Raw genomic sequence first — 282,375 nt, forward strand, 5'->3', positions numbered from 1 at the left:
TGCTGTTATAATGAGAAATAAACTCTTCAATTATTTTTATAAAATAATCTATTTTGTCAAGGAAACTGTTTTAAGAACAGATGAAAGAAAAACCAGAAATGACGTGGCAGCCATTAAATTTTAAATTATTTGCATATTTTATAGACACTCAGTAAATCTCCTTAAACTCCAGTCTAGAGTTTGAAACACTCTAGATTCCACAGCTCTAAAAACCTTAAGGAGGAAGTCTTTTTCTCACAGCAAAAGAGAAGAAATAGATGAAGAATCAGAAAGCAGAAATTGTGCTGTCTGAAGGCAATCCTGTACAGCCAAATGTCTAATGAGGCATTTCTTCAATGTCTGTGACTCTCATGTACTGGTGAAACTACTACCCAGCCCTACAGTAAGGAGAAGAGCCATAAAAAATGTCAGTGGGTGACGGTGGTCAACACTAAAGTCCAGACACCTTTTAAGGAGGTGTCACAGTGTCACAGGATACTCTTAACCGTTTTTATTTTTCTCTGAACAAGGAGAGTCCTTTTCAAATTCTACTTCAGGTTCTAACCTCAACTTATAGGCTCTACAATTAGCAGAAATATGTTTTCCACTAGTTGAACATTTGATCAATTTTGACCAGCACACCAGAGGTAATTTTGTATAAATGTTAATAGACATGGTTAGTTTATTCCTGTGAATTTGTTGACTCCCAGCTACTACTTATACTTCTTATGCTGTTACAAAAAACCAATCATCTCTACTCAGATTTACAAAATAATGGATCCTTATTTTCCAAAGAGAGTTTACAAATCAGTTCAGAATTCATTGGTACTAAAAAGCCTCCTAACCCAGATATTAATGTTCTCTTCAGAAGATTTCATAGACCTTGGGATAAATTTCCTGTGGAGAAGAAGGAAGTGTTGGCTTTCTCACTGTGTTTGCTGCCCTTATTTACTGGAACACTGGAGGCTTCAGGGCTCTAATACCATTGATGTTTACTAGGTATAACCAGTTCATTCACTTGAGGATACTATTCTTCAGTACATGAATTTGTAATGGCCATTTGGACTCCCTGTAATAATTAAGCTTATTTAATAATGTGTGAAAATAAATTCAGCTTAAGGGATGAGGAGTAAGATTCCTGACTTTTCACATTGAACCAAATCACTCAGAAAGTATTCATATAGGTACCTGCCAGTGCACACATTTTATAAGCATTGGGACCAGTTGTCACCCTGTTGGTTAAACAGTGGAGTGTGATATTCACTTTGGTAATCCAACATGAATGACTGCTTTTAGGTCTCACCTTCATGACTGACTACCCATAAATACACTTTAAATCTAAGACCATCTCTTGGTCTCTTCCATTCGGGAAAAAAAAAACTACTTGTTAACAATTGGTAATTCTAATGAAATTTTCAGTTGTTTCATGTTTAAAAAATAACTCTTCAGTTGGTAGATAACTTGGGTTGATTTATAAACCAAAGCATATGACAAATGAAATAGCACAAGAAGCAGTATGTCTTGATGTCCTATTTTAATGAGAAAGTAGACATCACAGAATAAAGAATTATAAAGTATTTCTAGTCAGCCTAAGAGTGATATGTGGTGGAATTAAAAGCTTTATATATTTTTAAAAACCTATTACTAACATGTCAAAATAGATTGCATTTAAAAAATTTTACCGTATGCTTTAAACATGCTTCTATCAGGCACTTGAAATGGGGAAAGGGGCTTTGTTATATTGAAGATATAATGTTTCAACAGATATGGAGTTGGAAACAAAATGTGAGTACTTCTTAAAATAGGCAATGTAGAAAACAAATCACTTCATAATTATGTACCTTGTATGAGAAGAAAATACTATTCCCTTGTGCTACTGAATATAAACGGTTTGGATTCAGTTAAAAGGTGTGTGTAGGCTCAGTGACATTTTACAATTTTAAATGTAATAGTACTCTCTGGAAATACAATTTGAGACATTCCCTCCAGAAACCACAAGGGTATCTTGTGACAAGGATAGTATTTATAAGCAGGCAAGAAAAGTTTCCTCAAAAACAATCTTGCATAGCTAGTGGGAAGCAGCCGCATGGCACAGGGATATTGGCTCGGTGCTTTGTGACAGCCTGGAGGGGTGGGATGGGGAGGGTGGGAGGGAGGGAGACGCAACAGGGAAGACATATGGGAAGATATGTTTATGTATGACTGATTCACTTTGTTATAAAGCAGAAACTAACACACCATTGTAAAGCAATTATACCCCAATAAAGATGTTAAAAAAAAAAAAACAATCTTGCTATTTTACTTTGCAACAAATTAAAATATGTATAGAATAAACCCTATAATATAGTTATGAATTTTTACAACATACAAAAATATTTACTTTGGAAAAACTTCTCCAAATACTAAGACCTGCTGGTTTATTATTTGCATTTGAATTTATATGATGAACAGAATTCAAAAACAATTACCAACATAAATACTTTTTAATTGTAGGAATAGTTGATGGAAGTTGTGGGTTCCAGCTAGTTATTTCTTGTCAATTAATTCAGAAGTTCTAGATAATAGGGCAGGTGTTTTACTGGGACAGAATTATTTTTATTATTTCTATTCAGTTCCACCCTTTCTTTAGATTGCTTCTTTTTTTTTTTTTTTTTTTTTTTTTTTTGCGGTATGTGGGCCTCTCACTGCTGCGACCTCTCCCGCTGTGGAGCACAGGCTCCAGACGCGCAGGCTCAGCGGCCATGGCTCACGGGCCCAGCCGCTCCGCGGCATGTGGGATCTTCCCAGACCGGGGCACGAACTCATGTCCCCTGCATCGGCAGGCGGACTCTCAACCACTGCGCCACCAGGGAAGCCCTAGATTGCTTCTTTTTCCTAGTCATAATTAGCCCTTTCTTAGAAATCCATTTTTTTAAATTTACATTTTTTTAAATAATCTGCCCTAGACTTTTAGGATTTTTTTTTTTTTTTTTTTTTGGCCTTTTGGCAGTTTTTCTATTTGGCTTTTACACTTATTTGAGACCAGAGTCTCTGGGAGCTCACTTTGCCATCTCCCACAGTGCTAATCCTTAGGGAAGGCTTTCAATAAAAGAGTTCTGAGTGGACTCAGCTTTAAAACACATTACCACAGAGGCATTTTCTGAAGAAAGACTCTCATTTAACTTCTGATAAATATTGGTGTGTTTTGTAGAATTGTTTTACTCCCTCATAAATAGAGAGTTATGTAGTTCAGGTGGGAAGGGAGTAAGGCTGAAGTACCGGACTAAGAAGAGCTGAACTCCAGTGGCAGCTCAATCAGTGACTAGCCCTGTGAGCTTTTCCAAGTAAGCAGCCACTGTCATCCTGCCTTTACTTGGCCTGCCTCATAGAACTGTTGCTACAATTGCATGTGATAATGTATAAGATAGCACTTTGAGTACTCAAAAGCACCATAAAAATGGGCAGTATGATTATACTATGTCTTTGCCATGACAAGCTGAATGTTATAAAGTAATATTGTCAGTCTAAGGTCCTTGGCCATTGCATTGTTGTTGGGATGGAAAAAAATTTCTTTAGAAAAATTGAGACCCTAAAAAAAAATAAAAATTAATAAATAAATAAAAGATCCAAGTTTTACCAACGCTTATACTTTGACCTAGACCGCAACACACCCAAACTATTTTGGGGGGACTGCCTTGGAAGATTGTACTAACACCAGCTAATACATACTGAGTGTGTGCACTCTGTTAAGCCCTGGGTTGACAGCTGAAGGCACATTGTCTCATTTAATCCTCAATACTGTCCTGTAAAAGTGAACACTATTACTGAACTCAATTTGTTGGTGAGGAAATTGTGGCTTAGATAGACTAATGTGTCTAAGGCTATACAGATCAAAAGGGGCAGAGCCAGACCTGAACCCACATTTGTCTTACTCCAGAAACAATGCTCATTTGCTCTTTTCTGGCCTGGCAATTATATTAGCGAAAGCCTAATCAATTTTCTAGCAATCCAAATCCATGAGGAAGAAAATTAAATAGTAAGAATCACATTATTTAATCTCAAATTGATTTGAAGAGACCTGTGGAATCACATGGATCTTTAGAGGTAGTTAAGGAAAATTTTAGCATCTTTGCAAATAAAGCGTTTTAAAAATAATAATCAATAATGAAATCTAAATATCAAAATACACTTCTTTAATGAGTTATGCCTTAAGACATGCCTGTTGGAGATGCCTGAATTTTCCAAATATGTAATTTATGTTATAATGTCAGGATTTTGTTCTCTAATGCAACATTTGAATTATGATAACTTCCATTAAAAAATAATAATACTCCAGTTGAAAAATCATTCTGGTTTCCCAGACTCTCATTTATTGGCAATATGTATGATATTTTCTCTTGAAAAATTGCAGGGTAGTTACCATTATAGAGAAGGCAAAAATTTTAATTTACAACTAGGAAGGCTAAAAGAGAAACAGACTCTGAAAAGTGCAGTTCCAATTTGGTAGTCTTAGGTGATTTGCTAAGTAGGATGTTTATAATTACTGTAACACTTTAAAAGAAGAAAAGAAAGCTTGTATGTTTTATTTTGGTTAATGAGACTGTGAACGCATAATTGTTCAGTGTCTTGAAAACAAGCACATAAAAATGGTCTGATCCTAATTGCTCATTTTATTAGTGGACATTTTCAAGTATTGCATAAATATCTTCTCAGGGTGTTTCCTAATGAAGTCCTAGACAGTTTATAAAATAAAATAACTACTTCTAAAGTGAGTCTTAGCAATATGTCAGTGGTCAATAATCCTGTAGCTCCTGATATACAACACTATTGTTATATCCCTTCTTTGTTTTAGAACCTACTATAAAGAGACATTTAGTTTTATTTGATGCTATAGACATTATGTACATCTCCTATCAATGTGATGAGATTGTAGGTTAGTCACTAAGTGGTAAAAATGGAATCATTTTGATCCTGGTCTGAATTCTCTCTCTTGCTGACTCTTTGGATCTTGTCATAGTAAAAGGTACAGCAGTTCATAGCTTTTAAAAAGCAAATTGTCCTAATGGCATATTTGGGAGAAAAGATGTTTAAAAACTTTTCCTTTTGATCATGACATTTTAGTATAACAGTATCACTGGCTCTGTTGGTTCTAAAGGACCTTGTAGCAATTGACCCCAAGAAATATTTGTAATAGATGTATTGCAATTAATACAAAATTTCAAGTAACTCAGAAATATGCACATCTGTCATAACTGTGTCCTAAATCCAAGTGGTAAATGTGAGTTTGAAAGCAGAGGATTCTTCAAATCACTTAGACACAAGGCAAAATGAGATTTTTATGTCAGGTTCTATTTTTTACATAATGCCAGAGCATTTAAAAAAACCAGAATCAGCAATATAAAATTGTTATCATACTTAGAAACTTTATGTACGTTATGTCAGAAAATTATTTATTCCATACCTATTATTTACTTTCATAAAGGCATAAAAATGACAATCCTAGATTATAACCAAGAATTTTATACGTGAAATGTATATTTTATTATTGCTTTGGGATAGTTTCAGAATTTACTTATGAACTTCAAAATCTCTTATTCTTGCTTTACCCAGCCTAAAACCTAACTCTTCCTTCCTCAGCATAAAGCTATCAAATGAGCTGGCAGCATCCCCGAATCTAAACGCGGTTTCTAGATGTTGCCAAAGAATTATACCCAGAATCTCTAATGCTTTCACAGGATTGTAAGACTGCAGTTTCATCTTGTATATTCAAAGAAAATGGTGCTGACTGGGATACCCAAGTGGGTTATATGCCTTCATTCATCCAAGAATGAAATGGTCTATGTGTTTATGTTACTTTCACCTTGTTGGGTTTTTTCCCTTCTATCCACATATATTCATAAAACTTTCGAGAAACTTAGCTGCACCTCACCATTTCCTTCTCCAGTGGGAATTTATATGCTATTATTATGTAGGGAATGTGAAAGTTGGAAACATTTTCCCTAAATGGAATGTGGGTCTTTCTATGAGAGTGATGTAATTCTGGGAACTTTTGTTGGGCATTCTCCACATGCTGGTCTCAGTGATGGAGGAAGAAAAAATACAAGATTGGTTCTTGTCTTCAAGTATCTCACAGTGTAGTAGTCAAGATTGCTGTGCAAACAAGCTGCATCTTACAAAACAAGAAATGTAAGATAGTCACTTTAGTTTTGTTAAGCAATTTTAATGACTATGTCCCTCTGTAGAAGCAACATAAAGGATTACGTTGCTTATCCTTTCAATTTAAAGGAGTATACCTGTGCAAAGATTTGAGAGGTAAAATGTTTGATCTAAAAGATATAGAAATGGATACATAATAATTTCCCCAGACTTCCATATTCAGATAAATATTTTTCTCATTCGGAAAGTACCGAGGAAGCTATGCAATACTCCTTTGATTAGAATATTTTAAGATTTCCTCTGGTTGACTTGCCCTCAGAAGTAATTTACTATGTTGTTAAACCTGTCAGTATCAAATTTACATTTGTAGTTTTTCAGTCAAAATGTTAAACTCACGGGCTTCCCTGGTGGCGCAGTGGTTGAGAGTCCGCCTACCGATGCAGGGGACACGGGTTTGTGCCCCAGTCCGGGAAGATCCCACATGCCACGGAGCAGCTGGGCCCGTGAACCATGGCCGCTGAGCCTGCGCGTCCGGAGCCTGTGCTCCGCAACGGGAGAGGCCACAACGGTGAGAGGCCCGCGTACCGCAAAAAAAAAAAAAAAAAAAAAAGGTTAAACTCACTTCTTTAATTTCATATTATTCAAAGGTAATGCCACATTGTTTTCAAGGGGTGTCTTTGGTTCCCAATATGTGGAGTTAGTTTCTTTCTTGAGACCATTATTAGAATTCAGATTGGATCTGTTATTCCATAACCCTTATGTTTGCTGGCATTCACTAGTGATGATGGTTGAGGCTTGCACTAAGGCAGACCACTAAACCTGGCCTAGGCTGGAAGGTTGGCACAAATGAAGACTCAGAGTCCATTTAGAGTTGTTTTCACTTACGGTTACTAATGAACGAACAAACAGTACAACAAATGTGAGATCGAGATACAGGTCAGTGGACACATTTTCTGATGCCTCCCTTCCTTGGGAGGCATATTCAAAGAGGTCAGTGCAGTCCACGCACCATGAGGAATCTGCCTACACAGAGCAGCCCAGAACTGGCGACCTTGTCTCACAGCCCATTAAGCTAGGAGAAGGGTGTCCATCTGTCACAAGAGAAGGAATTTCTATTCTAAGGAATCACCATTATTTACTCTATTTTTACTGAATCATCAAATGGCTACCATCATTCTTCAGAATGATATTTAAATTTCCAAAGAGACTGCTTTGCTCTCCCATGTCTATTTTACAGAATCCCTTGGTTGATCTAATCACTACTGGGATAGTTGTTTGTATTTTAATAAATGAGCTGATTTTGTCATCCAAAGTATTTATTGGGCACCCATTTTGGGAAAAACACTATACTGATAAGTAATGCCATAATATTTAAATAATGTAGAATCTCCTTTAACAGAGATATTTTAACAGAAAAAAAAGTTTAGGGAGAAAATAGTTCCATACAAAACTATGCAAAGTATTCCTATTCTTTAATTATTTGGGGAAAATATTAGGTAAAGAAGTTTCAAAAGAATCTGAGTTTTGCCCATGCTTTTAGCTGACTGAGTGTTTCTGGCAGTTAGTTGAAATCAAACATTTGCCTGTTGTATCTTTGATATGACAGCATGCAATATAAGCTTATCAGGAATTCTCACTTTGTTGCTATTAATTTTTTTTTTTTGCGTCTTCGGTTTTTTAAAATTTATTTATTTTATTTATTTTTATTTTTGGCAGCGTTGGGTCTTCGTTGCTGCATGCGGGCTTTCTCTACTTGTGGTGAGCGGGGCCTACTCTTCGTTGTGGTGCGCAGGCTTCTCACTGTAGTGGCTTCTCCTGTTGTGGAGCATGGGCTCTAGGCGTGTGGGCTTCAGTAGTTGTGGCACACCGGCTTAGTTGCTCCGCGGCATGTGGGATCATCCTGGGCCAGGGATCGAACCCGTGTCCCCTGCATTGGCAGGAGGATTCTTAACCACTGCGCCACCAGGGAAGCCTGATATTAATTTTTATTACTTTAAATACCTTGCATCCACATGAACCTGGCACTAAGATGTATAAAGGAGTGAATACCTTAAGTTTTTTCAAATCAGAAAATCTGAATTTAGTCTCAGCTTTGAAACTCAGACAGCATAGTGTTGAGCAAGTCCCTTAGCCTTCCTAGGACTCAGTTTCTAAATCCATAAAGTGGGTATTTTTTAACCACAAACAAGATTACCGGTAATTAGATCACTCAAGAGATTCTATAGAAGATAGACATATAACAGCAAGGCAGTTGGCTGGAAAAATCAAATACCATCTGTTACTCAAAATGTTTTAAATACTCATTCATTCCTATGGAGGTGTTCTATTACCTGTTAAAACACACACACACATGCGGTGCTTGCTAATACAATTATTAAAACATTCTTTTACTCATTTATTTTCTACCTTTTGTCAAATAATGTGCTTTCCCATAATCAGGATTAAACAATGATTCCTCATATATTTCAGAATTCTTCACAACTGTATTCTCAGGAATCACTTCCTTCTTTACACTCTAAATATCAAAAGCATTTAATATAAAAATCTGTTGCTTATAGCAATATGTCCTACTAATTTATTAAAAGAATGAGTACCAAAACACATGTATTTTTTTTCAAAATAAAGGTTGTGAACCATAAGAATTAGTAAACTCTTTTTAGAAGAATAAGCACTAATTCTAAGACTAATTTTTCAAAGTACCAAACAAATAGATATTAGAAGATATCAGTTGTTATGCAGACAAAACCTTAATTATATCAAATTTATTATGGCATTTTTTACAATTTGATGATATTTTTAGAATCCAAATTCAAGACTATGGTAATGTGCAATATCATGTGCACATTCCCACACACCCCCGTTTTTTATTTTTAATAAACACATACTAGAATATTTCAGGTTGTATACATTGTAAATGAACTTTATCTTTGACATATTTAAATATATCAAAAGATTTTTTTCATCAAAGATCGGCTCTAACACGTTTTGGACACTTAAAACCAAAGTACATTAGAACCATGCCATGATGGGGAGAATATAGAACAAGGAAAATTCTTTGGTGAGCTCCAAATAATATAATTATATAATATAACAACTATAGTTATATAACAACTATTAGCATCTATAGCAACTATAGTTATATAACAACTATTAGTTATAGCAACTATAGTTATATAACAACTATTAGCATCTCTCATGAAAAACTCAGTCAATACTGCACCCAAGGTGGTATCACTCACCACAGTGGAGCAAGTGCAGACTACAGAACACATGAACTAGAGCCCCAGAATCTGCCATGGCAGAGGAGGCAGTTGAATAGTCTCAGGCATATCAAGAAAACAGGGTCACTTTAATGGATTTTAGGTTTGGCTGTACTCTTAAGATATCTTCTTGAAAGCATCTCAAGATTTACTAATATCATTTTGAGTTCTCAAAATTTTGAATTTATAGAATATCTTCTATCCTAAAGAATCTAATACAGAGGCACTTTACTAACCACATACTAGTTTGCAACAGGGTATACTGCAGTTACCATGGCAACTATATTATAAATCTTTCTTTTCACTAACTTGGAATTTTTTTTTAAGATTCTGTCTTTGGACTGACATTTTCAATGCTTGAGCTCTCGTGAAGATGATTTTTACCTCTTCACACTGTGAAAAGTTGAATTAATCTTTCCAAAGAGTTTTGTACATGTTGAATTTTTGTATCAGGATACTTCAGTTTAGAATTTGCAGTTCAAATCAAGAAAAAAAAAAAGTCTTATGAAGCAATCATGTTATGTAGTTTTTCCCCTAACTATAAGACATGAACATAACATAGACTTCATATTTTTCTCATGAAAAATTTCAATGTTCCCAAGCCACATTAAAATGCAAACTAGGGGCTTCCCTGGTGGTGCAGTGGTTGAGAGTCTGCCTGCCGATGCAGGGGACACAGGTTCGTGTCCCGGTCCGGGAAGATCCCACATGCCGCAGAGCGGCTGGGCCTGGGAGCCATGGCCGCTGAGCCTGTGTGTCCGGAGCCTGTGCTCTGCAATGGGAGAGGCCACAACAGTGAGAGGCCGCATACTGCAAAAAAAAAAAAAAAAAAAGCAAAATAAAATGGTATTAGGATTTAGTTTTTATCAATAGTACCCGTGAATTATCAGCATAAAAATATCTAGACATTAGTTGTGTGATAAGCTGAGATGGAGTGACCACGGGAAAAGTAATGGAGGAAACATGAAAGGCTAATAGAAGCTTAATTTCAAGAGTGTAGTGCTGACTTTTGCGAGGTAACTGTGAAGGATACCAATCAACTTTGCATTTTCGGTCATCAACATATTAAGCCATGTCAATATCCAACATAGGTGCTAATGTAAACATTTTATCTATAAAATACAAACATAGCAATATATACTTTATAGATATTGGCTACTACTGAACTGTGTTAGTGATGCTGCATCTTTTTTTGTGGTACGCGGGCCTCTCACTGCTGTGGCCTCTCCCGTTGCGGAGCACAGTCTCCGGACACGCAGGCTCAGCGGCCATGGCTCACGGGCCCAGCCGCTCCGCGGCATGTGGGATCTTCCCAGACCGGGGCACGAACCCGTGTCCCCTGCATTGGCAGGCGGACTCTCAACCACTGCGCCACCAGGGAAGCCCTGCATCTTTTAAGATGAGATGATGCACTAAACCCACCATAAAAATATAAATACCGCAATATAAATACTTGTATTGTATTATATATACAAGTAAATATAAATACTTGTATTGTATTATAAAAAATATAAATACAATACAAGAATAAAGAAAAAATCAAGAACAAGAACCAAGGGAAATAGTATGTTTCTGAAGAGATAGATTAGATACCTGGAAGTGGGATATTGCCATAATAAGTAATTGAAAATGTAGAAGTGGCTTTGGAATCAGGAAGTGGTTGGAGGCTGGAAGAATTTTTAGGAGCATGATAGAAAAGTCTTAGATTGCCTTGAACAGACCCTTAGTAGAAATATGGACATTAAAGATGCTGCTAATGGGGGTACAGTAAGAAGTGAGGAATATATTATTGAGAACTAGAAGAACTGAGATCTTTGTTACATAATGGTAAAGCTAAACGGAATTGTGTCCTTCAGTTATGTAAAAAACAGAACTTGTAAAAGATATGCTGGGATATCTTACTAAGGAGAATTCCAAGCAAAATGTTGAAGATGTGGCCTGTTTCTTGCTGCTTAGAGTAAAATGCAAGAAGAGAGATGTAAATTGAAAGAACTGTTAAACAAAAAGGAACCAGGGCATGATAACTTGGGAAATTCTCTGCCTATTCAGATGAGAAGAGATGCTAAAATTAAGAGATTGCCTTTGAAAGTGTGGCATATTAAAAAAAAAAAAGGCAAGGGTATGGCTGTACAAATCTTTGCCATCACTTTAAAAGACTGAAAGATCAGAGTGTTCGGTCGTAAGAGATTAAGGTTATGCCTCATAGATCTTCTCAACTAAATTAGAGGTCTTGTAGGAATCTGTGTGGCCCTCAGCCATCTCAAGAGCCAAAGGTAGAGAAGGGATTATCTCAAAAAAATTTGTGGATGTAGCTTCTTTCTAATGGGGAGCATTGCTGTGCCATCCACAAGAAACCCACAAAGTTCTAAGGACCCTAATATCAGGAGAGACACTAACAACTTGGATGGAAAGAAACAAGAGAGTACAAAATGAAAGGAGGCTATTGGACTCCAAAATTCTACTTACAGGAAGCAGGCTAATAAAACGACTCAGCTGCAGACATATGTTACTGTTCATGAAAAAGGGAGGATGACTCAGAGGGCAGAACCAATAATCCACAGGCCAGAGCTGAGAGCCTCTTGATAAGAGTCCACATCTTGATTTCGGCCTTGTCAGATCCTCAGCAGAGAATCCAGTCAAGCGCACTCAAGCTTCTTATGTATGGAACGATGAGATCACAAATGAGTGTTGTTCTAAGCGAATAAGTTTGTTGATAATTTGCTAGGTAGCAATAAAACCTAATACAGATTTTAATAACTAGATTCTCTAAAGAATTTAGTTCATGCAGTTCAAAAGAGAGAACAAAGTAGTTCCTAGAGATTTTTATATATGCTCCTAAACTGTTCGCAAAAGATTTGCTCTGAAAACATTTTTTTAAATGCTATATTATCTATATGGTTTCTATGGAAATGTAGTTTTTAAGCTTTCCAGGAAGGAATAAAGAAGGCTGATGCAGCTGTTAAACAACCCACAGTGTCCCCCATAGGGGCCTAACTATTTAAATAAAAAGGCCTAGGAAAGCCATTTTACTTTAAAAAGCCAAATTCTTTGTTACGCAAGTAGTAAGAAAAGATCAGGTACTTACAGGATGATTTTTCCTTTGAATCGTCCCAATTACAGATTTCAAAAAATTTTTAAATAATAGTTTTCACTTTTTATGATATAAGTTCTCTGTTCAGTGATTAATGTTAAATTAAATGAAGGTGAAAGTCAGGTTATTATTTTTCATTGACATTTATCTTATGCTTACATAAAATTTGTTTTATCATATTATCATAGATCCACAGCCCGCGAGTCATTTCTAACTTATAGTAAGAAGTCACCTGTATCACCTGAGACAGCGGCTTTGTATCACAGTTTGTATAAGATATTGCTGTCCTGAGATGAGAGTGCTACTTAACAAGCATTTTTTGGCATTGCATCTCCTCTTTAAATGAACTAGCTTCAAAAATACTAATGTCAAAAATAACATCAGCTTACAATGGGCTTGCAGCAATGATGGTAGTTTTAGTAACTGAATCAACCTTAGGCCGAGTGCCATTAGCTGGCTCAGGTCATATGTTAGGGTATTATTTTCTGTGACTTACACTTAGAACACTGGGGCTTAGATGTAGGCAGTCACAAAGAAGACTATGAACAATCTCTTCCCTGCTGTAACACATGCAAAAAGGTTGGTATTATAAAATGTATGTTGATGAGTTGACAATGACTAAATGAGCATAGCTGCCGTTTGAGAGCACTGGATCCTTTACATTAGCCTTGAGCATTGTTCATTAATGAAAACTGATGGAATTAACCACCTCTTATTCTAATACTTATTTAGATTTATTTGTGTTACTGCCAAATTAAGTTGAAATGAGAGCTGCTTAATAACAATAATAAATTAATCTAAACAAAATACTAACCTATACTAGTAGGCTAAGGGCTCAAAGGAAAATAAGGAGCAAGCACTCAGGCAGCAAAGTGACTTTTTTTTTTTTTGACCTTTGCTCTCTTCTAGTAAACAGTCTTATTTTCTTTGGTCTTTTTGTCCTTTTTTGCCAGCTTTTCCTTTTCAAAGTTAAAAGAAGTATGCCTGGTTGTCTTACTTCCACCCCTCCCTTTCCCATCATCACTTATGTGACCTGGAAGTGGAAATTGTAATTTGGAGAAGGTGACTACTACATGTGTGCTCTTTAACTTAATGACAGCAGAAAGATTATGAAGGAAGATGGCTATAACTAAGGTGATCATTTATCCCAGTTTGCTTGGGACAGTTCCAGTCTCTGCCTGTTAATAGCCTCTCCTTTTCAAAACTCTCCATTCTCAAAACTCTCCTGGTTTGAATGGTAAATTACGTAGTCACCCTAGTGTAACTAAGCTGGGCTAAAGAATGGTATAGAAAAATGTATGAACTTAAAAAGTGATGGTAGTTGAAATTTTGGGAGAACCAGGTTATGTTAGTGTCATATTAATAACAGCAAGGATGAATTGCCTTTCCTGACACTGGGGTCTCTGTGTACTCTACAGAACTTTATCGTTTAGAAGTGTTTTCAAATATTTAAGCAATTATTCTTGTTTATATGCAAGAAAATTGAACTACCCAGGTTCTTGTAGAATAAATGAGGGGATATTTTTCCATTCAATAATTTAAAAAATATTTCGAATAAAAATTCTTATTGAAATTATATTTTAGAAATATAAATGGAGTTTTAATAAAATGAATTCATGATGGATTTGTAAAAAAATTTTCAAGGACATTATTGTTGCTGATAATTTTAGGTAAAGAAAAAGTGTTTAAATGGAAAATATTTAAAATGCTCAGCAAACAGGATAAAATTAATAAAGTGGTGTCTTTTTCAGATAATTTAATATTCTTTTTCATATACAATTTCTGAAGGCTATTTTTTGTTATGCTTCAGTGTTTAATATAGTTTAAAGAAAATGTTTCTTGCCCCAGACCAGGTTTTCATTCCCATTGATAGCAAGTAATTCATTTTTATCATAATTTAAAGCAATATTAATATTTTGGAGAAATTTAATTGAATCCCAGACAAGTTATTTCCTTTGTCTCCCCTTCTAACAGTAACTATTTATGGTGGGTTGAATAAATAAAGCTCACTGCAAAGGCTTGGTTTTAGAATCCCCAAGTAGGTTGTAATAGACAGTACTCCCACTTGAAGATTCACAGTGTTTACTTATAATATACTTAATATAAGGTTTTAGGGAGTTTTCAGAAGGCATTAGAGCCTGCTACCAATAAAAAAGAAGACACGGAGGAGTAAAATATCTGGTGATTAGAGCTGCCAAAAAACCTTCCATAAGCAGTTTAGACAAACACCTTTCAATTAGAGCCAACATACTTTCAGATTAATATTTTGTTACCTTGTTAACATAATGCAACAACCCCATCTGGACCATGAAATGATAAGACATAATCCCAGAGTTTTATGGTATATTTTTATGTAAAAAAAATTATCCAGCAATCTTATAGGGTACTTTTGTTCAGTATTCATTTTCCCAGTTACTAAAGAGTAGCCCTTTGACAGGATGAAATTTGCTGTGGAATTCTGCTCTTGTAAGCATAACAGGGGGTTAATCACAATGTCATACTTTCATTCTCAGATTTTTAATGAGGTAGACTTACTGCCAACGTAAAGCATTCTATAAAAATGTGGAGCTCGTGTAATGGTCGTTTTGATTGAATTGTGTGTTTTAGCCATCCAGCTTACTGAGACTATTAAGTTACAGTGGCCAGTGCTATACTTATGAGTTAATAAAATGACAGTTATTTAAGGAAACAGTTCTTTTTTTTTTTCCCAAGGAGACATTATGTTTGCCTGTGTGAACAACTAGAGGAACAGGATGTAGAGATCTGCATGTTTTCCAGGAGATAATGAAAAAGGGAGGAAGAGCAGAGAAAGAGAGAGAGAGAGATCTGCCAGTCTCAGATTTGTCTCATTTTTAAGGGCATTCATAACTGTTTATTCCTCATAAATGGGATATACACAGGTTTCAGTGATTTAATTTTTGAAAAGATATTGTCCCTGCCCAATTTGTCATCTCAAAACATCGCAGTACTGCTAACACCACTACATTTTCTCATTATGGGCCATGAGACAGGCTCTGGGCCTTGTTTTCCATTGAGGATAAAGAAAATAAGCTGAGATTTAGAGTCCCTGGAGCAGAAGGGACCTTGGGGTCCAACTGACCTTATGGAATGGACCTGGAGGGAAACCTCAGGTTCAGCCTAACAGCTCTGACACTTGGTAAATCACTGAACGGCTCTGCCTGTGCCTCAATTTATCTATAGAGGACAACCCATACGTTCCATCATGTCCAATTTATGAGGACAAGAGAGAGAATCTGTGTGAACCCCAAGGGGAACATGTTCTTAGCGTTAAGTAGGCAGAGCGAGAGATAAGTCAAAGCAGAAGGAGAAGGGCCAGTTGCTTTACTCTCCACCCTAAAGCCCTAGCAGGTACTGAGATCACGGTTGTGTAGAACAGTCTTGAGGTGCTTCTAAGAAATTAGCCCTGCTTAGAAGGGATTAAGTTAAAGCTTCACTAGGGGAGCAACTTTCTAGGGATGATTAGTATACAGAGTCTTTTAGGAAGGTTTATAGGAAAAGTTTTAGCCAGGCCAATCCTCTGCATCCCACTCCGTTCTGACTGTCTCTTTGGGAGTCATATCCCCCAAAGCCCTTTAATTGCTGTCTATTTTCCCAGTCAACAAAGAATATGTTCTACTCAAAGTAAAACATCTAATAAAAATATTCACGTTTTGCCTTAATCCAAGAACCCTGGGGAAGCTGAAGAAATTTCATTTCGGAACCACACTATACAGATAATATAGAAAGGACTGAATGAGGATTTTTAATTGTGTGGAACAAATAGGAAATATACAGTAGAAAGAATAAAAAATACTAGCATAAAAAATTTCATATAAAAAAAAATTTCATATGATTACAAAAATAGTTTCTAAGAACTTGAATGTATATGATATGTGTGTGTGTATATAGGTATATACATACACATAAGTAAATATATACTTTATATTAAAAAGTATATATACTTTATATAAAATATATAAATATATACTTTATATATAATATTTTAATATAAAGTATATATTTATATTTTGTTTCTTCTGGGGAATGAGCCGCTTTGGGACTGAGATATTTTATCTTTGTTTCTTGGGTTTTTTAAATTTTATTTTGTTTATTTTTTTATACACAGGTCCTTATTAGTCATCAATTTTATACACATCAGTGTATACATGTCAACCCCAATCGCCCAATTCATCACACCACCACCAGCACCCCCCGCCGCCGCTTTACCCCCTTGGTGTCCATATATTTGTTCTCTACATCTGTGTCTCAATTTCTGCCCTGCAAACCACTTCATCTGTACCATTTTTCTAGGTTCCACATATATGCATTAATATACGATATTTGTTTTTCTCTTCCTGACTTACTTCACTTTGAATGACAGTCTCTAGATCCATCCACGTCTCAACAAATGACACAATTTCGTTCCTTTTTATGGTTGAGTAATATTCCATTGTATATATATACCACATCTTCTTTATCCATTCGTCTGTCGATGGGCATTTAGGTTGCTTCCATGACCTGGCTATTGTAAACAGTGCTGCAATGAACATTGGTGTCAATGTGTCTTTTTGAATTATGGTTTTCTCTGGGTATATGCCCAGTAGAGGGATTGCTGGATCATATGGTAATTCTATTTTTAGTTTTTTAAGAAACCTCCATACTGTTCTCCATAGTGGCTGTATCAATTTACATTCCCACCAACGCTACAAGAGGGTTCCCCTTTCTCCACACCCTCTCCAGCATTTGTTGTTTGTAGATATTCTGATGATGCCCATTCTAACTGGTGTGAGGTGATACCTCATTGTAGTTTTGATTGGCATTTCTCTAATAATTAGTGATGTTGAGCAGCTTTTCATGTGCTTCTTGGACATCTGTATGTCTTCTTTGGAAAAATGTCTATTTAGATCTTCTGTCCATTTTTGGATTGGGTTGTTTGTTTTCTAAATATTGAGCTGCATGAGCTGTTTATATATTTTGGAGATTAATCCTTTGTCCGTTGATTCATTTGCAAATATTTTCTCCCTCAATATTTCATTCTGAGGGTTGTCTTTTCGTCTTGTTCATGGTTTCCTTTGCTGTGCAAAAGCTTTCAAGTTTCATTAGGTCCCATTTGTTTAGTTTTGTTTTTATTTCCATTACTCTAGGAGGTGAATCAAAAAAGATCCTGCTGTGATTTATGTCAAAGAGTGTTCTTCCTATGTATTCCTCTAACAGTTTTATAGTGTCTGGTCTTACACTTAGGTCTCGAATCCATTTTGAGTTTATTTTTGTGTATGGTGTTAGGGAGTGTCCTAATTTCATTCTTTTACATGTAGCTGTCCAGTTTTCCCAGCACCACTTATTGAAAAGACTGTCTTTTCTCCATAGTATATCCTTGCCTCCTTTGTCATAGATTAGTTGACCATAGGTGCATGGGTTTATCTCTGGGCTTTCTATCTTGTTCCATTGATCTATGTTTCTGTTTTTGTGCCAGTACCATAGTCTCTTGATTACTGTAGCTTTGTAGTATAGTCTGAAGTCAGAGAGTCTGATTCCTCCAGCTCCGTTCTTTTCCCTCAAGACCGCTTTGGCTATTCAGGGACTTTTGTGTCTCCATACAAATTTTAAGACTTTTAGTTCTAGTTCTATAAAAAATGCCATTGGTAATTTATAGGGATTGCATTGAATCTGTAGATTGCCTTGGGTAGTACAGTCATTTTCACAATGTTGATCCTTCCAATCCAAGAACATGGTATATCTTTCCATCTGTTGATATCATCTTTAATTTCTTTCATCAGTGTCTTATAGTTTTCTGCATATAGGTCCTTTGTCTCCTTAGGTAGGTTTTTTCCTAGGTATTTTATTCTTTTTGTTGCAATGGTAAATCGGAGTGTTTCCTTAATTTCTCTTTCAGATTTTTCATCATTAGTGTATAGGACTGAAAGAGATTTCTGTGCATTAATTTCATATCCTGCAACTTTACCAAATTCATTGATTAGCTCTAGTAGTTTTCTGGTAGCATCTTTAGGATTCTCAATGTATAGTATCATGTTTTCTGCAAACAGTGACAGTTTTACTTCTTCTTTTCCAATTTGTATTCCTGTTATTTCTTTTTCTTCTCTGATTGCCGTGGCTAGGACTTCCAAAACTATGTTGAATAATAGTGGTGAGAGTGGACATCCTTGTATTGTTCCTGATCTTAGAGGAAATGGTTTCAGTGTTTCACCATTGGGAATGATGTTTGCTGTGGGTTTGTTATATATGGCCTTTATTATTTTGAGGTAGGTTCCCTCAATGCCCACTTTCTGGAGCGTTTTTATAAAAAATCAGTGTTGAATTTTGTCAAAAGTTTTTTCTGCATCTGTTGAGATTATCAGATGGTTTTTATTCTTCAGTTTGATAATATGGTTTATCACATTGATATATTTGCATATATTGAAGAATCCTTGCATCCCTGGGATAAATCCCACTTGATCATGGTGTATGATCCTTTTCATGTGTTGTCGGATTCTGTTTGCTAGTATTTTGTTGAGTATTTTTGCATCTATATTCATCAGTGATATTGGTCTGTAATTTTCTTTTCTTGTAGTATCTTTGTCTGGTTTTGGTATCAGGGTGATGGTGCCCTCATAGAATGAGTTTGGGAGTGTTCCTTCCTCTGCAATATTTTGGAAAAGTTTGAGAAGGATGGGGGTTAGCTCTTCTCTAAATGTTTGATAGAATTCACCTGTGAAGCCATCTGGTCTTAGACTTTTGTTTGTTGGAAGATTTTTCATCACAGTTTCAATTTCATTACTTGTGATTGGTCTGTTCATATTTTCTGTTTCTTCCTGGTTCAGTCTTGGAAGGTTATACCTTTCTAAGAATTTGTCCATTTCTTCCAGGTTTTCCATTTTATTGGCATAGAATTGCTAGTAGTAGTCTCAGGATGCTTTGTATTTCTGTGGTGTCTGTTGTAACTTCTCCTTTTTCATTTCTAATTTTATTGATTTGAGTCCTCTCCCTCTTCTTCTTGATGAGTCTGGCTAATGGTTTATCAATTTTGTTTATCTTCTCAAAGAACCAGCTTTTAGTTTTATTGATCTTTCCTTTTGTTTTCTTTGTTTCTATTTCATTTATTTCTGCTCTGATCTTTATGATTTCTTTCCTTCTGCTAAATTTGGGTTATGTTTGTTCTTCTTTCTCTAGTTTCTTTAGGTGTAAGGTTAGATTGTTTATTTGAGATTTTTCTTGTTTCTTGAGGTAGGCTTGTATGGCTATAAACTTCCCTCTTAGAACTGCTTTTGCTGCATCTCATAGGTTTTGGACTGTTGTGTTTTCATTGTCATTTGTCTGCAGGTATTTTCTGATTTCCTCTTTGATTTCTTCAGTGATCTGTTGGTTATTTCGTAACGTATTGTTTAGCCTCCATGTGTTTGTGTTTTTAATGTTTTTTTCCCTGTAATTCATTTCTAATCTCATAATGTTGTGGTCAGAAAAGATGCTTGATATGATTTCAATTTTCTTAAATTTACTGTGGCTTGATTTTTGACCCAAGATGTGATCTATCCTGGAGAATGTTCCGTGTGCACTTGAGAAGTGTAATCTGCTGTTTTTGGATAGAGTGTCCTATAAATATCAATTAGATCTATCTGGTCTATTGTGTCATTTAAAGCTTCTGTTTCCTTATTTATTTTCATTTTGGATGATCTGTCCATTGGTGTAAGTGAGATGTTAAAGTCCCCCACTATTATTGTGTTACTGTCGATTTCCTCTTTTCTAGCTGTTAGCAGTTGTCTTATGTATTGAGGTTCTCCTATGTTGGGTGCATCTATATTTATAATTGTTATATCTTCTTCTTTGATTGATCCCTTTATCATTATGTAGTGTCCTTCCTTTTCTCTTGTAACATTCTTTATTTTAAAGTCTATTTTATCTGATATGAGCATTGCTACTCCAGCTTTCTTTTGATTTCCATTGGCATGGAATATCTTTTTCCATCCCCTCACTTTCAGTCTGATGTTTCCCTAGGTCTGAAGTGGGTCTCTTGTAGACAGCATATAGATGGGTCTTGTTTCTGTATCCATTCAGCAAGCCTGTTTCTTTTGGTTGGAACATTTAATCCATTCACGTTTAAGGTAATTATCGATATGTATGTTCCTATTACCATTTTCTTAATTGTTTTGGGTTTGTTTTTGTAGGTCCTTTTCTTCTCTTGTGTTTCCCACTTAGAGAAGTTCCTTTAGCATTTGTTGTAGAGGTGGTTTGGTGGTGCTGAATTCTCTTAGCTTTTGCTTGTCTGTAAAACTTTTGATTTCTCCATCAAATCTGAATGAGATCTTTGCTGGGTAGAGTAATCTTGGTTGTAGGTTCTTCCCTTTCATCACTTTAAGTATATCATGCCACTGCCTTCTCACCTGTAGAGTTTCTGCTGAGAAATCAGCTGTTAAACTTATGGGAGTTCTCTTGTTTGTTATTTGTCATTTTTCCTTTGCTGCTTTCAATAATTTTTCTTTGTCTTTTAAGTTTTGCCAGTTTGATTACTATATGTCTCAGTGTGTTTCTCCTTAGTTTTATCCTGTATGAGATGCTCTACACTTCCTGGACTTGGGTGGCTATTTCCTTTCCCATGTTAGGTAAGTTTTCAACTATAATCTCTTCAAATATTTTCTTGGGTCCTTTCTCTCTTTCTTCTCCTTCTGGGATTCCTATAATGCAAATATTGTTGAGTTTAATGTTGTCCCAGAGATCTCTTAGGCTGTCTTCATCTCTTTTCATTCTTGTTTCTTTATTCTGTTCTGAAGCAATGAATTCCACCATTCTGTCTTCCAGATCACTTATCTGTTCTTTTGCGTCAGTTATTCTGCTACTGATTCCTTCCAGTGTATTTTTCCTTTCAGTTATTGTGTTGTTCATCTCTGTTCTTTAATTCTAGATCTTTGTTAAACATTTCTTTCATCTTCTCGATCTTTGCCTCCATTGTTTTTCCAAGGTCCTGGGTCATCTTCACTATCATTATTCTGAATTCTTTCTCTGGAAGTTTGCCTATCTCCACTTCATTTAGTTATTTTTCTTTGGTTTTATCTTGTTCTTTCACCTGGTACATAGCCCTCTGCCTTTTCATCTTGTCTGTCTTTCTGTGAATGTGGTTTTTGTTCCACAGGCTGCAGGATTGTCTTATCTTTGTAATAAATGACTGTATAATTAGAAACTCTCCGAAGTCTCATTAAACCTTAACTTTCTAGGATTGTGGTTACCATCAGTCATCATAAGTAAGTGTGTCAGGTAGAACATTTATCTAAACAGAAAGCTGAAATCATCAAATAATATTTATGTAGTAGTAAACGTAAAATTCTTTGAAGGAGACAGAAAGAGAATTTTAAAAAGAGAAATAAGGCTACTATTTATTGAGCACTACCACATTCTGGATGGAAAAATATTGTAATAATAATAGCAACGGCAATAACAGTCACAGGTAAAATGGGTGCAGGTAAAAGTCTCAGATGTCAGGCTTTGGGCTTGACGCCCGTGTACACATTGTCTCATATCTTACCGTGAAACAAATCCTAACATGATCCCCATCTTACAAGTGAGAGATCTGTGACACAGAGAGATTCACTCACTTGCCAAGGTCTACTGAGGCTGTGAAGCATGAGTTCAAACCCAGCTGTCTGTCCCCAGGGTCTGTTCTCTCTCTCACTCAATTCTGACAACCCTGGAAGATGGGCATCATCCACTGATGTAGATATTAGTTTCCCCAGTACAGGGGGAGTTTAGGTGACTTCTCTAGGGTTACACACAGATTCTACAGCAAGGATGTTAACCCAGCCCTTTTTAAACACATGCTTGGGGCTTCCCTGGTGGCACAGTAGTTAAGAATCCTCCTGCCAATGCAGGGGACACAGGTTCAAGCCCTGGTCCAGGAAGATCCCACATGCTGTGGAGTAACTAAGCCCGTGTGCCACAACTAATGAGCCTGCACTCTAGAGCCCGTGTTGCTCGCCTAGAGCCTGTGCTCTGCAACAAGAGAAGCCATCACAATGAGAAGCCTGCACACCACAACCAAGAACAGCCCCTGCTCACCGCACCTAGAGGAAGCCCACGCACAGCAAAGAAGACCCAATGCAGCCAAAAAACAAATAAATAAAATCTAAAAACAATTAAATAAACACATGCTTTCCACTATACTGTGCTAAATTTACCTCCTTTAGAGTTTTTTTACTTGTGATGAGAGATTAATGAATGCTGAATTGGATATCTGACTATAATTAGATGTGCCTCACAAAAGAAAAATCAGCAGATCAACACTAGGTTTCACACTAGCTATAAATATTCACATCACAGTAACATCCTTTTTTTCAAATTGACCTGTTACATAGTTTTCCATAGGAATCAGTTCCTGTCACTGAAATCAGACAGTTTCACAATTCTAAATGTGCTTGCATTCCAGTGACTAAACTGATGGTGTCTCAGTGACATTTTTCTTTTTATTCACAGATTTAGTAAGGTAAAGTGAGCCTTGGTTAATTATTTCTAAATTCTGGGACCCTATAGAAAACACTCTCAATGTATCCATTCAGTTTCAGTGGAAATACACAAATAGGAAACAGACATGTAATCTGGGCTTTGACTAGGGTGGAAGAGAACTGCTATTTCTCTCCGGCTTTCTGGTGTGCAGGAAATTGCTATGGATTAAAGAAATGCCAATACAGCTTCCCAGTTAGCCCACTTTAGAAATGTAGACATGCTCTCCCTTTCCTTAATCTTCTTTTGTTCTCTTCCTTACTCCTCTCTTTTCCCTGTGGAATGTGTGTATTTGGGCAGCTTTACTTGGTTTGGATTTGATGGGAGAATGGACCAGAAGCTGGATCTCTCAGTGCTGGGCCCTCTGCTGATACAAGCAGAAATTGAGCCAGTTAGACCAGAATTAAGCCCCCTATTCACCTCAGGTATGCCATTTAGCAGCTAGAGAGTAATGATGGTTTTTATTCCTCCTGGCATTAAGTCTGAGAGGCAAACTAATAAGTAACAAGAAAATTCAAAATTAAAGCTGACATGTCTTCCTTAATTCTCCCTAAGGTGCTTGAGTATAATTATTATTTAATGCTTCTTTGTCCCTTAAATATAGGGGGTAGCAGTCAACATATGAAATTGTTTCAGATAATAGAAATTTTCCTGAAAACTAAGACCATAATACGAAAAAGTACCAGAGTGGCTGAAAGTGTGGCGTTCTAAAAGCCTAAGGTGCAGACTAATGCAGAGGTTTCTGTGCAGTGCTGGGCAGGGTTTTTCAAGAGTTTCTGTCATTTTGTGACGTTTTCCTTCCTCGTATAGCCCTCAAGCTCAGCCCCATTGTATCATCACATTTTGCTTTTCAGATTCACCACCATCGATGGTGGGTCAGGAATATCGTCCATGTACACAAAGCACAGTGCACTATAATATTTGAAGATGGAAAAGAAAAGATTCTTCAGTCACTAGGCAAGCCGACCTCAGGGCTGTGAAGCAAATTATGCCAGCCCAGGACGTCTGCTTAGAGAATCACTGTGGTGTGGCAGGTGATGAATGAGTGGTTTTCATGGCCTCAGGCTTCCCAAGAGAGAGAGACTAAATTGGAAGATGATTTAAGCAGTCATGGTGGGTAAGTCTGACAGAACTCAAATACCACCCCTTATCTCTGCTTGCATGAGGAGTGATGACAGGACTGGGTCTTGACTTGTGGGATATTCAATATAGGGATGAGAAAAGTCATCTTCCTTATTCATTCTTCCTCTTTGAAATGAAAATCTGCTCAAGCAGAACAAGATTTCTTTATATCAGAAGTGTTGCTGATCCAGAGAAAAGGGCCTGCAAAGTGTTCACCTTTCCAGTGGCGGTTAGAAGCTGGCATTGGCAACATGGCACCCAGCTTTTGACTTCACCCGGGTATGTCAAGTCTTTTCATATTCAAGCCCCATCAACTACCGCAGAGATATGAAAGACCACTTTATCTTTTGAAAGAACCTAAACATAGGGCAAGTTTGTTTTACTCCATAGATTTTGAAATGGAATTTATTATTAGAAGAAACTAGAAGTTGAATATTCATTAGTACCCTTGATCCTCTTTTGAGCAGAAGACTTGAAAGAAGCCTGGGTTTGGAAGAATTTTTTTAATCTTCTCTTTTCCTGTGCTTTTGGGGCCAATGTTAAGTTCTGTCATCTTTAGGACATGTTCATTTTAACTGTCTTTTATTTATAAGCTTTAGCTCTTTCAGGAAATTGTTTTTTGATTATGTTACCTAAACGGCAGAAATTGGCTTCCATCTCACATCATCTCTGCATTATGAAAATGCAGCTTGTTGTGCAGAGTTTTAATGGACTCTTTAGGGCCATTACATATTAATGTTATATACTAAGAACTATTAAAGCATTCCAAATAAAATATATTAACCAGTTAAATGTTCTGTTTTATTTGTGATCATGAGTGAAAAGGACAAGCTAGTTATCTTCGTGGTCATTTAGAAAAAAATTGTTATAATCTAACACAAACTTAGTCTCCTCATATAAGGCAATGTAATCATATAATTCCAAGGAAGCCTAGAATTTATTACTCGCTCTTTTTGATACTCATCTTTAAATGGTGAAAACAAACAAAAACAATTTCAACCTACTGTTGATTATTTAAGTATGAAGTACTTATAGTAAATTCTTAATCTAAGACTTTTTTTCTTCTGTCAGCAAGAAGAATGGGTTAACACTTAACTTGTTTTCAGCTGGTATGTACTTAGGGATTCTGAACACTTGGAAAATATAATGCTAACTGGTCAACCAGGTAGAAGGGGCAGAGAGTAGGAAAGAAGGTGAGACAAAAATACATCATTTTAAAATTATTTGTCCCACTTTTGTCTCTCAACCTGAAAGGAGTACTATTTTCTCGTCAAATATTCACTCAAATATTTCATATTAAAACTTTGTTCAACCAAGTTAACAACCTATAAATTTGGGCCCTGGGTGCTTTCTTTTCAAACAGATGAGGTGGAGTCCCAGTGTAATACTGAGAGCCCTAGTTTAAAGTCTGGCAACATCTAGAATGTCTGTTCCCCGCTCAGCCAATCATTTAAGATCAGGGTAAGTCATATAACTTTTCTGGGCCTATCTCCTCATTGACAGTAATAGACCTTGGACTAGATTCATTTAACAGATATTTACTGAGCTTTGAATATGTGCCATGAATAATGCTTCACTTAAGCATTAAAAAAGTAAAAAGCAGCCTCATCTTCAAGGAACTGAGAGTTAATAGGAGAGACACCTGTAAAAACTAATGTGTGTAATAAAGTGGGGTTTTTTTAACTGAAGTATAGTTGATTTACAATGTTGTATTAGTTTCTGTTGTACAGCAAAGTGATTCAGTTATATATATATATTTTTTCATATTCTTTTCCATTATGGTTTATTATTGAATACAGTTCCCTGTGCTACACAGTAGGACCTTGTTGTTTATCTATTTTATACATAGATAAATACAGTTTTTATATAGTTTGTATATAAACATAGTTTATACATAGTTTGTGTCTGCTAATCCCAAACACCTGACTTATCCCTCCCCCACCCCCTTCCCCCTTTGGTAACCATAAGTTTTTTTTCTATGTCTATGAGTCTGTTACTGTTTTGTAAATAAGTTCATATTGTGCCATATTTTAGATTCCACATATAAGTGATATCATATGATATTTGTCTGTCTCTTAATGACTTACTTCACTTAGTATGGTAACCTCTAGGTTCATCCATGTTGCTGCAAATGTCCTTATTTCATTCTTTTTTATGACTGAGCAGTATTCCATTGTGTATATATACCACATCTTTATCCATTCATCTGCCGATGGTTATTTAGGTGGCTTCTATGTCTTGGCTCTTGTAAATAGTGTTGCTATGAACATTGGGGTGCATGTAACTTTTCAAGTTATGGTATTCTCTGAGTGGATGCCCAGGAGTGGGATTGCCAGACCCTATGGGAACTCTATTATTTTTCATTTTTTTAAGGAACCTCTATACTGTTTTCCATAGTGGGTGCAGCAATTTACATTCCCACCAACAGGGTAGGAGGGTTCCCTTTTCTCCACACCCTCTCCAGCATTTGTTATTTGTAGACTTTTAATGATGGCCATTCTGACTGGTGTGAGGTGGTACGTCATTATAGTTTTGATTTGTATTTCTCTAATAATTAATGATATTGAGCATCTTTTCATATGCCTATTGGCCATCTATATGTCTTCTTTGGAGAAATGTCTATTTAGATCATCTGCCCATCTTTTGACTGGGTTTTTTGTTGTTGTTGTTATTGAATTGTATGGGCTGTTTGTATATTTTGGAAATTAAGCCCTTGTCAGTCACATTATTTGCAAATTTTTCTCCCAGTCTGTAGATTGTCTTTTTGTTTTGTTGACGGTTTCCTTTGCTGTGCAAAAGCTTCTAAGTTTGATTAGGTCCCATTTTTAAAATTTTGCTTCTATTTCTCTTGCCTTGGGAGACTGACCTAAGAAAACGCTGGTACGATTTATGTCAGAGAATGTTTTGCCTATGTTTTCTTCTAGGAGTTTTATGGTGTCATGTCTTATATTTAAGTCTTTAAGCCATTTTGAGTTTATTTTTTTGTATGGTGTGAGGGAGTGTTCTAACTTCATGGGTTTACATGCAGCTGTCCAGCTTTCCCACCACAACTTGCTGAAGAGACTGTCTTTTCCCCATTATATATTCTTGCCTCCTTTGTCAAAGATTAATTGACCGTAGGTGGGTGGGTTTATTTCTGGGCTCTCTATTCTGTTCCATTGATCCATATGTCTGTTTTTGTGCCAATACCACACTGTTTTGATTACTGTAGCTTTGTAGTATGTCTGAAGTCTGGGAGGGTTATGCCTCCTGCTTTGTTCTTTTTCCTCAGGGTTGCTTTGGCAATTCTGGGTGTTTTATGGTTCCATATAAACATTAGGATTATTTGTTCTAGTTCTGTGAAAAATGTCAGGGCTAATTTTATAGGAAGCACATTAAATATGTAGATTGCTTTGGGTAGTACAGCCATTTTAACAATATTAATTCTTCCAATCCAAGAGCATGGGATATCTTTCCATTTCTTTGAATCATCTTAAATTTCCTTTATAAATGTTTTACAGTTCTCAGCATATAAGTATTTCACCTCCTTGGTCAGATTTATTTCTAATTGTTTTTTATGTGATTTTTAAAAGATTGTTTTTTTACTTGCCTTTTCTGATATTTCATTGTTATTGTAAAGAAATGCAACAGATTTCTGTATGTTAATCTTGTATCCCGCTAACTTGCTGAATTCATTTATCAGTTCTAGTAGTTTCTGTGTGGAGTCTTTAGGGTTTTCTATATATAGTATCATGTCATCAGTATATGATGACAATTTTACCTCTTCCCTTCCAATTTGGATACCTTTTATTTCTTTTTCTTTTCTGATTGCTGTGGCTAGGACTTCCAATACTATGTTGAATAGAAGCAGTGAGAGTGAGCATTCTTGTCTTGTCCCAGATTTTAGGGAGAAGGCTCTCAGCTTTTCATCATTGAGTAGTATTTTGGCTGTGGGTTTGTCATAAATAGCTTTTGTTATGTTGCAGTATGTTCCCTCTATACCCACTTTGGTAAGTTTTTATCATGAATGGATGTTGAATTTTATCAAATACTTATTCTGCATCTTGTAGTAAAGTGGTTTTGATACTATTACAGATATTTATATAAGGTATAAATTTTTTGTGTTGGGGCAGAGCACCAAAGAGGAGTAGTTAGTCCTATCTGGGTTTAGGTGAAGGAAGAGAGATTGACAGAGACTTTACAGAGAAGATGCTTGAACTGAATTTGAGTATTATTCTCTAGATGAACAAGGGATAGATGGTGTAAGAGCACAGGCCTGTAGGACTAAGTCAGCATAAAGCCTCAGGACCTAATAAAGGTCCTGTATGGCTGGAATATAAGTATGAAATGAAATATGCAAGTGATGGCTGGAACAGATGGAAAAGGCTTCCCATGACACACAATTCTGGATTTTTGTGAGAAGCCATGACACAGTTCCAAGTAGAGTTTGCCAATGGTTCATATATGTGTTCTAGGAAGACCACTCTGTAAAGTATGGCAAACACTTGGAGAGAGCAAAGATTAGAAGCAAGAAATCAAGTTAGGTGGTTATTACAGAGGCACAGGGGAGAGGTTAATGAAGGTGAGAGTAGTGGCTATGGAGTGGAAGGGAGATAACTGTAAGACATGAGGAAAGTGATTTGTCTAAAGTCACTGAATGGATGAGGGGTGAAGAAAGAAGAGGAAGGTCTCTATCATACCTTTCAGCTTCCGCCTCCCATGAGTCAATTATTCAAGACTCAATGGAAGATTTTCATAAACACACTTAAATAAATATATTTTTAGAGCTTGATAAAATGTCTTATTGTTTTGAAATTCTTGCTTTTAAACTATTAGAATCATTGTGTTTTGAAGGGAACTGAATAATGTTAGTGCCAAATGAGTCAGGTATAAAAACTTGATTCTTTATTCAGAAGACATACCATTGACAAGTAAATGGGTACTGTTAAGTCACCCTGAATCATGTGGCATATTGTGAGGAGCCAAAACAGTCCAGTTGTGCTTACATTCAGAAATTCTATGCAATAGCTTAATATAAATACCCAGGAGACTCAGAGAGCCAGAAGCAAGAACAGAGCCTGTAAGCGGCATCCACAGCTAACCTGAAGTCAGAACTCATGCTTAAAATTCCTGTTACCCATCCCCACCCGCCTTCAAGTTGATTTTCTTTTTTTTGACTTTGGGTGTGTTTGTCACTTACCATACCATGCAAATTTCTTGAGAGTGTTTCTCGTTGATCCCATCCCATTCACTCCATCTCCCTATAAGAACACTCCAATAACTTGGCTCTCACAAAGGCCACCATGTCTTCCCGATTGCCAACTCCAGTGGAGTGTCTCACTCCTTATCCTACTTGATCTTTATGTCATGTTTATGAAATTCTCTCATTTGCCCTATGTGACATCACGATCACCCTTGTTTTCATTCACGTCTGTCCATTTTGCCACTGTCAGGTCTGTGGGCTCCTCCTTCCTGGAACTCTGCATTCTCCCTGGGTCATTTCATCTACACATATGGCTTCTCTATATAGATAGTGTCTATTCTTTGGCCTCAGTAATGTCCTTATGTTCCAGAAACAGAAATCTAACTTTCTTTTGAACATCTTCACTTGGTTTGTTGTCCCTCGGGCAGCTCAAATTTAACTCATCCAAAACTCAACTCCTTCTTCCCCAGTTGTTTGCCTTTTCTGATTACAATCTCTCATCCTGTCATGACTAGACCCCTGCATTCTTCTGCATGCATATGTACCTTTTCATACTTTCTTCTCATGCATACCTCCCCACTCTAAGCAAGCTAAACCACTTTTATTCTCCCAGATATACTGTACTCTTTATAAACTCTGAGTCTTTGCACATGCTTAGGAGGCCTTCTTGATACACATAAAAACAGATGCACACATACAATCCTTTACTTTATCTGGCTGAATTTTAGTGAATGTTCAAGCCTCTGTGAAAAAGTTACTTCCTCCAGAAAACTTTTCTGACCCCAGGGCTCCATTGTTAAATACCCATCTCTTGTAGTTTTATGGTGGCTTATACTCTATTATAGCAGTTGTCATTTGGGATGGGAGGGAGTAAAAAGTAAGAGGGTAATTTTTGTCCCTTGGGGGCATTTGACAATGTCTAGAGATACTTGGTGGTAACAAAGTGTTGGAGTGCTACCAGCAGCCTGTGAGTAGAAGCCAGGATGCTGCTAAATATCCTGCGATGTACAGCTCCCACAGCAAAGAATCATTCAGTACAAAATGTCGTTAGTGCTGAGAAACCCTATTCTGTTGTAATTGTGTACTATTTATTTTTCTATTTCTGTCACTAAACTATAAGCTTTTGGAGAATAGAAACTGTGTCTTATTCGACATTGTATATACAGGAACTAATAGGTATATGCAGGAAGTAACAGGTTGCTTGGCATATAGTAGATGCTCAGTTAATATGAGTGCATAAGTGGGTGGACAGATTGATGGATGGTTTGAATGGGCTCCCATTCGAGCCCAGAGAGAAAACCTACATATGTGGACTGAAAAACTACATACATAATCGGTTCTGAGGTTATACTTCTACAGTGGCCTTGATGCCACTTCTACTGTTTGAAGTCTGATCATGGAGAGCAGTAGGAGGGCTCAAACTATGGATTCATGTTTCCATTTCATTGCATATTTAAAAATACATGATTTTACTTATTTAAATGTTTTCCTGTATTATGTGTTCAGTGAGATATAATAATGAATATGTACCCATTGCTATAAGCAAGACATTTTAGCATGTTGTGCTGGGAAAATAGGGTTTGGTTTAAACTCTGGCTTAGTTTCAATATTGAGCTGTGTAAACCTAAGAATTATATGAATGACACTAATCTTTAATTTTCTCACCTATAAGCATAGTGTTGTTTTGATGATTACATGGACTAAAATAAAGTACTTGTTATAGAAAATACTTCTGCCTCTTCTCTAAACTACCTGTATTAGTTAGGAATTGCACTTGACTCAGAAACAGAGTTCTGAAAATAATTGTTTATGGAGATAGTTTATTATTCTCCCACACAATAGAAGTCTGGAGGTCTGCAATCCAGGATTTGTATTATGCCCCCAGAACTTCACTGAGGAAACCAGGCTCTTCTAGCTCAACACTTTGCCAGTCCTAAATATGGCCCTGCTACTCAAAACGCCTACTGGAGCTCCAATCACCACTTCTGTTCGCCAGGCAGCAGACTGGAGGGCAGGTTGAAGAAGGTCATGCCCTCTTTCTTTCTTTTTTTTTTTAATGCGGTACGAAGGCCTCTCACTGTTGTGGCCTCTCCCGTTGCGGAGCACAGGCTCCGGATGTGCAGGCTCAACGGCCATGGCTCACGGGCCCAGCCGCTCCACGGCATGTGGGATCTTCCCGGACCGGGGCACGAACCCGTGTCCCCTGCATCAGCAGGCGGACTCTCAACCACTGCACCACCAGGGAAGCCCCATGCCCTCTTTCTTTTAAGGAGCCTTCCAAAACACATTTCTGCTACAGTGTGTTCATGTGTAAATTCCTTAAGACCTAGCATCTTAGAATTTAAAGGACAGAAATGTAACATTTAAAGAATTCATTTTATCGTTTTATACCTAACATTATTTTACCACCTCCAAATGTGTGTGTGTGTATACGTATATGTATGTATTCCCAGATAAGTTTACTATTTTTTGATGCAGACTTATGGAAATGGAGCTCATCACTTCTGACATTCAAAAATTATTTAATTTTAAAAATCACATTACTTACTAAGAAGAAGGTGGAAACAATGGCATCTCAGTAGCATTGAGCACACCCAATATCCAGATCTGGATTTCTAAATACCATTATCTAATAAACAGACCTAGGCATCCTTGGAGATCAGGGTTAACATCACCAGTAATAAGTCATCACTATCATCTATTCCTTGGTATGAAGTGATGAAAAGGGCACTTTACCTCTGTGGTATTCTTTCAAAAAACTGGTAACTTCAGTCCAACCATGAGAAAAACATTTAAATAAACCCAAATTGAGGGATATTTACAAAATACCAGCACCCCTCAAACTTTTCAAGGTCAAGATAAAAAAAGAACAACTGAGAAACTGTCAGGGACTAGAAGAGACTAAGGAAGCTTGATGAGTAAGTATAATGTGGTATTCTGGGATTGTATCCTGGACAGGGAAAGGACATTAGTACAATATGAATAAAGTCTGGACTTTTGTTAATAGAAATGTACCAATATTGATTTCTCAATTTTGACAAATGTACCATGATAATATAAGATGTTCACATTAGAGGAAACTGGGTGAGGAGTATGTGAGAACTCTCTGTATTATCTTTGTAATTTTCTGTAAAGTCAAATGTATTCCAGAACAGAAAGTTTTTTTAAAAATGAAAATTACTGACACACATTGAAAGCCTGTTACATTTACTTGTGTAGGACATTATCTACAGTATATGCATTTGAGTATATTTTCCAAGCATGCAGGGACTTTGTCTAGTTTGTTCTTTTGCTGTCTCCCCAGTATCTAAAGAACTACCTGACATAGAGTAGGCACTCAATAAATATTTGTTAAGTGTTGAATGAATGCACATATGTTGCCTTCTGAGAACAAATTTATGTGATAACCTAAGGATCGCACTATGGAAGAAAGCCCACACCAAAAATCCCTCTGATTGGGCTTCCCTGGTGGCGCAGTGGTTGAGAGTCTGCCTGCCGATGCGGGGGACACGGGTTTGTGCCCCAGTCTGGGAAGATCCCACATGCTGCGGAGAGGCTGGGCCCATGAGCCATGGCCGCTGAGCCTGCGCGTCCAGAGCCTGTGCTCCGCAACGGGAGAGGCCACAACAGTGAGAGGCCCGCGTACAGCAAAAAAAAAAAAAAAAAAAAAAATCCCTCTGATCTGTTTCTGAGTCATTGTGATTTTCCAGTGTATTATTTTGTAAATTATTAGGGCATTCTGATTAGCCATCCATTGCACAGTCCAGGAGAAAGAGCATACTTTTTCTCCATAATTTTCCTAATGGAACATTTTGTATAAAGGGGGATAGGTCCTGGAGGAGTTGGTAACTGACTGTCAGGTACTTTATTAGAAAAATATGGGTTTGTGGCACTGATTCTAATTCAAGGAAACTGAAGCAATTTTATAATCCTGTGAGATTAACAGATCAAGTATTAGAAAGTGGCACGGTAGTAATTTTCTATAAATTAGTAATTTTCTCTCTATTAGTATAAAAAAAGGTCTAATGGGAAAGGCACTTGATTAAAACCCTAGCCTCACCGCTTACTACCTATGTGATTATAAGGAAGTTTTCTAGTCTCTCTAAGCCTCAACCTCTAGTAACACTGGAATAGTGATGCCTCACAAGGTATATGTATAGTCTGTATATGTATAACAGACGCTCAAGAATAGAGTGACTCTCACAAGCTAGACAGTTGTTTCTATCTCACCTAACAACCCAGGAATAGTATAACAGCTTTTTGGAAGCTCAAGCTACTCCATCTTGTTGCTTAGCCACCTCTGGTCTGCATTTCTTTTTCTCCCCCCACATGTTCAACTCACGCTCACTTCCACATTCCAGGTCGCAGGAAAGAGAAAATCTAAAGGAAACACATCTTTCCTTCTAAGGGCATGACCCGGAAGTTATCACTTCCACTTATATCTTATTGGCCAGAACCTAGTCATGTGACCCCAGATAGCTGCAATGGAGGCTGGGCAATGTTTTCTTTAGCTGGGAAGCAATTTGGCCAAACTAATACCTCTGGTATTGTGGAGATTGGCAGGAAAACTAGCAGAGCCTGCCATAAGCACCCGGAATAGTGCCTTACACCCTGAGGCAAATGCTCCCCAAATGATATTCTCTTCAAATCATCTCAGAGAGGATTAGTGTAAAAGGAGAAGGTAGGTGACAACATTTTATCAACTATGACTTTTGCATCAGTCAGAACTTAGCATAGACCTTCCTGGGAAGCTATGTTTGCATTTGAGAACTTGCTTATCTTCTTATAAATTAAGACACAACTCCCAAGAAATAAGATTTATATTCATCCTAAGGAAAATACGCTGCAGAATTAATATTTCAAAGTGTACTTGTCTTTATATGTAATGGCTTCAGCTAGCTCTCCTTCTAGCTCAGGAAACTCCGGTAGATTAATTTAAGAACTGTACTCTGGTGGAGAAAGGAAGATACGAAGTGAATTATGTTACTTTTTTTTTTTTTCAATTTGCATGGTGCTTTCTGCTTTTTTTTTTTTGCGGTACGCGGGCCTCTCACTGTTGTGGCCTCTCCCGTTGCGGAGCACAGGCTCCGGACGCGCAGGCTCAGCGGCCATGGTTCACGGGCCCAGCTGCTCAGCGGCATGTGGGATCTTCCCGGACCGGGGCACGAACCCGTGTCCGCCTCATCGGCAGGCAGACTCTCAACCACTGCGCCACCAGGGAAGCCCTATGTTACTTATTTTTAATGTAGAAATTCTTTTGTTTGCTCAGTTGTAATTTTGTTAATAAGAATTTTTCTACTATCTATTCTTTGCATGGATTCAGTTTTAAACTTTCTGCCATAATTTATACTTACAGTTGTGGGACTGCATCTTTAGGACCTTTTTTCCTTTTTTCTATTGGTTTGATTTGATTGCTTTCCTGAGGATATTTACTTTAACCTGCTGAACTTGGACAGTTTTGTTCAGTTTTGTTTATACAGAGCCCCATTCATGCTAAGCTTGCCTAGGACATTCTTACATTCATGGACCCCAACTGTAGGTTGTCAGCACCTCATGTGATCTATCAGACCACACTGCTATCCTGCTGGTAGCTGGACAGGACTCAGCTGGCCCTGATCTTTAGGTGACGTTGGCAGTATGAAGGATGAACATGATACTGATCATAGTAGTCACCTTGGGCTGCCATAACAAAATGCCATTGACCCGGCAAGTTAAACAACAGACCTTTATCTCTCACAGTTCTGGAGACTAGGAAGTCCAAGATCAAGGTTCCCACAGATGAAGTTTCTGGTGAGAACTCTCTTCCTGGCTTGTGAGTAGTTGCCTTCTCTCTGTGTCCTTACAAAGAGATAGTGCTCTGGTGTTTACACCTTCTTATAAGGGCATCAGCCCTCCTGGATTATGGCCCCACCCTTATGACCTCATTTAACTATCACCTCCTCACAGGCCCTATCTCCAACTACAGTCACATCGGGGATTAAGGCTTAAACGTATGAATTTTGGGAGAATTCGAGTATCAGTTCATAATACTACTCTCCCTTTTATTTATCATGGCACCCACAAAGGGTGAATTTTTTTCTAATACTTTCCCTGTGCCATCCTGGGTAATCTACCTAAAATTTCCTAGAGTAGAAGAAAAGATTGTTGTAGAAGCTTCCTAAAGTCTCTCTCTCTAACGAGATATCTGGTTTAATGTTTTTTGGCCTCACAAAATGCTTTTGGAGTTATCAAACATTAAGATATTGCAATGCAATAAAATGATATTTATAAAGCACTCTACAAAGAACAGTTTTCTTGCTTACATTAGTTCTTGAATCTTCATGGTAACTCCGTGAGAATTGTTGGAATGTTTTCTTGGCTCTATTTTATATATTAGAAAATTGAAGTTTGGAGAAGTTCGGTGATTTCCCTAAGGTCTCAGAGCTAATAATTGATTGACACTGAGACTTTATTCCAGGCCTTCTCATTTCTGGTCCACAGTAGACCAAATATGAGCTTGAGTTTGTCTCTAGAGTCACTAAGGTTTGGATTCAATCCAAGTTTTGTCACTTATTAACAGTAAGTTGGCAAGTTACTTAACTCACTAAAGTTCCTCAGTCTTCTCTGTGACATGGAAATAATAGAGTCCACCTCATAGGGTTCTAATGAAAATTAAATTATATAATGCATAGAAATCACTTAGCATAGCACCTGCTGCATAGAAAATTGTTCAGAATTGTTGGTTATTATTTTTAACAACATATTAAATCCTACTGCATTGAATTTAACTCTGAAATCAAATTTATACATTTTACTAGACTTTAGGATAAAATATTATGCAAACTATGTAGGCTATTGACTGATCTCAAAACACTGTACAAGTTTATAGGTGTTTAAATTCATAGCATGGATTTTATTGAGATGTGAGCATCTTAATTGTCACCTCAACAACTGTCTGTGTATGCTTATTCTTGACTGGTCAAGCAATAGATTAAAACAGTTAACAATTAGCAGGTATTTTAAACTCTACCAGTTATACTTTAAGCTAGCCAGTGGGATATTTTTAGTTATCTCGCTTTGGTTTGAGGTCATTTAGTGCTCATTAATAAAGGAAACTGAGTTTGGAATTCTCATTTTTCATTTCACACCAGTAACAGTTAACATATGCTAATAATTGTGATCAAAGAAACATTAAAGAAGAAAAGATTTAGCTGCTTGAAATTTGCTATACAGAAAAGTCAAATTATTTGTGACTTTTCTCCATGTTATCCAGGATTTAATCTATTGAAATATATATTTTTCCTATCAGTCTGATTCTATAAGCCCAAGATTAGAGGTCATTGTCACATAGATTTAGGTCAATGACTGAAAGGTACTCTCCTAATCTGCACAGATTTTTCAAGTAATTTAATGTGTATGTCAGGGTAAATTAATAACACATACTTTAATTTGTTTTGCACATCAGTCCTGATTCTCATATGGAATAGGTAATTAGAGAATTTCATACATTTCTATATTTAATATGTGTGCATGTTTGTGGATGTACAAGTAAGGGAATGTTCTTATTCAGATAATTAGTTAAAGTTTCGTGCAGGAGGTCAAATAAGCTTTCCTCGGGTAAAAGAAACTACACCAAACCAGGAGTTAACACAGTTGGAGCAAAGTCTATTGCAATGTAAATGTCATTACCTCTGATCTGTGATCAGCTGAACAAACAGTGAAGGGCCAGTGTGACTTTCAGGCTTCAGGAACAGAATAAATGACTTTGAAATGTAAAAGAACTGCCTCCCATTAGTAGCATAGGTTAGTCAATTCTGAATCATCTTGACTGAGAATTAATGATACTGATGACTTGAGCTGATCCTAAACGGTTCTCAGTATCTGGTCAGGAACTATGAATACATGGATGAGTAAGGTGGATGATGGCATAAAATTATTTTCTTTCTATGCCTCATAGATGGTCTCAGAGTGACTGTACACACATGGTCAGACAGCCACACACTCTCTGATGGTTTTGATTTGAAAAGGCAAGATAAATAAACCTATGATATCAGTTTGTTTTTGTGTATAATTGTTTTAAGATACAGTTTAATCTGTGATATGTATTCAAAAAGGACAGTTACACATTACCTTGTATATAACACACTCATTGCCCTTGTAATATATGCTCATTGTGTTTTCCTTACTAACTTCTTGAGAGCAGAGACCATGTCTTACTCAGGATGAACACAGGGCCTGGTTCATAGTAGATGCTTAAGAAATATTTGAATGAATGTATAAATGGATTTGAGCTTGTGAATGGAAGTTTATGGTCCTTAAATGTGCAACATACATAAATAAAAACATGATATGAAGAATATATCAGTGTGTGTATGGATGTGCACACATGCACACACGTATATACCATATTCAGAGTATTGTCACTAGTTAAGTAATTAATGTCTAGGGTGTCTAGACACATAACAACATGTAATTAAATAATGAGTAATTGCCGAAGCAGCAAAAATATTTTAAACTTATTAGTTTCTTAATGTGAAAAAATGGACATATGTCAGTTTAAAAACATTATGAGAATTGAATATATCATCCCAAGAAAACTTACAGAAATTCAAGCCCACTGACATTTATTCATGGCCACCAGTTTTGGGGGACTTTTTGAACAAAGACAGACTTAGTTCAAACCACAAAGCAATTATTTTATTTATTTTTTCCCTTACTGTGGACAGAACTACTATTCATTTTAGTAATTTATGAAAAATACTGAAACCTAATTCTCCAAAATTTGTTAAAAATCAATTATAGTTGTTATATGAAGTTATACAACTTATAAGGTTTTAAGAAACCCTTAAATTAACCTGATTTCCCCCCCAAGATTAGTAATTATAAAAGAGTACAGGTCTAGTTGCCACATTTCCTACTAGAAATATACTGGCATAGCATGGACAGAGTTTCTATTTAAAGTAGATACCAGCTCTGTGTAATTCAAGAATTACAGTCATGGGTCTTACAGATGGAAAGGAGCTATAGTCACATCTACCTTTTGGCATGTTGTTAGAGAAACTGTATGTTCCACTGTGAACCTATGTATCTTATATATAATCAACTTTAGATTATCTGCTCGAATTAGAACTAGAAGCGGCTGAAAATGGAAAAAATTATTCTCATATCTCATCTGAGATAGCTTTGGCTTACTCCCCACTGATCTTGGCCTTAAAAAACAAGATCCCTTCAATCCAACTGGGCCTGGCTAGCCTGCTAATTGCCTCATGGAGTGTTCTGAAGTCCTCAAAGAAAGTCTTCGTTTTTACTCTAGTAGCCCAGTGGTATAGGCCTTTTTCTCCGTGTCATATTTGCCCATTTACAGGTAATGATTAGTTTCTACTGCCTCAATATATTTTCACATCCAGCTTTCTTTCTTATGTCCTGTGTGAAGAATGCTTGAAGTAATCTACTAAGAGATTTTCCTCAATTCCTCTTTCTCTAGCAAAAGGACCAGTCTTTATTACCACACACTTAATTATTAATACCTTGATCAGGAAGGCAAACATACTAGGGTATCAGAGATTACTGGCACTAGTCCAGTGTAGATTACTGGATCCAATCAGTTGGGTTTAATCTATATTTGTTAAAATGCCTGAGTTTTTTAAGCCCATCGTGGATATGGGATTATAGCCGGGATCCAAACATCTCCTGCCTCCTGCCCTCTCTTCCAAATTATAACTGTAATATTAACATTTCTTTGACACCAGTTTTCTCTGAAATCATTATAAAATACATAAATCATTATGTTTGAGTTTGGCAGTTGTTAAATAAACATTTGTGTAGAACTAGTTGTACCTAAAATGATTGGGGATAGAGCTATTTACAACACAATGTGGTAGGTATGGTGATGTGGAATGTAGGTGTTACAGGAACACAGTGGAAGGATACTTCATCCAGCCTTTGTTGTCCGAAGAGAGATTCCCTCTCTTAAAAAATGGGTAGAAATAGGCAAATTAAAGGGGAGGAACAGAGCAAAGGGTCAGTAGGAGAAAATCACAGAGGTGAAAAATAGTATGATGTATACAGGGGATGAGACAAGGATAGTACAAACATGAATCTCAGATGATAGACGTCTCATTGTGGGGGACCATTTAAGCCATAATAGTGTAAATCACACGATGAAGGCAAAGGTCCATGGGCATGGAGACCCTGTTGGTATTGTTCATGCCACGGTCCCAAAACTGTGCATTGATCTGACACACAGGTCCTGGCCCTCAACAAATATTTGTTAAATAGATAAATGTAAAAAGGATTTTAAGCAGAAGAGTAATGTGTTTCAATTTGCTTTCTTTTTTTTTTTTTTAATATATTGATCCTTTTTTAATTTTTTTTTTTTTTTTTTTTTTTTTTTTTTGGTACACGGGCCTCTTACTGTTGTGGCGTCTCTCGTTGCGGAGCACAGGCTCCGGACGCGCAGGCTCAGCGGCCATGGCTCACGGGCCCAGCCGCTCCGCGGCATGTGGGATAATCCCGGACTGGGGCACGAACCCGTGTTCCCTGCATCAGCAGGCGGACTGTCAACCACTGCGCCACCAGGGAAGCCCTCTCTTCCTCTTCTATACAGGTCTTTTATTATCTCAGGATATTCCTTTGGGATGAGTAACTTCATCCTCTCCCATTTCAGAGTAATATCTCTCAGCCCCAATAAGTTTGGTTCTAGAGATGGTTATGGGGCATCCAGCTGGCAATAGCCAGCAGGTATCTGGATATACAGAACTGAGACTTGGGGTGGAGGCCAGGCTCTGAGTAGCAGCTGTTGGCAGAGACAGTGTCCTGAGTGGCAGGGATGACCCAGGGAGGGGGTGTAGACGGCCACCAGCAAAAAACCAATGGTGGAGCCCAAACATCCACACCCACAGAACCAGAAGAGGAAGAGCAGGCCCCAGAGACAGAGCAACTTGATCAGAGAGGCCAGAGGAGGGCAGGAAAGACGTATCTCAGAAGGCAGGGCTGTAGAGAGGTTTAAGAAGGAAGGAAGGAGAGAGCAAGTGAAGCAAAGAGCTCCTTGGGCAAAACCCCTTTCTCTCCTATCAACCTGCTTCCTACTCAGTCCTCCATCCTTACCCAACTCTTTGGAACCCTAAGAGAAGACGATAGTTCATTGTATCTGTGCATATAAATGTTAATGATTTATGCCACGTGAAGATGTCATTTCTTCTGTGTGCAAGCATGGCTTTAGATTAGCTCCTTTTAGCATCGCTTCCATCTGGTTTGTTTATAGGTTTTGTGGCTTTTAATGGTCTTTTCCTATAAGTAGCAATAATTAATGTGACTATAATGCAAGTGTTTTGGTGGTTTGTATTTTCATGGTTACCCAGCAGATTTTACCATTGTTTGCTCGGGGATATTTTTCAGTCCACTCTGCTCCTTGTGCAGGATGAAACAGATAAATACCTTGCTCAGAGCTAAACAGAAATAGTTTAGATTCTGCTTCCATGGACTTTCTGCTTTGTTGTTTGCACTAAGAGAACTGTAACAATTTTGAGAAGGATAAACAGAAAAGTTCCTTTTATTGTACCGTGTTCTGAACAAGGACAGTGCTGTGTGTCCAGTTTGTATCAGTTTTAGTCTGTATTTTATCCACAAAAAGGTGCCGGTCTGTTTTTCCCTGAATAGATTGTGGTGTAGCTATGTTCCCCCCACTGTAAATTGAGGTTTATGTGTAGGATTCAAATCCCTTAATCTAGGCAGGAGTAGTACTGCTATTAAAGTACCCTCATTTTGTTCACTTGTATTTGCCCATTTATCCTGGGGAAAGACTTTGTTATCAATCTTTAAGATCATTACAGTAAAGAAGTGATTTAAAAAATCATTCCTTTTGGTTCATAAGGATACAGGTCTGTGTAAAAGGTAAGTAAGATGGATCTAATAATAATGCTATACTTTTTATCATATGAATGTCAAACTTCATTATAAACCTTATTTTCTGTGGCATTTTGGCGAGTTTGTTTTGATTCTATTTCTTTTATGTTCGAAGAAACTGAAACATAAAAAAATTAAAATTTTTATCCAAAGCCATATAGGCATTAGGTCTGAATAACCTTGGCATTGCTGACACAACAACTTGAGATTTTCCTCCAAGCTTGTTTAAAATATTGATGGAGCCCTTGAAAGCTTTCTCATTCGTTTTTCTTTTTTTCCTTACATAGTATTGATTTCTATTTTTTTAACTTCAAACATTCACGCAACACAATTGTTAAAAAGTTCAAAACTAACTTTCTTAAATTTGGCTTTTAACCTAAATTTTAGAATTTTAAAAAAGACCTAACTATACTGCATATGATATGGCTAATGAATAATGAAGACTAATATTCATCAATATTGAGCAAACTGATATAATTTACTTTTAGAAAGTTTGTTTTCAAGAACTGAACCCATCCTTTAGGGGCTTTTGTTTGTTTGTTTTTGTTCTTATTTTTTCCTGGTAGCCACTACCTTCACAAAGGATTGTTGGCATATCAGTTGATGTTTAGCCTTACAAAATAAAAAATAAAAATTGTATTTTTTTTTCTAAAACTTAGTGCTATTACTTAAAATTTTCCTTTTCGTATTGATAGCCCATGTAAAGATCTTCGAGATTGAGAAAAGACTATAACTTAGATATATTGATAAGGATTAATTTCTGATATAGATATGCTATAAATTGCATGTGTAAAGTCTGAGAAGGTATATTAGGGAAGTATATGAATTAGCCATTCTCTAACTTTCTTTGTCTTTGAAGGATAAACACTTACTAAGTTGACATCACTGCTTGAGAGCAAAACGTTGAAATATTGACTAAATCTAAATCGTTGCTGTAATAGTTAAGACAACCCAAATCAAATATAATTCTGGAAATTCAGACACATTGTCATTTACTGAATTGTTCTGGTAACTTTTATGATGGCCGTGTACTTTAAACAAATGATTATCTCAGATGAATTATAAATGAGAGCCTCATTCAAGAATTCCCTTCTTCATGGCTGTCGTTTGTCTACCCTTCCTCCTGGTGGTGGAGAAGAAGTGGGGCAGAGTGGGAGGCGGAGGCCACCACAGCCTAGCACTTAGACCCTGGGCACGCAGTCTCAGTGTGTGGTATTGAAAGATAAAAAACAAGAGCCCTGACTGAGGGATGCTGAGGTCAAAGCTCAGACAGCAAATTTCCCTTTGGGTTCACCCATCCCTCTGTGTTCCTTCCCTGTGATTGATCCCTCCATCTACCCATTGCTTTAATCCTTTGGGTGTCAGCCCCATATCAAATCACTTACCATGTCCTATTGATTCTGCCTCTTTCATCTGTCCTTTCTCACTACAGCCTAACCCTCAGTTCATGCCAGAATCGTCTCTCCCCTGGATTACTATAAAGCCACCTACTTGGACGTCTTAGATCCACCCACCTCTGCCCCTCCTCCCCTTCCCCAGCGGCATCTCTTGAACATACACATAATCCATTCTCCAGCCACTGATGTTCCTTACACGTGAGTCTCCTCATGCCATGCCCTTTTTAGAATCTGCTTTTGACTTTCCACCACCTTTAGGTCAGGTCTGAACGCATTAACATGATCCATGAGACCTGCATCGGTCTGGTCTCAGTTTACCTTTCCAGAAACATTTCTCATCCCAGAGACATATTTTAGTCAATACTGAAATACTTTCAGTTCAAGGTACTGTGCTTGCCCTGGCTCGAGGCCTGGTCTTATGTGCAGTTCTCTTTACTTAAAACAAATGTGGAACCAGCTCTTCCTCTTCTCCTTCCTCATTCCCTTTTGCCTAGGTAAATCTTATTCTTCAGATTGTCAGTTTAGACCTTCCTTTTTTCAGGAAGCCTTACTGGACACCTATGAAAAACTTATGTTCCCTCAGCATTCTCAGTATTACTCCCATGGTCACACTTATCACTCTGTGTTTTAAATGCCTGTGTATTCAAGTGGACCCTTCACACAGCAGTTAGCTCCCTGGGGGCAGGGACTGAGGGTTTCTTGTTTACGGTTATATCCATAGCACCTAGCACAGTGTGTGGCTTATAGTCAGCCATTATTAAATACCAGATGATGTTCAGATAGGTGGATTTCATCCCAGATCACCAGTAAAGATATATCAGGGAAAATAGGAAGGAAAGCAGGTATGGAGTCATACCAAGGGGATAGAAGGACCAGGAAAGCTGAGAGAGCAGCACCGAAGAGGAGAAAAGCAGGCAAGCTTGCCCTGTCCTACCATTTGTGAGGCCTCAGACAATAATACAAATTGAGGCCCACATATATCTAACTGTTATAAAGTTAAAAATCAAGCCACTAAACTGCTAAATGAAGTATATTTTATCCTCTTACCTTTACAAATATATATTCATGAAAGCCTGAGAAGACCAGGTATTATTTTAGAATTCCCAGACATGTCAAAGTTCTGTGCCAGAAGAAAGATGCACACAGTGGCTCTGGAGGGTTGACACCACAGTCCCCGTGGCCAGGCTCCATCTACGTGTCCTGAAAACGGCCATCCAGAGGCCTCTCCTGGGGCCCACACAGGTGTGGTCTACATCGGAAGTGGCTCCAGGGCCATTAGAGTGTGGACATATGGAATCCCAGGTGCCCAGAATGTGGCCTAGAAGGGGCAGTGGAAGAGCACAGACTCCATGTGGGCTGATCTCCTTGCCCTGCAGACTAGGGAGAAGCATGGCCAGAGAGGGTTGTGTCTGAGGCTGACATTGCAAGCAGGAGGTGACCTGGATTTATTCTAGTACACATACTACTAGTGTCTTATCTATGAGGGTGTAGCATGGGCAAGGACTGTCTAATATTGTATTTTTAAAGCCCCATTCAAATATATAAACATACCTTAAAGGTTGTAGATACAAGACCATGTGACTCTCTGTTCTGTTTATACAAGACCATGTGACTCTCTGTTCTGTTGTATTCTGGGAAGCAGTTTAGTACCTAAGAGCATAGTCTTTCAAGCTGAAACAGGGTTCTGAGTTGTGAGTTGGTTTGAATCCTGAGTTGTCCATTTACTGGCTGTGGAGCCCTGGGCAGAATGCTTCATCTGCTGAGTAGAGGTAATAAAATCTTCCCCTAGGATTGTAGTGCAAGTACATGAGGTTAAAAGTCTTTAAAGGCTTAGATCAAGTAAATGCTCAATAGATCACAGTGCTGTCATCATCATCATAATCACTGTCATTTTTACAGCTGTTATTCCTTACTGTCTGTAACTATTGAGATGACCTTGGGCAAGTCATGTAACCTCTCAGAACCTCAATTTCTTCATTCATAAAATAAGGTCTTTGGAGCAGAGGATAACTAAATTTCTGTCCAGTTAAGATCAGGGACTTTTTGGAGTTCCTTCTTTTTCAGTTTACATTAAACTGGAAGTTGACCCCCAGGCTACATTGTAAATTGTTAACAGAAGTTATCTACTATGCATATAATATCACTATATATTCTATTTCAAGCAAACCTGATATTGAAAATGTGAATCTTTTGTAAAAACTGAAAAACTCTGGATTAAATGTACAGTTTATGAAGCAAGTACTTGTGATTCATTGTAGAGTTCCTTTATTCACTGACTCTTCTAGTACATTAAAAATTAAATTTGATTTACAAAAGACATTAATTTTGCCTGCAACTTTTCAGGGACATATGCAGAGATTTTAAATCTCTTTGAATCACAGAATCCTTTGAGAATTGATTAAATCTGATTCCATTCTCCCAAAAAGGAGCATGGTTGCAAATATTTGCATATAATTTTTGGAGGGGGGGGGTTGGTCCATGGATCCTAAGTTAAGAATCCCTGGCATAAAGCCAAAACAAGAACAAAGCCAGTGAAAATGGAATATGCCAAGGACATTGGAGGCATTTTTGAAATTGGACCTCGAAACACCTGGCCCTTTCCAGGATGAGAGAAACAGAGAACTAACATTTATTGAAGGCATCCTCCATGGCAGACACTGTGCTAAGCATTTTATATGTGTTATGTTGTTCTTCCCTTTCCAAATCTAAACAAGACAGGTATTATTTCTGATGAGAAAACTGAGGTTCAGATAATAAGCAATTCTCCGAAGTCACATCGCTAAGTAAATAGCAGAAACAAAATTTGAACTGGGGTCTGACTCTAAAGCTACTACTAGGCCACTATGCCTTCCAAGCTCCCAAATCTTGTGAAAGAAAAGATCACAAAAATGCAGATTTCTCTTCCTTAGTGAACTTCTTACAAGGGAATTCCCTAAGCCAGCTTCATGTTGATAGCCAATTCTTCCCTCTCCTGTGCTCTGTGCTGGCTCATTGGAGCTGGGCTGACTTGCAGGGGTGCTGTTGAGAAGGGGTAGGGTCCACGGAGAGCTGAGGGATGCGGCATTCTCTTGGTTGGCCCTGACTCAAAAGTTCTGATCCCCTACGTGCCCCAGTAAAGGTTTCAGCTGACATCTGTGTAAAAGAGTTGTCAGCTGAGGAGCAGAGAAGCGGCCTGTCAGACTCAGAATGTCCCACTTGCCAAGTCTCACATGAGAAAAGTGAAGACAGGCCCCATTTGGAAAAGAAGAGCTGCTCTCCAAGAGATTTATTACATAAGGGTCATGTTGCAAAACATATGCTGTGCTCAGTAGACTCAACTCCTCCTTGATTCATTCACATTTCACAAGATAGCTAATTAATCTCTTTAAAACAGAGGGAATGGGTGGCAGAATAAATGAAAGGCCTTATATGAAGGACAAAACAATCTGAGTCTTATCGGAATCCTGTCTTGGTCCTGTAAGCTAATATTGAACTTTCTTCATAAACAGCCTGATCCAGTACTATGCAGAAATCACTGAGGTTTGCACACTTACAGACTTTATATATCAAGGTGAGGTCTGTATCCTCATGTTCTAACCTGTCAAAGTAGAGCATTCTTGGTAAGTTGGAAATAACACTCACAAATCCATTTTTGGTTTCAAGTCATTTTAAGATATGCTATCTTATCACCTCAGACTTCACAATGTGTCCTAGAAAATCATGCTGTTTTCGCAGTGATATTAGAGGCACAGTGAGACGTGGTATTTGATTTAGATTTTTCTTATAATTTCCCACATGATATAGAACTGCTTCATGAAATCACTTGCTGCTAAGCATTTCAGACCTTTATTTGGCAGTAATGAGAAAAAACAACTACACTTGAAAATGTTCGGGAGTGAAGCATGCATATTTACAAGTAGCTGACATCTGATATGCAGTTTTTCTTATGTGCTATGTATGGTGCAAGAGATTTTCCTCTACTGTAAAGGAGGTACCTTCTTCTTATATCAGCGAGGCAGCATAGCATAGTGGTTTAAGTGTCAACTCTAGAGCCAGACTGTGTGGCTTTGAGTCCCAGCTGTGCTACTTACCTGCTTTGTGACCTTGAGCAACACACTTAAACTTTGTACGTCTTGTTTTCTCATCTAGAAAATACAGATAATAGTAAGTTCCTCCCATACTGAGTTAATTTGAAGATCGGGTGAATTAATATATGCATAATGTGCTTAAAACAGTGTTGCATATAATGTGTTATCTGTGTTAGCCATTGTTATACAAATGTGTAAATATGACCAATAAATTGTACTTTAAGTGTTAGAGGGTTCAAAAAATAAGTTAGCTTCTCCTTAGTTTAGGATAAGGCTTTACGCCAAGTTTATTCTTATCTCTGTCTTGAGAAAGCTCTAACTAGGACGCTACCATTCTTCTCTCTTATAGCAAGTGCGCATAGCAATCAGTGGGTCCCCTGGTATCTGTGGACTGAGGATCCTTGGGTACCAATAAATGGAAACATGCACCAAATATTTGGTAGATTGAATAAATGCCATGTCTCACACATACCCAATGTATTCTTGCCAAATGCATGTCAGCCCTACTGTAGAATGAAATACAGGCAGACCTCGTTTTATTACACTTGACTTTATTGTGCTTCACAGATACTGCGTTTTTCACAAATTGAAGGTTTGTGTCGATGCCGTTTTTCCAACAGCATTTGCTTACTTCGTGTCTCTGTGTCACATTTTGGTACTTCTCACAGTATTTCAAACTTTTTCCCTATTATTATATTTGTTATGATGATCTGTGATCAGTGATCTTTGATGTTACCACTGTGACTCATTGAAAGGCCCAGGTGATGGTTAACATTGTTTTGGAATAAAGTATTTTTAACTAAGGTATATATATTTTTTTAGACATAACTCTATTGCACACTTAATAGACTACAGTATAGTATAAACATAACTTTTATATGTGTTGGGAAACCAAAAAATTCACTTATTGATATATTTGCTTTATTGTGGTAGTCTGGAACTGAACCTGCAATATCTCTGACGTATGCCTGTCCCTTTATTTTAAATGTTACTGACTTCATAATAGTATTGCATATAATACTATGCATATACATGCAAAGTAATAATATGTGAGGAGTCCTTCAAACCATTTGGTGCTTAAAAAGTGTCTTCATATTGAATACTTGAAAAGGCTGGAGAAATGTAGTCATTCATTCATTTAAGATATGTATAGAATGCCTGCCACAGGCCTGACACTGTTCTAGAAGCTGGGAATAGAGCACCTAGAATATAGTTGTTCTCATGGAGATTATATTCTAGTGAGAGACAATGAACCAGTACACAAATAAGATGAGATAATTTTAGAGACATAAGTGGCTAGAGTGAGTAAAACAGAACAATGTAATAGAAGGAAGACCTTGCTGAAGTCCTCAATGGTGTCTCTACTGCGCTGAGACACAACTGAATTGGGGGAAGAGAGTTCCACACTGAGAGAACAGCAAAGGCAAAAGCCTTGAGATAAGTATGAATTTGACATGTTTGGGAAAGGGAACAGAAGCTTAGATCTTGGGGGGGGCAGTAAGGAGAGGTGATATAAGTTGAGGTTTTGGAAGTAAGCAGGGGCTTAATTGTGTAGTAACTGTAGGCCATGGTAAGGTGTTTGATTTTATTAAGAGTGCAGCGGGAAACGACTATGTGCTAGAGTAACATGATAAGATTTGTATTTTTAAATATTTTACTTTGCTGTCATGTGGAGAACCAAGTATGGGGTGCCTAAGTTGTCTCAGAAAGATCTGTTAAGAGCCATTTGCTGTAGGCTCGATAGATATTGATGGCCTGGAGTAGAGTGGGGCAGTGACATACAGAGAAGCAGAAAGATTTGCAATGTATGCTGAAGGTAGAAACCACAGGACTTGTTAACTGGATGTAGATGGTGATTGAAAGGAGGAACCATGGAATCACATGCAGTCAGCTCTCCATATCCCCGGGTTCCCCATCTGCGGACTCAACCAACCACTGCTCAAAAATATTCTAAAAACAAAATTCCTGAAAGTTCCCAAAAGCAAAACTTCAATTTGTTGTGAGCTGCCAACTATTTACATAGAATTTACATTGTATTAGGTATTATAGGTAATCTAGAGTTGATTTGAAGTTTACGGGAGGCGGTGCCTAGGTTATATGAGAGTACTACACCATTTTATAAAGGGGATTTGAGCACCCACGGGTTTTGGTATCAACGCAGGGGTTCTGGAACCAATCTCTGACAGATGCCAAGGGACAACTGTATTTTCAGGTCTTACTAATGTCCTGTCTTCACAATGAAACTGTCTCCAGCCATTCTAGACCCCGTTTGTCTCTCCTTTTGGTACCAGTTGTTTTTTGAGCTCATAATCAGCTCCAGGTGCTTAGGACACATTAGTGAACAAAACAAAGATCCCTGCCCTTGTGGAAGTTATATTCTCTTCTGTACTATTTCTCCATCAGTGCCTGTAATTCACACTAAATTTTATGTGTCTTTGCATTAGTCTCTAATTATTTCAGATACATTATTTTTGTTCTCCAAATAGATGGTCAGCTTCTTAAGGACCAGGGACCCCAGTAATGTCTAGCTTAGTGCTGGCGGTTGCAAAAAGGAATAGTGAAAATGTGTCTTTTTCATAGACAACTTCTTGTATATAGGCTTGCCCACTTTAAATAAGTAAATTTGTAAAAATCTAAAATTGCAATTCAGATAATTGGAAAGCCAATCACTTTTCCATTAGAAAGGGATTATTTACTCACTCAAGAGTTAATTTAAAATAAAGGATTCCCCTAATGAATGTAATTAAAAGTTTGTTAACAGGTCATTATGTATTTGTCAGGGGATACAGTAAAGGAACTGAAGCTAGAGTATCAGGAGCCACAATCAATTTTAAATTATGCAAAATGAAGACAAAGAAGCTGAAATTTAGAGTTCTAAGTAAAAAAGAAAATAAGTTCTGATTTCTAAAAATTCAAACATATAGACAGCTTTCCAGAGAACTTCCATTTTCTAAATTTACAGTTCATAATTGACAATTATAAATTATTTCTTTAACCAGATCACGTTCATGCTGGCAATGAAAGGTAATCATTTGAATACACAAGAAAATTGGCTTTTGGTTATAGCTTTCTAAGTGTGTCTTAAAATATAAAGAAGAAAACAAAATTCATGGTTTTCTGTTTTGCAAGGAAGACTGAGCATCTTCATAAACATTCACAGGATATTGACTCCTTTTCAAGACTCATAATAATGTTGGCATTGAAGTGCTATTGCTAGTGTAATGTTCTGTCTAACACATCTGTGGGTTAGTTAAGCTTCTGAGGACTATCCCAGGAATCCAGTGACCATTTATAACTTTGTTTCTAGGAAAAATGCTTCTGAATTCTAGAATACTAACTTTAAACCTAAGGTTAGGAACACACCCCAATTATTAGGAATCCTCTTAAGCTTGTTTCTGTAATTCTCATAATCCATTTACTCTTTGAAGACCATCATAATTATCAATGACAAAGAAAACCTTTAATCAGGTGGTATACAGCAGCACAGTTCTTATAATGAGAATGCATTGATAGATGTTCCCTTTACCTCATTCATTCATTCAACACATTTATTGAGTGCTTCTCTGGACAAGGAACTAGGCAAACAGCAATAAATCAATTCTGGTCTCTAACCCAGAAGAGCTTACAGCTCCTTGGGGAAGAAGACACATATACAACAGAATGTCTTAAGTACCATTAGGGAGGTATAAATGAAATGTATTGCAGATTCAGAGGAGAGCAAGATGCTTTCTTCTGATGGAAGTGGGAAGACTTCCTGGAAGAGATAGCATTTAAAATGCCACTTGAAAATGGAGAGAATTTGAAAGGGGACAGTCAAAGAAGGGCATCCTGGGAAACATGACAGTGTAAACAAAGTGATAGAATTAAGAAAGTCTGTATGTACAAGAACAGGTCAGTGCTTCATGCAGTGAACATTTCTGGAGCAATTACTAGGTGTAAGGTACTGCCTAAGGAGCCAGGGACAGAGAAAAAACTAAGACTTGGTTTTTTCCCTTGAAGAATAATTCAGTTTAACATATCTTAGAAAGTGTGAGTAAGGAAATGGTTTTCAGTTAAGTTTGAGGATGGTGATGAATGCTGAACTGAGGTGTTGGAATTGTATTCCGTGAAAGGCTTTGGTGATGATAATAATAATGCTTATTATTCACTAAGTCCTTCTATGTTCTTTGCACTTTAAGAATTTACACGGATTAGTTCCTTCTGGTCTCCTCATGAGATATGAGTACTGTTTTATTCCTACTTGTCAGCTGAGAAAACTGGGGCTTAGCAAGTCAATTAATTCCTTTAATGTTGCCCAGCTGGTAAGTAGCAGAGTAGGGATTTGAACAGGTGTATTGGATTTCAGAACCCATAACTCACTGAGGGGAGCCATGGAAGACATTTAAATAGAAAAATGATTGATTTGAGCTATCCTTCTTAAGAATTCAGTTGACTATGGTGGGAATAAAATGGTTAAAGGATTATGCTAGCGAACAGCTAATGAGAACCTAAATGGAGGTAATGGGTAATGGGTATAAAAAGGGGAAGGAGGTGAGAGAGGTCATAAAGATAACTAGCTTGATTCAGGGTCAGGGAAGAGGGAAAAGTCAAATACAGCTTCAGGTTTTAGAGTCTGTGGTTCCTGGAAGACTCATGGTGCCAGGCAGTGAAATAAAGACCACCAAAGGAGGAACATCTCTTGGGGAGGTAGCAGGGGGCTGGAATGACTAGTTTAACTTTGTACAAGTTGAAGTTGAGGTGCCAGTGGGATACAGGTGTGAAGGGTCCAGCAGGTGGTTGGAAATAACAAAAGTTGAGCTTAGAAAAGAGGTGTTTCAGATATGGGATCATATTTTACCTGGTACAGGGGTCAAGGAAGACTGATAAAGGACTTCAAAGTCATACTTTTATTAGGCTGGAAAAATCAGAAGCCAAATCATAGGATTTGTGAAGTGAAGGGATAGTAAAAAAGAAAAAAAAAGTGAAAAAGGAAGTGTAGGCTGCTCTAAAAGGAACTAAAAGTTAAGGGAAAAGAGAGTAATTGGTAGACTAAGAGGCTAATAGGACTGAGGAAAGTCTTCTTTGTTTTCCTTAAGAATGGAATGACTAAAGATGGTGACTGATGGACCTTGGAATTGGTGGGGCTGCATTAACTCAAGGGCACATGTGATAGGTTAGCCGGGTGAGGAATGCCTGGTGCCTCCTTCAGATTCATCCAGACTCTTCCAGTCCTTTAGATCACCACTCAAATGCCACCCCTCTGCTAATAAGCCTTTGTCTCTCCCATAGTTTTTCCCATAGAGGCTTAAATGCTCCTTATCCCTTTCTCCTATTGCTCTTAGTACATACATACATGGACCAGTGGTTCTCAAACATCAGAGTGCTTCAGATCACCTGGAGGGCTGGTTAAAACACAGATTGCTGCTGGGCTTCCCTGGTGGCTCAGTGATTGGGGGTCCGCCTGCCGATGCAGGGGACGCAGGTTCGTGCCCTGGTCCAGGAAGATCCCATGTGCCGCAGAGCGGCTGGGCCCGTGGGCCATGGCCGCTGAGCCTGCGCGTCCGGAGCTGCAACGGGAGAGGCCACGATGAGAGGCCCATGTACCGCAAAAAAAAAAAAAAAAAAAAAAACACAGATTGCTGGGTCCCACCCCCAGAGTTTGTGATTCTGTAGGTCTGGGATGGAGTCTGGGAATTTGCTTTGCTAACAAGTTCTTGGGTGACACAGATGCTGCTGGTCTGGGGGCCACACTTTGTGTACTACTGAACTAAACTAAGGACCTATGAGAGGCACAGATCAAGGATTTGGGAGCTTTACGATGAGCTAGTGTGCCAGACCTGGATATGTTCTAGAAAAATACTCCAGGAATCAGGCATGATTTAAGTGCAAGCAGAAAAGAATGGAATATTTTGCCTAGCTCTGTGAAAGAAAAATACCTCAAAGGAAGCATCAACATAATCCCTACTGAGCAAAGAGTTTTCTTTGGAGAGGTCTATTGTAGGTATAGATTTTTAAAAATAAAATAAAAAATAAAGTGAAAACCACGGCAGTGTCTATAAGTTTATTTTAATCATGAAGAACTAAGTATTACATGAGCAAGAAGTGCACAATTATTATTTGGGGGAAAATAAGTATAGAGCTCCCATACTGTGTTCCATTTAGAGTCCTATGTTGTTATTATTCATAACAACTGAGGCCTAGAGATATGTGCCATTTCTAAGAGCTGGTTTTATAATTACCATTTTGATTGCCACATCTAATTATTCCCTTAGGTTTACCTATCCCTGATAGTTACTGCACAAATCTGACTTAAGTAGATATACCAAATCTCTGAATTTGGGTGGGTGTAATTTGTTCTGTACATCATCACTGAGGTGTTGGCCATGATTGACAAATATGCTAAAAGTTGCACAACCAAAGTGCAAAATCCTTCTCGACATTTGCAAACATCAGTCATTTTAAGTTTCATTCAGTCAAATGTCCACAAAGCTAATGCAACAGTATCAGTGACAATCAGCTTAGAAGAAGCAAAACAACCATTTGGTCATAGCCACACTGTGTAACCTGGATATATCAGAAGCCTTATTCTGATCATATGGTCAGAGGCCACTAGATGGAGAGTGAAATTAGTTAGGTATAGGAATAAGTGTATTATTTTAATTCCAAGCCTACATAACTGCTAATTTCACCATGGTAATTCTCCCATATAACTGAAATTAGATTTTTGAGTTGAAATGCATAAACATCCCTATTAATGTTATCAACATCTAATTATCTGCTTCAGTCTTTTTGAATTACATGTTGTGAATCTTTATTTAAAACCTAAAACTCCCCAGAAAAGAAATTCTCTAGGTCTAATGGTATGCAAATAAATTACTTGGGACTAGCAGAATATAAATAAAGTTCACATTTTGAGAACATATTCCTTTTTTAAATAAAAACCAATTTCAAAATAAAGATTTAGTTGCCCACCTAGAAAAGAAAAAAACAATCCCCTTAAGTCTGAGTGATACTAAAAATTCCAAACTGTTATAATAAGTACATATTCTGCGAGAATTAAATTGCTTCATTGGAAAGTAGAGGTGGGTGTCAGATTATTTGATTCTACTTTTACCGTGGCAAAGTGGTAGTTACTGAGTAGCTGGGAAATACTCAGAAAAATTACATGAAAGAAAGTAACTTGTCAGTCTTTTAGGATATATTTGGTTCAGTGTCGTCAGAAGGTAGTCTGCCCTCTCCCTGGAATCAAGTTGCAAACGCTATCCTCAGTAGTAATTAGAGCTAAGCGGCAATTACAGAACGTATGATTTGTTCAGACGCACTGCCTGTCGGCTGTTTCCTAGCACCACATTTCACAGGAGCACCAGGTTGAAATGATGGAATTATTTATCTCTCAATGTACTGCCTCGTACAGTGTTCGAATGCAGAAGTGAACCGTGGATTGTAATCTTAAAAACCAAGGTAAGCATTGCTAGCCGATCAGCTTTTACACCTCAGGGGACTCTTTCATGAAGTATATGACAAAAATGTAAAACAGTTAAAGTCAATTTTAGAAAAGGGAAAAAGTACCTGAGTTAGAGCAAATAGAATTTTGCTAATTTCGTGACTCCCCTGCCCAAGGTCATCTTGGTTTTTCTAACTTGTTTTTATTTAAGTTGTAGTACTGGGTCACTTTGCTAAGTATAATAAAGATGTGACAGACTTCCCACATTTCCTTTGTCTTTATGAACTACAGTTCCTTTTTCTTTTGATATTTGTCTCACATTTTTACTAGGTAAAAATAAGATTTAGGTTTAATCCAAGTATGTTAGAACGCTCTCTCTTTTCTATTCTCTTCAGGAAGTATATTTAAGCGGATGATTGTACATGCTCAAGAATTCACATTCAGACTGACAGAACAGTGGCTGGTAGCCTGTAATAAAATTGAGTGACATGGGTGATTTATACTCTTGTCACATGATTTTTATGATAGGCACATTTCAAGCTTTTAATGTTCCATCTAGTTCAAATCAAAACTCAATGGCTTCATGTTTATTTAGACCTTTGGGCATAGAAATCTCTCTGGAAACCAGGTAAGTTTAGCTCCTCAAGAGGGAGTATTGTCTGTCATGAGGATAGATGTATTTTGTATGTATACAATAGATATTTGTGAAATTATTTTTATTTTAATATTGTTACTTCAGTTCTCCCCACCTAAAAAAATCCTTTTTCTTTCAATTTTGCCATTTTTAAACGTGAATAAATATTACTGTTAGAAACTTAGAAACTCTTGGCAGTAGGAAGATGTTTTTATCTCATTGTCCCCAGTGAGATTTCAGGTGGTTTGGAAAATACTGAAAAAGTATCAGCTTCTTTTATTCTACCTCATTTGTGGATTAGGGGTGTAAACACTCAGGGTTCAGTAGACTCTTGCAGAAAATGAGTAAATTAAGGCCAGTGTGCATTAATTTTTCCAAGGTCCTAGAGACCCTGTATTGTGGGACCTCTTAGCAGACGCTGTTGCTCAGTATCGTTATCCTTATTAGGCTAGTACCTGATTTTGGAAGAAATTTTTTTCTAGCCCTGGGTCCATAATTGGTTTCATTTTTGTCTATATGCTTTGTCATGGAATTATTTATCCCTGAGCATCGTTTTTTCATCAGCAAAACGTGGGATGATCGTAAGCCATGTAACAGTTTTGAAGTCTACTTAATATACGTAAAATCACCCTGTGCTCCTCGATGAAAAGTTATAGAATTTGTATAACCCAGGACACTGATGATGAATTTCTGTAAAAAGATACCATTAAATTCTATGGTGGATTTAAGTTCTTAACTTGCCCCATTCTGTCATGCGGGTGGCAGGCACTATCATGTAAGCACATGTGAAACAGTGCTCAGTTGTTGCAACTGACCTGACGGCTTGAGACATAACTGGAGATACGGCCTTAATTTAATTGTTTTATCTTGTTATGGAGACAAACTCACCCTGATATTAGCAAAGTCTTGCTATTAATCTTCTGATTTATAGAATCAAATACTGAAAATGAAATTAATACAATATAGCTGCAAAAAAGGCAAATGACAAATTTTAAGAGTGCTTTCTAGTTCCCCAGCAGTATTTAGTGGTGAGAGACAGAGACGAAGAGATGAGAGAGACAGACAGGCACATACACATACAGAGACAGAGACAGAAAATGCCAGAGACATCAGAGAGCTAAGAGAGATGAGAGAGGCAGAAAAGAGAAACAGGTGGGATGCGGGAGACTAGGGACACAGAGCGGGATAAGAGAGAGAGAGAGGAAGTGGGTGTTAGAGAAAAGAGACACAAGTCAATCAGAGTTTGAAAATAGAGATTGTGCAATTTGAGAACTTTGGATTCTTTTTGCATTTTCTTTAACTGAAATTTCAACACACTTTGTCATATTAAATGTGTTGAGCACCAAGTCCACTTTTATGAATGTTTGCTTTCCATTTGTTTCCTTTAAAACAAAGGGAGCGTAAAAGGCTGTTTGAAGTTCAGAAGAGGCCAAGAGTGAAAACAAATGTTCTTCTAAAAGAAAATTTTTCCATTCCTTTGTTGCCTTAGAAAGCAAATCATTGAAAAGGAAAATGATGAGTGCTGTGATTAAATTCTCTGCTTTCCATGCGGCTCCTTATTAAAAAATCACTATGTCTTTGACTTTTGGTGTTCACAGGGGGAATGAGAAGGAGTCATTTGGGAAGCCAAAAAGAAATTCCAAAGAATAAAAACATTATAAAGGTGCAAGAATAAACATGATACACAGGGACAGGCACAATCATTTATGATGAATCACTTCCAATGCAGAAAATCCTTGGGCATTCACCAGAGGGCCTTATCTGATGCTGTTTTGCATATCACTAGTGCCCCAGAAGCTGCCTGCATGACTGAAGCAAGTAGCATCCATTTCTAGGATGTCAGGACAGTGGCAGAGTTCCAAGAAACCAGGCCAGGGATTGGCCATTCTGTTTAATACCCACTAAAGACCCTTTGTAGTGCAAGCATCCCTGGGTCACAAGACTCTCCGTGTGTCTCAGGATAAGGGTGTCTCCCAGTTGCCCAGCTCCTTTGTTTGAAGGACTTAGATGCCCTGCTTAATTAGGTTGTTCCTACTGATACAGTTTTTGCTCTGGTCTACTTCATTCCATACAGATTTCTGCCAAACAATTGAAGATGAAAAAGAAGAAAATCATTTTAGGAGTGAGATGTTAGGAAATTCCAAATAAGGCATTGGTGCCAATTCTAGTCCACTTGGCAAAATTCAGCCAAACTTACACCACTCTTCCTTTCCTCTCCAAATCCGCCTCATCCTTTTCCCCATTCTAACCCCACTGTCTCCCCATTACCCACAATTTCTGCTCACCCTATCCCTCGCATGGCCAGATTTGTCACCCCATACCAGGTTTCCACAGGGATGGAATGGTGGCTTTCATGCTGCTTGCACAGCAGCCCTGGCTGCCAGGTGGGAGCCATCTCTACTGCTCCTGGATAAAAATGGCTTCTTGGCTGATAGAGGACCAAGAGTGGTCTCGTCTATGGCAGTCACTATGTAATCATTATAATACTCCACTAGGATTTTTTCTGAATTCTCTATGGTGCACTATAATTATGGTGGTCATGAGATATGCATGCAAAAAGGGTAGAGGATTTTAACACAGTTTTTACTCTTCTCTTTATTCCCATTTTGTGTTTTCTAGGAGCCTATTGCTTTTTTTTTTTTTTAATTTTTTTTTAACATGGGCAACAGCTTTTGAATAGCTTTGAAATGTCTGGTTAATATTTAAGCTAAGGAAACCTCTTTTCTCTACCAAGGTGGGAGTAGAGAACACTGGCAGAGCAAATATTAACTTTGTTTCTTTAAATTGGGGGAGTTTCTGGGAGAAAAATATCTTTTTAAAAGGACCGTTAAGTAAACCAGTATTCTTCTTTTCTTTCCCCATCTTTGGTTCTTAAATGTAAACAGCCTAGACACTGAACGCAAAACTGAAATTCTCTGAAACTAGGGGGCAAAACATTTGGTGTCCCGGAGCTAGAATTTATAGCAGCAGCTGGGTGTGCTGACCTCCCGAGTTGTTGCATGCAGCCCCTTCCTGTGAGCTGTCCCCGTAAGGCCCTGCTTCTTTCATCTGTTCCAGTAGAAGGTCAATTGCCATTGCTTGGAAAAATGTGTCTTTTCAGATAGCATTTTTGTTACACTTCTGATAGAACTTTAGTATAAAAGCCACCAACAGAAATGTGTGTACCTCCTCCTGTGAAGCTATTTGAATTAGTTATATTGATCCAAACAGTATGGTTAAAAGCATAGTTTGAATGAATTTTGCTTCTCTCTTTTTTTCCCCATTGGGAATACTAAAATAATTATTTAAAATTAGGTGTTGTAATCAATCTGCTGCTGCTTTTTAAAAGGGAAAGAATGTTGGCTCTTGGCCACATTAGATTTTCTCTTTCATTTAATTTCTTCCAGTATTCATATTAATAAAACCATTAAAATTAAAATCTCATTTAAAAATGAGTACTTCTAAATTTCAGTCTATATACAAAAAGAAAACAGACTAAATACTAATCTACTTAAATTTTTAAAGAAGATAAAGACTTCAATATATGATTCTTGTACATCTTTGATTGTACAGACAAGTATTTGAAATAGTTGTCTCTAGGCAATGAGCTCTAAATTTGATTCCTACCATCAGTCAGGTACCATGCTAGATTAAGTTCTCCTAATCCCATTTTTCTCATATAAGATGAAGGGTGGATTCCTAAATTATGTTTACTGCTAAAATTTTATGAACTATAGTTCCTCTAGAAATATTCAGCAGTTTGAGAAACATAGTTCTCTTTCCTAGGAAAGTCTGTAGTTTTAGGAAGGTTTCTAAAATAAGTCATACTGCCATTATGTCCCTAGCATGCTGTAAAGGGAGAGCAAAGAGTTCCTCTGAAACCAAAAGAGGCGTCAGATTTCAAGAAAGCATCTTGACGCCATAGACAGAAGTCACTGGGCAAATGTAGCTCAAGACCATCTCCCTACGTCTTTTTGCCAGAAAATTCCGTCAGGCTCCTGACCTCCCAATCCAGTCTCGACCTCAGACAATTTTAGTAAAGCCCTGTCTGGAGATAATTTTGGCTTCTCTAAAGACTTAGTAATTTAGGAACTTAAGCACATGACATTCCCTTTTGATAAGTTAGGTGTATTAAAAACTATTTCAAAAAACTTGACAAAGCATTTGTCAGAACTCTATTTTCTCTTCTTTGACTTTCCTTCTTTTCACGAGCATGCTTAATAATATTGGGTTACAAGTGAAGAAAACTGTAACAGAGAGAAACTTATTTAAATTCAGCTTAAAGAAGACAGTTGGTTCTTAAGACATTTTCGTGAACCAATTATCTGCTTTACTTAAATTCTGAAATTCTCAGATTTTTCAATGCTGCTTTAAAAAAGGATTGCAGCTAAGGAAGTATGTCACATGTTTAATCAAACTGTATTTTGTACTCTATAGTAAATAAATCTTACCCATTTTTTCAAAAGTTAAATATAAGAAACAGTGCGTGGACAAAATATTCAGATATAAATATTCAGATATAAATATTCAGATATAAATGAACCACCACTGGGTTCTATGTATTCTATTGCTATACATCCAAAAAGTCATTCATTGCATCTTAGTGAAAGATTCATCAATTTGTGTAAAAGCTGGCATATTACCACGAACCCAAAGGACATTGTGGCTTAAATCATGATGTGGCTTCACTGCTGTTTTTGATGCAGCACTTCATTATTGCTTATAAACTTCAGGGTGGTACTCAGAAGAAGTTATTTTTAAAGTCAACATTCTGCCAGAATGCTGCTGCTGTTGGAGCATTTTGGAGGGAACCCTGAACTGCCCCAAGGGAGATTCAGGCACAAAGCTGCCAATTGTTAAGACTTTACAGACTCAGAGTTCTAGATATACTTTTTTCTCTTTGGCATCCCTGGATTCTCTGTCAGTCTCCTCTAGCCACTTATGAAGTGCAGCAAGGAAATATCAGCATTAAAGGGAATTTTATTTTCTCACAAATCATTTTGAGCAAAATCAAGCTGGCAGTAGAAAAGAACTTAAGAAAACATACTTATCTTAAAATTACGCAAACTTGAGAGTATTTCAAGATGTTCTTCTTGTTGAGGAATTTTGCCTCTATGTGTCAAAGTAGTTTACTAAAGTTAATAACATTGAATATATCACTTTTTAAAATTTTCTATTGAAATGTAACATACAGAAAAGTGCACATAAATGTACAGTTGAATGAATGTATACACACATACACACCTGTGAAACTAGCACTAAGATCTAATAAAAGAACATTTCCAATATCCTAGAAGTCCCTTTCATGCTCCCTTCCAGTCACTGCACCCTAACCTCATCCTACCCTTCCTACAAAAATCGCCATAATCCTAACTAACGGCATAGATTAGTTTTGCCTGATTGTGTGCTTTAAATAAATGGTATCATACAGCATGTTGATGTATGTTCCTTTATTTTAGTTATTTTTCTCGACATTACAAGGTTTATTCGTTGTTTCACGTCACCATATACCATTTTATCTTATTGCTGTATTCCATATTGTGTGAATGTCAGGTTGTGTGAAGATACCAGAATTGTTCTTTCTTTGTTGATTAGTTAATTGGCCAGTTTTCAATTTAGGGCTATTATATATAGTATTGCTATGAACTTTCTTATACAGATCATTTCTGTTAGCTATATACTTGGAAGTAGAATTGCTGAGTCATAGAGTAAGTGTATATTCAGTTTTAGTAGACATTGCTAAATCGTTTTTCAACATAGTTATAACAATTTACCTTCAGATAAGAACTCTGGTTGCTCCATATCCTTGTCAGCACTTGGTAATCTCTGTCTTTCTTCATTGTAACCATCCTTGTGGGTATGTAGCAATATCTCATAGGTTAATGCATATCCCTAATGACTAATGAAGTTAGGTGCTTTTTCATATGTTTACAGGCCATTTTAATATCTACTTTTGTGAAGTGTCCATTCAAGTCTTTTGCCCAATTTTCCTACTGCGTTGTCTTTGTCTTACTGATCTGTAGGAGTTCTTTATTCTAGATTCAAGTCCTTTGTCAAAATACATATATTGTGAATATCATCTCATACTCTCTGGATGGCCTTTTCATTCCCTTGATCATGTCTTATCCTTACATTCGTATTCTTAATAGAGTATATTTGTCATTTGTTTCATTTATGATTAGCACTTTTTGTTTCCTATTTAAGAAACCTTTGCTTACTCCAAGGTCACAAAGATGTTCTGCTTTTCTCTTTACTGTTTACCTTCTGATCCAGAAACACTAAGAACTCCTGAGTGCCTGAACAAGTTTTAAATTTTAATACATTCCATATTTCTATGCTTTTTGCTTATGCAGTTCCCTTCACCATTCTCCCATACCCACCTCTCAAAATACTAACCATTCCTCAGGCTTGTCTTAAGAGATAGTTCACCTATGGAAATATTTATGAACCCAGCTCCTAACCAGATCTAATTTCTTTCTGTCTTGAACTTCCTTAAAATTTTGTTGATAATATATGACGACTGACATATCCTGCCTTTTATAAGTATTAATGGATTTAACTATTTATGCTCTCCAGGGATATGGCATAGTGTCACAGGGGTAGGAATAGTTCATAACTACAGTAACGGAAACTTAATGAACACTTGCTAGGTGCCAGGCACAGGGCTAAGTACTTTGTATAGAAAAATCTCAGTTAGTTCTCCTACCAGTCCTATAATGCAGGTCCTCGTATTTCCCCAATTTATAGAAAAGAAAATAGAGGTATATAGAAGTAAAATCACTTGTCTAAGGTCATACAACAAGAAAGTGGTGGACCTGAAAGTCATCTGCTTTCTCCTGAATTGGTGCTTTTAATGTGTATAAGACAGCAGCCTGAAGGACATGCCATAGTATCATGGTTATCCCAGACCTCTATGAAAATAAAAAGGATTGATTCATTCTCAAATTGAGGGTAGAAATTATATCTGACTAGACATTCACAGTACCCATTACTAAATTAAAAGCTCCAAGAGGTTTTGCAGAAAAAAACCATCAAACTTCCGTGAAACCAACATTTTCTATATGTATTTGATGATAGAATCTTTTTCACGTAACAACTTTATAAATAGCTTACTTTTTGGAATGATTGCATGGGCTTTAGAGTCAAACAGGAGTTTGGACCCAGACCCTACCATATATTGTGATCTTAATCTCTCCAAGCCTTACCTTTCTCAACTGTAAAATGGGAATAATAATACAAACCTCATAGAATTGTGTTGTAATTTAATAAAATAAGGGACACACATCACTTAGCACAGTACCTGGCATAGAGTAGAATCTCACTAAATGGTAGTTTTTATTTTCTTATCTTCTCTTAGTAAGTAAAATAAATTCTGTCTGACTCAGTTTATACTCCCTGTAACTGTCAGCACTGTGCCTTGAACAGTTGGTCCCCCATAAGTGTTTACTGAATTAAATAATACTATTATTTAGGGAAGGTTATTTTTAGATAAATATATTCTTATAGAGCATTAAAAAAATCTTATACATTTTAGTTATCTCAGCATCAATACTACATTAAGCTCAAATGAAAGTTTTAACGAATTCCCAGTTGCAAAGGAGATCCAACAGTTTAAATCTCTTAGTTTGATGGTAAAATGTTTCTATCTACAGCTAGAGAATGTGTGTATGTAACTGAGGTATTTTCAGATATTCAATTTGGTTACCATGGCATAGTAGTAAAAAGAAGAATTAAGTAGTCAGGTTGCCTGGGTTTGAATCCTGACTCCTCCTCGTACAAACTGTATGAAATTGGGCTTAATCTCTTGGTGCCTCAGTTTGTCATCTATAAAATGGGGCTAGTAATAGTACCTTGTTCATTGGGTTATTATAAGTATATTTGTATATGTACTTGTACATATACTCATTCAATATACAGAAATGATTATATACTTAATATATAATATTAACATATAAATGATATATGATAAAAATGATATAAATATATAATTTTATATATATAAATGAGTATATATGGAAATGTTATATACTTATATGTGTGTATGCATATGTAATGTGCTTAGGGTAGTGCCTGGTACATGCACTATAAAAATGTTATCTCTGTTATTATGTTGTGTGGCCTTTTCAGAAGCACAACCCTTTATCAGTCACATAAACTATTCACCTTTCTCCCACACTTCGCTTCTTGTTTTTCTCACACGGCAGACGGATAAAAATGGAAATAGTGAGGGAAGGGGTGGAGGAGATGCTGGTTGGTGACTGTCTGGTAAGAGGGAAAGTTACTCCGTATAAGGCGCAACAAAGCTGGAAAAGCAATAAAAAGAGAAATCTGAATTTAGTGGAAAATCTGAAATGCCACTCATTTTAATTTCTTTAAAGAAATCTTTGGGAGTTCTATAATCGACATTGTCTCTGCCTAATAGATTTTTATAGTATGTGAAGTTTTTTATTTCAGTGCTCACTAAAGCAAACATACATAATAACGGCATTGGAAGAAACTCCTGCCGCAGGATATATTGTAGACTGTATGCACATTTGATCTCATTCTGAAAATGCTTCTCCGTGCAGATTTTCTGTGACTTTGGCATACTCTCCTTTCTAAGAATGAGATGTTTTGTTTGTTTGTGTTTTGGTACCTAAAGAAAGCCTCAAAGTTATAACCTAAGTAGACCTTCAAAGGTCTATTCCTTAGGGTCAAGACTACGGCAATCATTTCAAGTGTCACCTGGTCCTCAATGGAGGTTTTATTGTGCTGGATTATGACATAATCCACTGACATAGTAAGGCACCTATTATGTTACAGAGGCAGTTGGCTGAAATAATAGTTTTCTTTATGACCATAGTGGTGAGTTGCCCTTCACATATTGTTGGTTTCATAGCTGTAGATGAATACAACTTGGATTTTACCATCAAAATGAAATTTATGGGAGAAGGTTAATTGCATGCTTATGGGAGAATATACGGATGTGTGGAATTTCCATAATGAGAGTGGTGACTGTTAGATCTTTGGGGTATGCATGTTTGTACATGTGTGTTTAATTTTAGTACAGGCAGTTTCATAAATATATATACATTAACTGATGTAAAAAGCCTTATTTTCAAATAAGGTGGAGAACTATTATGACTCAATTTATTATGACACATACAAGAGTATATCCTATGCTTTGAAACAGAAATACATATAGGAAGTATTTTACATAATATTGCCAAATCCTTGGTACAAACGACAGAGGGTTGGCTCTTTTCCACGAGAACAGCAATGTCATGGGAACATTTTACCACCCTTTGTGTTGAAATACCTACTCATTATATTTTCAATCTTCTTTTCCTCAGTGAGTCCTTGAGTTTTAGAGAGATTAAGCATTTTCTTTCAGGGTGCAACGAATTTTGGCCCAATTTCTGCTTGTATCTCCCACTGAATTTTGGGCATCCCGAGGTGAGGAGAAATATTCCCCAGCAGCAACAGCAGCAACAAAATCTGGAAAAGGTGACAGAGGGATCAAAGCCCAAACTAACCTGTGGAAAAAGTGCAGTTTATTCCCACTCATTTTCCACTTGCAAAAACGTCCTTTGAAGCAATCAGTTTTGGTGAAGTGGTATTAAAAAGCAGGTATTAAAAGTGAAAACAGCAAGGTTGAGGTGAGGGAATTGATGAAAGCATAGTTTATATATATATATATTTTAACATCTTTACTGGAGTATAATTGCTTTACAATGGTGTGTTAGTTTCTGCTGTATAACAAAGTGAATCAGCTATATGTATACATAGATCCCCATATCTCCTCCCTCTTGCGTCTCCCTCCCACCCTCCCTATCCCACCCCTCTAGGTGGTCACAAAGCACCTAGCTGATCTCCCTGTGCTTTGCAGCTGCTTCCCACTACCTGTCTGTTTTACATTTGGTAGTATATATAAGTCCATGCCACTCTCTCACTTCATCCCAGCTTACCCTTCCCACTCCCCATGTCCTCAAGTCCATTCTCTACGTCTGTGTCTTTATTCTTGTCCTGCTCTTAGGTTCTTCATAACCTTTTTTTCCCCTTATATATGTGTTAGTGTACGGTATTTGTTTTTCTCTTTCTGACTTACTTCATCTGTATGACAGACTCTAGGTCCATCCACCTCATTACAAAAAACTCAATTTCGTTTCTTTTGATGGCTGAGTAATATTCCATTGTATAGATGTGCCACGTCTTCCTTATCCATTCATCAGTCAGTGGACACTTAGGTTGTTTCCATGTCATGGCTATTGTAAATAGAGCTGCAATGAACATTTTGGTACATGACTCTTTTTGAATTATGGTTTCCTCGGGGTATATGCCCAGTAGTGGGATTGCTGGGTCGTATGGTAGTTCTATTTTTAGTCTTTTAAGGAACCTCCATAGGTTTTGGGTCGTCGTGTTTTCATTGTCATTTGTTTCTACATATTTTTGATTTCCTCTTTGATTTCTCCAGTGATTTCTTGGTTATTAAATAGTGTATTGTTTAGCTTCCATGTGTTTGTATTTTTCACAGATTTTTTTCCTGTAATTGATATCTAGTGTCATAGCATTGTGGTCAGAAAAGGTACTTGATAAGATTTCAATTTTCTTAAATTGACCAAGGCTTGATTTGTGACCCAAGATATGATCTATCCTGCAGAATGTTCCATGAGCACTTGAGAAGAAAGTGTATTCTGTTGTTTTTGGATGGAATATCCTATAAATATCAATTAAGTCCATCTTGTTTAATGTATCATTTAAAGCTTGTGTTTCCTTATTTTCCTTTTGGATGATCTGTCCATTGGTGAAAGTGGGGTGTTAAAGTCCCCTACTATGATTGTGTTACTGTCGATTTCCCCTTTTATGGCTGTTAGCATTTGCCTTATGTTTTGAGGTGCTCCTATGTTGGGTGCATAAATATTTACAATTGTTATATCTTCTTCTTGGATTGATCCCTTGATCATTATGTAGTGTCTTTCTTTGTCTCTTCTAATAGTCTTTATTTTAAAGTCTATTTTGTCTGGTACGAGAATTGCTACTCCAGCTTTCTTTTGATTTCCATTTGCATGGAATATCTTGTTCCATCCCCTCACTTTCAGTCTGAAGTGTGTCTCTTGTAGACAACATATATATGGGTTTTGTTTTTGTATCCATTCACCCAGTCTATGTCTTTCGGTTGGAGCATTTAATCCATTTACATTTAAGGCAATTATCAATATGTATGTTTGTATGACCATTTTCTTAATTGTTTTGTGTTTGTTATTGTAGGTCTTTTCCTTCTCTTGTGTTTCCTGCCTGCTAAAGAGAAGGAAGAGAAGTTCCTTTAGCATTTGTTGTAGAGCTGGTTTGGTGGTGCTGAATTCTCTTAGCTTTTGCTTGTCTGTAAGGGTTTTAATTTCTCTGTCGAATCTGAATGAGATCCTTGCTGGGTGGAGTAATCTTGGTTGTAGGTTTTTCTCTTTCATCACTCTCAGTATGTCCTGCCACTCCCTTCTGGCTTGCAGAGTTTCTGCTGAAAGATCAGCTGTTAACCTTATGGGGATTCCCTTCTATGTTCTTTGTTGTTTTTCCCTTGCTGCTTTTAATATTTTTTCTTTGTATTTAATTTTTGATAGTTTGGTTAATATGTGTCTTGGCATGTTTCTCCTTGGATTTATCCTGTGTGGGACTCTCTGTGCTTCCTAGACTTGATTAACTATTTCCTTTCCCACATTAAGGAAGTTTTCAACTATAACTCTTCAAACATTTTCTCAGTCCTTTTCTTTTTCTTTTCTTCTTCTGGGACCCCTCATAATTTGAATGTTGGTGCGTTTAATATTGTCCCAGAGGTCTCTGAGACTGTCCCCAATTCTTTTCATTCTTTTTTCTTTATTCTGCTCTGCAGTAGTTATTTCCACTATTTTATCTTCCAGGTCACTAATCTGTCCTTCTGCCTCAGTTATTCTGCTATTGATTCCTTCTAGAGAGTTTTTAATTTCATTTATTGTGATGTTCATCATTGTTTGTTTGCTCTTCCATTCTCTAGGTCCTTGTTAAACGTTTCTTGTATTTTCTCCATTCTATTTCCAAGATTTTAGATCATCTTGACTATCATTACTCTGAATTCTTTTTCAGGTAGACTGCCTATTTCCTCTTCATTTGTTTTGTATGGTGGGTTTTTACCTTGCTCCTTCATCTACTGTGTGTTTCTGTCTTCTCATTTTGCTTAACTTACTGTGTTTGGGGGTCTCCTCTTCACAGGCTGCAGGTTCGTAGTTTCCATTGTTTTTGGTGTCTGCCCCCAGTGGGTGAGGTTGGTTCAGTGGGTTGTGTAGCCTTCCTGGTGGAGGGGACTGGTGCCTGTGTTCTGGTGGGTGAGGCTGGATCTTGTCTTTCTGGTGGGCAGGTCCACGTCTGGTGGTGTGTTTTGGGGTGTCTGTGACCTTATTATGATTTTAGGCAGCCTCTCTGCTAATGGGTGGGGTTGCGTTCCTATCTTGCTAGTTGTTTGGCATAGGATGTCCAGCACTGTGGCTTGCTGGTCGTTGAGTGGAGCTGGGTCTTAGCGTTGAGATGGAGATCTCTGGGAGACCTTTTGCTCTTTGATATTACATGGAGCTGGGAGGTCTCTGGTGAACCAATGTCCTGAACTTGGCTCTCCCACCTCAGAGGCACAGGCCTGACACCTGGCGGGAGCACCAAGACCCTGTCAGCCACACGGCTCAGAAGAAAAGGGAGAAAAAAAGCAAGTAGGCAAGAAAAACTAAATAAATAAATAAAATAAAGTTATTAAAATAAAAAATAATTATTAAAAATTAAAAAGTAATTAAAAAGATGAAAAAAGTAGAAAGAAGAGAGCAACCAAACCAAAAAACAAATCCACCAATGATAACAAGCACTAAAAACTATTTAAAAAAAAAAAAAGGACAGACAGAACCCTAGGACAAATGGTAAAAGCAAAGCTATACAGACAAAATCACACACAGAAGCATACACATACACACTGACGAAAAGAGAAAAAGGGAAAAAAGAAATATTTTGCTGCTCCCAAATTCCACCTCCTCAATTTGGGATGATTCATTGTCTGTTCAGGCATTCCACAGATGCAGGGTACATCAAGTTGATTGTGGAGATTTAATCCGCTGCTCCTGAGGCTGCTGGGAGAACTTTCCCTTTCTCTTCTTTGTTCACACAGCTCCTGGGGTTCAGCTTTGGATTTGGACCCATCTCTGCGTGTAGGTCACCTGAGGGCGTCTGTTCCTGCCCAGACAGGACTGGGTTAAAGGAGCTGCTGCTTCAGGGGCTCCGGCTCACTCAGGCCGGGGGAAGGGAGGGGTACGGATGCGGAGCGAGCCTGCGGCGGCAGAGGCCAGCATGACGTTGCACCAGCCTGAGGTGTGCCGTGCGTTCTCCCGGGGAAATTGTCCCTGAATCCCGGGACCCTGACAGTGGCAGGCTGCACAGGCTTCCAGGAGGGGAGGTGTGGAGAGTGGCCTGTGCTCACACACAGGCTTCTTGGTGGCGGCAGCAGCAGCCTTAGCGTCCCACGCCCGTCTTTGGGGTCTGCGCTGATAGCTGCAGCTCATGCCCGCCTCTGGAGCTCGTTTAGGCGGTGCTCTGAATCCCCTCTCCTCACGCACCCTGAAACAATGATCTCTTGCCTCTTCAGCAGTTCAGACTTTTCCCCAAACTCCCTCCTGGCTAGCTGTGGCGCAATAGCCCCCTTCAGGCTGTATTCACACAGCCAACGCCTGTCCTCTTCCTGGGATCTGACCTCCGAAGCCCAAGCCTCAGCTCCCAGCCCCAACCCGCCCCGGCGGGCGAGCAGACACGCTTCTCAGGCCGGTGAGTGCTGGTCGGCTCCGATCCTCTGTGCGGGAATCTCTCCGCTTTGCCCTCTGCACCCTTGTTGCTGCGCTCTCCTCCGCGGCTCCAAAGCTTCCCACCCACCCCCCATCTGCACCAGTGAAGGGGCTTCCTAGTGTGTGGAAACCTTTCCTCCTTCACGGCTCCCTCCCACTGGTGCAGGTTCCGTCCTTATTCTTTTGTCTCTGTTTTTTCTTTTTTCTTTTGCCCTGCCCAGGTAGGTTTGGAGTTTCTTGCCTTTTGGGAGGTCTGAAGTCTTCTGCCAGTGTTCAGTAGGTGTTCTGTAGGAGTTGTTCCACATGTAGATGTATTTCTGTTGTATTTGTGGGAAGGAAGGTGATCTCCAGGTCTTACTCTTCCGCCGTCTTGAAGGTCTCCCCCCATAATTTATATTTATTCAGAGGATCTACCAGTACTTTAAAACAATCTGTGTTTTACATGGCAAATTGTCTGTCATTAAAATGCTAATGAGATGGTAAACAGCTGCTAATGAAGGGTGGCAGCTAAGTAGTTTTCGAGCCCTGTCTTTATTAGCCTAGAGATTTGATTGGGTAAGGGGGATCATTGTACATTCTGACCTTTGTCGATGGAGCAATCTGTTTGACAAGCTCCATGTTGCATTCTGTTTGATTTGAGTTTGCTAGTACAAAGTGACTCTTGCAGGCTCTCCAGGGCCATGTGTTACAATGTTATCAGAGCCACCATTGTGGGCTTAGAGAAAGAATTTTGCTTCCCTTTGGGAGACCTACAATGGCAAAATAATTATATATTTGTTCATCAGAAATGTTAAAAGACAAAATTCAACTGAGTAAAATTTAAAGATCTGATCGGTTTTATTGAACGATTCATGAATCAAGCAGCATCCCCTCCAGTGAGCAGGGCTACAGAAAGGGAAGATTCTTAAAGGCAAGACAAGAAAGTCATAAACAAAAAGGATTATTTCAGGCTTAGGTAACCTATCTATGCGGGACAGAAGGAGTCTGTGTGGCAGATTACTTCCTCTTCCTTTGGGGGATGGATGACCAGTTGCCTCATTGGTGCTGACCAGAAGATTCCACATTAACTGGTTAGGATAACATTCCTGAGTAGGATTACATTCCTAGGTTCTAACTGCAATTAGGTTAGGTACTAGCACAAGTGACCCCGTTTTAGGCCTTTTGTTTCTTTTTTAACAGGCAGCTTTAAGTATACTGTATGCTTTTAGACTTTAGACTTTTGACAATTATAATAATTGTAAATAGTAAAAGGCCATTGGTCTAATATAAGAAATACCTGTTTTTCAATTTAGCTAAGCTTTTTTTTTTCTTTTTTTGGCTGCATTGGGTGTTCGTTGCTGCACAAAGACTTTCTCTAGTTGCAGTGAGTGGGGGCTACTCTCTGTTGTGGTAAGCAGGCTTCTCATTGCGGTGGCTTCTCTTGTTGCAGAGCACGGCCTCTAGGTACACGGGCTTTAGGAGCTGTGGCACGCAGGCTCAGTAGTTGTGGCTCATGGGCTCTAGAGTGCAGGCTCAGTAGTTGTGGCGCACGGGCTTAGCTGCTGCACAGCATGTGGGATCTTCCCGGACCAGGGATAAAACCCGTGTCCCCTGCAGTGGCAGGCAGGTTCTTAACCACTGCGCCACCAGGGAAGTCCCTTAGCTAAGATTTTGAAGCAAAGCTTTTAAGATAAATATTTTAGTAAATGCCTCTGTAACATTTGACATATTGATAAAATATATCATCTTGGACCTGCAAGCTCTGAAGTTAGCAATGTTAGAAGGAGAATGTGTAATTAAATGCAGGGTGGTTATGTGAATGCCAGGCTGAGATCAGAGTATTTACTTTGGCATCAGAAAAAGACACAAAAAAATTCTGTTTGACCTATACTTTTGGCTGATTCTCTTTGGCTGAGTCCTACTCTATATTCCCTAATGGACAGGCTGACCTAAAGACTTGCCATTACAGATAAATGCTTCAGATGCCCTTCTCTTTTTTCAGTTTTTAGGATCAAAGTAAATGAGGTATGACAGTCCATTAAACACTACTGCGAGTAATGTTCTGGAATGATTTGAAATATTATGCAGAGTTTATTAAGGAAATTCATTACCAAAAAATATACCATTGAAATAGAAATTTTAACTATTCTGGGACACCGTGAAAGAAGACTGGTGGAAATTTTAATAGTCAGAGCATTTTCCCATACTGTTCATTTCTCCTTGAAGCCAGCAGGGGATTTTAGGCATATAATTATTTGTGGTCCTAGGTAGGCATGTCAGAAGAAATTGGAACCTTCATACCCTGCTGGTGGTAATGTAAAATGGTTTAGCCATTTTGGAAAACAGTTTGGAAGTTCTCAAAAGGTTAAACCATATGACTACCATATGACTACCATATGACCCAACAATCCCCAATTCCACTCTTAGGTATATATGCAAGAGAACTAAAAACCTGTTGCCACACAAAAACTTAGAAACGAATGTTCATAGCAGCATTATTCATAATGGCCAAAAAGTGGAAACAACCCAAATGCCAATCAGCTGATGAATAAATAAGCCAAAAATTGTACATCTACAATGGAATATTATTCAGCTTTAAAAAGAAATGAAATTCTGATACATGCTACAACACGGAGGCGCCTTAAAAACATGCCAAGTAAAAGAAAACAGTCACAAAAAAAACTCGTATTGTATGATTTCATTTAAATGAAATGTCCAGAATAGACGTATCTGTAGAGACAGAAAGACTAGTGGTTACCAAGAGCTGGAGGTGTTGGGAAGAATTGGGGGTGTCTGCCAGTGGGTATGGAGTTTCTTTTATTGCCTGTGGTCCTGGTTGCACAACTCTGAACATGCTGAAAATCATTGAATTGTACACTTCAAGTAAGTGAATTTTATCTCAATATGCCTGTTGTATTTTGTTTAGAAAGGGCATATCAGAGCCTGTCTCCTGGAGAGCCACCTGCAGCAGCGATTACTTATCTGCAGTATGTAGAGCTTATAGGCTAGAGAAAAATGCATGTTACCCTGGAGAGGAGTGTTTTAAATCTCCTACAGACAGGTTACACCAGATATGTAAAGACAGCTAATAAATTATTAAAAGGATAGTTGCTAAAATAATACAAGGCTCATTAGAAATAAAAGTTGAAGTCAAGAATTTGGTTCCAAATCCTCCCTGTCCCCCAAAACCCTGCCTCTACCCTGATTAAAATCACCCCTTTTAGATTCTTTTACTCTCCAGTGTCCAGACTAAGGGCAACTTTCTGTTTGTTTGGGGTTTTTTGGGGGGTTTTGTTATTTTTTGGGGGGGTAGGAGTTTATTAACTTATTTATTTTTGCTGTGTCGGGTCTTCATTTCTGTGCGAGGGCTTTCTCTAGTTGTGGTAAGCGGGGGCCACTCTTCATCGCGGTGCGCAGGCCTCTCACTATCGCGGCCTCTCTTGTTGCGGAGCACAGGCTCCAGACGTGCAGGCTCAGTAGTTGTGGCTCATGGGCCTAGCTGTTCTGCGGCATGTGGGATCCTCCCAGACCAGGGCTCAAACCCGTGTCCCCTGCACTAGCTGGCAGATTCTCAACCACTGCGCCACCAGGGAAGCCCCCTGTTTGTTTTTTTAAGAGAACAAATTGTTTGAGTGATAAGTTTCCTGGGATTGGACAGTAACTATAAGAGTCCAAGGTTTACTTCCCCTGGTAAAAACCCTATAATTATCTCTGATTTGCATAAAATGCGCCGACTAGCCATTCAATAATTGTGAATAGTAAATTGCATCCGGCTTCAAGAGGCTCCTCCCCTCCTCTCTCCTACATTTTTGGTGAACAAGAGGATGATATTCTGCCTCACCTGCCAGTAGGATCTGTGTACTGTGTATCTCAGCAGAGTCTGAGCAGCCTTTGACCTTTGCCATAGGGACACATTCTGTTTCACTGTCTTAGACATTGAGCAAGAAGACCCTTTTAAGTGTATTTTCTCCTCCTGTGCCATTTGCTGACTCCCAGCATAACTCTCTCGCTTGCAGGTTGCAGCTCAGCAGTCTTGTTTTTGCACTGTAAGTTGGGGAGGGAGATGGATGTGAGCAAGAGATTGAATTAATTTTTGTTTTGTTCTTGGCAGGCAGTACATGCCACTCTACTACCCTTCCTGCTCTTGTGCGCACACCTACCCTGATGATGCAGCCTTCACTGGATATCAAACCATTTATGTCTTTTCCAGTAGACAGTAATTCTGCTGCTGTTGGGCTGTTTCCAAATTTTAACACAGTGAGTAAATGCATTTTTATTTTATTTGTCTCCTCCTCAATCTCTTTCTTTCATTACAATTGTGAATAGGCAATAGATATAGCTTGTTTCCAAAGTGTGTAGTTTTAGACCATATATTGGTTATACATTATGAAAGATAAAGCTTCACCCATGAGAGTTAGTCCAAACAATAACCAGAATATTTATTTTATAAATATTTCCACAGGCGACTTTTCACCCGTTACTTTGTGCAATTTTGATAGACTTTTCAATGGCTTGAGAACCCGTATCTTTTCTGGGATGCTGTTCACATGCTCAAGAACACAATTTAGAGGTATCAAGCCACACTGATTTTTCCCTACTAGTAGAAAGAAAAAGAAAGTGTATGTTTCATCTTCCTGGGTACATTTTTATTTGGGAGATTTTTTAGATAAAGACTCTTACACAAACAGAATTCTTATTTGGAGGCTATTATAGATTATGTGAATCCGATTCTATTAGTAAAAGGAAAAAATTCATTTTAGGTCGACATGTTACTTGTCTGCATGATACTTTGACATTCCCTTTAAACTACATGATAAATATTAGTGAATTACCTATAATTACCAGTGTTCTTCATTCAGGTCAGCTGACCTTCTTCTGTTTGAATGAAAGACAACTTTGTAGGTATGCCAAGTGGAACATGACATCTTTCAACAATAGAACTCAGCCTAAAATCAGTCCATAGCTAGATTCTAAGCTTAGAGTAAAAGAAAAGGTTAACCAGTTCAGATGATTGCATAAATTATGTCTGTTCAGTCAATAAATACAGTCAGTTGGGGTATGATGGTCTACATGAATGATACAACATTATAGAAGCTACCATAATCAAGAAAAAGAATTGCATTACCAGACAGTGAACATCTGAAGTACTGCCAAATATTTCCTTCTGCAAATGTATCTTCTGTATGAAGTGAAAACATCAAGAGGATTTTTCCTCAAGGGATGTAAATAAAATGTGCTGACATGCCTTCTGTTGTGGCTTAGGCATTGTAAGGTAATTAGAGGGTGGGGGAAGAGCCAACTTTTTAAAGAGCACTGGCCTCGACTTAGCAAGTAAACGGTTGAATATTTTCGTCCTCTTGGGCTTTTTCAGACACAAGTCACACAGGTTTTTTTTAAAAGGCCTGAAAAGATGAGCAGCATTTCTAGTGCAGTGGAGCAACTCAGTAAGATAAGTCATGCCTGTTCTGGTCACATTAATCCATCAGTAGTGACCATGCCAAAGCAACACATCGTGCCATTTTAGAGAACTTGAAATCAAGCATGCTTATCCTGTCCTCTATCTAAACATGGGTGATACATTCCAGACATAATTGAATTAAGCTATACTTCTGAAAACATTTACTAGGTCTTTGTATTTTGATTAATGTACATTTGGAAGACAGCATTTATAGCCACTGCAGAAGTCCAGTCACTGTCAGGAAGCAGTACTGATGACGTGGGTAAGCATAAATGTCTCCTACTGTGGTTCACCTCTCTGTATTTTGTTTTTAACATGAGTAATACTTATTTCAAAAATTCAAATAAAACATTAGCATTCAAAGCAAAATGTCAAAGTCACCATTCCCGGCCCCTGCAGACACACTTATCCCTTCTCTAAAGGAAAGTGCCCTCAGCAGCTGGTATGCATCCTTCCAGCCCCTTCTAGATGTATGTTATGTACATATCTAATAGGAAACCAATCACTGTTGTCTTTTTACAACTGTGATCATCTGATTAGCGCTATTCTCTAAGTCACTTTTAGAGAATTTCTAAATGTCTTATATACACTTCTTTGTTCTTAAGGGCTGTAAAACAGAAATGAAAAGAATATTTTTATAAGTTCTTTTTAAAAAGATAGTCTCATAATGGCTTTTTAATGTTGTGTAGGACTTCCAGATATATTAACTTGCTTTTTTGTTTGTTTATTCTGTATAGCAATTAACCTTATGATGTATTTGAGAAAATCCAAGGAATAATTCTAAGAGGTGTTCGTTGTTTTTTCTTCTTAGAGGCAAATAAACTTGTAATTTTCAAATGAAAAAAATTTTTTCGTGAAAGTGAAGAATATAGCAATGAACTGCATGATATAGTCATTTTATTCTCTCTATATTATATCCAAGGCATTTATTGGATACAGAGTCCTTCTGGTAATGTATTAAAAATTAAGTCATTACAAGTGGGACCCTCTATCATCTTGCAAAAAAATGAATTTATGGGATCATGGGATTACCCATGATTTTTCACTGATTTGCAGTTTCAATTACTCTAATCCTTTTCCTATGGACTTTTCCATTCCAGTGTCTAACTCACCCCACAGATTTCCTAGGGCAATTTCATAAAAGTCACTGTCTACATTTTCCTAGGAAAATAGTTTTGCATTACTACTAATTAATTACTACTAGATTATTGTATTCTGTGATGTTTTACATTCTTCAAAGGACTCAGACCTTAGAACATTTTAATCGACCATGGTTATTATTCCTGTTGTCTACATGAGGAAAAAGTGTTAGTAAAGGAAGAACTGAGTCTCGTATTAGAATCTTCTAACTTCAAAACTGATGTTCCAGCTCTTCTGTGTCCTTGGCTTTTTTGGTCCGTGTCACCTCCCACCTCATTCAGTGTGAATAAAGCTCAATCAGAAATCTTTTGTGCTCTTTTCTGGCAGCATGGTAGATAATTTTCAGCAGAATCATTAGTAGAAAGAGGAAAGGATTTTTTGAATGTAGAATGTATTTTAAAAACAGTTATAGTTTCTTGTTAGCAAATTTTAAAAGTACATTCTACTCAGTAGTCTGTGTGCTCTTTGAAAACCAACATGAATGCTACCATAATCACTTCATTTTTAATCAAGGGTAATATTAGTAAATATAAGAAATATATTTTAACTCATAACCATTATCAGAAGAATGAACACTGTACTCTTGAGACCATAGCTGAAAGCTTTGGAAGTTCCAAGTTTTGCTATTTTCTTTGGATTTAAAATATATATAGAGAGTAATGGTTTCTTCCTATTTTTATAGCAGAGTATGATAATGTTACATGAGAAACATAGCAAGAAGGAAATGGGATTCTGTCATATTCCAAAGCAAATAGGTGCCTGTTCTATACTAAATTGTATGCAGTGAAGAGAGATGCTTCACAGTGTTCTTTTAGTGGCTATCTTGCCTTTTACTCCATAAGACGAAATCTCTCTCAGTGTTTATAGGTGAGAATAAGCAAAAAATTCGAGACACTGTTCAAGCAGAGTTCTGAGGAGACACTAGGGAAAATGGGGTTTGGATCACTGATATTTTATGATGGGCTGTGTGTCCAGGATGCATGGCTGGAGAATGAGGATGTTAACCCTGCAAATTTAAAGATCTTGACCTTTATATCTAAAGTTTAATAGGCTTCTCTGCCTGGCAACTCACTGATGCTTACTTCTACACACCACTCCACCTTCATTTATTTGTCCTTCAGGGCCCAACCTAGAGATCACCTCCTTCACAGGAAACTTTCTGTGACTCTTGCAATCTGACTTAAGTGCCCATCCTCTGTATTTCCAGAGTACCTCCCGATTACATCATATTCTCCCTGATTATCCATCTGTCTTCACTGGAATGTCAGATCCTTGAGAACAAGGGCTCTATCTTGTTTATCTTTGTATGCTTGGTGTCTGGCATAGGTGCTCAATAAAACCCTTTTGAAGGAAGGAAGGGAGAAAAGAACAGAGAAAGGGCTCTAGTTCCTTGGTTTTCAATGTTCATGGTCCCCCATCCAGCAAAGGGAATTCCGGCGTTTTTTTTTTTTTTTTTTTGGTGGTACGCGGGCCTCCCACCGCTGCGGCCTCTCCCGGCGTGGAGCACAGGCTCCGGACGCGCAGGCCCAGCGACCATGGCCAACGGGCCCAGCCACTCCGCGGCATGTGGGATCTTCCCAGACCGGGGCACAAACCCACGTCCCCTGCATCGGCAGGCAGACTCCCAACCACTGCGCCACCAGGGAAGCCCGAATTCTGGCATTTCTGAGCCTTATGTGCAAGGTGAGAAGAGCAGGTGTTTACTTTTAATTTCCTGAGAATTGTCATCCTTTTTTAGTCTAAAGGCAATAATTAGTTATAAACTTTTCTCCAGCTATAGTTCTGGCTTTCTCTGTGTGGATGGTACGGACACTCTGCAAGTATCAACTGCATTCCTTATCCTAGGCCCTAATCTTAGGAGCATTTAGTTTAAAATCAAAGTTATTAATTACTGAATGTTATTGAAAACATAAATGGACTAAACAGTACTGGGTTTGGGGAAGGAGATAAACAAAATAAATAAAACAAAAATACCCCAGTGCCCAAGAAACTTGTAAGAAATAGAATAAATAGGCTAGAAAAGGCAAGATAATAAAAACCAAGAAATATAGGCAAAGTGAAAATAGTTACTGAACTTTATACTGTTCAAGAAAGGCCAGAAAGAATGAATTTTTTGTATCTCAATAGAGCTGTTTTCATTATTTTGTTATTCACGTTACTTCAGTTTGCCAACTGCTTCATGGTCATCCTTTAATTTTTGTACATGATGTTTGGTAGCTGCCAAAATGTATATAATTGTTTCTCCCTATTAGAATTAGAATCTTCCATTTCCTTTACTGTGGATTCCATTTTTATCTTCATTTTACCTGGATAATACTTGGTGTTTAATACTTGGTGTTTAATACCTGTCTAATACTTGGTTCTCCTTAATAAGAGACTTCTTCAAAATTCAAATGAATTGCATACTTAACACGATGGATTGTGTCAACTTAATATGATAAAATAGGTCCATTTAGAAGGCATACTCACACACATGGTGTTATGGACTGAATGTTCCTTCCTCCCCAAATTCATATGTTGAAGCCCTAACACGTGAGTGATAATATTTAGAAATGGGGCCTTTGAGAGGTAATTAGGGTTAGATGAGGTCTTGCAGGTGGTGCCCTTGTAATGTGATTAGTGCCCTTATAAGGAGAGACCCCAGAGAGCTTTTCCTTTATCTACCATGTGAGGACATAGTGAGAAGAAAGTCATCCGCAAGCCAGAAAGAGAGCTCTCACCATAACCTGACTATGCTGGCACCCCTGATCTTGGACTTCCAGCCTCCACAACTGTGATATATTTATTTCTGTTGTTTAAGCCACCAAGTCCCTGGTATTTTGTTATGGCAGGTCAAGCAGACTAAGACACGTATGCAACCTATATTTTGTATGTGATGATTAGAAGATCAAGTTTCTTTTTAACAGCCACATATTAGATACCTGGACAGATATATTTGTGTGACTCTCCAGAGCTGTAGCTATAATCAAGAGCCACTCAAGACCACAGTCTCCTGTCAGTTTCTCTGCTGCTTGGCAGTAGTTTCCATGCCTATTTATTTCAAATGTCTTTGTGAGTCCTGCCATGTTTTTGCAACTGCTCCAGGGAAGCACAAGCACAGTGGAGGTCTCTGACGCTTTATTGCAAGAGGCTCAGTGATCTTTTATTGTGAAAAATAATCTGATTTTTATTACCTACCTTAAAATTATTTTTTTCCTGACACATGAACAAATATGTGGAGCAGAATAAAGATTATTTCTAAAGTATAAAGTCCCAAGTTGCTATATGATTCTTTGAATCATCCATGACAAGCTGTGGAATGAGACATGTGTTTACCATTTATTTTATCATTCTAGACTCTTTGAGATTCTGGGTTATTCATAGTTTGGTGATATCAATGACTATATAAAAATTTTCTTTCTTGTAGTAGAAATAATAATATATTTATCAAGGAGGTCCAAAGTAAAGAAATAGGGCATCAAAATCACATTCACTTTGCTGTTAATTCATGCCATGTTTCTCATGAGATGTTACTATAAGGAAACTTGAAGTAAGCTAGAACATTCAATGTTTCACCTGCTTTTAATATATTTATTAATTTAATGAAGTCCTTATTTAAACATTTAAATACCTATTTTTCTTTTGTTTAAATTTTTCTTTAATTTTATTTAAATAAAATACCTTACCTCTGCTAATACAATCCGAAGTGAATTTTTGCCATTCGAGTCTTATTTTTTACTCTAGTAATGCTTTCCTGTCATAAAATGTTATATGTCCCATATTTCCTAGGACAGTAGTATGTCCAGTACGTGAAATGACACATTTGTCCCAATCGAATAAAAAAGAGAATATGGTCGACTTTTATTTTCATGATATGCTTAAAATATATCAATGGGTCATATTCTTTCATATGTTCTAAAGAAATATGCCAAGTTGAAACTTTCCACAGTTACTCAAATTTACTGAAAGAGGGGAGGATGACAGCCTATTATTGGATTTAGATAAGTCAACAGCAACACTCTCCAGATCATTAGAAAAAACAGTGGTTATAGGAACTCTTTGAAATGTGCTACAAAACTGTGGAAGACTTTTGTACAGATATTTAAGCAGAGATTACTGTCTGGAAATTTTTACGTCACTATTGAACATGGCAGAGAGAAAAAGTATGTAAACATGAACACTGGAAGGAAAACAAACTATGTAGTGATCTTCAGTATTGTCTTCCTCTACTCTTCAAACCACAAATATGTCCTTTTTAAGCTTAATTCACGTCCCCTGCCTTATTCAAAAAACCTCAAGATTTATCTACTAAAGACTGTGTTCAAATATCCCTTTACTCACTCTTGAAACCCCTTTAGAATATGTAGATATTATTGATATGGTATTTATATATACACAAGTATGCTTATATGATATGTGGTCATATGTGTTCTCTGTCCTTAATGAAATTATTTGTTCAGGTTATCTAGGAAAAGGAATGCATTCACAACCACTTACTGAAGGTCTGCATGTGCCGATCATTGTGCTAAGGAGGAGTTATAGTGAATAAAGGCAGAAGCTGCTCACTGTCTGACAGAAATTACTTCTTCCTCTTGTATAATTCACCATAAGATAACAGAGGATTCTGCTTATAATAAATAGTCAATTCAGTTGATAAAAGCTGCCAAGAAGCATCAGATTAAGACTTTGATAGACCTTTAAGGGGTAAGGGAACACAAGGTTTCAGGAGCCTGTGAAAAGAGGCACCCGTAGTCCCACCATGCTGTGTCCTCTTGGTGTCCCTTTCATCGTCCTAGTCTTAACCTCACATGGCTCTGGGACCTCACCTTCAGTGCTAGAGTTTCAAGGATTATGTGTACTTGGAGGCCACATCAGATATTCTGGCAAGGCAGGTCTTCAGTCTTCGCGCTGTCCCAGGTCAGCATTTTTTAAGAGTAGCGTCAGCTTGGAAAAAGTGTGTGTCAGCCCTCTTCTTTAAAAATGTATCTTATTCTTAACAAATCTCCAGTTAATTAAAGGAAGAAGAAACCAAAAACAACCTTGTTCTTAGCTTCTCTCAGGGACCAAGGCTCTTTATGCCTGTGGTAAAGTAGGAGAGCTTAATAAATATAAAATGGGACAAAATATTATTGTACAAAACATTCCCTCCAGCCCAGAAAAGGTATTTCTAAATTGGTTGCTCTATAAACATTAATTGATGGTAGTGTTCCCTGAGAAACCTTTACCAAAGCTTGGGAACCCATCCAATAGCACAGACCATTTTTTTTTTACTCCCTCTAGATTCTTGTATTCAGAATTAGGTCTCAAATGTCTTTTAGGGAGAGAAAAACACGTTTTGGAATATTCCAGTTCCTTTATTTTTATAATTGCCATTGAGGGTGCTAGAGATGAATTGGAGTGCTATTTAGCAATCTGTGAAGTTTCAACATCTTTGTGGAGCTCAGTAGGGTTCTTGGAAAAATACTTTTTTTCACAGATTTAGCTGTCAATTTCGGTTTTCTTACCTTCCTTTTTATGTTCTGATGCTTGAAATAATATGAAAGAACATAATTTATATGAATAATACCTTATTTTCATGGAATTCTAGTATCAGAGGGCTTTAGCATATTTTAAAGACATTCTACAATTCTTTCAACACATCCACATATGAAATAGGCTACGTGTGTCATTGTTGTACCCTTTTTGCAGATCAGAAGGTTGTAGAATGTAATCCAGTCTTCTCATCTCTTCCAATAGACAGCTCTGCCACTGAAAAGGAAAAACAAGCTACGTATCAGACAGGCAAGAGCTGGTCTCCACCCTACTGTATCCTGAATGTAAATGTGTGTATTTCTCACAGGTTATTCGTGTGGGGCATATTTTCTTAAGTACCCAATAAGAAATAAGTTGTGGCTCCTAATATCAGACTTTGCACTATATTCTATTTAGAAGATAGATTTGTCAGTCTCATACTTGTTTTCTCTTATTATGAACAGTTTCTAGAGCCAAGTGAAGATCTGAGAGGTGTAGTAAGAAATATATGTGATCCCTTTCACAGGCTTATGGTTTACAAATAATTAGAAATGCACAGAAAGTCTCCAACAATTAAAACAACAATTAGTCTGGGTCTCTGTGTAAAATGGTTCATTGTCATGATAATCAAAGCCACAAAATTTCCATTTCCCAAAATAACCTGAAGCTATTTGATGCTAAAATGATTACCGATAGCCACTATCACATGGTGATACTTAAGTTTCAACTTTTTTCAACTTTTTTTTATCATACTTAAGTTTCAACTTTTGAAGTACTTACCTTCTAAAGGGTGTGGTGGCATTCACTCATTCAGTCAGTCACTCATTCTTCGGTTATACACAACTTCCTCCCAAAAAGCCACTTGGAGCGTTCCCTCTGATCTGAGAAATAAGGCTGCTTGACTTGTTCCAAAGTAAGCCTCTAACAGTCCTATCTGGCCTGCACTCTGCTTCATGCCACCCTCAGAAGCAGGAACCTGAGTGGAAGGGAGAAGAGGGAAGAGCCATCTACTTCATTACATGGGGAAGAGCACTTGACAAGAGTCAGAAGACTACAGCTGGACTCGTTTTCTTTGGTCTTGAGAAAAATCACTTAGCTCCACTTTCCTCATTTTAAAACTAGGGTGATACCTTCCTAGTCTATATTACTACGTCATGAAAACTTGAGTTTATGATGTTTATGGAGAATTAAGGATATGACTGAATATTTAGAAAATTTCTAGAATTTATAATCTATGAAAAAAAAACAATATAACATATCACCATCCTATTTTTAATAATTTAAAATACCCATGAATTTCAAATGAGATAATGTTTATGTTATGTTATGTTTATGAAACGATTCCTAAACAGAAAAGCTCTATTCTTATAAATAATATTAATATTTTTATTAATATTTCTATCTCTTTGATCTCATCTTCCTAACCAATTACCTTAAGTACAAGTTATGTTTATCACTGGGGCTGGCGTTATGCATTAGAGCAATCCTAATCAAGGTAGATGCCAGGGTTATGGCTAAGACCTCGTTCTTGAGTTTAAGAAATTTACAGTCAGTTTAAAGAAGTCATGTCTGGTGCTGAGCAGGTGCTCAATTTGCGTTACCTTGAATGAGATAATAGTAGTGCATACCTAAAGATCAGAATCACCTGACTGCCTGAAAACAAGGCAGAGGGATAATGAATCTTGAGCAGGGTTGGGGAGAGGGTATATTGAGTGGAGGTTGGGAATAATCACAACTGGTTTGCTTGGATTCCTTTTTTCTCCGTTTACTTTCAATAATATTTAGACTTTGAAGGCTATGTATAAAGGTATTTTGAACCCGAAATCTGTGTACCAATGACACATTGTCATTGACACCTAAGACGCAAAGATGCGTTCTGCTATATTTTCAAAACACCGTTGACTTCCAAACATAGAACCTTTATTCTCATGTTGTTAATCAAACTGACATTAGTTAAAATGGCAATTTAAAAAAATATTTTAAACTCAAAGTAGTCAACATATTCATTTATCCTTCATGTACTGATAGGGAAATCTATTCTAAAAATTCTTTGGACTTTTGACAGTTACAGATCTCTCTTCACCCTACCTCCTTTTTTTCTGAACTTAAATTGCCAGTCATACAAGAAAAAAACCACTTAACCTGTGCAGTAACACCTAACTGTAAATTTGGTGTGACATCTAACTGTAGATTCAATGCTTCCTGAAAAAAGATTAGTAGTTTTATAGTCTATCCCTAAATATTATATAGACCTTAACGATATGTACATATGTATGAAAACTATTTTTTATTAGAATACAAACATCAGCCTAAGTAAAACTTTAAAAATATACAAGCCAAGATATTCATAGTTCCATAGCTATTAGGAACAGCAGAGAAATAATCAATCTTTAGACTTCTGTGGGGGGAAAAAAGGTTTAAAACAGATACATTTTAAATTAGTTCCTTCATAAAAGAACTTTCTAAGAAAGAGCCTGTGGCACATAGCTCATCAATCCTTGTGCAATCAGACCTTCCATTGTCTTCTGAGGGAGAGCTGCCACCTCACAGGCCTGGCCCCTTTAATGGGTGAGTAGCTTCTGAAGAAGCATTATGACACCCAGATGTGGAGTTCTTTGAAGCTGCACTTCTGGGGAACCATCATTTTTGTTACAGAGCAAGAGTAATATCAGAATTTCCTGGGAATCGGTCATCAAAGGAAATTATCAGCAATTCATAGACTATCCTTTTTGCATTTGCTTCAGCCTCGAGGGTAATCACAAAAGATTATAGTCTCCATTTCAGCTTTCATATCACTGAAATATTCTTCTCTGCCGAGAACACGATTGATTTCCAAAGGTCAGCTTTTAACCCCAGCTTCAGGAGGCCACTCGGACTTCAGTGGTTTGATAACTGCCAACGATTGTTATTGTCATATTGTTCTGTTGTGAGGCAGAAATTTGGTGATTTCTGACTAATTATCCTTTAAATAAAGTGACATATCAACTTCTCATGCTGTTAGATATAAGTATTTGTCCCATTTTAGTAAGTGTTAGACGTTGGGGGAGAGAGAAGGGTGAATAAAAATTTTCAAATGAGTGTTGGGAAGACTTTGAAACCAGCATCCTGAGATTGAATTTTAGAATGGAAAACAGAATAATTCAGAAATGTTTTTGAAAGTCTTCAAAGGGAGTCGGTAGATTATAAATACAAATGATTTTTGCTTCATGAGACTTCATGAACATTACTAGGGATTTTGTGTTTTGTGACAACTTGCTACGTGATTCATGTAGGTTTTTCTCCATTGTTTGATTAGGAAATATTAAGGCCATATCCATAGCCAAAATATAAGCAAACTGGGCACATTTTTAACTTGATGATTTCATTTGCTATATTCACTTTTCTCATACATATATATTGCTTTACTCAGAACATACAGGGACAGAAAGGGCTTTGTGTATATTTGAAATGAGTTTGGTAGATAAAACAGTTTTACCCAGAAGTGACTAGATTTCCTTACAAATTCAAAAGAGAGGAAAGCAGTTCAGTTTAAACTATTTTTGGTTTGAACCATAGCCTCCTTGCAATAACGTAAAAATAATTATAAATCAAATGAATAAATGTTAAATGTCAAGCTGTACCATTAACAGAGCCTTATTCAATAAAGTAGTTATCACCCCAGAGAGCAGAGGAAGGCACTTTATTAAGGCTCTTTATTTTATTTTACAAGTATGGTATATTTTGTATAATAAAAATGCAGAGTTGAACCAAAAATGTTTTTTTTTGTTGGGGGCGGTATGCGGGCCTCTCACTGTTGTGGCCTCTCCCATTGCGGAGCACAGGCTCCGGACGCACAGGCTCAGCGGCCATGGCTCACGGGCCTAGCCGCTCCGCGGCATGTGAGATCCTCCCGGACCGGGGCACGAACCTGCGCCCCCTGCATCGGCAGGTGGACTCTCAACCACTGCGCCACCAGGGAAGCCCCAAAAATGTTTTTTTGCTGAGAAGAGTTGATATGTATACACATATACATCCATACAAAAAGGCAATAGTAAGGTGAATATATAACATAAAATAGTTTTGATATCACCTGTCTGCAAAACCACTCAGGGACCACTTTCCTAATTAAAGTCCTAAAATGTTAAGTGTGACAGGTAAGCCTGCAAGAAAAAGGAGGACCAGTAGAATCAACGTTGGGAGAGCAGTGACATCCTTGAATGGGGATGGGGAAAGGGCACAGATGAAATGCAAGATGCCCAGTTAAAGTTGAATTTCAAATAAACAACAAATCAGTTTTATTACAAGAATATCCTATGTAATATTTGATACATTTATGTTGAAAAAAAAGATTTTTATTTGCCAATCTGGCAACCATAACAGGAGATCTGGGTTCTGGTCTTAGCTGAAGAGGCTCAAGCAGGTTACTAAAATTCTCCATATCTTTTCTCACTTTCACGTGAGGAAGTTGGACTAAAATCAGGCTGGTGAGACTGGGACCTGACCTACGTGCTTTAACCAGACCTGTTTTCAGCATTTTATTATATTGAATTTCCAGTTAGGATTCTGTTTGGGGGTAGAGCGGTGGGGGGAAGGTTCTAAAACTCAAAACAAATAAAAAACAGTTTGAAAATGTAGACGATCTCTGACATTGTACCGCTGTGTCATGAGAGTGTGGCATGGGAGAGCCCACAATGCTTAGTATTGGAGCATTCCAGATTTGCCGCCTTGCATTGAGCCTTTTAGTCCTCACCTGTCAGGTTTCTTCTGAGTGCAAGACTAAGGAATGTGTTGTCCTCTGGGGAAAAAACACTTCATTTCTACTTTGCTTTACAGCATGAAGAATATATCCAAACGGGTCCAGATTTCCAATTTTGCAATTCTTCCTGCCTAGTGGGGTTTTCTTTTCATCTTAAGCCTTTTTAATTTGTGTCACGGACCTGTTTTGCCTCAGCATCAGGATATATCTGATTAGTTACTGAACAGCCTTTCAAACTTAGCTTTGACAGAATGGTTTTGAAAGGATGTCAGTTAATGCATTTGGCTGTTCAGCAGGTGTATTGATTTTTAAATCAAGAAAGCTCATTACTTCTCTAGTCTCTTAGAAAGCCCTTGTGACATTTTTTTTTAGCCCATTTCCCAGAAAATAGGAAAATTTATCACTACTTAGATTTGGAGACTTAGCACTAATAATTTTTAAGAACTACATTCATAAGCATCAGCAAGTAGTCTTTGGTTATTTGTATGCCTTTTTTTCCTCCTAAAGAACAAAAAGTTCTAGTTTTATTTTATTTATTTATTTTTTTGCGGTACGCGAGCCTCTCACTGCTGTGGTCTCTCCCGTTGCGCAGCACAGGCTCCGGATGCGCAGGCTCAGCAGCCATGGCCCACGGGCCCAGCCGCTCCGCGGCATATGGGATCTTCCCGGACCAGGGCACGAACCCGCGTCCCCTGCATTGGCAGGTGGACTCTCAGCCACTGCGCCACCAGGGAAGCCCAAGTTCTAGTTTTTTAAAAAGATATTTCTCAAACTTATCTCTGGCTCTGAATTTTGTTATGGAAATTCAATCCTGGAACCAAGTTTGGGGGTTGTTTTCAAGCCACTGTTTTAAAAAGAAAAACAGGAAAGGCCAAGAAGTAGGTGACTGTGTTCTATATAAGACACTAGCCTATCCTTCCAAACCTCAGGATGTGTGTCTTCTTTCAATGTCCTGTAGAAGAATCAGTTCTCATAAGCTATCCTCAAATGAATCTCTATCTTGTTTAGTATTTTGCACATCTATTGAAAACCTATACTTCAGTCCATATTCCTGAAATGGTTTATTTCTTGTTTTATTTCACCCTGAGGAAACAAAATACTAAATAAAACATAGGTAACACCTGACTCATTTATTTTAGATTCTCTTGGTGAATCCAGTTCCTGTTCTCATCACTCTAAATAGTGTTTTTCTTTGGATGAGAGAGTTTATTGTCACCTATGTACGCCTTGGGCTCTTTGTATTTTTGAAATGTGAATATGCCTCTTTGAGAAATATAAAGTATAAATACTTTGAAGGTAGTAACTTTTCCACAGAAAAAAAAATTAATAGTATTTGTCATCATTTCATTTCTTCTTCTATGCTATTAAAATTCAGAATAGAGCTAAATTCTTCTTAATTCTCTTCCAGGTAGTTTTTCATCTTTCTTAAAAATTTTGTAACTTTTCTCATATTCTCTCAAAAGTGCATCTAATAATTTTATAGAAACTTTTTGTTACCTTGCGTTTGACAGTTGTTACTGATCTTTCAAATCTGTATGCATGCATTGGCCAAAAATTAGTTATAGGAACATCGAATAGTAAACATAAAATGAAAATCCTTTCAAGAACTTTCTTTGTGTCCTGATGGAAAAACACCTCTCTTTCCTCATGGTTCCCAGTCATATCTAAGCATTTCTTGTTCAAGAATGAAAACAAAGAAAGAAAAGGACTGGATTTCCTTAGGAGATATAGTTTAGCTCATACCTTAATGCCTTTTCCCTACATTGAAATGAGCACCTGAATTGGAATTGAGCATAGGCTGGGCTCCCTTAATACATCATATTAACCAATTAGACCTTCCAAAATACATTTTTAACCTGAATATGGTTACATATGCTACTGAATTTCAATTCTTAAGTTTACTCATCTAATGTTAAAATAGGAATATCAACACCCAAGATGTTGCTGGGTATGTGTGTGTCCGTGTAGTACGGTATGAGCAAACCTTCGATTAAGTCTCATACCCATTGCAGACGTAAGCTGAAAGTCTTATTTGTTAAACTGAACTTTTTGAAATGCTCTTTGATGTGGCTTCTTAAATTACCCAGTGGCATAACTACAGCTTTGCTACATCACTCTTGATCCCTGGCAGCATGGAAAATCACCAGGCATGTAGAGCCAGCCAGGAAAATGGAACATTTTACATTTGCACTGACCATATGATTACACACAAGGATCGACTGTCAGAGTTAGACATTCGGCTTCAGTAAGGTGTGCGGGTCTAATCTTAGGGCATCTCCCGTTAACAAAATAACTACTGTCTGAAAAAGAACTTAAAATTTATTCCTTCTACTTAGAACAATTTAAAAATTATCCATCAAAGTGTTAAGCTGGTTTTCCACTAAAGCGGGGGGGGGGGGGGGATGGTGAAACCACCCCCTACTTTCCTTTCAGCTTTTTTGCTTGTACCATTTGGTAACTCTTTAAAGTTCTAAAAGTGTTAAAAGTGAAAAACATTATTTTCATATGATATCTTCACAAAAAACTGCTAGATCTTAGCCAAAATATGTACTTATTTAAAAAACAGAGAAGTAACTCATGGGTATTTTGGTTATTCACTAAAAACTACCAGGCCAACCACACTGTACCAGAAACCCACCAGGAAGGTCTCCAGGTAAGATGCATCTAGCGCTAAGCACTCATCCTTAGAGAACTTCCAAAAACAGATCACTTTAGTTTCCCTTTCTCTTTAAGGACATGATGATAGTGGTGGCTGTGAGTGGTGTCCCAGTTGTTGTCTTGGGACGTGGTAGTTGAAGAAAATCCTCTGTGGAGATCTCATAGATGGCTTTGAAAGCCGAAGAGCATGCCCTTTACAGTTTTTACCGGTGATATGATTCCGAATGCTGTATCAACTATCTAAATCATGGGATAATGTCCTTATCTTTACATACTTAGTATGGTTTTACATGTGAAAGTATCAGAATCAAAGTTGTATCAAGACAACGAAAATGTTTTTAGGAATTGTCCATGGTAAAATTGTGTTTCTTTCCCATTCTCCTGTTTTATTTTTTTCATAGTACTTAAAACACTCTGAAAATACCTTATTTATAACTTTAGATATACAGGTTTCCCCCACTATCCCAAAATGGAGAATTCCTATGACATTTTTCCTAAGTAGAAATGTTGTGAAGTGAAGAAGCAATTAGTTTAGGATACATCTTGCTAATGGATGCACAAAATAAATCCAGATAAAGAATAGATGCTCACACACACAGTTCAAAGCTATGGCGGCTTGATCCTGAGATGCTCAGTGTAGTTTCCGGGGAAGGAGCTTGGTGGTGCCACTGTCACTGCTTGAGATGCGCACTGCCTCTATAAAGGTTTGCACAAAAGAAATGCTGAACGCTATTTTCATTTTTCAACTTTTTTCATAAAAGCAAAAATTCTCTTGGGATTTCTTTCAGTTAGTGAAAACAGGTACTGATGTAGGTCTTTCATAAAACCAAGTGGCGTAAAGCAGACTTTCAAAAAGCAGGGGATACTTATATAGGTCTCCCCAACTAGAATGTTGTATTTTTGAAGGCTTGTTCTCTACTGTATGTCCAGCTCCTAAAACAGCGCATGATAGCCATTTAATAAACTATTGTTAAATGAATCAATTTTCAATAAAATACAGTGTGCAAATTGAAGATTATATATTTATAAAAGTGTGACGTGTTGGAAAGGAGCAAAAATTCCCAAGGACAGAACTGTCTAAGTTGATATGAAATAATCTCTAAAAAGGTTGCACTTTTTATTATCAGAGTGCTCTAGAAAGAAGACATTACTTTATGGCAGAAACACACATCTCTAACATTCTGTATATGTTTCTTTTTTATTCTTCTAGAAATGAAACCAAGGTGGAATTTCTCCCAAAAAACTACTGGAAAATGCAGTTTAGTTTCCTTTCAAAATAGATCTTCAAAATAGATCCCAGGGTGTTTTTTCCTTATTCTAGTCATTCTTTTTGTCAGTGGAATATATAACGCTTATTTGATGAATCCCAGAGCTTTTCAAAGAAGGCCTGGCAATATGGAATTTGAGTGAAAGGTATCAAACTTTCTAAATTCATTTTAAATGAAAAAAAGAAAGGAAAGAAAAGAAGAAAATGAAATTCTAATCTATGCTCTACTCTGTTTGGTTGCTTCAAATCTCTGGGCAGACTGCACTTATATTTTCTACAGGGATTTTTTGTTTGTTTTGCGGTACGTGGGCCTCTCCCTGCTGTGGCCTCTCCTGTTGTGGAGCACAGGCTCCGGACGCGCAGGCTCAGCGGCCATGGCTCACGGGCCCAGCCGGACCGGGGCATGAACCCGTGTCCCCTGCATCGGCAGGTGGACTCTCAACCACTGCGCCACCAGGGAAGCCCTCTACAGGGATTTTTGACCAGTACGAGGGAGGCTCTGGAAAGGGATCCCGGGATCCCACTTAGTTTGTGCAGCAATCAGATCCTTCTAATTGTGAACCAGCCTCAAAATATGTAAAGGTCTACAACATTTTGATAAAATAGTAGTAGTAATAATATAATAATAGCTTTATTGGATCTGAGACTTAGATCAATGTGACCTATTATTTTCTTAAGTGCATGTTATTTTAGCCTTTATGCCATTTCTGGTTAACTTTCTGGTGGCGTAATGGTATCCCTGCAGTACAGGGGCACAGCTGATTTTGTTTCCAAGTCACAGCCAATGTGTGGTTTTAGCAAAGAGCTAAATATGGCACTTGATTGAATCAACAGTCTGTGGAGAACGTGGCATGTCATTTGTCTTCCTTTCAGTGACAGTTATAGCATTCTGGTGGACCCCTGTCAGGATGCTCTGGGTAGGAAAAGCAGTGGCAGGATGGCAAATCTCAACTTTTACATATTCCAGATGCAAAAAGGCAGGTCTCACAGTAGCATGCAGCTCCAGTGTAACGTTTCATGTGGTTTATTTTTATTGAGACTTCTGATTTGAAATCCAAAACAGTACAGAGTTGTGTGGTTGAACTAACATTGCCAACAATATGCAGTTGTTTGTATTTCCTGTTCTTTGAGAAAAGGAATTTGTCTTGCAACCGTTGTGTCTGCTTTGTTTCTATTTAAGTTTTCAAGGATTTGAAACAAGTAAAACAGTAATAATAAAGGTATGTGGTCAGAGCATTTAAATATAAAAGGCAAAACCTTTTTTGAAGTAACTTCAGAGAAATATTGCTCTTCAGTGACATAAGCTATCACTTTTAAAAGTGTCACTTCATGAATATTTGAAGTTCTAATGAGACCCTATTGTCTCACTCTTTTCCATAAGTCCAACAATGAAAAAGGAAGGGATGAAGAAATAGTCATTCTTTTTGTACTACTGTAATTTTACAATATTGCAGTTTAAAAAACTGATGCTTTGCCAAACTTCCAGAAAGCCCTAAGTCACAAGTATTTAGTAGCTGAGATCTGCTTTGCAGAAATCAAGGACAGGTGCAAGTGATGACCATCACCTGCTACGTGTAATCTCTAAGTATTCGGGGAACTTTCTTTTTTTTCTGTGTGATAGCCCAACAGTTACAACAGGGAAAGAGGACAGGGCAGCCCCAATTTTTATTTATGGCTTTCCTGAAGTAACCCAAGAAGAAATGGGCTTATCTTAAGAAGGGCATAAATCGGTCAGAAAGAGAAAAACTGAGACTCACTTCTCCAGGAAACTTTTACTTAAACACAAAGTAGGGGCTTCCCTGGTGGCGCAGTGGTTGAGAATCCGCCTGCCAATGCAGGGGCACGGGTTCAATCCCTGGCCCAGGAAGATCCCACATGCTGCGGAGCAACTAAGCCCGTGCACCACAACTACTGAGCCTGCGCTCTAGAGCCCGTGTGCCACAACTACTGAGCCCACGTGCCACAACTACTGAAGCCCATGTGCCTAGAGCCTGTGCTTTGCAACAAGAGAAGCCACCGCAATGAGAAGCCTGCGCACTGCAATGAAGAGTAGCCCCTGCTCGCTGCAACTAGAGAAAGCCCAGGTGCAGCAACGAAGACCCAACGCAGCCAAAAATAAATAAATTTAAAAAAAATAGAAATAGAAAAAAAATACATAAAAAAAAAAGCCACCAATAGGCCTTATGTGTAGCTTGACTAGACAGCTGCCCTCCAGGCTGCAGAAATTCTAGGAACACTCCTCCTTTCTTCCCATTTCTCACACTCTACAGCAGTGCCACACATGATACCCAGCATCCCTGCTTGGTGGTCAGTTAGCAGGGAAGAGTTGGGGGAGAGACTCTCGCCTGAGTTTGACTCCTGGCTTCAGACCTACGAACTTGAGGGTGAGAAGTTATTAAACCTCTCAAAGCCTCGGATTCCTCATTTGTAAAAGGAGGATAAAAATGGTATCTGCCTCATGTGATGGTGGAGAGTACACTAGATAATCCCTTAGTATAGTTCCTGGCACGTGGTGAGAGCTCTAAATCTAAGCTGCTCTTATTAAGATGTTTATTATTATTATTACACAGCTAGAGAAAGGAATTAAAAGGCAAATACCCCAGGAGGATAACACATTGATGTCACTGTTAAAGGGAGGATCCTGGATGCTTGAATTGTGAGAAAATCAGAAAAGGGGGGGAAAGTCTAAAGTAGGGGTGCGGCAAGAGGGGACAGACCTTTATGTGCTTTCTCGTGCCTCAGTGTTTTGCTTAATCGCCATCTGTTTTCACTTTTTAACTTTTACAATAATGTCCTTTCTTGTGTTTGACTCATCCTACCCCATCTAATCTGGGACAATGTCTGAAACATATTAGGCCTCCAGAAATGTTTGTTGCATGATTGATCTTTAACTTTTTAAAGTCAAAAACCTGGTTTCTACTTCTGTTTAGTAGAAAAGCTAGTATTGCCTACTATATTGTATAAGTGGTGACCAAATGCTTCTTAGAATGTTGGTTAAAGCAGATAGCTAAGCTTAAGATGAAATGTCCTCATCTTTAAGAATATTATGGATACCCAGCCACATATAAGAAAGACTTGTATCATTCTTGAGCATCTTTTTTGCTTTTTAATTGAGTGGTGCTTGCTTTACTCCCACACCCAGCCCCACTGGATGGGTAGTGAAGTCATTGTAAGACTCTTACAAGAATACAATTCGAACTTCATCCCCTTGAAAATTATTGTGAAAGGTTTGTAATTTTATTTTCTTTGCCTAAAATTCCATCTAGGAAAGTTATCTCAAATATAAATGTCATCTAGTACTATCATTTGATCATGTAGTCCCTACCTTAGATTCCCTGCCCGCCCATAGTCGTCATCCTGACTTTAGTGAAGTGCTGCACTGTGTTTCTTTTCCCTGTGGCTAGGTTTTATTTGCAACTGCATGTGTTTTTATATGATTGCTTACTCTGTGTGGATATAAATTACTTTTTGGAATACTCAGTGAAAGTAGATCTTTTAAAAAAAACTCACACAGATTTGTAGTTCCATAAACTTGGTGAATACATCAAGATATCTGTTCTTATTTTGATATTGAAAATATAATAGATGGTGTGATAAGGCCACCTTCATTAATTCCTTTTATAAGTACTGTAATAGAATAGTTAATTTGTCCATACGTAGCCTGCAATCATCTCCTCAATTCCTGGTAAAAGCCACAACCCCATCTTTCATTTTTATTACCTACCAGTTAATTGCACTAATAGGTTTTGTTTTTCATTTCTACATGACTTTCATTAGCAAAAGTGGAAAGTGTTAACTCTTGCTGCTTTTTAGTTAGTAAGCATTTCAGGCTTTTTAATCAGAGATGAGCAAAGAAAATGGATTTTTACAAATTTTGTGTGAATGTGCTTGCTAGCCTCAAAATTCCAGATGACTACTTCTGACTTTTACTTTTTTAGAAAAGAAGAGGCTTATTTGGGACCAATAAATTCTGCCAGGTAAGGAATATTGGTAGCTAGAGCTATGTGGTAGGGTTTTTTTTCCTTAAAGAAAAGCTTTTTTTAGCATTGTTTACCAGTGAAACAATCTTCTCAATCCACAGACAGCTTTCTTGTGCAGTGTGAACTAGTATGACCTAATCTGAGTATTCAACAAGGCAATTGCTTATTTAAAAGTGATATAAACATTTTAATAAAGATGTTTAAAAACACTTCAAATATCTTTATTAAAATCTTTAAAACTTCAAGGGTTTGTTGTATAATTGTAGTACCTCCAATAATTTTGCTGAGTACTCTACATATGAAATCATTATGGTATAGATATATAGTTTTGACTATACTAAATTGAATCACATGTATTTATCACATTTTAGGGTTTATGAGAATGTTTTTATTCATCTTGATTGTTTTATTCATCCTGAAAATTGGTGATTGAATAAAAGACTTGCCATTGATTTAGTTATACATATCTCATTATGATTAGAGAAAACTGATTTTGCATTAGTGGAGGAAAAAATTTAAGTTAATATAAATTAACATCATATTTATTATTTTTATCTAATTTTTAGAGTATTGTAGGAATGCTACAAGAAAAAAATTCAGGATTTTACTACTTTATACTTTTAAAAAAGAGAAAGATCTGAAAGCCTTTTCTATGTTATTGCTAATTATGGACTCCACTGAAATGACCCAGGTATTTGTAGTTACTGCATCAGATGGCATATACTCAAAACATCAGCTGGGCAGTGTCTGTTTCAAGATATCAGATGAATTGGCCAATGGAACGTTCTTTCTTATACCATTTAAAGTCTTCTTTCAACTAAATCATGTCCTCCCAAGTGACATTTGAATAAGAAGTATAATTATATAACTCTATGATAAACAGAGAAAGATAAACAAGATTTAGAAAAAAGTAGACCTTTTCTTGAAATACCTATAACAAAATAGAGAATCAAGTGGAAAATAGAAAAATTTGTTCCAAGTGAGAAACATGGAAGATAAAATTTTCATATGATTAGTGGTAAGTCATTCAAAGGGTGTAAAGGCAGCAGGAGTTAATGACAGGTGACAAGGAAGGGGGTAAAAGGACTGTGTTTTATGAGGACAGGTAGGATTATATGTGTAAAGTAGAGAAGTCGATTCTAGTTAAGAGTTTCTGGAAGGAGCCTCCTTAGTTTGCTTTTCATGGAGCAGATGGCTGGGAACTTGCCTGCCTTAGTATTGGGGGTGCTCAGCCACAACTCACCTTTCAGGAAGAGAATGCTCAGCCTTGGGGAACATAAACAGTACTTTCAGGCTGGTAGGGTACAAATGTGAGATTTGAGTAGACAAATTTGTATCAGGGGTTACTTGAAAAATTATGTAGGCAGCTAACAATTTCAAAAATGTAAAGAGAATGTTTATATCCAAGGGTTGTGTTGGAGCTCTCAACAGATATCTTTGTTTACTAAAAATTTGGAGCTAAATTTTTGTAGATGTATTTTTGTCTATGTTTTCATATTGCAGTATGGGAATTACTAGGATAGTGCATTTATTTTAGATGATGGAAGTTTTAATTTTTAATGGTAACTTTCAATATACTTTTGAAATGAGTAATAGGAAAGGATATACATTAAAACTATGTTTTCATGCATATTGCTGCTGTTTTTTAAAAGTCTATTTTAATCTGCTTTAAAGAAAAAATGTTAAGTGAATAATAACATATACAATAGTATATAGATACAGCAAAAATAATAAAAGTGGCATGCAGAAAATATGATTAGGAAATATTCATATACTTTTATCTTATATAGCTCACACATCACTAGATGTATTTTTTTAGAACATGAGAACAGAAAATATCTCAATAAAATGCTCTTATTTTTTTAACTTTGCATAACAGTGTAGTTTTTCCATCCTGCCAATATAGTTAGGCTATTTTATTTTTAAGCCTGTCCAAACTGATTTGCCATCTCTAGTAGATCAGAAAGTACAGGTTCACGTTTTGCAAATGGATGAGACTTTAAGTGTATGCACTTGTTAGTAAGAAAGTGAACTAAGGTTTTATTTTCTGATCTTTTGAGATTTTCTTTGCCCATAGAGGGTTTTTTTTTTAATTCTCATTTAATACAATCAATTACAACCTTGAGCAAAACAAATCCCCAGATTTTCTAGTAATAATATTTTACATTTAGTGGTTAAATTTTTAAAAAAATTTTCTTAGAGTATAGTTGCTTTACAATGTTGGGTTAGTTTCTGCTGTACAGCAAAGTGAATCAGCCATATGTATACATATATCCCCTCTTTTTTGGATTTCCTTCCTATGTAAGTCACCACAGAACACTGAATAGAGTTCCCTGTGCTATACAGTAGGTTCTCATTAGTTATGTATTTTATACATAGTAGTGTATATATGTCAATCCCAAAGTAGTTAAACATAATACTCTTAACAGTTTTTTCTTTTTCACTTCTTAAGTTATCATACATAAAATTGACTTTTTGGGAATGCGCATAGTTCTTTGAATTTCAACACATGTATAAGTTTGTGTAACCACCACTACAGTCAAGATATAAAATAGTTCTATCACTCCAGAAAACTCCCCTCTTTGACTTTTTTAAGCGTTCCAAACCACATAACTTTTCTTTATAGTGGGAATACACTGTCCTGTCATCTCACTTAAACTTGTAGCAAAAAAAAAAGGCTACTTTACTGTTCAATAATTCTGTAATCCACCCTCTTTTCTAATGTATTTAAGTTCTTCTAACTGCTGATTTTGCACTTTGTTGATTCATACGCCTCATCAGGGATAGTATTCATTTCCCCTCTCTACCAAATATCATCAACTAATCCAGTCCTAAATTCTAACCTCTGGAGATTTCCTAGACAATGGTGTCAATGGATCTGTCCTTGTTCATGTTACATCTGTTTATAAGTTATGCTTTGTTCGTCATTGTTTTTTGAACTGCCAGTTGTCTGACATTAATGCTGGAGATTATTATCTGGAGTACACAAGAGAATCACTGCTGTGTCTCTCTTTTTATAGGCTCTGCAGATAGTGTTCTTTCATTTTCCAAATACTTTCATGGCTTTGTGGCATACTTTTTGTATGGTATCACTGTATATTTCTCTGACTGTTTATGGTAAATGCAAACCAAAGAGAGAAAGTCACAGGTTGTAAGTCAAAACTTTACTTGATCAATATTTAAGCAGGGGTTGCATATTAACCAATCTGTTATAGGCATTTGAGTGACATGCATTTCCAGTAGAATGAATATCTAGAGTACATGAACAATAATAAATTATTTTAAAATAAAGGTCAACATTTTCTGTGCTGTGATAAAGCCTGTCATTTATGACTTTGCCGCAAATAAAAAACTAAGAAACTTAAATACATCTGTAACAGTCGTCATTGAAATCATTTCAGACCATCTTAAGTATTATTACCTCACATAGGGAAAACATTAACAAGTTAATTTTAACCCTGATCTTTAGATCTTAAGTTTTCTTGTTCTATGATTCTTTTAAGGTTTTTCAAGGTTTCTTATATAGATATAAGATTTCTTGAAATGTTGTGATTCTCCTGTGATTTTTTTGTGTTACGATTTCAAACCAATTTTTTTGTTTCTATTTTTAATTCCTGGAAATAAGTACATTACTATCGAATGAGAGTCTTTATTATCCTTGTTTGGGAACTAAAAGTTAAAACGTTAAGGAATAATACAGTTACTTTTACTTGCACACACTATTATCTATCCTTTGAAGTTATAAATTGACTATTTTATCATTTGCTCTTTAGATGGATCCTGTGCAAAAAGCAGTCATTAACCACACATTTGGAGTGTCCATTCCCCCAAAGAAGAAACAAGTTATTTCTTGTAATGTCTGTCAGCTTCGCTTTAACTCGGATGTGAGTATCACCTTTTCATTGCGCTCTGTAGTCTGTCAAGCTCTAAGTCTGATTGTTCTGAATATGTACATCTCTTCATATTTGCATACTCTCTAGCAGCCCCTCCAATTGATGGCCCACTTATTTCAGTGTGCTAGATTTTCAAGGGATTTGGATTCAACATTAGAAACTTGAACAACAGAGTGGCTAATGTCAAAAATCAAGGATTTCTCTATGTAATCAGTCTCACCTATACCATTTACACTTAATCCCACCAGTTATATTTACTTTTCAAAAATACTTGAATAGCAGAAAATATTTTTAAAAGTTTAAAATGCAATGAAAATATGAAAAAAATGCAATGAACGTTGAAGAAAACCATTGTTATTACTCTTGATAACAAGTGTCACGTTATATGTGTGTGTGCCAAATCATATTAAATACCTGAGAGAATAATTTATTATACAATTTATATTTTCCCAGACTATGGAAATACAGGGAAAGCTTTGTAAATTATTTTATCTGGCAAGCATAACCATCCTCTTAAGAAAAATGATAACAAGAAAAGGGTACAAATCAATATTTTACGGAAGTCGATTTTAAAATGTAGAATAAAATAACATAAAACCAAAATAAATAATATTAGAATATTTATAATACCCAATGACCAAGTAAAGCCAATGAGCAATGCAAATCTGAATCTGGCGGCTGCATATTGTATGTGATATTTCCCAAGTTACTTCACAGTAGAAATCATTTTGCCAAGAGTATATTATACGATTCATGAGTTTTGGAAATACTAAAATAATAAATATCTTTGTTTGAATATCCATTAAATGATATTTTGATAATTCTACACAGGAAGCATAATGAAAATTATAGTCATTGGAAAAGAGGAGATATGCTTTTCATGATTTATAAAAATATATTTAATGCAATTTCAACGAAAAATCCAATGACTTTTTTTGGCACCTGATAAAATCTTTCTCAAATTCCTTATTCAAGAATTAAAATGTTCCTAAATAAATTGAGAAATATGTAGTACCAATTCATTCAAAGTCTCATTATTGTTAAGATGTCATTTCTCCCCAGATTGATCTATAGACCCAGCACAACCCAGATAAAAATCCTAGAAGGCTTTTTTGTGGAAAATGCCAAGCTATTTCTTAAATATACATAGAAAAGAAAAGCCCTATAATAGCCAAAATGTTTTTTTAGGAAAGAACAAAGTTTGAGAACTTATGCTTCTTGATTTTAATACTTACTGTAAAACCTATAGTAATCAAGACTGCAATACTGGTGAAAGAACAGTAGACATATTAATCAATAGAATAGAATAGACCTGCACCTATACGGTCAGTTGATCTTCAATAAACTTGCAAAGACGGTTCAATGGAGAAAGGCTAATCTTTGCAACAAATAGTGCAATTGGATATCCACTTGTAAATTTAAAAAAAGAACCTTGACTGCTACTTCACACAAAATATAAAAATTATTTCAAATAGATCACATATATATATATATATATATATATAAAACTATAAACTTAAAACTATAAAACTTCTAGAAGAAAACATAGGAGAAAATTTATGTGACCTTGAGTTAGGCAAAGGTTTTTTAAGAAACAAAAATATGATTATAAAAATGCTTATATATTAGACTTCATCAAAAGTAAAAACTACTCTTCAAATGACACTATCATACTGTTAAGAAATTGAAAAGAAAAGCTACAGACTGGGAGAAAATATTTGTAAAACACATGCCTTGTATGCAGAATATTTAAATAACTTACAACTCAATAATAAATAATAAATGGGCAAAAGATTTGAGTAAGCACTTTACCAGAGAAGAAATATGAATGACAGATAAATATGTAAAACAATGCTCAACATCATTAGCCATTAAGGAAATGCAAACCACAATCAGACACTACTATACCTATTAAAATGATGAAAATTAAATAAATTGATATTACCAAGTGGCAAGGATGAGGAGCAACTGGAATTCTCATTCATTGTTGTTGGAAATACAAAATGGTGCAGGTCCTTTAGAAAACAGTTTGGTAGCTATTTATAAGAAATTTTATAATGTTATAGATACATTTCCCATACAACCCAGCAATCCCACTTCTAGGTATTTATCCAAGAGAAATGAAAACATATGTTTATACACATGTGTCTTTTATAGTAGCTTTATTCATAATCGCCCCAAACTGAAATTGATCCTAATGTCTATCAACTGATGAATGGATAAACAAACCGTGGTATAGCCATACAATGGAATACTACTCAGCAATAAAAGAAATGATGTACCAATACACCCCACAACATGGATGAATCTCAAAGGCAGTATGCTAAATGAAATAAGTTGGACACAAAGACTATACACTGTATGGTTACACTTATAAAACTTTTGCCAAACACAATACTGTGGGGACAGAAATCAGACCCGTAATTAGCAGAGTCTGAGGGTGGGGTTGGGTCATTGATCACCAAGGGGCATGAGGGAACTTTTTTGGGTGATGTAAATATTTGAAATCTTCATTGTTGTGGTAGTTACACAACTGTTTTTGTTTTTCAAAACCCATAGAACTCAATACCTAAAAAGGAATTTTACTGTATGTAAAGTATACCTCAGTAAACCTGACTAGAAAAAAATGCAATGTGATACGAATCGTGAAATATTTTGTAAATTGAAGACTAATTAATCATAGAGACATACCTACTAGATATATTAAACTATAATATTACTACTAGATTTACGGTATAATAATTAAAGGAATTTTTTAAGAAAAAACAGAATAATAAATACTGAAATAGATCCAAGTATATTTAAAAATTTTGCCCACTTATTATCCAAATTTATACAGTCACATAGGGAAATTAACGTCTCTGTAACTTTACAAATATAAAATGAAAATGCTCGCTGCTTAACTGGCCACTTACAAAATGAATACCCACCAGAAGACATGCTCCATAGTTGGTTCTAGCATTCCCACTGCAGCAATACCTGATGCTGAAAACATCTCATAATACAATGCAAAGAGATCGCAAAGTAAAATGGCAAAAATCTTGCAAAAGATGCAGACTTTCATGAAGTCTATGAATGTCATGTTAGAGAACAGCTTAATACAAAGCCACTGACAAATAAGGATCTGCCTGTTAGAGTTAAGAGAAAAGTAACAAGGTTTATGATAGGCTCTGCAAAGCAAAATGTTTTGACCATCAAGTGAATAATAAGGACTTTGAGGCAATTATGAATCCCTTGAATTAAAAAAACATATATTGGGGCTTCCCTGGTGGCGCAGTGGTCGAGAGTCCGCCTGCCGATGCGGGGGACACGGGTTCGTGCCCCCGTCCGGGAGGATCCCACATGCCGTGGAGCGGCTGGGCCCGTGAGCCATGGCCACTGAGCCTGCGCGTCCGGAGCCTGTGCTCCGCAACAGGAGAGGCCGCAGCAGTGAGAGGCCCGCGTACCGAAAAAAAATTAAAAAACCTATATTTACGTGGTCCAAATAGCAAATTAATTTTAAAAGGTACATTGAAAAATCTTGTTCCATCCTATTCCCCATCCTCCCACCCTCCATGCCTTTCCCTGTCTATCTTGTAACCACTTTAATATTTCTTGCCTATCTTTCCTGGGTTTGTTTATGTAGATTGAGATTGAATATGTACTCAATCTCCTCCCTTTTCTACATACAAGGTGGCATACTATTCACACTTTTTTTTTGCCCTGCACTGTTTTTACATAACAATATATCCTAGAGAATTTTCCCTATCAGAACATAGCAAGCTCCCTCACTGTTTTTTTATAGATGTGGTAGGCAAAGATGTTCACATCCTAATCTCTGGACTCTTTTACTATATTACCTTGTATGGCAAAGGGGAATTAAGGTAGTAAATGCAATTAAGGGCACTAATCAGCTGACCTTAAAATAGATTATCTGGGATTTTCCTGCAGGCCCAAAGGCCCTTAAAAATAGAAGAGGGAGGCAAAAGAGGAAGTTAGAGTGATATGATATAAGAACAACTAGACTGGTCATTGTTGGTTTGAAGGTGTAAGAAGGGGCCACATGGCAAGGAATGTGGAAAGCTTCTAGAAGTTGAAAAGTCAAGGAAATTGATTTTCCCCTAGAGCCTCCAAAATAGAATGCAGTCCTGCTGACACCTTGGTTTCAGCCCAATGAAACCCATGTTGGACTTCCGAATTCCAGAACTGTAAGATAATAAATGTGTGTTGTTTTTAAGCCACTGAGTTTATGGTAATTTGCTAGTACAGCAATAGAAAACTAATACAGTAGTCTATGTGTAGATGTCCCATAGTTTACTTAACTAGTCCCTTATTGGTGGACACTTAGGTTGTTTCTTATCTTTGGAGTTAACATAGATTCTCATAGCCAATAGATACAGATATAGGACATAAATTTGAGCCTCTTGACTCTAAATCCACAACTCTCCAATGATACTATGTTGCCTTACAACTTTACTCATTTTCTTAGCATTTATTGTGCTCCTATTCTATGCCAAGCCCTATACATACTAGACTCCAGAGTCTAGCAGCAACTTTTACTAGTAAACAGTGTGAATGAAAGCACGCAAGGATTAACCTTATTAGATCCTCTCAGAACGTATTCCAGGTCTTCTGCTCTGTATTTCATTACTCCATACATAGAAAGGCTGCACAGTGTAAAACACTGGATTAAGAGTCCTTGAATGTGATTTGAATCCTAATTTTGAACTTTGATAAACCACTTCACTACTGTGGGCCTCAGTTTCCTCTTCTGTAATGTAACCTAAAATGGACTACATGATCTTTGGGAGGACCATACCAGCTCTATGACTGAAAATCATTTCCATGGTATTTCTTTAGAAGGACAGGATATAAACACTTCCATCTTACAGGTGGAATAAGTAAGACTCAGAAAGAATGACTACGAGTTTTATTTTTTATTTTTGTCAGTCTTCTGGGGAGAGGTGTGCCAGTCTTCTTTCTACACCCCAGAATTGCTCTAGGAGCAGATTCACCTTTGAATTGAGCTTTATTCGATGTCACTAATTTTCTTTGTGTTTACTAACAGGGGCATGGACAGATGTACACACATGAGCACGTGACCACTGGCTTCCTTGTCACCACTCAAAAGCTATGTTGATAATGGAGAAAGAAATTAAATTTCTGAGTCATGCTTAGACTCTGGGCAGTAAAGCCACAAAGTCTGGATGGCAGATCCACAAGTGTGACATGTACATGTTCTCAGTGTTTAGTAATGGTGCTGTAATCTGCATAACTGAGCTCTGAAACTGAGCATTCTTTATTTGGGGGAGAGTTTATTATTTTATAATTACCCTATTTTACGTTTTAATGTAAGAATTAAGATGCTCATCCTTATTTTCTTTAATAACATTTCTAAATCAGCCTGAGACTGAATTGGCTTCACTCTTCAGTGTAGAAAATATGTTTATTGAAAAATCTGGGAGGCAGATTTGCTCAGTAAACAGACTACATTCTGACATTCTCCATTACCCATATACACTGTACCAGGGCAGACTTCATGCATTAAAATTCAATGTGACCTAGTTTAAGTGTCCAGTAGCCCCCTTTGTCCAGCTTTTATCATCTCAGTAGAACTCCACTGTGGGAAAGCAAAAGGCTACAGCTTTATTTACACGATACAGCGTTATGCAAATGAGCAAGCATTAATCACAAACATTTCCCAAGTGAATCTTTGCAAATTGACGCCATTAACTTTGCCAGGGGCCAAGCATTGCAGTCCAGGAATAATGTGTCTTTCCAACTGAGCCCCAGACATTTGCACAAATGTGTGCAGCACCCGTGTCCCTAGTTTCTTCTTGGCAACCTTTTTTTTTTCTAACATGGTTTAAGCTGAGCACTGAATGAAATTACCCTGGGCCTGAATGCTCCCTTCTTCTCCAGTGAACGAGTGCACTGCAACTCTAGTATGGCTATAAATTGTTAAGCTTAAATCCAAATCTTTCCCTTTAGCTGGGAAATAATATGTTTCTAGAGTTAAGCCTTGCCAGAGAAATAGGTCTTCTATACTGTTTCATAGTTAGTTTTAAAGAAGACTCTCAAGATTATTGGACTTCCGGTTTTCATACGAAAAGACTAGAAACTAGAACTTTTAACACAAGCTTTTAAAATATTTTTGAGGCTGATGTTTCTCTTTTTGGCTAGGTTGAAAGTTGGCAGATCCCAAATAATTTCTAATTTTTGTATTAATCTCAATTTCTTAGAGAACAGTGGCAGAAGGATAAAGGAAACTGATCCTTAAACAGATTTTTACACAAAATCAGGGCAAGTTAGTACTCTTAAATGTTTAAAAATAGAGATGATCTTCTTTTATTGTTGCTATCTCAGAACAGAGTTAATCATAAATACCTTTCACATATGACTGGATCCTTTATGCGTCATGGGCAAATCGAAATGAGAGCATAATGATCTTTCTAATGAAGTTTTATATACTCTAATTCAGGAACTGACCCTGAAATTTTGATACTCAGCATTAATAACACAATTGATTCAGCATGAGATGCAGGGTCCCTAATCGCTGACCCCTAATTTGGAGCTAACTCATTTGATTTTTTGAATTTACACTATTACTTTTTGAATAACACTATAAATCAAATCATTTATAGTTCAATTTTTTTTTAATTTTACTTTGTGGTTCCTCTAAGTTTTTAATTTTGTTATGTTGTTTTTGTGTTTCTTTTGGGTTTTGGTCATCCAATATCTCTATCTCTCATTTTAGACCACTGTTCTTTTTGCTGTGTTCTATTGCCTCATGTCTCAAGACATAAGGAGATGACCTCATGCCATTTCATTGATTTACGTAAGACTTATTAAGTACAAATGGACAGGAAATTAAGGATTTGCTTAGAAGTTAAAATGACAGGGCGACCAGTTATTTGTGTGAACATTTCTGTAGGTGACCTGACTCTCCTATTCTTTCCTGTAAATCTGAGATTTCAGAAAGTGCAGTCACGCAACAATCACCCTCAATTCCCATATGACTGCAATTAGTGTGTAATTGATACATCCACAATGCCACTTCCTTCTGCATTTGGCATCTTTGGCATCTTAGCAGTTTTCATTTGGAGAAGGTTATTTCATATGCTCTCCTGGACCTTTCTGCCCATATCTCTTTTTGTGTAGTTTTAATCTTATGCCCACTTCCTGATTTCCTTAGCAGTTTACATAATACAGTACAAATTCTCTGTCTTGCATAAACAAACTGTCTCCACCCGCCATCTGCCACTCAAGAGGCGTTAGTGTTGTTTCTGCTGGAGCCCTGGCATTCTCTGTCATCCAGCAGGGATCTCAGCAGTCATGAGGTTAGGGAGAAAGCCACAAGTTTGGGTTCCACATAAATGCCCTTTCCGTGGGCTCTGGGCTGACCCTCCGTATCCTTTGGCCCCCAGGCCTAACTGCACCTCTCCTCCAGCTGCCATGAGGCAGCAAGTCCCTACCGCAGCTGCGGTTCCTTCCCTGGAAGGTCAAAGCGGCGGGGAAGTAGGAACCCCTTAGACGCCTTCTTGGAAGATCTGTCTTGCAGCAAAAGCGGAAGAGGCACTCACCTGCAAGTTACCTGCTTGCGTTTTCTGAAGGATCAAGCTTTTTGTTTATCACCCCATCACACTCTTCTAGGGGACTCTGCATTTTGCTATTGGCTGCCTAGTGCTGGTTTTAACTCTAGAAATTCTGTTCACCAGTTATCAGTGTTTTTCTTTCCCTATCAAAACGTGTTCTCTTCTACTAAGCCATCATGTTCTTCCTTCCTGTGTTCTCTATCTTCTCTTCCCTTCTCCCTCTCCTCTAGCTCTTCTGTTTTCCCCTTCTTCCTCTTTCTCGGGCACAAAAGTACAACAAATACACTATTTTTCCTTTCTCTCATGGACATAGTGTCTTTATTAAGCTTTTTTAGGTTAATAACTGGATTCATTGCTTTGAATTCTAAGGCACTTTTCCCTTGAAAAGCCCCTAGAAGGTAATTTTTTAAAAAAAAGTATATTGAACATAGTATTTGAAACTCTAACCAACATAATGTTTACAAAAATTTATACTTTATTTCCTGAATTTTCAGACATCACCTTTGATAACTGACATGTCAAGAAAAACCTTGAACAGTCATCTTCTAATATTTGTCCCTCCTTACATCACCACTCTCAGATGTGTCCAACAAATATCTACACATGTGAGGTCTACAGATCAACTTAATTCTTCCCTCCTCTCACATATACATATACAATCACTGCCTGCTACCCATGCACACCTACTGTATTTCTCTTGAAACCCTTGAGGTAGATAGCAGCTCCTTTAGTCTATTAATTTATACTATATTTATATTTATATAGTTGTATATAAATTGTGTACACACAGTTACATATAAGTATATATGTGTAATTTGTTGGGGTTTTTTTTTTAAGAATTGATACTGATAAAATGTGAGACGCAGAGTTTTAAGAATACTGGTACCTAGCCTGCTAAGTTTCACCTATGCTAATATTGGCCTCTCATTTAGAAATGAACTAAGCCATGGAAATTGGTCCTCACTAAAAAGTGAGTTTATGATGAAGGGATTTGGAGAAAGTTATACTCAAACTAAATTCTGCAGCTGATCATTAAATAAAGAAATACCACTGCGATAATACTCTCATTGCTGGGTTGGGAAGTGAAAGCTAGCTGTAAAGTTTACATCTGCTGCTAAGCAGTACAAATTATTAGATAAATGAATAATTTTGTGAGTTTGAAAAACCAACTGATTCTGTTAAGAAAAAAGGTACTGATGATACAAAGAATCGATAGCATTAAATGGAAATCTAGAAAATGATAGTCTGCTTTTGTCAAACATTTTACATTTTTCCCATAAATAAGACTATTTCTATTGATTATTAGGTATGGAGGGTAGTGAAGCAGATAGCAGGTAATTAAAAGCATAAATCTCAGGAGCTTGGGAAGGTAATTCTCTGCTTTGCAGGCAGAGCTGACAAAATGATGAACATTTTCTGCTTCAACATGACAGAAATATAGTGTGGTTACAGGGAAAAGGAACATACCGAGCTAAAAGTTGGCTTCAATAGCTGCTGTTTAAGAAAGCTCTTTAAAAAATTTAGTCTGCGTTTTTGAAGCATATAGTAGTTCCTTATTAAATTTTTTAAAAATTGCCTTAAATTAGCACTATAACATTACCAGAATGTCACAGTCTTTCTCAGAACTACCTTATTTTAAGTGGGTATTTGATAATTTAGGACTAATTTTAAATTCATCACTGAAAGAAAGTGAAGATTAGGATAAAAGTGAAGTTTTTAAAAAGTGAGCATTATTACTTATAAAGACTCTTCAGATCCTATATTTAACTAATGGGGAAGTTATGCAACACATAATTCAATCATTCGGGGCTTTTCTTAAAACACATAGATGCCTCACATGACATATTACTTTAGCTATTTATATGTGTTTAATAATATTCAAAGTTAGGATGACCCGCCTAACGTGATGTGAAGAACAGTAAATGTGAATGCAAAACCCACCCTCCCGTATCAGAATATGTTCTCAACAGAAAACCATTAAGCATCTATTGATCAGTACTGCAAGCTTTGGTACATTTCCATTAAATATTGGTTTGCTGATCAAATATTAGTAACACCTTTTTAAAAATATTATGGGTGGTCTTTTTTTCCTGTGTAAAATTCCTGTGTTAGTAACTCTTTTAGACAAAATTAAAAGATTCCTGAAAGGATTTTCAGGTCATTTTGTTGTGATTTTTGTCATCTTCCCACTTTGGGGTTGGGGAGGACTGTTGAAGTCTTGTGTATTGTTCCTTTTTGTTTGGTATGGATTTCTCTAGTTAAGACTGGGTGTGGAATCCTTAACAATAAGATCATGTTTCACTCAATTCTTGTGGTTTGGATTCTTCAGCTAAAAATTTATGCAACATACAATTAGAAATCAGGTAAAATTTCTAGGCTGGACACCTGTAGGTTTCCTGAATGATTAGTTCCTGGTTTAAAGTTTGTATTCAGGCTTTATTTAGTACATGTTTGGTTTCCCATAACTTATCTTTTATTTTGTATGCTTGAGTGGGCAATTGGCTATAATTTCACAACTTTTACAACAAGAAAAAAAGTATTACTTATGTAAGACAAAAACAAAACAAAAAAGCGGGATGCAACAAGAAGTAATCGTGCCTACTCCATCGCTTTCAAGCAAGAGGCTGATTTAATACAGTTAGAACATCTTGCAAAAGAGATAACTTTTAACTACTTTCATCTCTCAAGCAGCTTTTTGAATAAAGTGACAGCATTTGCCCCGGAGGAAAGAGAACTTTAGATACGGTCGGTCAGCATAAAGATCAATTTTGGGGTTTTTTTGGGGGGGGCGGGAGGGCCTGACTGGCCAAAAGGCACTTTATGAGGCGTGGCTTGTCATGGGGGAGAGGACAGCATATGAAGAAGTACTGCTTTAGCCAATTTCTAAGATTTCAAGCTGGGAAACTTTATTGGAAAAATAGTGTTGCTGATCAATGTGAATTCTTCAAGGGGAGTAAAGAAGCTGTCAACTTAGCCAGGGACAGGAAAAGAGTGTCAAAATAGTTCCTGCCTAGAAAGGAAGATTCAGGAAATATAAGACAGGTTCCTTACCCTCACAGACCTGATTATCTAGCTAGGGGGAAAAAACTAATACACTTAGAAACATTGCTCAACTGTGTGATGTGAAGAACAGTATTACTGTTATTACTTATATTAAACTGCCCTGCTGTAGGGTAATATAAATTTAGGAAAGCAGACAGCACATGGGCTAGGATTATCATCAGCAGAAAGCTAGCATTTGACAGATGCCTGTTCTTCTGCCAGGCTCTATATTAGATACTCTCCACATATATTATCTCTGTATTTGTACAGAGGTTCAAGAAAGAAGTAAAACTGTGAAAGGCTTGAGAGATGGTCACCATTTGATGGCGAGAGAATTAAAGAATTATTAAGTGCTAGAGCTGAAACAAACAGAGCTTCTTGAGGATGTGGTCTATGGATAGGCTGCAGGGGGTCCATGAACTGCGTAAAATTATGCAAAATTTTGTCTGTCTGCATACCTGAAACCAGGATCACTTAGGAGGATGGTTGAGATGACTGAAACTTCCATTCCCTCAGAGTGAAATGTTCCACAGCTTCCTTTGGTAACATGTTCCAGGATTTAATCATTTTTAGTATTTCATCTTACCTAAATCTTTATTTAAAAAAAAAAAAAAGAAAGAAAAAAGAAACCTTGTTCTTTTTCCCCCCTCACTTTAATTCTGTCTTCTAGGGCACATGGAAAACAAACGTTGTATTCACTACTCAGGAAACAGATCTGGTGAACAGGAGCTCCCAAGAATTCTTCACTCTGTTTAGTTTCTGACTTTTGGGGGCTGAGAATATGATTCAACTTTTATTAATTTGTATTTCCTTCCGATAGAAGTGTATTTCAGCTCTTATCAGTGGCATACCTAACATTTCTGACACCAAGAGCAGATCATTTTTAACATCCCCTCTATAGGACAAAGTCATTTTCAGAAATAATTATGAAATTACATGAATAGTAAGAAAAGCCAAGAAAGAAATTCAGAGACTTTATTAAAGTTTTAATATATTACTATACCCCTAATATTACAGTACAAAAAAGGAAAGGATTGATCCTTTTTAATTACATTAATGTATTTGTAAATGAGAAAAAATGTAAACCTACATATTATTCTATCACAGTAATGAATAATAACATTACAGTAACAAATAAGTAAATTTTAATAAAATCAAAATTATATAAAAGATACAATTTATATACTTACTAAATTGTACCACTGATATTTTCTTCTTCACTCCTTAGTTTTAAAGCACAGAATAACGTAAAAAGAAGCATAAATTTCAATTTCAAAGCTATTAACCAAAGTCAGTAAAATCCATCATGTATAAGCTAAAATTTATATTTATCAAACAAGAATAATACACCTCACAGTTGGCACTGTCTCACTCTTAAAGTTTAAACACAAATAAAAATTCTAATCAGTCATCTAAAATGAGAGAATTGAAGTATTTCAAGTTCTGTTTTGTCTTTACAGTCGCTGTGCTATCATTCTTTATTTCAAATCAACTATTGAAATGCTAGAATATGAGGGGCACAGAGTTTGCAAACTGATTGCATCTGAAATGAACTTAAACGATTCTTAACCATTAGGAACTTACTTTCAAAATGAGTAGTTGTAGCAGAGTCATTGTGAATTGGGAGTTTGATGATATAGCAAGTTCTCTATATTAACTTCCATGTAGTCAATTAAAAGATAAGTAAAAAGATATGCTAATTTCAAGTTTACATATATATTATTAAAATTCACTGTAATCACAACAATTGTTTAAAACTTAGACCAACAAATTTTTTTTCAGGGACGAGTATTTTATTTCTAACCTTAGAATTGCCAACCTGTAATGATAATAAAAAGCAGCCCTATTTTTAGTCAGTTTTATTACCGTTTTTAAATTATCTACACATAGTGCAGCCCCTTGTTTCCTGTACTGAAGTGGACATCTCCTCCCTCCCCTTCAGTATACCACAGACGTTTGTTACTCCATTAATAGGAATTCCAGTGCTACTTTAAATACATGTTACATTTAGTATGGAGATACGTTATGCTGACTTAAACTTGTAGTCACCAAATAGTTTCCTTTTTATCTTTAATAATGCCCACTGAATGTTCTCTGAAATGTAGCTTTCATTATCTCTGACCTGTGAGCTTGAGGTGACCTAGTTTTTGCTCTGGAAAGAAATAACATTCTATATCATTTGAGAGACACCTATGGAGTCCTTTTATGTGATGATTTATTTGTTCATGTCATGAATTTTGGGCTTTTTCTTATATCATTTGAGAGGAATGGGAAAGAAAAGACTCATTAAAGGGGTACTTAGGTTATTATAGTTTTGTAATTTAAATTGTGTAAGCCAACAAAATGCCCTATATGCACTTTTAAACTAAAAATACCAACAATCTCTTTTTAAGAGTTAATTTGTACATTTACACAGATGGTTATAAAAGGGGATATTCATTAACATCTGTAAATGTTGAGGAAATGATGGATGCCTATATTTGTAAAATGCCAGAATAGAATTACTAAATGTGCAGATGTAGATTAAAAAATACAAAATTTGAATATCTGAAAGGCATTCTCTTCAGGCTAGTTTTCTAAAGATCTAGACATTGAATAATTGTCTTTTGCATAAGTTTCCATTTTTATAAATGCAGTAAATTCTTATTAATTTGGATGACATTAATTAGGGATTTGTGATAATTCAGGTATGGGCTGAATTGTACTTTTGTTTGGTCCAAATTCTTTCTTCAAAGATAATGCAAATGAGTGTTGCAAAGGAGGTTGAAGCATAGAGATTTAGAATACCAACAGAACCAATTTTTTCAAGCTTACGTAAGCACTTTAAGAGCAATGATTAAAATACAAGTGATAATATAATTTAAAATAATTCTTATATATTTTAACACATCACCCAAGAATCTCTGGTAACTAACAGCATTTCTTCAAAAATGTTCAACTTTTTCAACTTTTTTTTACCATTTCATTATGCCCTGTACCCAAATTAGTCCACATTGTTGAGGTTTTTCTGAAATTATAATCATTTAGTAATATCTAATACCATTCTCTTTTTTTAAAGCAAATGATTTTCTGTGACTTGGTTAGCATTTTCCCAGTAAATCTTTTGAGTCAAGTGTTTTAACTTACATGGTATCTAGGTTTTATATTTCAGGCCAAAGAAGCATTGTTTTGAGGGATGACTTATCCAATTTAGTTATCTGCACTGATCAAATTGACTGAATGATCCATAAATCACTGATTTTGTGTTCTGACCTGGGGCTATCTTGATAGACAGGTGAGTGACCCACTGTATATAAGAATTGTTTTTCCAACAGCTGAGCAATTGGTCTGTTAGGAATCTGCTCATTCCACAGAGATGGATCAAGCAGCCAGACCCCCCAGATCATACCAACTGGTGACCCCTGCTTTAGTCCACTGCTTCTCATCATAGGCAGAAGTCAGTCAGGAATTTGCAGGAAGTAGGAGGTACTTATTTGATTATGGTCACTCTTGATACCAAAATCTTCACTCTCTTGGTCTCTTACCATCCTCAAAATACAGGTTTCTAACCAGTATGCACATCTCTAGTCCAGTTCTTGTTACTCGCTCCATTGTTAGCTAGCCTTCAGCCACAATGGCTTTCTTTTATTTTGATAAAGCTGCCAAGCTACTTCTCCCCCCTCCCTTTTGGTCTAGTCTCTACTCCTCCTGCAGGTCTCACATTTTATGTCTCTTCCTCACAGGAGCTTGTCCAGACTCCCTAGTGTAAACTAGCCCCACTCCCAAGAATAAATTTTATAACACCCAATAATTTTCCTCCATGAAATGTATCACAGTTTGTAAAGATAACTTATTTATATAACTATTTACTATATGTTTCTAATGCACACACACGCACGCACGCACACACATGCACAATTGTTGGCTCAAGGACTGAATATGCTTTGTGCATTACTGTCCCCCCAGTGCCTAGCACACTTATTTATTGATTGAATACATGGTCCTAAAGAGGATTTTTTTTTAACTTTAATTTATGCAACCCAAGGATTGGTTGCGAATCACTGAATCCATTCTCTACAATGAAAACTATAACTTATATGACTTCACAGGTCACCTCCCCAGACCTTTTTTCACTTCCAGATCATCCTGTCTAAGGAAATGAAGACTATCTTTTACCAGAGGGGATAAGGGAGAGAGTCTATTCTGTTTTGGATCTTCCATGGTGAAGGCTGTTTGGACCCTGGGCTTGGGACTTGCTTCGATGGTGCAGTAATTAAGAGCCTAATCTTTTAATCTTGGGTTGGAATCCAGGGTCTTCCATTTCTGGCAGTGTGGTATTAGACAGTTACTTAACTTTTCAGAGTCTCTGTAGACTTGGACTAATAATAATACCTGCCTCATATGCTTTTATGAGGATTAGATGCGATACTGTCTGTAATGTACTTAGTGCAGTGCCTGGTACACAGCAAACAATAAATGGTAACTATTTGTCACCATTTTTGTTATTGAATTCAGAGTAGTTTTTGTAACCTGACGTTGTGTTTGCAGTCTTTCTGGTTGCTGTGTTCTCGCTATTTTTCTGCATTCCTCATAATTTTCCTTGGAGTAGTAGCTATACATAGGCCCCTTATTTCCACAGACATGGCTACCATTATGCTTTCTCTGCAACATTATCAAATATTCTTCCAGGACACAAAGACCTCATATTATTTTCCAGTTATTTTATGAAGTTGTTTTGATATTACAAAAAAAAGTATTTTAGCATTTAAGATGTTGTTATACTTCAGTAAGAAGTATAGTTGTGTGTATGTATTTTTAATTATTTTTCCTTTGGAGTTTTCACTTCCCTTGACCTCTGTTTTATTACTCTGTATATCCAGCTTTTCTGATGGCCTCTTTTCTGTATCCTCTGCTGATTTCTCTTCCTCATCTTACCTGTTGAATATAGCTGTTTCTCAAGATTCTTTCCTCAAAATGGGTTTTCTCCTCTCTATTCTTAATTCATCAAGAATCTCATCCATCCCCAGGCTTTCATCTATCATCTCATAATGTGGTTACAAAATAGATGTCTCCAGCCCCAGCCTCTTTTCTCAACCATCACTTGTGTTTTCAATTGTTTGTTGAACCTCTCCATTGTGTATCTCATGAGCAGCCTAAATAGATAACCAAACTGAATTCTCATTTTCCTCTGCAAAATTTCCTCACCCCACCACAACTGCGTTTTGGTTAATCATTTTACCATTTTCCCTGTTATTTGGGCCTGAAACTTCTAGAGGGAACTCCAATTATTTTTTTCTTCCTCTACCCTTATTTTAATTCTATTGTCAAGTAATAAAAAATCTTTTTCCATTCATTTATTCATCCATGTAATCAGTGTTTATCAAATGTCAAGATGTTTCAGGCAGTGTACTAAGGTACTAAGTACCTTACAGGTACAAGCCTTAACGAATATTATTGTCTAGTCGGGGGAAGACAAACATTAATCATGTTATTATAAAATTTAATAATTTTTAAATTGTGAGAAGTGCTATAAAGAAAAGAATCCAAAAAGTTAGGAGGTGGCCTAGTCTGGGGGATCATGGAAGGCTTCTTAAGGAAGTAATGTTTGAGCTGTGTTCTGAAGGATGAATAGGAGTTAACTAGGAAAAGAGAAAAGAGATAGTATTATATTTTAGGCATGTGCAAAAGGCTAGCACTGTACTTATACTCCAGCCACACTTTCTTTCAGTTCCTCCAAGAAAAAACAAAGAGCCTGCTACCAAATGAAACTAGGGATAGGTAGGGAGTAGGACATATAGGTCTTGAATATGATGATTTTAGATTTTAAACCAAGAGCAGTGAAAAGATGTCAAGGATTTTAAGCAGAGGAATGATATGTTCAGGTTTGCATTTTTTAAATATCACTTTGGCCGCCACGTGGAGAACAGATTGTAACTGAGCAGGAGGGGCCTTTGGGTGATCGCTAAAGAGCCTGTTGCAGCAGTCCAGGTGAAAGATGATGGCAGTTTGGACCAAGATGGTTGTGGTTGAGATATAAAGAATTGTCTTGATTAGAGAAATATCTAGGAGGTAAAATCTGTAGGACTTAGCGATTGAATGTGAGGGTGGAGGTAGCATGTGACAATGAGAATGGTCCCTAGATGTAGCTCTTACAATAGAGGCAGAGTGGTGCTATTAGCAGAAAGGGAATGCTAGAAGGAAGACTAGGTAATTTTGGCAGCAAGGCAGAGACAAATGATACAAGGAGTTTGGTTTTGAACTTATGTTTAAGGTTCTTTGAGATATCCAAGTGGATATTATGAGTCTGGAGCTCAGGGGAGAGATCTGGACGAGAGAGGTAGAAACCAGGAAATTATCAGTATAGAGGTGGCTGGGAAAGTTGTGTGGGTGAAACTGAACAGAGAGTAGACAGGAAAGTTTGGAGTGAGAAGACAAGAAGGCTTAAAACTGCGCCTTGGAATATGTCAACAATTCAGTGACAGGGCAGGGAAAGATGAGGCTGCACGTGGCTCGGAAATGTAGGTGGGGGAACATCAACCTTGGAAAGAGCCTCTGGAAAAGTGCCTTCCGGAAGAAGCGAGAGATCAGCAGGGTCACGTACCCCTGATTGGTCAAGCAAGATGAGAAATAAAAGATGTTCTTGGTTTTAGGACTTAAGGCATTGGTGTCTTAGTGATGTCTGTTTCAGTGGATTGAGATGGACCATATTAGAGAAGAGGAATTGGAGATGTGCATACAATTAATTGACCATATTAGTCTGTGAAAGGAAGGTGAAAGGGTGAAAAGCTAGGGTTGAATGTAGCTTGAGGGATGGTTTCTTTTGGGTTGGGGAGATCAGGGCTTGTTTAAACATCAATGATAAGGATTTGATTTGGAAAGGGGGAGTTGAGTATAAATGTTAAAAAAGAGAAAGAGTAATAGACCCTGGGAAAGGCAAAAAGGAACAGAATATCTAGAGACTTGATTAATAGGAGGAATAGCTCCTTTTCTATGAAAGCTCTGGCTTTTGGTTTATAGAGCCCCCTGAAATTTGAAATCTGTGTGTTTAAGAACCCCATTACTCTTTGACTTGCTATGGTAAGAACCTTCTAGTTACTCTACTGTCTTTTTTTTTTTTCCTTTTTGTAGGTCTTAGCTGGATCAGAGTGTGCTAGAACAAAAGCCCTCAATGGCTTCTCATTACCTACCTAATTAAGTATGGTATTGTTAACTGTCTTCCCACTATCTAGTATTTAAGGCCTAAATAATAAGACACTTGTCTTTCTAATCTTTTCTTCCATTCCTACTCCACACACACCCACATTTCACTCAAACTGGATTATTCACATTTCCCTAAACAAAAACTGGTTTTGCCAAATACTTCTTTCTTATAGTCCTCTCCTTATTGAGAGTGTATATCTCGTCTTTGAAATCCTTTCCATTATTGAAGGCCCATCTCAAGGCCCTTTCTTTTCTCAAATTTTCATACAATTTTATTAAGCCCAAGGCAGGGGTGTGTGCACATTTTGTTGCCTGATTCCCAGAAATATGTTTAGGAAAACATATAACTATAATATATCCATAATGACAAATCAGGGCATGGAAACTAATTAGGATATTTTTAAATGTCTGCTTTAATTCAATTAAAGCACTTTAAAAATCATTTTTCGTTGTAAAAAAGAAGAAAAATAATCATTTGAATCATCTAAGGTCTATTTTTGCATCAAGAGTGACAGCACAACTTTGAAAAACAACCTATATATCCATCAATAACATACGGTTGAAATAAATTACGGTTCATTCATATAATGGAATATACACACCCATTTTAAAATTAGAAAACTTTCTAATTACTCGTTTTAAAAAATCTCTAAGATCTGTTGCTGAATAGAAAAAGCAAAATACAAAAACAACATATGTGGTATGTAGGCATTTGTCTAAAAATGGAAGAAGGGGGAAATACACACATACATATATATTTGCTTGATAGGTATGTAAATCATCTCTGGCAGGATACACAAAAAGTGACGAGAACTAGTTGCGAAGTCTGAGATGTAGACTTTTCACTATGTACGCTCTTTTGTTTTATACTTTTCAACTGTGTGATTATATTACCTGGATAAAAAAATAAATATAATTTAAAAGAAACAAAAGTAATAGCTAATTGGACAGAAATGAAATTCTGTAGAAATCATTGTTGATTCAAGTTCAAAAATTGCAGATATTCCAAATATTATAACTATTGGTTATACTAGAGTAGAAAATCGCCTTTTAAAGCCTTTCTGGTCCTTCAGTGGGATTTTATTTTGAACTCTTTTCAGCTCTTGCCTGGATGACTGTAACAGCCTCCTTTCCCACTTTGCCTCATTGGCAACTGTCCCACCATACACACACAGCTTGTTCTCCACACAGTAACCAGAGCCATCATTTTATAAACAAAAGTCAAACAAGGTTACTTCTCTGTTCAGAACACTGCTGGGATTTCCCATCTTCTCAGAATAAAAGTCAAAATCCTTAGAATAGCCATTTGCAGTTCCCTGGACCTTAAAGGCTCTTCTCCCAGGTATTTACCTGGTTAACTCCCTCACTTAATTCAGGTCTCAGTGCAAATGCCTCCTCAACAGAAACTTTCCTTAATACCTAACATGACACCCACCCCATCATTGTCTATCCTCCTTACTTTTCCTTATTTTTTTATAGCACCACCTAACATATTCATAAATGTATCGCTTAACACTTAACTACCGTAAAATATATATAAATTTGTATTTTATTGTTTGTGTCCCCATACTAGAATGTATGACCTGCATCTCACAACACTTGGAATGATGCCTGGATCGTAATAGGTATTCAATAAATATTTGTTGAATGGAAGAATGAATGGACTCCCAGCATTAAATTCCTATTTTTAGAAGATTTTACTTACTCTATCCTGTATATATAATTCAAAAACTTTTTATTGAGTCTATACCGTATAATAGGTGCTTCAGAAGACTCAAAGATGAGTAAGACAGAGTTCACATTGATCTTTTCATATATGAACAACCTTTGTTGTGACTCTAATTGGTGAGTAGAACTTTTAGAACAATACTACTTGGAATCAGAAACTGAAAGGCCACTTAGCATTCACTGATAATATTGAAATATTTTGGTATTTATGGGTGAATCAAAATTATGGGCATTTTCATATTAGTTTTTCCTCCAGACCAATTTTTTATATGTGAGGAAGGTTGACCAGACTAATCTGCAATGGAAACTTCTAGTTTAATCTGGTACTTTAATGTAAAGATAGCCTTAACATGACTCAGGTTAGCTAAGTGACTACTGAAGAGGTACAGTTTTATTATTTTCTCTTACTTATGTTTGTATGTTTTGAAAGGGTATGGTATTAATCTTCACATTTACATATTTCACTTAATTTTGAATTATAAAATATCTGCTGGGTTTTAAAAAATTGGTTTAGTGCTTTAGGGTAGGAGTTTTACAAAAATCTATTTTGTAAAAGAGATTTTCAAATGAGTAATGCTAAATAAATAATATATTAAACATATATAAAACATTACTAAAGCCATTCTTCAACTCTTTCAAAGTTACTTTGCCACTCTTGTCTACAGTAAGGATATTATATATCAAATATAAGGAGACACAATGCAAATTCTAATTTTAGATTTATTTTGTATCATTTATGTAAATTTCTTTAATATGGAAATGGAAGTAAATGTAATACCTTCTAGACTGATTAAAAATTAATGTGTAGAAGCCTGGGAGCCTAATTTAAAAGACCATCAGAAGACTTGAATTAGTTAGCTGTAGAGTCACAGCGTTAATGCAGAGACTTGAATTATATTGCATTACTTATCACTGAGTAACAAAAAATCGCTCTTAGTAAGCACACTATGCCAATCCACTTCCCCACTGAAAGATAGCAGCACTCTCAAACACTTTAGGAACTTGGTATGTAACTGTGAAATCACTATAAACTCTTCTTTATATTTCAAGGTAGTGGAGAATTATTAACTAAAATGTCCCAGTTTAACTTGAAATTAATTTGAGAGAGGTGGATAATTTTGAATACTTTGGGGAAAATCATAAAATAAGTGACTTAAGAATATTAAGTAATTATTAACAAAGCCTTAATGTTTTATAATGTATTATAAAAATAAAAGATGATATCCATGTGTTTCATAAAAGTTCTTAAGATTTAGAAGTTCTAACACATTAGGTCCCATATGCATAATTCTTTGAGAAAATTAGATATTTTCATAACTTATAAATGTTCCCATTATTACATATTCAAGATTATGTTAGTGTACAGAACACTAATGTTCCCATTTGAGGGTAATAACTTAGAGAATATGGTTTATCAGTACATTCTGGGTGAAGTTCATGATTTGCTCCCCTTACAGTTTGGAAGAGAGGGCATATTTTGCCAGGGTTCATTTAATTCATCTTGCCTCAGTTAAACTCTAGTGCACCTACTAGGAGTTTGCACACACCTTATCATTAAATTGACTCAGATATTGACCCCCAGCCCAGAAGACAAAGTAAATATACCTTTCAAAAGCTGTAATGTGGGCTTTCCTGGTGGCGCAGTGGTTGAGAGTCCGCTTGCCGATGCAGCTGACACGGGTTTGTGCCCCGGTCCGGGAAAATCCCACATGCCGCGGAGCTGCTGCGCCTGTGAGCCATGGCCGCTGAGCCTGCGCATTCGGAGCCTGTGCTCCGCAATGGGAGAGGCCACAAGAGTAAGGGGCCCGTGTACCGCAAAAAAAAAAAAAAAAAAAGCCATAATGTAAATGCAATAGAGAAGTAAGCGGTCTTATTTTCTTAGGGTAAGCATCTCAAGATACTTTTTTGCTGAATTCTTAACTAAATTGTGATGATGTTAAAGAAATTATGACATTAAATAAGACTCATTTTATTATCCATTATCTACATTGAAAAAAATTCACATAAACCTACTTCCATTAGGTTGATGGGGGAAAAATCTTTTTCAAAATACAGTCTGTAATTTACAGTATTCATGAATAGAATTAAAAAATTAATTTTCTGGGATGAACTTTACCTTGACACATATATATGACACATATATATGATTATTTTAAAAGGGGATAATTTTTAATTATGGCCTAATTTGAAAAAAAAAAGGAGGTAACAGGAGGAGAGAATTCAACATATGAAAGGATTTGGGGTTCAGATGACAGTTGATATAGTCAAGCTCAAATAACTGTCTCTTTTATTTCCCATTCTACTCAGCCATAAACTGGGAATATAGGGTTTTTCCAGAGGCAGAACCTTAGATTGCTGGGAATAATCTAAAATTTAATAATCCACACTCAAATAATTGAAATATAAAACTCACTGAGAAAATGAGGCAAAATTTTATTCACTTGGAACTTTACAAGAAACAATTTTATTTAAAATATTAAAACTTTTTTTTAACATCTTTATTGGAGTATAATTGCTTTACAATGGTGTGTTAGTTTCTCCTTTATAACAAGGTGAATCAATTATGCGTATACGTATATCCCCATATCTCTTCCCTCTTGCGTCTCCCTCCCTCCCACCCTCCCTATCCCACCCCTCTAGGTGGTCACAAAGCTAAAGCATTTTTTTTTAAAGCCAACTTTTGCTCTCTTCCAGGTGACTTTTAAACTCAAACTGCCATATTTTTTTTATTCATCATGTAAATTCTGTTATAGCTGTTAGGTCCATTTATAGCTTCGCCATGTTTCAACATGTAAAGTAATTCCAATCAATCATGCACCAGAAGCATGAGCATCAAGACTCTTAGCTGACTAATAAGCTGCATTTGAAAAACTACCTTGAGGCCCATCAAAAATAGTAGCATGTTAAGAAATGACTTAATTTGCCTACATGGAAAATGTTTGATATCATGAACACATATATGTGTTAACGCTCATGTATTCACATAGGGGCATTTTAAAGCAGCAACAACCCAAGCACTCTACTTCTGTTTCATGATATTTGATAGAATCTGAATTGGGCCCAAAGAGAATCAGAGTCTAGAGTATACTTATTTTCTTCCTGGAGTCACCACTTTTCTCTTTAGTAATAGAGAAAGATTTGGAGTTGATGGGTTTTATACATACATATTCCAAAGCCAGTAAATATGAAATGCCATGGCCAGAACTGTGGCCTTGAAGGAATCCAGAAGACACCATTCACATTAGACCATATATGAGTGGTGCTCCCCACGCACACAGTTGTACAGTGTGGCAACCCTGGACAGGCCATAGCAACCTGGAGTGTTTCACTTAGCTGTAAATTATAAATTAGCAAAGACATTGTGTCTTTTTGAACTGAAAATCTCCTAACGGTTATAATTTTGTCTGGACTTTGTTTTCAACAGATCCCAGTAGATGAGGATTGAACGAAGTGATATCAAAGCCAGTAGTATGTCATTACTGATATTGCAGGCCTTAACATTGCAAATATCAGCAGAAAGACTTATCTTTGGATTAAGTAAGCCTTTCTCTTGGGTGCATCTTATGTTTATGTTGTAGCTTTGTCTCTGAGAGTGTGTGATCTTATCACTGCGACAAACATATGCAAAAAGCATTTTAAGAGTTGAATGTAGCCTTATGTTAAAGCAAAGATTCAAGTAATTATTTAGCTATTACTCAGTCATCTCTAGTTTGTTTCTAGTATGTTTGACTATGGTATTTTAAGTGCCATGCTTTTATCTCAAATGATTAAATCTTCCATATAAATAATTTAGTTGTCCTTTGACCGTAGGATTATAGTTTGGAGCAGAGGATAAAATCTGTGATGTAAAAGCAACATCTTTCTTATAACTATCTATAGAAAAGATGCCTACAAGTAGAACATTTGTAGAACACTATGATATGTTTTCTGTTTTACACGGGACAATAATGTTTGAGGTAGCATGATGCAGCAGGCTTTCCCTATTGTTCCTTTTATATGTCTGTGTTCTAGTGATACTGAAAAGCAGATGTGCCCAGGAAACACTGCATAATTCATAGGATTTCACTACCTTGGCACATGCGGGTCCCTCCACCTGAAATGCCTCCCCCTGCATACTGACCCTTCAGCACCCTGCCCCCGAAGCAGGGCTCAGCTCTGATGTTCCTTTCCCATGAAGCTTCCAGCGTACCCCTGCAATCTGCAGAAATTTACCTCTCCCCTGACTCCCATACTTCTTTGTACCAGTTTACCTTCCATTTTATAGTTTTACTCTCTGCTATGGGTTATAGTTATTTGCATGTCCGTCTTTTCTTCCAACTACCATTCTTCTGAATAGGGGTCTTTGTTTTTAATCTTTCACAATGTCTAGCACATGGCAAGTGCTAAATAATTCTTTGTGAAATAAATAATCAGGTTTCCCCCTTGTTAGTTTAGCCTGTTTTATGGTAGTTCATTTGACATCTGTTTTATTTGGCATTTTAGCATATAGAGTATATACTTTTTATCTGAAAAGTAACTGACCTCTGCTCTTTCCTATCTAACACTGCTTAACACGTTGAAATCTAACGTCTCAAAAAACCAGATGCCAATAGTTTTAATGATACACTCTCTGTAATTAAGGGAACAGTTCCAATTACTTTTTAAGATGCAAAAAGATTGGGTCCATTGGTAAATAAATACTGAGAACTTTCTCCAGTGACATTACTCTATGCCACTTGCCAGTTTGGGTTTGGACTGTTCTTTCTATACAAAGTAAACACAGTTTAACATCTGGTTTCAAGATCCTATCCACCTCTCTGAAGTCCAAAATAGAAATAAGGTAAAAAACAGAAATGGGAGCTCAGTGAATTATAGAATTGCTCATTATTGCATTTTTATTTGTAAAGCAATACACTATCTCATTATTTATCTTTTTTATTTGGACCAGTAGGGTCCTGAAAGATGTAGAGGATTTTGGAAAGTGAGGGGCTTTAGTAACAAAGATGGAGATGAATGGAAGAGAAAATTCCAAAATGTCATTTCCTGTCAAAGCTATTCCTCTATGAGTGGGTGGTCAGGTAGCTACTGGAGTGACCTCTGAAAGGAAAACTTAGATACCAGTGAATTCCCGTGTGGAAGTCAGTATGGTGGTTTGGGCAGCTCTCTAATTCTGGCAATTCTTGGCAAGGGGTTTCTTTGATCACTGCCAGTTTGGGGTGTATAGCAGCGCTTTGGGGAGGAAATCAGAAAGCAGACCATTAGTGCTAGACAAATAGGTGTCTGCTGACTAGTCACGGAGGTGTAAAATTATAAGTCTGTGTGGTTAACCAAGTCTCTCAGAAGTGATACGAGAACCATCGTCGATTGGGCTTGATCGTGTTGCCTCGTTCCCTGGTTTTCTGGCTCTTGTCCTTGTTTCTTTCATTCCTCAATTAAGGAGATTCCCAGATAAGGAAGGCAGGTTAATCATGTTACTATTTTAACAGTGTCTCTGTTTCACTTGAAGATCTGCCCAGGATTTAGAAGCTGTTGACACCTCAGATACAGTACTGAGGACAGCATAGTGCCACTACCAAGAATACCACAGGGTAACTGGAAAGATGCCAAGCGTGAATGAGTGGTGTCTGCCACTGTCTTAATTCCAGATCTTTCCCAAACAGTAGTCAGTAGAGGCTAAGAAGCCTTGTTTTGCTTTTCTCCATGCCTCAGAACTCAAAAGGAAAGTGAATCATGGCTCTGGAGAGCTCTTTCCAGCTTGGCATCCAGTGAGTGTCACTCAGCTGGCTCTTTATCCCAAGTGCTAATTGATACTGTTAACTTTCTGCAGTGATGCCAAGAAATAGTAATGAGGAAGTGACACTCTGCTCATCTTGTGCCAGGAGGTTTTATTTAGAGAACTATACGTTTATTTAGCCAAAGCGCACTAAAGTAACATCTCACTGTTTAGTATACTTGGAAAGATGAATTATTAGGTCAACTGATATCTTGTAGAAATTGTTACATACCTAAGAAGTGGGCCTTTCTTAGCTTCTCAACAGAAGGATCAAGCCTAATGTACTCTACCGGTATATTTCCTATGAATTAAGAAGGTATTCCCTACTCATATAAACTTCTGTTAAAATAGAATCCTTCACTGAGTCATGGAAAGCAGTGTGCTTTCTTTGTGTGTAATTTTTGTGTAATGGTTTACTTCTAATAAAATTATATTGTTTACTTAGGGTGAGTATGTGTATGTCTAACGTGCGGGTACATAGTTAAATAGGAGTATACACGTAAGCGTTTCAGATCCCCATAATGGCTTCTCCACCTACATGTGTGGCCTTGGATGAGCTGTTTAGCTTCTCGTGCCCAGTTTTCTATCTGTACCTGCCTCACAGGGCACTGTGAAGCTTACATGAGAGAAACATGTATTACATTTCGAGCTGTTCTTGTCAGAGGCTCAGTAATATCAGCCATTATTATTATTTCTTCATGTTATCAATTTTTAAATTTTTATTTGTATATTTTCTTAATTTATATCTACCCAACTATATTTGCTGGATTTAACCATTCTCAGAGGGTGATAAGACTCAAAATAATGTTACACTTTTCTCCTCTCTTGGGATTGGGTTTGTGTTTCAACTTGACAGAGAACAGCATGAGAAGTCCTTGAGCAAACGAACCAAGAGCCATGATAAGTCAACGGTGGTCTAAAACAATATTACGAAAAGATATTCAGGAAGTTAGGGACTGTGTACAGTCAATAAAAGTCTGTTGACCTTGGATGATTGGGGTTATGTGCTAGGAAAATCACATGTCTTTAATTTTGTCCATTGCCACTCCTACCTACCTACCTACCTACATGCACACACACTTACATACCACCTGTATTCTACTTGTTGAGGAAAATGGATGAAAATATCAGTATAATCATCTTCAAACAAATACAAGTGTATATATGGAAAACTGATGTAAGAAGAAAAGTTATTATTATTTTAGAAATCCTCTAACAGAAACTCATTTTATATGACAGGTTTATCATCCTCTTCACCTTTATAACTACGCTAATATACCATATAATATATGTTTTAGTTTGTTTATATTTTCAGGGTCTATTAAAAATGAAATTGAAGCAAGTATACTTAGATTCTTTTGTTAATATGTTCATTATACTAGTTGCCAAAAAGATAAAATCCTTATTCTTTAGGCAGAGAGGAATTTTCCAAATGTCAGCTTATTGACTAAATGTTTTCTTGTTTTGCTGTAATTTGTTTTTGTCTTTTGAAAATTTTTAATATTCACTTGCCTTGATTGCTTTTCTTTCTTTTGATCTAGTAATGAAGTCACAGTTTCACCTATGCTTTTTGTATAAGTGAATGTAATACTAACTGCTTTGACTTCAGAATCACATCAGAGATCAGAAACAAGCATTGTCCCTACCTCCTTTGTGCCTAATATCGTGTATTCTTAGAATTGGAATCATCAAAATGACACATGAAGCGTGTGTAGATGACTCCAAAATGTAGTGCCATTTCCACTCACTAGCAGGTTGCTTTGTCACATCACTTGCTCTCAGAGCAGAGCCAAGAGGAACGTAGGTGCAGGGAAGACAGATTTGTAGCTGAAGGGAAACTAAACGGAGTGGCTGTGGAAGGACACGCCCGGGTAGGACACTCAAAGCGGCTTGCTGCCAGCCAAACGTTTGACAAGTAACCCCAATGGGCAGTGGTGGGAGGGCACTAATGACAAAGTTCACCTTCGCCCCAATTTTGTCCTGACCCTGTTGTCCACTCGTATAATGTCTGGTTTTGAAAGACACAGATCCTCTATGTTGTATAGAAGGTTTCAATATGCAAAAAACTCTTAGATACCGGTCTACTATTCATTAAATGCCGAAGACATAGTTGAGTGCTGAGCTGTAAATGTCTGTGGTGCCTATGATTGAATGTATATTTTTCCTGCATGATCATCCATTGTGCTGTTTGTAAGTAGCAAAAAAATGAGCCTGATTTGTTCTCCTTTGTAGAGCCAGGCCGAGGCCCACTACAAAGGAAGTAAACATGCCAAGAAGGTCAAAGCACTAGAGGCAACGAAAAATAAACCCAAAATGGTTTCTTCCAAGGACAGCGCAAAGGCTAATCCCAGCTGCTCCATCACTCCAATCACAGGCAACAACTCTGACAAATCAGGTCAATGACACTTTTTGTTCTTTACATTCTTTGTGTTCCTCCTGGTCCTCTGGCCTCACCCTATCCTCCTCCCCTCCGCTGTTGCATGTTACTCTCCATGATTTGTTTTTATAATATTAATACGTTCCCTTCACAGGAAGGGTTATGTGTTTGCATGGAATCTAAGCATTTGATAGGTTACCATTCCATGTTGTTAAATATATACATTTAAGTGTATATGTGTGTGTGTAAATATATATATAAGTATATATGCACGAAAATAAGTGGAGGCTTCTTGGTCACATTGTGTTTAGACAAAAATCAAGAAATGGATCTAAAATACTGAGTTTATTATTCATTTTACATTTGGTTTTTGCTATGGACTTTTTCAGTGAAGGAATCCTTAAATTTGTTTATTAACAGACATTTTCATATTTTCTTACCCCAGTAACAGGGAGTAGAAGGGCAAAAAGGTAAAGTTTTCTGAGAGAGCGGCATTATTAAGTGAATCTGGAAATGTGTTCAATAGTAAGAGATTTTGATTCTTCAAGATATTCATAGAGTTCTCCTCAGAGTTACAAATGAACTCAAAGATTTTAAAGGAACTTTTCACGGTTATGAACTGACTAACAGAAGAACTTTATAAATTGGAAATGGGCTACTAGTGGAAGTGCCTCTTAAGCAGAGTATTTCATAGTTCCAGTGAATCAGCAGGTTTTCTGAGTAGGTTCAAACTGAATGATTCAGGGAGAAGAGAAAAAATTTATTTTTCCAGCAGGTATGCCATGAAATTGGGTGTTTAATAGGCTTTCACACATTCACATCCGCCCATCAGGACCCAAGATGGGTAAGTCACCTTGTTGCAGTGACTAACTGAGGAACAGTGCCTTGTAAGGGAAACTAAGAGAATAGATCCCTTTTTCTTATGTTTGATTCTCTCCTTAGGGACCTTTCTGTTGTTGGAAACACAAAGACACACACTTCTTGTCTTGTTCTCTTCTGCTTTCCAAGTCATTGTAGACTTAAGAGACTTAAGAACGCTTTCCTGTGGTTGCCCAGGGCCTTCGGAGAAGCACAAATCCATTTGTAAGAGGAAGATTCAGAAAAGCCTGGTTAGACAAAGAGAGACTATGTAAGAAGTGACCACTATTGATGAGGTCCCACAGATGCTGGTTCCCAAGGCTCTGCAGCCTAGAGTGAGTGAGCTGACCCAAATTTGGTGATAAAGGCTTTTGTTCTTTGTGCGATAGAATCACTAAATCATGTTATCTGATGAACAGATAATAAATACTGAATTATTACATTGCACTTTTCCCCTTCTAAAGAACAAAGTCTTTTTACGTATATTAGCAAATTAATCTTTAACCCAGATCTATCAGATATTAGGGTCAAATGTTATCTCCAGTTTATAAGGTAGCAAACCAAGGCGAGGTCCACATTGCAGCCGTTATTTGCTCAAGGTTACCCAGTGTTTGGAAGAACAGGAGCCATCACCTCCTGACTTCCTGCCTAGTTTCATTTTCTGCAGGATATTGTTGCCTCTATGAAATAATACTCTGTCAGGTTTTATTACCTGAATTATGCTCTTTACCGACAGAAGTACTTATAAGCAAAATGATAAAACAGTGGAGGTTAGTGTCACTCCATTCTTTCAGCTTATTTTGTGTCTCGAGCTAATAGCACAGTGGGAAGGTACTGTAAGCATTCCTGCCTTGCTATTGCTTGTGCTCAATGCTCCCATTAAGTTATATTATAATATATATGACTATTATTTGCAGATTGGGTTTGCTCTAGGCATAGTAGATGAAATTAAAATTAATGAGGGAAAAAACTGTTAAAAATGGAAATAGAAAAGGCTCAATGAGAGAAAAATCAATGAACGAACAGAAGATAATTAAAGGGAGAAGGAAAGGTGTAGAAGAAGAGGAAAGGAAGAGAAAAAAAGTCAACAATTAGCGAGTAGACCCAAGAAAAGAGCAGTATAGAGATAGAAAATCCAAATAAAGGGGCTGGATCAGAATCACAGCATACCTTAAATCTACAAGACGCCCAATGAGCATGTTAAAATAAAGTTCAATGACTCAAGACTTTTATTCTGACTCTCAAATGCTAGTGAATGCTCAAGTGAAAGAGACTTTACAAACAATTGTGTTTGGCTAGCGGGCAATAGAAACACACCAGGGTCAAGTACAGCAGTGGTATAAACAAAGAAAGAGAACTGAGATCTAGAAGAACCCCAGGAGATGAGAGTGGGGAGAGAGGAAAACAAATCTCAACCGCAGAGTCTCTTTCCCAGTAGCTATGTGATGGTCTTTAATCCAGCATCCTCTGCTTCCTCTGACACTTCCCTATCCACCCCACAAAGTACCTATGGTCTAACAGTATTGACCTCAGTCACCATGTCCCTGTCCATACTTGGACTAGAAGTAATGCAAACTACCTGTAGTGTGGTTACCTCATTTTTCCATGTTTCCTTACTCAAATCTGTATAAATTATTTGGCAATACATTGGTTAGGTCATTCAAATTACTTTTTTGTTTCTCCATATTTTAAATATTAATACTAATGAAATATTTAGTTCGTCCTATTATATCTATAAAAGCAATACCAAAGCTGTTGAAAGATGGCACTATTTAAGAACAAAGTGGGTCGTATTTGCTAAATAGATACATGTTTTTTTGTCACTTTCAACTGAACGTCAGCTTTTAAGCAAGAATTCACATGTGTTTTTTTCTTTCTTCTTTTTTTTTTCACACGTGTTTTGTAGAATTTTCAAGTTAGAAAATTAGAAGTTTTGCCCAGATGGGAAATTTGGTCTAAACAATGTAATACATAACCAGTTGTTAACCACCTATTCTAAATCCTTAAAAAGCTCCCACAGCTTTGTCAGAGTCATAAAATTTTTTGGTAACTTGTTTTGATTTCCTTTAAAACCCCATTTTAGAAGTTAGGAGACACGAAGACCAGTCCTTCATAAACAGTCTAGGTGGGATGTAGAGGGAAGCGGGAGGGAAGAGAAAGAACTGTGGTACTTAATTAACTGAAGTGTTTTATTTCAGACAACACTGCCTCTAAGGAGTCAGCCAAAAATTAGAGTAATAGTCACAGTGAAAAGTCATGGTTGATTGACAGTTCTTAAGAGACTGAAATTCCCTAGCACTGGTCTTTTTCTTCTGAATGAAGTATTCTATCAAGTGGGCTTAAGCAATATCTATGTGATTCTGAGATAGTTGAGTGAAAAGTAAATGTTAGTAACTTGATGTCTCAGCTACCAGATTTCAAAATCCAGGCATTCACAACATCCATAGGATTGACTAATTCCATTTCCATTCTCATTCTTTAGCATCAGTAACTTAGCAAGAGTATTGTTCAATGAGGGCAAATCCTGAGGAACAGGAAATAGCCAGATGTTAAGGGAGGGGGCTTCTGGGAGTGCAGCATCCTGGGATGCACTGAACATCAGTCAAGGAAGAGTGTGATTTCAGAGTGTCTGACAAGGAGCGTGCGAGCCACAGATGACCTCGCTTTGCTCCTTGAGAGCACAGATTATTTATTCTAAGAAGTGACCTAGCAATCTTCCAAGAGCTATTGATAGAAAAGCCTTTTTACCTCCTATTTTAGCAACTGGAACAACCACTTTTTTATGATGCATTTGGAGACATAATTTAGATCATGTTGTAACTGGATCTGTGCAATACAAAGAAATTTGCTGTAATGGAGCTATCAGATATAAAAAGTTAAGGGTATAATGGAAAGCTTTCCTTTTTTTTCCTCTCAAGTCAGTAAACAAAATGAGTTTAAACTACAGTAACAGGAATTTCATTTATTATAAGAAGCTCTGACCACATGATTGAAAAAAAATTAAATATGTTTTATTTCAGGCAGGATAGCTGTCCTATTCACTTTTTAGAAGTTGGAGTAGAATTAAACGTAAAATCCAAAGAAATAGCTTTCTGGTCTCCTAGGATCTATCCCAGCTTTTAATGATGCATCAGTGGGAGTTCAAAACTTGGTAGAAAGGAGGAAAAAGGTGCTTTGGGAGAAATGGGATCAAGACACAGCAAGCATTAGGCAGCTTCAGGAAGATGGCTAGAACATATTGGTCAGACACTGTACCCAAATTTCTCCCTAGAGTTCAAGTGTCATAATGCCATATGACACAACACTTCCCTGTGATAATATGCCCCATACATCAAGTTGAATGCTCTTTGTGACAGCACTTAACCACTCATAAGAAGCTCAAAACAAAACAAACAAACAAAAAAAAACAGAGCCTTTGGAAGACCTTATTTCTTGAAAATAATAAAATATTTTGATAATCAACCTAACGGTAAAAAATATTGTGATAGTCGACCTAATCATCCATATGTCTAGTCTTTAGCCCAAGGTTTTTTTTAATTAATTAGATATCAAGATGGGGAAAATACATTTGTAGCTCAAAGTATATAAAGCCATTTAGAGCTAAACAGCTTTTAATCAGTTGCTGTCTAAAAAGACGAAAGCAGATGGAATGATTCAAAATGCTATAGATATATTTATAAATGCAATTAAGAGCAAAGATGATGGAACCAGCATGTTCTGCTTAAAATATAACAATAGGAACACCTTGAATTTGTTCAGTTGATAAAATCCAGTCACATAAATGTTTTCGTATGACCCCCTCAACAACCCTGTGACTGGTAAGGCTGATATTAGTATCCCTCTTTCACATACGCACACAACAAACTCTATATCCATTTATTCATTTAACAAATATGTATTATCTATACTAAGTAGTATAGTACATCTGTAACATTTGCCATTTCAAGTGTGCAACAATGAACAGAAAGACACGTTCTTGCCTTCAAGAGGTTCCAAAAGAAAAATAATATATAATCGCCACCTTCAAGCTGCTCCCAAAAATGTGGTAACAGTGAAGAACCTGGGTCTTAGAAAGATTAAATGGCTTGTGTGAGGCTTTAAATGGCTTGCACACTCATATCCCAGTAGAGTCAGAGCAGGAACTCAGGGCTTCTTGTTCCATGAATATTCCACTGTTCCCCTTACTTCTAAGCTTCTCTGACTCAGAAGAGTAAATTCAAGTACAGTATCCCAATGGGAAAAGTCAGAAACCACTAACCCACTTTTTTAAAGAATTAATGAGTAGGACTATGTATTACTTTTAAATTGTTTTCTGACTGTTGATATTTTTCAGTAGGAGCTATAGCAGTGACAGGGTCATTGAGGCTTTGTTTTATTGACAATCCTTAGTTTCTGTGCAGTGTGTTGTCTGCATCATTTAACTGTAAGAGAACAAAGCTTTAGACAGATCGTTTCAAGGCCAAGTTTGAATGAAAACACTCATTTCAGGTAAATGACACATGTTCTTAAAGCTCCAGCTTGACAGCTGTAGACTTTATGTGACTAGAGCCAAACACACTCACTGAGCTGGAGGTCAGCAGTGAGCAAGGGCATCACCAGTATAGCAGAGCCTTGAACTGCCTCCTAAAGGGTCCAGTAGACTAGCCTGAATGCTGTCCGCATTTTCGGTAGCATTTTGAATCATCCCATCTCAAAGATTTTCACTGGGCACAGGGACATTGTTTTGTTTATCCCACACCCATGACTATACCATGGAGCCAGAGATGACAGTATCAGAAAAGACTTAAGAAGGAAGGAAAGAAGTGAGGATACCTCAAAACTCATTTTAGTTTTCAGCATAATGTGCTTTTGCATGGCGGCAGTTCCTCAGGTTGAACCCAGAGCAGTATCAACTAGTACATCAGTATGATTTGCCTGGAAAGGCTGCAGTTCAACTTTTTATGGTCATCTTGTTACGTTATGAAAGTACATTTTTCAATTTTGTCAAAGAGGCTTTCTGCCAAAGATACAAATGGAGACCCTCGCCTTGTCATGTTTATGGGTTTCCCTGTGTGTTTCACAGTTTTTATGTGTTGTTACAAATGGGGCCAAGTTTCCCAAATGACAACTTCTCATTTCCACCGACTGCTGCAGGACTCCTTTGATTAGCCAGCAAGGTCTTTGTAAATGCCTCTTTCCCCCATTTCTGTCTCTAGCAACAGGACCTTGTGCTGTTGAGTAGAAGAAAATGATAGTTTTCTGCTTTGGCAGCATCTGTCATTTATAGACCAGCGCCACCATAAATTTGGCATACATCTATCCAAATACAGGAGGCCAAGACTTCGTATCCCTCATAAAAATAATAGATTAACTATATTATGACAAACATCTTAGGTCTGAAATTCCGGGATACAATCATGTAGAACGTAAATCGAGCTCCATCTGTCTAAAGAGAACAGACCATTATACTAAGGCTCATATTTCCATGAAATATACATATATCATTAAGACTTTCAAAGTCAATTTAAAAAATGAAACTGCCTCCAGCTTTGTCCATGCACCTTGAATCTGACAGCACCATCCTGCCAGGCAAGGCTGAAGATTCTTAGGTAGTTAAGTGTTTGTCATCCTCTGGAAAGTAACTTCTGAAACTTTTGAGTATTTTATAGTGCTTTGAAGTAATACTGAGCATTCATTGTCAGGTTCTTCACTTCTGAAAGCTATTTCCTAGTGTTGCTCGAAGAAAGTGAACCATAAGTTGAGACTGATTTGTGATTGTCTCCTCAGTAAATCTATTAACTTATGATTTACAAGGGATATGTTATAAACCATTCTAAAAAGCAAAATCTTGGATATCTCCTTTAAAGGCTTATATCGCTGTTGAAAACTTTTCTCATCTTCAAACATATTTCACTGGTATTCATCTCTTTTGATTACATTTATTTACAGCCTTTCTGCATCAGATAGATATTGGAATATAAAAGGACTTCATATGTACACTGAATAATTTTATAAATGTACAACCATAACTGCCCTTGAGATTTTAACAAAGGTTATTGCTTACATTTTTATGATGTTCAACTTATTTGCTTCAGGAAGAATTCTCTTACATTGATGTAATTTTTATGAAATGAGTAGATGAAGAAATAGAACTACTCAGTAGATATTTGTAGGTTCTTTGTGCAGAGCATTGGCACTCGGCACTTTTGGGGATTCTGGGCCCAATTTTGATGATGCTTGTAGCCTAATGCCACACAAATTTAACTCTATAATATAAAGCTTAAAGTGTTTTTCATAGAAACATTTCTAAAGTATTTTCCTCTTCCCTGACGGCTTTCTCTGAGAATCAGGTTCACTGTCATGGACACCGGGCACATCATTATGCAGTAATGGTTTGGTGCTCTCATTTCTATAGACCAGCATAACCCAATAAAACATTCTGTGGTGAAGGAAATGGTCTATAATCTCGGTTGTCCAATGTGAGTGCCCTGAGCCACACGTAGCTATTCAGCACTTGAATTGTGGTTTATGCTCCTGAGGAACTGAATATTTAATTTTATTTAATTTAAGTAGCTCGCATGGCTACCATATTGGACAGCAGATCTATAGACAGTAGTACTCTTTGCTCTTTTGACTAGCTATGATTCTAGAGAAGGCATTAAATTCTCTGAGCCTATCTTTTCCTATTTGTAAAGTGGGAATGCCCTCCCTACAAAACAGCAGTGTTGCATGAATCAAATGAAATGATTGTGAAAGAGCTTTGCAAAGTGTAAAGCATAATTAAAGCAACTATTATTGATATTCTTACAGTTTGCCTGTTTGTTTTTTGTCCTCCTGTGGGGTTTTATTTCAGCCGTCCCTTCTTGCTGATTTCAGTGAGAGGTGACAACTGCCCCTTGTGGTAGTCAGCTATCATCATCTTTCATTATGCCGTACCTAATATAGTATATTCTAGAAAACCAGATCCAAGCTTATTAGACTTACATGCAAAAAATAACTTTAACAGCAGTACTACTAATAATTAACGTGTATCATTATGTGCTTGATACCACTGTGCTAAACATTTTATATAGACTATCTTATTTAATTATAACAATCCTTTGATGGATACTAGAAAGTGAGACCTAGAGAGGGGAAATAATGGCTCAGAGTCCTTCAGATGAAAAGTAGTTTCAAGTTCTCTCCCAGGCGGTCCCTCGAATTCACTACCATGATATGCTGCCTTTAGATGAAGGTTCATGGGCTTTACTGCACATGCTTTTTGAAAACTGTTTGAGATTCTTTTTCACTAGATGACACTTCCAGAAGTCTGACATCTCAGAAAGGTGTGTTATTTCTTTCCCCATCCTATTTTACAACTTTTATTTTTTTTAAAAATCAAGTTTTGAGTGGCTTTGGATAAAGATGTATTAACTAAGGTAGGAGTTTTGAGAGCACTTACCTACTTTGCATGTATAGCATAGTAGAAAGAGCATGAGCTTGATTCACTCCACCTCTCACTGACCATATAACCTTGACCAAGTAACGTTCGCTGACCTTCTATTTCCCCATCTATAAAATGGGAGAGCTGATATCTACCTCCCAGGGTTGTTGTCAGGAATGATGAACTAATAAATGTTCCTGGCTCACTGCCTATCACATAATAGACACTCAATAAGTAGTAGCCATAAAAAGCCACCATTTATTCAAAGAAATTTCCAGACTCTTTCCTTTTGAATCTACGATCATTTCATGCCATGCAACAGTTACATGCCATTTTATTTATGGCATTTTAAATGAGAACCCTTTTGGAAAACAACATCATAGAATAAATCAAGAACCATAAAAATGTTCATTCCATTAGACCAATTAATTCCTCTTCCTGTAGTTTACATCAAGGAAATAATCCTCAATACAAAGCAAGAAAAATAAAATGATATGAAAATAAAATGATATACATGAAAAATAAAATGATATACAACATTATTTGTGTTAGTGAAAACTGAAAACAAGATGATCAATACTAGGGAAATTATTTAACTAAAGTACTTATACCCAATAGAATACTGTGCAGCTTTAAAGTAAATAAAAGTAACAACATGAAAAAAGAGTGTAATACATTAAATCAAAAGGTTACAAAATATATTAAATCAAAAGTTACAAAATGGTTTGTTGGTACATGTATTTGTACATATTTATTGAGCCCTCTCTGGATAGGGGCTTGATAGCCCCCTCATGCTAGGCACTGGGTATATGATAGTGAACCAGGCAGACTTGGGCTTTGCCCTCATGAGAGCATATTGTCTGGAAGGGTAATACTGAACAAATGATGACAAGGTTGATGAAAAGAAGGGCACGCTGACCTAGTCTGGGAATGAAGGGAAGGCTTAAGCAGGGGATTTAAGCTCTCTCTACCTAGAGGGAAAGAAGATGTTAGCCAGGCAAACAAAGGCTCTGGTTTAGGGATGGAGGGGAAGAGGATTCTCATCAGAAGGACCAGTACCCCATAACTTGAGATGTGAAAGACTGCCCTGTTTAAACACCTGAACCAATGAAAGGACACTTGGGGACAAGTAAAGGAATTTAGGATGTTGGTAAGGATGTGGTTGAAATGATGGCTAGGGACAGAAATGAAGGCAGAATGAAGTGATGGGTATAAACACAGAGATTCTTAACATCTTTTCGTGCCACGTATTCCTGTGGCTGACTAGTGAAGCCTATTCTCTGAATGGTGTTTTTACATCTGTAAAATGAAATTTATAGTTTTACAAAGAATTCCAACCAGTTCTCAATCTTTGTTATGATATGGTAATATAGCAATAATGCATTTAATAAGATCTAACAGGTCTAATATCTGCCATAACTTTGAAGTGTTGACAAACATAAACAGTATTTTAACCTTTCTATAACAACTGTAATATCTGACGAAAATATCTGACTTCTGTGGGTGACAAAGTTAAATGTACTACCAAGACTGCTGTAGTTTGTTGCCTTCATTTATAATTGAAGGAATATGATGCATTTCGATAAGAAATAAATGAAAATATTTATATTTTTTATCATCCAAGTTCATGGATCCTGTGAACTCATGGACCCCTTGGAAGTCCACAGACCCCAGGTTAAAAACTCCTGTTTAGTATGAGAGGATAATGGGTTTTTTTTTTTTTCTCTGTTCTCCATAGACTATGTTACTTGCATAATAGCTTCTTCTAATGACTTGATGAGGTTTATATACCTTGGGGCACAGGACGGATGGGAAAGAAACTCGTAGCCATTTGTTTTGTATTATGGTTGGGAGGCTCACAGTCTGCAATACAATGTCATATCTCGTTCTTGTTCAGTTTTCTCATGGTCACAGTCATAAGTCCCCACGTTGCAGTATCCCTAAGGGACCTCATATGATGAGACAACCCAGGCAAACCCCTTTGGAGGCCCAGGCCTCTTGAATTAATCTCACTTTTTAAAGGAGACTTTCTGTGGTCAACAGACTTTCTCCTGCAACCTATAGGTCTCAAATATAAAGCTGGCTTTGACAACTTTGCAGTAAAGCAGCATGTTGAATTTAAGTACAAATGCTAGATTCAAAATGTAAAAGTATGATTGCCTTTTAGCAATATATTTTTAAAGGGTTAGTAGTTTTCTTACACCTGAGCAGTCCAGCGGCTGAATGTCTGCATAGTGTCATTAGGGCAGGCAGTACCCAGTTAGGTCCATAAAGAGTAAAAGCCCATCTCCCTATCTCCCTGGAAGCAGCCTGAGGCAATAAACTTGTTGGCTGACAGTAATTTTTAAATATTTTCTCCATTAGATAAAGATATATTTTTTTAGATGAGAGACTCAGTTTCCTCAATACCTCTCAGGCTGACCTTTCCATTGACAGTGTGAGCGTCACCCTGCCTGGAGCATCAAAGCTAAACCCTTAAGTCTGCATCTAGAGAGGAAGAAGGTGGGAGGAGCAGAATTCACATGTTTCCCTTGTACCTTGTGAATGTTTCCTCTGTGAAGGGCCATTAGTTTAGAAGAAAAAGAACCTGCTCCTCATTCCACCTAGAAAATTAGTTTTTAATCTTATTCCTGGCTTTTGAATCGCTACTGGACCTACTCCCTGAGGGATTTGATTTGAGTGACATGAGTTACTTACTCTATTTTCCATAATAAAGCTGCCTCAGAAATAACGGTTTCTCATCTCTTGGTGACAAATCAGAAAAGGGGCAATTTTTCAACCTGAAGAAGTTGAAATATGATTTCTCTATTGTACAAGTCAAATGGCTGGAAAACTATACAAAATAGGAGAAAGCTGTTCGTTAGATTCAAGCTCTAGCAAACAAGCCCTCTTTTGTGCTTGCTTAGAAGTGACAAGTTCACTAATGTCAGTGCCAGCTCACTGATACAGAGTGTAGGCTGCCAGTTTCCAACATGGAGATATTTGGAGATGCCACTGTTTTATCTGAGTATGAGACTGGCAGCTTCTGCTCTCCAACAAAGTGGCACAAGGGACAGTGGGGCAGTTGTCATGTGGTACTCAGACAGGGAGGGCAATGACTGTCATTTCACTGGGCTACAAAAATTACTGCAGGGTGTAGCCCAATGGCGAGAATCTGATTGACTTAGGCTTTCATATGGAAAGGGCAGGGATACCCTAGGTCAGGATTGAGACTGGCAGAAAATTATAGAACAGGACCTGTTTTGAACTTACGAAATTAGTCACCTGACTTTCATGGGTCCTAAGTTACTTAAAATAAATAAGCTTTTTTGTTTTTTTCACGTAAGGGCATACAGATTCTGATTCAGTAGAGTCACTTTCATTTAGAGATAATTTCCCCTGCTTCCAGGAGTAGTCTGAAGGCCAAGATATGAAAATTAGACATCAAAATAGTTAATTAGGAATTAGCAAGCTTCATGGTGATAAACCATGCTTGCAGAGACAGGGTTTCTGGAATCTGGCTAGAGGCATGGTAACATGGCATTGGATGGGAAGGGCCCACCAGCATCAAACTGGCCCAATGTATAATATTTTAGTGCTCTGAGAATTTCAAAAAGTAGCTTTAATTTCCATGTTGCTCCTTGACTTCTTGATGTTTCTGGGATTGTCATGCAAGTCCTTTGCTTTGTTTTCCACACCTGCAAAATGGCATAAGCCATATAGAGAATTTTTTCCATTTCCAAAGTGGTCCAGCAATTCACCCTCAAGTGGGGCATTGAGATCAAACATTTTCCAACAAGAAGTCCTGTGACTATCAAAGCAAGTGAGCTAAATAGCAGGTGTTGTGAGATAAGTCAGACAATATTATACTATGTGGGTAACTCTTGGGGACACTTGGAATTACATCAAGTCTAAATGAGGCATCTAGTTGGAGGAAGCCTAAATGGGTGACTAAAGGACTTCCAGTATACTGGGTCAGTCTCAGGCCACCTGCTAAAGGTTATGTGCCTTGGGGATTTGGGTTGGTCATGAATGGTATCATCACTAAGGTCCAAAGCCTGCATAATGACACCTTCAGTGATGGACATCTGTTATCTAAAGGGTGGGGAAAATTAAATAATACCACAAGACATAGTACTTGGAATTTCTTGAAGAACATTATTGCATAACTATATCGATTGTGTAATTGTTGATAACTCAGATGAATATAGTACATGTAATTTGTTACTGACTGCTTACAACATTGGTCAGGTGGGTTGTTGGGCTACAAACCTCTGATGAGTTTCCAAACATAAAACCCATGAGAAACATTGCCAGAGACCAGGACATCAGTTAAGTTGCAAAGAGGACTGGCTATACTTTTGTGATATTTGTGTTTTCACATATACTTTAGATTTTCTGGGAAAGGTACATGCTTAATATTTATATGTAAGTTTGTATAGGATTCTTAGTAAAGGAGATAATGAAATCCATAGATTTGTTCATTTTATCAAACCTCAAAATAGTGGACCTGGCAAAAAGGAATGTGTTTGTTGTTATGCCTCTGTCCTAGTATACTTCAAGGAGATGTCATTCTTAAGAGAATTGTTTCAACCTCAAAAGACATTAAATATTGATTGCTTGCATATATATATATATATATATATATATATATAATCTTTGGAAACAATAATACAAGTATTTTACATAATCAACAGATGAAATCTATTTATCTATCTGTTCTACCTATATTCATTTTACTAGTTATGATTCAGCTATTAACAGTGAATTTTTCTAGTATTTTTACTTGTGAGGCTAGAAAGCACGGCAATGAATTGAACATTCCTTATTTCAACAAATTTATTGCCCACCTATGGTTTTCTGTATACTGGGCCCCAAATTGAATTAAGATATTTTTCTAGGATGCAAGAATATCTCTATCCTGGTAATAAATTACCAGTATAAAATGTGTGAAAGTGTGAAAAAATTATAGTTAATGTAAGATCAAAATATAATTATATGAAAAGGATTATTGAGAACATAGAGCAGGGAAGGAGGGGGAAAGAGTTGGAGAGTAGACTAGAAGTAACAAGACCTATAAAGAAGTTTTATGATAATCCAGGGAGAATAAATGAGGGCCCGAAGTGAGGCAGTGGGCACATGGTAGATGCTGAATAAATGTCTGCTGGATGAAGATGTGAATAAGACTGGTAGAAGAGGTATTTAGAAGATAGTATCAATTTAGAAGATAGTATCAATAAACTTTGGTCATTCATTAATGACCAAAGGAGGGAAGAATAAAAGAGGGAAGAATTCAAGAGTCTTTGCTGACAATTCTAATACACAACTGTAATGTCATCAATTGATATGGGGACTGCTTGGACGGGTGCTGCTGGAGCAGCTCATCCATTCAGTATCAGGCATGTTGAGTTTGAAATACCCAGGAAATATCTAGAAACAGATGTCCCACAGACTGTTAGGGAAAAGGGGGTCTTGAGTCTGTGAGTAAGGTAGAGATTTCACCTGTCGATTTCGGAATCTATGTCAAGGTAGTAGAGGAAGTCATTGGAGTGAATTAGATCACATAATGCTCAAGAAGAGGACAAGAAGTGACCTTGAGGAATGCCAACACTTAGGGGCAGACAGAAGAATAGGAGCTGTTGAACAGATCCTGGAATGAGCTGTTCTTGAGGCTGAAGGAGAACCAGGGAAGGGCAGAGTTGTGGACATCAAGTGGGGAGAGCATTTCAGGAAGGAACTTGTGCCCAGTGCAAGAGAAGACTGAAGGGAGACCCCTGGCTTTTGCCGGAGGGTAAGGATGGACAGGAAGAGAGGAAGTGGAAAGGGCCACCTCACAGGACCACTTCAAATTCAGCGCCAATGAGAAGGCAAATGGAAAGTTCCAGGAGTGAACCAAGTTAGGGAATGACTTTGGAACATGGAAGTTTTAGCATTTTGTAAACAGAAAGGACCCTGTAGAAACAAAGTAGTTAGAGCTATAGGAAAGATAGACAAGATTTAAAAGATAGAGAGTCCAGGTGGAAGTAGATACCTTTTCCTCAGAGATGCAAACAAAATAGGTACAGAGGGAAGACACTGTAACATCAGTGGTAAACTCATCGAGCTTCCCCATTTCTCTCAGAAATAGGAGACCAGACATTTGCTCATGAGAGATTTGCAGTATTAATAGTGGACTTAAGAAAAAGGGTAAAACTTCCATGGGGAAGCTGCCTTTGTATATTTCCCTTGTACTATCACTGTTTTCCCACTTGTCTGATTTATTGACCTGTTCTCCAGGTATATAACTTTTTCACTGTATATGTTTCTAATTAAGCAAATCTAATCTGTAAGTTTACAGAATTTAAAAATAAGTGTGTGTGGTTATTGCATTACCAAAAGAGCTCTGCTTTCAAAAACATCTTTTAAATGGTGCATTCAAATTATTACTAAATTTTCCAAGATCTTTTTGCACATCACCTTCCAAGAAAACATCTAATAAATAAAGGGAGGCAAAATAATCTGAACATTATCTGCAATATAGTTCTTTTCTTCCTACTCACTTAACAGGTGCAGTCCTGTTAGACTACAAATGAATCCTCCTTTCTTTGTGCATCCACTGATATAGCGATGATGCTCTAGCGTCTGTACATCTCTAATTACATTTTGCTTTGAAAAGAACTCCAAGGTACGAAACTGGCTTATTCATCTTGCAGCTCACGTGCTGCTGCTTTATTTTCCCCCTGCAAATTCATTGCCTATCTTAGTAGAATTCTACCTTAAACGTTAAAATATCTGTCATCAGTTAGTGGTTTCTATCACTTGTACTGTGTCAAAGTGTAGATAAGGAGGAGACAAGTGAGGCAAAGGCTTAAGAAGTCTTCTGCAGCACACGAGTTGACATACACACAGGTTTGCAGTATTTCTTTGTCTGGTGCAGAGCCCCATGGGCTTTTCAGCTTCATTCCTTGCAAGACCACACTAAGAAAGTAGGTCCTCTGGGGACTTCCCTGGTGTTCCAGTGGTTAAGAATCTGCCTTCCAATGCAGGGGACGTGGGTTCGATCCCTGGTCAGGGAACTAAGATCCCACGTGCTGCTGGGCAACTAAGCCTGTGCGCTCTAGAGCCCACGTGCCACAACTACAGAGCCCACATGCCACAACTAGAGGGAAGCCCACACACCTCAACGGAAAGATCCCGGGTGCAGCAACCGAAGACTCTAAAAAAATAATAATAATGGTAGATTTTTTAAAAAAAGGTAGGTAGGTCCTCTGACTGACACCCATTAATTTCCAATTACTGAGAAAGTAGGAAGATAAAGCAGAAGAGAATGATTTCAGAATTCCATATCAAAGTAAACTAACTTGCTTTAATGAGCGTTGAGCAGTAATCTGGGCATTGCTTTGTTTTTTGAAATAATAATAAGATGCTAGATAAGGTGCTTGCAAAAAAAGGAAAGAATATGACCAGCAGTCCTTTCACAGCATGTCTCTGTTGCCTAATCCTTTTAGTACAATACTAAGTATAAAAACAAAAATTATTGTAAAAACTGACAAGCAGTATCCTTCAGTGACCTCAGAAAGCACAAAATATGATTCTCTTGAAATTGTAGCCTTGGTTTCCTGAGCACTTTTCTCATGTTTTGGAACTCCTTTGATATTCTGGAACGCTTATCTTGGAAAGACGTTGGTAGGTGTCAGTGAACAAGGCTCATAGTTTTTCGAAAACTCTCTGACAAATGGTAGATGACTACACAATAAACGGAAAACCTGCTGCATTTTCACTGAAAGCAAAATACACATATTAAAACTCTATTCAAAATTTATGTCTTTTAAAACCATAATGATAAAAATAATATACAAATGAATGAATAATATTGCTCCTAAAAAAATAAAAATTATAATCATTGCTTTAGGGCCTGGTGTGTGAGCTCAGATTGTCCAGTTGTGGTGATTTACTTGTAAAGACTGGTACACATTTTTTTTTCAGTCAAAAGACATGGATTTAGATATCCACAGCCCCTGAGTATGGAACAGAACCCATGACCTTGATCTCATTAGCATTAACTGTGAGTCACTTGAGCTTAGGCCCCCAAACTATTACCTTTCGTTGTGTCATCCACCTGAAGCCCTTGCCTCACCTTTACCATCTTCTTGGTTCTTAGAGCCCGAGGAGAAAATGGTAGTATTCTGCACATTTTCAGATGAAGGCACCAATCACTTAAGTCACTTGCTTGAGGTTTATTAGTCAGGAATGGAATTACGCATAGCCAAGTTTTCCTGGCTGAGAGACCAGGAAGTTTGGTTACCATCCTAAATACCATTATCTCTAATCTCAGTGAATGATACCACCACCATTCACCAAGTGCCCATGGCAAAACTTTGGTAGTAATCCTTGATTCCTCTCTTTCTCTGACACCCCACATCTAATCAGTCAGTAAGTCTGGTTGTTTCTACCCACAGATATATCCTGAGTGTACTGCTCAGTTTTCTACTTCCACCCTGGTCCAAGCCACCATCGGCTCCCTGTGGACAGCTACATTAGGCTCCAAACTCATCTCCATGTGCTTATTCTTGCACAAGCTCTTCTCCACATAGCAGTCAAAATGATCTTATGAAAACATGACTCAGATCACCTCTCTCTTCTGCTCAGAAATCACAGATCATATCCAAATTTCTCTCATGCTTCACCAGACCTTATGTGATCTCGGCCCTGGTCAGCACCTTCACCGCACAGCCTGCATTCACCCTCTTCCCACTCACCTTGATCTTGCTTGTTTCATTTCAAGGTTTTTGTACTTGCTATGCTTTCTTCCTGGAATGCTCTTCTTCCCAGAATTCCTGTTATTTCATTCAAGTGTCTGTCAAATATTACCTCTTCAGACAGGCTTGAACTGACTCTATTACCATGCCATGCTTTATTTTTCTTCTTAGCACACTTAATACTATGAGACTCTCTCTCTCTCTCTCTCTCTCTATATATATATATATATACACACACATATATACACACACACATATATATGTATGTATTACACACATATATCATATATATGTATATATGATATATACATATATGTATATATTATACACATATAATTTTATATGATTATATATAATATGTAAAATATAAACATGTTTTATACATGCTTATATATTTTTAACATATATTTTATAAATGTATATATAACAAAAGCATATGTGTATATGTGTAAATATACATATATACTTTTCTGCCTTTCCCACTAGATAATTAATTTCATTGAGTCAAAGATTTGCTATATATTATACACATATATTTTCACCTCTAACTTCAGAGCCTAGAATAGTGTATACCACATCACAGGTATGCAATAATTATTAAATTTGTTGCAGAGATAGATGGCTATTTCCTTATGATATATTCTTAGATGGGACTTACTTGGTGAAATGGTATGAACTTCACATATGTCTCAGAATGGTTATGCTGCTTTACACTCCCGTCAAGCAGGTGCTATATCTTATCTTCCCCTCGCTTATAATTTTTAAATCTTTGCCATTTCTCAGTGGCAGAAGATGATACCTATTAGTAGTTGTAATTTGTACAGCTTGATAAGTCAAGACATGTGTTATCAAAAGCAAAAATGCAAGGAAATTTTTACTTCACATAGAGAATCAGAGACCTTCTTTGTTGGGACATTAGCCAAGAAGTGAGAACTCAAAGAAGAAAAAACACCTAAGCCAATTTTTGCTTGAAATGCCTTCTTTAAAAGCTATTGTCTTTTGCTTTCCTAGGTTACATGCAAAGTTGCAACCTTAAAGAAACTGTATTAAAACATTTATTTGTCGGGTTCTCAGCAAGTTTTGCCTATAATGTGCTATGCTTTGTATGGCATCATTTAACAAAGATATACAAAGGTAATACCATCCACTCAGCTTTATTCCACAGTGTCAGGCCTTCAAGAAAGTATCACTGAGATTGAGCATTCTTAGTCTCTACTCCCTCAAAACAGAAGAGCAATAAGAAGCACTGGCTCAGGATTCAGAAGACTGTATTTGAATCCATGCTCTACCATTTAGTAATTCAGTGACCTGTGGGAAGTAACTTAATCTGTCCAAGCCTTGGTTGTTTTTCTTTTTGAACAATTGTAGTTACAATACATTTTGAGAGAGAAAAGCATACCACTATCTGGGAGATGATTTGTAATACATGTATCTGACAAAGGACTCTTGTTTGGACTATATAAAGAATTCCTATAAATCAATAAGAAAAAAGCTGAGAATCTGCTTTTTAAAAAATGGGCGAAAAATTTGACCAAGCGCTTCACAAAAGACGATATACAATTAACCTATAAAAATATGCAAAGGTGTTTCATATCATTAGTCATTAGGGAAATACAAAATAAAACCAAAATAAGGTACCACCACAACTCCACCAGAACTGCTAAAATCAAAAGGACTGAAAACACTGATACTACTTGTTAGAGCAAATGTGGAACAATTGGTATTCTCACACATTGCTGGTAGAAATATAAATCAGTACTACCATTTTGGAAAACTCTTCAGAATCTACTAAAGATATATATATCTATATAGACATAGATATAGATAACATAAATGAGTATCTATGTCTACCAAAAACATGTATAAGAATATTTATAGTAGCATTACTCAAAATAGCCAAAAACTGAAACCTTTCAAATGCTCATCAATAGTAAAGTAGATAAATAAATTGTGGCATAGTCATACAATGTATACTATCCAGCCATTAGGAAAAAATACAAACTTCTATGTGCAACAATATGGATGAATCTCATAGACATAATGTTGTGTGAAAGAAGCCAGGCATAAAATAATATATACTGGGTGATTCCATTTATATGAAGTTCAAAAATAGGCAAAACTGATCTAAACTGATAGCAATAAGAATGGTGGTTATCTTTGAGAAGAGGGGGAGTATCAACTGATTGGGGGTTCAATGGAGTCTACTCGGGTGGTAGAAACATTCTATATCTTTAAATCTTATATATCAGTATCTTATATCTTCTTTATATCTATGTTTACACAGATGTATACATATGTATAAATTCATTAAAATGTATGTACCTTACAGTATATAAGTTATACCTCAATAAAAAAGAAACAGGGCTTCCCTGGTGGCGCAGTGGTTGAGAGTCCGCCTGCCGATGCAGGGGACACGGGTTCGTGCCCCGATCTGGGAAGATCCCACATGCCGCGGAGCGGCTGGGCCCGTGAGCCATGGCCGCTGGGCCTGCGTGTCTGGAGCCTGTGCTCCACAACGGGCGAGGCCGCAACAGTGAGAGCCCCGCGTACCGCAAAAATAAATAAATAAATAAATAAAAAGGTACAGATAGTAAAATGTCTACCTCATTACAGTGTATGAAAAATAAGTGAGATAATGAATATAAGTTCTTACCATACTGCTTGGTCTATAGTGAGTATTCAATTAGTGTTAGCTATTAATTTGTGATTATTATTGCTGCTTTTACTATCACTCGAAGATATAACTGCCTGGAGCAGCTATTTGGCCTTTTTTTTGTTGTTCTACATAAAAGCAAACTTCTTTTTTTGCGGTTTGCGCGCCTCTCACTGTTGTGGCCTCTCCCGTTGCGGAGCACATGCTCCGGACGCGTAGGCCCAGCGGCCATGGCTCACGGGCCCAGCCGCTCCGCGGCATGTGGGATCCTCCCAGACCGGAGCACGAACCCGTGTCCCCTGTTTCGGCAGGCGGACTCTCAACCACTGCACCACCAGGGAAGCCCGAAAGCAAACTTCTTGAAATAAGGATCGAGCCCCTGAATTCAGCTTCTAAGAACCATGCTCCAACCAACTTAACAGTATTAGTTGTGTATACAGACGTAGAAAACAAACTAATGGTTCCCAAAGGGGAAAAGGGGGGATAAACTAGGAGTTTGAGATTAACATATACACACTACTATATGTAAAATAGATAACCAATGAGGACCTACTGTCCAGCACAAGGAACTATACTCAATATTTTGTAATAACCTATAAGGGAAAAGAATCTGAAAAGGAATAGATATATATGTATGTATAACTGAATCACTTTGCTGGACACCTGAAACTAACACAGCATTGTAAATCAACTATACTTGAATAGAATACACACACACACACGTATATATATTAGTTGTGTATAAAAGGAAGCTTGTTATTATGGTAAAGTTTACTTATCTAGTGTAAAAATTTTAACTTCCAAAAATGCATTTAGTTCAAGGGTTTTGTTCCCTTTTAGAATTAAGAATTTTTTAAAAAATTACTTTGAAACACAAATCATCATTAATCTTATGAAAAGGTATTCAAATCTGTTTAGTATAAAAATAAATGTAAATCAAACTGGCAGTGAGATATTGTATTACATCTGTCAGATTGGCAAAAACAATGGACGTTTAGGCTGGTAAAGGTACAGGGAAGCCAGCAATCTCTTACAAAGCTCTAAGAGTATTAACTTGTATAACCATCTGGAGGGCAATTTGGCAGTGTGCATCACAAGCTCAAAAATGTACATGCTTTCTGATCCAGCAATTTCTCCTCAAAGTTTAGGTCCTGAGGAAACTATCAGACAAGTATACAGAGATGTCTGTACACAATGTTGTTTATATAAATGGTTTATTGAATATATGTGAATTCAGCAGAGTACAAACATGATTGCCTATATACTCTGTTGAATCTTCCCTTCTCATTCCTCAAAGACACTGTCAGATATCAGAAAGTCCAGTCTTATTTGAAACTTTAGGCTCTTACCTAGTTGCATACTCCCTTCCTCCTGGCTCAGGTTGGACCACGGGAAGAGGCATAACCTGCCCTTTCTTTCTTCCCCATCATATCATTTCTGATTCTTGCCCTTTCCAATTTTTAGGGATAGGAGAAGTAATTGGGAGGGGGGAGGGCAAATGTTGTTGTACGTAAGAACAATCATTGATGGTTTCTGCATGATAGGTGTCCAGATGCTTCTCAAGGACCATGTGTAAGGTCTTCATGTGGTTCTTCCAATCCTTCCTCAGTCCCCACCACTCCTCAGGCTCTTGCTGCCAGGGTCCTGGTCATCAGCCTTCTTGTGTCTGTACCAATAACATGGTTCAAGCCTGGCCACCTTTCAAGATGTCCTGTTGACCCAAAGAAAACCCATTCGGCCATGCCAAACTGAGGTTGCAGGTTCTTTGAGTTCTAACAATTCCTAGCCCCATCTCTCTCCAACCTTCCTTTCCTCTACCTCACCTAGTATGAGGGGCAGATCACCAAGGCCTGAAGTTGTCTGACGGGGGAATGAAATGGAGGCAATAGAAGTCCCACTCAGTATCTTTTTAACATTAGTAAAAGTGCAAACCAGAAATAACCCAAACATCAAAAGATTTGTTGAATAAATTATAGTACATCCATATAAGTAAATATCATTTGGTTTTATAAATCATGATCCAATTCTATCTACATTTATTGACATGGAAAGATATTCTTGATTTATTGCTAAGCAACAAATATTAGTTACAGAATATTATGTTTCTGTCTATTCATATATACTCTTGTTTAAAAAATAGTGTGGAGTAATAGATATCAAAACATAATCATTCCAGGTCAAGGATTGGCAAACTACTACCTGCAGGCTAAATCTAGCCTGCTGCCTATTTTTTGTAAAAAGAGTTTATTGAATCACATGTGCAAGTGGCTGCTTTCCTGCTGTAATACCAAAGTTCAGTACAAAGTTGAAACAGAGACAGTATGGCATACAAAGCCCACTATATTTACCATCCGGTGCTTTGCAGAAAAAGTTTGTTGACTTTTATTTTAGATGATAGAATCATGGGTGATTTTAATTTTTTTAAATGTTTGTCTGACTTTATTTTCTATATCAAGCATAAATTTATTGTATAAAATATGTATCTGTTAGTAAACTGTTGAAACCTGATTAGAAAAGACTTCTTATATTGATAACATTAAGTGAAGAGTAAACTTCATAAGTGAAATCAAAATTTGATTATAGCTTCCAAAGTTCTACTTCAAAATAAGATCTCTGATGTGGTTAGAATATTATTTTAATTGTTTTTAAAGTTAAGACCTATCAATGGACATGACTCTTCTATTTACCAACAGGATTAGTTTCTGAAAACTGCTTTCAGACTCCTGGCATGTTCTTTTCATCTTCTGTGATAGAGTATTAGTGCTCTGAGGCTGTATTTGAGTGAAATAGAGCTAATAAGCTGGGTTTATTTGAGTAAAATTTTTGGAGTAAAAAATAAGAGTGACACATAAATATTGAAAATGGACTTCCTTCACCTGGTTTATCAACTAGATATGAAAACAGTTCCAAAAAGAGAGCTTTTCAAAATGTTTAGCGCTTTGGAAAATAAGTGAGTCAGAGTGGGACCTCCCAAGAAGGCTACTTTGAAGAACTAAATTCACTTGGATGAATAAATTATGGATATTTGTTACAAAGGGCAATTCTGATGTAGCTTAGCAAATTTTGCTTCAAAATCCTGTCGGATGAAACCTTAGAAAAGGTGTTTGAGTAATCAGGAAATAATTAAGACTCTCAGAAGACCTGCTGATTTTCATTAGGTGAGGGAATACTTGAAAATGGAATTCATATTAACCAGAAGTTCCAGGTGACATGCATCTTTATTAAAAGAAACAGAAGTAAACAGTACATTAATTAAATTTTCAAATACACACAATAAGAAGGCTTTAAAAATGCCAGTAAGGGAAGAGAAATAATATAATGGACTTTGATAAAAATATCAAACAATTAAAATGAGAAATAATAAAATTAGGCTTTGATGCTTGTAAGTTTACAGATCCAGAAAGAATGCCACAGTTTAAATAAATTATTGCATCAGAGACTTTCCTGATTTTAGGATCAGTCTTATTGACTATCTAGTATCAATCCAGTAGCAGAATTACCTGCATATGATGGAGCCATTTACACATTTCCAAAGTCAAAATGCGTTCCCAATATTCTCAAAGATTAAGACTCTGACCTATCCAGGGCATAAAAACCAAAACATAATTTATCTAAATGTTAAATCATGTAAATCTTAATCACTCCACACCTCTTAATATTTTTTAAAAGGAAACCGGCTACCCTTAGTATCTACTTTAACAGTTTTAAAATATTCTCTGCCTTCTGACTCAGTCCATCTTTATAATAGTATCTCCCATTAAACCTGTTGCCATCTTCTATCCTCACCTACCAGGTATTCACCAGCAAACCCCAAGCTTTCTAACACCTAAGCCTTTCCTCACGTGTCCACTTCTAGCTATTCACTTCCTACTCCTTTTCACCCTATTCTATACTTATCTAAATCTGATCTTCAAAACCCATCTTCATAACCTAGACAGAATGCTACGTCCTTTATGAAAAATGTCTTTCTTCCTAACCAAAAGTAATTACTTCCAATTCTATGCCCTCGTGCCTCTTGCCAGTTTCTGTAATAAATCAGAGATCTCTGAATGACTATCCATTTCCTCTGCTAAACTATTACTTTCTTAAAGTCTACACATACTTTATTTATTATCCTCTTCGGTGTCTAGCACATTGTCATCAATTAGCATATTATTAATATGCATTTGTTAATGAGTGAATGACCTCTTTTGAAAAGGAAATGTAAAAAGGAAATCTGTGTATTTTTTCTTAAAGAAATAGGGATATAGAGAAAAAGATACAACTCTGTCCATCTCAATGTAACCTGAATCAGATGATTGTTGAATAGTGTAGGTATTTTCATTTAAGGCAAATATGCTTTAAAACTAAACTATAATAGTAAAACAAAGCAACAACTTTTTCACATCTCCAGGTGACTAATGTATGCCTTTTATAATGTTAATGCCATATGAAGTCCTCTCTTTGTGCAGGGAGATTAATACATTACATGGTGAATATTTAGAGAAAATATCATGCTCACTTATGCTACTTACTAATCTGTGGGACATTATTTAATATTGATGAGCCTCAGTTTCCACATTTTTAAGGTAAGAATAATCGTTGTCAGCCTTATCTTTTTCACAAGTTTTTTGAAACTTTTTCACAAGTCATAAGTTGTAAGAGATAAAAAGATAATGTAAGTGATAGCACTTTGTAAATTATAAAATTCTATATAAGAGTATAAGAGAGAGATCAACATAAGGATATTAAAATAATGATATGAGTAAAAGACTGAGTGAGTAAATATCTAAAACATGTCAGATTCTTCAGATCGAATTTATATAAAATATGAAATGCTTGAAGCCAGGAAGGATTTTGCTATGCAATAACTTAAGATTCCATCACAAAAATCTGAGCAATTCCATAGGGGCAAATCTTAAGATTACTGAATTATTTTGCTGCTTTGTGATTTCTATAAAATTGCAGATTCAGTCTGAGGGATCCTTATAGATAAGAGAGTACCAGGCCTGAAATAATCTTCAATCTAATTTACTTACTACTACCATTTAGGAAGAATGATTTTACTTCTTTCTCTCATACTATTGAGGTCAGTTTAGTAAAAGTCTGAGATCTTTTCCATCATACTTTGTGGCATCCTGAAGTTTTAAAAAACTTGCTGAAAAGGAATATAGATTGTGAAAACCAAGGATTAAAAGGGATCTGAATATTCCTTTATTCCAAACACCACCCAGACCTGGAATTCATCTATAGTATCCCTGCTATGTTCAGTCTTGACATGGATGGATCCAGCTTGGAAAAAGGGATGGAAATCAACTGCTGATCCCTGAAATTAAGTAAAAATATGATCTCCCCTCACTTTTGATGTGTGTGAAAGCGTTGGTTTGCCCCACATAGAGAAGAGACACACAGAACCTCACTGCTGTTTCCCTCGTCATTCCTTCCCTCTTGGTCATCCAGGTCCATGGTACATGGTTCCAAATTAGCTAGGGCAATTAACAAACAAATTTTCAGTTTTAATTCCCTTTCTCTCTTTTTTTTTCTTCTTTTAATTAATTAATTTATTATTTTTGGCTGCATTGGGTCTTCATTACTGCACGTGGGCTTTCTCTAGTTGTGGTGAGCAGGGGCTACTCTTCGGTGCGGTGCGCAGGCTTCTCATTGCGGTGGCTTCTCTTGTCGCAGAGCATGGGCTCTAGGCGCGCCGGCTTCAGTAGTTGTGGCATGTGGGCTCGGTAGTTGTGGCTCATGGGCTCTAGAACTCAGGCTCAGTAGCTGTGGCACACGGGCTTAGTTGCTCTGCGGCATGTGGGATCTTCCCAGACCAGTGAGTGAACCTGTGTACCCTGCACTGGCAGGCAGATTCTTCACCACTTTGCCACCAGGGAAGTACCCCTTTCTGTCTTTTTTTTTTTTTTTTTTTTTTTTTGCGGTACGCGGGCCTCTCACTGTTGTGGCCTCTCCTGTTGCAGAGCACAGGCTCCGGACGCGCAGGCTCAGCGGCCATGGCTCACGGGCCCAGCCGCTCCGCGGCATGTGGGATCTTCCCGGACCGGGGCACGAACCCGTGTCCCCTGCATCGGCAGGCGGACTCTCAACCACTGTGCCACCAGGGAAGCTCCCCCTTTCTGTCTTAATGAGAGTTTATCAGCATACCTACAGACATTTTCTAAGAGCAAGGCTCTACTAGGATTAAACTTGTGATGGATTTTGCAGTTGCCCTAGAAGTTCCAGCTTCTTTCCCAAAGGAGCCACTGAACAGAGCCTGTCTTGAATAGCAGGTGAACTGTGAAGTGTTAGATTCTGTTAAAGTCACCGTGACCCCTCTTAGAGCCTGCACATGGGCCTCAAGGATTATAAACATTTAGTAGCTACATGATCAAAATGCCAAGATGTCTGTAAATGATTTGGCTAATCCTCATATTGTGCTTGTGGTTAATGTCATTATTTAAAACTTATGATTCAGACTGGCAGTAATTAATAAGTATAATGAATGGAATCTTTAAATCTTGTATTTTGGATAAATCGTATTGCCATTCAAAGAGCAGCAAAAACTTAACTAATCATAACCAAAATTAACCATGTTTCTTCCCTCGCCTCTGCCCTACACCTGAAGGTTAAAATTTAACCTGGTGTAAAATTGAATTTTAACTTTATGTTCATGTCATAATTAAAATATGAGTAGTCAAATGAAACCTACCATTACATGTCTTATTTCATGTTACCATCATATCATTTAATCAGATTGGAAGGTAGCTGGTTTCCCTATCTATTAAAGGCACATAATTTACAACTCAGGGATATCAGACAGAAAGTTACCTGCTGCAAGTGGGAGAACAAAGTCATTTTTCGTGAGTCATCATGATCTTGGGGTGACCTGATACAGAAACCGATGCCATGGAGTTCTTTTTCAATCAAGCTCAATGAACTAAAATCTGCGCTGGAAAAAAATGCTACACATAGAAAACAAACTCATGGTTACCAAAGGGGAAAGGGGGGTCAGGGAGAGATATATTAGGAGGTTGGGATTAACATATACACACTACTACATATAAAATAGATAACCAACAAGGACCTACTGTAGAGCACAGGGAACTCTACTCAATATTCAGTAATAACCTATATGGGAAAAGAATCTGAAAAAGAATGGATACATGTATATGTATAACTGAATCACTTTGCTATACACCTGAAACTAACACAACACTGTATTGATAAATCAACTATACTCCAATATAAAATAAAAATTAAAAAAAACACTACACCTAGAAATCAGATTTCTATTTTTAATTCCTTTACATCAATTTGTCTGTGTCTATATGGTATATGAGGCCTTAACATTCTCTCTCTGTGTCTCTCTTAGAAGATAAAGGGAAGTTGAAAGTCAGCAGTTCCAGTCAGGCATCAAGCTCTGAAGGTGGCTCATTTCTCCTCAAACCTGGTACAACACCCCTGCCACCCGGAGCAGCCACTTCTCCCTCCAAGAGCACAAATGGAGCTCCTGGTACTGTTTCTGAATCAGAAGAAGAAAAAGCCAAAAAATTACTTTATTGTTCACTATGCAAAGTGGCTGTGAACTCCCTGTCACAGCTAGAGGCACACAACACAGGTTAGCATCTATCGTTTAAATTTAAATAATGTTTATAACAAGATTCACCTTTTCTCATCAGAATACCTTATCTTTTGTTGTTCAAACATTAGGTTTCTTCAGTCTTCTCTACTTTTTTGATTCAAAGGAGTGATTTTAAGAAATGTACGATATAACAACTTTAGAAACAGCAAGGCAAAAGTAGGTTGGGGATAAAACTTGTTCTGTTCTTTATTTTCTCAAAAGCATCTAGTACTTCCCAAAACTCATTATTATGAAGTGACAGAAATGAAGACAAATATCTATGCACAATGTTCACTGCAACACACTTCTAAGAGAAAAAAATGGAAACAACCTCATATTTCCTCAGTAGGGAAATGTTGAGCAAATTATAGTCTCAATATGATAGAATATATTACTCAGCCATTAAAGTGTAATTATAAGAAAATATGTATATGATTTGATATGTGAAATTTTTGGGATATTTAATTAGCGTGATCCCAATTTTGAAAATACACTTTTCAGTATACCAAAAAAAAGAAGCTAAAAGGATAACAGTGGTTATCTCTGGGTGGTGAAAACAGAGGTAATGTTTGTTTTCTTATGCTTCTCTATATTTTCTTTATTATATACTCATGGATTCCCATTTTTTTACAGTGAAAATGTGTTAAATCTATAATCAGCATTAAAACCATCATTAAAAAAGTCTTGGGAAGTTCAGCCTGAAGATAAACTTTTCAAGAGCTTCATATAGTTCGTAAATAGCTATTTAATATGTGTTTCTTTCTGTCTTAGGATCTAAACACAAGACAATGGTTGAAGCTCGTAATGGGGCTGGTCCAATTAAGTCCTATCCTAGACCTGGATCAAGATTAAAGATGCAGAATGGCAGTAAGGGGTCAGGACTACAGAACAAGACATTTCATTGTGAAATCTGTGATGTTCATGTGAATTCAGAAATTCAGCTCAAACAGGTAATGTATCCTGAACTAGTAGTCAGTGTCGCTTGGGGTCACCCTTTGACTATGTATCTCCTAATCTATATAATGGTTCTCACTTTGCTCACAGTTAAATTTCTTAACTTTATAGGATGCCTGTGGTATACAACATACAGGTGCTATGTGGAAGAAAAAGTACCAAATATCTGTGCACCTACTATTACTATATGTCAGACTCTAGGCTTGGTGTTAGAGACCAATGAGCACAGCAGTCACCTGGAGCTTACAGTCGAGCAGGAACTTCTAAGATAGTAAATGTTCAGCCTGTCTTCCAAGGACCCAAAATCTGCTTAGGGAGACAGATTCATCAGTCACGGTGATAATACCAGGCAACGTCAGAGGAGTTCTATAGAGAAAGGAAAGGGAGAGAGGTGTTACAATAGAGTGGGAAGCAAGTCTTAACTTAGAGGGTGTGGTGCTCTTACCCACACCACCATGGAACCATGGACCTAGAACTGGGAATGGAGGAACCAACTACCTCTGTCTAGGAAATGTATTTTACATGGCATAAAACTCACATGTGGATTCAGCTAATGCATCAAACTTCTTTCAGCACATTTCTAGCAGAAGGCATAAGGATCGAGTTGCAGGGAAACCACTGAAGCCGAAGTACAGCCCTTACAATAAACTCCAGCGGAGCCCAAGCATTTTAGCAGTAAGTTCACTTCGCCTACTTGTCTATTTTGTGGGGCAGCCTTGCTGGCTGGGGCAGGCACTGTGGGTAAGGAGGGCCTAGGGTCTAACTGGTCCTGAAAGGGTTTTGAACTTAGATAGCCCTCATAGAGAGAAGCTTTAGAATAAACTTAGTCCCTGCGGGAGGACACCTTGAAGAAAGTTTCCTTAGAAAAAAAGAAACTGAACCTCTTTAAGGGCTAATACCTTACTCTTCACCAGGACCTTTTCAAGAGATTCCCTTCTTCAGCATATACAGAAAAGTAAAGGCTCAGGAACAAGGGCAATGATGCCTGAGGAATCTTGGAACATGTTAAACCTGGGGAAAGGGATTGCTTTCCAAACACAAAATCCATCTATTTAATATCCTCCTCCTTTCTGGGGTGTTCCCCGCACCTCTTTCTCTCTCTTTCTCCAATAAGTACAGTGGCTGTGTGTATTCCTCTCTCTTTCCCTGTCTAGTAGGCATGTTGATAGTCAGCCTGTCTTACCTGCTCTCAAAATGTGCTATTTTCAGTTTCTTGGTAAAAACATTAAGGGCCTCCACCAATAGATGTCATATAAATACCCAGATGGATGGATTTCCTAGTCTCCCTGGGACTCAGCCCAGCGTGGTGTTCTGCTGAGGTTGAAAGCTGGGATTGGCCAGCTGAAGGCGATACTGACATTACCTCCAGTTTTTCCAAAGCTCAGTCGATGCTGCATGCAGGCATTTTACGCATTAAGCAAATCCAGCTTGCAAAACTCCTGATTGCAAAAGAGAGGGATTAAGGATTGATTTCTTACTTCACAGGAAGATTCCACCTTGGGATTCCTTTTAAATAGAGAAAGTTTCTAGCCCATTTACAATCATTGCCAATGACAAATTTGAGTCAGCTGCAGTTTTTCAAGTAATACTTTTTAAGTGGCCAGAGAGGTGTAAACTGACTTTGTTTTCATGACTGTTCATGGGTCCCCAAGGTCCCAAACTCCAGTTACCTAACCCAATGCGGCTTTTTAAGAGGTGAAGTAAAGGGTAATGCATATTCTCCAAAAAGCCTCTTTGTGTTTTAAAACAAGTCATTAGTTTGAATTGAGCTCCATAATCTAAGCAGGAAACCTGGGTGTGTTTGTTTTTTCCTTGTGAGCAGCAGCATAGAATACTTTCAGTATCTATTCAGAGAGGCTTTCCTCTGTCCTAGTGCCCAGGGGCAAGGACCACCAGAAAAGAGTTGAAATGGAAACAAATCAAAGAAAAAGTATGCCAAGAACCTTTGAAACCAGCGTGAAAATAATCATGTCTTGACTTCTGAGAGTTAAGATTTTTACATTTTGACTTCTGAATGTCGCTCTTTTACTTATGAAAATATCTGTGTTGCTGTTATTCAAAACAATCTCCCCACCCCACTCCTGGTTTTCTCCCTCTATTAGGCAAAACTTGCATTCCAGAAGGATATGATGAAGCCTTTGGCCCCGGCCTTCCTGTCCTCGCCCCTGGCAGCGGCGGCGGCAGTGTCCTCCGCGCTGTCACTGCCACCCCGGCCGTCGGCCTCGCTCTTCCAGGCTCCAGCCATCCCTCCTGCTCTGCTGAGGCCCGGCCACGGCCCCATCCGCGCCACTCCCGCCTCCATCCTCTTCGCCCCGTACTAATGTCTGCAAGCCCCCAGACGGTTGAGGCCAGTAGGAAAGTAGAGCAGGAAAGCCAAAAGGATTCAGCAGTTTGAGCATTTGGTGTTGCAGTGACCCTCCCAACTGCAAAATGCAGGGTACCACCTGAGCCCCAACTCCAAAGAGTAAGTCGCTAGATTCGAGAGTGTTTTTTGGGGCCGCTCCTATAATTTCAGAATCTGAGCAAGCAGAAGCTTTATCTCCCTAGTCCCTCCCCCTGCCCTACCCCATACAATTTGTGTATCTGAGATATTTAGTTTCTTGCAAATGTATTGGTCAGAAATATATATATATATACATATATATATACATATATATATATACACATATATATCATTTTCTGACTATTTTTCTGTGGGTGTGATCTGGCTTAGAAACAATATGGAATATCTTCCTGACAGACTTGAAAACTAGGGTCTTCCTCACACGTCTGTAAATAATCCTGGAATCCAACTGGGCACATTCTAGTGTGGAACAAAAATAGATGAACACAAGTGCTTACTTGTGGATACCATCTTACCAACGGATCACAGCGTTTTCTTTTTGGTGTACTATTGTTGACAGGGATTGTGTACTGTTTTAGACCCAAGTACTGTTGTATCCTGTGTAGTACTAGATCTGTATCTCTTGTCTGAATTAAACATTTTTAGTTGCTGTGTAAATGTTAGGAAGCAAAGTAGCTTTGAATTTTCTCTTTAAGAGAGCAAAAGATAACGTATTTTCTTTATTTTACATTTTATTTGGTGATATTTAAACGAAATAGAAAGCCATATAACATAGCTCTAATTACTACCTGTCTGCTATTTTTGTTTAACTTATTTTGTAGCTTCCTCACCAGTTTGAGTTGCTAAGCAAATGTATAAAACAGAAAAAGAGCTTCCTAAATTGCACATTTTTGCACCTCTTGTGCGTTCAGCAAGAAGACAATGAATCCATGTATTTCTACATCATTATCTTCTTCATTTTTAACGTGTTTTCATTTGTAATGATGCTACATAATTTTGTGGCTCCCTAATGCAATAATGTACAGAAGATAAAAAAAATTTATAATTGAACAATCTGTCTTTCTGTTCACTGAATCTGTTGCAGGTCATGCTCCCATGCCCCCGTTTCTAAGCTGATATCAACAGGACTGGAATGTTTGTCATATCAGGGGCAAGAGGTATAAGACAGCAAAATAGAGTGAACTCTTTTAGAGCATCTATATCTGCAGTCTGTAAATGGTAAAATGTCTGTGTATTTTTTTAAATGTACCTTTTCAATAAAAGTACAAAAAATAAAAATCTGTTTGTATTTTCAAAGTTATTTTCTCTTGAGACACCTCCAATCTGAAATCATCTGAAGGCTTTTCAGTAGGTGCAAAGATTGCTTCTTACATATTTAGCATTTTCAGTTCTTATTTGCAGCATATTTATTTGTCATGTTTATTCATTACTGTTCACAGCATCTGCATGAAGCAAGACTTTACTGCTGTTTTCTCTGAATCTCTAAGAAGTTGAACCAAAGTTGTGAGTGTGGCCCAAAATCACAGTAGCGGTCTACCAAAAATTGTGACACAATTTTTAAACACTCTGTGGGTCTTCTAAATTCCTAACTCATCTTTTATTTGTGTCCAATGCAATAATGATCTCCTTTTAGAGGATTTGATTCCACTGCTCCTCTCTGACCTTCTCTAATCAGCCAACCCTTCTTTTCTTCCACTTCATTCTGTTTTTAAGTGTAAAGAGCAATATGTCACTGTTTTTTCTGGTTTTCTTTTTCATGGACTACTCTAATACATAGTGGCTTTAAAATAAAACCATTTTATTATGTGACAATTTCAGGGGTCAGGAATTCCAGCAAGGCTTGGCTGGGCTGTTCTGTTCCCCAAGTCCTCGTTAGGAGATCCCTGGATCATATTCATCTGGTGGGTGGGCTGGTGTGGAAGCCAAAATAGCTTTGCTCATATGTCTGCCTGGATGGAGGGGCTGGGAGGCTGGATCCTACTGGAACAGTCTATCAGAGGGCCTTTGGGTGGTCTCCCTAGCTAAGTGGTCTCAGGTAGTTACATAGAAACTCAGGGTGCCCAGCGAGAGCATTTGAAGAGGTTCTGGGTGGAAGTGAAAAGGCTTCCTATAAAACTGTCTCGAAACTCCCAGCATGTCACGTATGCTGCATTCTATTGATAAAGCAAGTCACCAAGACCAGTCCAGATTCAAACGGAAGTTGATTAATCACTTTTCAATGTGAACAAGAGCAAAGAATGTATGGCCATCTTTAATGTACTGCTCTGTTATAGAATTTTAAGGGGAGTGTTAATAGCTTTGTAGCCATTATAGATTCCCCTTCTTTTTTAGGTTAAGAAGAATTGGGGTGGGAGTAGGACCTAAATTCTCATTTCTAAAAAATTAAGGCCAGTGGATGGCTGCACAGCTGTGATACATGGGAACAGACTTCCTCTATCAAAGAGTTAATCCGACTGTTTGAAAACTGTTGACCTCAATATTCTAAGCTTATAATTAGTTTTAGAGTCTATTAAGCTTCCAGTTTGACATTCAGAATTTGAGGGGTTTTTTAAATATGACTCTTTTGAACTCTGACCACTTGTTACATTAAACCTTGGTTGGACCTTCAGACATACTCTGAAGGAACTGTGTTTTAGTTTAACTCTTTGGAGAAGCTTTTTTTTTATAGACACCATTGACAATTATATTTTATTTCTCTTGTATCATTTTATATCTCATTAAATCTTTCTACAATCCTCAAAAAATTTAAAATATCAACATATAAATAGACCTAGGAATTTACTGATTATTATAGAGTTTAAGTTTTTAAAAATCACCTCAGGGAGGAAGTACAAAAGAATAACAATTAATTAAAATGCATGCCTCCAAAAGAAGCCATCAATAGCTTCAAGCAATGATTTATAAAACACTCTCAAACAGCTATATCTTATCCACCCTGATTCTGAGGTGGCAGAGTGGGTCTGAGGTGATGTATATATATTTGAACTAATACCCCTTCCTATGCCATTTGTAGTGGGAAATGACTAACATTCTACCCCTGCCGCCCCCTGCCCCAACTTATTCAGAAAGTTAAAACATGTGCTGCTTACTCTGAAATAGTCCAGCTCTGGTCTCCGTAGAATCTGAAAACTGGTCTCACGTAGGATTGCCAGATAAAATATAAAACACCTAGTTAAATTTTGATTTCAGATAAATAATAATTTTTAGTACAATATTTTCATAATTTTTATTATGATATTGCATATAGATTAATATGTTCCATAAATAAGTATGCTATATCTAGGACATATGGATACCAAAACAATATTTGTTGTCTATCTGAAATTCAAATTTAAGTGGACAGCTTGTATTTTTCTTTGCTAAATCTGGCAACCTTGTCCCAGGAGCATTCCTGTTCTTCTCAAGTACCATAATTCTTCAGGAGAGAAGTGACCTCCTGGGTATTAAAAGCTAAATAATGAGTTTTTTAAAGGCACACGTGAAATGCACTCACAAATAGGCAGAGGAAGGAAATTTCAAAAGTAAATGTCAATGATATATTGACATTGGATAGGACCAGGACCCGGGAATATGCAGCTGCAGATGCCTCTAACTTTTACCTGTTTAACAAGATTAAAGGATTGTGAAAGCAAAAAAAACCACCAAATTTTTCATTTGTATTATGCACCAAATATATCACCCTTGATTTGTTTCTTATCTGCCCTAAGGGAATTCTTATTTTCTGGAGCAGAAATCGTTGTGGTTGTGTAGAATTTTTCTCCCAGAAAATGCTTTAAGGAAAATTACACTACAGTTAATGTAGCTAAGAAAGAGAACCAAAGGATTCTCATTGGGAAAAAAAAAAAAAAAGGAGAAAGAGCTGAAAGAATATCAGGTGAAAATCCTACTGTGCTAAGTCTCCCTTTGGAAGTCTAAAGAGATTCACTGAGGAGAATGAATTTGGGGATGTTTTGAGGAATGGGTGCGCCCACTGCCTGGGGTGTCATCGGAGAGAGGGATCATAGCAAGACGGGGGAGACGACCAGGAACTCTTTTCTTTTCTTTTTTCTTTTTGTGGTACGCGGGCCTCTCACTGCTGTGGCCTCTCCCGCCGCGGAGCACAGGCTCCAAACGCGCAGGCTCAGCGGCCATGGCTCACGGGCCCAGCCGTTCCGCGGCATGTGGGAACTTCCCGGAACCGGGGCACGAACCCGCGTCCCCTGCATTGGAAGGCGGACTCTCAACCACTGCGCCACCAGGAAAGCCCCCAGGAACTCTTTTTTTGTTTGTTTGTTTGTTTTTGCGGTACGCGGGCCTCTCACCGTTGTGTCCTCTCCCGTTGCGGAGCACAGGCTCCGGATGCGCAGGCTCAGCGGCCATGGCTCACGGGCCCAGCCGCTCCGCGGCATGTGGGATCCTCCCGGACCGGGACATGAACCCGTGTCCCCTGCATCGGCAGGCGGACTCTCAACCACTGCGCCACCAGGGAAGCCCCCGGGAAGCCCGGGAAGACCCCAGGAACTCTTCAATAGATAAAGATTAAGTCAGCATCAAGACATACACCCTCGGTAAGCACAAGCATCTACAGGTAACAGGCGGAAGGATTTCATTTCACTGCTCTAGGTCTGCTGTGTGGATTCTGGTCTCTCTTTGTAGTTTTCCTTCCATCAGGTCTTTGTTTTGTTAATATGATGGCCCTCAATTAATATCAGAGGTGGCATGGCCTCTCCGAGAAAATACCAGTTTCTGGTACCTTGGTAGGTTGAGGAGAAGCTGTGTATTGAAAGAAAAAAGTCCACAGGGGATGCTCAGCTTTCCCTCCTTCCTTCCTCCAAGTAATTAGTTCCACGGGAGAATTCAAAAGGGACATGGTGCAGGTTCTCAGCAGCAATGGAGAGTGACTGTCAGGAACTGCCCTGATTTCTTTGGCTAAAATTTCTAAAGCCAGAATGACAATAGAATGTGTCCTTCTAGTCCTCACTAAGTGCTCAAACTGTATCAAACCTCAGGTTGTCAGATCAATCCCTTCTGTGGATGCAATGAAAATAACTTTATGTCACATTATTCATTTTAAAGAAGTCACTTATCTACAGAGGCTTGGACAGGCTTGTCATTAAGCACCTGTTTTTCATTTTTTATTACAGGGGAAATGTAAAGTTAGGATAGAGGTGAATTAAAAAGAATAATACATGCTGTGCACTCAAAAGACCTGAATTGAAACCCTGGTCATTTCATACGCTCATTAGTTCTGTGATTTTATGTCAGAAAATGATGTTACGTAATTTTCCCAGCACCTCAGTATTTCACATATATAAAACAGATATAATGGTACCCAACTCACAGGGTGGTTCTGAGAAGCAAATAAAACTAAACACATAAAAATGTTTCTGTAAATTACAGTTTGCTACACAAATTTTCATAGTAAGTGGATAAGTGAAATTAATTTTTCGCATTTTAAATTTCTAAATTTTAAGTAAGATTTCTCAAATTAGCCAACTTTGAGTCTTTAGTGTTAACCTAGCCTCAGAGAAAAATACATCTGTAACGGAGAAGAAATTGCAAATTCATTCATTGTAAGCTGATGTTTCTATTCAAAAGGGTATAATGCAAATAGAAATACTACTATGATAATAGAAGTAAATGCAAAATGTTTGCATATCACAGAGTTGTTTGAATTTTATAAATCTTGTATTCCATATAACAAAAACAGAATTTCAAGTTGTATAAAATGAAAAACTTCTTTATGTTGTAAAAAAATTACTACCATTATAAAAAATAAACTTCTTTCTGATTTTAAAAAATTAAAAGATAATATAAAGAGGATTTAAACATACAAGACAAACTAAGAAAAATACTTACAATCCATGTGACATACAGTTTCATCATATCTTTATTATACAGAGAAATCATAAAATGGGGTGAAGGAACTCTTTCAGAGAAGAAAAACAATCTAATAGCAAACAGGCAAAAAGGCAATCCAGAAAAGACAAAATATACACCAGTGCTTGATAAATGTGAAAAGATGTTTGTCATCACTAAAGTAATACAAATGAAATCAACATTTTCTGATCTAGCATAAAAATTCTCTAAACTTTATATCTGTGAGAGTGGGGAAATAGACACATTCATACACTGTTGGTAGTAATAAAAATTGCTTTGACTTTTCTGGAATTATATATATCATTATATCAATTATCCATAACCTTTGGCCCAGGAATTTTACATCCAAGACTTTATCCAAAGATGTTAACCATGTAAATTTAAAAAGATTTGTTTTTTAGTGTCCACAGTATTTGTTAATTGTTTATTTATCAAGAGAAACTATTCCTTAGTCCAGATATTCATAGTTCATAGTTTCATAGTTCAGGAACACAGGTAAGTGACAAAGTTCAATGGAACTCAACCCAAAGAAATTCTTTACGTTCCAAAATCACTTTGCACTCTGAAAGATACCAGCCTTCCTCATCTCCTCAAAATATCTGCCTCAATAATTTCACTCAGATAAAAAAACAATGGGATAATGACAGTTTAAAGCTGGTTCAGTCACAATTTTACAAGCTTATTTATCAAAGGTGAAAAGAGAAGACTATTAAAAACAGCTAAAAAGAAAGCGTGTCATAGTGCTTAATGTTTCTGTAACTTTTGGTTAAGGCTTACATCTAGATCTGATGCAGAAATTTTTTTTTGACATCTTTATTGGAGTATAAATGCTTTACAATGTTGTGTTAGTTTCTGATGTATAACAAAGTGAATCAGCTATACATATATCCCCATATCCCCTCCCTCCCACCTTCCCTATCCCATCCCTCTAGATGATCGCAAAGCACAGAGCTGATCTCCCTGTGCTATGCAGCTGCTTCCCACTAGCTATCTATTTTACATTTGGTAGTGCATATATGTGAATGTTACTCTCTCACTTCGTCCCAGCTTCCCCTTCCCCCTCCCCATGTCCTCAACTCCATTCTCTACGTCTGTGTCTTTATTCCTGTCCTGGCCCTAGGTTCATCAGAACCATTTTTTTTTTTAGATTCCATATATATGTGTTAGCATATGGTATTTGTTTTTCTCTTTCTGACTTACTTCGCTCTGTATGACAGACACTAGGTCCATAAACCTCACTGCAAATAACTCAATTTTGTTTCTTTTTATGGCTGAGTAATATTCCATTGTATATATGTGCCACATCTTCTTTATCTATTCATCTGTCAGTGGACACTTAGGTTGCTTCCATGACCTGGCTATTGTAAATAGTGCTGCAATGAACATTGTGGTACATGACTCTTTTTGATTTATGGTTTTCTCAGAGAATATGCCCAGTAGTGGGATTGCTGGGTCGTATGGTAGTTCTACTTTTAGTTTTTTAAGGACCCTCCATACTGTTCTCCATAGTGGCTGTATCAATTTACATTCCCTCCAACAGTGCAAGAGGGTTCCCTTTTCTCCACACCCTCTCCAGCATTTATTGTTTGTAGACTTTTTGATGATGGTCATTCTGACCGGTGGGAGGTGATACCTCATTGTGGTTTTGATGTGATGCAGAATTCTTAATGGCACTGAAATTCTTTTCTCAGCCACATGGTATGTATACAGTGGTGCTGTGAGTCTGGAAGTATGTTTCAAAATAGTGAAAAAAATGTTCATTCATAGGGATGAGTAAATTATGGAATTTGCACAGTAGGAAACAGCAAAACCATTAAAAACTGATGATGTAATTCTGTAATTGTGTAATTATGAAAAAATGTCCATGATATGTGTCCTAGTGGGGGAAATAAAAGGTTACAGAACATACATGTTGAGTATGATCACATTTGTATTAAAGTTTAAAACTGTATCTGTATGTTTGTAAATATACATGGAGAAATGTCTGATAAAAGTGGTAATCCAGACGGATAGAAGTTACCCCAGGGTTGTACATTTTCATATGGCTTTACATTTTATTCTTAATTTTTGGTATAGTTTGAATTTCTTACAAGGAACACATGTTGCTGTTTCAGAATCATGTTAATATAATCAGTTGTCCTGTTATAACCAAAACAGATGACTTCCACCACTATATAATGACAGAGATGCAATTTTAAAAGACTCCAAGAAATTATAATTGGAAAATAAATGCATAATAAATGTCAATTAAAAGTAATTAATTATAGAAATAAAAAGCAAGGAGAGAGTTTTACTGTTACTTCAGATTTTTTTCTGCCTTGAGAAAAACTATTTTCCTGACACGTTGAGAAATTGTAATAAGATTACTTTGAAAAAGGAAACACCCAATTATTTAAAGAATGTAAATACCATCTTGAGATCTATGATTCTCCATGCCTCTCACATGGATTCTTCCCACCTATCTCCTATGTTCTGGGTTCTTCTATTGTTCAACCAATTGTGTGTCTTTTATTACTAAACACCAATTCTATGGCAATTGTATAACCAGTGCCTAGATTCATATGACTCCATTGTTTTTAGTAGAAATTTTGCCTATTTATTCTAGTAATGACATTATTATAAGATCAAAACGGGGACTTCTCTGGTGGTTCAGTGGTTAAAACTCTGTGCTCCCAATGCAGGGAGCCCCAGTTTGATCCCTGGTCAGGGAACTAGATCCCACATGCATGCCACAACTAAGGAGCCCACCTGCCGCAACTAAGACCTAGCGCAACCAAATAAATAGATAAATTTTTTTTTAAAAAAAAAAGATCAAAATGCATCTGCCTTTCACTGTTGACTGGAAGTGCATTTTTATTATAAAATACATAATTTGGTCAATAGGCCACCAACTGAAAGAAAAGACAGCCTCCTTTTTCCTTCTCTGAGATGGCGACCATCTTAGGCATATCGTCTGATGTTTCATTCCCTGCACTTTAGGCAGTGGGGAAGAATCAAATGCATAAAGAGCATAGACTATGTAAGAACTAAGAATGAAGAGCTAGTAATTTCCTTGAAGAGCAGCTGACAGCATTTAACCTACAAAGCCCAGAAGTTTCAAATGATAAAATGATAATACAAAACACAAACTCTCCTTCCCATCAAGGACTGAAATCCCATGCAGACACTTCCCCTAAGAGAATTCATTATTTGGATGCCAAAACCTTTTCACTTTCCACTACATATAAACTCATGACATGTATGGGACTAAATATTAAAATCGAAGCTTGCATGATAAATAGGAAAACCGTGAAGTGAAGAAACACTTTGCACTTTGATTTCTGGCTTTCTAAGATAAAGATCAGTAGATTCTTCCTTGTAGCTCCTGGTGATAGGAGGCTCTCTTGAGATGCATTGTCATTACAGATAACTGGTGGTCAAGTTCACACCTTCTTTAAAACAAAAGGCTGGCTTTAATTCTCACTCACAACTCACAACATGGCTGAGTGCATTTTAAATCAATATACTGAGCAGTTACGCACTGAAATTGGCTTGGAAACAGAACACCAAGCAAGAGTGGAAAAGCAGCACTGTCTCAAGCCAGAAAGCAGGGCTTTTGAAATAGGGTGGTTGCTTTGCTTTGTCTCTAGGCAAAGAACTTGAACTGACTGCTGTCTTCACTGAGGTGCAAAGTACAATCTGGATCACGGATTCTCAAAGGGTCATATGTAGAAGAATCACCTGGGAAGTTTGTTAAAATGCAGATTCCTGGGTGCCACACCCCCTCCCACTAGAGGTTATTATTCAGGAGGGTAGGAGAGGAGCCCAGAAATCCGCATCCTAACAGGTTCCCCCACCCCACTCCCACCCTGCCCTGGTGTAAAACAGAGAAGATCAACAGACCAGTTCCTAACACTGACGAAAGCATTATTGGCCTCAGGATACCTGTTAGACTCCTGGGTCTAGGCAGTGCTACATATCAAGTCCAGATTAAAGCAATAAACATTTCCAAAGATTATACTGGGTAGACTACATTTGAGATTAAGACTCCAAGGAGGTTCATCTTCAAACAATATTTCTAGGAAACAAAGATTTTAAATGCCCTAGGAAACAATTCACTTGTTTTTTTCCTTGCAAACAAAATCCTACCTGTAACCTTTACTTCAAAGCAAAACAAAACAGAAATCATTTGTAATATGGAAGAGGACCTAGTGATTCAAGACAAATAAAGGGGGTGGGATGAACTGGGAGACTGGCGTTGACATATATACACTAATATGTATATAATAGATAACTAATGAGAACCTGCTGTATAGCGCAGGGAACCCTACTTAGTGTTCTGTGGTGACTTAAATGGGAAGGAAATCCAAAAAAGAGGGGATATATGTATACATATAGCTGATTCACTTCACTGTACAGTAGAAACTAACACAACATTGTAAAACAACTATACCCTAATAAAAATTTTTTTTAAAAAAGGTAAATAGAGGAACAAAGTTACTTCTGATTTAAGAGAAATAAGAGAAAATAGGTTTTAGGTGTTTATGGAAGATTGCTCCTAGTTCTTAGGTAGCAATTCTAGAAAAGTAAGAGGATATTTGAAGGTGGCTTTCAAAGCAAGATCTCTAAAATTTATCCATTATTGCTGTGGACTAGGAAAAGCATGGCTATAAGCAAATGTAGGAGAATACTCTAGAATACATCTCAAGGAAGCTCTCTATCCCTTGATTCTAATTTCTAATAAACCTACTATATTACTAAAATTTGGCTACAATAATACTTGATTTATAAATCAGGGAATAAGTTGTCCAAATAAGTTTATTTTTCACATACACAAATCTTAGTCCCTTCAGAACCACATTTTCTTGGTTTTATTTAAACTTGTGGATGGAACCTTTTCTAAAAGTTGTTATCTATTGTCCTGCCTTCTTAAGCATTATATACTGTCTGTAATATTTTCTTGATGATTCAAGTTCATCATTAAAACCATCATTTGTGACACATGTAGATGATGTCATATAGTTATGCAAAGAAAAATGGACAAAAATCAGAATTCCCAAATTCCAATCCCCAGAGCCTACCCTTACTGACACATTATCTTAAGCAAGTTTGAGACTCAGTATCCTCATCTATAAAATGGGAATGATACTACTTGTCCTGCATATATCAAAATGTTTTGTGAAGATCCAATAAAAACAATAATAATAAATGCTCAGTAAATTTTTAGCTATCATATTATTGGCATGACAAGCACTGCACACACCTGAGAAACAGATGAGGAACTGAAGTTCCAGAGATGAAGTAACTCACATGTTTATCCCAGACAGCCTCCTGCCAGCTCCCATGTTCTCCATGACTGCTCACTAATGTCAGAGCATTAGACTCCTCATCTAAATCCTAGGAACAATTTGTAGAAACCCAGGGCTCGTGAACTACTTCCAGAAGTTCCTGCTGAGATATGACACCTGAGTAATAAAAATGGGAAAGAGCTTTCAGTTTAGTCCCCTTTAGCAGCCACTTATTGTTGATGTCAGACTCTGGAAAGACAATGATAAGAATTGTTAAGAATGGATAAGAATGGTTCCTGCCTTCACTTCAGTGTTCCTTAAAATGCTGGGAAGTAAGGGAGTAGTAGAGGGAAGAAGCAGCTGTGAAGACAACACATGTGAACACTATTCTAGTACATAATAAGAGCAAGTGGAAGACAACGAACCCAATGGGTTAGGTGGCACATGTGCAGAGTGAGTAGACGTCAAGGAAAACTTCCTGGAGGACAGGATAGCTAAAATGGCAAGAAGAGAAAGCATTCCAAAGAGAAGGAATGGCGTGAGCAAAGGCAAAGAATTATGAAATACAGTGTGAAGGGAATAGTGAGGGGGTTATGTGACCTGAAAATGAGATACAGGAGGGATAAGAGTAGGCTGGGAGATAGTCGCGGATCAGTCATGAAGAACCTCATGTAGAAGTCCAAGTGAAATCTTGTAGCTTGTGGGATCATTAGAGGATTTTAACTGGGAGTAATATCAGATTTGCATTTAGGGAGATCTTTGTGGCAGAAATATAAAGTAGGGGTTGGAGAAGTTTATGTGGACAGAGAGACAGTTATGCGGCCACAAGAATGACCTGAACTAGGGCCTCAGTAATAAAAAACTATAAAATACTCTGGACAGCAAAAAATGCTATGTGAAAACTAAGCAGCAGCTGCATGATGCTACTGTATTTAAGCAACTCAAGAGCGAAAATAATGGGGCTGGGACCAAGGTAGAGACTCACTCGTGCTCAATGAAAGTGTTCACCTTTGTAATCCCTATGCATCCAGCATGGTACCTTGCACTAGTGAATCCCGATAAATGAATGAATGATGGGCACCAAGTCAGGGATGCTCGATATGTAAAACTATTTGCCCTCATCCTAAATAGTCCCAAACTATCATATTCTCTCTGAATTCCATTGGTTACTTTTTTGATGTGTCATTTTCCTTAGTCACTCCTCTAAGTTTCCGTAAATGAAGAACCAGAGAAGCAAGACTGTTAGAACTGTGTGTAAAATAAGAAGAGAGCTCCCAGAGCAGCCTGAGGGATGGTCCCAGGAGGAAAGTGTGTTAGAATCATTTTTAGTTTTTTGACATAATTTTAGCTGCTCAATTGCAGCATTTTTTTTCCTTTTTTCCCTTTCAGGTGTTCCATAGTTTATAAGTTGAGATTGTCAAAAAATGACTTCTGGACATATATTATGAATCACTATTGCATGATAAGAATAAATAATCATCTTCATTCTACAAACCACAATGTGCCAGACACTGGTGCTGAGACTCCCACCTGGCCCTAAAGGAGCTTATTAAGACCTTCAAAGAAAGTAAAGTCTCAGGTAGTAGGTTCCTTTTCACATGTGTCTGTCTGTTTAACCTGGATTGATTTACTCTGTTTCTGGTAATACTGAGATGAGTTTATTCCAGAGGCCTTCAGTCTGGCTGAGGATCACCCGAGGAGCTTTCAAAAAAATAGCACAGCCATGGCCTCAACATCACATCAACTGAAGCAGAATCTTTGGTGGTAAGCCCTGGGCATTGTTAGGAAAACAAACAAACTCTCTAAAGTGATCTGAATGAGAAGCCAGGTTTGAGATACATTAATTATTTAGAGCTGAAAAGGGACCACACCTAGGAAGGTGAGAGGAGTTTGGTGCCCCTTGTCACTATTGAGGGCAAATATATCTCCCAAGCCTGAGGAACAACAAACAAAAAACCCCCGCTTTCTAGGTATGTGAGTGGTGGGGGAGGGAAGAATATTTGGTTAAATGATGTATTTTTCTTTCTCAATCAAATCATTGTCTAACCCACTTAGGTGTAGACCCTATATAGAGCATTTGAGCTGTCGTTTGGCACGACATTCATGGAGATCTGGGGAGAAGAATGTTATCATTTATTACTAAACTTCTGATGGAAAAGAATAAACTCTGGAAGTAAATCTCTTAAAATTACTTATCTAAATTGGAAATTCCTGAAGTGACACAGTAATCTGTTAGACCACTGATGCTAGAGCAAATAGTATTAATTTTTTAATTGCCCACGAGGTACACAAATTCCCGTATGGTTGGCTCCAAAAAATCACTGTAGGAAATTGTCATGTATTAAACTCAGGTCAGGATGGTTTTCAGATCAAATAGCTATATTTGGATGCGATAGACACATTGGCTATACCTTGATGATGATGAGGGTGGGGAAAGATGATCCCACCTACTTAATAAATAATAAGAATAAATGATAGCTAGCGACTTGAGTGCTCTAAGAAGTCATGGATGCTTCTGAACCATGGCATATGTTGAACAGTCTCAGGAAGGTGATAAATGATCTTTAACTGCTTTGAACGTGAATTTTGCTGGCCTCTGTGTGCTAATGTCATCTAATTGCCACTCTGAGATCTCATGTCATCATGATCAGAATCTATAAAGTGAGCCAGAGGGGGATCCTCACACAGAGTCAGATGCTCTTTGTCGCAGCTGGAGACAACAGCAGAACCGGAATCGTATTTCATGTGACAGACAGAAAAGAAGGGGGAGCTCCCTAATTTCTATTTCCTCCTTTTGAATTTTGCCCCATTTTGCTAGCCAAGTGCAAATGCTGTGGCAAAGGCTTTCTTATTTAGGGCTGCCACTGATGAATACTAGCTCATCCTCCAACCATGAATATCTCAGAGAAAAATAGGGTGACTCCCTTTTCTGCATCTGTTACAACACTTACTAGAGCCAAGCTGGAAAACATGCATTACAGGCAGAAAAGCAATCACGTTCACCAAGGACTCCGAGCCTTGACTCTCCCATTACGTAGCTCTTCCTATATTAGTCATTGAAGAGAGAAACCAACAGGTGATGGAAGGCCTCCTGCCCATGTTTTCACTCCCTCACACCTGGAAGCTAAGCCCTGCCATCTGTGAGTGTGGAGGATATGAGCTGGGTTTGCACAATAAAGCTGGTGGATGTGACTAGCTGGGGTGTCCCAGGGCAGGTGGAGCTGCACCTGTGGGATTGACTTCCTGAGGCCTGAAGCAATGGCCCACAGGCCTCCCCACTCAGCGTTTGATTCTCACGGCCTGCTCGCCCACTCTCAGCATCTCAGAAAGTAAGTAAAATACTGCTTGTTACAAGCAAACAGAGTAGAGCCAAGCTCTTAGGCAATGCTGGAACTAGACAGAAGGGCGAGTCAGAACCCTTGGAGGCAGGAGCAATCTGGCATTTAGGAAGACCAGAAGTCAAATTTGAGGAGCAAGCGCTGCTTCAGCTGCCAGGGCTCTGAGGCCAGGAAGCCTGCCTTGTCCACACAGCCTCCTCTTCTGGACAGTTCTCTCAAGAAAGGGAACAGTTTGGAGTGATTGCAAACGTGCTTGGCTCCATTCACAACAGCAGTGGGAAAACTTGATCCACCATGTGCCCAATGCAGTGCATTTTTAAAAAATTAATTATTATTTTTTTGTCTGTGTGGGGACTTCGCTGCTGCGCACGGGCTTTCTCTAGTTGCAGCGAGCGGGGGCTACTCTTCGTTGTGGTGCGCAGGCTTCTCACTGCGGTGGCTTCTCTTGTTGCGGAGCATGGTCTCTAGGCGGGCGGGCTTCAGTAGTTGGGGCTCACAGGCTCTGGAGCGCAGGCTCAGCAGTTGTGGCGCACGGGCTTAGTTGCTCCGCGGCATGTGGGATCTTCCCGGACCAGAGCTCGAAGCTGTGTCCCCTGCATTGGCAGACAGATTCTTAACCACTGTGCCACCAGGGAAGCCCTGCAGTGCAGTTTTTAATTTCCTTCTCTGGGGAGCAGATGGGAACCATTACAACAAAAGGATCCAAAAGAAGAAAAAAGCTCACAGGTTTGCTGCTCCTATAAGGAAAAGGGGAGCAGTTTCCTACTATCCCCAAAGACACTTAGAAGGAAATGGAATATTCTAGGAAAAGATATACAGGCTATTTGTTAATTAACTGAACCACTTTGGAGCAAAAAGAAAAAAAATACAAAAAGGATGGAATTAAGTATTAATCAACACAAATTAAAGAAGTATGAGGCTCCCTTGGAGATAAAGCCTCCTCCCAAATGTCCTGCTGGCCCCTGGCCCCCTCCCACCCCACGACCATGCTTAACCTGGGGGTACCCTCTCCCAGGTGAGGACCATTCCGTAGCTTTAAACCAGTGCCCACAATCCCACTGGAGCTCAGTTTCAGGAGGCTCATGGTAGGTGTGCCTCTGAATGCCAGGACCTCCACGTCTCACTAGTAGTCTTTGAACTGTGTCTCGCTCAGCAGCTTACTCAATTTAGTAAATTCCCCCTGACTTGATTGCAGGAATCATGAAGATGAAATGTTGCCATTTTATTTGGTTATTTTACCTGTTCCCAGGCAATGCAGATAGGCAGTAAAATTAATTAAATCAATACTCTCAGTTACCACTCCTACAATTTCCCCAGAATAAGTTGTCACTTTCTCTAAGAGGATTTTTTTCCCCAAGGCTGTTTTAAAATGGCAATACAACCTCTACTACAAATGCAGGAGGACTGGCAATAAAATGTGCAAACTTACCTTTTCTATATTTAATTAAACTCATGTACCAAGGAGGTCTTTTGGAGCCATAGTCTTCAACTGAGTTTAGGCATGTTTGGAGAGTTTTGCAGGGGGTGAGGGTGAGAAAAGTCTATTTGCAGAGCAGAGCAAACAGACTTCTCTCACTGCCGCCTGCCCCAAGTGGAGGGGCCTAAAGAGTCCCCTGGGAAAGAGGACAGAGCAATGGGGTGAGGAGTTTAACGTCATAACAAAGCTTGGAGGGGGGAGATTTTTTTTTTTTTTGCGGTACGCAGGCCTCTCACTGTTGTGGCCTCTCCTGTTGCGGAGCACAGGCTCCGGACGGGCAGGCTCAGCGGCCATGGCTCACAGGCTCAGCCGCTCCACGGTATGTGGGATCATCCCGGGCCGGGGCACGAACCCGCGTCTCCTGCATCGGCAGGCGGACTCTCAACCACTGCGCCACCAGGGAAGCCCCGGGAGATAGTTCTTAATCTTTCAGCTTGGGGACCCCTTTAAGTATCTGCTGAAAGAACATGACCCTCTCCATAGAAAAATTTACATTCTCACCTACAACACTCAATTTCTTACACAATCACAGAGGCCTTCTCAGACTCCTGGAAACCTATCTATGATTTTGTGGACTCAGGGAAGCATTTTCCTTGAAGTTCCTGATTCTTGAGAATTGACTGAGAACAGCACAGCACCCGCTACCTGATGCCCTGGATGCAGGCCTACTCCTGGGCAGAGAGGAGGCTACGGTCCTCAATGCTGTAACACGCTGTAACAGAGTGACCCTGCTTTGACATCCTGTTTCTGTATTTCATTTCAGGGGTAAAGAGTTTTTCACCCACTCCACCCCAGGCACTTGAGGGACAGCCACCAGCACTGGACTCTGTGCCCAGCAGAACACAGATGCCATGGAAGTGCCACACATGTGGAAACCCCATAAGAGAGCTCCCCAAAGTGTTATCAGGCCCCCTCAAGCCCAGCCCCAACAGGGGTCCTCCTGCCAGTGTCACTTGCGCCAATAGAACGAAGAGACCCAGTTTGGTTCAGAAGCAAAGGAAAGCTTTATTCTTTAAGCAAAGAATGGAAAGGTGTGAGCTGACAGGCTGTGGGCGGGGCTGCTTTATAGGGATCTGGGCAGCAGGCCAGGGAGGGGGCGGAATTCTCGCTGGGCGGGCGCAGCTGCGCAATTCACGGCTCCAGATCGTAGTGCGTGGTGCGTGCGTGGTGCGTGCTGCGTGCGTGCGTGCTGCGTGCGTGCGTGCTCTGTGCGTCTCTGCAAGAGGCCCGCTGCCACCATCTTGAATTGAGGTGTTTTGGGCGTCCTTTTCGCCCTGGGAACTTCTTTCTGAAGTGCAAGGGGCAAGCCCTCTGCACGCAGCACCCCGTGAGCAAGTGAAACTGGACTAAGCGCAGAGGAAGAAAAAGGTTAGACTATTTTGTTACCCAGATTCTGTATTTCCCGGGAATTGTTAATGGGCCTTGCTGGTGACACATCCCTTTTCCGTCTTGTCCTGCTCCTTATTCTTGAGAGGCACTGAGGGGCACAGGTCCGTCTTCTGTAACTACTCCCTGCTGATTTGGGGCATCATCATAACCCAGGGTAGAGGAGGAGAACGTCTCCCCAGCTGCCTTTAGATGTGTTTGTCACCAGCTCTCAGCCTTAACTGTTCGCATCCCTGAGCAACCACCATTTGGAGCTTTATAGATTCTAACCTTTTGGAGACAGTTTGGCATGCATGGCCCAAGTATTAGCAAGAGAATAATGGTCATTAAGGGGCCGAGGAAGAGTAGAAACCAAGAGACGCTAGGGAGGTCCTGCTTTGCCCCACTCCAAATTTGTTCGGCCAGATTAGGCTGCCTGGTTTCTGCTGGACAAGTTGCGGTTTTTCAGTAGTCTGTCTGCACTTCCTTCAATTAAGCCGCTTGCATTAACATAAAAATAGGACTTCGTATTGGCCAGTGTATAGGCCCCTACCTGGTCAGCTAATCTAGAGCAATTTTGTTTTCTAGGACAATCCTGACCAGTGAGTCAATAGACTTTTGTAATAGCTTGAAGTCAAGGCCCGTCCCATTGGCCACTGTCTCCACGGTGGCTGTTATCTTCTTTATGGTGACAGTGTTATATACGGTTTCCCTGGCCAAGGTCACTAGCACCCCTGTGAGTACAGTGATTCCTGAAATTAGTAGTCCTGCCGCTCTCTTGAAACATCATGGCTTCTCCTTTTTGTTCATGGTCTGATTGTAAACTTTTTTTTTTTTTTTTTTTTTGCGGTATGCCGGCCTCTCACTGCCGTGGCCTCTCCTGTTGCGGAGCACAGGCTCCGGACGCGCAGGCTCAGCGGCCATGGCTCACGGGCCCAGCCGTTCCGCGGCATGTGGGATCTTCCCGGACTGGGGCACGAACCCGTGTCCCTTGCATGGGCAGGTGGACTCTCAACCACTGCGCCACCAGGGAAGCCCCTGATTGTAAACTTTAATCAGCCTCGCATCTGGCCCTACTGTTCCAATGGTGATATAGCCTCTTACCTTGGTGTTTTCCAAGCACTGGGATGCCCAGCCTCTTGTTGAGTTTGGGCGCTTACCTAAGAACATGAACCCTTCTTATAAACACACCAGTCCTGTGCCATTACCTTGAGTTCTTTTTTAAAAATTAATTAATTAATTGTTTGTTTGTTTGTTTTTGGCTGCGTTGGGTCTTCGTTGCTGTGCACGGGCTTTCTCTAGTTGTGGCGAGCAGGGGCTACTCTTTGTTGCGTTGCGCAGGCTTCTCCATGCTGTGGCTTCTCGTTGCAGAGCACGGGCTCTAGGCATGGGGGCTTCAGTAGTAGCGCATGGGCTCTAGAGCACAGACTCAGTAGTTGTGGCTCACGGGCTTAGTTGCTCCGCGGCATGTGGGGTCTTACCAGACCAGGGCTCGGACTCGTGTCCCCCGCGTTGGCAGGCGGATTCTTATCCACTGTGCCACCAGGGAAGTCCTTACCTTGAGTTCTTGAACGGCTGGTACTGTGGTGCTCTATCCACACTGGTATATCTAAGGTCTTACTGGGGCGTCCAAGTATCCTTCTCAGCTGTGTTTTTCTCTTTCGGACTGCGTAATTTACATATTTTGGGGGCTGTTTGTATTCTCTATCATTAAGTGTCACAACTGGCACCATCAGCCTGTCTACAGTTTGGAACTCGGATATGGTTCCCATTGCAGGTTGCAAGTTGTACTGTCCAGTTTGTAAGGGTGATATTGCCCACCAGGTAGGATTGACACCAGTATATGCGAATTGTTCCTAAAAATGAAGGTGTCTAGGTCTTTTGCTTATAGGCAAAAGTGTGCCCTGATGTTGAGGCTCACTGCTGTGGTTGGGTTTATATTGGGATTGTCCACTGGGAGGAGGGTGTTATTTAGTACTTCCTTCTCAGTTTTCAGGGTTCCTCTTAAATACGTCTGATGGTCCTTTCCTCTTTCAGGTTGGGAGTGATAGATCCAACAATCAGTGAAGTTCCATACTTCCTAAATATCCCTGGTCACGCTTTTGTTGTTTTTCCACTTGGGGAATGGGTCTACCATACGTAAGTTCATACACACTTAGCTTTAACTTATCTCTTGGAGCTAACTGCATGCAGAGCAGGGCAACTGGGAGTAACTCAATCCAGTTTTCTTGAGTCTCCTAGCATAGCTTGGCTAAGGTTCATTTTAAGGTCTGATCAGATCTCTCTACTTTCCCTGATGATTGGGGTCTCCAGGCTGAGTGCGAGGTCCATTTTATGCCCAGGGCACTTGTTATCGTTTTTGTCACTTATGACACAATGCCGGGCCATTATCACTTTGTAGGGATCCTGGGAGCCCAAACCTGGATATTATCTCTTTTAAGAATGCATTAGCCACTTTGGCTGCGGTTTCAGTTCTAGTGGGGAGCACTTCTACTCACCTTGAAAACACGTTCACTAGCAACAGCTTTCTACCTGAAGCTGCCTGATGCTCTCGGCATGAGAGCTATATATCTCTCTGGTTTGAGTGGGCCTTATCTGGGGGCCTCAGGGGGCCTGGTTTTGGGGTTACTCACTGTGTAGATGGGGACTGTCTCAACTATCTGACTGATTTTTCTTTTCATGCCAGGAGTTACCATGACCTCAACTAACCAATTATACAGGGCTTCACTCCATTAGTGAATTCCTTGTTGAACTTTCCTGATGTCTTGACAAGCTGCAGTTTGGGGAAAGAAGCATGGCCCTTGTTCACTAACTAGCCACACATGGCCTCCTAGATCTCTACTGAAGCCCCACTTTGGGACTTTGTCTGATTCTTCCTTTGTGTAGATTGAGGAGTAATTGGATGGATCTGGCCTTCGAGGTATGAGGGTAGTTGACAAGTTACTGACTGGTTCTAGGGCTGCCCTTTTGGCAGCTGTATCTGCCTTGTTGTTTCCCCTTATTAACTCTGTATCCCCCTTTTGTTGATCCCTACAATTAGTCCCTGCCACCTTTTTTGGAAGCTGCGCTGCTTCTAAGAACTTAAGTATGCTCAAGCCACGTTTCACCTGTTTATTCTCACAGGTGAGAGCGTATCTCTTTCTATTCAAATAGCCCTGTATAATGTAGAATGGCATACCAGGAGTCTGTGTAAACATTTAAGATCTTCCCAGTCCCAAGCTCTAAGGCTTGGGTGAGGACCATCAGCTTGGCCTTTTGAGCAGAAGTCCCTGGCATTAGGCTTCATGCCTCTATGACCTGGATCTGGGAGGTGGCTGCGTATGCTGCCAGCCTTTCTCCCTCTCGTAAACCTGCTCCCATCTGTGAACCATTCCTCTTCAGCGTTCAGGAGAGGCTCACTTCCTGGTTGGGGCAACTGGAATAGATCATGTCTGTTGTTTCTATACAGTCATGCTCCTGGGGTCCCGTTTCTATGCGTAGCAGGGTGACAGGATTTATCGTGTGACAGGTTTCTATGGTAACCACTGGCTTGTCTAAAATCATAGCCCAAACTTGAATCGACCTTATGGGGAATAGCCATTCTGCTATATTAGAACTTACTAAAGCCTGAACCTGGTGTGAGGTCCATATAGTGACCGGCTGACCAAACATTAACTTTTCAGCCTCCTTTAGCAGGGTTGTAGTAGCTGCTACTTACCATAGGCAAGGAGGCCATCCCTTAGCAGTTTGTTTTTTTAATAAGTTTATTTATTTATTTATTTTTGGCTGTGTTGGGTCTTTGTCGCTTTGCACAGGCTTTTCTCTGGTTGCGGTGTGCGGGCTACTCATTGTGGTGGCTTCTCTTGTGTGGAGCACGGGCTCTAGGTGTGCGGGCTCAGTAGTTGTGGCTCACAGGCTCTAGAGCCCAGGCTCAGTAGTTATGGCGCATGGGCTTAGTTGCTCTGCGGCATGTGGGAGCTTCCTGGACCAGAGATCAAACCTGTGTCCCCTGCATTGGCAGGCAGGTTTTTAACCACCAGGTTTTAACTCCCTGCACCACCAGGGAAGTCCCGTGGTCCCAGTTTTTGAGCTCATATTCCAAGGGTGATTTCCCTGTCTCTCATGAATGTAAAGGTCAAAGGGTTTGGCTAAATCTTGCGGGGGGTGGGGAGGGGTGGGGTGGGGCAGTGCGCAAAACAGGGGCCTGAAGTAATTGCTTTTTTAATTCTTAAAAGGCTCTTTTGCATTCTGAATTCCATTCAAAAGGATAATCATCCTTCTAACTTTTCATATAGAGGCCTAGCTATTAGACCCTAGCCAGGGATCCAGATGTGGCAAAACCTGGCCATCACCAGGAAACCCCTAAACTGTCTTCTGGTTTTAGGAGGAGTAAGGCTGCAAATGGCTTCTTCCCTTTTCTGGGGTAGGCTTCTCTGACCTTCTATGAGAATGAAGCCTAGGTAGGTCACTCTAGCTTGTGGTATTTGAGCCTTTTCCTTCGACACCTTATATCCTTTATGGGCTAGATGGTTCAGAGGGGTTACGGTATTTTTGTCAGAGGCCTCCTCAGTAGGGCTGGCAATCAGAATGTCTTCTACATGCTAGAGGGGGGGTTCCCTCTTCTAGATGTAGATCTTTTAGGTCTTTAGCTAAATTTTCCCCAAAGGTGGTGGGGAATCTTTGAACCCTGTCCAGCAGCATTGTTTTTGTTGTGTGTTTGGGTCTTGCCACTCGAAAGCAAAGTTTCTTGCAACTCTGGGACTATTGGAATACAGAAGAAGGCATCTTTTAAATCTAATACAGAATACCAGGTCCTGGTGGATGGTAGAGTGGCCAGCAGGGTATAGGGATTAGGAACTACTAGATGTATATCTTAAGTGGCCTCACTGACTGCCCTGAGGTCCTGTACCATCCAGTATTCCCCAGGAAGGGGGTATTACAGGCTGATTGGCATGATCTAAGACGACTCTGGTCAGTTAGGCCTTGTGTAATAGGGGCAGTGCCCAACAAGGCCTCTTGGTGGAGAGGGTATTGTTTTCTGTTGGGTCATGTATGTGCAGGTTTTAGGTGGACTGTCACGGGACTGGCTCCTACAGCTTATCCCACCTGTCCCTGGGATTTACTCTGGGAAGTTCAGCTTGCTCTGTCCGGGGAGGTTTGTCCTCAGCCATTAACATTATCATTTTGTGCCCCCTGTTAGGAGAATGCCAGTCTTCAGTTTGTCTCCCATTAGGTAGCTAGTACCTCAGAATTGCCTTCTCTTCCAATGACTCAGGGTCGCTAGTAGTACAGAGTTGGAAGCATTCCGTGAGGCGCTCTAGGAATCCCAAGGGTTCTCTTTTGGCTTCTGATTGATCTTCTTTATCTTCAGGATGCACCCTAATGGGCGCTCCTTCAGTGTGGTGGATGTTTGGTTCCCCATGCTTTAGATGTTCTGTTTTGAATTTATCTCCAACTACCAAGGAGGTGGTTAGGGTGATTTTTTGGCATGCAAATGCCACAGGATTTGAGTGGGCTAAGAATGCAAGGATTCCCACAGGGTACTAACCAGCTCACTGGGGCAGTTGATGCTTTGTGCTAACAGTGGGAGGAGAGCCTCTGGGACCTTGGCCAATAAAGAATACCCAAGGTTCACCTCATAAACACAAGAGGGAAGGAGCTTGAAGGATTGCCAGAGTGGAAGAATCTGAAGAGAGATCAGAGGAAAAGTCGAGCAGTAGGGTGTTTCCTGTTCTTGCCAGTAGTCCACAGGGCTTCCCGATAGCAGGGTTTCCTGGTCTTGCAAGTGGCTCACGGGGCTTCCCAGCTCACTTCAGAGAAAATAGTGCTAACTGGAAGAGAGATCAAGCCACTGGTTGCATACCTACCTTGGGACCCTTTCCCACCAGGCATCCCCATTGTCCTTTCCTGAACTTGGATTGAGTGTCCTTGTTCCATTTTGTCAGTCGGTCCTCATTACCTGGGCCCTTTCCTGATCTCACCCATAGGCTCACGCAGCTGGCTGCTTTCCTTTTCTAAGCCAAAAATGCCTGTGGAGAATGCTACCATTGACCCGTGGAGGTTGGCAAGGAAGGCAAAATCTGCTATTGCCTTGTACGGAGGTCAAGCGTACAGCACTACTGGTGAGACAGTGGACAAGACTGCCATGGTTTCTTCCCACCCACAAGTCCACACCTCCCCAGGTCACCCACTGTGGGATGGCCAGCCAGAGGCAACGGGCTAGCACGCATGAGTCTCAGTCTCTGATCCTCAGTGATGCCACAGTATGATCCCCTCAAGGGGGCACAGTCCATATTACTCTGGAGGTTATGCTGTGTGCTCACTACACTCAGATATTGGGTTGTTGAGCAGAGTTACTGCTGTTACACACTGTCAGAGTGTACTCAAAATCAGAGGCAATCATTCCCAAGCAAACCTACCAAACCTTCTGCTGTCCTCCCATTGGAGCCATAGTGAGTCTGGAGCCTGGGGGGTGGGTGCAGGCAGAAGGGCCACGGTCAATCCCTTCATGGTTGCCAGAAATGTGTTACTGACTCTCCCGAGTCTGTCCCCAACAAGGGTCCTTCTGCCTGGTGTTACTCACATCAATAAAATGAGACTGAGTTTGGTTCACAAACAAAGGAAAGTTGTATTCTTTGATCTAAGAATGGAGAGGTGTGAACTTGTACTCTAGAGTACACGCTCTCCCTGACAGGCCATTGCCAGGCCTGCTTTATAGGGTTCTTGTCAGTGGGGAGTGGGAGAAGTTCTGGCAGATCAGGTGCAGCATTTTTGTACCCAGTATGCCACTGCCATCTTGACGTGTCATATGCAGCACTTCTGCGTACGGTCCACCAAGCTGAAGTGTCAGGCACAGCCATTCCCACTAAGAACTCTGGTCTGGCCTCTGCACATGGAACCCCGTGAGCAAGTGAAACTAGACTAAACATAAAGGAAAAAAAAAGTTAGACTTTATTTTATTACCCAGATTCTATTTTTATTCCCTGAAAATAGTTAATGGGATTTACTGGTGACAAAAGCCTTGGGAGCTGGGACTCAAGCAAACAAGGGCACTGGCACCACGCCAGTAAAAAGTGGGTATAAACACTTCAGTGGTCTCATTTGTTCCCACAGGCTGGTGAGGCCTGGGGACATTCAAGTTATACCTAATAATTACCTTTTTTAAAGTATTATTTGGGATTTGTTACTGGAAAATGTGAGCCTAAGATACAGGGGCATTTCTGGAATAAAGAAGGGAGGCTTTCAAAACCCCAGTTTATTGAACTAATTTATTTTTAGCACTTCTCTATTTAATATTGTCACAATGATTAAAATAAATACTGAAGGCAGTCTTTGAACTAGACAGCTTTGAACACAACCCTCAGGAAGGTGTGTGGTGGAGTAGATGGATGTTTCCAACTTGAGAGTTCTATGAGGGGCTGGACATGTCGGTGAGTAAGTCGGGGTGGAGGCTGGGGGGGACGCAGTGATTTAACATGCAGGTGTTCATTCAAGCCCACAGTGTCAGGAAGCCATAGGCACTTGCTGAATTTTAAGACTAAGACTAAGATTAGGCCTGCTCCCCAAAGAACCTCAGTAATTGAGAGATTATTGTATTTTGGCTACTCTTTTCATTTCTCTAACTCCCTACTCCAGTTTACCAGCATTTTTTTCTTTCAGTGCACTGAACCGTCTTACGATGGCATTGGCAAAAAAGAGAATTGCAACACAATTGTTATTAGAATCTATGCTCTCAATGTAATGGGGGGAGGGTGGTGCAGGGTGCCTAAAATAGAGCAAATTTAGATTCTGCTTGAGTTCACCTGTGAACTTGAGCATGTCAGTTAACCAGTCCTGTTTCCTTAGATGAAAGATGAGGGGTTCTAATAGATTATCTCAAGTGTACCTTCTAACCATAATCATGACTATAATACCTTGATTTTGTATGAATCTTTGATAGTCCCAAATCACTTTCTCTCATTTAATCTAGCCTACTCCTTAAGAACACAGGTTCCGGAGTCAGACTGCTTGCCTGGGTTCAACTTCTGGTTGTACCTCCTATCAACTGTGTGACCTAGGGCAAATACTAACCTCTCTGTGCCTCGGTTTCCTCATTTGTAAAATGGAAATAATAATTCCTCATATGATTGCTATGAGGATTAAATTAGTTGTCACATATAATAAGCTTAGAACCATATTTGTTTGGTATAGCATAACTGCTCAGTGAATATAAATGTTAATTGTTTATATTTATTTTTTAATTTAATCCATATCTGGGTCAGTGCCTCCTTTTAATTTTTCATTTGATTTCTTTCCTTTAATATTTTATTATCCATCTTTTGGGGGCTCTATTTTATCACTCATGGAATTATTTAATAGGGTTAATAAATTTGAGTTTGTAATGGCTAGCTTAATTGCATCCTTTAGCTGATGGCTGGGAGATAGTTTGAAGTTTGAAGTTGATACTCGTGATATCATTTGTAACTGTTCTTTTGTCCCATTTGTACCACTCAAATGCCTATAATATCTTAAGTAGTTTATTTTCCTCATAAATAGAATCCAGCGAGTAGGTCAGCCTATACATGGAACAGAGCCACTCCTGCATGGAGGTGAAATGGCTGAGCACCTATAAAGTGACATTTAAGAGGCACTAAGAGTCCTACCTGCAAATAACTCTAACCACGTATAACTTCTAACCATCTCATCCTCCTGCCAGTGTCAGTGTTTGCTTCTCCATAGTCTGAAATATCTACTGTGACTGTTTTGGTGACCAAAGTATAAGTCACTGCTTTGGAGCCATAGGGAAGAAACTGCTTCTAGAAGGTACAGATATCACACACACACTGTAAGTTTACTTTTCAAGGCATTTTAATGTGAATGTTCTCACGTGTACCTCCCAATACACTTGAAGAACCCGGTAATATTATCACGATGTTACAAATGAGGAAACAGAGAGAAAAGCTAAAAGAATTGGCCATCACTTTGCTGAGCAGCCAATAAATGCTCAGCATGGTCTCCAGAGGGGCTTAAAATAGAAAAACTAAATTTAAAAGAGTTAACAATTTAGCTTTGCTTCCTTTGCTCCGTTGGAAGTTAGGAATTGCGTTTAGAATTTCAAGATATCTTGGATTAGTCACCTTAAAAAGTGGAGAGAACCAACTATGGAGGACAGGAAACCAAAGCCAGGTGAGTTTCAGAGGGGAGGTCAAATGGAGGAGGGTATCAATACATGATTCTGATGACCAATATAGTCCACAGTGAAGGTCCTTAGTAAACCCAGAGCTATGCCAAAAGATGGGTGAGGGAAGATGGACCCTGACTGCAGGGTCAGATCCCCAACAGTGGACAGTGTGTCCTGAGACCTGTAAGGAACGGCACCAAGGAATGGAGGAGAGCTTAAACCAGCTTTATTAGGGAGCGCTCCCGGGCGAGGTTCACTGGTCCGAGAGAAACGGGCCAGAGAAGTCGCGCCCGGGCGAGGGTTTGGGCAGAATTTATAGGGGAAGAAGGAAAAGGGGTGTGGTGAATCCGGGAGGGCGCAGGTTATTCCTTATTTGGTGGTCTTTTCAGGTATCGTGGGGGACCGTTAGTCCTGCCCCTCGAAAGGCGGGAAGGCTAGGACGGGTGGAAAGTCCCCAGCTCTGTTCTTGGAACTGGGTGGTCCGGAAAGTCTCCAGGTCAGTTTCAACCTGTGAGTCTGATTGCGTTCCCCTGCCTCGGGCCAGTTGGCCTTACAAGACCTGCCCATGAGGTTATAAAGGCAAGGTTCTAGGTGCTGATTTACACAGAAACTGGAACTTCTGCCCCATTCTGACTACAGGATCAGATGACGGCTTGGCTTATTGATCATGGGAAAACTTCCCTGATATTGCCTGATTGTGCTGATTGATTTTATGTGTCAACTTGGCCGGGCCATAGTGCCCAGATATTTGGTCAAACATTCTGCATGTTTCTGTGAATGTGTTTTTTGGATGACACTAACATTTAAATCAGTGGACTTTGTTAAAGTAGATTACTCTCCATAATGTAGGTCGACCTCATCCAATCAGTCGAAGGCCTTAGTAGAACAGAGTCTGACCTCCCTCAGCAAGAAGGAATTCTGCCAAAAGATTGCCTTTAGACTAGGACTGCAACTCTCCCCTGGGTCTCCAGCCTGCCAGCCTACCTTAAGGATTTTGGACTTACCGAAGACTGAAAGCCTCCACAGTCATGTAAGCCCATTTCCTTAAAACCAATCTCTCTATATATTTTCTAAAATTTTTATTTATGTATATTTATGTTCACACACATCCTGTTGGTTCTGTTTCTCTGTAGAACACTAATACACAGCTTTATATGTTTCAGAGCAAAATGACCACTTTCTCTGGAACCACTAAGCTTTAATATGTTTAAAGACACAAGACCTTCTACTATGTTGAGAGGCAATGCCATACAATGAGTAAGCACTTGAGCTCTGACTGGTTTGAATCCTGGCTCCATCATTTCCTGTAAATTGACAGCAATAACTTAACCTCTCTGGTCCTCAGTTGTTCTATCTGATAATAATAGCTTCTATCTCATAGAGTTCTTAAGGGTGTAAATGAGCTAATATGCATAAAACATTTAATACAGAGTCGAGAACTTAATAAACTCCCAATAATGTTAGCTATTATGTTTCTTTCTCTCCATATCTGGGGAATTCATATTAAGTCAGGAATGAACAGGCCGAAGATTCAGAATCTGAAGAATTCCCTATTAAGCTGCTGTACCAACATATTGTGTGATTTCCATGAGGCCTCCATTTCTCTGCTATAAAATGAAGTAAAACAGATGGGTTGTGAGTTAATGAGTATATAAAACACTGTGAAGTCCTTACATAAAAGGTGCCCCTGAGCATTATTATCACATGGCAGGCAATTGAGTGTTGTTATAGGGCAGGTTTTATATTTTTAATACATTTTTAAATGTTTTTTTGGTCACCGTGGGGTGAGGTAAACAACGTGGTGTTAGAACAGAAACTCATAAACAGTGGTATAGTCACCTCTTGGCTTGCACTGCCTTGTTACATGCAATCAACTGCCCAAAGAGTTTGAAAGACAAAAGTCCTAATTTTTCTGGGGTTTATATTTTTTCAGAATCTGGCTCTTATAAACAAGGCCATGTCAAGTCTACTTCTGTGACTTGGATAAGCTCAAGCATTACTGAGTAAATCATAGAATATCCAGCTATTCACTTTTTAATAAGCATCAAGCCAGAATCAGCATCTTTTCTCAACTGAGCTCTTTAGAGTATTTCAAAATTCCATAATACTTCCAAGGATGCCAAATCTAGTCTGTGAATTGCAAAGATGCAGTTTCCTTTCAGTCATTAAAGGAAATATAATAAAAATAACCATAATTATGCCCAATATATAATAGACACTTCCAGAGGTATCATAGTTTAGAACTGGACCTGGATTTTATTATAGTTCTGTTTCTGGCACTTATTAGGTATGTGACCTTGGCAAATTACTAACCTGTTTTTTTTGTTTTTTAAAATAAGTAATTATACATAACTTGTAAGCTACTATGTGAAAAGAATCTAACCTAATGCCCAGCACGTATTAAATATTTCCTCTCCTCTGGTCCTGTGGTGAAAGATCCTGTAACCTTGGTGTGACCTAAGAGCCCTCAGTTTTTCAGGTCATTCTCTTGAGGGTTAAACTGAGTTCACATTATATAAGAGAATTATAATTTTGATTACTGCCCCCACGCCTTCTAGCAGAATTAACAGGAATCCCTGAAACCGTTTTTTAACTCAAATTCCCCAGCTAGGAATTTTATGCAGTTATGAGAATCAATGGGACCAAAAACAGGACTCAGATAGTCTACTATTCCTAAACCTGCTACCAAGGACTGCAGGCCAGACCTGAGCCAAGCACATTCACAGCTTCTGGCGCCCCCTGGAGGCTGCCAGCAGCATACCTCTTCATGCAAGGAACTCCAGTCTCTAAAGGGCTATAAGGGAAATTCAGAGACTCACTCTTCCATGTGTTAGAGATATATATATCTCAAGTTTTCATCATGAGACATCAACATCTAATTTGATTTTCTCATACAGAGGCATTATCTTTCTTTCTATGCTCATTAACTTTCTATGTCTTGAGATGTCTGACTCCTTTAGAAGAGTGATGATAAATATTAGAAAGAAGGTCATAAAAACCACTACCAGGGAAATGCAAATCAAAATCACAAGATACCACTTCATATTTTTTAGGATGGCTATTATAAAAAAAAACAGAGAATAACACGTGTTGGTAAGGATGTGGAGAAGTTGGAACCCTAAGGCTTTGGTAAGGATATGGAGAAATTGGAACCCTACGGAATGTAAAATGGTGCAGCCACTATGGAAAATAGTTTAGTTGTTCTTCAAAAAATTTAAAATAGCATTGTCATGTGTTTCATCAATTACACTTCTGGGTATATACCCAAAAGAACTGAAAGCAGGGACTTAAATATTTTTATACCTGTGTTTATATAGCAGCATTATTCACAATATCCAAAAGGTGGAAACAACTTAAGTGCCCATCAGTGAGTAAATGAATAAGCAAAATGTGGTATATAAATACAATGGAATATTATTCAGCCTTAAAAATAAAGGAAATTCTGACATATGCTACAACATGGATGAACCTTGAAGACATTATGCTAAGTGAAATAAACCAGTCACAAAAGGACATATACTGTATGATTCCACCCCTATAAAGTACTTAGAGTAGTAAAATTCAGAGACAGAAATTGGAATGGTGGTTGGGAGGGTCTAGGAGAGGGAAAATTGGGAATTATTGTATAAAGGGTGCAGAGTTTCAGTTCTGCAAGATGAAAAAAGTTCTGGACATGGATGGTGTTGATGTTTGCACAATATTGTGAATGTGCTTAATGCCACCAAACTGTACACTTAAAATGGTAAATTTTCTGTTATATATGTCTTTAAAAAATTAATTTGTTTAAAATAATTTCTTTAAAAATTAACCTATCAAGAAGAATTATATGTCTTTAATGAAAAAGTATACAGAGTACTTTTTAACAAAGTAGTAGACTTTAACCTCTAGGAGAAATGAATATTCTGTCCTTTGTTTGGGCGAGTGTGTGCGCATATACAGAGTATGACAATATAGATTGTCTTTCTATTTTTCTCTGTTTCATTTTTAACAAAAGGACCAGACCTGTCCTTTAGCCTAACTGTAAGTGGGCAATGGTCATCTTTAGCAGCTCCCTTCACACCCTAAAATTTTCTCTGCCTCTTTTTTTCCATTCAAACAACCTCTCTGGAAAGACATAAAACCCACTCATACTAGGGTAAAAAAACTCATCACAGCTTAAAGTAAGTGTCACTCTCCCTGGTAATGGAGGAGTAGATTTCAGCTAGCCTAAAAGCCCTTAGCTAAAGGAATAGCATACTTACATTGAAATTTGAGATTCCAGCCAGAGGATGAGAAAGAGTACTAGGGGTTTAATTTCATAAGGCACTTGACATCACACCATGTCACTATTCAGTTATGGCTGGTCAAGCTCTGAGTCATGGAAAATGTATTTTAATGTTATACCAATTGTATACCCCTAGTAATTTGAGATTAGGAACAATGTGATTTACATGATTTTCCAAATTAGACCACATTAGTTCACTCACCAATTATATGCCAACTATGTGCCCAAAACCGTACTAGGCTGTGGGCATTCAAAAATGGTGAGACATACAACTTGTCCAAAAAGAAGAGGAGAGTTAGTCAAACAGAAGATTGTGAATAACTCTATATATGAAGGACCCCTTTTTCCCCTCTGCCCGGGGTGGCTTGGGTGAGCCTCACAGCGTTTTTGTGCATGCTTTTATTATAATATTTATTGACTCATATTTAAACTTCATGTGCTCATGTCTGTCTTTTCCACTATACTGTGGATATGAAATTCATCAAAATATAATGTGTTAGATTTGCACGTTAGAATGATCCGTCATGTTTTCTGGAAAGTATCATTGTCTCATCTGTTTTTGTGGAACAAATGACCTTAAAATTTAATGGCTTAAAGCAAGAATTTGTTATTTTTCACGATCCTGTGAGTCAAGAATTTGGCATGGCTCAGCTGGTTTGTTCTGCTTCACATGATGTCAGTTTAGGGTTACTAATGTACCTGCATTTAGCTGGGAGTTGGGCTGGGGTTGGAATGTCCAAAGAGGCCCTCTCATCTGCCAGGGCTTCTCTCACTGTGGTCACTAGTCATTCATTAGTCTAGCCTAGATTTCCTTGTTACATGGTGGCTGGGCTCCAAGAAAAAAAGAAAGCAAAAGTTGCCAGAACTCTTAAGACCTTGGCTCAGAAGTACCATAATATTATTCCTACCACATCCTACTGGTAAGACTCAAGGGGAGGGAAAATAGACTCAGCTTCTTGAGGTAAGGAGCAGCATGAGCATACAAGAATGGGAGGAATTGTTGTCTGCTATATTTGGAGGTTATGTACCACAATAACATTTTTTTAAACCCTCTTAATTACCATAAACACCTAGAAATACAGAGTAAGATATAATAAACATCTGTTTAAATCAAGATCTGCGCTCTCAACAAAGCATTGAAAACCCTAGAGGCCAAAAATAACGAAGGAACTGAAAACTAGCGTTAATGATTCTGTGGCTGCCACAGGGGAAGGGGAATAATCAGTCCCAGCAACATGGAGCTTGCATCTAATGACAACATGAACATAGGAGATGATGTTTGGGTTCTGTCAAGGTAGGGAGTTGCAAGTGAGATCCCACATAAAGCTGTGATTCTTGAAGGGCTTCACCCTCAGGATAAACTGGAAAACACCAATCCAGGAAGATGACAACACAGGTTTATTGTCTCTTCCCAGGCTCTCCAAGGAATGAAATCTCTCCCAAGGGAATTTTTAACTTTAGGCCAGCCCTAATATAAGTTTGGGGTTAACTACATATTCTCTGTAATGTTCAGGTACCCAGGACAAGGAACTTAAAAAAAAAAAAGTGATCTCTACTCAATAACATCCTGGGGAATCTAGCATTAAAAATTACAAAACCTCTGTAAAAGGAAAAGCAATGAACCAAGTTACATAGAATTCCTACAGTTAAGGTTTTGTGATCAAGATCCAAATTTGTAAACAGGGGAACAACTGACTCTGAGTGAGACTCAGCAGACAAAACAAATGTAAGGATAGGTTGGGACTGAAAAATAAACACACTTTAAAATGGTAGATTTTAGAATAGAAAAAGTCAGGGGAAAAGGAGCCAAAACAAGAGAAAACTCAATGGATTAGTTAAATAACAAATTAGACACAGTTGAATAAAAAACTAGTTAACTAGAAGATAGACTTCAGGACATTTTCTGGAATGCAATATAGAAGTATAAGGAGTTGGAAAATGTGAAAGAACATTTATACTTGTGGAATAGAATGAAAAATTTCAACATACAGCAGGAGTTCCAAAGGAAAGCTATGGAGAATGGGAAAGAAGCAATATTTGAAGAGCTAAGGACAGAATTTGCAAAACTGATCAAAGGCTTGTCTTCAGATTGAAAAAGCCCAGCAAGTTCTAAATAAGATAAAATGTATATAAAACCCCAATTGAGGGCTTCCCTGGTGGCGCAGTGGTTGAGAGTCCGCCTGCCGATGCAGGGGACGCGGGTTTGTGCCCCAGTCCGGGAAGGTCCCACATACCGCGGAGCGGCTAGGCCTGTGAGCGATGGCCGCTGGGCCTGCGCGTCCGGAGCCTGTGCTCCGCAACGGGAGAGGCCACAACAGTGAGAGGCCCGCGTACCGCAAACAAAACAAAACAAAACAAAAACACAAAAAACCCAATTGATTATAATTCTCAGAATGGCTAAAATTGGAAAGTCTGACAATATCAAATATTGACAAGGATGTGGAGTAACTCAAAATCTCAAACAAAATGAAAAGACAAAGACAGAAAATATTTGCCATGCATATACCCAACAAAAGAAAATTTACAAATTTCTACAAATCAATATGTAAAAACAAACAATGCAACCAAAAAAATGGGTAAATAATATGAACTGGCAGTTCAGAGAAAATGACACTTGAGTGATCAAGAAGCATAAAAGGGACTTCCCTGGTGGCGCAGTGGTTAAGAATCCGCCTGCCAATGCAGGGGACACGGGTTCGAGCCGTGGTCCAGGAAGATCTCACATGCTGCAGAGCAACTAAGCCCGTGCGCCACTACTGAGCCTGCGCTCTAGAGCCGACGAGCCACAACTGCTGAGCCCTCGTGCCACAACTACTGAAGCCCGCGCACCTAGAGGCTGTGCTCTGCAACAAGAGAAACCACCGCAATGAGAAGCCTGCCCACCACCACGAAGAGTAACCCTGGCTCACAGCAACTGGAGAAAGCCCGCATACAGCAATGAAGACCCAACACAGCCAAAAATAAATAAATAAATAGAATTTTCAAAAAAAAAACAAAAGAAAAGATGGTATATATTTCTTAATAATCAGGGAAAATTATTAAAATGACAAAAATATAAACTTTGACAGAAAGAAATGTAAATACTGACAGTTCTGTGTATAAGCAGAGCTGTTGAACGAAGGAGTGAAAACTGCTAGAGAAAAATGTGTATCAGTGCAATCACTTTGGAGAGCAATTTGGCAACATGTAAAGTGAAACATTTAATTCCATTTTTAGGACTATACTTTAGAAAAAGTCTTAAATTTACACAAGAAAATATGGGTCATATTATATCATTAGTAATAGTGAACAATGAAAATAACCTCAATATGACCATGAAGTCTGGATAACCAAATTTTGTACATTCAAATAATGAAATACTAACTGACAAAAATTGAAATAAATTACTGAAAGGGAAGGTTTGACATGATTAAATTCCAAAAATACAATGTTCAGTGAAATATGAACGTTGCAGAATAATATGTACAGTATGATACCATTTATGTGAAATTTAAAAAAATCATAATACTATATATATGTTAAAGATAAAATCCATTTATAGTAGACATATGAAAACCAAAACAGGAAGGATAAGTACTAAATGTAGTGATCATTGGGGGGGAAAGCGAGGGGAATGGGACAGAAGAAAGTATACAAGTGATTACCACAATATTTGTAATATTTTATTTCTTTTTAAAAAATAGCGAGCAAATTTGGCAAATTAAGATTTAGCAAAGCTTGATGGATATGAGGTTTTACTATAAACTGCTTTAGAATTCTTCAGTGCTTGAAATATAGCATAAATCTTGTATTTTTCAAGATAAAAAAATTCTTCTGGCAATCTGGGGGATATTTGGGAAGCGATGGGTCTGCAGGCAGGGAGAGAGCTAAGGAAGAACTGAATTATGCTAGGGCATTGAGGATGGAGAGCACGTCCTGGATGCAAGATATGGTTAAAAGCTGGTTTCAGTATACTTAATGACCAAGTGAATGTGAGTGATGTAAAGACAGAGGGGAGACTGGGATTGTGTAGCTGTTACCAAAATGGGAATTTCTGAAGAAGGAGCAGGAGAACATTTGGGGAATAATGCAGTAAATTCAGAGTTGGATATTTTGAGCTTGAGGTTTCAATGAAGCATTCCAGCAGAGAGTCACGTACGTGGTTAGAATTATGGGTTTAAAATTCAAAGGAAAAGACCCTGGGCTTGAGATATAGAATTAGGAGTCATCATAAAAGTGATAGTTGAGGCCATGGAAGTTCCAAGTCTTTGGTGAGACTTTTATGATATTCCTGTAAAGTTCAGTGTTTTCTCATTGACAGGCAGTTCCTGATATGTGGAGGACCATTAGTTGTGCACAGGTATGTGTCAAAACATGATATTTTGGGTCATGTACAAGACCTCTTCTTTGTCTCAGACCTTTTTCTGATCTAGGAGAAGCAAGACATCCCTAAGGAAGCATCCCCCAAATTCCAGACAGAATCTGCTCTGTTGGCTCTCTACATCTGTGCTCACCCTAAGTAGACCAATGCCAAGAGACAGGTCTGAAAGCAGCTTAACTTTTAGTAGCCAATATACATAGTAACAGCCAGGCTGGAACCTGGGACAACATCAAGGCCTGGATCTGTAGCTTCCAGGGCCAAATGCATAGGCATGCAATAAGTGTAGTTACACAAAGCCCCACTCTCAGAAGTGCCCTGCACTTGGTAAAAAGATCTGCTGTTGCCACCTTGAATTCTTAATAATTTTATCTTTGAACTTTTGCTTTGCAAGTGAAGTTCAAAGAGACAGTGGAGCAGAGGAGATAAACACGAGCATGTACACAGTACCTTGCCAACCATTTCCATATAGTATTAGTAATTGTTATGCAGCTTCCACAACAGATTAAACATGTACTGGCTTTGGGTCTCACTAAACTCCCATGCATCGTGAGTCCTCAAGAATTCTGTGCTTATTTTATGCTCACACATTTAAGACTGAGTAAGTGGGGACCCTGACAGCCCCAAGAGGTCATGCTTTTCGTTTGAACCAGAACTTACATCAAAGAAAGACAGAAAATAATGGTATTCTAGGAAACACAAATATCCAAAAAACCCTATTACATTCTTTCTTATTCATGCTACTTAGCTAAAAGTTATGACATAAAAGAAAAAGGAAGGCTAAGACAACCCAGAGCCCTTTTTCCTTTTAGTTCTTCCTTACTAGTTAGTGAGCCAGATAGTGAGTGTTGGTAGAATGTGTGGGTAACAAGAAATGAATAAAAGTTTGTAATTTCAGTTGTTTGAGAAAGAATGAAATACATGTGTAAGTATGAACTGTAAAATACTGATGATTCCACATGAGTTAAATACTTATTAAAATTGGCACTGCACAATATAACAATGAATGGTAAAATTCATGCTAAAAATCAAAATTTTAAGTTTTCTTGGAATGATGATTATCCCTATTATGTCATATAAGTAATAAAATGGTTTTAAAAAGGAAAGTTTTTATGTTAGTACTTTTTTTTTTATAAATTTATTTTTATTTTTGGCTGCGTTGGGTCTTCGTTGCTGTGCGCAGGCTTCTCTCTAGTTGTGGTGAGCGGGGGCTACTCTTCGTTGCGGTGTGCAGGCTTCTCATTGCGGTGGCTTCTCTTGTTGTGGAGCACGGGCTCCAGGCGTGCGGACTTCAGTAGTTGTGGCACGTGGGCTCTAGAGTGCAGGCTCAGTAGTTGTGGTGCACGGGCTTAGTTACTCCGTGGCGTGTAGGATCTTCCTGGACCAGGGCTCGAACCCATGTCCCCTGCATTGGCAGGCGGATTCTCAACTGCTGCACCACCAGGGAAACCCATGTTAGTACTTTTTAACAGCACTTTTTTCCCCCTTTTTGAACAAGGGGCCTACATTTTCATGTTGCACTAAGCCTTTTTTCCTTGTTTATTTACCAGCCCAGAGCTTTTTATCCTTCCGCAAGCACCAAGTTTCAACTTGTTACTGAGGAACTGAAAAAGGTAGAGGAAAAAACAACCAAGAGAGATGAGTAAGCATTAGAACACAAAATTAATGTTGAAATGCTAAAGTAATTGACATGTTTTAAAGAATGAGTATGTTAAATGCCTTCAAATATACATTTTAGGATTCTAGCAAGGATATGAACAGACCCTTTGATCTCATACCCACAACACAGTTGAAAAAGAAACAAAATACTTGTGGTGCTTCTGTTTCTGTACTTTGGGGTGCTACATCCCACCCCATCTACCAGTGTGTCCTGCATCACACCTAGTATAGGGATTAACAGAGAACCAGCCTAAGATCTAGTGAGTTAAATACTCTGTGTCCCAGTTAAGTTGTGGTTCTTTTCAGAAAGGGAAGTTCAGTGTACCTGTTTGTGCTCCTCTCCTTTTTCTTTAAGTTTCTTGAATTCTTTCAGGATTCTTCTCAGGTACACCCACCCTACTCACAAACTTTGGAGGTGGGAGGAAGGGAACTTCCCAGGAAGCAGTCATGAGGCTACAATCCTGGGGCCCTACAAGCCCTGTCTAGAAAGTGATTTGGTTGTTTCCTTACAGTTGTAGGTCATGTTTCTTTTCACAACTGAGACAAACTTGGGACTGTTTCCCACCTCCAAAGTTCTGGGCAGCCTAAGAGTGATTAATGAATCTGTTCCAACCATACAAGGGTTTGAAAGATGCCTAGTAATGAGTGGTAAGGAAATTTATGATCCCACTGTGACCCATCTTGACCCACTGTCAGCCTGATGAAGGCTGAAGCTGTTTTCTGGGAGCCCCATGTCAAGCGGAGGAGAGGAAAATCAGTCTTACTTGTGCTCCAAAGTGCCACTGTTGCTTGGATCCCAACGCCACTTTTCTTTGCAGGCATTCAGAAACTTCAGGGCTCCAAGCATCACACTATTGCCCCCTGGTGGATGATATGATGTAATAGTTTCTCCTTTCTGAACACCTAGGTGGAATATTTCTCCAAGTTTGGGTACTCATTTGATATATGAATCCCAGTAAATGACCACCCTAACATATGCTCTCTCTAGAGCAGTGAAGTATTTTGCCATAGACTGGGCAGTTTAGACTCTCATTTAGCTGTATTTATCAATCATCAGCATTTTCCACCATTATATTATTTATTGATATTTCTATTACCCATAGAAAGTCCAATTCTCTAGTCCCTGGCATGCTACTTGCAAAAAATTCTGAGCAGCAATTACTCAGTAAAACAGCAGCCACTAAGCATCTAGGGGATCCAGTCCCCAGTAGTGAGGCTGGCCAGAAACTTCAAATTACAAGAGAAGTTCAGTCACTGACCTCCTTTTCCCTGATAGGAATGACTCCCATTTCTTAAGAACTAGGTGAGTGTGGTGTTTGGGTAATAAAAAATGAATGTCCAAGCATTATGACTAAAGCCCACCCCCTACCCCACTAGAATACAACCAGATACTAGAAAATTCATGTAAAAAAATTGTACTCCCTTATCTGATAAAGGTGATCTACCAAAAACTACTGCAATGTCGTTCTTAATGGAGAAATTTTAGAAATTTTCCATTGAAAAATCAGTATTGAGAAAAAGATAACTACTATAACCACTTGTATTCAACATGGTTCTTGCACATTGGGATACCCCATCCTAACCCACCTATATATTTTTTAATCCCAGTCAGCAAGTAAAGGGAAAAATGTAAATTAAAAGATAAGGACTGGAAAAGAAGAAACCAAATTCTGTTTATTCACAGATGATATTAAAATACAAAGAGTTCTTAAATTATTCAGATTAATAAGAATATAGCAAAATGACTGGATATAAAATCAATCGTATTTCTTTTTTAAAAAATAAATTTATTTATTATTTATTTTTGGCTGCGTTGGGTCTTCGTTGTGCACAGGCTTTCTCTAGTTGTGGCAAGCGGGGGCTAATCTTTGTTGCAGTGCGCGGGCTTCTCATTTCGGTGGCTTCTCTTGTTGTGGAGCACGGGCTCTAGGTGCGCGGGCTTCAGTAGTTGTGGTTCGCAGGCTCAGTAGCTGTGGTGCACGGGCTTAGTTGCTCCACGGCATGTGGGATTTTCCCAGACCAGGGCTCGAACCCGTGTCCTGTGCACTGGCAGGTGGATTCTTACTACTGTGCCACCAGGGAAGTCCAGTTGTATTTCTGTATGCCACCAAAATCCAAAATTTTAGAAAGCATGCGTTATGAGAAGAGATTAATTTTTGTAGCAATTAGTCTTTTTTTTAAAATATCTTTATTGGAGTATAATTGCTTTACAATGGTGTGTTAGTTTCTGCTTTATAACAAAGTGAATCAGCTATACATATATCCCATATCTCCTCCCTCTTGCGTCTCCCTCCCACCCTCCCTATCCCCCCTCTTTAGGTGGTCACGAAGCACCGAGCTGATCTCCCTGTGCTATGTGGCTGCTTCCCACTAGCTATCTGTTTTACATTTGGTAGTGTATATATGTCCAGGCCACTCTCTCACTTCATCCCAGCTTACCCTTCCCCCTCCCCGTGTCCTCAAGTTCATTCTCTACTTCTGCATCTTTATTCCTGTCCTGCCCCTAGGTTTTTCAGAACCTTCTTGTTTTTTTTTTTTTTGGATTCCTTATGTATGTGTTAGCATACGGTAGTTGTTTTTCTCTTTCTGACTTACTTCACTCTGTATGACAGACTTAGTCTTTTTAAACATATTAGACCTTTAAGCAATTAGTACTTAAAACATAAAGTACCTAGGAATTAATCTAATAAAATATGTTTAAAACTTTTATGGAGAAAATTATAAAACCTTATTGCAAATCATTAAAGAACATCTAAATAAATAAAGAGGATACTTTAGTGGATAGGAAAGCTCAGATCCTAAAGTCCCAACTGTATCTAATTAATGTATAGATTCCATGCATTACAATCAAATTTCCCTAAGGATTTTTCTAGAAAGTTTTCAAGTGTAAAAATTCCTATGGAAAGGCCAAAGCCAAAACTTACCCAGGTGTTCCAAGGAAGGTAGATGAGGAGAGAGGGAGCCGGTAGAAGACTTGTCTTTTCAAGATTTATTATAAAGCCAAAGAATGATTGGCAAATTGGCAATGTAACAGAGAAGAGCCCAGAAACAGACTTCTAACATATATTTGGAAATGATGTGACGAAGTTAGTATTGCAGATGACTAGGGAAAGAATTAACCATTCTATAAATGGTACCAGAATGACTGGATATGGACTTTAAAATAAAAGAAATTTTATCTCTACCTCAGAGTACACACAAAAAATCCATTAAAATAAATTAAAGACTTGAATGTGAAAGGTAATTAAAATAGACATGGTAAAATTTTATTTTTGGTTTGGGATTTGGTACTGATTTTAATCCAAAGGGAAGCCTAAGTCCAAAATCTTGGATAAGAGCTTTTAAAATGTAGTACAAATAAATCAAGGAGCCCAAGGAAAAGCAACCAAGATGCAATGTTTCCTTCAAATAAATAGTCAGGAAATAAAAAGTAATTCAACATACTAAATCTTCATTAAATCTGTGAAAATTATACCAAAGTGGACTGGCATTCCTAGATACATACAGTCTTAGGCATCTTATAACTTGAGAAAATGTTCCTTTTATCATTAAAGAGTAAACTTCTTTTGTTGATCTTAAGTATTCTCACCACACACACACACACACAAAATGGAAACTATATGAGGTGATAAATCTGTTAATTAACTTGTTTGTGGTAATCATTTCACAATGTATATGTATATTAAATCATCACGTTGTAAACCTTTATTGTACAACCAAATAGATAAAATTATTTTAAAAAAACTAATAACCCTCTTTCCCCCCCCAAATTTTTATCTTAAAGTCTGCTTAGTGTGTTAATTGATATTTATTTGATGTATCTTTTTCCATCTGCTTACTTTTAACTTCCATGTTTTATTTTGCCTTAGACATATCTCTTATAAGAGCATACACTTTAAAACTAAATAAGGAACTCTAGCTTCTTAAACATATGTTACACAGTTACTACATTAACAGATACATTTGAACTTATTTCTACTATCTTATTTTTTCTGTTAATCATGTTTTCTTTGCTGCTGCTTCTTTCTTTCAAAATCTCTGTCTTTCTTCCAAACAGTACAAGGACTTTGGAATACTGTCTCACTGACAACTGCCCCTCCATTTTGTTGTTATTTTAGTCTGAATTATTCTTTTTATTATTGATTTCCAGTTGAAGATCCTTTAGACTTACCACTGTATTTGCTAACCATTGCTTCTTTATTCCACTCCTTCTTTTGGAGTTTAATTTCTTTCTTCTTGAAATATATTTTCTATCTATGTATTTATTTCTCTTGAATGATAGTTTAGCTGAGTATAGAATTCTAGGCTGACAGAAAGTTCTCCTCAGAACTTTGAAAATATTGTTTCATCTTCTACCATCTTTGCTGATCAGAACCTGCTGTCTGTCAAATTTTCATCTCTTTATAATCTGTGTTTTCTCTCAGCTTAATTTTCTGTTTACATTCTATAGTTTTACAATGTGTTTGAGTGACTTTGTTCTGTTTAACTCACAATGTGGGTATCTTTAATCTTGAGAATTCATGTTTTTTATCACTTCAGGAAAATTTTTAATATTCAATATATGTTGTACTTTTAAAATTCTCTTCTCTATTTACCTTACTTTCCATTTAATATTTTTCTCCCTCTGTGCTGTATTTGAACAATTTCCTTGTTCTTCATCTCCAAATTGCTATTATCTCTTCACTTGTGTCTAATCTGCTATTTTATTCTGTGTTTTGAGTTTTCCATTTGTATAGCTACGCTTTTAATTTCTAGATGTCCTAATTAGTTCTTTTTAAAAATTTTGATCTCTTTTCTTTTTCATGGTATCCTTGTTCATGATAGTTCCAATTCCTTTTCTTTTAATCTCTTTACACAATTTGAATAATCCTATTTTAATTTTTTTAGATTGTTCTATTATCTGCAGTTCTCAGGATACTAGTTATCTTGTCTGTTGCATTTGTTGATGTTCACTCATTTTTTTGTGATGTGTATTTCTTATTGTGAGCTAATTTCCAGAGGAATTATTGTTATTATTATTATTTTGGAGTTTCTTTTGTCATGAAAGTGTCTTACAGAATAGTTTTGTACTTGTTCCTCCTGAAATCCAACAGGTTTCAAAGATCCTAAATATTATTTTATGGTATTTCTCAGCTTGTGAGTTCCTGAACCATGAAGTATTACAAATTTATATCCCATGTCTGGGTGTGGTGCAAGCTTAGAATTATAATTTCTCATGTATGCCTTTGCTTTTCTACTTGAGGTCCTAGAAAAATAGAAACATCTTCACTATTTCCCCTCAGTCAGTGGGCAGAGTTTGATCCCCTTTTAACAAATGGGGCAGTTCATCCAAGGTCCAAGCTTTATCCAGTAGTCTCAGTTACATTTTCTCTATGTTCTCAGGACTGAAGCCACTTCTATTCCAACAGAGTATTAGAATCCCAGCTGACAGCTCCAGTTTGACTTCAACCTTTGCTCACTGCTGCAACTTTGATTTTTTTATCTTCATGCCTGGCACTTAAAGATTTCCTTTTCTTTACTTTGAGCTTGATTATATATTCACAAAATTTTAAAAATACCTTTTATCTAACATTTTTATGAATTATGTTATGGGGACCTATGTTAATTTACTCCACAAAGCTGGTAAAAGTTTCATCAAGGAATTCTTTTTTTTTTTTTTTTTTTACATTTTAATTCTCATTCAGTCTTATAGGTGCTGCTTACCTTTAATTTTCCTTACAAAATAAGTAATGCATACATAAAGGAACAAAGACTAATACGACAAACACAACTGTACCCACTACCCATCTTAGGAAAAAAGTACTAATAGAATTGAAGCTACCTGTGTACTCATCACTGATGGAATACCCTTCCCTCCCTCCCAGAAGTAACCCCTTTCATGAATTTGGTGTTGATTGTTCCCATGAATCTCTTTGTTCTTTTACTACATACTTAAATATCCCTAATGACATGGTTGTGCATATTTTAAACTTAATATGTGTGTTTGTATGTATAATATTAAGTGGCTTTCTTTTGCTCAGTACTATGTTTTCAGATTTTGTCATGTTAATATATATAGCTCTGCTTTACTAATTTTAACTGGTGTGTAGTGTTCCGTTTTGTGACCATTTCACAACTTATTTATCCACTCTTATATTGATGGACATTTATATTTTCACTTTTTTGCTGCTATTGACAATGTTGCTCTAAACATTTCTCTGCGTATGTGTACAAGAGTTTCTGTAGGAGTAGCTATGCTAAGCTGTAGAGCATTTGCATTTTTAGCATTATTAAACATTGACAAATTTATTTGAAGTTGTTATATAAAATTTACAAATAGTGCCTTCTTTATGCACACAGTAAACAGATTCTCTCTCCCCTTTGCTTCCCTCTCAGTAGCTTCCACATGGATTACAGACTTTCACCAAATAATCTCTCCTACTCTCAAGTCCCAACCCCAAAATCTCCACACAGTCTTGTCACCATACTCCAAGTCTTCTACTCCGACAAGCTGAAAACCTCTAAGATAAGAGGGGTACTTGGTTGGTTCTACCACTTCACATTTTCCCTTGACTCAATGGACGAAAATGTCCCAACCACCTAATAAATGTAGGGTTTTTTTTTCTCCTTTTAAGCTCTTTTTATTAAAGGGAATTCTCTTGTGAATAAAATTCTTCAAATTTTTAGATAAGTGACTTCCCAAGTTAAATTGATACATTATGTGTCCTCTTTGGTCTTGTTTTACCTGTTCATTTCAGCATGTATTCTAGAGGAAATATCCATTCCTTGGTTTTGTACATGAAAAAACTTAGTCTGATCCAAAGATTCTGGGCTTCAGAGCTGACCTTCAGAAAATATATACACTATGTGTGTATGTGCATTATAGTAGGTGGAAAGTCTGTTATGTCTATCAGAGTCTCAAAGGAGTCCATGACTCTATAATAATGTATAACCAACTTTTTACTTATTGAATGAATGTCAGGTGCATATAGATTAAGTCAGCCCCAGAGGAGCCTGATGGGCAGGAGTGTTTCCTTACTACCTCTCCTTCACAGTAGACAGCCCCCTTGCACAGTCTGGGTCTATTTCTTCAAGGAAACAACTATAGAACATAAACAAAAAATTATCTTTCTAATCTATAATTTTTAAATGTAAATTATAAATCAATAACCAGTTCTGACTTTGTATTTCCTAGTTAAAGCCACAGATACATAAAATATCTAATAAATAGACTGTTCTGTATATTTCTTCTAGTCAACTGAAATGATAGTAAATGGTGAAACATTAACTCCTTTAAATGTAATATGCTAGAGATTCTTTTTAAAATAATTTAATATATATCTCTGTGGAACTTCAAGAAATTATTCAATATTAAAAAAACAGAATTTTTAAAATTTCAGCTGATTGCTGATTGAAGTATATGCCTTCTTAATTTACTATAGAGAATGCATTTATGAAGGTCCAGCTAATATATTCATGAGGCATGTAGCCACCCAAATTCATGGCTAAATCTCTCAATTGATAGAGTAAATTGCTGACACAGAAACATTGTATTGGCCAAGCACTGTGGCTTGATTAAGTTAGTTCATTTATTTTATAAATCCGTTGTAAAGCCATTAGAAGAGTTTTATTACTCAAATTATGAGGCTGAGTCAGAGCGGCCTTTTAACTCTATAAATTAATTAGAACTCTTTCCAGAGCACTGAAAATATTCACCCCTTTCTTTCAAAGAATATATTTCCCTTCTCTATTACAAATAAATTGTGATTTAGTTCACAGTTCCCCAGTTGGCCATCATTCATATGTATGCCCCTTGGATAGACCAGCAAATATAATTATAAATTTCCTTACTGTCCATTTCTGGGTAGATGACAGAAGCATTTTATAAAAGAAATTAACCTTAATCAAACCTGTCTGTATTCAAAATATGGCCTAAACACATATCCAGGAAATGATGACCTATCTTTATTCTCTACCCAAAATTCGTTTTGCTTCCTTTATAACTTCAGCATGAGAGTTGCATCAACCCAGCATTTCTGCTTTCTCCTTTTTTTTTTCCTTTGCTTTGTTCTTTCTACTACTTTATCATCACTTTCTTTTTTGTTGTTGAATTTTTATTTTATATTGGAATATAGTTGATTTACAATGTTGTATTATTTTCAAGTGTACAGCAAGGTGCTTAAGTTATACATATACATCCATCCATTCTTTTTCAGATTCTTTTCCATATAAGTTATTACAGAGTATTAAATAGAGTTCTCTGTGCTATACAGTAGGTCTTCATTGATTATCTGTTTTATATATAGTAGTGTGTCTATGTTAATCCCAAACTCCCAATTTATCCCTCTCCCCCACCTTTCCCTTTTGGTAACCATAAGTTTGTATTTGAAGTCTGTGAGTCTGTTTCTGTTTCGTAAGTAAGTACATTTGTATCATTTTTTTAGATTCCACATATAAGTGATATCATATGATATTTATCTTTCTCTGTCTGACTTCACTTAGTATGACAATCTGTAGGTCCATCCATGTTGCTGCAAACAGCATTATGTCAATTTTTCATGGCTGAGTAATATTCCATTGTATATATGTACCACATCTTCTTTATCCATTCCTCTGTCAGTGGACATTTAGGTTGCTTCAATGTCTTGGCTATTGTAAATAGTGCTGCAATGAACATTGGGGTGCATGTATCTTAAAATTATGCTTTTCTCCAGATATATTCCCAGGAGTGGGATTGCTGGGTCATATGGTAGTTCTATTTTTAGTTTTTTAAGGAACCTCCATAATGTTCTCCATCGTGGTTGTACCAATTTATTATACATTCCCACCACCAGTGTAGGAGGATTCCTTTTTCTCCACACTCTCACCAGCATTTATTGTTTGTTGACTTTTTTGTTTGTTTGTTGACTTTTTGATGATGGTCATTCTGGCCAGTGTGAGGCAATATATCACTGTAGTTTTGATTTGCATTTCTCTAATAATTAGTGATGTTGAGCATCTTTTCATGTGCTTTCTGGTCATTTGTATGTCTTCTTTGGAGAAATGTCTATGTAGATCTTCTGCCCATTTTTTGATTGGGTTGTTTGATAAAACCTGCCAGAAGATAATGCCCACATTTTTAGAATCTTTTAATCCGATTTTGTAATGCTTCACTCTTAAATAGGAATATACATTAATGGATTACCAGACAGTTAAGACATCTCTAAAGTAAAAAAAAAAAAAATTAAAATAAAACATTTTTTAAAATTGTATAAAGAAAACAGTATGCAGAAAACAAAAAGAAAAAAGAAAAGAAAAGAAAACCTGTAATTAGAATCCTCAAAAAATAAGAAAACAATGTATGCAGAAAACAAGAAAGAATCAGGGCTTCCCTGGTGGCGCAGTGGTTGAGAGTCCGCCTGCCGATGCAGGGGATGCGGGTTTGTGCCCCGGTCTGGGAGGATCCCGCGTGCCGCGGAGCGGCTGGGCCCGTGAGCCATGGCTGCTGGGCCTGTGCTTCCGGAGCCTGTGCTCCGCAACGGGAGAGGCCACAGCGGTAGGAGGCCCGTGTACTGCAAAAATAAATAAATAAATAAATAAATAAGAATAGAAGAAACAGCTAAAAAAGTCAAAAGATTGTATTTGAGTAGCAAGAAATGAATGTTGGTCAGGGTCTTATTTTTCATTTTAAGCTTAATGATACTTTTTGATATTTCAACCAACTGCATGTATTATTGATCTTTGACTTCCTAAGTAAATATATATATATATACATATATGTATATATATGTGTATATATATATATTTTTTTCCTGTGGTACGCGGGCCTCTCACTCTTGTGGCCTCTCCCGTTGCAGAGCACAGGCTCCAAATGCGCAGGCTCAGCGGCCATGGCTCACAGGCCCAGCCACCCCGCGGCATGTGGGATCTTCCCGGACCGGGGCACGAACCCGTGTCCACTGTATCGGCAGGCGGACTCTCAACCACTGTGCCACCAGGGAAGCCCTAAGTAAATATTTTTAAAGTAACAAGATTTTAAAACGAAATGATAGGAACTTCCCTGGTGGTCCAGTGGTGAAGACTCCATGCTCCCAATGCAGGGGGCCCGGGTTCCATTCCTGGTCAGGGAAATAGATCCTGCATGCTGCAACTAAGAGCCAGCATGCCGCAACCATAAGATCCCGCATGCCTCAACTAAAAGATCCCGCATGCCACAACTAAAGATCTCAAATGCTGCAACTAAGACCCGGCACAGCCCAATAAATAAATAAATATATATATTAAAAAAAAATAACGAAATGATACCCAAGTCTTTTGATACCTGTCTCACTCACCTGAGCTTCATTTGTTTACTAGAGCTCTGAAGACAAGCCACGTTGACAGACTCTTTTGGTTTATGCCTACACAGGCAAAATTCTAAACATTTAAAGACAAAATGCTTTTGTTGATTCCATCGGTGTAATCTATTTAAGTATATATAGCTGATGTCTCACTTAATTTCACCTGGTCCTTTACTGCGTTTCTATGACAGGATTGTAATGTGTTTCTATGACAGGATTTTAATGTAAGATTTGTACATCTGCTGGCTCTGTTAGCAAAGCACTTGGCACCCCACAGTTAAGAGGCCCCTGAGAATTTGTTAGCTCCTTGAAGTCTTGTGGATTTTTAGACACACAAATCCTAAGTTTAATAAATTGTCAAAGTAATCTCCTATAGACCAGGAATTTAGGTCAGAAAATACTCCAAATCCCTCAGACAGAAAAAGCTGTAAATCCTAGGTTTCTTTGGAGGGTCTGAAGAGAGGTGATGTGTTTAAATCTGAGAATTACATGGCAAAATTAGATTAGCTTGGTAAATTCCTGCCATGAGGCTACCCTCCTGGAGAGAGCAAGTCCATACATGTTACATTATATCTCTAGGAAAACACAAAATTTCTGTTTCCTTTTCCACTTCCCTGGCCCCTTTCACCACCCGATCCACAGAAGCCTCTGCAGAAATACCCAGTTGCCTTGGGTAGAATAACCAGACCAAAAAGGATTTGTCCAAAAATGTTATGAGAGCAAAACTTTTTATTATTTTACCTTCAACTCTTCGGCTCTTTCTAACTATGCCAACCCAACTGCTCTCAGGAGGGGTCCATAGTTTAGAAGTATAAACCCCTGCTTAACTAGGGTTAGGTATGGGGGTATTACTTTCCTCATTGATAAAACATTCCACCCTTCCCTGTACCCAGCCCCTCTGCCCAAGGTCAGAAACAGGGACCTTCTTACAAAAACAGAGAAGAAAAAGACACACTTTATCTAGTAAGTAGGTTACTCCCATTAAATCTTCAGCACAACCCAGTTATTAAACAGATAAGCCAGGATATTTCTAGGGAGTAATCTGGCATTACTTAGGGAGTCTGCCAGATTCTGCCTGCCTATGCCCCAGCCTAGACATTCTCAGGGCAGTAAACTGGGTAGTCATAGGCTGGACCTCCTTTGTTTTCTGTCTCAGGGATCACTGACTTTCAATGCCTGATGTTCAACATCTTGAAAACTGAAAATTGTTTTTTATATATTGTTTTTCTTTCATTTCTTCTTTTTTTTTTTTTGGTTTTTTCAAACAGGATAAATCTGGCTGGAAGCAGAATTCCTTCTTTTTGTTTAGGCTTAAGTATCTTGTAGGAAATCTCATCAAAGTGAGATTAAAGAGCATGCAAAAGTGAATCTGTAGACTGCTTTGGGTAGTATAGTCATTTTCATTTTCAAAATATTGATTCTTCCAATTCAAGAACTTGGTATATCTCTCCATCTGTTTATGTCATCTTTTATTTCTTTCATCAGTATCTTATAGCTTTCTGAGTACAGGTCTTTTGCCTCCTTAGGTAGGTTTATTCCTAGGTATTTTATTCTTTTTGATGCGTTGGTAAATGGGATTGTTTCATTGATTTCTCTTTCTGATATTTCATTGTTAGTGTAAAGGAATGCAAAAGATTTCTGTGTATTAATTTTGAAAAAAAAAGTGCATGGCACTAAGACTGGTAGAATTCTGGTGTAACCTACCTGTTCCATGTGAAAAAAAAATATGCATGCACCCTGTGTTTATTTAAAAAAAATCACACTGAGGCTATTTTATCAAGTTATATAATACATAATGTAATCTGGGTCTGCATAACAGACAAGGCCTGTGTGACTTTAAGCTAGTTACTCATTTATTCATTCAACAACCAATAATTGATTCAATAAGCATTTATTGATCACCTACTGTATGCTGGGCACTACTCAGTTCACTGGGAATAAGGCAAAAAACCAGGCAGTCAGAGTCTGTGTGTTCATGTAGTTGACATAATAATGAGGAGACACGTAGAAAATAAGCATATAGGGAAACAAATAAATAAGATCACTTCAAATAGTTTTAAGTGCAATGAAGAAAATTAAACAGCACAATGACTTAGAAAACGACTGGTTGTGGGGAAGGGAGGAAGTTCTACTTTCCCCAGCTCCTCAGGGAAGTCCTCTCTAAATAGTTGGCATTTGAGGGCTTCCCTGGTGGAGCAGTGGTTGAGAGTCCGCCTGCCGATGCAGGGGATACGGGTTCGTGCCCCGGTCCGGGAAGATCCCACATGCCGCGGAGCGGCTGGGCCCGTGAGCCATGGCCGCTGAGCCTGCGTGTCCGGAGCCTGTGCTCTGCTACGGGAGAGGCCACAACAGTGAGAGGCCCGCGTATCGCAAAAAAAAAAAAAAAAAAGAGTTGGCATTTGAGTTTAGACTTGAAAAAGCAAAGAAGAAACCATTTGACAGTGTTGAATGGGATGGAGAGTGGGGAGACATTCCAAACAAAGAGAAGAGCAAATGCAGAAACCCCAAGAAGGAATAGAGTCTTGTGCATTTATGGGGTATAGAAAAGACCATGGTGGTTGGAGACTGAGGGAAAGAGGAAGAGTGGTGTGAGATTAGGTCTAAGAGCTAGCAGGGAGGCCTTTTTGGCCATGGCTAGGCACTTGAAATTTACTGTCATTCCAGTGGGAAGCCAGTAGAGATTTGGTATAATCAGATTTATCCTTTAAAAAGTTAACTCTGGCTGCTGTGTGGGGCAGGCAGGATCCGAGTGAGATATGATAGAAGATTAGACCACAATTATTTCACTGGAATTGATGAGAAGTGATCCTGTTTGGAATGTATTTTGCAGATAGAGCTTACAATACTTGATAAAGGATAGGTTGTGAGGTGTGAAAGAAAACAATGAATCAGAGACGTTTGTGGCCTGAGATGCTGGCAGTGTGGATGTAGCATTTTCTGAGGGGAAAATCTGGTGGATGAGTGACCTTTTAGAGGTTGTCCAATGCCTGAGGGAATATGTCAGTTTAGCAGTTGGATACACAAGTTTGGAGCTGATGAGAGAGGCCCCAGTTACAGACAGAGATTTAGGATAACCAGCAAATTTTGAGATCACCTAGTGAAAAACTATAGAAAAAGAAGAGAACTGAGGACAAGGCCTAAGTCATTCAACTTTTTGAAATCAAGTGGAGAAGAAGCCAGGCCAGCAAAAGACATTCAGAAATAGCAACAATTGAGATGGAAGAAAAACTCTTAAGAACAGAGTCTTTCCAGAAAGAAGTGGTGTTCATCTGTGGTAAGAGCTGCCGAGAGGTCCAATACTATGAAATCAGAGAACCAACCATTGAACTTGGCAAGATGGAAATTGTTTGTGATCTTGATATGAGCTACTTAATGGAGTGATAAACAATCAAATCCAAGAAGATAGAATGGAATGGTAAGAAAGCAGAAACAGTAAGTGTAGGAATCCTATGCTTGCTATGGCTTCTATATCCCTATACTTGAGGATACAGACATATGTACATTTTGTGTTTTAAATAAATCGTGTCCACAAGAGAGTCAGAGTCAGCTTATGTGAACCATTCCCATGACACCTTGTACAACCTCTTTAGTATGTATTAAACTTGAAAAGGGTCTTATTTAGAATTCAGATATATAGGGTTGAGAAACTGAATGGAATCCTGTTGCTCTTCTGAATGCCCTTTATTCAAAGTGTTGGAGTGTTTTTTCCAAAGTAATTTATTTCATTATTATTTTGTGTTTTATTCAGTACTTGATACATTTAAAAGGTATGTGTAATTGTATTACTTACATAAGTTATGAAGGGTAATAAATTATGAAGGAAATAAACACTCAAGCCCTCCACCCAATTTAAGAACTATTTAATTATTAATAGTTTTGCATCTAACTGTGAGGCCCTCCCCTCTGTCATTATCCTCACTCCCCCCTCCCTAAAGATGATTACTATCACAAAGTTAATTTTCCCCTTGATTAAAAAAATAGTTTTGTATCATAATATATGTGTATATCCCTAAACAACATATTATTTAATCATTAGTCAATCTCTGTGGGATATGTGTTATAAGCCTTTTTCCTTTGTAGAAATAGAAACTTAGGTGACTGTATGATTTACCCAAGGCCAAGAAAACCAGTTGAAACCAGGCCAGATGTAGTTACTCCTTCTTGATTCAGAACATAAGTCATGTTAATACTCACAAGAGCTAATACTGGAACACAGGTTCACAGTGGAAGAGTTACTCTTTCCAGCTTAGTCCAAACACAGCCTCAGAATCCTCTTACTAACAAATACATCAAGCAGTCACTACAAATTTCTTGGAGTTTTTAAAGAAACAAACTATATTTGATCAGAAAGTTCTGTTGGTTGAATAACAAGGAATACAATTATTAAGCCCATTCCTAAGAGTAAGATTTCTATCTCATTTTAATGTTGAAAATTATTTTTAATAATCTAAACAATTTGATGTTAGTAAACTTGTATGGCAAGATACTCAGGAGTGATGTCTTTCTCTAATTTGCACATCAGTAACAACATTTCACCTATGAGAGTTTATTTGCCAGGAATGTTTTGCTAATGAAAGCACTACTTCTGTATTTTGTTGTAACAGAATTATAGACTTTCAGTATTAAAGGTACCAATGTGTTATCCCTGCTGTGATAGTATCTTCTTTTCATAGATGAGGTTACCTGACCTCAATTAGTAGACTTCACCAAACACAAGATTCTTTGACCAATCTGTTCTTAGTTCAAGGGATTTAGGCATTAATTCAGTAGCTCAGCTGACACATTCACCTTGAAATAAATCTTCTCTATTTTGTGTATTAGATACGGCATTGGGTTTCTGCATCATTCCTGAAATGAAGCTCCTGTTTTATACCCCAGCTCTAATATGTGCATCCTTATCTTGCAGAGGGACTCATCCCTTTCTTCTGATAATAGAACCCCACTTTCCTATGGATAACCCATTTCATATGGTTCAGGAGAGCACATGACTAGTCCTGGCCAATGAAAAAAACTCTTGCCCCAGGACAGAGTGATTGGATCAGAAATGACCATGTGGCCCAAACCTGGCTAATCCATCCCAACGTGAAGGCTTTTCCATAAGTGCTATCAGAAAAGACATCTTTCTTTGAGGGGTTTTAAACTCACAAAATATATGTTGTGAAGTAGTTAACAACCACAATGTAAGTCTTCTAGTGCTGACAGCAATCCTGCCTGCCTTTGAGAGTCATTTGAGAGAAAATTTCCAAGAACTAGAAATACAGAACATTCATAATATCATTGAAATGCCCTATCTTATCATGCCTAAAATTACTTCTGTTCTGTGGACTTTTCGCTAAATAAGCTAAAAGGATTTTTTTCCTTAACTAGTTTGAGTAGAATTTCTTTTACTTTCAACTGAAAAAGCCATGGCTAATACATAAATTTGTACGTGAAAATGGGATATGGCAGGCAATAGGCCTTAAATTGAGGAGTTGACTGAGTCCAGGTAGAATGATATGTGGTCATGAAACAGTTGATTAAACTTATGTGTGTTTTGTTTAGGGACACAAATCATGTGCTTACCCAGCCTGTAGCTTCTGGGAACTTTGTAAAAAAGATGCTTGGGGACTTCTGCTTCTGGCCAAGATGAAATACCATAGATTAGAATTGTCCTCTTGCCTCCAACAACTAAGAAATAGGAATAACTACAAAAAAAGAAACAATAGTTTTCATACATTGGACAGCAGGCACCACAGGACCGTGATTCCAAAAGAGAAAAAAAAAAAAAAAAAACGGAGTAAATTCTAAGATTGTTGTGGCTTACTGCCTAGAGAAGGTTTCCAGGATACAGTGTAGAGAGGAAGAAGCCAGGCAGAACCCAGCATTCTCCTGAGTTGGAAACACAAAACTGGGAGCTCACAGAGGCCAAGGAAGCTAGAGTTTTGGCAGAGCATCAGAGATAGAGAGAACTGCAGTTAAAGAGAGCTCCCCACTGACACCAAATCTTCACCTGAGTCCTGATCATTGTATATCTATGAGGAAGCTACCTAATGCCCTGGGAAGAACCACCTGAAGGGAGCAAGTAGACTCAGTCATTGGACCTTGCACCAGGCATGTTGGTATCTCCTCCAGGCAGAGGAGACAAATGGCATAATGCACGGGGCATCAGGTGAAGTACTCAGCAGGGCACTGATCCACTAGTGGGCAAAATTAGCCCTAGATGAAAGGCTAATCTGTTTCCACATAACAAAGGTTAAAAACAAGTCTCAAGATTAAACTGTTACAAAGTTTATCTATTAAAAATTGATCTATGTCCCAGAATAAAGTTCAAGAATATTTTTAAGTACATGAATATTCAGCAGCCAACAAAGTAAAATTTTCAGTGTCTGTCATACAATCAAAAATCACCTGCATTCAGAGAAGCAGAAATAGGATCCTTAATAAATAGAAAATCATTAAATCAATCACAATGGAACGAGAAATGATACAAATAATAGAATTACTAAGCATAAACATAAAAATAACTATCACAACTATATTCCATTTGTTCACTAGTGTGGAGAAAACATAAGTATGTTAAGGAAAGACACAAAAGTTATTAAAATGATCCAAATTGATCTTTTAGACATAAACAATACAGTGTCAGAGATTAAAAATACCTGAAAGAAACTGCAACCTGAAGAGAAGTGACAAATAATACCTTTGTATGGAATCAAGTTCCACCATTATCCACGTTAGCTCCATTTCCTCATAAGAGTGCCCATTAATAGTATCCACTATATTGGGTGTTTTAAGGATTAAATGAGCTAACAAGTGCAACTCAGAACAACCCTTGGGACATAAAAATAACTCATTAATATTAGCTACTAATAATAGTGTAGGGGAGCAAAATTTGCCACATTGAAATGTATCTCTCTGGCATGAGGATTAATTTAGACTGATTATTTTTAAAAAATGGAAGACGCAGGACGTTTTTCTTGTTACCTCCCCCTTAACTGACTAAAAGAATTTAGATAAAGAGCCTCTTCCAGGCATAGAGCTATCATCAGAGAGAGCTACGAAAGATACGGACTAGATGTGGTTGGGAGAAAAACTTGACAAGGCTCATTCTGTGTCCCATTGTCTCTGTATGGCATAGACAACATTTGTTTACCAAACATTTACTTTTCCATCTCCATGTGAATTACCTTCCTCACTGCTGAAGTCTCAAACCACTATCCCAACATTTTTTGTCTTTAGCTGAAGATGGTCTTTAAGGTGAGGGCTTTGGTCATGTTGGCAATTTTCTCAGTTTTCCTGGGTCTCTCCCATATATACATGTTATTAAACTTTTGTTTGTTTTTTTCCTGTTAATCTGTCTCATGTCAGTTTAATTCTTCATCCATCTGGAAGAACCTAGAAAGGTAGAGGAAAATTTCTTCCTCCCTGACAACAGTAATATATCTTATTTATATATTTCACCCAGTTGCTCTGCTGTGTTCCAACTCTTTCTTGAATTCTCAGCTACTGTCTGCCTGCTTAGACCAACCAATTACCTGTCATCATTCTCACCAACACTTCCAGTTTAACTGAACTTCCTTTTGTCATCTGCAGCTTGATATGATAACAATGCTTATCCTTCCCAAGGACCAGTCTAGTTTCTGCTTTTTTTCCTACTTGGTTTAGTCTGTCCTGCTGTTTATCACATCCGCTGTTCTCTTTCTGACAACAGGGAACCTTGAAAGTCATCCAGTCCAATCACTAAACTTCCCACTGTGATCGGTATTATGAAGAGTTTATTTTTCTACATTTAGGAGTTTATTTCAGGCAAGCTATAATATACACAAATCAGTTTTGCAAAGTTTTTTTTTACTGACATAACAAGTTTGAGCAAATCCTGAAACATAAACTGTTATATTTTAGTTTATGTTCTTTAATATTCATAATATATATCAATAATATATAAAATAATAGTGTATTATATAATAAATATTGTATGGCATAGAGTATCCAACTTCTACCTTGGATTTATAAATGCAATTTCTGCTAATGAAAAATAATGAGCTAATTACATTAATAACAGCTATAATTTTTGAGCTGAAGATTTATGTGCCAGGGAAGGTTTTTATATGCTATCTCATTTCATTTTCACCACAACTCTACAAGTTATTTACTATTAATATCCCTATTTTATAGATGAGAAAATTAAGATTGAGAAAGGTTAAGTGACATGAAAATCACATATTCAGGAAGTTGGTGATCCTGGATTCCAATCCATATCTTTCTGATGCAGAAACCTGAGTTTTTAACCACTCTGCTATATGGGACAAAAATGAGGTAAGTGCCTCAAATAGAACTAGCACTTTTTATTCCACTTGGAAAAATATGTTACTAAAGCACAAAATAGGAAGATCCGTAAGATTAAGGTTGAGAGGGCTCTGGAAATCTACAGATAGAAAGAAATCCTAGAAAGAGAGGACAACTATACTATACCTTGAATCATCTATGAAGTCAAAACAGGTATGAGAGCTAACTGTAGTTAGAAATCAATTTTCTTTCTAGTTTTTCATAGCTTCTCTTTCCCCACACTTTAAAGTGTCCTAATCTGCTTTCCTACTGTGACTTCTTTCCAGTAGTGTATGGTTGGGATAACAGCATCCTCACACCTAGTGGGCTATGTAGCTGTGCATGCTGGGAATGGTAAGGATCGTGAGGGACTGTGGAAGTAGAATACAAGCCATCGTCACTTCAAAACAAAGACATAAGCTCTGCTAATGGTGGGAACTGACCAAAGGCAATAACATCAAAACCACAGGAGCACCTTCACATGTAAAAGCAAGCTCAGTCAGTAGCAGACTGGCAGAGTACTTTGATGAGAAATAATATGTTCTGTTAAAGCAGCTTCTTCTATTAAAATGTGTGCCTTCAATCATAAAATACACATTCATTCATTTATCCTATAAACATGTACTCAGTATCTAGACAGGCACTATACTTTGTACAGGGGATGCCTAGATAGATAGATAGATAGATAGATAAAAGTCCCAGATCTCTAAGCTCTTCATAGTCTAGTAGAAAGATCAAATATGTAAACGCTTTGCTGCCCAACAGCAAAACACTACCAGGAATATACCTGCATTTAAACAAAATTGGGTGTATTATTTACTGCAGCAAGGGACACCTCAATCTCACATCATATGTAGCAAAGGGGAGCCTCAGAGGGTGTTGGGGAGACTTGTTATAGGATATTGGCCATGTTAATAATTTGGGGGAAGGTTCAAGGAAGCAGAGGTTTGCTCTGGATTAGGTGCCACCAGAAAGTGGAAGCAGTTCTATGGGTGGATATCTTAATGCTCTTTAGGAGGGAGAGAGTAATGGAATGCGGTTAAACGTATAACTGGTTAAGAAGCAGCAGCAACTCACATTAGCTGGGAAAGAGGGAGATGTGGCCATTTTTGTGGTTAGCACAGTATTGTTTTTGTCTGTGCTCAGATGTGTTTATGGAAGATTCTTGTTTTTGTTGCAACGCATTCAGTGGATTAGCCACAAAATAACCTCAAATTATTTAGGTATTCTCTGAAAAGGTTATGTTCAGCAGGAAAACACCATGGCCTAGCTGGGAGACAGGGCTGCTTTTTTCTTTCTCATTACTGAGTTACACTATGCCTTGATAAGTGCTAAATTATAAGAATATACAGATGTTGTGGTAGTTTGAGAAACTGTAGATTTCTGCTTACAAATAGATGTTCTTGAGAAAGGAGTTTCGTGTGAACAGTGTCTTGAAGGATGCACTGGAATTTACTGGGTGAAGGAGAGGTCAGAAGTCATTTCCAAGCAGAAGCAAAGTGTGCAAGGAGATGTGGGCACACACAGCATGATGGGGAGCTTTGAGTAGTACAGTATGCTAGAATGAATTCGAGAACTGAGTTGGTGAAATTGAGGCTGTAAGTTGGTAGCAGTCAAGTAATGAAGGAACTTAGATTTCATGCAGCTGGTACTACGCATCCATCAAAAATTATTTGAATCAGAGAATAACGTAATCAGAACTGAGTTTCAGAAGGGAGATTTTGGCAGCCATATGGAGGACAAACTAGTCTGAGGAGAGAAAAATGACAGAGACCAATTAGAAAATCAGTTTAGGCAAGAGATGATGAGTATGTAAACTGAATCAGTAGCAGTGGGAATACAGGACATAAAGGACACAAGAGGCATTTCCAGTATAGAATTGACCAGACTCAGACTGTATCCTCCACTAAAATATGGAAGATGCATAAGGGGAGGAATCAGGTACAATTGCCCACCACTATACCTAACAGTAGTACAAAGTCTGGCATGTGGTAGTTGCTCAATGAATGTTTGTTGAATTAATAAACAGATTGTGAGAAATGGGTTAGGGAAGAAGATTTCAATGAAGGAGAAGCAGTAGATATTTCTAGGTCATGGTACTGGGTAAATGGTGATTTAATAAACTGAGCTAAAGAAGCATATTTGTGGAGGAAGAAATTAGTTTGATTTTGGACAAACACACAAAGCAAAATAGATACTGTTGGCTTTATAAAAATTCTTCAAGGAGTAGTTTTGAAATGAAAATAACTTGAAATGTGTTGATTTACCAAATAAGAACACAGAATCTTAAAAGTATTACCTTATGTTAAAAGAGGTTAATAAGTTCCTACCATGCTGAAAACTATCTTGCAATGGATAAGAGTTCCAGACTTATTTATTATATTCGTCACTAAAGAGACAGAGCTAAAAAGTAAAGTTATGGAAAATATAATTGGCATATGAATGAAAAATTTTCTTTACTATACATTTTTTTCGCTTTATTAAGGTATAATTGACATACAATAAATTGCATGCATTTAAAACCTACAATTTAATGTGTTTTGACATATTTACACATCTCTAAAATTGTTACCATAAACAAGATGAGTATATCTATCATCTCATAAAGTTTCTTTGCACTCCTTTGAAATGCCTCCCTCCCTCCTTTCACCACTCCATCTCCCCAAACCCAGTCCCCAGGCAACCGCTGATCTACTTTCTCTATATATAGCTTAGTATGCAGTTTTTAGAATTTTATGTAAATGAAATCCTACGGTATGTCATCTTTTGTGCCTGACTTCTTTCACTTAGCATAATTATTTTGACATTCACCCATGTTGTTGCATGTATCAAAACTTCATTTATTTTTATTGCTGAGCAGTGTTTCGTTGTATGATATACATACAAGTTCTTTATGGATTCTCCTGTTGATGGACACTTAGGTTGTGTGATGATTTTAAAATACATCCACAAATTCTTTGATACTGCTCCCTTCAAGAGGTGGAGCCTAATTTCACTCTTTGCCATGTGGACTGGACTTAGTGACTCATTTCTAATGAATAGAATAAAGCAGAAGTGAAGGCCTGCAACTTTCGAAACTAGGTTATATAAGGATTTTGGACTTTCTCCTTACTCTTTCTTGGATCACCTACTCTGGGGGAAGCCAGCTGCCATGCTGTGAGGAAACTCGAGCAGCCCTATGGACCCATGTAATGAGAAACTGCAGTCTCCTGTCAACAGCAATAAGTGAGCCATGTTGGAAGCAAATCCAGTTTCAGCCCAGACTTCAGATGACTGTAACCCCTTGACAGCTTGACTGCAACCTCATGGGTGACCCAGAAACAGAACCACCCAGTTAAGCTGCTCCCAAATTCCTGATCCACAGAAACTGTGAGACAATAAATGTTTGTTGTTTGAAGTAACTAAATTTTAGGGTACTGTGTTACACAGCAATAGGAAACTAATATAGGTTATCTCAAGCTTGGGGTTATGCAAGTAAAGCTGCTATGAACATTTGTATAGAAGTACTTGTGTGTGTGTGTGTGTGTGTGTGTGTGTGTGTGTGTGTGTATGTTTTCATTTCTTTTGGTTTACTATATATTTTGGCACAGTTTTTATTTTGCCTTATATTGTTTTCCATTCAAGTGTCAAGTTGACACACCAAGGTTATAAACTCCAGGTATTTATTTAATATTCCACACATTGCTCAGCCCATGCTAATTGCCTAGTAAATGATCAATATTTTGAACTGAGATAGATTGAGAACAATAATAACTACTCAAATGACTTTCAGGAAGCACCTGAGAAGGGAAGGGAGAAGGTGATTCAGTGTTGTTGATGGACATACTGACTGACCTCCCTTATTTCCACCTTTTGAAAAATGAATTGATTTGCTTTAGATCCAGGAAAAGGATGCAGTGTGGAGTCCATAAAGAAATTTTCAGTCTCAGGTGATAAGAGTTATAGTTTGAATACTACACATAAATGGGGAGAATTAATCCAACTTCATCCTGGTGAAAATCTGAAGTGATACCTTCCTCAAAATAGAAATAAAATGTACTTTATCACATTGCTAGAAAGTGTCCTTTCTCTTTCAGCTGCTTTTCAACCAATCTAAGCTGTGCTTAAGGAAACTGACCATGCCATTGAGAATTTAGGTAAGATTTATATTCCAGCTCTCAGATATGGCTGTAGAGAGCATGTATGTAGAAATATATGCAGGAATGCCTTTATAATGCTCAATAAGTTTCTGTAAGTTCAGTTCCTTTATCTGGCATGGAAGACACTGAGGTTTTTAATAGGGTAGAAATGTGGGATTTGAAATAGCCGACTGCCAAAAAAAAAAAAAAAGTGCTGAGCAAAGGGAGTGCTACCAACCTTAACCACGATATACTGAATGATTCTGTTACTGGGAGATGGGACTCCTTCCATTGTAATTCTTGAGAGCTAGTAATAATGGGGACTTTTAAAAAATATTCATGAGATTTTCTATTATGCATTTTCTTATCCTAGTCTTGCTTCCATTCTGCCAAAAATTTGCCTAGGGGAGATTTAGAATTGATAAAATAGGAATGGAAAGAGGGAAAAATTGTGTTACTATTCAGCTGTTGACACCAAAATTCAGCAAGTTTTTTTGGAGAAAAATAGAGCAAACGGTCTCTAAACTGCTTTATCTCCTCCTTTTGTAAGGTGAGACTGGTAATCCTAGTCATGGTGTTTTGCATAAGGAAGATGCCATCAACACAAGGAGAGGAAGACTGAGAAAGAAACACCCATTCTAGGTCTGGCTGATTAGGAGGTGCTACAGACAGTAGAAGGAAGCAGAGTGAGCAGGAGAAACTTCAAGCCCGCTGCTCTCACTGCCTCTACCCAACCTCAAAGCACAGACTCCTGGGTAAGAAACAGAGGACTCTATTAATCATAGCAATAGCATTAGGCAGAGTGTCAGCGTTTGCATCAACTCCTCAAGCCTGAATGCCCACAGTGTGACAGGAAATGGCCACCTCACTCCTGCAATGCAGTTGACTGCACTTCCAAGCTTAGGAAACCTGAATCCTTTATAATGGACAGTGAGCCTGTCTGACCTTTGCCCAGGAAATAAACATTGTCTTATTATCCCAGTCAAGAAAGAAATCTGCCTTCTGTCCCAGAGGGAGCTGCTGTCCCCCAAATCTGTTCGCTATTGAAAAGATAGTCTGGAGCAAAGGCAGTAAGTGCCTCTAAGATGTACAAAAACATGGAACCCATAGAGGACTGTGAGCCAGTAATCAATACTTGATAAAAACCTTCAAGATAGGCATAGTTCACTCACTTCTCAGAGAAGGGAAATGATGAGGGTCGGAGAAGTTAAGGAACTCACCCTAGGCCTCACAGTGGTGCAGCTGGAATTTATACCTAGACCCCTCTCCTTCCATACCTTCTCTGCACCAAACCACTCTCAAAAGCCATGCCTGTTTACGGTCTATGTTTATGACAAGACAAAACTCATGACTGAATTCTTCTAGGAGGAAAATTTCTATCAGCTTACTGTGCACCTCCCTCTACCCCAGGATGACAAATGTTATTTCTGGAAAGATATCTCAGAAGAATTAGAACAAAACTGTATAAATGAATTTAGCATGCCTCCCCCAAAGTGGGATGTCTTTATAGTAGGACCCCAAATTTTAATTGTCAAAAAAAGAGGGAAAAGAAAGAGCTGTTGTCCAAAGTGAAGGAATATCTTAGGAATCTGAATGGAGCATTTGTCTTCTGTTACCCATTTCCAGAAATCGAGCTGACACAAACCTGTGAGGAGTGGAAATACCTATCCTGGAAGGATGGAAAAGAAGAGAGAGCATTTTGTCCAAACCTGGGTGGATTTGGTAGCTTGTTTCCAAGATGGCCACCATCAGTTTCTTCCCCTCCCTGTGAATATATTTCATTCTCCTCAAGAGAAGTAGTGTCTATTCCTCTCTTTCTCTACCCGCCCCCTTGAACTGGCTGGACTTAGTGAATTCTTTTATAGAAAATGCAACAAAAATGGCATTCCAGTACTTCTAAGGCTAGGTCCTAAGAAATCTTGCAGCTTCTGTCCAGGTCTCTTGAAACACCTGCTCATGGGAAATTGTAAAAAGTCTGGCTACCCTGAGACTCTCATGCTGTAAGGAAGCACAAGCTGGCCTCCTGGAGAGAGAGAGATGTCCAGCCAACCACACACTTCCAGCCATACCGGCTCATACACCAGTCATATAAGCTAAGGAGCCATTGTTTACATTGTGAGCTAATTGGAAGTTTAAAAGGGCAATTACAACTTAAAAGTGAATATTTTGCAGAGTTAATAGGATTATATTTCTAATAATATTTTAAATCTATGAAGTTGGTAAACTTAACATTCTGGGGTGGTATATCTCACCAAGAGTTATTTTGCCCTCCAGAGGACATTTGGCCACGTCTAGAGACATGTTTAGTTGTCACAACTGGGGTTAGGGGTGCTACTGGCTTCTAGTGGGTAGAGGCCAGAGATGCTACTAAACATGATGCACAGGACAGTCGCCCATAACAGAGAATTATCCAGCCCAAGTTGTCAATAGTGCCATAGTTGAGGAACTGTGTTCTACGATACCACAGGCAATTGTATTTGAATAAGTGGTTTGGCAACACATTTCTCAGGTAAATTTATGACTTCTTACATTTGAAGAGAGGTGTTTCTTGTCCAAAATAAAAGTTTAAATGTTTATGTGGATTAGAACATATGGGTTTGAGTCTAATTCATAAAGATACATTTTTTCATATATTTATTTGGCATTTTATCTGCAGTAGGCAATGCACTAGGCACTGTGGATTTCAAAGTAAGTTCCCTGCCTTCTATGAGCTACTATCTAATGTGGAGATAGGTCAACAATCACATTAACATAGGATAATTGTAGGACTAGAGATTGGAAAATAGGACACAGAACACCAAAGTTGACAAACGATTCACAGGAAAGACTTCAAGAGGAAAGAGCTCTGGGCTGAAACTGTGTGGCTAAGTAGAAATATTTCAGACTGGAGGCTGGAGAAGAACAGACTTCAGAGCCGGGACACCATGAAAAGCATACTTGGCGTACAAACCTAATTAGTTTTAGAAAATAAATTGTGATTTCCTTTAATAGTATATGGAACAATTAGGAGTTAAATCTAAAATCATTACAGACTTCTGAAATTTTGATTCGAAAATGTATGGCTGATAACATAAATCTCCAAGGAGAAAATCAAGAAAAATAAAGAAGTTCAGAATCTAACTTTCTTCACGGTCTAGAGAAATAAAAAGCACAAAGACAAGTTTGGCCATGGCTAAGAAGAGAAGATTTAAAGCAGAAAAAAGCTTTTTAAGGACCCCAAATGAGCATTATATGTAAAGGTAGAGAATAAAGGAGAATTATAACCAGCATGCAGGAAGCATTAGATGTAAAAAGCACAGGTTTAACTTTGGAAAATAAGTTTGCCTTTGTTGTTGTCTAAATTCTTTTTCAGGTTGGAACAATCATTTTAAAAATTCCATTTAAAACCCAGGAGATCTTTATGATAAACAACCCAGAGTGTCTTATGCTATCACATACCTTCAGTTTTCCCACATTTTCCCATAGAGACACGAAAAACCCCTGTGGACCTCAGAATATCTTAAGGACTTCAGTCATACAATATTATGGTATCACTAGGAAGTTTTTATGATTCAAAAATCATATGGTATGACATTTTAAAATAGCCCCAAAGACTATCATAGCATTTTTATAATCATTTGCTACAATGATGTATTCTAACACCCAAGAAAATGTACCTGATTTCAAAAGACACGTTTCCCTTGGCAAAACACCTGTTTCAAAATGGAACAAAGCTGCTTTCTTCACAGCATACTCTGAAAGCATGGCACATCACTGAAGTGAATATGTTAAAGGGTTGTGGACTAACACAAAACCAACACCAGAATCCCAGTGCACCAGCTTGACCTGGTTATACTTAACTAGATAGGATCCAGGCTCTCTCCCTAGGCACTAAGAAACCCTGTTTTTGAAAAATCAGTTGTTATATAATAATTTCAAAGTAGGTAAGTGGGACTTAAGTAAGTACAGCTAGTGCATGAGTGTCCCAAATACAAAGTACATGGTGTGATGATCTCTTTGCAGAAAGCAGAAATCAGATCATGCCCAAAGGAACTCGTTTAGATTCTTCTCGTTCATGCACGTTTCCTCGAAAATGTTTCTCAAAGTGTGGTTCTCAGACCACTTGCACCCATAAAATCTGGGTGCAAAACTTTATTAAAAGTTTTCTTGGTGCTCTCTCAGACCTTGTGGATAGGAATCTTTAAGTTGATTCTTAGGCATGCTAGAGTTTGAGACCCATATCTTCATGTCAAGAGTCTAGCAAAATTTTGCATGAGGAAGTTACTTATTTTGCATTGAATTCACTCAGTATATATAAAATAATACTGAAAATATGAACATTCACTTCTTTAACTGATGGTATTAGAACTGAGCAGAACCCTGCATGTGCCCTGCCTCTTGTTTGTAGAAAAGCCAAAGTCTTCCAGGCCTCCCTGAGTGACAAAACGAAGACTCAAGCAGTTAATAATTAGGACAATAGAGTCACAGACTCAGTGTCTGATGCACATTCCTGAGTTGTTTTACATACTATAACTGCCACCAAAGGGAAAAAGCTGCATGATGACCAGACTGCATCCATGACATAATCTCTTCCATCTTAAGCAGTACTGAATCTACGGCTAGCACAATTCCAAGAACTGGCCTTGCGAGAATGGGATTAATACTATTGCTCATAATAGTCTATCTTTGTGGACATCAAAATAATTTTAACTTGTTCTGCCCATATATGTAAATGGGCAACTAAAACTGTCAAAAAGAGATGCTACAGACCCATATCGATATATTCTGACTCTTAAGAATACGGTATCCTATGTCGGCAAGAAGAAATTACAGAAGATGGACCTTCACCCATAATCCCATAGAAATGGAATGATATTCTGACAAGTGGGTATTTGTAAGCAGCTTTTGGCAGGAAAGAGCTCTTTGTGGGAAAGAGCTCTCTGCAGGAGGCCCCTTTGTCTTGTCACTTTAGCAAATCTATATTGAAACTAACCTTAAACCAGCACCCCCATGCTCTACTCATCTCCTGCCCAAGCTCACCTTTCAAATCTTTTGATCACACAATACCTTGCCTAACCTGTTGGTTCTTTCCATAGATCAAAGAAGTAGCAGTGAAGAATAAGTAATTAACAGATGACCATATCTCTTCCCTAGCTTCCCCTTCAGCAATCTCCAAACAAACTGTGTGAACAAGATAGCAACTAAAGAAAGATCACAAAAGGTTGACAAGCCTGTATGCAGTAGGGGATGGCGACAGCTCTGACCCCTTATCTCGATGATTGAGATTACTGCCCTTTTCCCTTCAAAAACCTTCATGGCCGAGCAGAATCTCTGGAGTTAGTTTTTGGGGACACTGAGTCCACCTTCTCCCCAGATTGCTGGCTTTCTGATTAAAAGCAGTGGTTTCCATTTCTACCAACACTTGCCTCTTGGGTATTGATTTTTGAGCAGTGAGCAGCCGGACCTGAGTTCAGTAACAGTATTGAGTGTTATTAGCCTCTATCTGCATGATGGGATATCAACATTTCGTGGCGGGGGTGGGGAGAGAAGAACAACTACTGATTCATTGCTTAAGAAATAAAATATTTCATTATAACATTTGTCAAAGCCAGGGAGCCATCATAGTATGTATTCATACTATTTACTTAGTTCCCACTTTAGAAAAGTCTTGTGGGGGTGTGTTTCTCCAGATAGAGGAGTCTGATTCACAAATACGATTTCTCTGAAAAACATTTTTTTCTTTTAAATTTTAAGGTATGAATGTGACTTGGCCCAGGAAAGGATTATTGATTTAACTTGAGAGCCAAAACAATCTGGGGTAACATCCTTAAAAAGAGTAAAGTATGATGTACTGACAGGATATTTTTCAGACATGTGATGTATCATATAAAAACACCAATCTTAAAATCATGCTCCCCTCTAGGTCTTTTCGGTATGCCCATGACCAACCCCTAGCAAAATGTTGTTAATACCTTGGGTGGGAGGGTTGGGTAGTAGAAGGAATTTATATATTCCTGACTGAATAAATGAAATACATTTCTCCTCCCCTCACAGCTCATTGTTCCTGAAGTGGATTTTCAGAAGAGCTGATCCATTGGTTAGCCAAAGACCTCTGGCTTCATGGAAATATATAAGCTTGACCAGATAGATTCCTCTTACTGCCAATTTGGAGTCATGAGAAAGATGAGTGAGCAGAGGAAATGGCAATGAGAAAAAGAAACCCAAAGGAGCAGACATGAGACAGAGAAGAGACCACAAAGCCTCTGAAAGACTGAAGTTGGTTTTCCAGTTCTAGGTGACATGAGACCTAGCTGAATGCCTTTAGGTGTCCTTGTATTCCATGAGACCTCTGAATACCTAGAATAGCCCCATTCCCCATTGATGTGAGCTTTTTAGTGGGCCTCTGTTCTTGCAACCTTGAAAAGAAAAGTACGGTTGCTCACAGAATGTGATGAATAATTGTGTTACAAAGCATTTACAATGGGGATCTGCCTCCTCACCTGGTTTTATTAATAGCCTGGCCTCTCTGAAGTAGCTCCTGGGTCTTTTATCAGTATTTTGTTGCTTATCTTGTGGATAAGAATTACACAGAGAAGAAGGTATTTGGACTCATATCACACTATCTTAACTTGGGTAAACATTGTCTTTAATCAGTTGAATTCCCTTAAAGGGATGGAAACTAACATTTAAGTACATTGCATGTGCAAAGATCTCTATGTCATTAGTTCTTCAATCCTCACAGCTTTATAAGGTTCAGACTCAGGGAGGTCCATTGACTTGCTCAGTGATCAAAGTTAGAAAATGGTAATGTTTATGCACAATCCAGGCCTCTATTCAAGAGTTCAAAACTCTTTCAACTAGACCAGTGACTCACAAAATGTGGTACACTGATCAAATATGCTATCCAAGATTATTTTAAATACATTATGAAAAAACATTTTTAAAGTTTAAAATTACACATTTATTTTAGTATACATTAGAAAAATAATGAGAATCGAGTTTTATGAACATATGTATATACATGTATACAGTAAATAATAGTACAGATGGCATGTAGATATGGTAAAAATCTTAGAGATGATCAAAGTTTTAAACCCTCATCATATCAAGTTCATGTGAAATTACAAACAACATCTTGAAAATCTCTTAAAAGTGATCCAGTGGCCACGTTAAGTTCAAGATTTGGATGTAAACCAAATATTTTAAGAAAGAGTAGGTCTGTAGCAGTCTATCTACATATTATGATAGAAGACATAGAAGACGTTGCATTTTTTTCCTAGATCTCACTAGTGTCATTGCTGTTCAAGATATTAAAATATAAAAATAAGATATTTTTCTACCTCTTATACGTGTGCATTAAAATTTTTGAGTAATCATATAAGCAAACACTGTAAACTATTCTAATGTTTTAACAAATGCTATAAAGACAAGCATACACTCAACAACTTTGTACATTTTGAGAATGGTTTCCAGGTAATCAGTAAAACAAGGACAGGTTAACACAGGGTAATAATGAAGGTCAAGGGACTTCAGCCTCTGAAGAAATAATCCTTCAGTGATACACTGCCTGGGGTGTCATACCCAAATGATGAAATGGATCTGGGAAACTAATATGACCAAGAAATCAAAACGGTTAGTTACTGGACACTCTGAGCACAAACACAGGAACATTCTCAGCCAAATAGAATATCCTTCACATATTAAGTCTGAATTTCCTTCAAAGAAATGTAAATGTGCAATTAAAGGGATTTCTGACACTGAATCCTTACAGATGCATGGGGGCCAGAGTACAGTGACAATAGGACTGGATTAAGGAGTCCAGATTCTATTCTGCCAGCTCCATCCTCTGCTGAGAGACTTTGGGTAAGGCTTTCACCACCCCAAGTCTCCATTTCATCACTCAGAAGCTGTGAATAAAAATACGTACCTGCCTAGATCAAAAGATTATTGTAAAGGTACATTATACATTATAAAGTGCTATATACCTGTTAAGCAATGTTACGCTTAGAAAAAATAGTTGAAAAGTTCAAATTTTCCTCCTTATAATGAGCTTTGCTTGTCTTATTTTCTCCTATTTTGCAAAGATTGGTGTGTTTCTCTTAAGAAGCACAATTATTCTGGAACACAGAATAGCATTCACAATTTGAAGACTGGAAGCACGTTTATAATGGGAAATAGGGGAAATCCTGTATTAAAGAAAGGATTTTTTTCCCCAAGAACAATCACAGCAGATTAGGTGGTTTATTGGATGAGATGGTTCAACTTAAACAAACAAAAAACTGCTGTTCTTGGAATTCTAATGAGGAATGCGTTTATTTTTCACAACATGGGCTCCACCAGCCTGGTGAAATATTTGAAGTGAGGAATTCATGTTCCCTGCATCTGGTCATGCCAATCATCGCTAGCTGGTTTGAAAATGTTCTCCTTTCTTTTATTGCCAACGTGGATCTTGCCGAGGTTCTGAAAGTCTGTGTAATCATTTTGTTTTCTAAGTCCTCATGGAGTTTATCTTTCCAGAGTAAAATCACTCTAGAAGAAGCTTTAATCAACAGCCTTGCCGAGTGAGATGGATGCACAGTTACATGTAAGTATAAAAAGGCTTTTTTTTTTCCTGTTAAATTACTTTAGAAACAGTTCTTTATGCCTTGATAAACTGACTTTACTTTTGCCTAAGATAAACACTGCCCTTGAAAATTACTTGGTACCTTCTGCCCTTGGTTAGATGTCAAATCTGATGAACATTTCTAAATGCCCTGTCTCTTCTAGATGACCTGTGGAGGTGGCTTTAAGTACTGTGATTCTAAATTGCCTTTTATTTCTCAGTAATATTCTTCTGCTCCACTATGTGGAAGTGGAAGAAAGGTTGCTTATTGTACCCTCTAGTGGTGATTGTGACATTCTTAAAAATACTTTTATTTCATTCTTTGGCCTTTTCCTTTATATATAGTATAAATACTATATATACTTAAATACTATATATATTTACTTTAAAATATATGTATTTAATTCTTTCGATTTATACTGTAAATTGTACAGTATAAAAGAAATTTATCAACCTTTAAGGAGATACAAATAATGTAAATCATTTGCATTACACTGTCTTGGTGTTTATGAATGCATCAAAAATAGGTTCATAGGATATTGACTCATTTTCCTCACATTTCATTTACCCAAATTTTATTCCACTTTTAAAAAGTGTTCTAATTTCCTGTCTTCCATTTGGAATATTGTCAGTAGGCAGTTATTCACACCACTGGAGGAAGTTATATATATAGAATTCTACATGTCCCAAAATGTCATTATATTTTGGTTTAGAGTTCCTTTTTACTCATGCTTAGTCATGAGTACATCTCATTTTCTAAGAATTCACAACATTTGAAATAAAATAAAGAAGCCACCCATGGAACTTCTGATTCTATAGGAACTAAGAATTTGTCCACTATTCCTGCCTTTTTCACTCTGCTTTCTCTACCTCAAGAAGGACCAGGGAACATTTTTAAATTGAGGAAAAACACATTTTGAAAGAACATCTGCCAAGATCGTTGCTATGTCTCTATCTACATTCTTCTCAGGTAGAAATTTTTTTTTGTATAAATTTATTTATTTATTTTTGGCCATGCTGGGTCTTCGTTGCTGTGCACCGGCTTTCTCTAGTTGCACCGAGTGGGGACTACTCTTCGTTGCGGTGCACGATCTTCTCATTGCCATGGCTTCTCTTATTGCGGCTCGTGGGCTCTAGGCACATGGGCTTCAGTAGTTGTGGCGCACGGGCTTAGTTGCTCCATCGCATGTGGGATCTTCCGGGGCCAGGGCTTGAACCCGTGTCCCCCGCATTGGCAGGCAGATTCTCAACCACCCCGCCACCAGGGAAGTCCTCAGGTAGAAGTTTAATTAGATATTTTCTTCCAAACTTCTTGCTTCCAAATTCCTAATCGGTTACACTTTGTATATAGATGATGACAATAAAGGCAGTTAAGGGGCTTCCCTGGTGGTGCAGTGGTTGAGAGTCCGCCTGCCGGTGCAGGGGACGCGGGTTCGTGCCCCGGTCTGGGAAGATCCCACATGGCGCGGAGCGGATAGGCCCGTGAGCCATGGCCAGTAGGCCTGCGCGTCCAGAGCCTGTGCTCCGCAACGGAGAGGCCACATCAGGGAGAGGCCCGCGTACCGCAAAAAAATAAATAAATAAAGGCAGTTAAGGAAAACAAAGGAGCTAATCAAGCAGAACAGGTGATTCTCAACAAAAACTTGAAATTAAGGGTTGTCTGCAACTGAGGGTAATCAAGAGATAACCATAAATTAAAATGACTAATAAATAGATAAAAATGTCTTGTTTCTGCATAAAAAGACTCAGTATTTTGAGATGTCAGTTTCCCTAGATTAATCCATAAATTCAATGACAACCCAGCAGAATTTTTTTTTAACATTTTTATTGGAATAGAATTCCCAGTAGAATTTTAATATACTTGACCAAATGTTTCTAAAGTTTATCTGAAAGAATGTGCAAGTGAAAATAACCAAGAACAACAACAAAATTAAAATAAGGGTACTAGAGGGAAGGACTAGATTTAACATGTGTTTAAAAGTGATAGGAAGCCATAATAAAACAGTATGTTAACAGCCTAGTAAGAGAGAGGCATATCAGTGGAATAGGAAAACAAACAGTAATATGTGGTATTTTAGTAAATGCTAATATTGACATTTTGCATTAGTGAGCAAAAAGGGATTAGAACATTTTGCATTAGTGAGCAAAAAGGGACTAGCTCTCTTTAGTCACTAAGAGAAAGACAACCCAATAGAAAAATTGGCAAAGGATGTAAATAGGGAAACCACAGATGAACAAATACAAATGGGCAGAAAACAATGAAAAATCTTGTTCAATCTCATTAATAAATACAGAAACATAAATCTAAACAGGCTTAAAAATTTCATCTGATCATCTTGGCAAAGATGAAAAGAGTTGATAATGAAAAATTTGTAAAGTAGAAATTTCGGCACTGTAGGTAGGAATGTAAATTAATATAATTTTTTGGGAGGTAAATTTGGCAATACTTATTAAAATATTTCTGACTCAGTAATTTCACTTCTACACTTTTAGGACTTTATTCTACAGAAATACTTTGCATGAATATTCAGAGATATATGTATAAAGCTGGTTTTGTTTTGTTTTGTTTTTGCTGCACCGCGTGGCATGCAGGATCTTAGTTCCATGACCAGGGATTGAACCCATGCCCCCTGCAGTGGAAGCACGGATTCTTAACCACTGGACTGCCAGGGAAGTCCCCTAAAGCTGTTTTTATATTATTAAAAATGACCCAAATGCACTGTGGAAAAAAGTATGGTAGCTCCTCAAAAAAAAAAAAAAAAATTAAACATAGTAACTTAATAGAACATGGTAATTTCACATGATCCAGCAATTCTACTTCTGGGTATATACCCCAAAGATATGAAAGCAGGGACTCACACAGATATCTGTACACCTATGTTCATATCAGCATTATTCATAATAGCCTAAGGTAAAAGCAACCCAAATGTCCATCTGTGAATGGATAAACAAAATATTTTACAGTTTGACCCTTGAGCAACATAGGTTTGAACTGCCTGGGTCCATTTATACATGGATTTTTTTTCAGTACTAAATACTGTTGTACTGCATGATCCGTAGTTGGTTAAATCTGTGGATGTGAAATGGCAGATATAGAGGAACCTTGGACATGGAGTGCCAACTATAAGTTATATGCAGATTTTTGACTGCACAGAGGGTTGGTGTCCCTAACCGCTGAGTTGTTCAAGGGCCAACTGTACATACATACAATGAAATTTTATTCAGCCTTAAAAAGGAAGAAAATTTTAACACATGCTACAACATGGGTGAACCCTGAAAACATTATACTAAGAAATAAGCCAGTCACAAAAGGACAAGTATGGTATGATTCCACTTAGATTAGGTACCTGGAATAGTCAAATTCATAGAGGCAGAAAGTAGATTAGTGGTTGCCAGGATCTGGAGGGAAGAGAGAATGGAGTTACTGTTTAAAGGACATAGAGTTTCAGTTGGGGAAGATGAAAAGTTCTGAAGATGTACGGAGGTGATGGTTGTATGACACTGTGAATGTACTAAATGCCACAGAGCTATATACTTAAAAAATGGTTAAAATGGTAAATTTTATGTATGTTTAACCACAATGAAAAAGTATTGGATGGTATATGGTGGAGTACATATTAAATTTACATTATCTATTAAGGTATTTTTGAAATAAATACTTGTTGCAATATCAAAAAAATTACCAAAATGTTCATCAGAAAACTATAGTATAGGGCTTCCCTGGTGGTGCAGTGGTTGGGAGTCTGCCTGCCAAGGCAGGGGACACAGGTTCGTGCCCCGGTCCGGGAGGATCCCACATACTGCGGAGCAGCTGGGCCCGTGAGCCATGGCCGCTAAGCCTGCGTGTCTGGAGCCGGTGCTCCACATCGGGAGGGGCCGCAACAGTGAGAGGCCTGCGTACCGCAAAAAAAACAAAGCAAAACAAAAAAACTGTAGTATAACCATTTAATGGAATAGCATGCAGCTATTGAAAAGAATGATGTGAATATGTACGTATTTGGAATGATGTACAAAATACATTGTCTAATGAAATGAGGAAATGGAAGTGGAAAATTGTATTGTAGTTATTTTATATACTTCTTTTATAAAAATAATATTACATCAAGTTAGCCAAGGGTAAGTCTATCTAACGCATATGATGGAAAAAGCATCGTCTTTGTGATTGTCTTCTTGGTGATACAGAGTTAGATCTCATTCTTATATATAGGAGTTGGGTTTCCCTGCAAGCAATGGATGTTCTCCATACTAGGAAGAGATTCATCCTGAGACGGAAAATGGGGACTTAGTGAGCAAGAATTAGACTGAGATAAGGAGAAAATTTTCCTCTTTTCTGGGTTTGAAAATGGGAGATTATGAGAGGCCAGGAGCCCTGACCTGTGCCCTATCACATGGAGACAGGCTGGTAAGTCAGGAAATTGGCTCAGCCCACAGGGGACCCAGAGCAGGCTGGACACGAGCTGCAGCAGCAATTTATTTTTCATATTGGACTTCCCTTCCATTAGTCCCTGTCCTTCTGTAAGGTCAGCAGATCGAGGAGAAATTACTGGAGAGCTTATGTCCATGCTAGTCGCCAGTTGTCACTGCCAGAGGGTTCCTATGTCCTGTGAAATGAAGGTGGTGAGTTTCATCCCCGGAGCAAGGAGGGGCACTTTGACAGGAAGAGAGGACCAGAAGGGAAGAGCCCCAGGGACATGTTCCTTAGCAGATGTTAGGTACCAAAAAACTGTTAGAAATATCTGAGGGACAGTCTTTGTAGGGGATTCCATCTTAATAAAGAAGACTGGGGAGAGGCCTCACCATCATGGTTTGGATTAGAATAATTATAACCCAGATGTTATCTGGGGTCTTTCTGACCTTTAAAGATAAAGTGGTTCAACACCCATCTCCAATTTCAAGCCCTATAGATTCTAAAACTTCCCAGAATGTTCTGTGAGTTCAAGGGAATCAGGCAGCGAAGAAGGAAGGGACTTAGGTCTCATGGCCCCCTCTGGTGTGGACTCCCTCCATAGCTTCAATATGGTTTTGACACTCAGCCCCAGGACCTGTTTTCACAAGGAAAGCTCACTCATAGGAAGCATTCTGTGGCTATAACAATCTTTACTAAACTACTGGGGGCCGTGGAAGAGGTGGCACCAGCACTGCACACAAATGGCATGAAACACCCCATAAGAGACCCTGGTCTCTGTGCTTCTTGTTACCTCAGCACCATGAAATCTCTTCACTCCTCCGTACAGTCTCACAACCTCCTTTCTACCCCCCCTCATTTATTTCCCCCTGATTATTTCTTCTCAACTCTGCCCTCTACCCATTTTTAAATGAAAAAGGAAGAACTCCTCTCCTTGTCTCACAAAGAGCAATTCTGCCCTATTCTCTGAAGTTTGGGTATCAACCTACACCTTGGCCAATACGTTTAAGGGTTTACCTTTCAACTCAATCATTTATTAAGGTGTTTCTCCAGCTTTAATCTGTGACAAATTTTCAGGTCAGCAGTTAAGATAAAAATATTCCCACCTTATTGTCTAATAGATAAATAAATGATAGATGTGGATAGCGCCTCGAAAGGCTAGGAGACAATTGACTGAACTATCAACAGTAAACTATCTCTAAGGGAGTAGATCATGGATTACTTTCATTTTCTGCATCGGGTATTTTCAGTGACTTTTGAATTTCTTCTTAATTTTCATATTCGAATATAGTTGATTTACAATATTGTGTCAGATGTACAGCAGAGTGATTCAGTTACACATATACATGTATCTAATTTTTTCAGATTCTTTTCCAACATAGGTTATTACAGAGTACTGAGTAGAGTTCCCTATGTTATACAGTAGGTCCTTGTTGATTATCTGTTTTATATATAGTAGTGTGTGTATGTTAATCCCAAACTCCTAATTTATCCCTCCCCCCCGCAACCTTCCCCCTTTGGTAAACATAAGTTCGTTTTTGAAGTCTGTTAGTCTTTCTGTTTTGTAAATAAGTTCATTTGTATCATTTTTTTAAACTCACATAAAAGTGATACCATATATTTGTCTTCGTCTGACTTACTTCACTCAGTATGACAATCTCTAGGTCCATCTGTGTTGCTGCAAACGGCATTATTATTTCATTCTTTTTATTATGGCTGAGTAATGTTCCATTGTATATATGTACCACATCTTTATCCTTTCCTCTGTCAGTGGACATTTAGGTTGCTTCAGTGTCTTGGCTACTGTAAATAGTGCTGCAGTGCACATTGGGGTGCATGTTTCTTTTAGAGTTATGGTTTTCTCCAGATATATGCCCAGGAGTGGGATTGCCGGGTCATATGGTAGTTCTATTTTTAGTTTTTTAAGGAACCTCCATCATACTGTTCTTCATAGTGGCTGCACCAATTTACATTCCCACCAACAGTGTAGGAGGGTTCCCTTTTCTCCACACCCTCTCTAGCATCTATGTTTGTAGATTTTTTTTTTTTTTTTACACTGGTAGGCGGGCCTCTCACTGCTGTGGCTTCTCCCGTTGCGGAGCACAGGCTGCGGACGCGCAGACTCAGCAGCCATGGCTCACGGGCCCAGCCACTCCGCTGCATGTGAGATCTTCCCGGACCGGGGCACGAACCCACGTCCCCTGCATCAGCAGGTGGACTCTCAACCACTGTGCCACCAGGGAAGCCCTATGTTTGTAGATTTTTGATGATGGCCATTCTGACTGGTGTGAGGTGATACCTCATGGTAGTTTTGATTTGCATTTCTCTAATAATTAGCGATGTTGAGTATCTTTTCATGTTCTTTTTGGCCATCTGTATGTCTTCTTTGGAGAAATGTCTATTTAGATTTTCTGCTCATTTCTTGGGTTGGGCTTTTTTTTTTTGATATTGAGCTGCATGAGCTGTTTATATATTTTGGAGATTAATCCCTTGTCAGCTGCATCATTTGCAAATATTTTCTCCCATTCTGTGAGTTGTCTTTTTGTTTTGTTTATGGTTTCCTTTGCTGTGCAAAAGCTTGTAAGTTTCATTAGGCCCCATTTGTTTATTTTTATTTTCATTACTCTAGGAGGTGGATCCAAAAAGATATTACTGTGATTCATGTCAAAAAGTGTTCTATATTTTCCTCTAAGAGTTTATAGTATCTAGTCTTACACTTAGGTCTTTATCCATTTTGAGTTTATTTTTGTGTATGGTGTTAGGCAGTGTTCTAATTTCTTCTTTTACATGTAGCTGTCCAGTTTTCCCAGCACCACTTATTGAAGAGACTGTCTTTTCTCCATTGTATGTTCTTGCCTCCTTTGTTGTAGATTAATTGACCATAAGTGTGTGAGTTTATTTCTGGGCTTTCTGTCCTGTTCTTGAATTTTCACAATAAGCATTTATCTCTTCCCTCTGGAACTTCAAAGATGTACCCCTTGTCCTTGGGGAGCTCACAGTGCACAGAGCCCAGGTATCAAACCCAGTGTGATACAGCTGATCAGTACAGCTTGTCCCTGGCCATCCAAAGAACTAAGATGTCTAATTGTATTATCTGTACTTGTTGAATTAATTTTATACAGCTGTGAAATATTTTCTGAGTGACAATAGACCCACTTTCTGTCTCCCTAGAACTGTAAGTTGCCACAAGTTCCTAGTTTTGATGGGTCTCCCTAATGGGATCCTTCTAATAAAATTGGTATTTGATTTTCTCTGTCATTCACGCTGCAATTTATCTTTTTTTGGTTTTAATTGGAAACATCCAAATATTTCCTCTGGAACTATGATGCCCAGGAGCCAGTTATAGTGTTAGTCATACTTTCCTACTCATCCTGTTAAGAAAGCCAGGGAATTTTAATTCTACTGGGCTTTTTTTACCCAAGGTTTAGAATTTAAATTCTTTCAATATATTTATGAAATGAGACAAGCAGATAGCAAGACCAGTACTGAGTAATTGGAAAGTCAGTTACCTTTTATCTCTTGGTTAAGAAGAGGAAGTAGGTCAGTTCTTTGTTAATATTATTAGCAATAACTATTTATAGCATGATATAAATTACGAGGGGAAAGACAACCTAATTTTGATTTTCAAGCAGGAAGCAATAGCTAACTCATTCTTAAATATATTAAGAATGCAGTGGACCAATTTTTCAGCAAAGTCCTTGATACCTTACAAAAAAATAATAACAAAAACTAAACGAACTCACCAAGCTATTTTCACTACTCATATCAAGTATCTGCTAGAAGGGTTTGTTACAGATGCATATTTGAGCCATATATCACAAGTGTATGTGATGGAGAGAGAAATATAAACTTGAAAATAAAATATTTATGACATGGAATTACTCATACCCCTTTATTTACATATCCTTCTGAGTGTGTTTCTATCACAAGTGTGAAACTAAAATTCGAGTTGATCCCTCTGCATTTGAGTCTTCTGGTGAGGAGATTTAAATTGCCCATCCACTAAATTTGTTGCATTTGAAATAAATCGTGAGGTATTTATAAATATCATCATTTCAAAGGCTAGGAAGTGATGTCCATGCATTTGGCTTATTACTAAACTGAGAAGAAGTTTGTCTTAGAAACAAGAAGATTCCTCAACAGCCTCAGTGTTTGCATATATCAGAATTAATGGCAATTTGGAAGCAAAATCCAAAAGCAAACATTTCTCAGGAAGAACTATAACTTGCTCCTGTCCAATTCTGTCTAACTCTGGGTGAAACATTACCAAAAACCTACTTTTCTGTCTTGATCCTAAATGACTTAGAAGGCTGGTGACCTCATCCTTTGATGTTTAGAAAAGGAGGAAACTATATTTCAAGTAGAGAGTCTAGAAAATACTAAAACTTCTCAAACTGGAAATTTCCATAACATCTGACAACACACCAAAAGCCACTGGGACAAATGTACTCTCAAGTGCTGTCCTACTTCCAGTTTCCTGTCCTTTCTAAAGGTTCTTCATTTTTCAACTCTGCTTCTGGAGGAATGCTGGCCAGTGTTCCAGGGGAAATGCCTCCCTGAGTAATGCTGCATGCCAAACTTCTCCACAGACCAGGGAGATCCTAGACACTAGCCTGTGAACAATTGCTCCAAGGGAAGAGGAAGTCTGATCTGCTGGAGAAACATTTGGATCTGTCATGTTCCTGGACTCCATGGGATTCTTTTTGAGCCTTTAGATTGGGAATTAAATCAAGAACACTAAAGCTTGAGTCCCTGTCTAGTATCAGGTCCAAAATTTAGAACAGTCTTCAAATATGTGAGGACTCAACTCTGAGTTAAGATTTTACCAGTAGTTCTTTGTTTGCCACCTCTACATTTAACGAATGCCTCTTCAGTTTCTGCAGTTCTGTAAATCCATGGATGATTTAACTTGAATAATGATTCTATTACCTGGTAGTTAAGAAGAACGACCTCGGATGGGATAGACTCAGTAAGGTTGAGTCTCCATCTCCCCTCCCAAGGATGTTTGTTGTCAGTTATTGCTGATCCATTGGGCTTCCATTGCCCTCAACCCCAGGTCCTTTATATTCCTGAAATATTTGAGTCCTTTATGTGATCTATTTCCGGGATGCTTATTTCCTTCAACCAATTAAATTTACAGTTACATTTGTTTATTGTTTTAGTATAGTAAAGGAAATATTTTCTTCATGATTTTCTGGTTTTCTCTGATCTCTTTAAGCCATTGTTTGGTCCCATTAGGAGTTCAATTTCATTCTCTGATTTTTATCATGGCAGTGAGATCCCTTTAGACTTGAAACAGGATTGAGTTTCACCCTACAGTATTTTGCATGTCTTGTAAAATGTTCATGTAGCTAACACAAGAATATAATGAACACGTGAGGACTCATGAAAGAATTGCTTGATGAAGAGACAATTTGAATGGTAGAATTTGAGAAAGTGGCTCTGCAGCCCTCTCTATTATCTAAACTAGGTCTTTTCCTCACATCCACTCCTTCACCAGCTACTGTGGCTCTCACAGAGAGCTTACATTGTGCATATGTGCTTTTAATGCTACTGTAGGCTATTTTAAAAGTTAGAACAGATGTGGTCTTTTCTTTCTTGATGAAGGGATTTTCTTCCAAAAAGTAAAGTAAGATGAAGCTCACTTTGGAACTTCTTTTAAATAAATTTATTTATTTTATTTTTGGCTGTGTTGGGTCTTCCTTGATGCATGCAGGTTTTCTCTAGTTGCAGTAAGCGGGGGCTACTCTTCATTGTGGTTCACGGGCTTCTTGTTGTGGTGTCTTCTCTTGTTGCGGAGCACGGGCTCTAGGCGCATGGGCTTCAGTAGTTGTGACATGCGGGCTCAGTAGCTGCGGCTTGCGGGCTCTAGAGCACAGGCTCAGTAGTTGTGGCGCATGGGCTTAGTTGCTCCATGGCATGTGGGATCTTCCCACACCAGGGCTCGAACCCATGTCCTCTGTGTTGGCAGGCGGATGCTTAAACACTGAGCCACCAGGGAAGCCCTGGAACTTTTTATAAGTTTAATTGTGTCCCTTCCATAAGTCATATGAACTCAGAATGTGACCTTATTAGGAGATAGGGTCTTTTCAGAGGTAATCAAGTTAAAATGAGGTCCTTAGGGTGGGCCCTTATCAAATGTGACTGGTTTTCTTATGAAAAGGGAAATTTGGACACAACACACATAGAGGGAAGTTGATGTGAAGAGACACAGGGAAAAGATGGTCATCTGCAAGCCATGGAGAGAGACCTGCAACAGAGCCTTTCTCACAGCCTTCAGAAGGAACCCATCCTGCCAACACCTTGATTTTGGACTTTCAGCCTCTAGGACCATGAGACAGTAAAGTTCTGTTGTTTAAGCCACCCAATTTGTAGTACTTTGTTATGGCACCCCTAGCAAACTAATACAGAGTCCAAATGTATTTAATTGCTTTCCTCTTTGTCTTTCATCCAGTACCTTTATTTTATTTTATTTTATTTTATTTTATTTTATTTATTTATTTTGCGGTATGCGGGCCTCTCACTGTCGTGGCCTCTCCTGTTGCGGAGCACAGGCTCCGGACGCGCAGGCTCAGCGGCCATGGCTCATGGGCCCAGCCGCTCCGTGGCATGTGGGATCCTCCCGGACCGGGGCACAAACCCGTGTCCCCTGCATCGGCAGGCAGACTCTCAACCACTGCGCCACCAGGGAAGCCCTCATCCAGTACCTTTATTTTAAACACTGAAATGTTCATTGTGTTGGCCTCCTCCTTCTCTTCTTGAAGCTTCAGTTGTGAGATGCTAATTCTCTTGAAGCAGGCTGCAGTGCTTGGGGTCTGGCATCTACAACCTGAACTTAGATTTTTGATGTCGCAGCTCTGGATAGATTCCTCTGGAAGGTAATCATAATAATAGCTAGCACTAAATGAGCCCTTCCTATGTGGTAGCTCTTTTACAGACATCATCTGTCACAAAATTTCTAGGAGACAGGCACCAATATTAGCCTTACTATACAGATGAAGAAACAGAATCAGAGAGGTTAAGTAACTATCCCAAGGTCACACAGTGGTTGAACTGAGACTTGAACCCAATCAGTGTGACTGCAGAAACTGTATCTTTGCAGAAGTCAAGTAAGGTGTGATCCCTGACCAGAATGTCTTCCAAAAAAATTAAATGCCTCAAATAGTAGAATGACTAAATAAGTTATGATGGTTTACCCATGCAGTGAATATCAAGCAATAATAAAACATAATAATGAATTTATGAATATTTAATGGTATGGGAAAATGCTCACAATGTAATATTAAATTAAAAAGTACTGTACAGTAAAATCCCAATTTTGTACTATAAAAAAAATAGATAATAGAATGTCATTGCTGATTGTCTCTAGCAATTGGATGAAAGGTAATTTTAAGTTTTTCTTTATGCTTCTCTGTATTTTTTTTAATAAATTTATTTTATGTATTTATTTTTGGCTGTGTTGGGTCTCCGTTGCTGCACGCAGGCTTTCTCTAGTTGCGGTGAGCAGGGGCTACTCTTCGTTGCAGTGCGTGGGCTTCTCATTGAGGTGGCTTCTCGTTGCTGAGCACGGGCTCTAGGTGTGCGGGCTTCAGTAGTTGTGGCACGCGGGCTCTAGAGCGCAGGCTCAGTAGTTGTGGCGCACGGGCTTAGTTGCTCTGCGGCATGTGGGATCTTTCCAGACCAGGGCTCGAACCCATGTCCCCTGCATTGGCAGGCGGATTCTTTTTATAAATTTATTTATTTATTTTTGGCTGCGTTGGGTCCTTGTTGCTGCCTGTGAGCTTTCTCTAGTTGTGGAGAGCGGGGCCTACTCTTTGTTGTGGTGTGCAGGCTTGTCATTGCGGTGGCTTCTCTTGTTGTGGGGCACAGGCTCTAGGCGCGCGGGCTCAGTAGTTGTGGCTCGCAGGCTCTAGAGTGCAGGCTCAATAGTTGTGGCGCATGAGCTTAGTTGCTCCGCAGCATGTGGGATCTTCCCAGACCAGGGCTCGAACCCGTGACCCCTGCATTGGCAGGCGGATTCTTAACCACTGCGCCACCAGGGAAGCCCTGCTTCTCTGTATTTTCTAAATTTTTTGAAGTGGCCATATGTTAAATTCCAAAATTACTGTATAATGAAGCATAAAAATTTCTAAATTTAATTTCTCCTAATTTCTAGCATTGAAGAAAAAGGAGTCTGTTTTTGTTTTGCCTGAGACAGTGATGCTCACCTCTACACAGAGGTAGGTGGCCTCTTATCCAGCCCTTTGTCTGGGTTAGACTCCTTAGTTTTCATAAGAAAACATCAATTCTACCACCAGCTCAACTGACACTGATAGATGTGTCCTTCATCATCCTTATAGATTATCTATACTCCAGTATCTCTCCACAGAGCATAACCTTGAACTCTGCTAAAACAAAGAGCTTGACTATTTTATTATATATATTTACATATTACATTTATATGTATTACATATTATTATTCTACCTGAATATATATATATTCAGGTAAAACTACCAGATGGCCATATAGTCTGTTTCTCTGGGATGACATTTTACCACTGAATCTTACATCTGTATTCTACAGTCACATTGCTGAGCTCCTTACAAAATTACATTTACTGAGCTGAATTTAGCCATGAAACCATCAGCTTGCAATGAGGGATCTTGTAAGTAACAACCTTATGAAAACCATAATTGCATTAAATGTAGAAGTGCTGTTGAAACAGTTGTTCACCATATCTTACACTATAGAAGGGAATTTTTTCCAAGTCAAAAATCACCATGATATTTATAAGCAATGGGTTTGCTTTAATTTTATGGACACTGTAATTTGTATTATCAATTTAAAAATTACAGGCTACACACAACACACCTCTGTCTTAGCTGCCATAAAGCCCTGGGCCAAATATGTGGTGTTCCTCTAACAAAAGTCCAGATGTGTGTTTGTTGAACTGCTCTCTGATTTTCTTCTGGCACTGATTTCCTCCCTTTTTTTTTTTCCCCAATTTTTTATGCTCCTTCAAAACATATAAAAAGGGGGAGGGAAGAAATAAATAAACCATAAAAAGATAAATGGGACTTCCCTGGTGGCATAGTGGTTGAGAGTCCACCTGCTGATGCAGGGGACACGGATTCACGCCCCGGTCCTGGAAGATCCCACGTGCCGCGGAGTGGCTGGGCCCGTGAGCCATGGCCACTGAGCCTGCGCGTCCAGAGCCTGTGCTCCACAATGGAAGAGGCCACAACAGTGAGAGGCCCGCATACCGCAAAAAAAAAAAAAAAAAAAAGATAAATGAGTAAAAACAAATTTGTGATGGGAACTTATGGCTATGATTTCAAATCAGCACAATGATCAGAGTTTTATTGCTTCATCTGTTTTTCTAGAACAATCTGCAGTGATTCAAGAGTTGCTGACATGATGAAAATATGACAAATGGAAGATTTTTCCCCATTATTTGTTTTAAAGAAGAATGACAGAGTCCAAGTCCCAGGTACGTGTACAGCTCTGACAAGATCCATTGTGACAAGGGAAACAACCTAAAATGAACTGTTTTCTCAGGAAACAGGCCAGCAGCTTTGGTCTCAAGTGGACGAATCAGAAAGGCAGGGAAGAGTGACTTTTTTCTTTGTTTCTTTGCAATTTTCCAAGGTCAAATTCTCCATTGCATCCACTTGTTTCACAAACTCCTTTACAAACTTTCAGCTTCAGAAATGTGAAGACAAAGTCCAAAATTAGAACAAAGGAGTGCAAGCTCTGCCTTTCCCACAGCAGTGTTACTTGCCCAGAGCCCACCTGCTTCTGGTACCAATAAATTTACCTGTTCATACCTAAGAGAGCTTCTGCAGTTGCTTTCCCCATTATCTTGTTCTCACAGGATTTCCATCATCTGTTGTTTTTTCCATTCAATATTTAAGTACGGTGTTTCAGCTTTCCTTGGAGATAGCACTTGATCTCTCTCTTTCCTGTAAAAAGCAGTGCGGCCTGTCTTAACATTGTTTCCAGAACAATTTTTCTCTCTAAGGTGCTGAGTCACTGAAGGGAGCAAGAGACATTCTCTGGGCAGCAGTAGTGAACGGGGCAGCAGTAGCCAACTGAGAAAACAGAATCATTTCCCAGGACTTAAAAGGTCGCTTTCAAGAGTGAGCAAATTCAGAAGGATTAGGAAAGTGGGCAAGACGTTTGTGCAGGGTAAAAGGCACAAAGTCCTTTTCACACAGTTTGTGGAAGATCATATTTCATAAATGAAAAGCGTGCGAGTGGAAAATTCCCTTATTTAGCAGCAGGGAGATAGTGCATCAGCCCTGGGCTGGGACTGTAGAGAGTTTCTTGAGTTCTTATCCTTTCTTACTGGCCTCCGCCTTTCAGTTTTTCACCAGTTCAATGGGAAGATGACCTCTCCTCCTCCCATTAAGAGAAGGGTACCAACAGGATGAGTGTGTGAGAGTTCTGAGCTTTTGGACACCTGGATTTAGCTGTTGATCTTCACATATCCCATGCTTCAAAATCAGTCTAGGTACATTTGAACTTTCTATTTTATATTTCCCAGAGGCTACTGAATTAAAATAAACTTTTTAAGAAAAAGAATGAAGTAGGAAGGATATACAGGAAAAAGTTTGACGCTATAAGCTTTTAAAAATGGATATTGGTGGCAACTTCTTGTGAATCAACAACATTGCAAAATAAAAACAGTTTTAAAATGAGTATTGGTCCTACCGAAACACAGGGTGGCTTCGCATAAAGTAATGTGTCTGATACTTCAACAGCGTCCTCTACAAACCCTTCCCGTATCCAAATCATCATGCCAGCTACCATTTGAGTAGCATGGTCTCATTATAAATATATTATTATCTTACCCATCCTGGTTAGAACCATTTGAGGTAGATATAATTATCCCATATTTCCAATAAGAAAACTGAGGCTCAAAAAAGGTAAGTTAGCTAAGATTATAAGACAGTACAAAACAGATGTCTGGTGTACCAGAACTCAAAGCCACTCTGCTTCCACTGTTTGGCTGACCAGTCTGCTACACTGACCTCTATCTAACTTCCTATTCTCAGTAACTCTATGGAGAAGGTGTAAAGTTTGGAGTTGTATTCTTTAATCATTCACTGTGTAATTTTGGTCATGGTACACAGTTGTCCAGGCCTTAATTTCCTCAGCTCTAAAATTTGTATAACAATGCCTACCTACTGTATTAAAGCCATTAAATGAGATAATGTATGTAAAACATGGGGCACAATGTGGCTCATACTAGGTGTTCAAGTATCAAAACATGACCATATCATTCTTTACTTATACTGAAATACACTGATACTGAACTTTTTTATATGTGCTATAGTTCCCCCACAGAAAAATATCTATGGCTTATACACCTTTTGTATCCTCCTTGTGTGAGTTAGAATGTTATTGATTACATGTTCTGGAAACTAAATTTATATTAAACAGGAAGGAAATCAATTACCTCACACAGGATGGTTGAGGCAGGCTTGAAGGGTGGTTGATTGAACAATCGACAATGTCATAAAGAGCTAGAATCTTTTTCTCTGCTCCACCATGGACAGGATCTGCTTCACCCTAAGGCTTGTTACCCTCACTGGTGAAGAGGGCTGTGGTCGCCTACAATACCCAGCAGTAATCACACTTCATTTATATGATCTGAGAGGAGAGGAAGGCTAACTCCCTGTGGTTCAACTATGGTCAATCAGCTAATCTCTCCTTGCATCTCCTTGCATCTTGACCCATGTTGTCTTCAGCTTGCCCACCCTGAACCATTCACTGGTAAAGAGAGAGAAATTTTCAGGATTGATTTGATTAATCATCTGAAGGGAAGTAGAATTTGTCCACTACCCTCCTCAAAGCTTTATATTGTAAGGCTCAGTTACCACTTCTTAAATGGATAAATGAAAGAGCAAGCTAATCTGTGACTACAGGTGGAAATCCTAGTGATATCCAGAAAAGATATTGTGAATTGTCACAGAAATCAACTAAGTCTGTTTGACTTCAGAGCCCACAATGCCTCCATGCCATTGGCTGTGCAGAAAGGAGTGGTAAGAGTAAATTCTCTCACACATACTTTTGCCTTAGACAAATTCTGTAGTGACACCGATTCACTTAGATCTATAAATACACTTCTCAAGGACAGGTGACATGAACATGCAGAAGAAAAGCAAGACCCTAAACACATTATCTACAGCTGGTTCCCCAAGAGATGATTTAGGTGGTGCACATCCACTGCATTAAATAACTTTGAATTACTGAGGACTTAATCTTTATTCTGCTCCTTTTCAAACCTCCTGATAGTATCAGAGCAAGAGCCAGTTTAGTGCTGAGTCTTTAACACTCTCTAACATATGTAAATCTCCCTTTTTTAAAAAAATAGATCTTTATTGGAGTATAATTGCTTCACAGTACTGTGTTAGTTTCTGTTGTACACCAAAGTGAATCAGCCATATGCATACATATATCCCCACATCCCCTCCCTCTTGAGCCTCCCTCCCACCCTCCCTTTCCCACCCCTCCAGGTCATCGCAAAGCACCGAGCTGATCTCCCTGTGCTATGCTGTTGCTTCCCACTAGCTATCTATTTTACATTTGGTAGTGTATATATGTCGATGCTACTCTCACTTAGCCCCAGCTTCCCCTCCCACCCCGTGTCCTCAGGTCCATTCTCTGTGTCTACATCTTTATTCCTGCCCTGCAACTAGATTCATCAGTACCATTTTGTTTTTGTTTTAGATTCCATATATATGCGTTAGCATACGGTATTTGTTTTTGTCTTTCTGACTTACTTCACTCTGTATGACAAACTCTAGGTCCATCCTGTAAATCTCCCTTTAACAAAGACTTAGGCTTGGAGATTTGAAGGACATCTACCTTGGACTTTTAAACATTGTTTTGTTTTCCTTTCAATTAGTTTTACAGTTACCTTGTATTTGTGATAAACAATATTGGTCTTTCCATTTGAGGTAATGCTTATGAGGTAATGATATAAAATTTCTTTTGAAAATATCTATTTAAGGAAAAGAAAGTCAAGTAAAATAGTAATAAGTTTGGAGAAGGGATTATACGTAGATGTTAAAAATTATGAGGTAACATTTAATGGTATGTGAATACAGAAAAAATCTGAAACTGTTATGAAGAGTAAAGTTTGAAAAGCGTTTACCTGGAGTAACTACAGAATGATTGCAAGAATAATTTAAATTCAAGAATAAAGAAAATGCTAGCGCAAAGGGTAATTATTTCAGGTGCCACAAGAGGGCAGCGGATCAGTGACTGTGAAGCCAGTTTGGTTGGTACAGGTCTTCCTTACCCAAGCCCTTGTTCCTCAATGCGTGGTCCACAGCCCAGCAGCATTAATCTCACCTGAGAGCTTGTTAGAAAGGTAGAGTCTCTGGCCTCATCCCTAACCTTCTGAATCAGAATCTGTATTCTAACGAGATTCCCTAAATAATTCTTATGCACGTTAGCATTTGAGAAGCACTGACTTAGGCTCAGAGCTTTGGGGTCTCCTTTGGCTACTCTTCCCTCTCTGAGAACAGGGCCAACATAGTTATAGTTTTGAAGAAGTATATTTGCCATAGATTCTACTACTACTTAGTCATACTACTTAGGTTTGAATCCCAGTTCCTCCTCTAACAGTAGGACTTGGGTAAAAAACTGCATTTCCAACACTTAAAGCATTGCTTTAATAAGCAGATGCTCGACAAATGTATAATTAAATGAATAAACCATTCAGACAGAGAAATCATATTTCCTAACAGTGTTTCTGTGTTCTTGCCATCCTTTATTTTGTCAGTTTGATGGAAGATGAGGGTTTATTTGTGCCTTTTAGTACCAACTGCTTTAAATCTTTTTGTAACAAGACAGGAAATAAATGTTCCCACATGTACACATACCTGTTCAAATGTTTCTGACACATTCAGGTGAACTTTTCCAGGGCCTTCCTCCATATTCTAGTGTCTGCTTCTACTAATATAAGACTCTGGGTGTGCAAGCCATGTACAGGTTGAGACAGAGTTTGAGCAAGAAAGTGTTCACATTCTGATCATTTCATTGGTTTCAGAACATCTAGGACTTAGGGAAATCAAGGTAAAAGAATAAAACCCACTTGTGTTTCCTTGCCTAAAAATCAATAGGTTATTCCAGACAAATATTAAAAATGACTTGTATACTTCAGGAAGTAGAGCCAACACCAAAAAGAATACTCCAGTGTTTTCCCTTTTAATAGGTACAAGTGCAGGATATTGAGAAAGCAATAGAATGCTCCAAAAAGTCTAAAATATAAGGCCTCCTGCCTCTGTAGGCTTTGTGTGCTTTCCAATCATTCACCCGCTGCAAATCAATTTACAGTTGAATGGTTTCTCCATTAGTTCTGGTGCCAGAATATATTGAGAGGAAAGAAGAGTCTAATTGATGGGGTTACTCCTGGACTGAGGTGAATCTCCCAGGCTCCATCCTTGAAATCTTACAGGGTAGCTGGCCAGCAACTCAAGAAGGAGGTTTTCATAACTGCAGCTATAAAACCAGTGCATAAAACTCTCCCTGCCATTAAAGCCTAAGTAGTGGGATACCCCTTCCTCCTTTCTAAAGATGCAACCTTGTGATTTTTCTTTCATTTCATTTTTACATCCATTTATTCTTTCATTCATGCATTCAACAAATATTTTAGACTACCTTCTAAATGCTAGGGATCTAGAAGAAAAATGACAAACAAGGTCTCTGCTCTGGGGAAACTGACTTTTAGAATGTTAAAGTGGAGAGAGACAGCAGCCAAAGAAATAAAGATTACTTCTATTATAGAAGAAGGAAGAACAGGATAATGTGATTATGCATGTGGAACATGTGCACACTTAGAATGTACCATCAGGCAAAGGCTCTCTGAGAATATGACATTTGCTCCAAGACCCAAGTGGGCGTTAGCCGAGCAAGCCTTGCTGGAAGAGACTTCCAGTAGAGGACAGCTACAAAAAATCCCCAAGGCAAGAAGATCAAGTTTGGCATGTTTAAGGAACAAAAAGAATATCAGTGTGTCTGTATCAAATTGATCAAGGTTGAGAGTGGTATGTATAAAAATATACTGGCAAAAGTTCAGTGAATAGATATATTTCTGTGTGGTGGAGGGCACGGGGAAGGTGGAGAGGACATGAGAGCACAGTGTAATGAGCCCAGAAGCCCCAAGCTCTGCTGTGATTCCACTTGTTCGTACTGTCTACGGTTAATCAGTGATTGTAGGGAAAGAAAGATGCTTTGCATTATTGGGGCTGGGTTGACTTGAGTTTTGTTGATGGTCAGAAGTGGACCTATTGGAATGGTCTTCACCATGAGCAGAGATGGTATCTGATCATATCAATTTATGTTGTTAGGTTGCACACTGAGTTATTTTGGAAGCTACCCAATCAGCTTGAAGAGAAAATTACAGTGTAAAAATCCAACCCACTCATGAAAAGTTTTAGATATTAAAAATTTTAGAGCTATCAGTAACTGTTATAATTAGCTCCTGCTGAAAATCTGTATTTTTTTCAGAGCGTCATTACTCTTCATAATTATTTCTATAATTTCCCCATAGAATATGATCCATTTTATCTGAACTGCTAAAATCAAACACCACTAGCTGATCACTGTCTGTCTGTAATTTGCATTTCTCTTTATCCAAGAAAATATTAGCTCTTATTAGCCAGATAGAGATCTATTATGAATGTCAATGTAACTCAATTAAAGCATAATATTAATTATAATACTATCTTCCAGACTCAAATACTTCCGAAGTGATGTTTACTTGCCTAGAATTTCACTGATGAAATGCAAAAATAAGTCAGATAAAGGCATTTTTGGTGAGTAGAGAGATTTAACCAAAGCCTTTCTTAATGAGAAAATAATGTAATAGAAAGAGTAGAAAGAATTGTATCTGCTAAATTGTATCCAAAAGAGTATCACAATAAAATAAGTTGTTTTACTGACTTTATACCTAAACATTAAGTAATATTTATTAAACTTCTGCATTTTATTGCACTGTGTCGTAAGCGTTAGTCAACAAGACATAGCTCATATCCTCTGCTAGATTTCACATATTTTATTCATTTTTATTTAAAATGCCCACACAATTTTAGGCATTAGAGAAAGCTCAGCCATAATCACCATTTTTGCCTAATTTTAATATATGTAAGTAATAGCATAAAAAAACTGAAGTATATTCTGTATTAATGATGGTGAGTGCAACTTCTTTGAGGAAAATTGTCCTTTTCTGTGCAGAAATATTTTACTGGATCTCTGGTTAGGCAAGGTAAGGGCCAAACCTTGGTGCTGAAGTGGTGTTTTTGAGGTTGGGGGAATATTAGGGCAGTGAGATGTTATGGAGAGATAATAATTCTCTCCGTGAGTAACTGTCTTCCACAAATGTAGAGATTGTTATAATAACTAATTTGGAACTTCCTGGTTGGGGTTTTAGTTGTCCTAGAAACAGAGTTGTCATCCTGAAACTAAAGAGGGAAAGGGAGTACTTAGATTATGAGAGCGGCCCCAGCCACGAGAGAAAAGGTGACAAGACAACAGCAGGAAAAAGAATCATTTCCTGGCCATCCTCAGAGCAGTTGGAAAGCACATGGCATTTCTAGCAGTCTCCCAGGATGAGGGCCAGAATTACGGAGAAGTTTGTGTATACTCAGTTTGTACCTTAAATTAGGTCAGCTGAAATGCTTTTGGATGCAGGTAGCAAAAAACTGAACCCAAACTGAATTAAAGAGTAAATGAGAATTTGGGACTCAAAGGGCTAAATCTTTGTCGAGTGACTGTGTGTGGGTTGAAGCGAGATTCAAGGTGCAGGAACCTGTGAGAAATGGCTCTTCGAGTCTCCCTTCCCTCATCCATCAGCTTTGCCCTCAGGTTGGCTTTGCCCTCAGGTTGGCTTCGCCAGATGGCTGCCAGCCTCAGCTGCTGTTCCTCATTCACATCCGAGGTAAGAGGAGAGGCAGGCTTCCCCAACCACTTAACAAGGGAAAGTTCACGTGCTGATTGCCTAGGCCTGAGTTACCTGAACTAATAAAGGTGTCAAGGGTACAGGATTACTCCGATTAGTTTAGCTATACCAGGTCTAAACCCCGGACCTGGAAATGGCGTCATACCTACTCCGACAGGATAGCATGAGGGAGCCAGGGAGGATGTTTGGGAGATGACTTTGATATCCTTTATAAAATCTAACAAACTTTCTGAGCTTTGACATCTAGAAGAGTTTGGGGAATGAGTTTTAGATCCACTAAAATTTCAGTGAATACTCAAGAAAATTTCATTTTGATTCTCTTTCCATAGCTGGTACATAATAAAATCATCTTAAATTTAACAATTCCATTTTCTCGGAGTTAAACAATACCCATTTACGCTATAGTATTTTTTAGTGAAGCCTGCCATATTTAGAACTGAGCATTAATGAGCAATTTGAAAGCATTTAAGAACCAACCAACTCAAGAATTCTCATGAAGACAGAAGGTGGGTACTGGAAGAGCTTGATAGTCTTGAGGCAGCACAGGGGGCTGGTTTCTCATCCCCACAGACAGAAGCTAAGGCACGCTGCCCACATATAATACCAGCTGTGCAGCCTGAAAAGGGAGCCCAGCTGTGAAGCTCCGAAGGATTTTCCAGGACTCCCTTAGGGCATCCTGCGCCAGTATGTGGGGCTCTCCCAATAAATACCAAAAGTCTGAGCAGCAAGAATTCCTGCCAGCAGCGCACAGCTGGAGTGATGCTTCAAGCAGCAAGCAATATTTTCCAGATGTAGAGATTCAGTGTGCTGAGAGATTTGCATGGGGACTACAGGGTAGCTGTTGGTCGCTGCTGACTGAAGAGAGTACGTTTGTGGCTGGTGCCCTTCTAGACATGAATTAGAGAATTTAGTTTGTGCTTGCTTTAGCACAGTGAAGAAAGAACTAGAGAATAATGAAGGTGAAGGTTTTAAAACTCAGGAGACCCTGGACTCGACCACAGGCTGAAATCGAGAGTACTTTACTTTCTTCTTGAATGATCTCCTTTTGACTTACACTAAAATCTGTCTGGCAAATACTTCCCTTCTAAAGGCTTTCATGAACTACACTTGGTAGAACTTTATTTATTGTCTATTTAGCAAGGTCTTCAAGATTTAATACATGAATATTTGCATTTTAAAGAATGTTAACTCCCTTGATTATGAACTCAGCCAGGAAAACAGAACAAAGTTGGGTGGCAAATGCATTATGTATGTGAGTTTGTTTTTAATTGATTGATTTGAATAATTTTCGTCACGCTGGCTTGGATTGACAGCATATGCTGTTCTGTAGCTGCTGCTGCAGACTGTATTAGCCTTTTCTGAAGGAGGGCAGTTTTTCACCTGGCACACTGACCTTGAACAGGAGAAGAGCAGACTGTGGGCTGTAAACTCATCTCAGCTGTTGCAAAGATTCTGCCTCGCAGGTGCTACAATCCCTACCCCTATACCTCACAGCTTAGAAGAATTCATTTCAGGAGTTGCCGCCTAAAATGTAAATATTACTGGGAAAATCCTTATATTTAGCCAACTCACATCTGGTTTCTCCTTGAGTTTAATTTTTTGTCGTACATTCCAGCTGGGGTGGTACCTAAGATTTTTTCCCCTTTGTTATCTGAATTCTTTGTATTTGGGCTGTTCCTCCTGCCTATAGACGTTGCTATAAAATTGTAACACACACACACACACACACACACACACACACACACACACACACACACACACACACACACACACACACACACACACACACACACACACACACACCTGTTTATGCAACCAGTCCCCTAAAGCATGTGCCACAAATCACCATTTTATATTGATGTAATTATAAACTCACTGGTAATATTCATGCATTTTAGCCCTCCTGAGCTCAGTGTCACATCCTATTCTTGGTATTCTATTTTGCCATTTTCTAACAACAACAGCAACGAAATGTTAACCTGTTGCTAGGTAACCTGGGCAATTTTGTATGTAGCCCTCTACTTTCTTCATTCTTCTGGCCTCCTTCTTGTGGTCTAAATATTGCTTTTCTTCTGAAGACTTTTTCCCCATTCATGGCAGCCATTGTCATCGGATAACTGTCATCCTATTATTGTCGCTATTGAATTCAGTGATGAGAAGCCACCATTTGCTCATCCTTCCACAGAATAGAAAATTGACATGTTCTTACGATGCATCTGTGTGCTTTCAGTGAAAGAGTTCCTCTCTTAGAGGTCACATTATGAAAGAAGGCTTTCAACGCTTGACAACCCTCCCTCTCTAATTTGTCTCCTCTTTCTAACCCCTATCATAATCCCTTTCTTTCAAGAAGTAGGTTTGTGGCTGTAGTATTGTCATGTTTTGTGTATGATGATTAAATTCCGACAGAAAGTAACGTTACTTTGTAGATGCTTCACCGTGAATGATGCTCAGTCTGTGAACTGGTAAACATCAGCAACAATAAAAACGACAAGAATTACGACTTTAGCTACGGGCCTATTGTGTGCCAGGCACTGCTAAGTGATTTATATACATTATGTCATTAAATCTTCATAAACTCTATGGGACACTGCCACTTCCGTTTTATAGAATCATACGCTTAGTGTGTAGCCAAACCAAGGTTTCTTCATCTATGATGTCGTTAATTATAAGAAGTAACATCAATTTAACAACAGCTTAAATGTAAATGTTAATCAGAAGATGAATCTTGAATTCAGAAATATTAAACTATGGAAAAACATGCACATTAGAACCAAGAAAATACTATATATATATATATATATATATATATATATATATATATAAATGTATATAACCTACTACCATTCTCTTGCTTACAAATTGGAATTTTTTCCTTAATTATTGTTCCAAGTAAATAATGTAACAGTGTCATCTAATTTCATTGCTTCCCTCCTCCACACCCCAGCCCCCATTTCCCTACTACTGTTTGATGGGGCTCTTTTTTTAACTATTATTTAATTTGTGAAGAGGTGCCTTTGCAATTAGTAAACCTGGAGTCAAAACCTGCCTCCATCACTTGCCCGATAAATCATTTTAAGCAAGACCATTCTCTGACCTCACTTCTCTGGATATATTTTGTTTACCCTTATCAAATTTTTGATAGACAGATTTATATAACTGTGTAAGTCCCCCGTCAGCCGTGACTTCTTTAATAACAAAGTCTGTCTTTTGTTTATCCAGGTATTTCTCTATAGTACCTTGGTACCTTGCACATACTGAAGTAGGTGTTCAATAAATATTTATTTAATCACATTTATTAATACACTTTTTTTCCCCATATGGTTAGCCACAGTGTGCTGGTATTATGAGAACCAATCAAGTAATTTGGGAAGAACTTTCCATCTCTTCCCGAAGAAACATCACCTCAGAGCTGTGTTTTCACTTGTTCCTTGAGGATTTGCTTCAAGAAGCCAAGACCCTGCCCTTTCTGAAACAAAGCTCTACCCTCTCAAAAGTTGGATTTGTGCCTTCTTCCTTGAAGAAGAGAGAAGGCACAAATCAATGACGTAGGGAAAGGTTGAGCACAAAGTTAATGTTACTAGGCTTGAAGACTTTGTAATCTTTAGTAAACTGACTCTTTAAAAAGTTTCATGAAGTGAATAGAACAAATTTTCTGAGTTCTAGAGATGAATTGAAACTTTATTCATCAAACATGGCATAATAACACATGCACTTTTATAATCTCCCTGTTTTAAGAAAATAGCCAGTTTAAGTGCATAAGTTAAGCCATAAAATTGTGGTAGGGGACATCTATTTCCTAAATGATTTTACTTAGCTAACAGTGAAATAAACAGGTTAGCTTAATTGTGGCATTATTGTTTTGCAAAGTATGCTGAACTCTTCATAAATGCATAGGTGTCAATGAGCTAGAAGAAGGGAAGAGATAGGAGATAAGCCTCTAATTTAATTAGGTGATTACTCATTTAATTTCCTCTGTCTTTTCTTTGTTTTCTATTACATTTCATCTCAGAGCCGTTTTACAAAAAAAAACCAAATTAAACTGAAAGGGAAAGGTAGAGAGATATCCTGATTGACAAGCTGGGGGAAAAGCTTTACATGGAATCAGCATTAAAATAAAGACAAACTAGAAAAAGACCCTGAACATCAAATATTTGTTTAAATTTTGGGCTTACATTGGATTTCATTCAAGATTTTGAATCTTGGGTTTAGTGGAACAAATCAGTGATGTTTAGGTTGTACATTGCTGGATAATAGGAATGTGCATTTTCCCTGTTTTGATTTATAGGTTTCCCCTTACTTATTTGATAATTAACCTCTCGTATCATGCTATTTCAACCATATCAAAGTTCACAAATTCCAAACATTACTAGGATGTAGAATTTCCTCCAAGGGCTATTACTTATCTATTCCCATAGCAGACATTTTCTTTTATCTAACCAATGTTTTACATATTTTGGGGGTTGTAAAATCAGTTTTTTCCTTCCATTTTCAGGAATCATGTTTACATCGTAAACTCCAGACTCCATTTCAGCGTGCTGGTAACACCATTAGACTCAGGTTGGTAAATACATATGTGGGTGCAATCATTCCCCAACTCCACACCCAAGGCAAGCATCACTCATCGATTCTTCCTGTTTAGCCTGTATTTAAACTTGGAATTCAATGCCACATACCAGACATCCGCTACTAAAGCAATCTCAGCATAAAACCTTTTTGCCAATCTACACTAGACATTAATCTATCCCCTTCCTTTTCTTTAATTATTGTAAGTATTGTGCTCTTAACTAAATTGTTCCAGGATTCCTTCTCTACCTGATCAAATGTTCTCCTGCCTTAATATATTTTTCTCTTGAATTACAAAGTAATATTCTTTCACTAGGACAAAGAGGATTCCTTCATGGAGGAAAAAGCCCTTCCAACAGGAATTCCAATCTTGAGGTTTGCTTTGCACTTTGATAGGAATGGGCGAAATACTAATCTAGGAACTTTGTAAGTGAAAACATGGAATCAGAATTACAAGGTAAACATGCAGTCTTAGATCTTTGTATCTTTTGTGTGTACCTGCTTCATGCATTCTTAGGACATTTTAAAATCAATCGAATCATTGTCCCTCTGATGTTTTTATAATGTGCTCATTTGCTTCAAGTCACAAAGTGGAAACTTCTTCAGAGTTTGTTCAGAAACAATGCAGAGCGCATCAATTTTCACTCACAATAATTGTGGTGGGAAAAGGACAGATATTCTAGCACTTAATTAGGAGTTAATATCTCTATGTGTTCTTTTCCTCTAGATCAATTTTATCGAAGTTCTAACTAATTTTATTAGTGTAGGCAAAGTTGAGCAGATCCTGCTGGCGTTGTTAGAAGATAAAGGGCCTAGCACACCTTCACTGTAGTAGATTATTTATTTCTTTTTTTATTTTTATTAGGTACAGTTGATTTACAATATTATATAAGTTTCAGGTGTACAACATGGTGATTCACAATTTTTAAATGTTATAGTCCATTTATAGTTATTATAAAATGTTGGCTATATTCCCTGTGCTGTACAATATACCCTTGTAGCTTATTTACTTTATACATAGTAGTTTGTACCCCTTAATCCCCTACTCATCTTGCCCCTCCCCCCTTCCCTCTACCCACTGGTAACCACTAGTTTGTTCTCTGTATTAGTGAGTCTGTTTCCTTTTTGTTATATTCACTAGTTTGTTGTATTGTTTAGATTCCACATATAAGTGATATCATACAGTATTTGTCTTCCTCTGACTTACTTCACTCAACCTAATACCCACTAAGTCCATTCATGTTGCTGCAAATGTCAAAATTTCATTTTTTTTTCATGGCTAAGTCATATTCCACTATGTATACATACTACATCTTCTTGATCCATTCATCTGTTGATGGACACTTAGGTTACTTCCATGTCTTGCTATTGTAAATAATGCTGCTATGAACAGTGAGGTGCATATACCTTTTCAAATTAGTGTTTTCATTTTCTTTGGATATATACCCAGTAGTGGAATTGCTATATCATATGGTAGTTCTATTTTTAGTTTTCTGAGGAACCTTCATACTGTTTTCCATAGTGGCTGCACCAATTTACATTCCCATCAGTAGTGTACAAGGGTTCCCTTTTCTCCGCATCCTTGCCAACATTTATTATTTGTGATCTTTTTTTTTTTTTTTTTCCGGTACACGGGCCTCTCACCGCTTGGCCTCTCCCGTTGCGGAGCACAGGCTCCGGACGCGCAGGCTCAGCGGCCATGGCTCATGGGCCCAGCCGCTCCGGGGCATGTGGGATCTTCCCGGACCAGGGCACGAACCCATGTCCCCTGCTTCGTCAGGCGGACTCTTCAACCACTGCGCCACCAGGGAAGCCCCAATTTGTGGTCTTTTTGATGATAGCCATTCTGACAGGTGTGAGGTGCTATCCCAATGTGTTTTTTTTTTTAATTAATTTTACATCTTTATTGGAGTATAATTGCTTTACAATGGTGTATTAGTTTCTGCTTTATAACAAAGTGAATCAGTTATACATATACATATGTTCCCATATCTCTTCCCTCTTGCGTCCCACCCTCCCTATCCCACCCCTCTAGGTGGTCACAAAGCACCAAGCTGATCTCCCTGTGCCATGCAGCTCCCAATGTGTTTTGATTTGCATTTCTCTGATGATGAGTGATGTTGAGCCTCTTTTCATGTGCCTGTTAGTCATTTGTATGTCTTCTTTGGAAAAATGTCTATTCAGGAGAGCTTCTGGGTTGGTGAACACATGGAAATTAGTGGAGAGTGGTGACCTGGGGAGAGACCATCAAAGATCTGTGCCCTTTCCTCATGCTTTGCCCTATGCATCTCTTCCATCTGGCTGTTTCTGAGTTATCCTACCTCTTCTCTTACCTCTTTTTAACAGTTCCTCAGAGCTATCTGAGAGGCTGATTCCTGGCTATAGTCCTCAGTAAGGTTCCCTAATAAAACAGAACTCTAAAAAAAAAAAAGAAAGAAAGAACAAAAGAAAAGAAAAGAAAAGAAAAATGCCTATTCAGATCTTCTGCCCATATTTTAACTGGGTTTTTTTTTTTTTGATGTTTAATTGTATGAGCTGTTTATATATTTTGGATATTAACCCCTTGTTGGTCATATCATTTGCAAGTATTTTCTCCCATTCAGTAGGTTGTCTTTTCATTTTGTCAGTGGTTTCCTTTGCTGTGCAAAAGCTTTTAACTTGGTATCATTTGTTTACTTTTGCTTTTGTTTTCTTTGTCTTAGGAGACCAATCCAAAAAAATAATTGCTACAATTTATGTCAAAGAGTGTTCCGCCTATGTTTTCTTCTGGGAGTTTTATGGTTTCCTGTCTTATATTTAGGTCTTTAATCCAATTTGAGTTTATTTTGTATATGGTGTTAAAGAATGTTCTAATTTCATTCTTTTACACATAGCTGTCCAGTTGTCCCAGCACCATTTATTGAAGAGATTGTCTTTTCTCCATTCTGTATTTTTACCTCCTTTATTGTAGATTAATTGACCATAAGTGTGTGAGTTTATTTCTGAGCTCTCTATTCTGTGTGGTAGATTTTTAATAAGCATTTGCTGATTGGTTTTATGGTAGTGATAGAAAACTGATATCTCCAGACATACCTCAGTAATATGTGGTGCAAAAATAGTGCTTTGAGCTCCCTGTCACCACCCACATGGTAAGAAGATCTCTCCTATGACTCTGTCTGGTTAGAAATATAAATATGAAGTTCAGATAAAATATGAGAGCTGAAAATATAGCTTGATCACCTTCACATCCCTACTGGAACTATGGATCATATCTACAGGTGTTATGCAAAGATATAGAATGGATAAGATTTCCTAGAGAGAGAGAGTTAAACGTTAGAAAAAGGCAACGATGTCATCCCAGAGTGAAACACTTTTTAAGGGGTAGGTCAGCTCAGAGAAGGAGTCTGAGAAGTGGTCTGAGAGGTAGGAAGAAAAGCAGGAGGTAACAGGGGACTCAAGGGAAAACAGAGTTCCAAGAAGGAGGAAGGGTGCTTACCTTATCAAAGGATTTTTTGTATAGAAAATTTAATGTATAGTAGGTTCAAATTGAGACTACAAAGAAAGGAAGTACCAAAGAAAATAACGGGAAGCTTATAGTTAGGGTTGTGGGAAGTTGATAAATTATTTACCGTGTCACTTCCTTTTTCATGAGAAATTGAAGGTAAAATCGTTTAATAAATATACTTGGGGTAAATTTGAAAGTCTGGGACAGCTGCTGTGCAGATGGAAAAAAGAGACAAGTATGAATAAACAGAAATATTTTAGAGAGCTTTGAGAACCCAGGTGAGACTAGAAGATACAAATTGTAGTGGCACCAAATTATGTCACTGTACAAGTTCCTCTAGCAGCTCAGGGGCACCATAGCAGCAGGGAAAGATTAGAATGAACTCATCCTTACTTACAACACGATGACTTCAAAAAATGAATAGGAAACCAATAATAGCCAAAGTTGGACTTGAAATCCTGTTCAAAAATATCAAAGAAGTATGGAGTATTTTTTTTCCTTATTTTTTTGGCTGCATTGGGTCTTAGTTGCGTCACACGGGATCTTCATTGAGGCATGTGGGATCTTTCGTTACAGTGCACGGTCTCTTTGTTGCAGCACTCAGGCTTTTCTCTAGTTGTGGCATGAGGGTTTTCTCTTCTCTAGTTGTGGCACGTGAGCTTCAGGGAGCATGGGCTCTGTAGTTGCGGTGCGCGGGCTCCAGAGCATGGGCTCTGTAGTTTGCAGCACGCGGGCTCTCTAGTTGAGACACGCGCGCTCAGTATTTGTGGCATGCAGGCTTAGTTGCCCCGCGGCATGTGGGATCATAGTTCCCAGACCAGGGATTGAACCCGCGTCCCCTGCATTGGAAGGCGGATTCTTTACCACTGGACCACCAGAGAAGTCCCTAGAGTATATTTTAAAGCTTGAACTGGAAGTCAGATAATCTGGATTCTATCACTAGCTCAGCCACTAACTAGCTTTGTGACTAGGTTAAGTGACCAGTTTACCTGTCCTTCACCTTTCTGGAACTTAAAACATCTATGAAATAAAAAAGTAGAAATGGTTAATTTTAAAGTCTCTTAGCGCTCTAAAATCTGAGGTCTATGAGTCTATCTTTGTGATATTCACTTATTTATTTAACAACTCTTTATTGATTATCAGTATGTGCCAACCACTGTTTAAGACATGAATTATAATAATGAACTCCTGAGTTCCTTTTTTACATTCTACAGAGAGAAATCAACAATAAACAAGTTAAATGTATATAAAATTTAAAATAGTAACAGATGAGATGAAAGGACAAAAACCCTAAAATACAGTTGACCCTTAAACAACCAGGGGATTAGGGATGCTGACCTCCACACAGTTGAAAATCTGCATATAACTTATAGTCGGCCCTCTGGATCCATGGTTCCTTTGTATCCTGGGTTCCTCTGCATCCACAGATTCAGCCAACCAGGGATCGTGTGGTACTGTAGTATTTGTTATTGAAAAAAAACCTGTGTATAAGTGGACCCACACAATTCCAACCCATGTTTTCAGGGTCAACTGTAATGTTATAGGAAAGGACTAAAGAGAAGGTACTCTTAGAGAAATAAGGGAAGAACTCTTTTAGGCAATGACATCTGAGCTGTTATATCAATGAAAATGAAAACCAAGAGCCAGCCATGCAAATATTTAAGGGAATAAACACTCCAGGCTGAAGAAACAGCTAGTACACAAGCCCTGGGAGAACCGAGTTTAGTATGTTTGGAGAACAAGAAGGCCAAGAGTGTTTCACCTCTGTGATATCCTTCCCCTGAATTCATATAACTCCAGTATAATCATGAGCAAACATGAAACAAATCCAAACTGAGAGGCATGGGTCATTCCACCAAACACCTGACCAGCATTATTCAAAAGTGTCAAAGTCATAAAAAGTAAGACAAGACTGAGAAAATACGATAGATTTGAGGAGACTGAGGTTCTGTGATGACTAAATACAAGATGGTATTCTGGACTGGAACCTGGAACAGAAAAAAAGACACTTGTGGGAAAACCGGTGAAATCTAAATAAAGTCTGCAGTTTAGTTAATAGCCTTGTACCAGTGTTAATTTCTTAGTCTTGATAAATGTATTAGGGTTATGGATAAGATGCTAATGTTACAGAAAACTGAGTGAAGGGTGTAGAGGAACTCCCTGTACTCTTTCTGCAACTCATCTGTAAATAAAAAATTATTTCAAAATAAGTTTTAAAAAGTTGACTTGCAACTTATTTCTTGATAATAAGGCATAGAGGAATTAAAATATGTCAAGTATGATCCACAGTGCAAAAAACTAATAAAAATTTGAACTTTTCAATGAAAAAACAATTGGCTTGGATTGATAGGTATGGAAGCAGGAAGACCAGTTAGATTATTCCATATCCCATGTAAAAAATGAGATGGCTTGAATAGTATGGTCACAGTGAAAATGAAGTGATGTCAGTGAATTTGGGATATATTTTGGAGGTAGAGCTGACAGGACTAGATGAATGATTAGGTGGCCAGGGGCAGGGGTGAGGATGGTAGGAATGAGAGAAAGAAAAATATCAAGAATTATGCCCAGATTTTTTAACTTAGCAATCAGAGTTTGCAGGTGTCCTTTTCTAAGATAGGGACGTCTACATGAGGAACAGCTTTCCTGGAAGTTGTGATGGAGGATTGTTTCCAGAATTCTTTTTAGGCATGTTGAGTTTAGTGTACTTATTGACACCCCAGGGGAGATAGCAGGTGTGCAGTGAACTCTACAAATCTGGAACCTGAGGGAGGTCAAGTCTGGAGATAAATATTTGGAGGTCATCAAACATAACTGCATTTTAAAGCCACGGGGCAAATGAGATCGTCTAGGGGCAGAAAGTAGTGTTGGTAGAGAAGAGAAGCCTGAATTGCATCACACTCCAATATTTAGAGAACAGGCAGAGGGGAAGGAACTAGAGATGGGAACTGCAGAGTTACAGTGAGGTCGGCAGAAATCAGGAGAGTTGGGCTCAAGAGGACAAGAAGAGGAAGAAGAGAATTGTGGAGTGTGTCAGTCCTGCTGAAAGGAGAAGAGGAGGACAAAGAAGTAATCCCTAGATTTGGCAATGTGGGAAGCACTGGTGACTTAAAAAGAGGCATTTTAGTGGAATGAAAGGTCAGAAACGCAATGGCAATGGGATTATGGAGCTAGCAAATAATGACTGCTCTTTTCAGTGCATTTGCTGTGAATGGGAAGCAAAGAAATAGGGTTGAGGCAGGAAAGGGATATGTCGTCAAGAATTTTGTTTGGTTTGGTTAAGATGTATGTCCTACAAACTGAACTCAAGCATTGTCCAGAAAAGTTGCTATGGATTGCTATTAATGTCTTCCATCTGTCTCCTAATCCTTGGAAACAAACACTCTTCCTTTCTATGTTGTTTCCTTTCTTTCTGATTATCATAGTTTCTTGGTCATTTTTAACCGTAGAACTTGCAATTGTTCAATTCATATCAGTCAGATGAATAAACCAACTTCTTTCCATTTAAAAATTCTTGAAATATATTGAATTAACTTCTAGAGAGAGATTTTAAAGATTTAATCCAAGTATCTTATTTATAGATGAGAAATTGAAGCACCAAGAGCCTAAGTAGAATGCCTCAGTGATGAATGCAGAAATATAACCAATATTTTTACTGTCTGGGAAGACACACATTTCTCTTCCTTGAATTTACCTCAATATATCTGAACACTTTTCTAATCCCAGGTGCAGTAACCTGCACGTCTGAATGCAATAAAGCATCTTATCCGTAATCACTGAGACTGGAAAGTTGTCATTTTATACCACACCCAAAGCAACTTCTATGAACAATTGATATACCTTTGTTAATACAGTTAATAAATCCTGTGGAATTTTGAATTGGGCAATGAGAAGTATTTCATTACAAATGGTAGGAGATGCTTTGTTCTTACAGGTTATGAGCTCTCTTGTTCAATCATGAGTTCATAGAGAGCAACATGTGACTCTGAATTTTCAATGCCTTGCTCATGGTGGATGTCCAAGAAATCCTTATTTATTGATGGAAAGAATGAATAGAGTAGTTGCTGTTCAGTTTACTTCTTAGAAAACTACATTGTAATTAGGACTCGCAATTCTGGTTCTTGCCTGACTTTCGTTGGTTAGTCTTCTGATTAACATTAATATTCGAGGTTATGATGTTCATTTCCATGTTTCTTTGATCAGTTCTACATAACAACAGTTTCCTTTCTTCCCTAAGGATTTGTAAAGTTAGGTATCTGTGTATCATCTTCTCTTGTCCTTGATCAAGTAAGAGGCTCAATATCTAATCATTTTTTTAATCTTGAGATATATTTGGGTATTAATACTAGTGCTAACTTACGAATTAAAAATTGAGAACTTAGTGCTTCTTATAGGCATTATAGAAACATACAAAAATATCTACTTAAAGGAAATATTACTATGTACATCATTTTCTATATGCCTTATAGGATTGTATGGTTCAGTGGCCTAAGCTTTGAGTATAAGAACTGACTTTTAAGTCTGTTTCTGAAGCTCACTGTGTAGAATTGACTTCATCTGGAAAATGAAAAGTGAGTCCTGTCAAATAGTTGTTGTAATGGTGAACCTTTCCAAAACCATCTGAAATATCATTTTAAATAGAAGATAAGAGAAAAACAGTGAAATTCCAGTTGAGGAAACGATACTTAAGAGGATATTCTTTAAATATATTTAATTATAAATTTAGTATAAAAATTTCAAGAGGAAAAAAATTTGTTCTATTTCTAACAGTGTTTTTGAAATATTTTGTAATGTTTGAAGAGATTTGACTCAACCCTTAAGGAAAATCTAAGTTAACAACAATTTAAAGTGATTTTTTAAATTTAAGATGGGGAACAGCTCAAAAGGATAAGCAAAATATTCAAATTCAAGGAATCTAGGATTCCCTGACAACTTTTAGGAAAGTTACTTTATTTTCCTGTGATACACTGCACATCTGTAAAATTACTTGTCAGTAAGGACTTTTTAATAAAGGTAAGCTTTAATGTCAGATAAAGTGCTCTGTGGAAAACTATGGAAATCTGGAATTTTACAATCTAATTTTCCTTTAGAAAGTAAATTAATATCCCATTGGAGACTAGGTCAGTTTTTTATTGGCATGATCCTAGTCATAGCTAAGCCAGATATGAAGAGAATTGAAATGATTAGACTCAGTAGAGCAAATACAAAATATCTAATTGGAAGCATGCAAGGAAATTTATGATGTTTGAGATTTTTCCACTAGAATTAAACCCTTAAGATATGTGGCAGGGTGTGACTCCAAAACTACCAATTCACCACTAATGGCTCCTTTACCACATAAGAACAAGTGGAGCCCAGCCCATATTCAGACTAGTGGCTTTATACTCACACTTGATATGTGTAGCAGTTTCCACTTTACAACTCATGGTAAAATCATAAAAGAGGAGCAGAGATTTTGCCACCACTGAGAAAGTGTCTAATTCTTAGCAAGCACCCACATATGGTGTCTAGAGGCTGTTGCAGACCTTATGTTTCCAGAGGTAAAGGGAACAAATCATCCATGGTTTGAAGTTCAGTCCCTGGTTTGTAGTTCAAACCATGCTCAAAAGGTTTTTGAGTTAAACAATGGCTGAAGCCAAGTACAGAAGAGAGGAAAGCCTGGTCAAGAAGACAGACTCTAAACCCACACACATATGGTCACCTTATCTTTGATAAAGGAGGCAGGAATGTACAGTGGAGAAAGGACAGCCTCTTCAATAAGTGGTGCTGGGAAAACTGGGCAGGTACATGTAGAAGTATGAGATTAGATCACTCCCTAACACCATACACAAAAATAAGCTCAAAATGGATTAAAGACCTAAATGTAAGGCCAGAAACTATCAAACTCATAGAGGAAAACATAGGCAGAACACTCTATGACATAAATCACAGCAAGATCATTTTTGACCCACCTCCTAGAGAAATGGAAATAAAAACAAAAATAAACAAATGGGACCTAATGAAACTTCAAAGCTTTTGCACAACAAAGGAAACCATAAACAAGACCAAAAGACAACCCTCAGAATGGGAGAAAATATTTGCAAATGAAGCAACTGACAAAGGATTAATCTCCAAAATTTACAAGCAGCTCATGCAGCTCAATATCAAAAAAACAAACAACCCAATCGAAAAATGGGCAGAAGACCTAAATAGACATCTCTCCAAAGAAGATATACAGACTGCCAACAAACACATGAAAGAATGCTCAACATCATTAATCATTAGAGAAATGCAAATCAAAACTACAATGAGATATCATCTCACACCAGTCAGAATGGCCATCATCAAAAAATCTAGAAACAATAAATGCTGGAGAGGGTGTGGAGATGGGAACCTCATTTTTTTTTTTTTTTTCCTTGCACTGCTGGTGGGAATGTGAATTGGTACAGCCACTATGGAGAACAGTATGGAGGTTCCTTAAAAAACTACAAATAGAACTACCATATGACCCAGCAATCCCACTACTGGGCATATACCCTGAGAAAACCATAATTCAAAAAGAGTCATGTACCAAAATGTTCATTGCAGCTCTATTTACAATAGCCCGGAGATGGAAACAACCTAAGTGTCCATCATCGGATGAATGGTTAAAGAAGATGTGGCACATATATACAATGGAATATTACTCAGCCATAAAACGAAACGAAATTGAGCTATTTGTAATGAGGTGGATGGACTTAGAGTCTGTCATACAGAGTGAGGTAAGTCAGAAAGAGAAAGACAAATACCGTATGCTAACACATATATATGGAATTTAGGGAAAAAAAATGTCATGAAGAACCTTGGGGTAAGACAGGAATAAAGACACAGACCTACTAGAGAATGGACTTGAGGATATGGGGAGAGGGAAGGGTAAGCTGTGACAAAGCGAGAGAGTGGCATGGACATATATACACTACCAAACGTAAAATAGCTAGTGGGAAGCAGCCGCATAGCACAGGGAGATTAGCTCAGTGCTTTGTGACCACCTAGAGGGGTGGGATAGGGAGGGTGGGACGGAGGGAGACACAAGAGGGAAGAGATATGGGAACATATGTATATGTATAGCTGATTCACTTTGTTATAAAGCAGAAACTAACACACCATTGTAAAGCAATTATACTCCAATAAAGACGTAAAAAAAAAAAAAAGATTCAAGAGCAGTGAGACTAAAAAGATTGTTTTCTAGCGTTTTGGAATTTTCTAAATACGAAGATTCAATATACAGTTGAGTGTTGAACAATATGGGTTTGCACTGTGTGTATCCACTTATATTGGGATTTTTTTCATTAGTAGTGCTACAGTGTCACACGATTCACAGTTGATTGAATCCATGGATAAGGAGGGCAGACTGTAAATTGTACTTGGATTTTCAACTGGGCAGAGAGTCTGAGCCCCTAACGCCTACATTGTTCAAGAGTCAACTCTGCATCATGTATACCAAATGGCTTCTCTGATGCTTGGAGAAGCATCTTTGTAAGGTGACAGCTAGAGGCCTTCTAGGGTTCCACTGATGGTTTTGAGGTAAAAACCAGATGATAACATTCTTTTAGGCTTCAACTTGTGCTTTTCAGTGTGCATGGTTGAGAGTGGGTGGGTGAAAATTTTATAGATGTTTTTGTATCATTTTACAGTTCTTCATTTTATATTTTTAATTGTGGGAAAGCTGTGTGCAAACCAAATTATATTTTAAATGTACTCATTGAGCATGTTGAACAAAGAGATACAAGCGTGTATTCTCTGGTAAACTCAGCAATCACCCTGCAGTCTCCTTTGTGTGAATCTACACGTTCATAATTGGGTGTGATTAAAACCATGTCCACATGCCTTATTAAATTCAGTATTTGTATAACAATTTTACCTCTTTGATGGCAAATCACTAATTACTTCTTCCAATTCTCCTTTGAGGTTGAGAGGGAAGCATTATTAATCCAATGTTGTCTCTATATATGATTAGCTAAACCACTTTGACTCAAATGAAAGCTAGTTATTGTCTCCCTATCATACTAATACAAAGTGTTGGAATACATAAATAGGTGAATTCAAATTGTCAGAGGTTTACCTTTAAAACTGGATTTCTGGGCTTCCCTGGTGGCGCAGTGGTTGAGAGTCCGCCTACCGATGCAGGGGACATGGGTTCGTGCCCTGGTCCGGGAGGATCCCACATGCCGCGGAGCGGCTGGGCCCGTGAGCCATGGCCGCTGAGCCTGTGCGTCTGGAGCCTGTTCTCCGCAACGGGAGAGGCCACAACAGTGAGAGGCCCGCATACCACAAAAAAACCCAAAAAACAAAAACTGGATTTCTGTACTACTAACACTGTAATGTTCATTCTTTACCAATAGAAGTGAATAGAAACATCATACTGAAAATATTTATACTATGTACAAATCTAGTATATAGTACATGGGCTGTCAAACTGTGGCGTGCAGGGCAAATCCAGCCCACCATTTGTTTCTGTATGACCCACAAAGGTGTCCTTTACATTTTTTAATGCTTGAAAAAATTCAACAGAAAAATAATATTTTGTCACACATAAAAATTATATGAAATTTCAATTTAATTGTCCATAAAAACGTTTTATTGGTATACAGCCACAGTCCTCATTTATATACTGTCTGTGGCTGCTTTCACGCTGCAAAGGTAGAGGTGAGTAATTTTGACAGACTGTCTGACATGCGAAAGCTAAAATATTTACTAGCTGACCCTTTACAAAAAAAGTTCACTGAAACCTTACATATAATGTATGAAGTGATTTGCATCCCAATAGTAAATAGCCCAACAATGAAGAACAGTATTCATGTTTGATTAAAATGAAATACAAAAGAAAATAAAGTTGTCTGAGATTGAAATATGTTTAAAGTATGTGGACATGTAAGATCTAATATTCCAAAGAGAAAAGGTTGATGTTGAGAGAGTAGATACACAGGTGATTTTAAAATGAAGTTAATTCCCCTTTTGACAAAATAAAAATATTTAATTATAAATAGATGTGGAAATGAATCTGTACATCATTTTCATTTTGGGGCACTTTGACTTATGATACAAATTTCTTTTGGCTGTAACTCAAAAAAGCAAAGGACAGAAAAGGGTAAAGAGGTAACTCCAGAATATGGAGAGATAAATGATAACACAATTAGTTACACAACTGAGTGAGTTACAATAGAAGACACATGTTTAGTGAAGTTGTTAAATGCCTCCTGAATTCCATACATCTGCACAGTTTTTCAGCGTTTGGTTCTATTTTGGAAGTGTTGGCTTTCTTTCTGATAATGACTATAGACTTCAGAAATAATTTTGTATTCTACTAAGTGTAGTAGACATTTTACAGTACTATCTGGATAATCAGCATGATTCCTCAACCTGTTTAACAAGACTGACATTAAGCTGAGGCCACACCTGGACTTCTGAGGTAGAGCAGTGTTCTCAGATAGCAGAGTTTAGAATTATACGTATTTTCATGCAAAGAACGCTAGTCAATCAGGAGGGGAAATAAGATCACTTCTTGTGCATTGACTATACTTACTTGAAAATAATATTTCTAATATTTCTTCAGTCACACCCTGATTGATCCTATAATTCTAAATGTCCTTGCATGTTGTGGTCTTTCGACACACTCAGATTACCTCCAGTAATTTACGGTAAGGTAATATGTGGCAACAAAGAGAACAGGAATTCTCACTGAGAGAATAATAGTGGCATTACAGGAGGGCCCCAAGGAGACAGGAGAGAGGCTTGGCTAACCAGAGCACCTACAGCAGCTCCCGGAATAAGGCAAGGGTGACTGCGTCAGCACCGCAGGCACTGCACACCCTTCCTTGATGGTGGCTCACTTCCTTCTGCTGTTGTTTCTGTGGCTCTTGCCACAAATTGCTCAATTCCCAACAGGTATTAACCTTCAGGATTCAGAAGCAAGAATCAGAGTTCCTGGAAAGTCTCAGGAATTCCTAAAATCATAGGTTACCTACGTTTTCCATTCCACTTTACTTATGTGCTGTTAGGTAATAATAAATGATCATAATAATAGACAATGAATCATTTTTCTGTGCTAGAATTATACAAGAATTCTCAGAAGTTTTTCCATAAAAAGTAATTAAAAATTGGGGTTCCCAGAGCTTCCCTAGTGGCACAGTGGTTGAAAGTCCGCCTGCCAATGCAGGGGACACAGGTTCGTGCCCCGGTCCGGGAGGATCCCACATGCCGCGGAGCGGCTGGGCCCGTGAGCCATGGCTGCTGAACCTGTGCGTCCGGAGCGTGTTCTCCGCAACGGGAGAGGCCACAACAGTGAGAGGCCCGCATACCGCAAAAAAAAAAAAAAAAAAAAAATTGGGGTTCCCATTATTACGGGCCTAATATACTAATATGTAAATATATATAACATGTAAATATATAATAACATGAAAATATATAAAAGTATATAAAATATAAATATACATAAAGTATAAATATGTAAATATATATAGCAAAAATATAAAGTATTTAAAAATATTCTCTACCTGATTATAAAAAAGACACTAAAAGAAGGCAAGATAACACAAAGTAAATGTCAAATAAAAGCAATTAAAAAAATAGAATGACAAATATTTAATATTTAAAATTATTATTCTTAAAGTAAAACTTCAAAATCCGCCTAGAATTAATTGCCTGTTCAACGTAGAAATTTTTCATTTATTTTGCATTGATATTGGTCAACTTGCTAAAAGTGTGTCCCAAAGTATCCTCAAGTTGGGTATTAGGGTACTTTTGTTTCATAAAATTCATGTCTTTGTTTAAGTATGAAAATATTTTGTCTGCTTGCCCTGATTTTGGTTTAGCTGTTGAAATCAATATTGCTTTTGATAATTCAGATCTTGGATCTTTTTCTGATTTCATATAACAGTATGCCACAACATAACACATCTTTTTCTCTCAGTATTTTTCTGTTATAGTATTTACAAAGATCTGTAGCTTATGGTAAATATTTGAACACTGGAAACACCAGCAAACATTATTAGGTCATATTCAAGTCATCTAACATTCAGATCTCCTAGCAAGGTTCATAACACTTCATAGGATTATGCATGAAAATTGCCAATTTAAGGACTCATTTTGCTTCCAAAACTTATTTCTTGGAACACTTCTCACAGAATTTGTATTAAATGTATATGCATATAAACTTCTTAATTTCTTTTAATTTACAAGAATAACTCATTAACAAGAGATGGAGCCACAGAAATACACTTATAACTTAGCCACAGCTACAAGCAGGAGTGACTGGTTGGATTGTAACCACTGTACTTCTACATGTTCCTGTCCTGTTCCCGGAAATGATAACCGTAACTTTTGACTCCACATGTCAGCATTTCCTGTTCCTTCCTGTTCAACTTTACATCAGTGGCTTCCATGTATCCAGTGATATCTCCAGGTTGATTTTTCAGCTTTAATTCTTCACAGGAGAATTGTAATACTTGTTCCTGTGTTCTCAGTTTCTCAACTGATTTTTGCTAGGGATTCAGCATTAAAAAAACACACAGATTTCCTAAGAAATGCTGGGAAAGAATGTCCACAAGGAAATACTATGACCAACCAATTCCCCTCTCTCTATTGATGCATCTTTACTGGGCCTCATAGCACTTACTTACTCAGAGCTTTCTACTTGCCTTTAGAATGTGTTCTCTAACTGGCCCAGTTCATATCTATTATCACCTTTTTAGACTGTACTGTTCTTTCCAGGCTGTTCTTAGATCAGATGCTTATCTCTGGTCCAACTAGCTGTGACTTGGAGGAAATGAGGTCAAAGACCTGTAAACTGCTGCCTCAGCTCCAGGTTAGGAGTAGGGCAGCTTTTCCTCAAACAGAATTTATAGGTAAGCTGGGCACAGTGATTAATTGGTGTAATACTATCCCTGTGACTTGCTACAGCTTCCTTTTAGGGAAAATACTGCCTGTAAACTGAAATAACAAAATACCATTGCCTTGTGAAGAGTGGATGCCCTTACCCTGTAGCTTGTTTTGTTCTTCAACTCCTATATACATACTGAAGACTAAAATTGAGGCAGAGCTTAACTGCTCTGCCAAATAAAAGAGAGGAGAAGGCATATAGGATTTGAGTATTCGGGGAGGGAAACCCAGAAGACAGGACCTAGGGAAGGTAAGGACAATGTGAAGAGAAGAATCCAGGAAAAAGGAATTCCTCTTGGTGGCACGACCAGGGAAGGGACTTTAAAATCAACAAACAAAAAAAAACAAAAGTAGGAATTGGGTGTCTTTTTTTCCAGCGACATATTCTCTCCCATTGGTTTATTTCCTTTCATTCTTTTCCCTCTTTGCTTTTTTATATTGTTATAAGATGGTATTAAAACGGAGACTTTTGGTTGACCTCAAAAATCTCTTCTCCCTTCTTCTGTGGTGATAGAGCCCCTGACTTTTTGGTACACACATGGCCATCCAGATTGAAGACTACATTTCCCAGCTATCCTTGCAGTGAGGAAGGGCCACTTGGCTGAGATCAGGCCAGAGGGATCTAAGCAGGTGGAAGAGTCATGTAGCAACTTCTGGGAATCATAAACATGCCTCAGAAACAGCATGAGTGCCCTTTACCTTTTTTCCTTTTATCTCTTTCTTCATCCTACTGCCTGATATTTCCATCTTCAGCTTTGAGGTTGAGTCCATGCATAGCGGAACAACAAAAGTAGTATCTGCGTGTTATTATATATTATATACTATACTATTATATATTATACTATACCAGCCTTGGACAGCCAAATGGACTTTCATTTAACAGAGAAATAAACTTCTATCTACTTTAACCCACTGTTATTTAGGAGTTTCTTCACACACATTGTATTTAAGTAATATAGTTGCATGGATTTTGCTGTAATCCACCCTTTTCATTTAACACTATATGATACATTTTTTTGTTGCCAAATATTGTTTGTAACTGCTATAGACTGAGTGGTTGTGTCCCTACAATTCATATGCTAAAATCCTAACCCCAATGTGATGGTATTAAAAGGAGGGGCCTTTGACAGGTGATTACGTCATGAGGAACTCTCATGAATGGGATTAGTGTCGTTATAAAAGGGACCCCAGAGAGCTCCCTCACCTCCTTCATCACTGATCTTGACAGCATCTGGAATTGTGAGAAATAAATATCTGTTGTTTATAAACCATCCGATCCATGGTATTCTGTTATAGCAGCCTGAACAGATTAAGACAGTAATCATAATTTTTAATGGCTGTTTACAATTTCATCTCATAAATGTGTCACAATTTATATAAGCAATTCCCCATTATTGAATGTTTATGTTGGCATTAATTAATTAATTTATTTAGCTCTAAAAACTCCCTAGTTTTAATATACTCATCCTTACTAGAAACACTAGTATATAGTACAAGATGGCTATCTGGTTAGCATGATACTATTTATTCAATTTCTTTCTCATCCCATTTTGTGCTGCTGCTGGTATCTGATATTAAATTCTTATACCATTAATTTCTGTTTTATTTATTCTATTCCATTTATCTATTCTTAGGCTAATACTCTATTTTAATTATCATACCTATAAAATGACCTAACTACAAATAATATGTTAAAATACTTATGACTTTCCTTTTTTACTTAGGTCAGTCTATTTTACCCATATGTCTTATAACCATGGTATCATTTTTAGAGCTGAGTCTGTTATTCAAAATCAATACTACTAATAAAGATACTTTGCTTCCTCTCTAAACAGTATTTATTTCACAGCTCCTTCAAATGTATTGTTTCATTTGAGTTCTAAATGGAGCTATTATGACATTATTCATGTTAGCCGTATTCAACGACTCTGTCTCCCAAAATTTGAAACTGGAGGATTTTAAAAAGAGGTTACAATCAAGCTCTCTGAAATTGTTCTGAAATGCTCCTAAGGAGACAGCTGTCAGCTCCTTTGGCCAGAGCCCCCAGCGTTTGCTGCAGATTATTGATGGTGTTCAGCAGTCAGGTCAGAGCCCGTTAGACTCTCGCTAACTTTGGTTGCAGCTGTTTGCAGTCATGCTGAGCATGTGAGGTCCAGCAGCACAGACCATCAAAAAACTCTTCCCCGCCTGCTTTAAAAATAAATCCGTATAAAGTAGAACAAATAATTGAAGCTTTGTAACTTTTCAGCTTGGGGACTCAACTCTGATCTTAAGTTGATGAAGCATTAGTAGATCTGCTTAGAAAAGAAGTGAAAGGCTGTTGTTTGAATAATAAAACATGAGAGAGACATTTTAAAAGATTTTCAGTTTGTACTGCTGACAGCAGGATGACATACCATACTCAGAGTTCATTGGACTTCTCAGAATAGCATCTATTATGTGCAAAGAGATATGGAAAGAATATATTCTGTACTTTAAGTGCTTTAAGTACCAATAAGATATGGTTCAAGTATGATAAGACAAGAAATTCAAGCAATTTCTAAGATCATGTATTTTTTAGAAAAGCTTAAGTGCCAACTGGATTAGCTTGGAAATGTATAACTATTTATCCATAAAATACTTAGCTTGTGGGAATCAGCAGCATAGCACAGGGAGATCAGCTCGGTGCTTTGCGATGACCTAGAGGGGTGGGATAGGGAGGATGGGAGGGAGGCTCAAGAGGGAGGGGATATGGGGATGTAGGTATGCATATGGCTGATTCACTTTGTTGTGCAACAGAAACTAACACAGTACTGTGAAGCAATTATACTCCAATAAAGAACTATTTAAAAAAATCAAATGTGTTTTAAAATGTTATAAAGAAAAACTTATAGCCACTCTAATCAGTAGCAAGAAAGTAAAATGGAAGTCTTATAAAGTGCTGTGTAGCTACCTTTAAGAAATTCCATAGAAATTAACTTTTACATTGTGGCAGCCCAAAACAGAAAAATGGATTATGTGGGGATAACGATCAGATTGGAAAGGAATCGTCAAGGGCACTTATCGAGCCACGAAATAGTTATAGCTTAAGTCAAGCTGCTTAAGTCAGTATGTTTATGCACACCGTATATGCTTAGTCCTATGCTTATAAAGTCATAGGGGCTTTATGAACAAAAACACAAAAATAAGCAGTAGAAAGGTGGCTCTAAGTCAGTTTCCCAGGTTGGTTCCATCAGAACAAATTGCCACAAGATACGAGCACATGTGCCATGAACAAAGTGTTCCATGCTTATGTCGTTTAAGGAAATGCTAAGCACATTTCTACATTGCAGGACTTCTCTGAGCCTTCAATAGACCAAGATAGATTGTGCACCTCAAAAAGGTCTTTAGGAGGCAGCAATTTCCCAAACTTACTTGACCTCTACTGAGATGACCTATTTCAATCTCCTAGAACACTGGTTTGGACAATGCAGCTAAAAAGAAACATGTAGTTATTCAGACTTTCCCCCCCCAGAAGTCAGACATGCCAAGAGAGCAAATGAACACTTTCTTTGATATCTTGCAGACAGAAAATTTGGGACTCTGGTTCTGGGGAATTGTGGGATAGCTTTTTAACATCCAAAGAGTATATAAAAATTGCCTTAAAACAGAAGACGGGAACTCAGGGTTCCATTATAAAATACTTCATTTGTTCCATTTGTAAAATCGAATTTTAGATCTCGGAAAGATATTCTTAACATAACACCTCATTTAGCCAATCCTCTGATTTTACAGATGGAGAAGTAGAGGCCCAAATCAGTTAAGTGGTTTATCCGGGATTATTCAATTAGTTAGGACTCTAGTGTGGGATGAGAGCCCAGTTCTGATAGCACTTGTGACATTCTCTCTTCATCTCATAACTCCCCTACAACAGGTCAGTTATTTTTTTTCAATTAAACACATAAAGAAAAAAATTGAAATTCTTCCTTTACTCAACCCTTCATCCCACAGCTCTCTCCAGAGTTAATAGTTTTGTTGCCTTGTTATTTTGTGCCCAGATATCTGTACTTCCCTAATTTATTCAAAACTGTATTGTCCATCTGTAAATTTATTCAGTGACCATTCAGTGAGCACTGACTCTGTGCCAGCCATACACAATTTGAGTCTCTGCTCTCAAATTGCTCAGTCTAGTATGAGAGAGAGAACATTCTCTGATAAGTGCCATGACAGAAGTTAGGGAACTTAAGGGTCACATTTCTTGAATTGTGAGACATCAAGGGAAATTTTCTAGAAGGGACAAAATCTTAACTGAGTCTCTTTAGGGGCAAGTAGGTGTAAGGCAGATAAATAATGGATGACTGTTTTGAGAGCAGCACAGAAAAAGCATAGAAGCAGGGAAAGTATGTAGTATGTCTGACTGCTGATAGGGAATGTGGCAGGGAAATAAGTTTGGAGACACAGAGAAACACCAGATCATGAAAGGCCTTGTATACAATGCTAATGATCTGTATCTCACATGTTAAAAAAGATCTAACTGGCAGCAATGTAGAGAAGGGATTAGAGTGAAAGAAGGCAAGAGGCTATGGCAGTGGTCCAAGGAAAAAGTGACGAGGGCCTGAAATATGACACAGGAACGAGAATAGAAGCATAGAGCCTTTCCTCCCAAGAGAATGAATGCGGCCTGGAACTAGGAGATGAAAGTGAGAATGGAGAGTGGATTGTGTGGGATTTATTTTAGAGATAATATCCCAGGCTTGCTACTAGACGAGATGGTATGGGTGTAGACAGAGAGAGGGAGGATAACTTCCAGTTTTCTGGCTTAAACATCTAGGTAGATGACATTACCCTGCTCTGAGCTACAGAAATAGGAGACAAGCAAGATTAGGAGAAAATATGTTTTGGACATGTTAAGTGAGACATTCAAGAGAATGACAAGTTGACAATTGGATGTATGCATGTTGAGTGCAGAGGAGAGGTTTTGGGCTAGAGATATTAATCTGGAAATCCTAAGCATATAGTATAGGTACCGTGTTTAAAGTTATTAAATGGATGAGCTTCTTTCTGAGGAACATGCACAGAAAGAAGAGTAGGTTTAAAACACAGAATATTGAAGGCAGGAAAAGAAGAAGACACCAACCAAGGAGACCTAAGAATGATCCAAGAGATGGGAGTGATGTAAGATGAGAACTGATATGTCTATGGACTTATAAACTAGGAGCTCAGGGGGTGAGGGATAAACAGGCGAAGAAAACAGAGATTTAAGAAATACAGGAGAAAGAGGTGCAATTCTGGAGTTGGCTGGGAAATAGGCAATGATTGAAAGTGGGTAGGGTCACAGATAAACTTGACTTGGAAAGACAGGAAATTGGGGATTTTTCCCCCCTGAAAATCCTATCTTTTCTCTGTAAAATAGAAGCAATTTTATTTTTTGAAACAAGGAGAGGGTATTGTACTTCAGAGGATTTAACTAGACTAGGAAAGATTTACAAGTAAATGTTGCAGGGAATGAATGAGGGAGCCCATCCACAGTGGACTCAGAATGATGTGCACCACTGATGGTCCAGCTAAAGCGGAACTCCAAGATGCTGAGGGGTCACTGGTCCATTCTTTTTAAATGTATAGGAGGCAAAGATTGGCTTTTAAGCAAAGTGCTAATTTTTATAGAGAACTGATGAGCTTCTGGGCTAGTCTAATTTTTGGTTAATTACCCACACCTCAGGTAAGCCTGCACAGTAAAGTTCAGCAATCGTAACTCAGAATGTCACTATTCACTTGATACTGCTGATACCTGAAGTACAGTCTGTGTGCAGAAGAGGAAGTAAGTAGCCTTAATCCTGTGAACTTGAAGATCAAAGTTAGCCAAGGGTCATAGTCTCAAGATAATATATATCATTGCATTGTGACTTTATCTGATTAGATGATTGATATTTTTACCTACCTTGTTGATACTGTCAATCTAAAATTTAGTCATATGAAAATTCTTTTCTAATAGTTAGGAAGGTTTGTTTGTTTTTTAGCTACAACTGGACCCCACAGTATAAAATGGAAACATTAAAGAGTGTGATAATGCTTTTAGGCATGACTGTGTTTGTGGGGGGAGAAAAGTAATAAAGAGTGAAAAAGTCCACTTAAGGGGGAAATTTAAGACTAAATCAAAGAAATTTTGAAATGAGACATTAATTATTCTCCCATTATTTATTTGTATAAACAATATATGAATATATATGTAGATATACTTCCTACTGTAACTTTGGGAATCTTAAAAAAGTTGAGATTAGAGGGCAGTAGTGTATGGGGCTGTAACACATTGAATTGGAAATCAATATTCCTCTAAAAGGCAGTGCAAGATAGCAGTTATGAGCACAGGCTTTGGGGTCAGACTGCCTGGGTTCACATTCTATTACATCATTCCTAGCACAAGAACCTTGAACAAGTTATTTAATCTCTTTATCATTCTGTTTTCTAATCTGTAAAATGGGGGTCATTTAAATAGCATCTATCTCATGGGGTTTTTATGAAAATTAAATGAGATAATCCATGTGTAGTGATATTTTGTAAATAATAAATGCTAGCATAGACCTTTGAATTTTTTTCCAATTTCTGGATTAAACAATACAGACATTCTTATATGATAGGAGATATATTTTGAAATACATTAAATTAATTTGAGAACATACATTATCAAAGAAAATATACTGTCAGCTATGAGCGAAAGTCAAACATCCTGTTTCATTTACTCATTCAATATTCAACAAATATTTATTGAGCAGCTACTAGGAGCCAAACACTATTCCAAGTGTTTGGCACAGGGGATAAATCAGGGAATGACCACAAAAAGCAAAGATCACTGTTGTTGTGGAGCTTAAATTTTAGCAGGGGAGATAGTCAATAAAAAATAAACACAGTAAATGAATAATTTTAGAGTGTGCTGGAAGGTGATTAGTGCTATTAAAGCAAACAACAAAAAAATGGTAGAGAGGAGTAAAGGGGATCGTGAGTGGAGTTGGGAGGTTGAGAATGGAGGGGGGACAAAGCGAGGTTGTGATCACGATTAAAAAAGGGGCAGAGGGCTTCCCTGGTGGCGCAGTGGTAGAGAGTCCGCCTGCCGATGCAGGGGACACGGGTTCGTGCCCCGGTCCGGGAAGATCCCACATGCCGCGGAGCGGCTAGGCCCGTGAGCCATGGCCGCTGAGCCTGCGCGTCCGGAGCCTGTGCTCCGCAACGGGAGAGGCCACAACAGTGAGAGGCCCGCGTACCGCAAAAAAAAAAAAAAAAAAAAAAAAAGACAGGAAATAAGTGTTGGCAAGGATGTGGAGAAAAGGGTACCCTCGTGCACTGTTGGTGGGATAGTAAGTTGGTGCATCCACTATGCAAAACAGTATGGAGGTTCCCCAAAAGATTAAAAATAAAACTGCCATATGATCCAGCAATTTTACTTCTGGATATTTACCCCCCAAAACCCCAAAATACTAATTCAAAAAGATATATGCACACCTGTGCATATATGCAGCATTATTTACAATAGCCAAGGTAGGGAAGCAACCTAAGTGTCCATCCATAGATGAATGGATAAAGAAGATGTGATACACACACACACACACACACACACACACACACACTCACACACATACACACACACACTCACGCACGCAGGAATATTAGCCATAAAAAATGAAATTTGCTATTTGTGACAATTCAGATGGATCTAGAGGATATTATGCTAAGGGAAATAAGTCAGACAGAGAAAGACAAATACTGTATGATCCCACTTACAGTGGAATCTATACAAACAAACAAACAAAACAAAAGGAAAACAGACTCATAGATGCAGAGAAAAATGGGTGGTTGCCAGAAGGTGGGGGAGTAGGAGGGTGGGCGAAGTAGGTGAAGGGAATTAAGGTATACAAACCTCCAGTTACATAATAAGTCATGGGGATGTAATACACAACATAAGAAATGTGTATGGTCAGTAATATTGTGATAACTTAGTATGGGGACGGTTGGTTACTAGACTTACTACAGTGATCATTTCATAACGTATGCAAATGTCAAATCATTATGTAGTATATCTGAAACTAAATACTGAATATCAACTATATTTCAATTTTTAAGATACTAAAAATAAAACTGCTATACTGCTTTTAAAAAATTAAGTAATCAGGGTAGGGTTTATTGAAAATGTAACATTACAAAAAAACAAAACAAAACACTTGAAGAAAGTAAGAAAGGGAGTTTCAGGGATTGTATAGTTTGCTCGCGGTGCCGTAATGAAGTACCACAGAATGGGTCACTTAACAGAAATTTATTATTTTCTCACAATTCAGGAGGTTAGAAGTCCAAGATCAAAGTGTCAGCAGGGTTGTTTTTTTCTGAGCCTCTCACCTCAGCTTATAGATGGCCATCTTCTCCCCGTGTTTTCACACAGCCTTCCCACTCTGCATGTCTGTGTTCAAATTTCCTCTTATAAGGTGGATTAGGGTCCACCTTATTTGCCTCATTTTTAACTTAATCACCTCTTTAAAGGTCCTATCTCCAAACAGTCACATGCTGAGGTATTAGGGGTTAGGATTTCAACAAATGAATTTGGGGGAGACACAATTCAGCCCATAGTAGGGATATTTCACAAAGAGAAAACAGCTAGTACAAAGGCCCTAAAATGGGAATTTACTAGAGTTATTTGAGGAACAGCAGGGGCTAGTGTGGAGTGGAGTAGGTGAGGATAGAGGGGAAGGGGGATTAGGTAGGGCCTTGCAGGCCATTTTAAGATCTTGATGTGTTGCTCTGAGTGAAATGGAAAATCGTGACCGGGCTTTCAGTGGGGTAGTGACACATTTACTTTATATTCTAAGTCACTGGCTGCTGTGTTGAGAATAGGCCACCAGGAATAAGAGGAGCAGGGAGACCAGCTAAGAGCCTCCACCATGAGCCAGGAGACAGAGGATGAGGCTCAGAGCAGGGACACAGCAGTGCAGATGGTGGAGAATGTCAGTGTGCATTCTGATACTTATATATTAATTTATCAAGCATTTATTGTCTGCTAGTTGTCATGGTTGCTAATGGGGGGAAATGGTCAGAAATGTGTCTAGAAAGATTCATAGTAAAAATGAGGTGTGAAAAAAACTGATTTTTTTTCTTCAAAGAGAAGAAAATAAGAGACGGAAATGCTTATGAAGATAGTGAAATGTAAAATCATTAAGTGGTTATAAAAAAGGTAATTTAATTAGAAATCTATGCAAATATCAAGAAGTTTGTTTATAAGATGATGAAGAATGCCATCCCAATTCTTTTCAAGAGCTCTGGTACCATCTATTTCCCCTAGCCTTTCGGCCTCTCTCTGCGTTCCATTTAAAATAAAACTTGACATTTCCTCCTTTCATAATGCAGACATCTGGTTGCAGCATGTAGGGCATTTCTAAAGCACTGGAAGGAGAAGCACTGGTGTGAAACAAAGGGCAAGACAAAAAAGGAGGGAAGAATGGATGAGAGGAAGGAAACAGGGATGCTCGGTGAGGGTGATGGGCAAACAAAATTCATGCAGCCCCCACGCCAGGATCCACAAAACAAACAAACAAAAAGTTTAAACTACATGTAATCAGGGACCAACGGAAAGGGACTTAGCTGTTACAATCAGGGTTAACAACTACCATGCTTTAAAAGTACACTGAATTAATTTGCTAGGGCTGCCATTACAAAGTACTGCAGACTAGGTGGCTTATACAACAGAAATGTATTTTCTCACAGTTCTGGAGGCTGGAAGTCTAAGGTCAAGATGTTGGCAGAGTTGACTTCTGAGGCTTCTCTCCCTGGCTTGTAAATGGCCATCTTTACTGTGTCCTCACATGGTGTTTCCTCTGACTCACGTACCCCTGGTGTCTTTCTGTATGTCCAGATTTCCTCTTCTCATAAGGACACAATTCAATCCATGACAGTACTTAACCAATTTCATTTAATATTTTAACAAATCTTTATATATTCCTTGAGTCTGTGTTAGAGTTGAACTTATAACTTTACAAATGCAAACTTATTAGTGAAACAAAGTAAAATGCTTCATCTTTAGTAGAATTTTAACAAAGGTACAGTAAACATTGTATGAACTCACTACCTTTTCATCATTAGGAGACAAAACTTTGATTAGCAAAATGAGCTTTCAGGCCATGTATGTTTTTTTGTGCAGCTTGCGGGATCCCAGGTTCCCTAACCAGGGATCGAACCCATGCCCCCTGCATTGGAAACGTGGAGTCTCAACCGCTGGACCGCCAGGGAAGTCCCAACAATAGTTTTTTTTAGGTAAATTACTTAGGTTAATTAGCTCCTTCTATTGTTCTATAAACAGACAAAGATACAGGATCTATTTTAGTTCTACAGTATTATGTATGAATCCATGTATAAATCATGGGAAGCTAAATGCATAATTCCTATCATGATACAATATGTTCACTTAGGTTTCATTTATTACATCGTCTCAGGATAAAATATTAAAAAAATAAAATTAAAGGAGAATTTTCCACATTTTTGGTTTTAAAAATTCTTCACAGCTTGAGAATAATAATTATGTCTGTATTAAAGATCAGCTGGTAAACTAGTTTGGAAGGATCTTAATTCTTTACTAAAACCAAAAGCAAAAAAGTTCATTTAGGACTTCCCTGGTGGCGCAGTGGTTGGGAGTCCGCCTGCCAATGCAGGGGACACGGGTTCTATCCCTGGTCTGGGAAGATCCCACATGCTGGGGAGCAACTACAACTACTGAGCCTGCCCTCTAGAGCCCGCAAACCACAACTGCCGAAGCCTGCGCCCTGGAGCCCGTGCTCCAAAGCAAGAGAAGTCACCGCAATGAGAAGCCCGCACACCGCAACGAAGAGTAGCCCCCGCTCACCGCAACTAGAGAAAGCCCGGGCGCAGCAACGAAGACCCAACGCAGCCCAAAATAAATAAATTTAAAAAATTAAAAATGTTCATTTAAAATACTGTGTGAAACCACTTAATATTTCTCATCATATTTCTTTGTGGTGCAGAAGGAACTATAGTTTGGGCCAAGTTCTTTGGAATAGGAGTCAAAGTATTTATTACATTTCATGGAAATGGAAATGTGTGTTTGAGTATATCTTAATGTCTTACATTTTCTAAAAATTTTTCTTTCAAGTGCAAATCATTATTTATCTCTCCAAAAGATACCTGTTCTTTTTTTCCGCTGCCCTTCTTATTGAAGAAAATGTGGATCACTGAAGATAAAGCAAAATCTAATGTTTTGTCTTTACGGCTGTTGGAATTTCAGTCTCATAGCTGTCCTGTGCTCTGGTTTAAACATTTGCCTATAAAGATGTGTTTAGGAAATGGCTGCTACCATGTGTTAATTTCACAGTGGGCAATGCTGCCAGTCAGTTAGATTGCCCCATTTTTTCCAGTCTATTTTTTCAAGTTGCAAATTCTAAATAAGTAGTCTGTTAAATTACTTCACATAATTTAAAAATAACATGTCATTACCATCAGCCACTAAGTAGAATGATTTAATTTTAAATCCCTTCTCCTTTTGCTTACCGAAGAAATGATTCTGTGATCAGTTTGACCTTTCAGCAGCATAATTGCCAAATAATTAACAATGATAAATGATTACCATCTGAAATTTTTAACTAATCGTTAAAGGACAGCATACATTTTATACAACCAGGAACTATTTATTTTCTATAAAATATTAGAAATATTTATTTCATCCATTCAACGCATGCTTTTCAAGAGACTATTATATGCCAGAAACTGTCCTCAAGGAGTTTATATTCCTAAACTAAATAAAACAAGTGATATAGTATATTAGAAGGTATTAAGTGACACAGAAAAAAATAAAAGTAGGGAAAGGGAATTAGGAATATGTATGTGAGGTTTAGAGGGTACAATTATAAGTAGGATGTTCAGAAAAGATGAGGGAAGCATGTGGGTACCTGGAGGAGGTATAGGTGACCAACCATCCTGACTTGTCTGAGACTAACATTTTCCCAGGATGCATCCTGGTGCTGAAACCAGGGCAGTCCCAGCCTAGGTGAACCAGACAGTTGATCGCCTGAGGCATGTTCCAGATAGAGGAAAAAGAAGAGCAAAGGCCCTGAGAGGAGAGCATGTCTGGCAGTTTCAGCAACTAGTAAGGAGGCCAGTGTGGCTAAAGAGGAGATGAGTTCTGTCATATGAAGGATCACATCATGTAGGGCCTTGTAATGGATGCAGTAGCCCTTCACCAGAACCCACTCCTCAGGCTTGATGCACTCATCCCTAGCTGCTGACAATAGGCTCACCCATGTTCCTTCCAGGGATCTTGCCCTCAGCTTTGGAGACCTCAGCCTGCCCCAAGGTTGTGTCTCTTTGAGGGAGCAGCCCATGACTAATGACTGGCTAATGTGGGAAAACAATGGCCTGGCCCCCTCCCCTCAACCTGGTCCACCCCAGCTTAGACCTCCTGCTAAAACTGGCTGAGGTCTCGTTTGCAACCATCTGCAATTCATCTTTTCCCTCTGCTTCACTTCCTTACAGGTATGTTTCCTAAGAGCACTACCTAGTAAACTTTCCAGATGCAACTCTCCATTTTAGTAACTGTGTCTAACGAACCCAAGCTAAGACAGGCCTTGAAAGTGATTTTGAGAGACAGATAAAATCTTTGAAATGTTTTGAAAGAAACTGAACCTGGAAATAGTTTCTCTCTCTCTTTAGTCATCTAAAAATACAGAACTTTCTTAGTTGCCTATTTCAGATTATTCTTTTGAACTTTGTTGCAATTATTGCATAGGATGGGAGAACTGGGTTATAACCCAACCAGAAATTTTAGGTTTGCTGAATAGCTGGCATTTCCCTCTTTGTCTCAAAATGTGGGCAGTGGGTGGACCAACTCTTCAGCTGATGCAGAGAAGTTCGTATATTCCTAGATGGATTACATCATACATTGAATTCCATTGTGTTATTGGGACTCCAGTTGCTATTTTAAATAAAGTAGGTACAACAAAGTGCAACAAGAAAAGGGGAAATATTTGCCCTCAAGGATTTTATTCTACTCTCTCTGATCCACTTTATTGAAAATGTTCAATAATAAATGGCTTACTCCAGCATACCTCAGGACCTTAATTTCCTGTGGAGCCAGTGTTGTAGGTAGTGGTAGGGGGGATGAGGAAACACCAAATGGGAAAACAACAATCTCCTTCTTTGTAGTCACACACAGCCACTTAAATGTCCAGCTACCCAGAACAAGTATTAGCTGCATTTATTATGTCCAGCATTTTCATATTTCAGGCTTCACTGAAGAGTTTCTAGGTAAACAGTAGGCTCCACATTCATATTACTTAGGAAAACAATGAATAGGAAAATATAAAGTAGGTGGTAGCTCCACTCTTTATTATGTGCACACAGAGGCCCTTTGTCCCTCAGTGCAAATGTTGTTTTTACCAAACTCTTTCAGTGTAAAAGTCTCCCTGACATGAATTTTTTCTGGGTACCTGTGAATTTTCTATATGATTAAAATTTTTTAGAGCTGATTTATGGTTAATTGTGTTTATGGTCTGTGTATACAGTCTTAGCTGTTCAGACTCAGAAATAAAAATAAAGGATTTTTTCCTTGATAAAATATTTATAAAAGCTGTGGAAAGTACAGTGTTTGAGAGTAAGTAGATCTGCATTTATTCCTGACTCTAAAACTGATTCAGGTGTGACAGACCTTAGAGGGAGAGGTCCTGTAAGATGATGAGGTTCTAAAAAACAAGCAGATTTTGAATATTTCTTCCACATGAATTTAATTTAAAAAGTGGACAATGGTGGCCACCCAACTGTGGATTCTGGGTCTCACTAAACAGTTCCACAGCCTCTAGTAAATCCCCTAATCCTTCAGAGCCTTGGCTACCTTATCAATTTTTTAAATTAATTAATTTGTTTGTTTTTATTTTTGGCTGTGTGGGGTCGTCATTGCTGTGCGCGGGCTTTCTCTAGTTGCGGTGAGCAGGGGCTACTCTTTGTTGTGGTGCGCAGGCTTCTCATTGCGGTGGCTTCTCTTGTTGCGGAGCACGGGCTCTAGGTACGTGGGCTTCAGTAGTTGTGGCTCGTGGGCTCTTGAGCGCAGGCTCAGTAGTTGTGGCGCATGGGCTTAGCTGCTCCGCGGCATGTGGAATCTTCCCTGGCCAGGGCTCGGACCCGTGTCCCTTGCGTTGGCAGGCAGATTCTTAACCGCTGCGCCACCAGGGAAGCCCCTACCTTATCAGTTTGACAGAGTTGATACCTACACTGTCTATCTCAGAACTGGGTACATGTATTCATAGCTGTGAGCATGATTTGACAACCAGAAGGAACAAGGTGTTATTTTTCATTTTTGAAATTTTAAAATGGAAGTAAAAGCCATGTATTCTCTCCCCACAGTAGAGCATAGTTTTGAAATTAACTGATGTAATACAGATATAAAGTACTCTTAGCTTTTTAGAAAACATTTTATATTCACATAAATTCACATGCACACGGAAATATATCAGCCTAACAGAATCCTCTAATGTATAGAGTGTAGCACATTTTAGGTGTTCTATATGTTTTTGTTGAATGAATGAATGAGGCTAAAAAGCAACAGTGGATTGATATTTCCTTCTGTTGTACTAAATCATGTGGAATTTTTTTAAAGCCAGTAATGCCCACAAATAATTAATTGATTTAAATTTCTATATTTATACTTAAATTTCATAGATGTAGCTTTACACGCAGAAACCTGGGCTCATCCAGTGATTTCAAACAAGTATCAGATACTATTTAAATTACCAAATGATAATTCTTAGAAAAAAAATTACTTAAAATTAGACTTGCACTTCACCATAGCAATACGAATAAATATTCAATTATGGAATTTGTTGTTTTCCTTCTGCTTCAGAGTTTAAGTAACACTTCATGGTTGTTCTTTTACCTATCCAAAACCAGGCAGATCTCAGGCTATGGCCTTCAAAATATATCACAATTTCTCCTTACACCTGGGCCATTATCAGTCAGGTTCCACTTTTTTTGATTATTAGCATACTAATTCAATTTTATATTTCTCTATTTTATTGTCTTAAATGCTTTAGGAAATACAAAATTATGTCAAAATTGCTTAACATATAATGATAGTTGTTAATGAACTCTATTATGTACCAGATTCTAGTCCAAGAGGTTTATATGCATTAGCTTAATCCTCACACCAGTCCTGAGGTAAGTATAATTATTATCTTTATTATCATTATATTATTATTGTATTAGATCATCATCATTATTCTTATTATTATTATACAAAGAACATAATGCACAGAGAAGTTAAAGATCTTTCCTAAGGTCACACCCCTAACATGTGATAGAGATTTGAACTCAGGCAGGCCAGCTCCAGAGCCAGTGGTAGGCAACAGATTTTATTACTTCTCATCTAAAGAGCTTTATCTTAATTGGGCACATCATTCTTCACTTGCTTGGAGCCCTTCTTTATAAGCCTGGGGGAAAAAAAATCACATCTTACTGAACACACATTTGTAGACACAATTTACCAGGGGTCCACAGACTTTTTCTTAAAGGACCAGGTTGTAGATATTTTAGGTTTTGTGGCACATTCAGTCTCTATCAAAACAACTCAGATGTGGTGTTACAGGGAAAGCATCCATAGACAATGTAAACAAATGAACAGGCTTTATTCCAATAAAGCTTTATTTACAAAAGTAGGTTGCAGGCTGGACTTGCCCATGAGCCATAGTTTGCCGACTCCTGTTCTATACCTTTATTTTTTTTAATTCACCAAAGAATTCACAACTGCTCATGAGCGCAGCTTCAGTTTAGCAGGAAATGGCTACTATTCTTGAACTCATGTGCAGACAGCTCTTAGAAGAAAAAGACTCCTTGGTATGGCTTTTAATCTACAGCCTTTTCTTTGCCTATCTAACCAATTCTCAGTCCTGGGTTTAAAACACTGGGTGCCAGTTTCCCATTTTTTTTCAGAAAAGACAATGCATTTTTGTTATTAGAGTTTCTAAAAGAAGCGTTTAGATTTTGTCAGACATTTTTGTTCTCCAACAATAGAAGAATATCATTTTGCTATCTCAAATGTAATAATGAATCAGGAAATGATTGTTAATTAGATATTAAAATCATCAGATTAATAGTTGTTAAGGAAGAGGATACTCACTGGATTTCAAAATATGACCTGCAAATGAATCCACTTATTAACTACAAAGGAAAAATAAAGCTTTCAATAGAGAGACCAAATGCAGAGTCATCAGGAATGGAATAAACTGGAATTATGTGCCTCCATTTATAATGCAATGAGAAGGACAAAACATTACCTACATAATGTTTTTGCCCAAAATGTTTAAACTGAATCTAATCATGAGAAAATAATCTGACAAATGACAACCATGGGGCATTCTGTATAATTGGACCTGGACTCTAGACAAAATAAAGAAAGTGAAGAGTATTCTGGATTAAAGGAGAAAAAGATCTGACAACCGAATGCAATGGATAGATCTTGAGTGGATCTTGGATTTTAAACAGCTATAAAACATTTTTGAGTCTTGGAATGTATATTAGGTGATATTACTGAATCCATATTAAATTGGGGGACTGCAAAAAAGGCAATTGAATATTTCTACCCTCAAAGAATTCACCCTCTATTGGCAGAGGCAGGCTAATAAGCAAGTAGTTACACTAGAACATCCTTTGGATTTCTCTATGGCTAGATAATCATTATCTAAAATAATATATGAAAAATAGAGATTCCACAACAGTCACATAGTTATCAGAAGGTTAAGTTTGGACCCAGCTACTATCCATAAGAAAATACTGTCTAATAAGGAAGATTAAAAAAATGCCTAAATCATCCTTGAATTTTATTTAAATGCCACATGGATTGAAAATAAAATACCAAGGGGATTCATCCCCCCACCAAAAATAAAGAGAAATAACATACAATTAGGTAAGTTAAAGCTTCAAGGAAGAAGCAACATTAAGAAATGGACCTTGAATAAAAGGAAGGATTTCAACAGGCAGAGATGGGAGGGGAAGGGTTCCAAAAGCACTGAGGCAGGAAAGCAGGGGCCTATTTCTGAAAGCTTAAGTGGTCCAGTTTTCTTGGGGCACAAAAGATGGAAAAGTAGGTAGAAGGTACTGTGTGGAGTCTTTGAATGCCAGACTGAGAAGCAAACATTCAACTCAATCATCAGTGGTTTTAAATGGAGTAGCACTTTGATCTGAGTTATAATTTTAGGATGATAATTCTTTAAAAGTGCACTGACAAAGGCAGATAAAAACTGAAAATAGGGAGAAAGAGTTAGGTGATGTATTAGTCTGCTCCTGCTGCCACAACAAAAACACCATAGTGGGTGGCTTAAACAACAAGAATTTATTTTCTCACAGTCCTGGAGACCAGAAGTCCAGGATCAGAGTGTCAGTATGATTGAGTTCTGGTTGGAACTCTCTTCCTGGTGTACAGAGGGCCATTCTTTCGCTATGTCCTCCTCACATAGCAGAGAAAGAACTCTGGTGTCTCCTTCTTACAAAGACATCAGTCAGATTGGATTAGGGTTCCACCTCTTTTAACCTTAATCACTTCCTGAAAGCCCTCTTCTCCAATACAATCACATGGGATTTTAGGGCTTCAATGTATGAATTTAGGGAGGACACAATTTAGTGCACAGCATGTGGTTACTGTTACTAAAATTCTATTGAAGAATACAATTATCTAAATTTGGATGATAAAGTAGGAATAACAAGGAAAGGCAGATGCTAGAGATGAACTTAAGTCACAGGATTTCAGAAGTAGAAGTGAAAGATGAGGGTGAGGCAGCACAGGAGGGAGGAAAAAGCCAAAACTAACTTCAAAATTCTCAGTTGGCCTGACTGTTTGCCACTAC

General features: G+C 38.0%; 1 protein-coding gene across 15 annotated transcripts; it reads left to right on the forward strand.

Moving 5' to 3' along the window:
* The first annotated feature begins 12,956 nt into the window (after window positions 1-12,956).
* On the forward strand, window positions 12,957-156,469 carry ZNF385B (zinc finger protein 385B). 15 transcript variants are annotated; one of them, XM_082658467.1, is made up of 11 exons: window positions 12,959-13,044; window positions 34,991-35,041; window positions 72,545-72,690; window positions 93,120-93,158; window positions 96,935-97,045; window positions 124,562-124,724; window positions 151,679-151,924; window positions 152,699-152,877; window positions 153,455-153,556; window positions 154,755-154,811; window positions 154,984-156,453. In XM_082658467.1, the coding sequence occupies exons 1-11, from the start codon at window positions 13,035-13,037 to the stop codon at window positions 155,200-155,202; spliced, it is 1,323 nt and encodes a 440-aa protein (XP_082514593.1). In that variant the 5' UTR covers window positions 12,959-13,034; the 3' UTR covers window positions 155,203-156,453. The 15 variants fall into 15 exon arrangements, 14 of the variants coding, with proteins under 14 accessions (XP_082514596.1, XP_082514593.1, XP_082514595.1 ...); XM_082658469.1 differs by having other exon boundaries at window positions 12,978-13,044; window positions 34,991-35,063; XM_082658460.1 differs by lacking the exon at window positions 34,991-35,041 and adding an exon at window positions 67,788-67,827 and having other exon boundaries at window positions 13,002-13,044.
* Window positions 156,470-282,375: the final 125,906 nt, after the last annotated feature.

The sequence above is a fragment of the Grampus griseus genome, assembly GCF_964374135.1.
Source record: "Grampus griseus genome assembly, chromosome: 7".
NCBI lineage: Eukaryota > Metazoa > Chordata > Mammalia > Artiodactyla > Delphinidae > Grampus > Grampus griseus.

Coding starts and splice junctions, on each gene's coding strand:
- ZNF385B (XM_082658467.1), top strand. Junction 124,725..151,678: donor CAACAACTCTGACAAATCAG/GTCAATGACACT, acceptor TGTCTCTCTTAG/AAGATAAAGGGAAGTTGAAA. Junction 154,812..154,983: donor GGAAACAAATCAAAGAAAAA/GTATGCCAAGAA, acceptor TCCCTCTATTAG/GCAAAACTTGCATTCCAGAA.